Source organism: Chroicocephalus ridibundus, chromosome 13 (assembly GCF_963924245.1).
Source record: "Chroicocephalus ridibundus chromosome 13, bChrRid1.1, whole genome shotgun sequence".
Taxonomy (NCBI): Eukaryota; Metazoa; Chordata; class Aves; order Charadriiformes; family Laridae; genus Chroicocephalus; species Chroicocephalus ridibundus.
Window position 1 is genome coordinate 8,962,968 of NC_086296.1, and position 283,468 is coordinate 9,246,435.

The window sequence follows — 283,468 nt, forward strand, 5'->3', positions numbered from 1 at the left end:
TGGGGCATGAGTCCATGGAAACCTCCCATTAAACCATTAAATATCCTTTAAAAAAATACAAACCAAAATAATTTCATGCATAGCAGCTCCCTCTGCTGAGCAAAGCTGCATCTGGTGCCCTTATTGCATCGGTCTTGCTCTGCCCGAAGCAGCTCCCCATCCCACCTCCGCCTGCCCGGCCGAGCAGGGGCTGCAGGGAAGGGCGCGGGAGGTGGCCATCACGGGAGATGGGATTTTTCCTTCGGTTCACATCACTTTTCTTCCTCTCCCCTCTCGAGTCAAGAAGACATCACTTTCAGTCCTTGCTGGGGTGACACTAAATGAATGTCAGCATGTTATAGATTCTCTTAGAGATGAGGCCGGGTAGGAGCACAGCATCATGGGGAAGACACCCTCCTCTTTTTTTTTTTTCTTCTTTTTTTTTCTTTTTTTTTTTCTTCTTCCTCCACAAAAGAAATATGCAGAAGCTGCAGCTGAAAGACCAGAGGAGGCAGGAGGGATGCAACTAGCACTGCTTCCACGGCTTCTGCAGCCCAACCAAGGAGCCTGTTGTGGTGACAAGGACTGGTGGCCCTGCAGCCATGCTGGTCACAGTGGTGCTGGGACCCACGCTACTGGGATGTCAACATAAATTAAGTTTATTTAACATGGGGGGACTGTGATTTATAAATAAAGCCTGTGGAAAGGCTTTCAATACACCCTTCTCTACTTCAAATTATGAGTTTTGATGATCAGAAATGGAGCAGTAATCAGGGCTCCGGACAACCCTTGGGGAGGATGGAGAAACGCTGCTGTCTCTGGGTGTGTGGCTTGCACAGCCATTCCCCGGCTGCTGGCAAACCTGCCTGCACCAGCTTCGTCTGTGGCCACAGGGGTCTGGAGCTCTCCCAGGATGGGAACGGGAGCCAGAGCATTTTCCTGTCAAGGGGAAGGTCACTGGTTCGGTGTGGGGCTGGCTGGGCTGGGCTGAGGCATCAGGAGCAGGTGTCCACGCCACAAAGACCCCATCATAGCGAGTGCCCTGGTGCTCCAGGTGCTGTACCATTCCCCCATGGGGACACAGCAGTCCCACGCAGACAAAGCAGTGTGGATCCATCCGGGAAAGGGTTTAAAAGCAGACAGAGCCCTGTGCCCAGCAGGGTGGGGGCTCCACGGCACCCGGGGGAGCTGTGAAGGCCCTGAGGTTCCCACATGGTGCCTCTGCAGCTGCCCCTCTGGGCACGGTGTATTCAGAAATCCCCAGCCAGTTCCCACCACATTTGGAGATCGCATTTAGGATAAGGCAATAGGTGCAAATCACAGCACGAAGCCGGTACTTGGAGAATTTATTTTATTTTCTTGGATTTTCCCCTAAAGCCAGGCTCCCCATGTGTTCTTCTGGGTGCGGGGGGGGGTGGGGACTGTCTCTGAGAGGGGGTGAGCAGGTGCAGAGCCAAGGAATGGCAAACCCATGGGTGGGCTGGGGGCAGGACCGCTGCCAGGGCTGCAAACCCCTCTCCCGAGGCCCAGAGGAGGTCAGAGGCTGCCATGGGGTCTGGGAGGACAGCAGAGACAGATGCTGGCACCGCTCCCGGCCCCGAGCTCTGCCTGTAGGGGCACAGTCGGGCTTCCCAGTGGATTAAAAATAGGAATTTAATATTTAAATGCATTCTCTGTACACCAAAACATTGCTGATGCCCTGCTGCCGGGCTCCCTGTCACCATCCCTGTGTCTGGATTCTGCTGGTCCTACCCAGCTTTCCTCCACAACAACATCCTTAGTCTTAGCTGGAAAAGCCACCTCCACCCTCCGAAAAAATAACCTGAGCACCGTATTGTTATTGCGTATTGCCCCGTCTCGATATTTTCTCGGTATTTCTGGATATTTAAACTCTCAGAGGATTTTGTGAGGTCATTTCAGAGTTGAAATACTTCCCCTATGTAACAGGAGGGATGGGAAGTTAAAGGGGGGGGGGGGGGCACAGGCCATCTGAACCCACGAGGATTTAAAGTTGAAAACCTGAGTTTATGGCAGCTGTGCTTGCTGCTCCAGGGCCCCAGTCAAGGTTTTTCCTGGCTCTCACTCCCACCCATCCCCAGGCTCAGCCAGCCCTCAAGGCCTTTTCTGTTTTGCTCTCATAAAGGAAAGCAGAAGGGAAAAAAATAAAAAATAAAAAGAGTACGGTGGGCAGGAGCAGTTTTCAAATGACAAAGCCACGGCAATGCCTGGATTTAAAAAAAATTAATAACGAGTCATCTCAGACAAGACCTGGGATATAACAGCTTGAGAAACACAATAAAGTTATTGAGAAGAGACTCATCTTTACTTGCTGATTCACATCAAGACAGGCGTGTGTGCTGTAAGAGGTTCCTGACTCCCATAGCACCCTTGTACCCGAGGGGGAGACTCTCAGCCCTTACCCCAGAAGGCTTTTCTAAAATGAGAATTTCTGCTTTATTAAGAATGACATTTCTCTCCTCAACCCCCAGTTTAATCAGAAAGTGCCCTTGTGCAGCTGTGGGCCAGGAGAGCAGGTGGTGGGGATCAGCCCCACAGCTCACCCAGCTGGAGCTGCTCTGGATGATGCCCTATATCAGCAGGAGGGTACCTGGTCCTGAAGCCTCCCTGTCTTGCTGCAGCTCCCAGGGGTAGAGCTGTCTTCTGCTTCTCAGATGGTGGTTTGGGAGAGGACAGATACCAGAGCTGCCTCCAGCCCTGCCACCTTGCTTTTTCCATCTCCTCTGTCAGGTGAGTGTGGCGTAGGCGCTGGGGTTGAGCCTGATGCTGCTGTAAGCAGCAGAAGCAAGCCCAAGGGATGTTTTGTCCCGGGGAAGGGGACTTGTCCTGGCTCTCCATGTCCCAGCAGTTCCTGGTAAGCTTGGTGCTGTAGATCACTTACTTGGTTTTCCCCGAAATTTCTAGACAGGGGGAGTTGGCTGGCCTCTTGGGGCTGGGACAGGGGAGGGATCTAGGACAGCCAAAAACAGAGAGTACATAGCTGAGTAACAGTCTATAAGAGCAGCTTGGGCTAAGAATAGGAGAGGGTATTAAAGCTGGATGGTATGTGGAGGGTTTCTGTAGGCATGTGCTAGAGTTGTAAAGGGGGAAGCGGATGGGCTGCCTCCGGATCTTCTGCAGTACAACCGATTACTGACCTCGTGGCGCTAATGGAATTACTACGAGAGCTGCCAGAGCAGCTCCCTGTCCTCCACCTAAGTTTCTGGTCCCTGGTTTAAAAAAACAAATCCTAAACCTCTGGGATTTATGATCTTGTCATCAGTGAAACCCTAGCTCAGCACTAGCTTGCCAGCTCCGGTGGGCTTATTTCTCAATGGTGTGGAAGGATCTGGGTTTCCTTTTTTTTTTTTTTTTTTTTTTAAAGGGCTTTGGGCTTGACTGCACACTCACACCAGTCAGATAAAATGAGACCCAGGCCTGGCTTTTCCTGGGACGGTGATCAGTCTGCTCCAAGCAGCTTTCAGCTTTTCAGCTAGCACAGCTTGGCAGGGGAAGAGCTGCATTGACAACAGGGCCACTTTGTTGCGGTGAGGACAAGATTTCACAAGCTCCCCAAGGAACCGCGTCAAGACTTATGGGTTGTGCTGTTTGGGTTGTGGCAACTTGTCTTTGGGCTTCATGTGGGGAAATGCATGTCCTGGGGAGAGGCCTTCCCAGCCCACATCTGACAAGCTGAACCGAGCCAATGTGTTGTGCAGCTGGAAACCTTGGGAGCAAGAGGGTCTGTTGCTCCAGATCAAACATTTGGTCTGTTCTTCTGCGTCAGAACAAGAGGAGGGTTTTGGAGGGAGCACAGGTGATGGCTGTGGAAGCCTGGTTGTATGCAGGGCACCCCCACTAAACTTAGAAGGGTGGAAATGCCCTATTTTTTTCTTCCCACCCTGTCTGTATTGCAGAAATAGCCAAGCTAGGATGCCCCCTGGCATGCTCTCCCTGTGGAGCAGGGCAGGGAGCTTGGCAGTTACAGGGCAGTTCAGTGACAACGTCTCCTTCCTCTTCCCAGACTGAGAAATTGATGGTTATTCTGGATCTGAAGCTGGGTTTGTCCGGGGAATAGAAAATTATGGTGTTGGGTGGTCTTTGCGTTGCAACTGTCCAACATCAGCTGCCTTCAAGCAACATGGCCACCTTGCTTCCTGCAGCTCCTCTGCTCCTGGGGACTCACCCTGCTACTCCATGTTTACTTGGATGACAGATACACACTGCACACATCAGCTCCTGCCCAGTGAGATGGGCTCGCTTGTTTCCAAAGTTGCTGGGTAATGGCTAACTGTGGCCAATGACAGCTTGTTGTGACGAAGCCATGCTCCTGCCTTGGAGCCCAGCCTCAGAGCAGAGCTCACAGGGAGGGTTTCCACACAAGTGGTGGTGACTCTTTGTCCCGCTTATCTGCATGAACTTATCTGAAATGTTCAATGCTCAACCAATGCTCAACCCAGGCTCTTAACCGCTCTAATTTCCTGAGCATGCAGAAGCAAAGGGCTTGGTGTTTTACAGCAATTATCTGCTTTCACCCTCCCTTTTTCCACTGCTGCGCTCATTCTCCTTTTTCCTTCATCTGCTGCCGTGAAGTTCTCCCTCCCCACTGCAAAAACGCACAGGTCAGGCTGGAGTTGATGGTCGCTTAGGAAAGAAGATCCTGAAGCTCTTCAGGCACCAGTGGTTAGAGAGCTTCTCCTATCTCTGTATAACAGATGACCACCACCCATTAGAGGGTAGCATGACCTTTGCCCAGGGTCATGAGGATCAGAAATATCACATCAAATTTGGTGAATCTCTGGGAATATGAAGTTGGGAGAAAGCAGGACTGGAGAGACCTGGGAACATTTGGGAAGGGAAATGTGCATGATGGGATTTGACAGATGTCAAACATCTGTCCAGATGTGCCTGCTTGGCAGCAGTAGAGTGCCTCGGCTGCCATGAATTTGTGTGTAAGGAAACAACGAAAAAGAGTGGAGCAGCCTGGCTGCAACTCTAGGTGCTCAGCTGTCTTTCTCCTCAGGTATCCCTGCAAGCAAGTGCTTTTCCCAGACCGGGGGGTTGCAGATATTTGACTTCCCAGGGAGGAGACAGCATTCCTAGTACTCAGCAAGAGGTTACACAGTGTTCTCATGCCTGTCTCCCTCATATCCTCCCTCTCCTTCATTTCTCCCTTCTGTTGTGGGGGATGTGAGAGGGGGACTCTGGGGTGCCCTTGTCACATGAGTGCAGCTTGTGGTAGGCCTTGTCCAGAAACAGGACATGGATCCTGTCCTAGTCTCATAAGAAACACAATGCCTTTGTGTAGGCTGCAGAATCTTCCTCTGAAAGGGAGGGGACTGACTCGGGAGGGAGCAGCTCATCAGGAATGCATTTCCTTCATCTCTGTTGGCTCTGGAAGGCTTTCGTGATTGTGTACAACCAGGATAAACAAGTGAGATCAGAAACCCCCTAAGCAAAAGCCATGCTTGGGCGAGTAGAGCTTCGCGGGGCCCATGCTAATCCTGTTCTGTGCAGCACATGCCGAACACTTGGCACCCCTTGCACTTGACGGAACGAAGTCATGTCCCTACTGGCCTCCATCTCCTTCGGGGGTACTGAGGGGCCCTACCTCTCAAAGCTCTGCTCCCTGCGAGCCTGCCAGGGCAGCAAGCTCATGGCTGCCCTAGGAAGTCTGCCTCTAAATAGTTTCATTCTGGCAGCATGAGGCAGTAGATTGTTATTCTTAACCCTTGGGTCAGGCAAGGTAGCAGTGACGTAATGGAAGAACTTCGCTCTGCACGCTCTGTCACGGCAGCTCTGAAGTATGGCTCATCCATCAACTGTCCCGCTGTGATTTGCATCGAAACTGGTGTCGTTCTGTTGGTTGCTGCAAAGGGGGATGGCCCCAGTGCTTCTCTTCCACTGGCATAAGCCGTTTCTCATTAGCAAAGTGAAACGTTCTTCTCTATGCTGCCAAAGGCAATCTGTTTATTTACCATCGGCCACCCCGCTGTCAGCCAGCGCAGGCTTCCTTGCCTCCCACAGTACCGTAGGTGCAGGGCTTTGTGCTTTGCCCTGTTCTGCCGGTCCCTCAGGCGTGGGCAGGGTGAGGTGGCTGTAGCAGCATGAGCTGGTGCCTCTACAGACCCTGGGCAAAGCCATCCGAGGACAACGTCTCTCCCTCCATGAGTATCTGAAGACTGTTACAGGCTGACTCAGCAAGTGATTGCCAGGAGATGTCAATCCCTTAGTAATTCCTGTCTCCTTGGGTCCCAACAGGAGGCTGCCAAGGGAAAAGGGCTTGACAAATATCCAAAGGGGCTGCTTTACCAGCTTTGAAGAAGAATCCCTCTCTGCTGTGCTCCCAAAACACAGGAAACGCTCCAATGCTACCCTAAGCCTTGCAAACACAATTAAGACTCCAAGTTTTAGTTCAGCTCTGCTTCCTATTTGTTTGTCTGTGTCGCCAAGGGCGAGCAAACAAACACTTGCCAACTGGCTCCTCCAAAAGCTGCGTGCCCGCCTGCCTGGCCTTGTAAGGTGTGTGTGTGTTTATGTGCAGGCTATCTCCAGCTCTGTTTGGCTGGGGCAGGTGTGCCCAGCGCAGCTCCTGGGGCTGTAATCCTCCTGCAGATAGCGGAGAGAGAGTGTGGTATTGTTCCCTGCCTAGTGGTAGGGCTTTCACCTCAGTTGAACCCGGCTTCTGAAGCATGTCGGCATGGATGGATGTGAAGAGCTCTGATAAATGTTAGGAAATAATTCAAACACGTATTGGGGAATATCCATCACAGCACCAAGTGTTTGAAGGCTGGTGTTTCGGGTTGCTGTTCCCAGCGCTGCAGCAGCAGCCGAGCTGCAGCAGGAGACTGGTTTGTGCAGCTGCTGTGCTTGGCTGAGCCCGTGTTGCTGTTGGACTTTCTCCCTCACTTCTTTCCTCTTGAAGACATGAATGCAGAGCAGGTTTTTTTTCTTAATATTTTTTTCTAATGCCAGAACAAAAGCCTAAATGCTGTATTTAGCAAACCATGCTGAATTAGGGCAGGGTGAGCACCAGGAGAAACATTAGAAGTTAATTCTACTCTTGCCTTTTCTATTGATTACAAGTTATGTCACTAGAGATTCTAAACTGGAGACTTGTGATTGCTGGTGAAACCAGTGCCAGGAGGGAGAGTGGAGCGGAGGCCAGCTGGGGAGATGGTCCCTTCACTGGTGCTCCTCGGCTCAGTCCTTGTCCCCTGTGCAGGTCACTGGCCACCAACCTCTGTGGTGGGTGTTTGGCTCAAGGGCTGTCCTCTGCTCAGTGCTCTCCGGCTTCCCGCCTTGGGCTGTGAGCCAGGGCATCGGGCCCATCCACCAACGGGCTGTTTGTTTTTCCGCAGGCTGTTTGAATTGCGCCAGCGCTATCAGTGAGACCAAGTCTGCTCGTGGCCTCCTGGTGTGCAGGTGCTGGAGGCCTCTGATCTCCTGCTCCTGTGCTTTTTGAGGATGGGGGGCACATCTTGCGTGAGTTCTCACAGCACCAAACACAAGGTGACCACGCTGTAACTACTTATAAAGACAAACTAGCCCCACAACAGCAGGGCTGTGTATTTGGACTACTAACAGATGTAGAAATGGGGGGGAACAACTGTGTGGTCGTGCAGCTGGGGTCACTGCGCTTTCCAGTGGTCCTGCCCTCGCTCTGAAATAAGGACAAGAAAATGCCATTATTTTGAAGGGTGCTGTTTGTCTGTTGAATGCTTTGCTCTGGTCAAGTGGGATGTGACCAGGCTGGAGAAGTTTTGAGGAGGGCACAAGTTTGAACCACCTGGATTTTTGCTCAGATCTGGGGTCTTTGGGGTGTTGGTTCAGTTCTGCTCATACCCCCAACAGGCAGAGCATTTACCCACTGGAGTTTCTGCCCTGTACTGCTCTTCATGATCAACAACCACCCTTGATCTATACCCTGATAAGCCTCCAGGAACGAACTTGCCCTGCCTTGATAAAACTACATGTGCTGGTGCTCCAGTTCTGCGCACCTAGGAACAGTCCTGGGAACAGCATCTGCCTCTCCTGTGCGCTGGACTCGGCTCATGCCCAGCTCTCTCTCTATTGCTTCTCCCATCTGAGCAAAAACAAATGCAATCTGCTCGCGTGTATGCTGCAAGAGTCCTGCCAGGAACAAAGAGAAGTTCAAATATTTGGGTTGGGTTGTTACTCTTTCCATTCAGGCAATAAATGACGGGCTTCAGCAGAGTCTTTGGTGTGGAGTGCAGGATTTCCACCATACTGGCTCCAGCTTCACAACCTCACCAAGATGAAGCACCTACAATTAACAGCTGGGTGTTAACTTGGGGGGAAAATAAGGGTAGCTGAAATAGGGCCTAAAAAAACCACCAAAAAAAACCCCAAAACAAACTGGAAAAAAATGATCAGACATTGCCTGTGTCTGGTCCTTGTGTGCAGTTTCACACAGAACAGTGTTTTCACCATGAACTTTGGAGCTCTGTTACTGGTTTCTGTCCCAGTGCCTGGGATGCAAGCTGGCAGTCAGCGCACAAATAGTTCAGAGCTGCCTTTCTTTGGAAAGTCCCAAGCTCAAAGCCACGTGAAGGCCTGAGTTTCTCTGGGACTGGAGCTCTTGTTTCCCTTTGGCTGAGCTGATCAAGGAGCCAAAGATGTTTGCTAACAAATTAATTAATGAACTTCTTGGTATCTGGGAAGCCGCTGTGCTTCAGCACTTGGTAAACCTGGGAACAGACTGCTGAAACAGCCCCAGGTATGAGTTAGCTCAGAACATGAGCTGGTTTGGTGTCACCAGGCCTGTTCAAAATGTGGGAGAGAAAGAAAAGAAAGGCATAATCCAGGCTTATGGAATTCCACATGGAGCGCAACCATCCAATGCTCTGGTTACAACAATACAGAAATGTTATGTAGGTTAAATTCTGTCTTAACACAGAAGGACAAGAAAAGTAGGTATCAGGGCAATAACTGAGACTTTAATTTTTTATTTTTTTTTCCCCTGTCATATTAAAATAGATGTTGCACCAGGTACTCATGAGCTGAACATCTGCAGTTCAAAAAAAGTCCCAAGGAAGCCCACACTGCCCTGTCTTGTGGGGTCTGCTTGGCTCTGTGCAGCTCAGGGTGTTGGTTCAAGAGCAGGTCCTCCACCACAGAGGAAGCGACAGCGGATGTTTCTGCCCTGGAGCAGAGTTCATGCTCCACATGGCTCAGTTCAGAGGGACAGGGGTGATGTGCTGATGGCATTTTGGCTGTCAAATGACCTTGGAATGTCTCTTTTTTGTTTGTTTGTTTTTTTGGTAGTATACGCAAGCAGTTTTTGCCAGTTCCTGCAAAAATGATGTCATCCGTGGTAAGGCTTGATCTCTGACCAGATGGCACGTATCAATAGCCCAGGCTGGGAGATGTTCATGTGCTGTTTTTTGTGAATTCTACCTTCCTTTCTTTTCCCCCTCCCCTCTTCAGTCTCTTTCTCTGTATTACTTTGGAACCTCTATCATGCCCAGAACGTCATGGTGCTAGCATCCTAGCATCAGTCTGGACTGGATAACTTCACATGCTTGACAAATTTTGATTGCCTTTTCAAGTTAATTTGGGATTTTCCATTAGTCCCACCATGAGTTTTCTGGCTCAGAAATTTCTTATCAGGAATTCATTAGCCCTGAAACTTAAAGAACTGACTCTTCAGGCTTAAATACCTTCTATAATTACCTTCTCTTTGTGCTGTACTTTAGAAGATATCTCTAGTGTTTCATTTTACATAGCAGGCAGTACTCCCCTAATATTATAACATGAAGTTAAATCATCTCTACTTTAGGTAACAGAAAAACTATCAAAAATCTCAAGAGCTTCAGACAAAAAGCGAGTGTCAGAGATGAACTGGCTTTTTTTCTTTTACTTCCTTTTTTGTCCTATTATTTATACGCAAGAGAGAACAAGAAGCACTGTTTGAGTCTGCTTCAGCTGCTGTCTGTATTTCCAAAAGGGATCCATTTTGTCAGGCTCCTTAAGCTCCCTCCCTCTTACTTAGGTCACTTCTGAGATCATGTAAGAGCTGAGGAATCTCCCAGTAGCCTGCTTCTCTAAGTGCTCTGTCCTGTTTTGCTTCTGGGCTCAGCCTGACACTTGACAGTCACGCCTACCAGGGCTGTAATAAAAGGATGTATTAAAATGTAGATATTCCAGGCAGAAGGTGGGTAGACAGAATATTGTCCACATTAGAAATGTTGAAATTGAATTTAATAGTGTAGCCTGACCCTAACATTCACTGATTGACACCTTTGACGAGTGGGTAGCAAAGGGCTAAATCCTTTAATTGCCCTTGGGTCTTTAGCACTGGCGGTGGGTTGAGGTCAAAGACACGAGGGCACAAGGAGATAACTTTTTGCCAAACATATTTCCTTTTTCAAGATAAATGAAATGCAGATTTAAAACAACCCTTTGCAGAAGCTATGTATGCATCACTGTCTATTTAAAAACAGTTGATTGATAACAGTTCTTGCAATCGGTACAAGGAGTACCGTTGGAAACTTCCTGGAAAACACATGTACACAGCAAACCTGTTACAATGAGCTGTACGATAAGAGATATTATGCTTTAATGAAGTTAGTGGGTAAAGAGCAAAGAGGCCTTGGTTTCTTGGATAACAGGAGAAAGAAAAAAAAAAAACCAAACCAGACGTTATGTAAGTCAGCAATGACTAAGTCAGTCATCTTGTGTAGTTACAGAATAGGTTTAATGCTGGCTTTAATCATTGCACACTGTGAACCTGGAACATCTTCATTACTTATGTTCCCCTGAAATTTTTCGCCTCTTCTCCCCTGCTAGAAGTAATCAGGCAGGCATTCCGTCAGCCCAGTGGTTCTTCAGTCCCACTTGCAACCTCTGGCGCTGAAGTGAGGAGGCATTCGTGTTGAAATAGCCTTGTGTTGGCAACTCTGCTCTTAAAAGCTAAAGAGTTGGCAAGAGCTTTGGTGAGGAAAAGCAATGAATGGCTAGCCTAAATCCCACGTGCTGTTCAGGACCTATCGGCAGGGATGGTAAATAACTGGCTGCTGCTGCAATGCATAGTGATGCCCTGACATGGCTGATGCCGTGCTGGCAGCCAGGGAGAGGCAGGATGTTTCCCATGGGATGCACATGGCGTGTGCCTCCTCTGTATCACGGGGGAACTGGCTAAACCATTACAAGGAGGACACTTGATTCATTGTGTAACAACAGATCCTCTATGATTCAGATAAGAGTATACTTACGTTGTTAAAATGCTATAATTTGCTCCAGGGCCTATTTGTGCATGGTCTTTTTAACTGAATCCTACCACAAAGAATTATTCTGATCAAATTAGGCAGGTTGCTTTGACGTGGGAGGGTCTGTGGGTGGCAACTCTCATCCTCAGTGACAGTGCTGACTTGCAGTAACTGGTTTGTGTTTTGATTGTTTCTGCTATATTTTCTTTTTTTTGATATTTTGTTCAATGCTGTTGGGGATCCTATTTAGATACGAGGGACCCTTCCTCTGAAGTTCACCATAAGAAAAACTACAAAGACCTAATCCTCCCAGCTCTTACTCACATGCGATGATCAGAATGAACATACACACGTGAAAAAATGAGTGTGCCTCTTGCTATGGCCGCTCTTCCTACTCATGTACAATGGCTTATTCTGTGTCAGAGTCACAGGGAGAGCCCTTCTGTGCCTTACCCATACAGGTATCAGGTTATTTTTTTATCATGGCCTTAATTTGGTGTCCTGTGACACATTAAACTGATGCCACAGTGGTTATGCATGTCTTCCAAGTTGATTCTCTGGCATTAGCCAGGGCTTCTACTGGTGCAAGTCAATATAATGACAATTGTTTCGTCTGGCTGTGTCTCTAGGCTCATACAGGAGTGCGAAATTAAATTGAGAATGGTTGAGTATAATCTTAAAAGCATATGACCTGAGGACTACAAAGTGCTTGGAGTTTTTCATGAAAGATACTATATTAGTTAAAGGATTAAGACTGTTGACAGAAAAATCTGATTCTCAATATAAACCCTGAGATCTGAAGGAAGTTCTGCCAAGCAAATCCTAGTCTTATAAACTACAGGATAATGTCATCAAAAAATAAACAAGTTCTCTAAAAACAAAAAATTCCACTGTTTCGCTCTTTCCCCTAGACACCATTTAAACTTTATTCTTCTGCCTATTTTTTCTTTATTCATCACATACAGCTTCTGAAGAAGAAAATATCTTAACTTGTATCTGTATTGTCAGAATGATAAAATACATGTTATTTAAACCAAACTGACTGTGATGTTTTAAATATAAAATGTATTGCATTGCTCCCTAGACTTAGGTCTGTATTGTTATGTCTACCAAGAGAATTCAAAGAAGATGTTAGGATCCCAGATATGCAAAGGCTTGGGCAGAGACTGAATGCCAAATTCAGAAATAATGGGGTAATTTCTATGCCCTGTAAGTCCCACAGTGGACAGGCTTTCCACTGCCAATCCCCTTGTGCCCCTCTGGAATTTATACCTGTTCAACCAGCAGCATCCCAGGCCCTTCTATGGCCTCTGGTACTGCAGTCGACCACTGGCCCCACAATACTTGATATATTTCATCCTCTCTACTTTGCAATTCCCCTCACCCTATTTTACAGCAAAAACAGAGGCACAGAGGGATTAGAGAGGTTTATCTACACTATTTAATTTATCAGCATGATTACCTTGTTGTAGTTGCAAAGGTGCCCAGAGATTCCCAGGAAATTCATTGCAAAGCAGGGAGCATGAATGCACCCAGGACTCTGGAAACTCCCTTTCCATGCCCTGTCCAGGGTCAGACTATTCCTGTCACGGTGTTAAGCAAGTGCATAACATTTTGGCAGAAGGGGAGACAGTTAACCTTGTTTACTGTATTTTATCACATGGTTCATTTAAGGCTACTTTCTGTTTTCTACGTATTTGATAAATTTTGTTTATTTGCAGTAGAATGGAAGGGAACTGCATTCAAATATAAGCTACTATTAATAACTTGTTGCATGTGCTCATGTTTTCTGTAACTGCATTATATTAATGTTGCTATTCAAGCCTCGAAGCTGCAAAAAGTGTCCCATCCCATCCTAATTACTTAACCTCAGCTGAGGTCCCTTGGTAATAAGTGAGTGGATAAAACTCTTCCTTACAAGTTTCTCAAGAGTCAGAAAGAGGATGTTGGTATCCTGCTTATTATGCCGTGTTCATTTTAAAAGGCTCTTGTCAACCAACAACCCAATAGCTTTTCTTCCCTCTGGGTTTTGTTAGGTTAATTAATGAGTCATGGAATATTTGACTACAATTTCATGAGTCATGGGAAAGCTCCATAGCCCTCATAGCTCCGGATGATCTTGCTGTCCAGTACTGCCAGGTCAGGTGTCTTCCCAGTGCCTGGATACGCATCGCGAATGCATCCTGTAACATTTTATAGTGTTGATAAAACCAAAATCCTCTGCTGGGAAACACTAGGGTTAACCTGGCGTAGAACAGCTCTCTCAGCTTGTCCCTAGGCCTGGGGAGAGCATTAGCTATGGGCAGAGAATTCCTAAATCAGGGTTAGCCTTGTCCTCTTGATTTCTGTCCTGGTTTGTTTTTATTAGTGATTGTACCTTGTTGCATTTGACAAAGGCCAAATGCTGAGATGTGTACATTTCTGATCTTTAATTGGACGTAACCATTACCGCATTACAGTCACTACCAAAATCAAAGTAGTACAAAAATAATTATGAGAAATTAGGTCTTCAAAGACCTTGCCACTTACACAGATGAGGGAAAGGAAGCGACAGTAATCTAGGGGAGTTAAATACCTAAATGCCTCTCAGAAATGCATCTCTGATTTGTCAGGCAGGAAGTCAGCAGTTAGATATCTCCAATCCCAGTCACGTTGTTCAGCTAAACTGCATTTCCATACAATTGCTATGTGAATTGATGGAGCAGAGAGGTCAGATGTGCAAAAAAGAGGGTATTAAATAAATAAATAAAGTTAAAAATAACTCTTATTCCATTATCTCCTTGCCCTTGGGTATTCCTCTTTGCTGTGGGGCAATAAGTGCCTGGGATACACATACGGGCAGGTCTGACTTCTTAGCAGATCAGTGGGTTTTGGGTTTGGTTTGGGTTTGGGTTTTTTTGGGTTTGTTTTTTTTTTTTTTAATAAAATGAGTTTGAATGCACTAAAAACCAAAGAATCTTCCCTGATGCTCCACTGGAAACTTTTTTTCCCTGTCACTCACTGCTTCAGGCTTCTGTGCTGGAGAATTATCCCTCTGGATTCCTAGAAACGTGCAAGGATGAGGAGGGATCATTGCTTTGGAGTGTTGCAACGTGGGTAAAGATCCCAGCTGCTGCAAACAGCAGTGCCCAGACTCGCTGCAGGGTGCGTCTCTGATGAATTTTACATTTCTGTGAGGCAGCCTGTCCTTGTCAGTTGAAACAGCTGGCTGATAACAGGATGAGGAAGAGCCTGAGTTGTGGGGTTTTTTTCTCCCAAGTCCTCTCTCTTTGTATCAGTAGGAGTGGGGCTTCCAAGGCCTGAGTTAGGAGTAACTGCTCATCTCAGGCTTTTAGGGAGAGAAACTCTCAGCCTCTGCCCAAAACCAGAATACTGGAGGCAAATCCCAGAAAGGGAGAAAGAGAGCTGGGCATGACATAGCTCATCCAAGGCCAAGGTTTGGCCTTGCCTGTGTTGTTCCTGCCAGATATTTGCCCAACCTGTCCCAGAAAGGCTCCAGCAGTGACAGTGCTCTGCTGCCCACTCCCCTCCTGAAACACCTGGGGGAGGAAGAAAGCTCCTTCATTGCTGCTGAAGCACATTATGTTTTGTCCTATCTCCTCTGGACGTTCCCTGCTGTTACAGCTGTTATTTACACATGCCTGTAAATAAAGGAAACTATAATTTCTGCCCTGGCTTTACATGGGATGAGTAAGGCCTTTGCTGGAGCAATGCCTGCTTGAAATTGTATATGCTACTGGTCTACTTGAAAACATAGACAACCCCAAGCCAATTAGTCATAAAGAGGAAAGTTTCATTAACAGTCCCTTCCCAAGGCGAAGCTGAGAGCTCGCTGGAAGCAGTCAGCCATCCCAAGCGAGCTGGGCCCAGGGGTGCTCCCGGCCATGCCTCCCCTCCCCAGGGGCAGTGGTGCCCATGCACCAAACGCCAGCTGCGAAAAAATGCCTGAGAATCCCATTTTTAAGCCATTGCAGGTCTCAACGCTTCCCAGGTTCACATCAGGGAGGAGGAGGTGGCTGTTTCTATAAGTACACACACTTCTGTGGCTCTTTGCCTTAAGTCAGCAGGGAGCTGGTGTTAAACCTCCGCTCAGGTGGGCAGCTCTTGGAGCAGGAAAAACAAGGAGGCCTCTGATTCATAACATGATAGATACAGGCTGCTCTGGGAAGTCACTGCTGGCTTCTGATATTTTGGCTTTTTTTCTGATATTTTTGTCCTGAGGCTGCTCTTAAGGAGGTCAAAGACAGATGAAGTGATAAATGTGACCTCACTGTCCAGCTGGACTGCTTTGGAAAGACTTTCTTGGGCTGAGAAGTTCTTTCTGACCATGACTTTCAGCTCTTTCCTGGAGAAGGAGGTGGTCCTTAAACCTGGAGGTTTCCCCTATACAAGTCATGCCCCCCCTTCACCCCATGTTGGCCCTGCCCTATCTGGAGAGAAGCCCAGGCTGAATGCTGAGCAACCTTCTTCTGGCCTCCTAAACTTATGACTCTGTAGATGTGCAAGATTAGGGATGTGACACTCCTGCTCCTCCTCCCCTCATGAGGTGAGCGGTTATTTTTAACACAGGTCACTGGAGAAAGGGCTAGTGCTGAAGCCTGTTGGAGCTGCTGCAGAGGATCTTGTTGACTTGAGTGGGATTTGGAGGGGGTCCCAGAGGACCAGGGTGCTGGCTGAAGAGTGGCCTGTGTCTCCTCCCAACAAACCAGGGCTGATAGAGGGGCCCCATGGATGGCATGGACTAAGCTGTGTATGCAGGTGTAAAAAGAATCTGAGGGTGGATCTGTTCTCATCCAGGATAGAGATGATGTCTTACAAGGAACTGTGTGGTGATACCTGCTGATATATGGTCAAGCAGGGTTCTGGCAAGAAATAGCTTCCAATTAGCCTGAAAACAGATTGCTCTGGGTGGAGATTTGCAGACTCTCTCTTATTTATTGGCAAACCTCATTTTAATATAATCGGCTGCTTGACAGGCAGGTTAGGTAATGGTCCTTGATGTAAGCATTAACAGATTTGAACACCGAGTACAGCCTTTAGTGCCCAGAGCCCTCTGCCAGCAGCTGAAATGCATCTGATATTAAAATGCAAGGGGAACCTAGGAAGCCCCTTGCCAGAGCACCTTGCTGAGTACATTAAAACGGCACCTTCAATAATTCATAAAATCTGTTCAGTGAGCTGGTGTGTATGTGTGGGGAGAGGGGTAATAAAACATCTCAGACCTTGCCTGCCAGGATAATTGAGTGGCTAGTTAAATCTCTCAACAGTATTAATCAATAAAGGGGCCCAGAGCGTAAATAAATCCAGGCTGTAATATGATACGGAAGTGCATGGAAAGCGATTCTTCCTCTCCTGTGCACGAGGGTAGGTGCCATACTGCTCTGGCAACTGGGATTTGAATAACCTTAATGCTCTGATGGTTCAAACATTCAGCATTTCCAGCCATGTTATCCCATGTTTAGATGTCACCTAAATGTCTTCGATTCAGCTGTGCGTGCGAGGGAGGGAGCCGTTGACTGTGGAAGGTGGGGAGCAGATTGTAAACTCTGTCACTTCACTGAGTGTCTCCAGTTTCACTGATGAAGAGCCGATGTCATGAGCGGAGGATCACTCCCTTTCTAAGACAAAAGCATTTTATGGAGTTGGAGTGCAGTTTCTGCAGATCCCCAGTGAGGTATGAACAAATACTCTTGGCATAACTTACACCGCTGCTGTAAATTTACAGATGTTTTCAGGGCTCCAAATTAATCCACTCATTCAACCTCCCCCGGAATGCAACACAACAGGGCTGTGTTCAAAACTCACTTATCTTGGTGGGACTTTGGTGCAATTCGACTGTAATCTGTGTCTTACCCTTACTGTAACTGAGCCAGAATCTAACCTACTAACAAACATCTGAAATGGGCACAATTAAAAGATTTAATTTTAATTTTCCATTGAATTCAGCCTGCAGCTTGCCTTCTATTCATTAATGCTAGGCTAATATTTACTTTTACCATTTACAGATATTTGCAGACCTTCCACATATTTCTTCCACCAAACTGATTTTCAGCCAAGCACTGCATATTTAGTTCCTTCGCTCCTTCCTAATGAATCTGGCAAAAATTCCAGCATTCAGGTTAGTGTGGGCTCTGCCCAGATACTGGCGATTACGCTCAGCTATTAGGATGTTTGTGGAAAGCGGATGTGTAACTGTCTTAACACGTCTGAATTTGAATGAGATTTTGAAACCGCACGAATACAATGTCTGCTTTTCATCTAGATGTACTCTGAAACTAAGCCATACTTGATCTTTCCTCTTGTCCTGCTCTGTCCATTTTTTTGGGCTATAAAATACCCAGACTAAATTTTGAACATCCATTTCTGTGAAGAAAATAAATTACCCAGCAGCAGCACTACCTATGACTGTGCTACAGCTCCTCGTCAGGCTTAAGCTTTCATTTCACACAAAGAGGCGATGTGTGGCCAATTAACAGGCTCAGTCCATGTGCAGTAACTTGTTCAATCACATCTTGCTCTTGTGCCCAAGCCTCGTAGCTTGGCATTTCCCTTCCTCCAGAAACACGGATTTGTTTTCCTGGCCCTTAGTGCTTCTGTTTGCGAGCCAACTGCTGCAATAAAACGATTACACAGGAGCACCTTGGAGATTCCCTCTCCATCGAGCAGAACTTTGATTTCAAAATAGAGATATACAGTGAGGGAAAGAACTTGTTCTTTCTGATTGTATCCAGCCAAGGATTCCCAGATACAGTGGTTCAACTCCGTGGGTGGCTGCTGTGAGGCTTCTGGTGTCTCGTGGGACAGTGTGGGGAACACTGGGATGGAGTCGCTGAACCAGAGAAGAAAAAATATTAGGATCTTGGGAAAGACGGCTGTCTGTCCCACAGAGGATTCTTGTGGTAGCCAAAACTGCCTAGAACAGCAACAAGAAACATGTCACACATCTGGCTCAGGTTCTTTGGGATATGTGAACGCAGGTCATTCCTGTATTGGAGCAAATGTAAAACGTCACTTGTCCTAGAAGACATAGTCAAATGGATACGTCTTGCTCTTTGGGTATGTCAGGATGGGACTGAAGCCTCATGTTAAGTGTTTGCGGAATCTCTGGTACCTACAGCAGGGTGCACACAGCAGCCTTCTGTAGCATCCACCCAGCTTCCAAGTTAGGTTTAGCACTCCAAAATAAAGTCTATGTTGATCCTGGTTACTGGTAAAAGAGTTAGCTCACTTAAAACTAGTGTAGTTGTACCTACGCGAGCTTCAGTGACACCTCAAGCTACTGCTTAGGTACGTACATAAGTTATTCCATAGGTTGGACTATGACGAGAACAATTTAGCCCTAGATGGAAATCTTTATTCTGCCTTTATTCTAAATCTTTACTCTGGGTTTGCTTGGTTTTTGCATAATTCTCTTGTACTTCTGCATACAGGTGGTGTCAGAGATTATTATGATGATAACTATATCGTACCTCTGGAGCCCAGAGGCAAGGATGGCATTCTGGGATTCTGGTAGGTAGAAATAGCCATATTTATGACTACTGATTAAAACATGGTATGGGAAAAGGTTATCACATGAGTCATTAGGATATCAGTTGTCTGTTGCTTTCCTTCGCATGTGAATTAGAAAAAAGAAGAAAGTTGCACTAAATTAAAAAAAGAATTTCAAGAAAATGTTCAAAGGTTTCCCACAGTTGGGTGGATGTTTGTATTTTTCTCCACCCATCATAAATCACAGCAGTAGATCCTCCCCCACTCATGTTTTGCATTATTAAGTTGAACTGTCCCCTCAAAGATTAATGCCTCCATCCGAGGAAGCAGTTGAATACGTGCCGGTGGTAGTACTTTCATCATTAGCAAATGGGAGACTGTGGGAGGAGAACAGAATTTGCATGTGTTGGATGTTGGCCTAAACATACTCTCACTGAATTCTGGACATCAGGGAAGAATTGATAGAGCATAAGTACTTAATCAGTAAACCACAGGGAAAAAAAAATTGAGGAATCCTACTTTTAATTAAAAAGCTTTTCAGCCGCCTTTGTTCCAAAGCAAATAAATGTTTTGCTAATACCCTGTGTCTGCAGAGTGCACTCCAAATATCTCCAAACTGTATTTGCTGTCAAATGGCAGTACATTTAGTAGTTGGGTAAGTTTTTAAACCTCTGTAGAAGTTTGAAATCTTTTCACTAGCCTATTTTTGGAAGAGACATTTAACTGCTACAAACATTAAACTGTCAGTTCAAAGAAAGTGTTGTGCCTCATGTCTGCACACGGCATCCAGTGCAACTTGGCCCTGAAGAGACCTCTGAGCACCTTCACAATTCTTACTCTACTTTGAAGTTCCACTTATTCACTGGAAGGCTACCCAGTGAGTCTGCTTAAAAACAAACCCAGTTTGCTTAGAATAAAAATAAAACATCAACGGAGAGGGGGCTGACTTTGCCACCTGGCTCTGCATATAGCTGCACGCAGAAAGCTACCTTAGAACCCACATTTAATCAAAACCGATTTAAGTTAAACGTGTTTTTTTTTCACAACCAACAGCACGTGAAGGAACAAATAAGCACACGCAGTACAGAACAAAGAACATTCATCACTGTGATATTTTGGCCTCTAATTGAACAGCAGTCGTATCAGCTTCCTCCTCCACCCCATGCTAGGACTGCGTGTCTTTGCTGTGCTAGGAAAGTAAAGGCAGAAACACCTGTGGTCACTAGAGATTTTACCGCAGTTCTTGCAAGAGCGCACTTGCTAACCATGGTGCCCTGGCTGTTTTCCAGCGAAGGGGGGATACAAGATTTTGCCTGCCTAGAAATCATCTAAGAAGTTTCAAAACATTTTCTTCACTTCCTGCCTTAAACTTTTGCAACAATTACGCTCTGCATTACAGCCAGTGGCTTTTAACAACTGGTAAAATAAATTCCTGTGTCTGTCATTTGCCAAGTAGCTTGATTTTTTTTGCAAGTTTGATGATGTTTGCCATTTTTACCATTTTCTGTGTGAATTTTTGAATTAACCCCTTGTGATCATTGACAAAAGCCTGAAATTGTAAACCTCGTGGATGGCACAGACCTAGGAGTGAGAACAAAAACAAGTAGTTAAGTAAATTGTATTTTTAAAAAAAGTAAAATTTTAATTCATTTCTGCTGAAATCACAAAGGTTACTCTAGTCTTGTTTTGGTTTAAAGGCTACTTCAACAGATGCTGTTATCAAATTCACATTGAAGAATGCCCTTATCACTTTTACAGTTGCCATCAAGCACTAAATAAGTGCTGGAATTTGAGATGCAAATTACCACCAGTCAGGCACTGCGACTTTCATATAAGCATTTGGTATATGCTGTCATTTCTTCAAGGAAATTTTAAGCGCAGGATGGTACCTGAAAACGAATTATCTAGCAACCAAGGGCAACAGACCACAGGCCAGATGCTGTATCAGTTATCCGCTGCCTTTGTGCAGAAAACAAGGTCTGACGCTGTGAGGTGCTGCTTGTTCCTAATTTTTGCTGAAAACAGCGATAACCGCAGACACTCAGCGTCACGATAGTGAGCACCCTTCACATCGTGTCTCTGTAGGGCCGCCGGCATTGTAAGAACAGCGCGTGTTTGGTATTGTGGTGCCGATACAGGGCGATACCCAGGTTGATACCGTGCAACTGTGTAAAAACCAAACTTGAGTGGTGCGTGTGAGCAGGGGTGCTGCCTGTGGGGAGCGTTATCTTCCCTGCAGCTGGAATATGATGTTCCGCTTCAGACATTTTGATAAGGATGCACGCAAAACGGAGTGAGTGCGCAAGTGGTCTAGATACCACCACGGCTGGCGGGAGCGGGTTTGGGCAGCCTGGAGCGGGTCGGACGTGTGAGAGGTTCCTGTGATGGAGGTAACAACTGACAGGCCCGCACCCCCAGGGCAAAGCTGGTGGGTCACTGCAAATGGCCGAGTACCATGCTCAGGCTGGGCAAGGTTTCGCCTCACAACGACGGCACACTGAGCTCCGCAGCGGGGTGCCAAGAGGTTTCTCAGTGGAGAGCCTCCTCAGGGTGAGCTGGAGGCCTGCTGCGCTCCCCTCAGAGGGGCGGCAGGGCCCTGGACCCCCACCACCGCCGGCTGTGGAGAGGGGCTGGGGCGTGTGGAGGAAGTGGCAGAAGGGGTGCTTCGAACTGTGGGATGGGGCCCACCTCTGCCCTGCAGCCCCTCGGGTCCCGCCTGGGCCCTGTCACCCCTCCTGTGGTGAATTTGTAAAGATTCACCCCAACGGACCCATTTCTTTAGTTGTTGGGGGCATTTAGCAAAGGCGCGGAGCGGGTAGAGGGTGACAGGAGACCTCCCGTCCCCATCCGGAGGGGCACAGGGGACCGTGCCGCGCCGCTGACTCAGGGCTGCCCGCGGGCGGCGCCTTTAAATGCGCGGGGCTCGGCCTCCTCCGCCTCAGGTGCCGCCGCCGCTCCGCGCCCGCCTCCCCCGCTGCCGCGCACCGCGCTTGCGCCGCCGCCGCTCGCCGTCCGCGCCGCGCTCCGCGGAGCTTTGTCTGGGCCCGGGCGGGCGGCGGAACCCCGGGGGTGACCCCGGACCCGCTCTGAACCCACGGTCGGGGGGCGCAGGCGGCCCCTTAAGGTGGACTCGCGCTTAAGGTGGACCCGCTCCCCTTAAGGTGGACCGGGCGTTAAGGTGGACTCGCGCTTAAGGTGGACTCTCCGCCAAGCCGCGCCTGCCGGGCGGGGAGGGCCGGCGCTCGGTATGGGGAGCCCCGCCTGAGGCGGCCGCCGGAGGAGCCGCGTCGGCCCGTCCTGAGGAGGAGATGGGGGAGGCCCGCTGCTGAGGAGCCAACTTCTCCCCGGCCGCTAACAATGACCAGCCCCCGGCCGCTCGGCAGGAAGAGGCAGCCCATGGAGGAGGGCGAGGTGGGGGAGAGGAGCTGACAGGAGGGGAGGCGGGGGGGGGCGGCTCCTCGGGGGGCTGACAGGAGAAGGGGGGGGCGGCGAGCGAGGGGGACGGTTGACCCGTTGCGTTTGGATCGGGAGAGGTTTAATTTTCTTTCAAGGCAGCACCTTCATCACCGCCATCCTCCTCCTCCTCGCCCCTTTGCAGCTCTGAAGCCCTGCCGGCCGCAGCCCCCCCGCCGGCCCCGGGGACCCCCCGGCGCAGCGCCATGGAGACGGTGGGAAAGTTTGAGTTCAGCAGAAAGGACCTCATCGGGCACGGAGCCTTCGCCGTCGTCTTCAAAGGCAGGCACAAAGAGGTGAATAATCTCTTTTTTTCTTTGTTTTTTTTCTCCTCCCCCCCCCCCGCTTTTTATTTATAGATGCATAGGGCCGGGCTGGGCACCATGTCCCGGTCACCCCATCCATCCCCGCTGGGCTGGGGTGGCTATTCTTAGCCTGGGCATCAGCCCCCGGTGCTGGGGCGGCTCTGGTGATTGTAGGCGTATTTATTATTATTTATTATTGTTATTCTGGAGTTTCTTTGGGAGGCAGGCGTGTGTGCCAGCAGGACCCAGGCAGGTGGCTTCACCTTGCGGCTGGCCGGAGCGGGGCCGGAGGCCGGCAACCTGCTGCCGAGGTGTCCCTGGCCCTTACCTTGAAAACAAACGAGAGAAAACATCCCCCCACACTGTCTGTGAAGTGTGTAGAGACCTCTTGTTGTGGGGTGTTTTTGTTGGGTCTGTGAAGTTTTGTCCTTTTCCACTTAATTTTTTCAAGAGGAGGGGAAATCGCTCGCTGGTAAATAAAAGGAAACCAATCCGGCCGTGGATTTTCCATTATTAGGGCTTGGGATAAGCCAAGGCTCCCACAGTGCGTTTATTTCTAGTGATTAAATAAGAGGATAATCATCGTATAAAGGAATAACAAAAAGCCAAACCTTGGGCTGACAAGCATAATTTGGGTAAGGGCAAGTCTGAACAAGTGAGGGATAGGCATTAGGATATAAAGTGAGGGGCCTTTACTGGTGCTGCGAGACACTTCTTTCACTTAAGAGGCTGCTTATCCTAATGTAAATTAATGGTGAAATTTACATTTATTATTGAATTACATATGCACTTTTTCAGAAGCCTGAGCTGGAAGTAGCTGTGAAATGCATTAACAAGAAAAACCTTGCAAAATCTCAAACTCTGCTGGGGAAGGAAATAAAAATACTTAAGGTAAAAGTAGACTGACTTGTTTTCTTCAGGCTTTGTTCTGTATGTCCTTTGTTGTTCCTAGCTTATGGTCTTTGTTTTGCTTTTTCTAGGAATTGAAACATGAAAACATCGTTGCCTTGTATGACTTCCAGGTAAATACATTCAGTTACGGCAAAGCATTCGGGATTTGGGAGAGGCTGAATAGGGTTTGTGGAATTTCAGTTTTTAACAGATGTTTGTAATCAAACACGTGTGTTCTGGGAGGGGGGAAAAAAAAAGTCTTGTGATAAGTTAGGGAAAGATAAACAAACATGCCTGAGCAGATCATGTATTAATTGTTGTCTGGACCACAGAACCCTTGCACAGTTGGGAGTTGAGGTGGGAGCTCCTGCTCCCGGGATGTTATGCAGTGAAATGCAGTGTTTGGTGAATATTATGTGTTGGAAGCGACTAAGTTCCCAAAATGTTAGAAATAAAATTACAGTAGTTATTCTTGGAATGCCTTCCTTTTTATTTTCTTTCCCTGGTCTGGATATACTCCCTAAGAAAATTTCTTTTTCCTAAGCTATGTAAAAATAGTGTGAGCATGACTTTGTAGCATATGATTGTCTTCAGTTCCAGAGGATTTTCATTTGCATTTTTCTGTTGTCCTTGTGGCAGTCACTAAGTGTTAAAAATTGCAGCAGACATTTTTAGATTATTGTGGTTTCCCACAGTTGCTTTTTCCTTCAAAGTCAGCTCTGAAGATCTAATCTGAGGGGCTAAAACTGATCTGCTCTGAAACCCAAGTTATCCAATTACTCGTTTTGTTGTTTTTTTTCTCCCCCCTTGAATTTTGAGTTAAAAACAATGCCGCTGGGTCATGGCGCAAGCTTTCTCTGACATTTGTGATGCTTTTAAAAAAAAAAAAAAAAACAAAACCAAAAAACCCCAAACCCACTGCAGGATCTAAAAGCCTAAAATGGAGCCCTCCTGCTCCTGGATGGAGGGGCTGGCGCGCGGTGCGTTGGTACAGCTTGTGCCGCCCCAAGGTCTGGTGTTTGCCAGCGATGGGTGCGTGATCGCTGGACCCCCCGGCTGGCCCTGGGGTGGCTTATCTGGAGCTGCCTGCCCTGTCCCTGATATCACATGTCCCGCAGGCCGCCGTGTTTGTTGACATTCCTCCTTCTCCCGTGGATTGGCTCCGGTGGCCTCCGCGTCACCCCAACACGAGTCCCAGCCGGTTGGTACAGCCTAATTGCAGTGCCTTCTGGGTGCTGTAGTCTCCCCGTGTCACCCTGGCCCCGGGGCTGTGTCACCCACCCTGTCCCGCTCCGCCGGAGCAGGGGGTCACGGCAGGGTGCTGCAGGGAGGGGACCCAGCTCTTTGGGAAGCATTTTGTGCCTGGCATTGCTTTGTCAAGAGGTGGAGGTGGGGGATTTCAGGCTGCGCTGGGAGGGGAGGCTGTCGGGAATGGGATTGCTTCTTGGAAATGTCCTTTAGTTGCTCCTGAACCAGCCTTTAGAGCTGATCGTGGGAAGCAGTGACCGTGTTTGGCCTGATGCGTGCTCAGAGAGCCGGGGCAGTTTCCTCTGGGCACAGGCCACCTGGGGCATTAGGTCTCATGTTTTTTTCATTCTCCTCTGTACCTTCTAAGTTTACTTAATAACTTTTCAGTTGAGGGAGTGAGTGCCTGCTCCTGTGCTTCCTCTATAGTTTGCATTTGTATGAAGCATTATGCTGCCGGATTTGCTTATTGCAGGTCTTTCAGAACCTTTGTTCATGTTCTACTCCTCGCCCTGCTTCAGATAACTGCCGGGTAGGAAGGAGCTCAAAGATGTTTCCTGCAAGAGGAGTGATTTCATCACTGTTACAACTGCAGCAATGCATTTTTTCTCCTTATGTGATGGCAAGTGAGCTTTAGTTAAATTCTGTGTATAGTGGTGTAGCCTGGTGAGGTATTAGCAAGTAAGATACCACAAAAGAGGAACATGAGAATGGTCCTGGGCTTAAGGCATGCCCAAGTGTGTGTTCAGTTATCAGCTTTGTCAGAGAGTCCTTGTATGACCTGGGTAATTTGATTTCTTGTACGAAATGACGTGACTTGGGTGGCACTGGATGTTATATAGTGCTGCCAGGGTGTGGAGTCCCCTCTGGTGTAAGGTGATGGGTCATCAGACAGTCTGATGCGTTCCACCTGCCTCGGCTGTGTGTGTAATGTGTCTGTGTGACCTTGCTCTGTGTCCGCTTAGGAGTCGTATGGGAGTAAATTACTGCAAAGGTAAAAGCGCAGTTCTGTGGAAGGCTGGCTGCTGCCCACCTTGCCTTACTTTGTGGAAAATACTGATTACTCACCTTCTTCCTCTGATACAAGATTGGTTACTTCATTCATAGCTGCATATATATTTACCCTCGAAAATGTCATAGTTGCAGTTAATTGAGCCCTTACTTTCAGGCTTTCTAAAACTGGAGAGGTTTATTCTTGTATTACAACATCATAGAGCAAAAAGGAAAAAATATTTCCTGTGAATCTTAAGGTTGCTCTGTAGCTTTTTCTGTCATCACATTTTGTGTCGTCCCTGCCTCTGCGCCTCCTGTCAACAGTAACTTTAACTTTTACTCGCATGTTCCTTACACACAAGGAAATGGTTGCCAAAACCACAGTGGCTGTAAGCAAGTGATTACACCCAATGATGCTTTCGTTCGTGTTTTCCTGGTTAAAAGCTAATGCTAAGCAGGCCTTGTACAAATCAAGATTTTTGATGTAATGCCAGATTTGCCCCAGACAGATAGTTGCAGTGCCGATATTTAATAATGACAGCAGCTCTCACCCTGACACACTTGCTTTATCCTTCAAATCCAGGAAAATTGCTGTGTTCCTTCTTGTTTCATAGATCTTTGTGATATTGGTTCATAAATAATGGCAAAATAAGAAGCTTCCTAGGAATAAATGATACTGCTGAATGTTTAATGCATTAAACTGCAGTGTCTGGACTTTTATAGATCCCCTCACTAGAGTCCTAAGAGCAGCATCATTACATGAGACTGGCTCACAAAATGAAATATGCATATTCCCATTATTATGTGCTCATGTATTAATGAGAGGTGCTGTGAATAGTCTAGGAGCCTAATGCGAGAACCCCTGCTCAAAAAGAGGATAAATCGTATTGTATTGTGTTTCTAAAAGTACTGTCTGTTTTAGTGTCTGGGGTTGGTGGTGCAGACCTTTCCTAGGCACAGGAGATGTTTGGCATAAAAAAGAAATCATATTCCACCGTATGTGGAGCGCATTAGTTGCTGCTGAGCAATCCCTGACTCCTTGGCTGGCTTGCGGAGAGGCTGGAGTTGGGGTCTCCAGACTGCAGCAGTTGAGGGGAGTACAGCAGTTTAGAGGGACATCTGGATCCCAGAAGACTTTTTACTCTGTTTGAAGACAGCCAAATGAGGCCTTGTCCCTTAAGGTGGAAATTTGTGACAACGAGGATACAAATGGTGGTTTCTGCTGGGTGAGGACTTGGTCTGGAAATGAGGTTTCTTGGAAAACGGATTTCCAAAACTCTGAGGATCAGCTCAATTCGTTCACACGTGTTGACACTGAAAGCTTAGCATCGTGTGGTGTGTGGGACTTGGTTTGGTTTCTTTTGTGACTCTGGATGTTGAGTCTGTGATCAGAGACCACTTGATAAGCCAAGGGGCTTCAATGGTAGGAAGGTAACTCTTGGACTTGTTGGGTCCTGGGAGCACTGTGTGCTAGACAGCTTCTTCCAGCACTAGTAAGAAGTAAGTTCTTAAATGTAGCTAAGATCTTTGGAGCAATGGGAGGTCCTGGGTACGTTTTCTTCCCTGTTCTGTGCCAGTTGCCTCAGGAAGGTTGGTTGAATATGTGTCAACTGAAGATCTCACATGTAGCTCTGTTGGTGCTAGGGCAGAAAATCTGCTATTCCTGGACATAAATCATGCTTTGGATATTAGAAAGTGTTTTCCTGCATGAAATGGTAAGGGTTATTTTACTGGCACGTTTTCCCTAGTTGTGTGCTGTAATCTCAGCTTGCTTCTTAAAGCAGCCTAGCTATGACTGTGCTTGTGTGGGTATCAGGTGATTTTTGTGGGGTTTTTTTCTCTAATTTTTGCATGGGTAGGATGGACCAGTTGTGGAAACATAGCTGTTAATGTCATGCAGGGCACTGTGCTGCTGAGTTTCTGGTTCAGCCTACGTTACCTGAGGGTTGTCTTCCCATAACTTTCTGTCACGTTGGCTTATCATACTCACCAGCTTGGGATGAGCTGAGAGGAATGCTTAACTCGCTCATGCAGTACAGACTCACCAAAAATACTTTTGCTGGGGTGACTGTATCACCTGGAGCTCCTGGAGACAAAGAACACAGAGTCCTTGCAGTGCAGTTTTTCTTGTGCAGATGGATTAAGGCATGGGTGGCAGAACACATCTCAGCTTAATGATCAGTCACCCTGGGCTGGTCTTGAGAGCCAAGTAATAACAGGCTGGTTCTGTTGTTGCTGTATAGAAAGTCCTTGTGATCAATAGGACCTGGCTTTTGGGCTGTGATCTTCTGTTGTGCTCTCTGCACCATTGCCCTTTTCCAAGACGGAGCCTTTAGCCGCTAGTCCACATCTTGCGTACGTGCCTCCTGCTGTCCCCTGGGATCTCCGGAGCTCCATGTACGGCAGTGTCCTTTGGTTTGCCCTCCAGCTCCGCTCGCTCCTGCTGCAGCGCTTTGCTGATGAGTGTGATGTTGGATGAATCAGTGTTGCTGCAGTGTCACCTCCCTGCCTCGCCACCTCTCGTGCCACCTAAGGCAGGATCTTCTGTTCCTCGGGCACTGCTGTTGGGGTGCCCCATCTTGGGAGGCAGGGCTCCGCTGTGACACTTGGAATGACTAAGGAGGCACTCTGTGCCTGGGAGATCACACTCCTGAGGTCAGGCTGCCTGCCTGGTTAAATCCTGTTTTAATTCCATCCCCAAGCGAAGCTGGCAAGTTGCCTGGTGAGTGGGAGTAAAGTGCAGGCTTCTCTGAACTGCCAAGCAATCCTCTTTCTGTTGGTGCTGCGGACAAGAATGGGGTGTCTGCTGTCCTGCTCCATCAGCATCCTCGCATCTGTTGGAGGGAATCACTCTGTTATTGAAGATTGCATCTGGCTTAATTTAGAGCTAGAAGGTGAAAAGGACAAAAACCCAACCACCCTCTGCCAGTAATTTTGTAGGATGAGGCTTGAGAGTTTAATGGACCAAAATGGCTATGTTTATGGAGAGCAGAGAATTTTACAGTCTTGAACTTGTATCTAATGTTGGCTTCGCTAGCTGAGTACCCCACTGTGCAGGTCACAGAAACATCTAGCAAATGCTGACCACTAAATATAGACCTCAGAGAGTCATGGGCTTTTTTTAGAGGGAGTGGTCTTGTTGCATTTCTGAAGTCATGATCACTGTTTTACTCATCCTGTGTGTAAAGCACATACCTGTGTTCCTCTCACATGATTAGGATGTCATGGAAGAGCCGGCGACGTGGAAGTTAATAGCCTCTAAAGCTCCTGTGGAAGGTGGCATTACTCAGACTATAATGACAGATTAAGGAATGTTTCCCAGGAGTAATCGGAAACTGGTAGGCTGTTTTGTTCACAGTTTGACAGCAAAGCTCTGGTAACGGCTAAGGTGCTATTCGTGCTTCTCTTCTTGAAGCTCTGTCAGTGTTTCAATTATGAAAATTTCCACTGTTTAAAATCCTTGTGATGATTGAATGCACTTGGTTGGAGTGAGGAAAGCAAGGAGGTGGAGATTTGGAAGATGGATGGGAAGAGGTGCCTTCTAATCAGTGGCTGGGTAGGATTGAATTCAAATGGAGACCCACAGTTTGAATTTCTTTCAAATATTTATAGGTCTAAACCAAAGCCCAATTAAAAGATTTAATTTTGTGGTCAGACTGGACTTGACCCTAAACTGTGAAACTGCAATAAAACTGTGTTTCAAAAGCTCATCTTAACGCTCAAGCCTGCGTAGAGAACTGAGGGTACAGTTCACTTTCATGTGTGTTCCTTTTTCCTCTCCCTTGCCTGCGCCCCCTGCCTTCCCACCTCTTGATACCAACTGAAAAGCTTTTGCTCAACAGGCAGACCAGCAAATGCAGGGCTGGCGTTGGTGGTAGGAATCTGAGCTGGATGGCTCTGGTTTGCTTTGGGGAAACTCCTAGAGAAGCTCTGGGCCTCTGAAGAGGACGTGTGTCTTCCACGAGCCAGGCCGAGATACAGTGGGAAATGAGAAGCCAGGCACGGGGGTGGCCAGCAGAGGTGGCGGTCTTTGATCTGCAAAGTCAAGGAGAGAAGGTTTTTGGTTTGACTTTGTTTTCAAAATAAGTATGTACTTTTTTGCTTGTTGCTTTTTTTGGGTTTGTTGTTTTGTTTGGCGTTTTTTTCCTGTTATTCATGTTCATGTAGCAGTAGTAAATGGCGAATTTGATGGAAAGTGAATATGAGTGATGTGGTCTTCCAAGGCAATGTTTCTCAGGTACAGACCTAAATATACTTGGCTTAAGAGAAGCCATCTTAATTGTCTTCAGACGTTATAGTTTCTCTCTGAGAAATTTAATGTTAAATGTCCACAACAGAATCCAGGGAAGAGCCCTGCCAACAGGTAGCTTTAGAACCTCTTTTGTGCCTAGTGTATAGCAAAGAGGTGCTTTAACTGTGTGATGTCTCCTGCTTAATGATGTGCAGGCCTTAAATACCACCATAAACATAAAGAGATGCTCTCAAAATGCAAAGTGAGGATCTCCAAGCTGTGTTTGTTTATTAAGCAAGGTTGTTTCAAGGGGGGGCTGATAGAAATGAATCAAATTCTGCATCGCTGGTTGCTTAGGGCAATGATGTTCTGTCTGGCTGCAGGAGCACCTGGCTTGTCTCCTAGCATCAGAATAACAGGAGGAATTAGGTCAGCTGAGCTGGCATGCTAGAGATCAACCAGACAGTGTGGTTCCGGTGGGGACAGTGAAAGATGCAGAATTTTAAGCGATTAGAGATCCTATTTAGCAAAGCGTCTTACATCTCCAGGAAGGGAAGGCCTCCCAGCTGCTTCGGTGTGTGCTGGTGGCCCAGTGAGAGCTGCTGGTGGGATGGGAACCCCCCGGATGGCAGCGGAGGCTGCAGGGTTCCCGTGCTTAGTGTCCTGGTGCACACCACTGGGCAGCTGGGATACTTTCTTTCTGGAGGCTGCTTCATTTGTGTTTGATATTTTTTTTCATTTAGTTGGCAACAGTAGCCAGTATGTTAAATATGTTCAAACATACTTGGTTCTCCTTGTTTTTTAAATACTGCAGATTCAAGCCCATGTTACTCTATCTTCTAGTAACTGGATTTTTTTTCCCCACTTAAATTAAGATCGTTTTTATTTGAAAGAAAACCCATGCTTTTTTCCTTTAAACTCCTTGTTATAACACCTTTGTGCTGTGTGTTTGTTTTCTTAAATCTGGTAAATGAAGTATGAAATAAATGGATGTAAAAGAGGCAAGTCAGTCATGCAGCTGCCATAGAAAATCCTGTGGAGGCTGGGCCTCTAATTTCCAGAGCTGCTTAAAAAAAAAAAATAAAAAAATTCCAGCAGGGTATCAGATTGTGTTTGGGATATACCTACCATTAAAAAACCAAGCCATTCCCAGCTTTATTAGTAGAACTACATTAGTTGGTTCTAAAATCAAACTTCTGTACTGCGTTGCTTTGCTTGTATTTGCGCCTATCTCGGTAAGTGAATGTGTCTCAGTGAGTGTGTGATTAAAACTGAAACGATCACTCTTGTAGCCTGCCTTATTGTCCGCCTCGACCCACAGCACTCCCCCCACTACTCCTGCTCTTTGGGCAGGCTCATAAAATGCAGCTTTATGGTATGCAAGGATTTCATTCCAGTACATGTGACTGAGCTTAAGGTAATGGGGAATTCAACCTTAAATGTTCATTTTATAATGTGACTGTGATACAGAAAGGAGATGAAGATTAAATGTAGAAAAGAAAATTGGATCTTCAATAATTTTATCATTGTTTTTAGAATTCTGAAGTTTCCTCTCTTGGTAGCATTAACATAGTGCATTTCCATTTGCAAAAAGGAGCTTGCTTTTGTTTACAGAAGCTTCTAGGTCTTATTCTGCCTGTTGGCAAAGGGGCAACTACTTCTTTCCACTCCATGTCAGAAAGTCCAAAGTTTTCAAGATTCTGCTGCTCTTTTTTCCTTTGCAGTCTCTTATCCTTGCTGGGCTGCTGCGTACAGATGTGACCTGCGGTGGGTGCTCTCTGGCAGTAATGCCCCCCGATTGCTGGCCAGCTGGGGGCACAGACTGGTGTGGGTGGTGCAGCGTTACCCCCCGACGCACATGGCTGCTGTAAGAAGTGATTCCTTTTCAGCGTACCAGCAGCGCAAGCCTTCAGTTTGCTCTGATGCGTGTTTTTGGTCTCGCCTTGAAGTTCTGTGACTTGTGGAACCTGCCACTTTGTCTCTACACTCTTATTATGACATTAATCCTATATTTTGGTTTCTGTGGTTAGGCTCAGAGGCAGCTCTCATCTTTGACTTGCTGTAGTGTGTTGCTCTGCAGAGGCCCAGTCTGCCCCTGAAGGAGAGTCGTGTTTTCCTGTTTGAGCTCTCTGCAAGCGCTGTAGACACCCGTCACCCAGCAACTGTGTTGAATCTCAGGGCTTTGATCAAGGCCTGCAGTGAACTTGTGTGGTGCCAAGAGCAGACTGCCCAGTCGGCGGGCTGGGGCAGGCACTGCAGCCTCTGCCGCCGGGAGCTAGAGGTGGAGAAGAGAGCTGGGGCTGGTTTGAAGGAAGCTGCAGAAAGCCTATGTCCAGTGGAGTAGATGGTGAAGTTTCTTTAGGTCACTTGAAGATCGAGCTGTCTTACCAGCTGTCCTACCATTTGTCTGTGGTGGTATTCATTGCCTGGCAAACAGTAGCTCCATGGGCATGACGTTGTCTTGTTTGTTTCTTTAATGTCACACAGTCAGACTTTTAGGACTGTTGCCAGGGGGATGGGAAGGACTTCCCCTCCCTTCCTGAAGCCCGTGTAGAACCAGAGGACAGCTTTCCTGATGTTTTTAATCTGCCCTGAAGTACAACCTGTCCTGAAGCAACTCATCTGTTTTGTAAGCAGAGAGTACCGTAGTACCTGGAATAGGGTAACACTGGCCCTTGGCATCATTGTCCTACTGGTACTACAGAAATTTGCCTGCTGCAAGGCTGGCCATAAACCGCCTCTGTGCTGCAGGGCCTTCTCCTGCTTGCCCTGTGCATCTGCTGGCGCTGCACATCCCGGAGTGAGCTAACAGGTCTGTAGGAAGCAGAAAGCAGCCAAGAGCCAATGCAGAAGTCTGTGGGTGTCTTGCATCTTATGCTTATTCCATGGGATCTACAGGAAGAAATTAGGAGCCCTCATTCTTTTGGGAAGTCAAAGATCTGCTGACCATGCTAATAATGCCTTTCAGTCATTGGCGCTAGGTTTTATTGATGGACCTTGATGTGCCAAAATGGGCAAAGATACTGAGTAGACTGTTGGATGATGGTATTTGTTGCTTTCATATCATCTCCTGGTCCCTGCTTGTCTGTGACTGCTACCATAACCCAAGATTTATCACTTCCAGTGTAGCCTGTACGCAAGAAGAAAGCGTCTGCCTTATTGTTATTTAGCTTCCTTATAATGTGCTAAGTCTCCTGGTGCAGGACCTCACTGGCTACACGACTTGAATCCCAAAAGTCTTCCTAAAATGTGCTTTTCTCTGGCTGTGAAGCTGTGCCTGTGTCTGAGAAACATTTTGTGGTATTGTGTGTCCGTGCAGAGTGGAGATTATACTGCAGTGAATAGGTACTTTCCTCTTCTTTCCTCCTTTTCTTTCTTCATCTCAGTTAATTGTTGTCTCTTGAATTGGAAACCTGCATGAAATGTTCCTGAGTCCTTATTGGTAAGGTTCAGAAGGAGTGAAAAGAGTGAGCAGGGCCAGACAACAGAGAAACACAATTGGCTCTGAGATACGCTTTTCTTTCTGCGTTAGGTCAAAAGCATGTGAATATCTTCTCGCTACTTGCTTTAGATCCGTTTTCTGAAGGGTGAGCATTGGTAGGTGCTCCCACAATTCAGATTGATGTTACTATTGTCTTTTATCTTGCTTCCGTTCAAATAGTTGCGTCAGGAGATAATCCTTTTTGCAGGACGGTTTTCCTTTCCCTCTGTAGAGGTTAGCCTTCTCAAGCCAAGCTGTGAGCCAGAGTGAAATAATACCAGGAGAATTTACTGTTTGGAAAGTTTCTTCCCTCTCTTGAGAACTGTGGGTTCTGTTTCCCAAGCCCAGCCGGCTTGGGAACCCCTGCTGTAGCCAGAGGCTTTACAGGTGCTGCTGGCCTAGGAATTGGTTTCTGTAAAGCAAAACTGTGTTTGCTACAGCCCATGTTTGTGACTCCAGTGCCACTGTCAGAAGAGCGATGACTAGAGGCCACAGGCCAAAAGGGCGCTGGCTCCATGAGATCCTACTGGCAGAGCAGGAGGCTGCAGTGTGCTGTGGTTCTGCAGCGAGCAAGGGAAGTAGCATTAAAAAAAAACCCAAACAACCAACCCAGAGTGGAAAAGCTTAGCTTTCAGTTGGTGTGAAGTTTATCTTCCACTGTCAGACCCTCAGCTTTATTCTATGCTGTTGTTGTGTCGGTACAATGATGAGTCCTAGCCCCATTTACAGAGACCTGCATGTGGAAATTATCTTTGCTTGGCAGCTGCTCTGGGTGCTGTTTGAGGGGCAGTGTTGTGCAGCACATGGTTGATGCCTTCTGAGAGGTACAAACCAGGAACTTTTGCCATTGGAGGGAGGCCAACAGACAGGCAGTGGTACTCTCCTCTTCAGAAGAGTAACAAAACCAGTTTTGAGGACTTGAGTCCATAGGGCTCCTCTCCTGTAGGCAGTAGGAGCCTCGTCAGCCATGTGGTGCTCAGCACATTGGGCTAAGAGAGGAGCTACGTTCGTCTTCCAGGTGTTCCTCCTGCATCCCCCAGTCTTCCTAGAAAAGAGGATTTGTGTGAGGTGGAAGCCATTCTTTGCTGGTTTTACCCCAGTGTCTTTTACAACACTGGTCCCACACAGGTTGGTGAGAACACTGCACTGCTGAGAGAGTTTTGGAGTGTTGTGTAATTAAACTTCAACTTTTTTCCCTTCCTAAATGCCTTTCTAAACTTGGTGTCAGGCAAGGCGCTGGTGTAGAATGCAGAGGAGGACTTCTCTAAGGAAGTTTCCTCTCGCAGGCTTTTTGAGCTGTGGTAGGAGGATGACTAACTGTGGGTACACCCAGACATTTCCCTTTGGACACACCTAAACACACACTTTCCAAGAAGAGGATCATGCCACCTTCCAGTAGGGGTGGAGACAAAATTTAAAGGGAGATGGGACTGCTGGGTCTCGATGTCCATAACGCCATCCCTCCGAGCGTCCCAGTGAGGAATTTTAACACAGCACTGTCCTGGGGTGATTTGTGCTCTACTGCTAAATGAAGCTTCTTCATTTCTTTGTCCTCCATCAGCAGATGTGTGTTATTTGTAGACAGTAGAGGCTGTTGCCTATTTTTACACTCAATTAAGTTGTAACTTCATCGCTGGGGCCTCTGCTGCAAGAACTACGAGTCAGGCAATGATCCAGACTGATTAATTATCAGCTTAATTTCTTTGGCGGAGGCTGTTTGGCGCAGTTGTGGAGCGTGGTCAGGGTACTGCCGCACTTTGTGAAGGGAGGAAAAGTTAGGGGGTTGCCTCTGTGCTGTTCCCTTCGTCAAGCTTGTTTAATGACAGGATTAGCCTTGGCTGCATGGACTGGCACATGTGAGTAAGAGGTTCAGAGTAAATTATCTGTAGCGCTTGTTGGACATCAGCCTCTGCAGAAATACAACAAACTGTGGTATTCTTGTTACTGATGTGGAAATGAGTGGGTTGGGCATTTTGATTCGTTTCAGAGAGACTGGTAGCCTGCAAAATTTGGCTTGCAGTATTTTTTCCTTGTTTTGTTAATGAACAAAACATAAATACTGTGGAAGGGTAAAAATGGAAAAGAAATAGTTTCTGCTCCTGAATCATCTTGAGAGAAGTCCATCAGCACATTTGGGAAACCAGAAGTCTCCTTAGACAGTTGTATCCGTTGTATCCACAGTAAGCTACTTGATGAAAGCTTTTTCCAAACAAGAGCTGGTTTCCAGGGCCCTTCCTAAAATAAATGTTTAGTTTTGTTGGCAAAATTCCTACAAATCTCTTATCTGGTAAGTTGGTCTTAAAATGCTGAAGTTGCAAATGTGGAAGTCGTGTCATCTCTGCTACAGGCATCTGCGACCTGAAAATAGGTGTTTTCGGTGTCCTCTGCAGTGGGTGTGCGCGCAGCAGGCTGGGGAGTGCGTCCCAGTGAGGCTTGGATGGATGTTCAGAGGGCGCTTCCTAGCGAGGCTTGGGTCGATGTTCAGAGGGTGCTGTGGCCAGGGAAGGGTTGTGGCAGTCACCTACTTCTCTTCTAGAAGCCTTTCAGGTATTACCCTCTTATCTCTTCACCCTGTGTTGGTGGGATAAAACCACCAACCACCAAGGTCGCTTTGAGCAGAGCATCTCCCTTGCCTGTGTAGGTCCTTATTTAACCCTCGTCGCTGTACACACTGGCTGCCAAAAATCAATGACTTGCTCGATGATGTTTGTTTGCAGAGTCTTTAAATAACGTACAGTGGAAAAACAACCAAACTGTACAGTGTACATTAGCTATTGGCCAATAACTTACTACAAATATCTCTTGGACTTAGTTTGTGTAGGCCAAGCTTCCTCTTCGTTTTCTATATAGATAGTAATATATTAAGCTTCCCCAAACCCTGCTGGCACTATACATAGTAATACAGAGAGGTACTGAGCTGCAGTGATCGCGACATGTTTAGACAAGAAGTGTCTCTGAAGAATTTGCCGTGGCAGTGATGAGCTCGGTGTGGGCTGCAAAAACCACTTCAGACACTTGCTCGTGCCCAGCAGTTGCCCCACAGTCATTCCCTGAGCACCAGCACCTTGCTTCTGGGGTGGCCTCGTGTCTTCTGCTACGTCCATGGCTGGAGTTCCCAGAGAAGTGAGAGGCCTGGTGTCTTTCATAAGCCTTGTCCTTCTGCTGTTCCTGATGAGGACAGCAGGAGCTGGTGGGCTTTAAACACTTCAGAAAACTTTCCCCTGGTCTTTGTCAGGTGCAAAGCTTGTGACAATGCCTGGGGTTTGCTTCTTGCACTGCTTCCCTGGGCTGGTGCTTCTAACCACAGACTGGTTTCCCACTTCATCTGAAGTGTGTGTGGAAGCGGATGACTTAACATGTGCTGCTTTTAAATGCAGAGATTGGAAAACAGAGCCTGTTTAAAGCAGTACTCATCAGGGAAGGAAATGCAACAAAGGCCTTCTTGAAGTATCACAAAAAATTGCTTTTTGGACAAACCAGTGACCTTCAAAAAGCTCAGCTGGGCTTGGCTTGGCAGTGCAAACAGGTAGAAGAGCTGGGGATGGCCAGCCTCAGTGTCTGGTGAATGCTTGGATGGGAGGACCCACATGAGCCAAGGGTGCCGGGCTGCCCGGTGCCCTGAGCCCCTCGGGGGAAGGTGGATGCGTGCAGCCGTAGCTTCAGTATCTCAAATCACAGGTAGTTCAGCTTCCCCTCCTCTCCCCCTGCTTCCTCTAGCCAGTCTTCCAGCAAGCATCTGGAAACTCAGATTTCATGTTGCGGGGTGAAAAGAGGACTGCAAGAGAAATGACGGGAGGTGCTGAGGACTCAAGGCATTGACAAAAGCAGTCAGTTTGGTACGGGCTTGATGGAAGGTAGAGTCCTGTGGGCAGAAGGAGATGAAAGGGGCTGAGAGCAGACAGTGGAGGCTACTTGGAAGCTAAAAGGCTGGTAGGGTGGATGCTGGGGCTTTTTGAAATTGTAGTCGGGCTCAGAAGAGGAATCAGGTGGGCAGGTGTCTAAACAGCCTGTAAGTAAAGGCAGGGTGCCTTGCAGCTCTGGAAATGGAGTGAAGCCCCTTGCTCTGCTTTGGGAGCTTCTCCACTCACCTGGGGATTGCTGCCTGCACTTGTCCAGGACCGGGCACTGGGTTCAGGAGTGGCTTCTGGCATACAGGCTTTTCTGTAGCAGGCCTGCTTCTGTCTGACTTCTGTTTCAACAAGAGAGTTGAGAGTCATTCACCCTTCTGGGTCTACCCAGGCTTGATACATTTGGCTGTTTTCTCACGCTTGTTCTCTGCCGGTGGCTCTGCCGAACGAGTGCCAGTGTGTGTTGCACAGCCACCAAAGTTCCCAGCGCGGCTCCATGGTGCTGGATGGTGCGCCATGTGGGGCACTTCTCCGCAGTATCTCATGTTGCTGTGGTCTATATACAGCCTTGCACATGCTTCCTAAGGCCACGGAGACGGTGGAGATCAGCAAAGGCTGGAGGTAGACTTTCCAGACTGGAAGAAGCATCACAGTGCCGCACCTGGTAGCAAATTTAGGAAGATGGGCGTTTGGCCTGGAGTTTGCTGGTGTTGACCCCCATGATAATCCAGAAAGCTTTAGCCACCTGGTAATAGCACTCTGTTAACGCATCTGTAGGAATTCATTGGCCGATGATGCATTTTTCACCCAAGATCTTTTCTTTTTGCCCTCAAATCATAGGTGGATCTTGCAGGCACTTTGCACCCATGGGGTTGAATTGCAGGTCCCAAAGTTGTGTGGCTCTTATCTCTCCGTTCAGCCTAGCGCTGTTCATGTGGGCACGGCTGCTATAAAGGGCCAAGTTAAATGTCGAAATAATTAAGGCTCTAAGATAGTAGTGTGCCAGCATCTGCATTGCATGCCGCTGTTAATCCCAAGAGCCCGAAAGAAACATGGAAGACTCAAGTCACAGTACAAGAGATCTGCTTGGTTAAACAGATGCACACTCAGAAAGGAATAACGTGCTTAAATACCTGGCACTTTCAAAGTAAGCAATCTTCCAGGAATTAACCTATAATGAAGTCTTTACCCTCTCTTCAGTCAGAATCATAACAGAGCACGGTTTACCTGTTTAAAAGCAAATGCAGCAGTTGTAAAGTGTGTGAAATATTTCAATGCATAAATGTTTTATTTTTTCCATTTTCTTTTTCCCCAGGAACTGGCAAACTCTGTCTACTTGGTTATGGAGGTGAGTATGTGTCTCTTTTTTTTTTGTTTTTTGTTTTTTAAAAACTTCATTTAAACAGACCGGCTTGTTACACAAGTAGTGTGTTCTGCACGCAGTCTCACCTGTGATGCTTTTGCTAATCTAATCTGCAGCTGTGTGCCTTTGAGGACTGGAGCGGTGTGGGTGAAGATAGCAGCCAGGGGGATTTTTCATATTGCTGCTGTCAGAAGGTCGTGCTGGCACAGGTTTAATCAGTCAGACGTCTTACCTCAAGGGTCAAATGGGTGTTACTGGGTAATATCTGCTTCAAAGATATGTGGAAAGTAAATTTTCTCCACACAGCTTGGCTGCAAAGCTTGTGAAAGGTTTCTTTCCTCTGCAGTCCTTGCTCCGAGGGCTTTCCTTAGTGATATGGAACGTGATGTGGGGAATTTCAGTTTTCATCTGTGGTTGCTCCCAGCCTTTCCTTAGCCAGTTTTCTGGTGGTGTCTCTAGCGGTGACCCTTCTTCTTTGTTCTGGGTTTATCTTTCACTCTGAAGTGCATGTACATGGATGTGCGCACGCACAAGAGATAGTTGATGCTGGTGTATCATAATGCAGCACAATGTGTAGGGGAAATGGGACAGAACAGGGACCTACTGGAATGGGGTTTTCCCTGCTAACTTCTGAATGCGTATTCTGACACATGTGATTGATTATGTTTAAATACTATGATAAACCTGCCGTCCTAGTGAAGCTTACTGTTTTTAATCTTTCATTTGCCTTGCATTTACCGAGCTTTCTGTTCTGTTTGCAGTACTGTAATGGTGGTGACCTGGCAGACTATCTTCACAGTAAGTAGAACAATATGGAGAGTATCCCCTGTATTCAGAAGAAAACACTGACTGTTTTAGCTCATTACATTTGCTGGGGTTTGTGGAAGATCTAAATAAGCAGATGGTGTATCTTTTTTTTTTAATTCCTGCAAAATAAACAGAGTATCACTGCTCCTCTTCTAAGAGGTTCAACCTTGATAATCATTTGAAAACTGAGAATCCATGACAATAAAAGCTAGTCTTGTAGCCTTTCCTATGTAGGTCAGTGGTGACTGTTGTCAGTAATTATGTATTTGAGTTACAGTGGCCTTATAGATTAAACATACTTTAACACTGCTAGGGATGTGGTTTGTCTTTTTCTTGGTCACTGGAAAATAAGCTATTTATACTGAAGTCTTGCAGTTCTGTAGGGTTGGATTAAAATAAGATCCCAGCAGTATATATTGCTTTCTTTAAGTTTTCTTCTAAGGATGTCCCCACATCTAGGACAGAACACATTTCTCACCTCATTGTTTTGAGGGTGGCTGTAGTGTAGCCCGTAGTGTTGCGAGGGCGATGAAAACTACTAACTTCGGGGTCTTCTGGAGAATATAGCACAGGTATCCGTGACTGTGGTGCCTTGAAGGACCTTTTGGTGAGACTGAAGTGTGTCTTTGCCAGGGAACTGAACAAAACATGCTTTGCATGTTATCCAGCGGTGTTGCTGGGACTCAGCCTTCAATCTCCCAAGCTGTTTTTCAGTGCAGCCCACTGCACAGCTACAGGATCCTGGCCTGCGTGAAAACCTCATTGCACCTGAGTGCCGAAGCGATAGGGGAATAACGTGTTTAACAAGTTGCTTAGCTGCAGTCAGACACAGCCCTTGTTTTCTGTTGGCCTGACTGTATTTTTTTTTTTTCTTTAAAGTAGTTTTCTTGTTGTTTTGCATGTTAACTAGAAGATTACTAAATGTGAAGAGACAACTTTAATCTCATTTCTTGTGTGGCTCTGGGTCATGGTTAAACAAAGTTTGTTCACGTTGTTCAAATTAAAAGCTAGTCAGCTGGATAATACTTCAGGCTCCTTATTTGAGGTATGTGATGCCTGGAAATGGCAAAAACTGAAGAATTAAAAGCTAAATTTACATTTGCCCTACAGCTAGTGTTGGTATCCCTAGAATGATTATTTGGGGCTGGATGCTGGTATCTTGCACTCTATTCATACAGAATAGAGTATCTTGCTGGTATCTTGCACTCTATTCACCATAATGAATTACGTTTGTAGACTTAAATTTTCAGAAAGGATTTAGTACTTGAAGGAAAAGGAAGGAATATTCTGCCTTTCATGTGTTTTGTTTGTTTAAAGTGTGACTGAGATAGAAGTGACAGGCATTTGTTTTTTAAAATCCCGGGTTAGTGTGCTTTGTCTCAGATAAGTGATGGTGTTTTGCATCCGTTGGTTATTGCTGTGCTTTGAAAAGAGCATCTTTGGTGGTGGTGAAAGGCTGTTACAAATACCAAGTGGAAATGGTTTTGTATTTAATACCTTCTTTTTCTCCTTGAATACAAGTGGAAATTTTAATAATGAAATGCTTTTTAAAAAAATAGTCAAACTTCAGTTTTACCCGTGCATGGGCTTTGAAAGCTAAAGTTTTTAGCTTTCATGCACATGAAATGAACCTTCATGTTAAAGCACTGGCAATGCACTGCTGGCAAAGCTGCGTAGGGAAACAAGAACACAGCTTCTGGCCGAATGATTTATAGAAACATGGGTTTATAGAAAATCTTCCCATTCATATACTGCTTCTATGTGTATGTTGTCATCTTTTCCCTTCCATCAGGCCACCAAAAAAAGTGAAATATACTGTGCAATTAGCTAGGTTATTAATACAGCTCATTTCCTTGTTTATCAAATGGGACTACCCAGGTAATTGGTGGCTAGTTTGAGAAAAGGACTATGAATTGTATTTTCCAAATAAAATTCAGTTATACCCCAGTTTGGTTTGTTTGAGTGTTACCTGGGGTAAGGTTCTATCCTTTGCCTGAGTTAATTTGAAAATGTTACCTTTTAGCTCTGTTTTTAACAATAAAAACCTTGACAACTGTAAAGAGCAGCTGTTGTGACTGGGAAATTGGTGCTTGCCTTTATTTTAAGTCTTACCATCTGTGTGCTGGTTGCCAGTAAAGAAAACCTGTCAGACAGAGATTTCCAGAGGGAGCAGTCAGTAAGGGACTGCAGCAGGAAAGTTAGTTACTCCCGTCACTGCAGCAGGGATCTGGCTCTTCCAGGTCCCAGAGCCTGGGTACGAGTGTCAGTTTTTGCATCCCATGGCTTTTTCCATTCCACCACGTGCTCCTTTGGGGTGCCTCCTCTCCCAGCTTCTGCAAGTGCTTGGGGTGCTTTTGACGATAACGATGTTTTTCCTGAAACCTCCTTTCAGAAAGTTCAGATTTCTTCCAGGGTATTTTGCTGATACGCTGGAGTCTCATCTCTATTGAGCGGTTATTGTGATGCTTCAGTTACTTCAATAATTGTGTGTTGGTGTTTAATTGCAACATCTACTTTCCCACTGACTCCTCAGACATTTTTGCTGGTAGTTCCTGTAACGCTTATGCAAGCTGCGCATGCAAATCCCCTGTTCCTCATCGAACGAGATGCTTGTAAGCTTCCCAATCCCTTCTGCCCTCTAATTACAAGCATTAGGCAATATGGTAATTCTGTGTTGAATCCAAAGGCACTCTAATTCTCCTTGTCTTCATAACTGGAAAACGTGCGTATGTGCACGTTTCAATGCAATATGGGTTTTGGCTGGGTTACGCTGTTGGTCAGCCCCATCTCTTGGATACAACCCAAGGTTGTGTGTGTTCTGCTGAGCATGACTTCTGTGGTGGTGTTCTTTCATGGTACAACGCCATTTCCCTTCTGCTGGATCTCTGTGGGTGTTGCTTTCATTTAAAGCCCATCAGAGGGTATGTTTTGAGCTGAGAGTGGCAGATTGCTGCTGTGTGTGTGGTAGAGCTCTGGGAAGCGTTACAGAAATGACCTTCCTCAGTACAGGAATAACTGGAATTCTGTGGCCTGGGGTACTCAGGAGGTCAAAGCAGGCTGATCTAGAATTTCTTCTTAAATTCTGTGAATTGTCATCGACGCAGGCTGTTATGGGCAGTTCATAAGTGCATATTCATGACCTTCCTTAAAGCTGCTTCTTGGAGAGCACTTCATGTCAGAGCAGGACGTTTCTTGGTTTGACCGCGACACATTCAAGGAGCTGTGATCTTCTCATTCATCCCAAGTGGTGTGGGGATCCTTTTGCAAACAAGAAGTGTGAGGCACTGCTGTGTAACTTTTCACCCTCTACAGCTAGGTAATTAAGAATATCTATGATAAGACTAGCCCTATCTGGAATAAATCTTCTGACATGTACAGAAGATTTCACAGGAGTCTCACTGGCCACGCGCTGCATGGGTGGAGCTGGGGGAGTTACGAGACGGGCCCCAAATAAATCAGCTTGGATTTGGACTGGGCACATGTTTAAGAGAAACTTGTGGCACCTGTGGGTAAGAGGAGAAGTTATTTTTCCTAAATAACTTTTCCAGAGTGGTGTTGTGTAACATCGGTGGGTGGACTCCAGTGCATCTACCCTTGGATCAGCTGACAAGGGCTGTTTACTGCAGTTTACCTGGCAGGTTGAACATCTTAGCACAGGCTAACCAGGGTGCTTTTTAGGTGGTTTTCATCCTTTTCCTACGCCTCAAGAGCTACAAGGCATGCAGGCCCTGCACTGACCCGCAGTAAATATTTGCTCTGATCTACTGACCTGTGTGGCCGCCGTTCCCAGGGCAGTAGTCTGAGTGCCTCATCACTGAAGTGGAGCCATGAAAATAAACACAGGGATATTATTACTTCTCAGTAATGGCAAAGTAAGGCTTGTGAAACAGCATTCTCTGCAAGAACGTGTTGCTGACCACAGACCTCCATGGGGATGCCCAGGCTTCAGTGCGGATTTAATGTTTTGCCAGCAGTTTTCTGGTGAATGAGAGATGTTCCCTTTCTAAAGGGACTGAATTACAAGTTCCCTATTTGGGATGTAGCAGGCAAAGCAAGTGGTTTCATTCTCCGCACTCTTTTTTTTTTTTTTTTTTTTTTTTTTGGTGGCTCCTAAACTGAATGAATCTTCTGTATCTTCTCCCTCTGCCGATGGTAGCTGGTTTAGATCTTTCGCAGACCAGTATCCTGAAGTCACTGAAAGTGTCAGTTGTATTTATGTCTCTGTCCTTCAGTTGGAGATTGCTGCTGTCACACAGTAGACTGATGGGCTGAGTATGAGAGATAAGGACTTTCATTTTTCTGTGTTACAGCCTGTTTGTTAATGGAGGGAGGTAAAAGGGTATGCCCCTACGCTCCCCAAGCAGCTGACTGTCCCTTCTCTGTTACTGAGGGCAGTGTCTCAATTTCACAGTCCTACTTTGCTACGCTACCTGGGTTAGTGAGATTTAATGCTGCCAGAGCACCCAACAGACCTCCATCTAATTCTGCTGTGCTGCAACCTGGCAGCTCCACTGTGCCACAGCAGTTGCACCGGGGGAATCTGCCTGTGGGCTCAGGACACCAGCTTAGATTCTGTGCGTGTCAGAAAAACAGTACTTTTGCAGGAATGAGAGCTTTCTGCAGACTTCTGTGAAGTAGGAAAGCCTAAACTCTGCAGAAATGAGTAGCTTAGGGACCCAATTTTCTTTGGGTAAGTGGATTTTTCTGATCTTGGTAGCAATGTTGTTGTTTTCAGTATACAGAGCTAGAGCCCGCATGAGGGAGGCTCAGCGGGTTTGCTGAGGGATGGTGGCTGGCGCTGTGTTAGCCTTATGGCCACCCAATTATATAAAGGAGAGAGTAACGCCTTAAAGATGTGGCATGCTCTTGGGACTGCAGGTCAGAACAAGGCTCTCAATAGCACAGTTTCTCTGCTAGAGGCAGAGTGTTTTTAGCCAGGAGTTTGTAATTGTCTGCTAGCTTAATAATCTTAACAACTGCCAAGTTTCAGGTCTTGCTTCGTGTATGGGGGAAGATGAGACAGCCTGTCCCTTCCTGGGCCTGAGCTGAATTGGGCAAAAAAACTTTGGAATTCTTGTTGTTTTATTTAAAGATGGTGTTTTAACCATTCCTGCATAGATTTCCTTGAATAGCAATTGCAGAAATATTGCAGAGGCCTTTTGTTGGAGAGAAGATTGAGTACAGCTAAGATGGTGGGCCTTTAATAGACAGAAAATGATACAGGACTGAGTACACTGATATATTTCAGCAGGAGGTTGGGGAAAGCCTTATTAAAGACGAGGCAGTGCTTTTTTTCAGAAGATGCAAGTGGGTTTGGAAGACTTGTATCTGAGCTGCCTCTTAATAGCCTTAAAATCCCTTCACAGAATCTCCCCTTGCAGAGGAGTCTCTTGAATTCCAGCTGAGTGCCAGTTCATGAGCAAAAAGGCCCAGTGAGGGGAGAGAAACTCTATATACATGTGCACTGGTCTCACGTGTATGGGTCCAGGACCAGCTGATAGCCCTGGTGACATTTTAGCTCTGCTTGTGCAGCCTCGTAGAACAGTGAGGTTTGGGAGCGGTGGGAGTTTATTTTCTATTCTAAGTGCTGTTTAACTTATCTGTGTCCCTTGCTGTTTCCCATGCACGTATTTTAAAAGTTAGATTTTTAATTTCCTGTGTTGTGTTAAAGCTGTATGCAACCTCATCTGTGTTTTCATAAGGATTCCTCCCTTCTAGCTGACTAGGTAGAGTAGCATTTTGAAGCTCCTGCCAGCTTGTTTTAATGTCTTACTAGAGAACAGCTGGAAAAACACTAATGAATTCCCAAGCAATTTACAGGGACCTTTTACAAAAGACATTATTTTATTCAAGTGGAATAGTGCTTGCTTTAAGCCTGACTTGCTCAGGCCAGCCAGCGCTGTTGGTCCTGGGGTTTGTTCAGTAGGCTGCTCTCAGCGTTGGCAAGAGTTTCATACCTGTAGTTCTTAAAATAACGAGAGCTAATGTCGCATCATTCTGATTAGAAGAGCCAGTTGAACATTATTTTAATCCCTTCAATGTTTATTTTCACACCACTGTTCTTGGGAAGCCCGTATCTCGGGAGAGTGCAGTTCAGAGCTTCCATATTTGCAGATTTTGATTACTAATATTTTTTTTTGGGGGGGGGGGGGGGGAATTGCTTATAAAAGTGTTCCGGGATGGTCTTGCTGCTCTTCCCTGACAATGGATGCAAGACAGAGGATGTCAGATGGCAGTTTGCAGGGCCATTTGGTAGGGGTATGTTGTTGGGTATTGGACTGTGGTTCATCCTAACACTGGGTTTGGAATTAGAGTTATGGTTTGGTCTCATGGGTGTCAGTGCACAAGGGTTAGGTCTGGACTTGGACCCGAAGTTACAGATTCCTGCTGGTCATGTACCATAACTGACTCTGAATTTAAACTACCAACCCTTTCCAGGCCCAGCCTTAATGATTCCAGCCTAATTCTAACCGCCTTTCCTCTTAGCTCCAGGTTTACACACGGTCTTTGTGATAAAGCTCTGAATTTATTGACCATAGCTCAAAGGTAGCGACCACAGGCCCTGCCTAGTGCATGCCTACAGCTGGCTGGCAGCTCTTGCTGAGGGAAGCCCTAAACCTCTCCAAATGTCACTTTTTGGACCCAGTTGATAACCCAGATTTAGCTCCTGCCACTGGCCTGAGCTCACCGTGAGAGACTCCGTGATGAAAATGGCCCTGACCACAGAATAAACTGGGAATACAAACGCTCTCCCTTGTTGCCTGTAGGATTCATCCAGAAATACTGTATGGAGAAAAAACGCCCTATGTGGAAGTGAAAATGCCAAATTATGGCTAATTGCTGTGGACAATCTGCCCTCTGGGCTCTTCAGGGAACTGGCATTCTAATTTTTTCATCTGTGGTTTTTTTTTTTTTTTTCTTTCTGCCTAGCTATGCGGACACTCAGCGAAGACACCATCAGGCTCTTTCTCCAGCAGATAGCAGGTGCCATGAAAATGCTGCACAGCAAAGGCATCATCCATCGGGACCTGAAACCACAGAATATCCTCCTTTCCTACGCAGGAGGCAGGAAATCAAATCCCAACAACATTCGCATAAAGATCGGTAAGACCCTGCTACAAGCATCTCCGTAAGCGCTCTCGGGAGAGTTTGGTGACGGATACATGGCAAGCCTCAGTCCCCCTTTGGGGAACTGTCTAGGGCGAGGAAAGAATTGCTGCACTTCTTAAAATGCCCTAATGTTTTTCATCTTAGTTTCTTTACTAGACACAACCATTAATTGGCACCAAGCAGTAGGAGCAAGAGCTTTCTGCTTTGCCAGGACACAGACTAACCCAAAAGAAATTGGGCAGGCCGTGCTCCACTTCCAAGCTGAATGGTGCCTCCCTTGGTAAAAACAAATACCAGCCTGCCCTAATTGGCTTGTAATCTCCAAGTTTACCAAGAAATGTGCAACCATTGTGACTTTTGTCTTCAGCTTTTAGTAGCATTGAGGTAAATGTAGGTGTCTTAAGGTCTGAAACTAGCTGCTCTCCTGGCTGGCCTCAGAGAGCACAGTGGGAGTCAGGCACAGCTGAAAGCAGGCATTTCCACAGTCCCAATTAGAAAAAAATTAACTTTTTGGACATCAGGCAAGTGGCACAGATAGACCAGTAGTTGTGACAGATGCTCCAGTAATCCAGTTACAGAGCACGTGTATTCCCTGTGGTCCCTTAGAAATGAGCACTGGGTGACACCACCCTCCACACTGAGGGTGATATCCACGGCTTTGGATTATGTTACAGTTAGCGAGCTGAAGCTGACGCAAATTAGATAAAACTGTTCCTCACATGGACCCTGTGCTGCGGAGAAAGTGTTAATGCTTTCATTCAGATGAGAAATGGGGTCCAGTGGAAAAGTCTGAAACGTTGCTGCCCGTTTGGCTGAAGTGTTTTTTGTGAAGTGCGGAGTTACCTGAAGGTGGAAGTGACCGGGAGCCACAGATGCAGGAGGGCTGTGGGCATGGCTGCTCTTGTGTGTGTGAGGTACCCTGCAACCCCTCCATCCTGCTTCCCTGAGAAGTACGTGGTCCAGGGAATAGCTAGCTGTACCAGGTCGTTAGTGACACATGACAGTGTAGACAGCTGTGTCAATCTCCTTGCTTGAAATATCTGGTAACCTTGAGAGAACCTCTAAGTATCATATGATCAGATGCTGAGTAACCTGCGAATTCATCTTGGTATTCCTTCTCCCTGGCTTTTCCAGCCATCAGGTGAACTATGGCTCAGCTTTCTGTCTTCCTGCTGGAGTTAGCACTGTTGAAACTCTTCTAAAGGAACAGAGCAAGACTGTTTTCAGTAGGGCTGGTCTAGAAATGTGGGTGGTGGTGAGTAGTGGTTTCTCTTGGATGTCTGTTACACTGCAGCCTTTTCAATGGAGGGGAACTTTCAGTTCCCCAAATTAAAAGTTGAGGTAGCAGCAGATGAACTAACTAGCGTGAACTGGCACGCTCTTACTGAAGTCAAGAGAGCTTTATCAGCTCCCAGCAGCTGACATTTCGGAGTGCAGGAGATGGGTACAGGAATAAGTGACTGTTGATCTCTGAAAAATGGACGGGAGTTTGTTCTTCTGAATACTTCTTGGTTTTGTGGCTTGGTCTATCCTTTTCTAGTGTCTGTAGTGTGCATTAATAGCTAGTACAAGGATGTTACTGCTCGAGAAGAGAGCTACTGAAGTCTTAAGATGGGGTTCTTCACTTGCTGGGAAGATTCATGGAAAGTGGAAGGAAAGTAGGGGGAATCAACTGGGGAGGGTGCAGGGTCTCTAGAACTGGTGTTTGATCCTGACCTACCTCTCTGTTTCTCTTTATAGCTGACTTTGGGTTTGCCCGATACCTGCAGAATAACATGATGGCAGCAACACTGTGTGGTTCACCAATGTACATGGTAAGTGTGTTTTGCCTACAGGTTTTTCTGTATTGTTCTTGCTTTGCCCCCCAGAAGCAAGACTTTGTTTTTCGCTACCCTTTCCCCCAAAGGTGAAATTTTATTTTCTTGTCAGAAACCAGCTATTACACAGGGAGACTTCATAAAGTTCTAGCTGCTGGTAATGTTGGACAACAGGTGCCTGTGTTGTCATGTAACTTTAGGGTGAGCTGTTGATGAACAAAACTGAACAAAACAGAGTATTGATTGCTGTCTCCTCCCAGAAACTGCATTGTCCGGAGGGGACCAGGGCCTCTCCACTGAAGGCATTGGGAAATTAAATCTGTTTCCTCTGCTAACAGCAAGAGAGAGTGAGTGCTGGGATGTTATTTCACACATCTGGCTATATTTGAGGTGTTGCCTCCTTGGAGAGGAGCCTTAGTAAATCACTGCTCCAGCAGGCCCTTTTTGAGACAGTGTGGTTCCACAAGCCTGCGCTCACCTCAGGCTTTGCAGTCATTTTTGCTAAGGCCACAGCATCAGGAACAAGGTCCCTTTTTAACTGCAGTTTTGTAAAATCTCCAACTGTTTTTACCTCTTTGGTCTTGCGCAATCCCTTCAGACCTAGAGACCTATCCAGGCAGGCAGAGATTTTGCTTTTCTGGCTGGCTTGCTCCTAAGTATGCTGTGCTGCACAGCTCAGCAGATGGGTGTAAATGGAGCTCACCTGCTTCTGTTTGCAATTTATGTTTTGTGCATTCCCACTTCCTAACCCTCCTCCCCCACTAATTCTTTCACTAAACAAGCTGCTTCCAGAATGACTTCTTAGCTTGTGAAACAGATGTGTTTACAAAAATAAAAAAAAACAACTCCGAACGGATCTCTTTCACTCCCCTTGTACTTTCCACTCTGGGACCAGGATGTGAGGAGGTGATCTCTTATTTGTAGCAGTCGGGATCTCGGTGTCACATCAAGTCAGTAAAATTAAAAGTGATAAAACCAGGCCAGAAATAAAAATGTCAAAGACGGCATGTAATAGTTCTTGGGGATGTGGGTGTCTGAGCTCAAACTAAAAAAGATGATGTGGATCAATTTAGGTTTAATTTTTTACAAGTGCCCTGGGGGCAGTAGGCACCTGATTTTGAACACAGTCTAATCCACTCTTAAGTTTTTGGTTTTTTTGTCTGTACTCTTTGGGCAGGGTTGGGTTGGACTGTTCTGTGCCGCTCAGGGGTAGCGTGTTTGGTAGTCTGTTCCACGGTACTAACTCAAGCAAAACAGACTTCCTCTTGCTCCCTTTTTTTGAAGCCTGATGTTTATTTGAAATATGCTATATGTGAAGATGATGTCATTTTTTTTCTCCTGTGAGAGTTTCCTGAATTGTCTATTTTTAGTGATACTTTTTCTTTCAAAGTGTCTTGTGAAAGTAAATGAAAACACCCAGCTTATTTTTTTGAAAGGGCTGGAGGAAGCCAGCAATGACCTTTTTCTATTTTATTTTTTTATTTTAAACAACTCTGGACGTTACCAGGAATCTCAGAATGTTTCATGTTGTCCTCTGTTTACTGCTGGATTTGAAGGAAGATGAGGAGGGAGGATTCAGTTGGGGTGGCATTTGAAGTCTGTCCCTACTGCTATTGTGGATCTTCTGCGGTAGCCCCAGGAACATCTGCTGGCCAGGCAGGCCCTTATTCCCTGCTTTAGCTCATAGCCTATCTCTGTTCTTTTCATTTTGCCCTTTTAAAAAAGAAAGGCATTTTACCCACACCAGAATGAGCTTTCTGTCTGAACCCTGATATGATCCATGTCGCATGAGACTTGAAACCTCCTTGTGCAGTTCTTGTCCTGCTTCCTTGGCTGTGTTTGGTGTCATGCCTGCTTCCCTTTGGGACAGACCGAGCTCCTGTCCACAACTTGTTTGCTGCCATATTTTTTTTCTGTTACATGTGGCCTTTACTCCTAACAGAGCTAGAAAATTGATCCTGTTCCATGCTGGCAGCACTGCGATGAAATACGTTGTTATAAACGCGTGGGATTAGCAAACCTGCCCTCCTGTCCCTCTTCTGCTGACGTTTCTAAGGCACGCTGCCTCCTGAGCCACAGGGCTTTGTGGGCTTGCACCGTCTCCAGCTTCTGGAACAAGCCTGTGAGGGAGCAACCAAGGGCATGGCATGACATTAGAAACCAGAGTCTGAGGCACAGCAAGGCTCAAGCTGTTGGACTGAAACACAGATCTGCCTTTGAACCCAAACTGTGACCGTGGCGGCAGGAGCAGGCTCTGGAGCATAATTAATATGCTGCCATCTTAGGCTAAATAAGGAAAGCGCCAAGTGATGCAGGTCAGGATGGAGGCTCAAGCTTACCTGTGCAGTGGGAGCCTTTTCTTGATCACTTACCTCTTACTAGATCTGTCCATGCGACTGCAGTGCGGCTGCTTCTGAGCACAGGTGGATTGAGCAGAAAATGGTACGCTGAAAAGGGAAAGTAATGAGTTTGCCCAAAATAGCGAAACAGCTTCTGGTATTTTTTTCGTCTGACTGAGTGAAAGTCTCTGCTTCCCCTGGTTAGGCAGGGAATTGGCCCTTTCAAGGTAGTTACAGTCCTCTGGGGAGCAAAACTTTCATGGTTATTGGGGAATCTAGCTCAGGGGTTTTTAAAGCCTAATAGTGACTTCTATTTCTTTCCTGCAGCTGCCAAAAAAGCCCCCAAAGCTACATCTTTTTTATAAAAATTACTTCTGTTCTCTCCCCAAAAAGGCACCAGAAGTCATTATGTCTCAACACTACGATGCCAAAGCTGACCTCTGGAGTATAGGAACCATCATTTATCAGTGTTTGACAGGAAAGGCTCCTTTCCAGGTGAGTAGCTTAAATCTAATGTTTCTGACTCTCTCTTGCTTTTTTCTTCTTCCCTTTTAATCCACTTACTGTAAGGCTTCTGTCGTCTATAATACCAACTCCCATAGATTCAGCCTCATAGAGGTCTGGCTGTCCCAACACCTTGTCAATGTGGTGCTTTATATGTTGTAATGCTGGACTTATTACTGAATATGAGTCTCCTTCTCTGGGCTGTATCTCAATGAAATGTATTTCCTGGATATAAATCCTCAGGAAGGGTCATCTCTTCAGAAAATTACCATGAATCAGTTGAAACAGTGTGTTGTTTTTTTTTCCAGGCCTACACTTTAAAAAATCAGTTTCTATTTACAACTGTACTCAGTGTATAATTTATAATTATAATTCTGTTGGGTATGGAAGGACAATAAGGAAGATTGTGATTGCCAGTTAATGTTCAGGATGATTTCGTTGTAACTGGTGTGTTGAAGCTAACTTGATTTTGTTTTTAGAGCAGTTAAGTAGGATCTTATCAAAAAGATCTTATCTGCTGTCTCACAGCAATCCCTTCCAGTCTGAAATGTTTATGTTCATCAAGTCCAAACCCCTCCAAATATAACACAGTCCAGTAAAACTCCACCCTGTAATTTATGCCATAACTTCTGGATGAGCTGGAGCATATCTTTTGTGAAAGGTATTATCTGACTTTAAATGTTCAAATTATGGAGAATTCATCACAGCTTTATGTAAATTGCTTCAGGATTACTTCACATATTTTTAAGCTTATATATAGCTGGAGTTCATTTAGACTCGGTGCATTTTTCTTGTTCCCAATCATCAGTGTGCCACACTGTGTATTACTCTTCATTCGTGCTGAATGAAATCTGCAGGCTCCCCCTTGCAACCACTGTTTTAAAGTACTGTACCTGTCAGGTTTTTTTCCTTTCTGTCTTGCAACATAGCAGAGGCATGCTTGAGCTGCTGACACTTCTTTGCTTCTCTAATGTGTGAGGTCTGTAGAGCTTGTCTCTAACCCATGGGAAAAGACCAAACCTCAAATTTACATACTGATGTGTCAGCTGGTGCCAGCTCTTCAGCTGCTTAGATCAGTTAGGGCACATGTGAACTGTGTCCCTCTTCTCGCATCCTGATAGCTCTTTACCCTGACTCCCTAACAAAAAAAACAAACCCAAAAACAAAAAACCAAAAGCAAACAACGCAAACAAAACAAAAGTCAGCTGGGGGTGGGATGGAATCTATGCTCATGTAACAAGGCAAATTTTATGAACTGCAGGACTTTCTAAGCTTGAGTTCCACAGCTCTTTAGAATTTCACGCAAGACCTTGAATGTTTATGCAGTTACATCATTGGGAAGGAGAAAGTGAATTCTGAATGTGTTGCAGGAAAGAGTGGGCAAATACAGAAGTAAACTAGTGGTATGTTTTGGTTTTGTCTAGTGCCAAGAACACTCTTCTCCTTCAGGGTAATTTTTTCCCTGCTGCTGTAAGAATCTTCCATTCCGGTGCTTCATAGTCTGTCCACCAGCTTGCTCTGTATTTAGAGCAAGACTTCATTTCCTTTGCGTGTTCCTTTTTTTATAAACACCCCTACAAAGTATGCTGAAACTCCTGAATGGCTTCTCTTTACTGGCTGCATCCACTTGTCAGTGTTGGTATCTTTGTTGGAGAGGAGAAAATGACTGTTAGGATTAAAAAAAAATATATTTGTGCATTAAAAAAAAAAGTGGGGGTGGAGAATGCAAGCTTTGACTCTGCGTGCACAGGAGAGCCTTGCACGTGTTCTGTCTTGAAACTTGGTGCCTTTTAGTCTCTAAAGGCACCTTGATACTGTACTCATTCAAATGATTTAGTTATCATTTAACATGGTGACTTTATCATTCTTAGCTTAGTAGCTCACACACAACCTTGGAGGATCTGATTTCTTTGAAAATAATTAGGTGGCTTTTATCATTGGTCATTGAAGTATGTCACAGAAATGTTCCTCTGAAAACATTTGTTCTTGTAGAGAAGACATTTCAGGGAAAATAAAACTGAATAGTAGCCAGCTTCATTCAGCTCTCCAGACACGGTTTTGAAAGGGCAGGTGGTCAGGAAACCATCAGCTCTCTGCCTATACGTGTCCTCAGGCTCACACAGAGGTGACAGCAGTCCCATATGCCCGTGTCCCTCTGCCTGAGGCACGGTGATACCCTGCCTTGTGGTGGGCAAGGAAGGGACGCTTCCATCCCTGCCCAGCGGGTCCTGATCCTTGTCTTGTACTTCCCTGATGGGATGACTTCTCTCTTCCCCAGCATCTGTTGGGTGGGGGACAGGGGTCATTTGTTTCTCTATTTTAATTTTTCCCCACACCCTTTCCTCTTTCAGGGTTTGTATTTTGAAGCAAAATACCAGGCCCCATGTGTTACTGCAGTAGCAGCTGTGGATTTGTTTGATCGGGGAGAGAGGAGAGCTCAGCCCAGATGGTTCTGTATGCACCATCTATTTGTTTTGACCATGTGGTCACAAATTACCTTCTCCTAGCTGTGAGTTTCAGGTGAAAGAAGCCTGTCTCGGGCAGATGTTGGAAAGCTAGTTAAAGGTTAACCAGCTTTATTTCTTTGTCGGCGTGACTGTGTCGTAAGAATTTGCTGATGGTCACTGGGCAGGCAGAAGCTGTTGTTTACGGGGCTTTTAGGAGGAGAGAGGGTGGTAGACAGAGGTGATGGGAAGACTGTGAACAGTGCTTTTGGGAGGGACATCTACAAATGGGTGGGGAGATAACAGGCTGATTCCACATAGTGCCACCAGCAGACCCAGTTGTACAGGGCAGCCAGGAACTGGATTTCTGACGTGAACCTCTTCAGGCTAAATCCTCAGTGTGCCTTCCCTCCCAGCCCCTCACCTCTCTCTAGCTCAGATTCCCATGGGAATCTGGAGCACGGTGGCATGAAACGTGCTGCGTTTGGGCGCTCTGGCTGTTCGCTGCGTGAGCCAATTAGGCACCTTCATGGGGATGCAAACCAGAAGGACTCCAGCGTTATCTGCAGTGAGGAGGAATGAGCTGTCTAAAAATAAAATAGGGCTTTGGGGGGCTGGGTTAGTTGGAGAAAAGATCAAATGCGTGAAAGGGCTGAGGCTGCTGTCAATCCAGAAGGTGCTTGTAAATCAAGGCAGAGATGTGTGTATGTGTGTGAATGTGATTTCTAGCTGTCTCAAGATTAAAATTAACTATAGCTGGGTCACCCAAGGCGACTTCCCAGAGCCATTCCTGTCCCTTCCCTGCTTCACTGCACGCAGACAAGAAGCTGCTGATGCTCAGATGTGGACAGTTGGTAGGATGGCTGGTGAAGCTGTCTTAAGGAGCTTTTTGTATTAAACATGCCCATAAACAAAACAGTGAGACTGTCAGAGGGATGAGATTAATGGGATTCATAATCTCTATAAACAGATTTGCTGAGCACTGTATTAATGTGGAATTGTTAATTTGCCTTGCCTAATAAGTGGTCTGCGCTCGCATCTCTTCATTGCTCTTGCTGAGGACAGGACTTTAACAGAGCGTTTACCGGTCTTGCTCAATGGTGCTCAGAAAAGCCTCAAGAGTGCGATGATTTTCCCTTGTCCTTACCTGAGCTGAAAGGCCGGGGGCCCCGTGCCCACCACAAGGTGATGTGGGCTGTGTAGGCAAGTGACAACCAGAAGCAAAACTGGAGACAGATTTACACAAGGTCTGAAATACCTTCCAAAAACAATCTGGTCCTTGTCAGATGATGTTTTAAATATGATTAATTACCTCGATCTTTTCTTTTTTTTTTTTTTTTTTCCTTGATGTTGGGGGGGATTGGTTTGGTTTGTGACCACTTTAAAAACTGATCAGCTTGTGGCAAGCAGGCGCATGGCCAAGCACATGCTCTTTGTGTCAGAGCTGTCTCTGGCGGTGGCACACGTCCATTTGAACATCAGATCCTGCCAAGGACCACGACACTTGGTTGCTGTCTGAGCCTTCGTGTGAATCTTCTCTGAGCTGCTCTGTGGATGTGATGAGCTGTGTCAGTGGGAGAGCGAGCTGGGGAGCAGGGCAGTGGCAAGAGAAGTAATGCGAGTTTTGCTGCCTGGGCCGGCAGCTCTGAAGGAGTTAACCCGCCTGCCTATGTTCTCATCCCAGCTAGCTGCTAGGTGGAAAAATTAATTTCTAAGCCTGGTGTACCAAGTCCACTGCTTTATTTCTGGGTTAATTCTGCCTGCATAAGCACTAGGATTATGTATCACTTACAACAACTGCTATGCTCTGAAATGGGCCTTGAGGAAGATGAGGAAAGGGAGGATTTTATACCCAGAATTTGAACTCCTGGTTTATTCGTTAGGCAGGCTGCTCTTGCATGCATCTGGAGATGTCCTGTGTCAACGGGGACAGGTATTCCTGGTGGGGGTAGGTTACTCTGCTGAAGTTGGGTGCAGTGATTGACTTGTTGCTGTAGACAGTGAGCTGTTGGCTTTTGGCCCAGTGTTTGTGGGCCTGATTCTGATCTGTTTGGAGTAGAAAAAAAGGTTTGTGGACTGTTTGGGGTTTTTTTGTCGTTGTTTTTGGGGTTTTTTTTATGGTGGTTGTGCTTTCAGGATCCCTTGAATACCAGCCACTTAGTTGTGGGAGTCTTAAAATATCAACTGTAAAAGACTGCATGAGCAGGAGGTATTTGCAGCAGATTTTCGAGCTTTTCCCTAGAACTAACAAGCTAGAAACATCACTACTTATTTCTTTTTTCTTTCTAACATAGCTGAATCCCCTTTCTGCACCTCCAAATCCCCAGGAATCCCAAAGGAAAGGATTCAAAGAAAAGAGCAGATACCGTACACCTGCTGTGAAGTGTTGACTAGACAGTGCTGTTCGCTGAGGGTGTGAGTGTCTCTGGAGCTCTTCTGGCTGAGCACTGGGCTTTTGCATCCAGCCTTTGCCCAAGCACAACAAATCCAGTGCTGAGTGCTGTTGGAAATACCACCCTGCGTGCTTTTCGCGTGCAATTCACTCGCAGGCAGCCAGCTCCGAGTGGGATTTGGCAGGGTTACGCTGGATGCCTTTGTTGGCTCAACATATTTCCACTGCTGCTGGGGACAAAGTTAACAGAGTGGCAGGACTGAATTTGTCCGATTGTCTTTATATATAGAAAGGACAGACAAGAACAGAGCCAGATACACTAATGCAGCTGCTCCATAGTAACATGAGAGGGGGAACAAGGGTGTGAATTGGCCTCCTGGTCTGTCTCCTGTTCTTGGGGAAAACTGAGCTGTCCGTTCTGCATCCCTGTTTGACAGACGGATGCTGCCCTACAGGTATCATCTGGCTCTGCGCTCCTTGAATGGTCTAGTCGTTAGGTGCCTAAAATGTGCTTTCTGGTGTTTTTCTTGGGTAGGGTATATCTACCTGGAAGGTAGATTTCACATTAAATCCTTAGCTTTGTAGAAGAAGGAATTCATATGGCATTTTTAGTGTCTTGCAAACACTTCTGCATTTATTTTTTTCCCATGGTTCTCAGAGAAGCACTATTTGTTGAAAGAAGAGGTGAGCAAAGCGGCCGAAGGTACCGGTGCTTTTCGAAATGGAAGCTAACAGCAGGAGAGCAGTGGGCATGTTACTGCGAGCCTGGGAGCCTGCTACTAGGATCAGAACTGCGTGACCCAGTCGATCAATAATGAAGTTACGTGGAGATGCAGTTGGTTTTACCAAATGAATGGTGATCCACAGTCGTCTGTGCTGGGTGCTCGCTAAAATGGCTCTATTCCCCAGCAGGCAGCTACCTATATCAGAGCCCAGCCTCGAATTGCAGCCTCCTGGGGACAGCCCTAGCGAGGAAGCGTAGTCTGGGGGGACAGGAGCCTGGCACCCTGGATGCTGTCCATGCAGAACAAGTGGGGATTGTACTGGGACAGCAGAATGTGGAGAAACAGCATCCTACAGGCATATCTCTTTAATTTGTACAAGGAGGAGGGGAACTTTATTGAGGATTTTGTTTCTATCAGAGCTAGCGCTTAGAAACCCTCTCTAATGAACTAGGCTTTGCATGTGTGCTGCTTTTAATATGCTCTGTCTTTATTGCCAGGAAAATTTCTGACAAAACAGTGTTTGAAATAGATCAGAGCTTCATTGTGTTTGTGAAACAATTGAGTTGTTGCGACAGGAAATGAACAGAGCAAACAGCCAAGGATTGTATCTCTCTGATGTGAGCAACCGCTGCGCTTCCCTGCCATGGAGTTCTGTTCCCCCGTGTGCGTTAGGTCTGTCAGGCATAGTTCTCATCGCGCGGAGCGTTGGGGCCAAGCCACTTGGTGCAGTGTGTACTCTCGCCTCCTTCAAGTTTGCCAAATATTAAGAATCTAATTGCAGGGCAAAATCTGCACGGAGAAGGGTGTAAAATGGAGTTTTGCTGAAACAAATTGAGTGGCAGCGATTGGAAATTTTGATGCAGTTTGGCATCCACGTAACAAAGTGCTTTGCTGAATAACATTCATTTTAATTGTTTGTGAAGAAAGTGGTTTTGCACCTCCTGTTTGGGTCCCTGCTGTGTCTGTGAACAGCAAAGGATACACTATTGCAGAAAGGAGACCCAGGAAATCTTTCTTCTTTCCTTCTTTTAGGAATGCAGTAGCTCTTATTGGTACAAATTAATAGGAGAGCTGCAAAGTTTGGGTTGCTAAGACTATGCAAGATACTGTCCTGGTCAGTATTATACAAGTCCATTGATATTAGCAGCTTTTGAGACTCTCCCTTTGGTTTCTTTTGAGGTTTTGTACTGAGCTGTCACAGTTATCCTTAATTTTCATCTTCAGCCAGAGGGAGTAGGTGATGTTGAAACAGCATCTTATGTGTCTGCTTTTCCAGCCATGCTGTGTTAGTGGTATTTTGATGGCCATCTGCAGATTGGCTTGTCTGATTTGCCGTTTTAAGCATCTTAATTGACCTTAAATGCTTCTAATTTAGAAATGGAAGTAGGTGGAAGGCTCGAGGGTTTTTTGAGCCTGCCCTGAACATCAGGAGAGCTGCCTGTTGCCTCCTCATTCACACTTTCCTACACACTCTGCTGCACCAATAATTGATTGCAGATGAACCTCTCTCATCTTCCTTCCCTGTTTGTATGTGCCTTCATGTCAGTGTCATGCCAGCCAGCCTTCTCTGCCTTTAATAAAGAGACTTTGCCTGAGCAGAAAAGCTTGAGACACTAGGGTTAATTTACTGGCCTGTATTATTCATTGCATAAAAACAAATTGAGAAATGACGTTAGGAGATTTTTATGTGTCTGCGCTTCTATTAACCTCAGCCGTAAACCTCTTGTTGTGCCTATGTGCCTAGTCCTCTTTTTTTTTTTTTTTTTGTTTTTTAATCTCATCTCTCAGAATTTGGGATCTTGTCATCAACATCCCCAGCAGTTGTGTATATTACTGCACAAATAGGAGCTGTGGCTTGAGCCCTTCTGGCTTCTTGGAATTAAAGTAGCAAATCCTAATTCAGCTGTTGTTTCCCCATGTTCCTGGTCTCCTCACAGATCCCTTGCCCATCAACAGGCTCCCTGCCCCTTTTCTAAATGCCCTGCAGCACTAATCCATGTTCTCAGCGGGAGCTGCCATGCATCATTTGGGACTCCTCATGTCTGCAATTATTTAGCCTCCTGAGTGAGGCTATTAGGCCAGCTCAGACCTGAGCATCAGAGCCCACTGCAATGAAGCCCAGTCCTTGGAAGGAGCAGGACAGAACCAGGTCAGGGACAAAAAGGCAGCGGGCTGAAATACTGTATTTTCACTCTGTCACAGTGCTGGCTTTTCAGTCTCAAGCAAGCTGCAGGTTCTCATTGTCCGTGCTGGTTCAGTAGTTGAAAAGTGCCTCTCTGCTCTTCAGAGTAACTGTGAAATAGAAATGCTAATCCCTTTCCTTCATTGTCCACTGCTTCATGTACTGGTTTTCTTTCTCCTCTACAGGCCAGCAGCCCACAGGATCTTCGTCTCTTCTATGAGAAAAACAAGATGCTGATGCCGAAGTAAGCATTTTTCCAGTGCTGCCATTTGTATGCGCTTGTTTACTCTGTATTTACACCTGTCCTCACATGCTCCTGGCTTGTCACTCAGGGAGGTGACTATAAAATATTTGGCCACCTGCCTTCCCCCATTCCTTAAACCGGCAGCGATGTGGCCAAGAGAAAGTCAGACAGCAGCGGATCGCCGGGGTTGGTCTTCTCTCTTTCCGTAGATACTACTTCTCTCCTACATTGCAAAAATTCAGGATCATTAATGATTCTGAGCCAGCTAGGGGTCCTGTCCCACATACGGCTTCCCTGAGGCTGGGAGCCTTAGGGAGAAGTCATGGCAATTCTGGAATCATGCGAGCAGCCAAACTGCAGTCTCTCCTGTAACCTGCCATACCTGACTGCAGATCACATTCCCATTTCTCACGTGTCAGGACAGCAACTGCTTGTGTCCATCCTGCTAATAGCAGGAAATATTATAACCTCGTTGGAAATGGACACTACTGCAGTTACCAAAGGGAAGATAACTACTTTCGTCCCCCCGGGGGTGTATGTTACCTAGTGAAGCATCTAGCTGCCGCTCAGCACTGTGATTTGTCAGTGTATTTTAGTTTTGTTGCTGTGGTCTTTTCTTTTGATCTCTGAGCTCTTAAAGCAGAACCTCATGCCTGCTCTAAAACCTCAGCCTGGTATAGAGACAGGACTGAAGTTCCAAGTATATACATTAAAAAAATTGGAAGGTATTTTTTAACCAGAAAGTTATTTTCCATTTGGCAGAGCTGCTAATGCAGCCACATACGCAGGAAGTTCATTGAGTTGCTGTGTGTGGATTTTTTTTTTCCCCCCACCCTTAGTGGTTTAGACAGCTCCAAGAGATAGGAGAAGGAACTGTCAAGAAGCTAGAGCTCTTATCAATGACTTACGCTAGGCATTTAATTTCCCTTCAAGTACTTCCTCTTTTGATTTGGGGAGAAGGGGCAAATTTCTGCCAGGATTAAATTTGGGGCATCTGCACGCTCCTTTGGATTGAACCAGAGGGTTCACCCAAACAGAACAATTCAGACCAAAACCACTGCCACATAGTAGGAGCCAAATAGTCTGTGTGAGCAGAACATAGAGCTTCTGTTTCCCCTACACAGCCTAAAACATGGCTGCTCGCCTTTGAGGTAGTCCCTCTTACTGAGAGAGAAATTAATCCCTACAATTAATAAGCTTCCTTGTGTTGATCACGCTGCCCTGCTGCTGCTTTGGCTTGTGGTGTGTGCAGTAGGAGGCAGGCGAGGGGAGAAACGAAACTCGGCTGTAAGAGGAGAGCGTGTCTTTTCTTGTAGGGATTAGCCCTTCTCCTTTGTTGGGAGTCCTTGGTACACACTCTGCATTTACCATTTTCACTCATCTCTGCTTTTAAACTACCAGATTCCTCCAAAATTTAGATCCAAGCCCACTGGGTTTTTTTCACTGTAGAAGTCTGATCCGAAGCAGCCTTTGTGTAAATGCCGGCTCCCTGCTTTCCAAAGTCGGTTTGTCTCTTTAACGTGAGCCGAAATCTGTGCTATTTCCTGAGTAAACATGAATAAACTGCCTCCGCCAGCCCTGCCAACGCAGGATGAAAGACAAAACCGCTCCAGAGACCTCCTCCTCAGACTGCGGCAGTGCCAGGATTTGGTTTCATTCTCCTTGGGGCTCGGCAGGCTGGCACCCACCTCCCGGGCATCGCCACGGAAAGTGCTGTGTTTTGGCTTGGGAATGGGGTGGGGAAGAAAATCTCCTGCAGTGCTCCCCAGCGGTCTCTGCCTGCCGGGCTGCTGCTCTTGCTGGCAGGTGAAATGCCATTCTGAGGTGGGGAGCCCATGTCAGCAGGAGCAAGCCCAAAGGCCTCATGATTTTAATAGCGCTGATCTAAACAACTAACATTTCACTGCGCAGATTTGCATGGCAAAGTATATTCTAGATCACGGGGGGAAGGAGGCAGTTCTGTTGCTTATATTTAAAAAGATGGCCTTGGAAAATAATACTGTAGTGTAGCAAAGCTCGATGTTTTAGACGCGAGAGATAAGAGGAGGCAAACAGGCTGTTAATCTGCACTGTCTTCAGTCTGTGTTGTGACATCTGAAGTCTACTACTTGACCTTCCTGTTTCTTGGCTTTAAAACCGTATGAAAGCTAAAGTCATTGCTGGGAAATGGACTCATTTTGGATGAGAGCTTTACGTGTCATGGATAAATAAATTATGACGATAACACTGGAGGACTGCAGGTCTCCAGCACTAATGTATTTTTCAGGAGACTCTGCTAGCAGTGGTATCTTGGGTTATTCCATTACGCAGTGTACTTTGAAGGCCCACCTTTTTCGAGGAGAGGGTGTTTTTTCTTGGCTCAAACTGAGTCTCGGTTTAACTGCACCCCTTCTGGAGTCCTGGTGGCCTCTTCCTTTGTCAGCCCAGGAAGGCGCACGAAACCGTTCTAGTGTCAGGGATAGAAAAGCAACTCCTCCAGTACAAACAAGGATGAGGGATGCTTGCCATCATTCTCTGTTCTAGGAATTGCTGGGCTCAGATTCCTGCACCAGCAAGGCCTAGGGCTTCACTGGAAAATAACCGGGGTAGTACTGAAACCTATAAATACACACCTTGCCTCACATCTCTAGTTTCACTGAACAAGAGTCTGTTAGTGCTAGCTAGCACCTCTCTCTCTTCCCCCCCCCCCCCCCCCCCCCCCAGTACTTTTGTGTCCCAGCTTTTTTTTTTTTTTTTTTTTTTTTTTTTTTCTTCCCCTGTCTGTGTCAGGGGGGGAGGTGCTGGAAATGGTGCAGGAAGGATTGTTTCTCCCAGCATCAGTGGGGCTTGGCTGCAGGGCGGTGAGTGATGCCAGCCCAGCCAGTGGAGCCCTGCCCGAGCGAGCCACGTGCTGCCGAGCAGGCTCGGGCTCCGTGCAGTTAAATCTCTGTGCTGAGCACACATGCCATTACCTCGGCTGACCTGAGCATGGGGAGAGCCTGGCACAACGTGGGGACCATGCTGGCCACAGCTGTGACAAACTGAGAGTCAAGACTGCAAGGAGCTGGAGCCACCTACACTTAGTTTGGAGAGCTGTGCTCTGGCTGTGGGCAGGGCCCGGTTGCAGTGGCCCCGAACAGGGCTTCTGGGTACAGAGGAAAGTCAGCCGAGCTGAATCCACTTATGCAATAGCTGAACTCTGCTTTCCCTGCCTTAATCCATTCATTTATTCCCTGCCTCTCGCGATCTGCGGGGCTTGTGAGGAGCTGCCCTGGCCTCTCCCCCATCTGCCTGTGGGGTGAGGGAGAGCGCAGTGATTTACTACCTCTTTTGTGCTGCAGTGGCCGTTGAAAAGAGTATGTTCTTCCTAGCTATACTGGAAAAGTGGGGTAACGGCTACACTAATTTTAGCTTGCTTGGGTGGCAGTTGCTCACATCTTAGTTGCCTTCAATTAATAAATGCTGTATATCAAGGAAGCAAACAGACAAAGGTCACTTGCTAGTCTTAAACAAGCTGCATTGAAAAAGAAATGCCTTAATATAATGGTAGTAACTGGTGGTGCACTTCACCACCAATGTCTTAATTGGAAGCTTCCCCTTGGTAACTGCTTCATTTTAATGACCTCCTTATTCCCAGTAGAGCAAGTAGAAGAGATTTTATTTATCATGTGCAAAATATTGCATGTTGAATGGACTTAGCTGGGGACCAGAGGGATGACATTAGGACTACTGTGGAAGGAAAGGATCTGCAGGTTCTCAGGGGAGAGGCCACTAAAGCTAGATTAGCTGTCGCCTTAACAATGACAATGGGGTGCAAAAGCTAAATAGAGATGCAAATAGAGATGCTCCTGTTCAGCCCCTCTCCAGCCTTACGTTCCTAGCCCAGCAGGCACAAAGTGAGTTTGCATTTACAGGTTGCCTTCCTGAATATGTAAAAGCAGTTTAAATAGACTGCAAGTCTCTCTTATTTTGCTTTTGTTTTCAATCCTAGCATCCCCAGGGAGACATCCAGCCACCTGAGACAGCTGCTGCTGGGCCTTTTGCAGCGTAATCATAAGGACCGCATGGACTTTGGTAAGACCTCCTTCCAGTTTTAGTTCTCCTGTCCGTCTGTGTCATCTCTTGTGCCATGGCATTGCACAAACCTCCGTGCTTTTGGCTGGTGCTAGCAGAAGCATCCAAACACCTGGGTTTCACCTGTGCCTGGAGGATTGCATAGTCTTGGGGATTTTAGTATATGTGCTGATTCCCATACAGTTTTGTAAACCCAGAGATTTGGCACACCTTCAGCAAAGGTTTCTTACTTGCATTCGCTCTCCTGGCTTCTGCTTTTATAATCCCTCTGAACTTCTATTGTGTGTTAAGCATGCTACCAGCTGAAACGTGTATCTTGTGCATCCAGGTTCTTTCTCTGTCATAGTTCCTTCCCAAAGCTGTAAGCTGCACCCATTTAATGAACAATTCAGTCAATCCCCTCCTTTTCTCAGGGTCTGCAGTGATCCGAGCCAGGAGACCATTGCTGCTTGCAGACCCTTCACTCCTTCTCCAGGTTTCAGTGGAATTATGCCTTTGTTCTCACCAGGGCTCAAGCTGGCAGTCTCTTGGCTTTCCCTTTAGACCTACATCTCGGTCTCCTGACTTGGCTGGCATGAAGATTTCCTTTATTTTTTATTTTTTTTTTATGTCTTAATTCCTTCTAAATTGAGAACAGTCATTATGTGCCAGGCAGTTCTGGGTTTGGCAGCCTCTTCCAGATGTGTCTAGCTGAGCCAAAAGGTCTGAAGAACCTCTAATGAAGCTATGCCTTAGAGGAAAGCAGGCAGAGATGGAACCTTTCCTAGAGCCCCTGAAAGGACTAGGTCACCTAAAGGCAACTCTGGTGTTTAGTCTACTCCCACCTTTCCCTTCCTCTTGGGCAAAGATAGGCTAGACCTGTCTCAAGTAAAAATCAGGATTCGAATGCTCTCTTTCACCAAGGAAGTTGGTCCTGGTGGTGTGTCTCCTCTGAGCGCAGGAGAGAACAGCAGGGAGCAGCTTTGCTTCCATGGGCCAGTGCTGCTGGTGGAAAGGGTAAGTTTGCCCCTCGGCCTCTGTGTCCGAGTAAAGCTTGGTGCTGGGCAAGCCTGTTCAAGTGGTTTTCCTGAAACAAAGGTCCAGGGCCAAAGCCCATGCATTCGTGTTAATATCATAGCAACTGATAGAGCTTTCTGCGTTTTGCATAGACATTGCCTTTTTGAGCTGAAAACAAAGTGTGCTGCTGTGCGTTTTCAGGATGTCGCTTTTTAGTCAGGCTTGGGGTAAAAGGGTTTAAGATTTGTGTCTTCGGGGGGTTGGTTTTCTGTTGGGTTTTTGTTGCTTATCTGCTTGGCTGGATTGTGTCCTGCTGGGTAGCATGTGCTAGTTGATGAAGAGAAATTGTTTTGCAGCCTCTGTTATTCTTTTGGATTAAAGATACTGGGAAAGCCTTTTGGGGGACAGCGTCACCTGGGTGAAGCAAGCATACGGATCAACTGGGGATGATCATAGTTATCCAGTGCTGAATGTAAAGGACTACTGGTTACTAGAGTGCAAAAGTGAGAAAACAAGCCTTTTGAAAAGGGAGTCGTTGAAGCCACTGACAGACTGGATAGAAACACCTCTCAGTATTCTTCCCTGCAGATCTTCTCTCTGGCCTGTGGATCTCTACCTCTTCTATCGTATTGCTGTGCGTTTCAAAAGAAAAAGTCTTTGAGTTTCCTCTTTCCCTGCTGTCAGAAATTGAGTCTGGTAAACCTTTTTAGCCCCCCGTAAGCTCTTTTTGTGCCTTTTGGGAGTAGACTGCAGGAGTCAGTTTTTAACACTGGGAAATCTGAGATAATATACTTTGATTTCACTCAGGACAATGGTTACAGCACATCTTGCTGCACTGAGATTTTTGCCTGCTCTTAATCACACGTGGGATCCTTTTCTCTACAAATTGGCACATCCTCCTAAGATGTAATTGTTATTCAGGAAGGGTTTGTGAATCTATTCTATACAGAAGCCTGTATTTGAGATGTTCCTTGTGCTTTATAGAAGGCAGATCTCAATGGTTTTCTGACATCCCGTCTTGTATTATAGTATCTCCTGTTGGTTGAGAGGAAAGCAAGCACCAGGGGCATGATTTGTTTAGACCAGTACACTGCTTCAGCATCCAGCTGCATTCTTGGTCTCAGCCACCTCTGCCTCCTCTCCTCTCCTCTGCATCGTTACAAATCTGCTGAAGCACCTGAGCTTCCTCCCTGCTTGTGACACAACAGTTTATCTCTTCCCTGCTGTCTGCTGGTGCAGGTCTTCAGCTCCTCTGTGTTCCTGAGGGCTTGGAAACGCTCTGACCTACACCAGCTGAATGGACCCTTCTTCCTTTCCTTAAGAGTGTCAGCTCAATAGACCTCCAGATGATGCCCCTTGCCAAAATAGTAGCAATACTTAAATGAGAGCACTTCCCTATGCCCAACTATTGTCATCTTTTCAGCAGCTGTCTTCGGCCAGCTGTGCACAAACTGCTAATGTCCCACAGCTCCAGATCCTGTCTGAAGCAGATCTCCCCCTTCTCTTAGACGGCTCCTGGTAGGCAGGTGCTTTGTCTTGCTACTGGCAAACTAACTGTAAGCTGCTCTCTTCACCTACGCTATTTATAAAAGGTCTGCTTTGCCTGATGGTTCCTTCATTCACTGTTCCTTTACCCTCCTGCGCTCTGTAAGGTGAAGATTTGTGCCTGCTGCTGGGTCAGGGATGATTCCTGAGCCACCGGCCCCAGAGGAGCTGGGTGTCCTGCTGCTCCTTGTTCCCTGAGGCCCTCCGGAGTCTACCCAGACATGCGCGCAGTGCCCTCCACGGAGCTCCCCCAGGGTTTAGTCGATTCATGCAACAGCAACACATAAGCTTGAAACCTCCTTTACTTGCTGTGTGTCTCGATTGCTCTTCTACCAGGAACTGATGGTCTTTGCAATCTCAAGATTATCTGAAGGAAAGCCAGGAGGGTTTCAAGTTGCTGGTCTCCTGCTGATGATTACAAGCAGGGTTGTTAAATTTTGCTTTGCAAGCGCAACTAATAATCAGTTTGGAGGGGGGAGGGGGAAAAATGAAAGAAATCATCATTTCCACCCCCTCAGTTGAATCAGCTCAGCTGAGGGATGATAACCTCTAGAGGAGCAGGCTGAAGAAGCAGCAGGAAAACCCAGCAGCTGAGCGGCTCCCGGCAGGATAGAGATGTTCTCCATCCACAGCAGATCTACTCTGTGAGATTCCAGCTTTCCCTGCAAGACATTTACATCACTTCATCAAACTTCTCACTTGTGCTGAGCTCCAGACCAGTGTGCTCTGGCTGCAGGACCCTGGCCTGGCAGTGGCAAGGAGGAGCTGAGGAGAGAGGGGTTGTTTAAGTTTAAAAAACAGACAAATAAAAAACCCGGTTGCTACTTTCTGGAAAGCTCACTGGCCAAAGAGGAGCTGTTTATTGAAAGCAGAAATTTGTAAACCTTGGGTGTTGCAACAGGAAATCCATGCTGGGAAAACAAGTTGAACTGCCTACAGTTAACCAAATAATCAGTGTTGATCCATGACTAATGCTCCTGAAAGGCTGCGTTCCCGATTGTGACAGGAGATGGCTCAGCACAGAGCTGCAGTTGATCAGAAAGGGAGGAGTCAGGAGGGGTGGCTGCTTGTGAGGACAGGAAAACATGCAGAGGGTCTCTGGCAAGCCAGGGCAGAAGCTTTTCTTGGCCTGGATCTGTAGAATATCCTCCTGTAATGAGTGAAGGAAGCAGTTGTGTCTGGTGTGAAAGGGAGGGAGTTCTGGGCTGTTGTTCTGTGGTGGCCTTTTAGAAAATGCATTTCTGCCTTCAGTGCACAATGGGTTTGTGTCCGTGTGTGACAGAGGATCGCCCAGCAGAAGTGGTTTTGTCCGTCATTCCTCTTCTGTAGAATGAGCCTGAATCCCTACAACTAGGGTAACTTGCCATCCTGATCAGCCAGGGACTTTGTCTTTTAGTGCTACTTTACGCCCTAGGATTTCTCTCTTCTTGCTGATAGGAGCTTTTGAAGCGCATGCACGGACATGGCTGTGGCAGGTCTCAACATCGTCACACTATCTGGCCCTCAATAACTGATAGCCATTCCTACGAGTGTAAGAGCGGTTGCAAGACAGAGAAGCATTAACAATTAATTTAGTGTATTCTCCCCAGCAGCCCAGGGTTGTAGCTTGCAGCAAAACCTTTCTAAGTCCTTTAATGCCCTGTGGGGAAGGAAAATCCGTTAGTACTGATGGTGAGTCCCAAGGTACAAACCCTCATGTCCTTTGGCCATGCTTTTCGCAAAGATTCTTTCTTTCTTTTTTTAACCCCTCCCTTTCTTCATTCATGTAACTGCCCCAGCTGATATCCCTTCTCTGCGCCCTGCCCCGTCTCCCCCACAGCGCTGATTTTGCAGAGATGGCTGGTAGCAGAGGAGCCAGGGTTGGTTTTTTTTCCGTATTTACATAGCAATTCCTGGATCCAAATAATTTCCCATCCTTTTTTTTCTGAGTAGGTCCTGCATCCAGTCCCTAGTCTGCATTCTTGACCACTGCTATATGTGACTGCAGTCAGTCAATTTCCATGGCTCACTGGATTGCATGGAAAAATCACTGTAAAATACTGTAACTTGCTGTGCTTTAACTGCTTTGTAAGCTTCTTACAGTCATTTCCTTTCACTGAGTCATTGTTTTTGACATTATTTTTTTTCAGATGAATTTTTCCATCACCCGTTCTTGGATGCAAGTGCCTCTATGAAAAAATGTAAGTGTTGCGTTTTTGATTACAACTCTTTTTGAACCATGACGTGACTTCCTTTGCTGCTAGTTCAAAAGGAAAGAAAAAGTCTGCTTTATGTTTTCTTAGTTATTTAGGCAGGGATTCAGTGTTTGTTCCTGTGTCGTGTCCAGATTTTGCAATCAAAATGTATTTAATTTTGCTGAGCTATCTTCAAAGGGATGACTAGGGGGCTATTTAGAAACCTAAAGTAGAAGTAAAGGTAGCTCTGAAATTTATTCAGCTGCTTTGTATGAAGTGCTTGGCCAGTTGGGATGCTTGTAGCGAAACAGGATTATGCAGCATGATCTTGCTTTTCATCCACATCTGTGGGGCAATTCTGAGCAGCGGAAACTGTCGCACTTGTCCCTGCTTGCCATGTGGTACCTTAGGTTGTCTGTGCCAAATGGCAGGCTCTGGTTACCAAATCTTGTTTCAGTATTTACCTCCAAATTCTTGATAAATCTTGTTTTAGAAGGGTTAAATTGGGGTGCTCTATGAGAACTGGCCAAAACAAAGACAGATTCCCATTGAAAGTTCTTTCTTTCCTCTTTTGATTCAAAACTTCTGAAAATTTCCAGCTACATGCTCTATGGTTCAGAGGTTTGTTTTCAGTGGAAAACAATTCAGAATTGTTTCTAGTGTATGGGATACAATAGTCCTTTAGCCAAGAGACTTGGCTGAGTGGAATTGTGTACGGTTGTCTTCTGGAAGGATCCTCCTGGGCCTTTAATCTCCCGAGGAAATGACAGAGCCAAAAATTTTCATCAGTGACTGATTTGGGGCGCCCAATGCAGCAGCTGGAAGTTTTGGAGGAAGCATGTCGAATGCTTTCTGAACATGGAGAAGTGCCGTGGGTGGACGCCCCTTGTCTGATGTCCATGTCACTCCTGACAGTCTCTTGCTTTCCTGGTTCCAGAGCAGGACTTATCAGTTGTTCCTGATACAGATTTTAACTGTGTACTTAGGTGACCGTCCCGCGGGCAAGAAAAGACGCTTCTGGTTTAGGGGAGCGTGCAAGCCAGCCAGGCCCCTCTCTCCATCTGCGCCAGCAAGATGTGGGGCAAGTCCTGTAGAACAGGACTGCTCTGCAGGCAGGGAAGGACTCTGCCTGCGTAGGACTGCTCCTAAGCCAGCTCAGCTCTCAGCACCTGCTATGCCACTGCCATGTGGGAAAAGCCCTTCAAAGTCTGATCCCCCTGTGGGCAGAGGAGGACTCTCTTGGGATGTTCTTGCATGCCCACCAGCTCATCTCTTACCTCCGGCAGTTCCGTTGCTTTGTTGGCCAGGGGAACAGAAAACCCCCTGCAAACAGGAGAGGGTTCTCCTGGCTTGGCCTCAGTTTCCAAATTCTGCACATCGGCTGCGCAGAAACTGGAGGCACCATTATGAGCAGGGGGCTGTAGCTCAGCCTTTGCCCCCAGCTGCACCAAAGTTAATGGTGTGGGGTCAAGGCTCAGTAAAAAAAGCACCTTTACAGGCAGGTAAAGACTATACAAACTTCAGACCTCTCTGCTGCCCTGCTGGTCCACGCCTCCAGGCACATGTCCTGGAGTCCTCTCCAGGCAGGAGAGACCACTACTGGTTTTGAGAAGATGAGGGGAGAAATATCTCCCCATTGCTGGAGGTCTTCAAGTTGTGCATAGAAATCTGCTAGTGGAGAAGGTCGTTCTTATAGTCTGCTGTGGAGATCTCTGCCACTGCCAGATGGCAATGATAGATGAAGGGATCTGGGAAGCGTGGTGAAGAGCCTGGATGAGGAAGGCTCCATGTGGGAATGGTGGTCCTTTTGATTTCTGAATAGGTGAGAGAAGAGCCAGTGTGTCAGCAAAGGTCTGAGTTACGGTGGTCTCAGTAAGAAGAACTTGCCTGAGATGTGTGGAATGCTGCTTAACATGGTGACATGCTTAATGTTTGCACAGTTTTAGCGGAAATAGATGACTTAACAAGGTTGCAGTTGATCAGGGCTGGCTCCCCTGGTTTCACACGCAGAACTAAGATGAGTCCAAAAGTTTATTATACTACTTCATCTCAACATGGGGTTCAGCATCATGATTGTAGGAAGTATCAAAGAGGAGAAGAGGTACGGCTGCATCTGAATCATAGTGGTCATGCTCAGACTGAATTAGAGTCCTCAGGTCTGCAGTGAAGTGAGGGGAGGAACAGTGTGCCCTCATGTTTTTGTTCTCCTTGGGGGCTGATAATTGGGCTACCACTGATTTTGGTGGAAAGCAGGACTAAGTCACTTACATTTGAGTGTGCGAGTTTCTTTTAGGAGAGTTTGTTGGATGATCTGTACCAGCATCTGTGTTTTGGGGTAGTAGCTCTTGCGTGATGAACACGCTGAGACCTCAGCAAAGCTCAGCGGCCACTGTGCGGCCTTTGCCTAAGGGACCTTCCATTCAGAGGCACCTGCACTGCAGATGCAGGTGACCCTGCATCCATTTAGGTCCCAAACTGATTTTAAGGTGTGATGCTTCCTTTCCATTTGAGAACATTTTGCAGTCTGGGCAGAGCGTGGTGGTCTCTGTACCCCTGCAGGCAGATCTGTCCTCGCGTGGGAAGGGCAGAACGGGAGAGCTGCCGCTAGTGCACGTCGCCCGGGCTCCTCAGCCCTGGCAAGGCTGGGCCGGAGCTGCTCACGCAATGATTACAAATAAAGTGAGAGCTGTCAGCTGTTCGTTCTGTGTGCATATGTGTTAGTACACCATCTCATGGCATTGGAAAGGATTTTTTTAATATGATGTTACTTTGGAATGCCAGGAATTTGGGGAATCCTCAAATGTGGATAATTCCCTAAGTGGATAATTTAGAAGTTGCTGAGGCGGATGGTCCCCCTCGTTTAAATAAATCTGCATGTTTTTTCAAGACACTTCAGCAAAATCAACATTTCTGTCAAAAATGTTTAAATACAACATTTCTGACAAGCTCATCCTCTCCAGTGTGGTTTCGAGGGATGGTTGTTCTCACGTCCCTCCTCCCATCTCCCTTCGGACCGAGCCTGCTGCTATTGGGGGGGTACCGCAGAGGCTGCAGCCTCGAGAGCGGGTTCAGGGCCTTGGGCTTTCTTAACTAAAACATGTACTTTCTTTTTTTGTTTGTTTATTTATGCTTTATTTTATATTGTGGATTTTGTACCTGTGACTAAGCACGTACTTTAGATATGTAAAAAAAGAATATTTATTAATAAAGTCTTTAAAATACTGTGTCTAGTCAGAATGTCGTCTGTCTGTAGCCAGGTCTGATCAGCATATGGTATGGGGCGGTGTGTTACAGTAATAATGCATGAGAAGGCATAATTAGACGCTTGTGCAAGTCTCCTCTCAGTAAACACATTGTAATTGGTACCCGTGCGGAGTGTTTTGGAGGTTTTCTTGCTCCTGCCTTTAATGAACTGTAAGCTGGTACCTCCTTTACTCTTGAGTTCAGAGAGCACGGAACGCGAGTGGTTATGGTTCAGAAGCGTGGAACATCTGTCAGGCTTAACTTGAATTTTACCATCTTTGTAATCTTACTGTACATAAAATACTCTGGTAAAAACTAGCTAAAAATCACTATGACCTCTGCATATAGAAGATCTTAATGGTGCGAATTTTTTAACTCTAAAAAACGACTGATTCTTTAGGCAAGTCCTTTCAGTTTTTGCACTCAAACAATTGCCTTGTCAGACATGGCAATTAAGTAACTTCTTGATGACTGGTTTTAATTGAATCCAGATAATCACAAAAATGCATCTCTCCAGTGTGCGTAGAAGATTCCAAATGAAGCTTTTATATAAAGCTTGAGGCTGGGGTATTTTTAGTACAACCGAGCCCCTGGTAGGATGATTTGTCAGAAGTGATTTTTGCAGGTGTAGGACCCAGTGTCAGGACCACAGCTGGAGCACGGGCTTGCCTTTATGGCTCCCAGCTCTCCCATTTTGAAACCAGTTGGCATTGGTTACACAATGTACAGGATGGCTGTTCTGCTGCTGGAACAAGTTGGAGGGGACAATTATGAAAACAGACTTATTTACATTACAATTACAATCCAGCAATTTCTGGATTTGGGTGGGGGCCTACAATCCATGTTAACATTCCCCGCATTCAGACTTGAGCTGAAAACATGATGAGCCAAGTGTTTGCACCCTTTTTAATTTTAAACTGGGAGTGCCTGGGTGTGGGGAGGAGATGGAAGCGAACGTCTTGCTTTCAAGCTGTCCTACGTGGCTGACGCTAAAAAATGCACCAACAGGGAGGTGGTGGTCAGAGAGGGTTTGTCAGAGCCAAACCTCATGGTTCTACATGCATGAAAGTCTGTTTTTAGTGTCAGGACTCTTTGAGTTGGGCCTCACAGCACTACAGCGTGAATTTCGGGAATCTGCAGGGTTTTAAATTAGAACATGATTAATAGAGGCTGTATCTAACGGTGTGCTTCATGCAGATAGAGTTTTAACATGAGTTTCAGATGATAGTGGCAAAATCTGCTTGCTCATCTTCCTTCCTAGGTTAATAGAAAGCTGTTCAAAGCAAATAGACAAAAATAGAAAAAGTCTCAATTCCAGCCAGGTTTAAATCAATAATAAACACAGAACCAAAATAGAGTGGAGGGGACCTTGAGAAAGAACTGAAATGACTCTAACAAAAATACTAATTCCAGTGAAAATGAACAGTGAGGCAAGTCTTGCAGCAGGCGTGTTCAGAAATCAATTACCTTTTCTTAAAAGCACTTTTCCATAATAGGAAGGTCCATCTGCCCAAGGGTGAATTGTTCTGTAACAGTTGACAGGATAAGAATGGGGAGGTTTTTCCCCCCCTCTCAAATTTCCGGTATGAAATATCCAGGGAAGGTGGTAGGGATGGCTCAGAAGCCGTGTGGTGTAGGTAGGACAGAGCTCTCCGGTTGACAGGCGAGTTCTCCGACCGCTGTCTGTGTTCCAGAGTGCGGGGAGCGGGAACCAGCACTGCTGGAAGAGCTCCCGGGGTGCGGGCGGTTGAGCGCTCTGTGCCCTGACCCACCTCCCAGAACACCCGTCTTCGGGGCACCGCGGTCCGTGTTCCTTTCCCAGAGAGGGGACAGTGCCTTTTAACAGCACCGTCCACCGAGGGCACAAAATCAAGTGTAGAGGCTAGAAAGTAGCCTCTTGCAAAGCTTTGGAAAGATTTATTTCATTTTGGACCTAACCCTGCAAATGTTGGCGGGGTGACTGCTGCCAGCATGGCCCAGCACCGGAGGGGAAGGCACCGGCATGTGCCACCGCGCCGTCCCCACGCAGCCGTCCCCTGTGGCTGCCCATTGCACGAGCCCCGGGACCCTGCTGCACCGATCGGCGTTTGCAGTGTAACTTCACCTCTCCAGAAAAACATGCAGGTTTTGTTAATATTAGCAAAGGGTGGAGGGAGAGCACTGTGACCCTGGTTAAACTGTTACAGTGCTTGATCACTTATGTTGAAATATATATTTTAATGCTACACTTGCTTCGGCTTCATTTTGTTGGATCTTGTTACATCTCTGTCAGACTGAGGAATTCAGCATCTAGGTGATTGTTCGCTGTGCAAGGAGACACTGGTCCAGTCATCCTTTAACCTTCTTTGCTAGGCTGCATGGACAGGCTTCTTAAAGCCTTTTATTAAAGGGCACATTTTCCCATTCTTTTATCATTAGAGCACTGTTTCAACAGTTAATTGCAGAGAGATGTACTTTTATTTTTCTAGGCAGTTGAATAGAGTAAGTGCTTTGTAGTGTCTGATGTGATTAATGACAGAGGTAGTTTTACTTCAAGCATAAGCATTCTTCTTCTAGGTGTTATGAACCTTCCTTGCACCAAGTATGGAGTCAGTAGCACAGATCCTGTAAAGGCAGAAATCTGATACCAAGGTGCTAATTCTCTGCCAGCACAATGGTGGAGAAGCAAAGTGTTCCTCTCCTCACTTTAGTATCATCTCTGTCATAAGTCATTCAAATACCAAAATGGTTGCAGGGTAAAATCTGACTGCAAGCTGCCTTGAAGTGGGGGTGTTGGGACTCCCCTGCAACTTCTGCACTCTTCAGCCTTGTGCGGGTGGGCTGGGGCGTTTGAACCGCTAAATACTTCAAAGTCCTTTGAAGAGCCAGTGTTACCTTTGACTTGTCTCCCTCCTCGGCTGAGCTAAGCTCTCCAAAGTTATTTACTGAACCTCACTTGCATTAAGTTGTTGGAGTTAAATATTCTTTTCTCCTGTGGTGCCTTAATCATCTTTTCTGCCTGAAGGTCAATGCTAACTAGTCCTTTCAGCGTGAGCTTTGTGCCTCTGTGGGAGTTACAAAAGCCAGTTCAACAATGAAATGAATAAAATGGGCAGTTCTGTTATTGAACAATAAAGCATAAAAGGAGGGGATGCGAGAATAGCCTGTGCTGTGGAACAATTTCTGTTCAAAGAGATTAAATAAGCAAAGCCTCTTTAACTTGCAGAAGTGACCGAGGGAGAACATGCTGAGTTATAGGAAGCAATGAACTATTTCCTTGTGGAGTGTTTCACACCGTGGGATTTTATTTTTTTTTTAATAGCATGTGGCCTGGGATGCCCAAGTGAGTGTTTGGGCAGCAAGCGCATAGGGCTTGAGTAGGCATGGGCACAGACCTCCCAGCAGTTGATGTAAGCGTGCTAAACCACAAGGTCTGATGAAGAAGAAACTGATAGGGTATGATCTAGCTTCTCACCTCTGCCTCTGATATGAGTAACTTGGACCACTTCTCTGTTTATCCTTCCCTTCACTTGCAAAGATGCTTTGGAGGCTCTTTAGGGCAGACGCCATCTTGCTACCTGTGTAGGTCAGCTGTCGGGTGGACATCTGGCATCAAGCAGATGTTCTGAGGCCTTCCGCCTCATGAGTTACAACTGTGAAATAGCACGCGGAGGAATGGATGGGTGGATGTGAATCACATAACTGAACAGAATGCTAATTTTTCATTTGTTCTTCTTTAATTGGTCACATCTGATACACGATAGTACATGAGATAAACCTGATGGGAAAAGGTTAGGAAGACTTTTTATTATTGGTTGATCTCAGTTTGACAACTTCTTTTGTTTTTCCCTTTTGCTGTTTTTAGCTGCTTCCGTGCCAATGCCTTCGTATCCCAGTTCAGGCTCTGGTAGTTCCTCCAGCAGCTCTTCTACTTCCCACCTGGCATCACCTCCCGTAAGTACAGCTCAGAGGATGCACTGCTTGTGCCAATGGTCTCCCTGCTTTCTGCTTTGAAACAAGGTCTCTGCTTTTGCTGTCTTCTGGTGCAAGTCACTGAGTGCCTTAGTTCTGTCTGGGTTTGGTTCAGTGTCTTCTGCAGTTCGTTTAGAGTTTGGATCTTGAAGGTCGTCTTTCTCTTCACAAGAAATATTTCAGGTTGCTTATTATACGCAAAGCCTTTGTGAAAGAAGTTGCTATTAATGACATAGCTTGTCTTGACAGAGATGGAAAGCTCCTTGGAATGAAAAAATGGTGGCTAATTCAGGGGACAGCACTGCTTACTTGGCTGTATGTTCTGCTTTCAAGCACAGTCTCTGCAGTTTGACAGCGTATCCGCTCTCCTTTGTGAGGTGACCCCCCCCCCACTTTCTCACCAGCCTTCCCAGGCACTACAGAGGGATGTTCAGCAAAGCTGTCTGCTCAGACCAGACCTGCCACAGTCTGGTGGTCTTGTGAGAGATGATTTGAACTGACGGTTTTTCACTCTGGTTACCTGCAATGATGAAAACTTTTCTGGAGGGCAGCATATTAACTGACCAGTGAAGTGACATTCCTCCAGCTGACTGAACTTGAAGCTTGTTTTCGGAGGCTCTTGGTGTGAAAGCTGCCTTTTGACTTTGAACTCAGGAATGCTGGTGGTGTGATGGGTAGGGGAAGGGAGAAGGATTGAAATTTTTTCCTCCATGGCATTACTGCTTTTTTTGCTTTGTTCTCTGAGCTTGCCTGGGCCGAGGTGTCTCAACCTGGTGTGGGAAAAGCTGAGAGGCACTATCAGAAGTTGATGTAGGTGCTCATGACGTGGGCTGTACAGAGAGGAGAGGTTTGCTCTCCTCTGAATGTCGCATAACTGAATCCCTGAGAGCTTCTTCTCCCCTGCAGCCCCAAGTAGAGGGTTGTTGGCTGAAGCGCTCCTGATCATGGGACTCCAGGAACGGGTAGATGGTGTGCAAAGCAGACTCTGTCCCCTGAAATTTCCTGGTTTGGGAAACCAGGCCTGACTGACTGCCAGACCGGGAGCAGGCCCTGTGTCCCAGTTGTTCTGCACTGGTCCCATTCTGCATTTGTAGTTTTGCTGATGGAGGTGCGCTGGCTCAGCATGTGAAAAATACCACGTCTGCAGGACAGAGCAGGTTGCGTGGAAAAGAGACAACTTTGACAGCTGGAAAATTCCTTCTGCTGTACTGCATGTAGAGGGAGTCCCCACTGGTACAGCAGGAGGGTCTTCGGAGGGTGAGCAAGGTCTTAAGAGGGCCCAAGTGAAAGCTGATTGAAGTCTTTCTCAGCCTAAAAATGCGTTAGGATAAGGATTGTGATCTGCTCTGTGGGCAGTTCAGCTGTCTTAAGGCTTTCTTAAACCAGCCGGCCTCCTCCATCTGTCTGCAAAACATGAGGGTTGTGGGGCTATTCATCATTTGGCTGAAGGAAGCAGAAAAATGGGACTTTTTAGGGTCTGTTGTGCTTCTGATGGCTGTGAGGTGTTCATCTGTTGAATGCTTAGCCTCCTTCAAGCCTTTCTTTAACTCCTTATCAGCACTACAGCAAAACAGGGTTGTCCTGAAAGTGCAGGGACACTTACGTACACGTTTCTGAATGCTGCGTACCGCAAAAGTGCGAGTAGAGACAAGATTGTTAATGTTTAAGAACAAAACAAAAAATCGTAACCCAAAGGAACAACCAAAGCTATCTCTGAGAGTTCCTTTCTGTTTCACAGCCATACTAAATTGAGTTGGTAGAAAATATGTGGTTGATCCAGAAAGCCTTAGCGAGGGATGCAATACCTCGAGTGGATTTTTCTAATCTGGGGAGCATCCGACATGTTGGTAGTATGTTTTGTGTAACAGAAGATGCGCTGTTCTGACATGGACATAAAAGGCTGTTCCTTTTCAGTAAACTAAACAGCTGCTTCCAGCAAACTATCAGCCCTGGTTCATCAGCAAAACGCTGTTTGTAGCCTTGTACAGCTCAGTTTAAAGGACCGAGCAGAATGATGAAGTAGCTGTGCTGAAGCCAGTGTTTGTTTTCTTCCTGAATTAGCAGTCCCTTGGAGAGATGCAGCAGCAGCTGCAGGAGAAGGCACTGGCATCTCCGACCCAGGATTCCCCTGGCTTTCTACATGGATCGAAGGAGTCTGCCGGAAGCAGCAGTAAGAATTCGTCCTGTGACACAGATGACTTCGTTATGGTCCCAGCCCAGTTCTCAAGTAAGCTGGTTTCTGGAAATGCAGATGTTCTAAGCAGAGGGGGATGTGGGTGTTAAGGATAGTTACTAGAAAGCTGAAAGAGCAATTAAACCTGTCTGGTGTGACTGAATAACAGGAATGGTCTTGTTCCCAAGCTGGAAGAGACCTCTATCTCAGTGTCTAGTTTCATAGGATGTTTTGTAATTACCCTCAAAGATAGGATTTGAGAGTAAAGATTATTTTGGGACTTCAATAAGAGATTGAACCTGGAAATCCAACTGGAAAAGAAGATAAGTAGGCTCAGAGGGAAATGCCTTCCTCCCACAGAAGCCATTCCCATGTCATCCTGTCTTCTGCTTCACTCAGCATCACAGTCCAAGAGAGGCCTTCAGCTAGCAAGATGGATTTTATACTTGAAAAACATCTTGAATTTAATTTTAGCACCTCTGTGTGTTTTCACTTTGATAGGAATTGCTTGAAAATATATATGTACATAGAGATTAGGGCCCCAGTTCAGCCACATGCCTAAGAATGTCCATGCACGAGTACTTAATTAACCAGCAGAAGGATATTGTTCGACCTTGACCATGTGTCTGGTGCTTTACTGAGTTGGAACTTGGTAATAAATGCTGTGATTCCTCACAGTTGCACTACTTGTTTTGAAACAGGAATTTGGAGGGGTAGAACTGGAATTTGTGAAAGATCTCTGCTGTGCTACCCTTATGATAAGGAAGAGCTCAGTGTTGCTTGTATTTTTCCTGGGAACAGCGATGGGACCAGTATACACTTGTCTTGTGCTAGTCATGTTTCCAGTGTTCAGATGTTCTGGCAAAGGCACAAACTCCCCTGTGTTGTGTATCCAGCTGCCAGCTCATTTGGCTGCCCTGGATTTTTGCCACTTAGGACACGGATGTTTCGAAGCCCGACGTGCAACATGCACTGCTGTCTTTTTACACAGCAGCTAAGTGCTTGCACCAAGTGTGCATATACCTGTTGCCCCAAATGATTCTGTCAGGTTTTGGCCCCCTTCCAAAAGGGCTCCCGTTCAGCCTGAATTTTCTAGAACTTCAGGGTGTAAGGATTGGCAGCATCCACATCACCCTCAGCCCACGCGTGTTTGGCAAAATGCTGACTTCAGAAGCAACTCAGCAGGTCTTGGAGGAGCAGGAGATTCTACCCAAAAACTCAGTTGCTTGGAATACATACAGATTTTTAAGAAAATTATCTTGAATTAATCTCTTTCTGCACTTCCTTGTTCCTCAGGTGATTTAGCTGCTGAGGCTACAGGAGGGAAACCAATCCAAGACAGCCTGATGTACAGCGGGTAAGACCACCAAGGCAACTGAAAGAGTTTAGTCACTAGAGTGTACTGTGCATTAGGGACTTTGGGGTTCTGGTGGATGGGAGGGAAGATGTTGCTGAGTTACCTTCTGTTCCAGGCTTCTGACCATTTTTAGTTTGATCGTAAACATGTGGTACCTGAACACCAGAGTGCACGGGGGGCAGCACGACAGTCCCCAGGGCTCCTACGACTGGGCTCGGCAGAGGGTGCTGGGCAGACACAGCTCTGTAGGGGGGAGCAGGGGTGATTCCCAGGCTCTAACAGCTGGGTTCTTTCTATCATTCTTTAGGAGTTCTCTGGTGACTTCAGCAGGCTTGGAAAGCCAGGGAAGGACACCATCTCCTTCACCACCGTACAGCAGTTCTCCTAGCCCATCCAGGTAAGGAAGACTGTTCAGTGGTGACTATGAACCATTCTTTAATTGAACACCCATTGGCTTCCAAGAGGGGATTTTACAGATGGTGGTGTGCTGGGCAGATCCACATCGCTCCTTTAATTAAAGGGTAACATGAAACACGCAGGAGAAACTCCCCAGTGTCAGGCACTGATCAGTCCCAACTACAGAGCCTGTCTCCCTCTCTTCTGGCCCTCAGGAGGGGCCAGGAGAGAATGCAGTAGAGCTGGAATTAACTCTGTTCCCTGGGGGCCGAGGATTATTCTCAAGCAGAAAGCAAATGTGCTCCACCGGCATGTAGATGCTACTCGTCCCCTCTGTGCTCAGCCTGCAGAGGCGGTGAATATTTCAGCTTGAGACCCTTGCTTCTAAATTCGTGCAGTGAATTAGAGCACAACACTTCAGCCACGGCTGAAACTACTATGGGCTTGAATTACTGGGCAAGGGATAGGAGGGCAAATGTGGAGGAGTGCTGCTCATGTCTCCTTGCTGTTGAAGGGCAGATCTGGGCAGACATAGTTGTTTGCAGTTTGCTTGAAGCTCCAAACAGCTCGTTGCACTATGTCTGTGTAGAGTAATGCTGCTACATGGGCCCTGTTTAGTAATGGCAGGTGCGGGAGTAGCAGTAACAAGTGCAAACAGGCGTGGTCATAGGTGTAGTTCCAACTAAACCAGTTGCTATAAAGTCAGCTTGGGCGCTCAGAAATGTCACAGGTGACAGCTGCCCACACACAACAGCATTAGCTGCCCAGCACCACCAGTGCCTCCAGACCCATTTATGTTCAGAAGACGTTAATGGTCTGTGGAAGGCAGTCCCATTGACTCTAGATCTTGAAGATTTAGGGTACGTGCTGAGCTTACAGGGAGCTGGCGGTGTTCTTCCCATCTCATTCTTGCCTACCGGGGAAGCCGGACAGCTTTCATCTCCTATTCTGTCAATATGGCACCTGGTGGGGGAGGGCAGTTGAAGGGGATTTCACAGTGGGAGATGGATGACCCTAAAATCTTTCTTAAGAAGAATAGGTAGTCCCAGGCTATGTGCTGAACACACTTGTCACATAAATGGAGCCCAGAAAATGACAAAACATAGCCTCAAAGCATACAAATGTATGTGAAGGAGAAGAATATAGCTCAAAGCCTTGCTGACGTGATCAGATTAATTGGCAAGCACATACCACAGTGTGGAGTTTAGTTGCATGAGGCTTCTTGTGCCATTGCCAGCTGAGCTTCTTAACAGCTTATTCCTTAACTGATTCCTTTGCATTTCAGGGATCAGCCTTTGTTAAAGGATTTGTCCTTGTTTTTGGACAGCAGTGAATGGAAATTCATAGAATCATAGAACCATAGGGTTGGAAGGGACCTCTGGAGATCATCTAGTCCAACCCCCCTGCCAGAGCAGGGTCACCTTAGAGCAGGTCGCACAGGAAGGCGTCTAGGAGGGTTTGGAATGTCTCCAGAGACGGAGACTCCACCACCTCTCTGGGCAGCTTGTTCCAGTGCTCTGCCACCCTCAAAGTAAAGAAGTTTCTCCTACAGAAGTTGACTACAAATGCTGCCTACTTTTCACTGTTCACCACCGTTTTCACCAAACTGGCCTCATCATATTCTATTGGATGGCAAATCAATGTCAGAGGCTATGTTCTAAACGTGTTTCTGCTCTCGCTGTCTTTCCTACACATTCCCAGCAGCTTCTGTGGAGCAGATGCCAAACCCTCTAGTGCTACTTCCTTCCCACTTTTCCATGTGCTTTGAAGAAATGCTGAAAAGTTGCTTCCTACTGTGTCTGGGATGGGGAATAAGACATAAGTAATGAAAGATTGGAGCAGTCACTCCGAATCCAGAGGGTAAAGCATGATCTTTGATCTGTCCCCTGAGAGTGCTTTGAACTGATGCCACCCAGGTGTGCCCTTGCTGTTAACACGGGTTTCGGCGCCCTTCGCTGGAGACATCCTGAGGCCCGTTGGTTCAGTGCCGGCAGAGAGGACTCTTGATTTTTCTCTCCCTCTGTCTTTGCTCACTCCCAAGCAGCAGTTCTCCCTTTCATGTGTGGCTCTAGGCTAGCAAGCAGTGCTGGATGCAGTCCAACTAGGACAGAAAGCAAAGGCTATTTTAGAGTGGCCAGCAGTGGGGTTTCCTCAGGATGTCGTGGTACGCTCTAGAGCAGCTCTCCTTGCTCTTAACTAAGAAGGTAAGGACTAGGCAGAATTAAAATATGCTGACAGATGATATCTTTTTTTTTTTTAATTTTTAAAACACTTCCTTGTTGAAGATGCTTAGTAAGTCTAATGAAAGGTAATTCCTTGGATGTATCCCACAGCAATGGATTTAATACCATTTTCAAAGAGCTGTTAATTACTGCCAAGTAATTGAACTCCCTGTCCCAGCTTTATCTCCAGGTCTTTGCAAATTTACGGTCAATTGCAGTCTTTAAGGCTTGAGGCCAATTAGCAGGTTTAGTATATGTCACCTCATTTGGATGCTTTCTTTTTGCAACTTGTGGTTTGGGGAGAAACCTGGCTTCTGTAAGGGCTTGATATAACTCTTTGGGAGAGGGGGGGATCCTTTCACCTGAGAACTTCTTTTCCTCCAAAGGATTTTGACTAGATGGAAAAGACAGCATTTGAAATGTATGTTGAAAGTCAGGATGTGTACAAAGCTTGATGTGAACTCTCATATTTCTTGGTTAAGGCTCTGTTTGCTTTATGTCTGTCTTGGCACCATGTCTTACACTGATGGAAGGCAGAGACACCAAAGCCTCACCTTTCTGCTGAGCAATCAGAAACCTTGAATACCTTTGTTTTATTGTATGTCAATGAAGAATCAAGGCTTCCATGCTACCTTGTGGAGACAAACATCAGATTAAGAGTCTGTTCTCCCAGTGGAAGAAACAAAAGCACACAAGAAAGAATATATAGAACTTGAAAAATTAGTAAACCTGTTGAGAGAGGAACGAAGAAATAGGAATCACTTTTTGATCTTTCAGCCTTGATGAAAGATCTCTTCCAGTTATTTGTCTATCTTGTGATGGAGGAGCATCTTCATGTGCACAATGTGGAGATCTGCAGACCCGTTTCTGCAGGTCAGCTTTGTTCAACACCATCACCATGAACTACAGGGCACTACTGACTTTCCCCAGAAAAGAAATTCTGGTAATGAACTGCCAGATAAGTCACAAACTCTTCCCTGTGCATGCATGTATGTTCTTGATGAATTAAATATCTCCTTTCATCATATGTAAAGCACTTCCACTCTGAGCATTAGACCCGAAGAAGTGATGCTTCCTGCTTCTCAGGGACAGACACAGGCGTGTGTCCTTGATTGGCAACAAGGAAAAGTGCAGAAGCCTTCATTACCAATAAGATCTTTCTGTAATTGTGCAACATCCCTGCAATTGGCGTTGGCAGTTTTAAATAGCATTGCCATGGCAATTAATCCTAGAATTCTGGAGCCTTTGGGAAAAGACTTTAGGCGGCTACTTAGTTAAATGCGGTGTTTGCATGGTTTGTGTATAGTGTGGTGTACAGGCTAAGAGCAACAGGGGAAACTGTCACCCCGGGGAATAGATGTCAGACATGAGCTGATTAACCTGCTTGGATGGAACTAGAAAGAAGTCTGAAGTGTGCAGAATGGGCCTGTCCCATTTTGTGTGTGTGATGTTCTAGCTGACCTTGATGAGTATAGAGATATCAGCTCCTGTCCCCCAGATTTATTCTCTCCTGAGTTGCCTTCACCCTGCAGTTAATTTGCAAATACTCAGATACACACCACAAGTTTGTATTCTCTTCGTGGCACACTGAGACTCTCATGGCGATGCCATTGCTGCAGCAGTGCCTCCTCGTGAATCGCAGGTAGCTCTTGGCAGCACAATCTTTGCTGGTGTCCTTTGTGAGCCACGAGTGTTTAGCCCCTGTTTGATGATGTGCTCGTTGGCTGTGGATCTGAGCTGCTGGAAATTAGGCCAGTTGTGGCCTGAAATAGCCGGGCTCCAATTTTCCTGGAGGGAGTGGTGTGCTTGGGTGTACGTTTTAACTTCAGTCTGTGGGTGGGGATCGTGCTGGAGGAAAGGTGCCTGTTTTCAGGAGATGTGTGGTGCCGCTTCCCTTTGATAGGACTTTGAACTGCCTCCCGGTGTAAACCCACAACCTGAGAGCAGCCGAGGGGACGCTCCCTGTGTACAGTTGCTTTATGAAGATAAAACCTCCAATTACCTGGCTGAAGGCCCACCCCTTACCAGAGCCTTTCTTTGTGTGTCTCGTTTCAACAGCCGGCCAGGTCAGTTTTCTAGCAGCAAGTACGGACACTCTGTGCCCATTCCGGTCCCAACGCAAATCCATAACTACCGGCGGATCGAGCAGAACCTGCAGTCTCCCAATCAATACGCCTCTCCACGGTAAGTGCTGGGGCTGGGAGGAGGAGGTAACGGCAGTGCAGGGGCTCTTGTGTTACAGCTTGGGGGCTGTAAACCAAACTGCTTTACAGTTTGTCCTCTGTACCTCTAAAAATTTCCCTCTGTGATGGGCTCTCCCCCATGCTGTAGGGAGCCAATGTGGTGCGTGTTATGTGGTAACACAGTTTTGGGTTATTTTTGTAGCAGTTGAGATTTATTTGTTACCATGTACTGTAAATTTTGGCTGCATGTGTGTATGTGAGACAGCTCCCATCAACTTTCAGTGCAGGCTGAGCCCCTTCGAGTCTGACAGCTTTTCCCATGCCAGCTATGGGTTGGGTGTCCAAGCAGAGAGAACCATCCATCTGGCAGATGCCTTTATAAAAGGAAAAAGTTGAGATAAACAACTAAAATAGATGGGGCTACAAAAGTTACCCGACTTTACCTTAATTGGTTCCTGTAGGTAGTCACGCCATAGGTGATGTGTCTGACACGCGTTGCGTATTAATGTAGTTATGCAGCCAGGACTGATTAAATCATGAGCAATTTATGCCTGTGAGGCAGAGCATGTTTTCTGAAAGTCGTCAGGAAGGTCCAGATGCCAGAAGGTCCTTCAGCCATGCAGCTGACCTTCTGAGTTCAGTGGTAGTGCCTTGTACATCCAAGGCACATAGGGCTTCCATCTCTTCTCACATATAATTTCTGGTTCTTACAGGTTTGAAATCTGGGTTGACAGCGGCAGCCCAGGTCACAGACTGGTTGGAAGGAGACTCATACAGGATGTTAAGGAGTCTGTACAGCAGGGGCATTCAAACAGAAGTGTCTGTGAGGTGTCGTGTCTTTTTTTGGATGAGTTGCTTTGGTATCTGGATTAGTTAAAGTTTAGATTTCAGAAGTAAGGTAATACCTATGTCAGCCTAAGTTTGGGCTTCAGCCAACCTAATTCAGCATAAGGCTTATTTGAAGTGGACCCAGAAGTAGAGGCACGATATGTTGATATGAATCAGTGATCAGCAGAGAGGTGGTTTTGTGCCAGTGTTGCTTTAATACTATTTTATGTTAACTTCGTCGAGTGTGTGGCAGGTTTTGTGGTAAGCTCCTTCCTCTTTCCTACATGCTTTGTATATTTTACAGCAAAACTTGTGGACCCTGTTAGTGTTGGAACTCCCAAAAGAGTCCTAGTTATCCAGGTGACGTATAAAGTGAGAGCTCCGGAGAAGGGGCAGAGGAGGATGCACCCGGGCACGCTGTGCCGGCCCCAGCCCTGGTGATGGGCTGCTGCGTTCAGGTCCACAGCCTGCAGCTACCAGTCAGCGATCAGACTGTCAGGTCTTGTTCCTTTTAGTCACCACTGTGTAATGTTGAGATTAGCATCATCCCTGCAGAGGAACTCGAGGAATGGACACAATCAGGATGACTCACGGTCTGCTTTTAGCATCTTCTCAAAATTTCTGGCATCATGGTTTTTTTTGCCCCAGGAAGCCATATTTATCTCTCACCATCACTTCCTCTAATCAGCAAATTCAGTAGACGCCCTTCAGGAATGGAAGGAGAAAACATCAAGCATCTAGTATGTGATTCCACTTCTCCATCAGGTGTATCCAGCAGGCCATTACAGCCAGGTGCCTCATCATGTTTGCCAAGTCATTTAACTACAAACCTTGACGTACACTCTTGTTTCTGAAAAATCGACCGCTGTCATCTGACTGGGTGGTGTATGCCTGTGTAACGCAGCTTGTTTGTGGACAGATATGTTGCTTGCTGAGGTGGTAATTATGTGTGCATACTTTTGGCCACATCACCTGTCCTGCTCGTCTGCTTGCTTGCTTATCCCATGTCTCGTAGGGTGGCATCTGACATTCCACATCTTTCAGCAGCAGCAGTCAGCTGGTGTTTTTTTCTGCAAGTTCCTGATAGATAACATTCAGCCTTCTGGATGGCTTATATTCTGGAGAGTTAAAAACATGGCAGAGCAATACTTTCTGCCACTGAACATCTAGGTATCTTTTCACCTTGCCAGGTGTCCCTTCCCTTGTTGTATATTCATTTTGCCTCAGTGCCAATCACTTGATGAGTGCTAGGTCTCTGAATCTGGAGCAACCTGAAGAGAAGTAATATTTTTTTTTAGGTTAAAATTTTAAAGGATTTCCTCTTTTCCAAGGATGTGAATATAGCATGGATTCACTTGGCTGAGAAATGTAGTAACACAAAGGATCCAATTCTTATATCTCAACTGCTGAAATAATTTGTTTGTTTATTTATTTGTTTTCTGAAATGTGGTGCAAAGTAGTGGTGTTGAGTAGGTGTACTGACACTTCCTCGGAATGACTTTGCCGTTCCTGGGTAATGTAGCTACCCCTGCTTGCACTACTGAGACCCCTATGCCTTTGTTCCTTCTGCTCAGATAACGTATGGACGGCTTAATGCAGTGTCACTGGAGAGGAGGCAGGATACCTTGGTGATGGCGTCTTTCAGTGGCTTGAGCATAGAGGGGGGGGTTTTCAGCATATTAATTGATTCCAGTCCAGAAAAACCACGTGCTGGCTGAGACTAATGTTCTTTTAACAAGGGAAAAAATGTTTCCAAATTGAGAGTAGAACGAAGAATTTGGTGAAAAGGCTGTCTTCTCGTATGGAGGAGTGTAGTGAGAATCTTGGTGAAGAAGCTTGCAGAGGCAGAATGGTGTTTCAGTAAATAGAGTTTAGGTTGTGTGTGCTTAACGAGCGGTGAAAACATTAAAATTTTGAGAAGTAATTAATATACAACAATCTCATCTCTCTCCAGAGTGATGGTGTGGCTGTACTCGCTTTCCCGCTAGTCTAGTTTCCTCTTTTGTTTTGTTTTAGCAGCTGGGTTGTACTTGGGGTTCCTGCACGTTGGGCTGTACAAATGACTGTTAACTCCCGAAGGTGAGCCTTCACAAGGAGGTGAAGGAGTTTGGGGCCCAGGCAATTCTGACTATCCAGCCCAAAGAGAAATTCCTCTGGGCAGTACTGAACTGCTTCAGATCTGACAGCCACACACTGCTCTGGTTTGCTCTGCAGCTTCTGATTTGAGTCAAAGCTGCGTTGCAGAGCAGTGCCTTTGGCACAGCTTACCTCGGCATCGTACGGCCTGCGCTCACGGAGCTTTCGACCTGAACGGCTGCTCTGACAAAATCGCGAGTGGCTCAGCACAGGAGGGACACTAGAATAAAGCCCTCTCAGGGAATTCTGAAGACGCTGCCTAAAATAAACGCCTTGGACGTAGCAAGATATGAAACCCTTGTCTTGTTCAGGATTGGTGTAGCATCTGAAAGCATCTCAAAGTGACTTCTGAAAAATAACAGGCCTTCCTGCTTACAGCTAAGCTAATATCATTCTTTCTTTTCACTTGTTTTGCAAAATTTTGTTTGGATTGAAACTCTCGAGAACAAGGATTATCATCTTAATCTGTATTGGTGTAGTCCTAGAACCGTGGGATTTTGATCCAGGTTAAACAGTCAGTCATTAAAGCTCTGCTTCTGTGGCAGTAGCTGTGTGTGCGTCTGGTGATAGTGTTCTCCTCACTCCTTCTATACGGGTATCTGGAGTAACGTGTGCTGCTGCTGTTTCCTCTCAGGTCTGGTACGGTTCGGAGGTCTAGCAGTACAAGTCCTCTTGGTTTTCCTAAAACTGGTGCTTCCCCTCCTTATCCTGGAGAGCATGGATCTGTGCCCAGCTCTAGAAAGCTCCCCTTTGGCGGTGCCAAGCCATTTATGCCATCACCACAAGGTAAGATGTCGACCGGCATGTCGCTGCCCTAATGAAATCACGTGCCTCTTTCCTGTAGCGAGAGAGGTTATGACCAGCTGTAGCTGCCAGGTAATAGGGGATTCAGATGGTTGTGTTCTCCCGTGGCTCTTCTCAATAGATTATTTGACAAGTGTTTGGCCTTGTCAGATAATACCTATTAGCCCCAGGAGAGGCAAGCTTTGTTTTGATATCTGCATCAAACATCTTGCTGCCCTCTGAAGAGAGCTTCTGTAAGTGCAGAGTGTCTTTTTACTGGCTCGGGCTGGGGTGAGGAAAAACATAAGCTAATTGTCGTCAGAGCAAAACTCTGACCAGCTTTGGAAGGGCTTGAACTTCACCATTCAAACTGAAAAGTAGCTGTCTGAATAACTGCTAGCCTGATTCAGGTGCTAACAAGCAATTTGAGTGGAAAGGCATAAGAAAAACCCTAGCGTGCAACTGATGCAACTTGCTGTTCTCTATAAAGGAACAGACTCTGATATAACTGGCTGTTCTATGTCCCTAGCGTCTCCAATCCTGTATTTATTAGTATCTGCTGGTGGGGAGATGCAGAATATTCATATTCTATTCCTCTGACGTAATACCATTGCAAAGTCAGACTAAAACTGGCTAAACTAATACCAGACAGAATTTTTTCCTCCTTTAACAGGAGTTGTTGATCTTTTCACTACACAGCTAGGGCTCAGGCTGAGAAGACAGAAGAGATAATGAGCATCTTCCTATAAAACAGGTGGTACATAGTGTTGTTATCACCTTAATACTGAATAAACTCTTTCTTTGTTGTGTTCCCTCAAAGTTGGAACAATCCCAGAGCAGCCCAGCCAGACTATTATCCCCTCTTCTCTTGGAGCAGAAATGAGAAGCCGGATTCCTGTCGCCGGTGCGTTGGTCCTTACCTTCCTTTATTATTCCTATGGATAAGGGCAGAGTCAGTCTCAGGGCATTCGAGGTTGGGTATTGTTGCGTCTCTTGATGCTTGGCCAGCCAGGATTATTTTTGTGTGCTGGTAGGAGCTGGGCTTGTTCCATTTGCATCCCATCAGCCAGCCTCTTCCAGTGCTGACAGACCCTATGTCACAGAAACTCAAATTTGGGATTTGAAGTCAATGGCCTGAGTGAAGGAAAAGCATCTCAAAACTCCCAACTCCCCCTCTGCCAAGTGACCTGCTGGATGTGTAGTGTCCTTGCTGCTGAACTCTGACAGCCAAGGTCCCCTTCCCTGTAAGGGCTGCAGTGAAGGAAAGAAGCTACACGTCTGTGTCCCTGTTGTGCATGTCTCTTCCTCCCGTGGAGTCAAAACCAGATCAGGCCTAGCAGATTGTGGCGCTGATCAGAGTGCCTTCCTTAGCCATCCACTGAAGGTTTTGATATGTAGATGTTTTAGTAGTGGATCCTGGGATCAGGCTGGCTTTTTGTGCTAGAATGAAAAAATGATGCGGTTTGTCGCTGTGTTTGGGCCCTCCAGGTTCCTCGGCGCCTGAACACTCTCCTCGAGGGATGGGATCCCGGCTCCACAGTGCTCCCAACCTGTCAGATTTGCATTCCTGCAGGCAGAAGATAACCAAGCAGCACTCTGATCCTCTTGTTGCTCACTTCGGTCATACCCCAGTCAGCCAGCCTCTGCAGATCCATGGCTTGCAGCACTGTCGGCAGCTCAGATCCTCACCAAAGCTCTCCGAGTTCATGCAGAGAAGCCCTTTGCCAACTATAATGGGCTCCCCTACAAAGGTATGTCAAGGAGTCTACTTTTTTTGGTTTTCTCACAGCTCCATGTTTGGGGTTCTTTGTGGGTGAACGGCTGTGTGATCAGATAACCCTGACCTGGATTTATCACCGCTGGTTGGCTTTTCTTCAAGGGCTGTTCAGTGATCCGTGTGAAATGGGGTGGTGTCCTAATTCTTAGTGGACAGATCTCACTTGGCAGCAGTGTTCACCATCTGAGTGGAATCCAGGGTTTTAAACTGTCAATGGAAAGGAGCTGCCCAGATTAGGCAGAAGCGCATTAGCGAGCTGCGGTGCCTGGGCTGGTTTGCACACACAATGATCCGGCTTGCGGCACAAGTGCGTGTCCAGCAGGAATCCCCAGCGGAGACGGCAGGCAGCTGAGCAGGTGACAGCCCTGGTGTCTCATGCAAAGCTGGCATTGTGACAGCATTTTCTCTGCTTATGTTAGGCTGACACAAATTTTCAGCGGAGTTGTTTGTTGTCCTTTCATTTCAGTTTTTCTGGGACTGGGGGCAAGTAACTGGGGGTGGGATTTCTTCCTGTTTTTCAGGCAGGTTGTTAAGCATACAATTTAATTTTGATAAACAAATGGGCGGAGGAGGGGAGTGAGGGGCACCTTCCTCCTTCATTTTAAAGACAGATCTCTGTCTTTTTTCTGTTGTTCTTAGGCTGTGTCCCCGTTTGAGTTTCCCAAAACCCCAAGTTCCCAGAATCTCCTCACCCTCTTGGCCCACCAGGGAGTCATGGTTACTCCAACACGGAACAAGACCTTGCCAGATCTGAAGGAGATGGGTCATTTCCACTGCCAGCAAACTGGCTTGGGATTGAGGCCTGTGGAAGAGATCAAGGGCAGGTGAGCCATAGTCAGCTTTATACAGCGGCGCTTCATTCCCTAATACGGGACGGATGGGGCAAATTTCAAACGCCAGCTAACATCTAAGTTGTAATGTAGCATCTGCAAACATCCTGCAGTTATCTGCTAGCAACCTTGGGTTACAAGAAGATATGAAGCAGGTTTTGAAAGTCTTCCTCTACAGGGGCAGGCCATGGCCTAGATTTTATAAGATGAAAGATTGTCTGCAGCTTCACACTGTGGTTAGTGTCCAGGGTTTCATCAGGTGGGGGTCAAGGATTTTATCATTAGACCAGACGCCCTGCAAATATGCAGGCGCGTGCCTTGCTCTTCGTGCCTGTTGTGGATGAGAGGATGTTGTGGGTCTTCCTTTTCTGTGAAACAGTGGGCACCGGTCTGCAGACCAGAGATCTTCTCGAAAGCCACGTGCTGACTGTCACGACCGTTGCAGGATACAAAATCAGTCAGATGTCAGTGTTAAGTTTTTCTAACGTGCCTCTCTGCAGACTGCAGATTTCTGCAGTGATCTGGAGGAGTCCTCTGTTACTAATTTCCATATCTTCCATCAAAGAAAAATTGTGTTGGAATAGTGCTGTAGTCAGTACTTGCATTACTCAGTTAGTCACGGTAGTCATATGCTTTCTCCAAGTAGTAGGAGGTGCTTCAGATGCTCTGTTGAAAGAAGAGGAGTGGTTATTTTGGCTCCAGACTGTTTGGTGAGTGGTGTTAAGTGGTTGCGGACCAGGAATGGCAGAAACTGGAGTGGAAGTTAGCTGAAACCTTGCACCTGTTGACTTTCTGCATCATGTTGTATGTCCTCTTTTTAGATCTCTGAGCACAGGCAGGCTCACTGACCTGCTTCTGAAGGCAGCCTTTGGGGCACAGATCTCAGAAGCCGGCAGCAACGACAGCCTGAACAATGAGAAGCCAATGGAAATTGCAGGTAGGTGGGGAGGGCAGGCAGATCTGGCAGGATGTCCTGGGCTGGGGCGAACCTTTTTGCCTGTGTGCCCCCTACAAATGGGAGGCTGCTTTTCCGATGGTTTTTGGCAAAGGAAGTGACTGCCGTGTGTGAGGCGTGTAATGATGTTTGCTTTCAGTTGTGGAGCGCTCGAAGGTCTGTGCTACGCGTGCTGTGTAACTGCTGGCTAGCAGTGTGATTTTTGTAGGCAGGGCTTCCTCTTTTGGCCCACTTTTAAGGTGATAACATGCGGAAGCGGGGACTTTCTGCCAGGCGGCTCGAATATGAATGGCTCTGCAAGGGTGGGTCTTCCTGGGCTCGCAGGTGGGGAAGTGCGGAGGGGAGAACAGCCGCAGCAATGCCTAACGCAGCTCGTGTCCTGGAGTCCCTGCCAGCCTGGCCCGGTCGTGTTCTCGGGGGATGCCTCCAAAGGGAGCGCTGGCCTGTGCTGGTGACCACTGTCTCCCAAGAGAGTCTGCAGGAACATAAAACCGCTGGGTGAGGCACACCATGCTCTGAGTAACTTTCCTGTAATGCCAGTCTGCACCTTTCAACTGTCTCCCCAGCTCCCTCAGGTGCTTACGGAGGGACCCTGCACTCTGGTGCCCGGGCTGGGGGCTCTGCCAGCCCATCCCCAGTGATTTTTACTGTCGGATCCCCTCCCAGTGGAACAACCCCCCCACAGACCACGAGGACCAGGATGTTTTCAGGTAAAGGGCTGATACCTACCTGCCTGTTCCAGTGGGAATGCCCGGGGGCAGAGCGATGTGTTGAATTCCTTACTGCTGAACACTGGTGGTGGCAGAGGGCTGCTCAGAGCACAGTCCGTGGAGCTCAGCTGGTCTCAATTCTAAGTGCCTTTGAGGTTCTTGTGCTGGCTCCTTCCAAAGCCAGTTACTGCCGATAACTGTTTGCACTGGCACGAGGGCTAATGCCCTGTAGTGGTTTTCCAGTACTGGAAGAGAGAGGCAAACCATTCTCTTACTTCATTTCTCTCTGCTTCAGGAATAATGCTGCAGCTGTTCGTAGACCCACTGTTGCTGATAGGTCAACAAACGTAAAGATTTGTGTTGTGTTCTGATTGCTTTCCCCATGGGTTTTGGATGAGCTATAAAAGAGGAGCGTGACCATCCGTGCCCAACAATTTCAGTGCAGGAGTACTGTTAGGAAAGGACCAGGATGGCTCTGTATGCAAAATTATTAGTGGTGTTGCTTATGCTCTGAGCTGCTAAAGTAGGAAATGGGGAAATGCACTCCTGCTTGACAGATACTTTGAAGATGCCAGTGCTCTGGCCTCATCAGCCAACAGTTGAGGCTGTGGTAATGGGCCCTTTTGGGATAGTGTGTCTGGGAGCTGGAGTCTGTGTTCAGTTTAAGAAAATATTTGGACACTTTTATTTGCATTTTTGGCTTGTTTGGTTTCTCATCTTGGCTGTTTGTCATCTGAATGTAGTCGACTCTGTTGTTCTTTAATTACTGCAGGAAAGATTTGGATGTAACGATGAATAAACTGCTTGACTGGGATGGGGGGACACATGGGCTCAGTTCCTGGGTATGGCTTGGATTTCTACCGTAACTAAAACCACTCACATCCTTGATTGTCTGGAAAGTTGGGACCATAATCTGTTCTTTGTCTCGTATATTTAGGGGTAAGCTCTGTAGGGCAGAGACTCTTGTAAAGTATGTGACGGGCCTGTAGCACAATGAGGTTACTGTCCTGGCTACAGCCTCCAGCTGCTCCTGAAATGTTACCAGCAGAGAATTCGGACTTCCTGTATTGCTTTTGTGGGGATAATTGCAATTTGGAAGCAGATCCCAGCACCAGTTTTTAGCAGGTTGATATCTGGATGCTCAAGGGTCTGTGGAACAGTCAAGCTCTCGGATGGGATGCCTGGAAGAGGAGGCAGTTGAATAGTGAACCTACAGCACATCCGCAGGATTAGGTCAAGGCGGTCAAAGCAATGCTGCTTGACAAGCTTTGTTAGGTCTGTGCAGTAACTCCATACGTTTTAGTTAAGGCATAAAGTTAATGGCAAAAAGGGGAGCTTTGCAAGCTGAAACTCTGCACCTCGAGTGCTTGGCCAAGCCATGAGTAAGATCACTTGACAGATAGAAAGGCAGAGTCGTCTCATGAGTCGTCATAACAATTTCTGTAAACAGCCTCTTGGAATTACAGGGTATCCAGAATGTGATATAGTTGGTCCCTTCTGAAGGATCTGGAAATACTCTGCCAGTCTTTGATGATCCACTTAGCTTTGAAGCATAGGTGCCAGCAGGGAGAGAGCTTTGGGAGGAGAGGAGACTGTGCCTCTCTGCAGATCAGTTGTGCACCATATTGCTGAACCTTTTGAAGGCAGGGTGGGGCAGCAAACTAAATTCAGGGGTAAAAGAGAAACATCTCCCTCTAAAGGATTAGTGACAGTGGAGAGCATCGCCCTGGTAGAACAACCAGGATGTTGTAGCTGGTTTTGGCATCCCCCTGTCAGACAGAATATATCCCTCTGTGGAGCGTGTCAGGGGATGTGAAGCCCTCTGGAAGTGGTGAATACTCTGAGACAGAAGTTCTATTTGAAGTGTCCAGCTTTTATATGCAATGTGCTCTTAGGGTGGATTCAGGGAGAAAATGATGGTGAGGGAATTGTCTGAGGGACACTGTACCTGGTAGGAAACCATGGTTCAGACCATGCTGATCAATGATGGGGAAGTTGGCTGTGGTCGTGTGTGATAAAAATCAGCCCAAGATATCATGGCAGGATTTAGAACATGTTTGGACAAAAAAGAAAGAGTGCTCCTGAATTGTCTCTGTAAATGACAGACATTCTGGAAGGTGCATTAAACCTGCTGGAGCTTGTAAGCTGGTCTACCCGAGTCGCTAAGGAGCTTGTCGGGGAATGGTTAGTCTGCGCCAAGAGTCCCTGTGTCTTCCTCCAAAGTACCTGTTGCTGGCTCCGATCAGAGCCAGGATCCTGGATCCTACAGGATTGTCCCCTCTGTTGGGCGAGGAATACCTGGCCTACTGTTAACATCTTCAGTAATTCCTTTGCCTATTTTTCTTCTCAGTAGGGTCTTCCAGCTCTCTCAGTTCTGGAGGCTCATTCACCGGCAGGCACTTGGCAGTGGGAACTGGTGGGGATGCTGCGGAAGGCCCCTCAAGTCTCCGGTACGCTTTTGCTGATCCCATCACTGCCAACCTGGAAGGTGCTGTTACGTTTGAGGCACCAGAGCTGCCCGAAGAGACGCTCATGGAGGTGGGTATATCCCAGGGACCTGCTAGGGGAAAGGGATGGGGGAATAAAAGTAAAGCAAATCCAGAGGTGAGGTGACTCCGTGTGTGAGCCAAGGGGGTTGCTTCAAAAGATGGAGCAAACTGGTTTCAAGAGAGCTGGCCAGTGCAGTGCTCAGAAAGCCCAGGGCATATTTAGCACAGTGACTTTTGAGCCTGCTACCAAGGTGTTTAATCGTGAGGCAGCCCATGACCGGGGTTAAAATTCACCATTTCCAAAGGTGAAATTGCAGGTTGGAAGCACCAGTTATCTGATGCATTCTATATCAACAGTTTCTGAAGAAGACCTGGGTACTTTGGGCCTTTTCCCTTTTAAAAGGCTCAACATTAGTCATAGCTGAAGCTTGGTGGATGAAATGACTGCCTGCTGGGGGAGTCGGGCCGGGATACGGCCTCTGCTGAAAGGGTCTGAAAAAAAATAAACCTGACACTGGTGGTGCTGCTGAGGGCGGGGGGGACGCCATGTTCTTCACCAGAACAACTAAACCAGATTGTCGCGGTGAAAGGCTGCCAGGCTCCCCTCCTCCGCGGGCTGGAGACAGGCTGAAGCAGAGCAAATGCTTTTGTAGCTGAGATATATTTGAAATGTAGGTCAGGCTGCCCATTTGCAGGAGAGGTGGGAGGCGGATTCAGTCACGGTTTCAGCTGTGTTCGTGATACCTCCTTGGGCTGTCTGGGACTGGGGAAGGCTCTTTGTATCTGAATTTTGCTGGTGTTGCTAAAAACCCTTAGATACCCGCAGAGATATGCATTCATTGTTTTAAGGATGTGGGTTTGCTCTTCTACTTCAGATTTTATTTAGCTCAATTTTTTTTGTCAATTATGCATTGAATTGCATTTGTTTGCCTAGTTACCTGCAGAGCCACAGGGCTAGAACTTTCAGCATTGATATGATCACAGTAGTAGTGAATTTAACTGAGCATCCTACCTGTATGAGGTCCCAGAAGTATGGGGCCCTGCCAGCTGCCACCACTTCGGACACTGGTCTGAAGAGAAGTGTCCATAGGAAGCATCAGCTTGATCTTGTTAATGGCACTCAGCCCAGCTTCTGTGTCTGTAGTGAGTCATTTGGGCTCGGTCGTCATTTCTGCTGAGCACAGTGATCCATTTGCATGTCACAAAACCTTTACAGCGTATTTTGAGATCCCTTTGTGCTCTGTGGAGTTGGCCAGAATGCAAACCTGGCAGATTTTCTGATTTCTGCTGATACTTTCGGGGCATTGAAATCTGTTTAAGCACCCTTGTTTATCTTGAGCAAAGCTGTTGCATCCAGAGAGGTGGTTCTTCCATCTTTCGGAAAAGTTTCTCTAGGTGCAGACAAGGCAAATTGAAGGCCAGGTTTGGGTTTGTTTTGCATTGCCTTAAAAACACAATGCAGAGATGGCTACGGAAGGAAGGACTCTTGTGATGCCAAATGAGACCGTGAATGCCAGCATAATTAATAGAAGCCGACTGTATAAGCAGAGAGGAAGGACTGTGCATTGGTTAGAGATAACAGGTGGAGACCTGCAAGATCTTAGCAGTTTCCTGCTTTGCCGCAAACTTCTTGTGAGACTCGGCAATTACTTAATCTCCAAGTTCCTCCTCTACTTTTAGAGAAAATAGAGGAAGATGGAGATAACGCTTCCTTCCCCTACTGGACTGTCCAGGTAGCACGGTAGTGGGAGGAGAGATTCGTGTTTCAGATAGTCAAAGCTGCCTTAGCAGCCAAGTGCCCGAGCCACTGAATGAAAAACAAAAGCTTGCAGAACTTGAGCATGGGGTTTTTTTCCAAATTCACATAGGAAACATCCTTACCAGCCCCCTTTGAGAGAACTGAGCCAGTGACTATTTGAAGACCAAGCAGGTTAGCCGCTTCTCTACAGAGAGAGTAGGAACAATGGAGTTGCATCTGATCCTGGCAGCAACTCATTTTTTAGGACCCACACGCATTCAGTTTTTCCACAAATACCAACTTCCCAAAAATGTTTTCAGTGACTTAAGCAATGCAGCTTCCCAGAAATGTAATAGCAGAGGAAAAACTGCTTTGAAATGAACGTAGCACTTAGTGTGTGTGCCAGTGCCGCTCACTAAGTGGCAAGGAGTTGCACATAAAAGGTTGTCCTTGCTGTCTCTTCAGGGGACCTCACCCAGGACTCACTGCTCTGAACCGGGAGGATATAAAGACCAAGGGCTGGGCTGCAGGGTGGGACGCGCTGTGTTTGCTGTTTTCTGTGGCGTAGGAGGTTGTTACTGTCTCGTGAAATCCCAACCCACTTTTAGTTTCGCACCAGCATTGCTGTGGTGGGGACCGGAGCTGGGCCTGTGGTGGTCTCTCCCCCTTCCTGGCTGACTTCTGAAAGAGTCCCGCCGAGCTGGGATGCTCCTTGGGAAGGGGACGTGTAATTTTGGAGCAAGTCTCACCAGCTTCTCCAGAGAGCTGGAAATCACTGTCTGGGGCTGTTGCTCGCTGCTATTACTGTGGAGGAGGAACTGGTGCAATGTGCAGGCTCGAGGCTGAGTTTGGCTGTCCCTGCCCAAAGCAGCACTGTAGAGGGTTTGGGGCCCGGCTGTTGTTTCTGTTAGCTGGGATAAGTCACTGGCGCAGCTGGAGGTGAGCAGCTCTCCCTGGCACGGCAGCTTTCCCTCTGTAACCCCCACCTTGGTGTCCCTTCAACAGCAAGAGCACACTGACATCCTGCGCAGCCTCCGCTTCACGCTGGCCTTTGTCCACTACGTGATGGAAATCGCCGCCCTTAAAGGCAGCTCCAGTGAGATGAGCAGTTCGGTGACATCTGAGTACCAGCTCCAGGAGAGCGTGGTGGCCGACCAGATCAGCCTCCTCAGCCGGGAGTGGAGGTAAGGACCCGGGGAAGAGCCGCCCAGCTCCCAGGTCTTCTGTCGCTCCCTCCCACCCCACATTATCATTTGGTACCAGAAGTCCTTCAGGACACTTACCGCTGTCCCATCCGTTTGCATCGCGATGTGCTTTCTTTGCAGCTATGCAGAGCAGCTCGTGCTGTACCTGAAAGTAGCAGAGCTCCTGTCCTCGGGGCTGCAGATGGCCATAGAGCAGATCAAAGCTGGCAAGCTCTGCCTCTCCTCCACCGTCAAGCAAGGTAAGGGGCCGCTGGGCGCACGGCGCAAAGGGCTGGCCTGGAATGGAAGTATTAAAAATATCGCAAAGGGTATGAAGGGGGTTGGTGAGTGTGAACCCTCACCAATGTGCCCCGGGACTTACTTCTTGCTGTCCCCTTGCACAGACAAGTCCTTTTTTATCCGCATTGAAGGGAATCCTCTCTTCACGTTGACTTTAGGTCTCAAAACTCCTGCTCATGCAGGAGACTCTTCAGTGCTAATTAGTGAGAGGGGAATGTATCTTATCTGATTCCTTGTACATCAATACCTCAGGTGCTTATTTGTACTTGACGTAAGTCCGACTTAATTACACAGTGCATGTCCTCGGAAGTGCTTACTTGGCAAACAGAGACCTGTCTTGGCAGTGATGATTTTTCAAGTGAAACAAAAACACAGGAAGTAAAATACTGGTAATGCCAGAGTCACTTCTTTGCTGGTGTTACGGGCTGGCATTTGCATCTGACTGGCTGGCTTGTGATCTGAGCTGGCTGTGATTCAGTGATTAGAAAAAATGATTTTAAAACTACCATTGTAATATTTCTGCGGGAGCTTTGTGAAGCACTTGAAGTACTCGACCCATCAGCTGCCTTCCCCAAGAGCTTAGTCTTTGAAAGTACTCGTGCTGCTGAGGTGTAAAACAATAGAAGTTAAATACAACTAGCAGACATATGTTGTAGCAGGCAGCATGGGGCAAGATGCACAGGTTTAGCTACACATCTTCCACGTGTTCAGGCTAACAGGAAAGTTGTCGCAACCCAAATAAATAACTCCTTTTCAGGGCAGATTGCAACTTCTAGATTTGTAGTGTAATTTGTCCTTCAGTGTGTGCGAATTGGGCAAGGCTGTCTTTTCTTGTTTCTCTCCCCACAAAATACTGCTCCCTTGAGGTTTTTCAGGGCACAGTGAGGACACAAGGGTTTTAAAGGTACCTGTGTACGGAGAAAGCAGGGAAGCATGAGAAGAGACTGCCCTGGAGTGTCCTTGGGCAGTGAGTGCCAGGCAGGGTCCTTACCCACAGCCGTCCTCTTGCTCCTGATAATCTGGGCACAGCTCAGAGCTCTGATTGAATTCCACGGAGGATGATATTGCTGTGTTTGTGTGTTGTTTTGGTTTTTAAATAGTCTCCCTATGAAAAACGCAGAGTTTTTCATTTCGCCCTCCTGAGCTTTGGGGTTCCCATTCCCTCTCAAATTCCATGTGCCTCGGTTCTCTTCTCTGACGAAGAGTTGCAGCAGCCTGTCTTCCTGCAGGCAGTCTCCTCTCTGGCTCTCCGCTCTCTTACCTCTGCCTGGGAAGGCTGGCCTTAGCGACAAGGCTTGACTGTCATGTGAGGTTGCCCCTCTGTGGCGTAGCTGAGAGAGGCTGGTTCGTGGTGTGGGTTAATTTGCCTCCTGCAGGAGCAACTCGTGCAATGTGGGTACTTTCAAATGAGCACGGAGCAGGTAATACTCATCAGATGTTGGTGGGAGTTGTTTGTGTTCGGTGCTTTGTGGAGACCACACCATGCAGCTAGGGAGGCTCAAGCAGCATCGCTTGCTGTTTGGGATTGCTCTTTAATCCCTCAGAATCATATTTGATTGCCAGTTCTCTGTCCCGTAGCCTTCCTGTCCTAGCTGCCGTGGTTCAGGAAAGGAGGTGGCCTTTCACAGGCATCAGTGTCTTTTCTTTCTGGGACAGCGGAGTCCCAGGAGGGAGATTCCCTTGCTTAGTCAGTGCCACTCATCCGCACTGAGGTCCAGCAGCTACCACATGCAAGTCACGTACTTCTTCACAGCACGTCATCACCCATCAAGCGGCAGAAGCTTTCTATCTGGCACGTCTGTGGCTTCTGGTGGTGCGTGAGACATCTTGCACGGTGCAAACTGCATTCTGCCTTCTGGCAGCTGAAGGAAACAAAAATAGAGCTGGCCTCAGGTGAACTAGGCATATGTGTAGGCGTTGCCACGTGCAGGCTTATACCTGGTGAAGGTGACAGAGGACAGGAGAAAGCCCCTGTTGGTGCAGCAAGTAGTTCTCTGACCATCTTTCTTTTGGCCGTAACATCCGTCTTGAAGTTACTCATTTGGGGTCCTGTGCATGGAGAATGGGAGGCAGAGGGAGAACTGGAAGGTAGTGCCTAAAGCATTTCTTTCCATTTCTCTAGTTGTGAAGAAGCTGAATGAGCTTTATAAATCCAGTGTGTCATCCTGCCACTGCCTCAACATGAGACTCCAGAGGTTCTTCTTGGACAAACAGAAACTCATGGATCGGATCAACAGCATCACCGCAGAGAAGCTCATCTTCAGCTATGCTGTGCAAATGGTAACGACTGCACGGTGCCTGGGAGCAGGGTTAGCACAGAGCCAGTGTTGGGCGGTACCGGTTCCTGTGGGGACCTTAGCAGATGGTTTTACTCATGAGGCTGCGTGCGGGAGCTGTAGGTGCATCTGAGGGGCCATGCTGGGAAAGCCGAGTCTGGTCTGTGAGTAACCTCTTGGCACGGGGTTGTTGCCTGCAGGTGCAGTCTGCAGCCCTGGATGAGATGTTCCACCACAGAGAGGACTGCGCACAGAGGTACCACAAGGCTCTGCTGCTGATGGAGGGGCTCCTGAACATCATCACTGAACAGGGGGACATAGAAAACATCAATAAATGTGAGTGTTTGGTGGCTATTTTTTTCTCATACTAGAACATGTGTTTTTTCTAGCTGCATGGTTCAGAAATTTCAGTACCCAGCATCCGTTTTTCCTTTGGCTACACCTTGGTGGACATAGCAGAGATCTCTTGGCTTGTTCTAGCTCTTCGCAGCCTGGCCTCCTGCTTTCCCAGCGGGAAAACTGTTAGAAATGCAGGTCCCTGTTCTGAGCCATATTTTGAGAGCTTCCCATGCAGAGTGATTGCCAGGGCTTTGTTGGAGCTTTTGATGTGTGAAAGAACGTGCTGAAGGAAGTGGTTTGGCAGCAGCAGGGGCCTGGGTTTGGTTTCCAGCCGGCACCATCCCTCTGGTTGCTCAGAGCACTTGGGAACGTGAAACTGCAGCGGCTGTCAGGCAGAGACGGCGGATCAGCACAGCGAGGTCTCCTTCCAACACGTCTTCTGAAACAGGACTGCTCGCCTGCCTGGTGCCCCAGCCCCAGCCCCGGCTGAGCAGGCAGCAGACAAATACTTTTCACATCAGCAAGTGCTTTCTGTAGCAGTGGAACTGAACTCTTCCTGCGTGCCATCATTTGGCTTCCTCTCCCAGGGACAGATGGACCCCTCTGTCTGCTGCTCCGAGCTGTCACCTCTCTCGCCCTCTCCCTTTGTCGTGGGGGGGGTTATTCTCCGCTGCTGCAGGCTCGGCAGCCAGTGTGTGTGGAGTGGAAAGGGTTGACCTCACTTGCTCTGAGCACACCTTCCCTGCCCTTATGGCTGGGCTTTAATCACCCCTGTCATCTCCCTCTGCTGGAGGCAGGCACAGGGATGGGGACAGCCATCGTCTCTGTTAGAGCAGCTTGACATGGCCTCAGCTCTGCTCAGCCACCGCTAAACCAGCCCATCGGCCGCCATGCCCCACAGCTGGCAAACCCTGCCTCTCCCCTCCGCTGGGTACCAAATGCCTTTCCTGGGCCGGCGGCCGGAGTGCTGCCAGGCTGCTCCAGTCATCCGTGTAGGCAGAGCTCTCGGATTGGTAATGAGAGGAGAGGTTTCTGGCTCACAGGCAATCAGTCAGTTAATTATCACTAACTTTCACAGCTGACATGAAGCTCACTGAAGGAGAGCAAAGGGAGATTGGCAGGTGGTGTGTGGTACTGGAGAGCTAAGTGAACAGGGATTACTAAGTAGTTTCTGTTGTACCCTTTCTTACCAAACCTAAATCGCATCTTTTGTCCAGAGATACAGCTAATGCATCTAATAGATTTCTTTTCCCAGTTGATATCCTGGTATTCCCTGTTTTACCCTGTGTTCCAGCTCCCTGATTGGGCTGTTCTCTGGCAGGCTGTAGTGGGTATGTGTTTCATTTGGCATCTCAGGTATAGGATTACTTATTTATGAAAAATAAAATGGCGAACGTAGAAATACAGCAAGTCTTCCCCTGAGAGGAATGAATTCCACCAAACATTTGGCTTTTGAGAGACTCTTGGGCTCAGACAATGAGAATCGGGCACTGTCCGTGCTGGGCTGGGTGGTCTCTCAGTTGGAAGCCAGGACAAATGGCACTGGAGACCTTGAGTCATCTTGCCTGCTGGCAAATGCCGCTCCAGTAACTAAAAGTGAATAAATTGTCCCAGTGGCCGGTGGTTCTTTATAACATCTTGGTACCTCTGTCAGAAGTGCTGCTGCCACCTGGCTTTTGTTGTTGGATCTCCAGTTATTCAGCCTTCCACCTGTCCCTTCCCAGCATGGTGTTTGTGGGCAGGTCCTCACCTAGGCTACATTGGTACGTGGTAGCGATTCTTGAAGGGCTGCTTAGATTTGCTGAAGTTCCACTTTTTTTTTTTTTTTTTTTCAGTCTCCAGCATGTTTTGGAAGTCTTTATATTTCCAGGAAAATGAGAAGTTGATTTCTTTTGTTGTTTTTTTTTTCTCTCCCAGGTAAACTGTGCATCGAGCGCAGGCTGTCAGCTCTGCTGTCGGGGTTCTGCGCCTGATTTCAGTGTCGTTCCTTCTTCACGCACCTCGCGCCAGCTGATCACTTTCTTTCCGACAGCCTGCTGCTGTGGTGGGAAATTATTCTGGCAGTAGGAGACCTGGAGAATGAACTGCTCCATGTTTTGTGTTTTGACATTTTGGGAAGTTGTTCCACAGAGCCGGATTCCTTCACAGGGATGTGTGACTGCAGCAAGCACAAATACTTCCCTGCCCAAAGGCCTGGGTGAAGATGTAGCCGATGTGGAAAGGTTTCCCTTGTTGGCAGAGGGGATGAAGGACAGAAATCTGCTTCTTCCCAGCACTTTGAAGGATAAGACTGCCGCCTGTCCCTCTTGCTTAAGAACAGGGTATTCCAGTGCTGTGTCCATTGCAGGCAATGGATGTGCTGAAACTGCTGGCTGCAGTTACCGTTGGAAGGTGTCATTCAGAAATCAAGGCCAGTTCATGTACTTTTGCCTGTCCCAGCTGAGAGCCAGGCATCTGCAAGCTTCCTGGAAACCCGAGGCTCCCCGTCCTTCTCTCCTTTGTCCCTCTTCCTACATGTTTATGCCTTGGAGGGCTTGTGGAACAGCGGAGAGGAGGGAGTCTGCTCCCTTTTGCCTGAGCGCTGCTGACGCGGCTCCCACCTCTACAGACTTGCCAGGCAAGGCAGAGGACGTGCTGCTGCTGGGGGAGTTCGCGTCTCCCGTGGCTCTGTTTGGGCTGCCTCTCCGCACGGATGGGCAAACGGCACAGGGAAAGAGACTGCGCAGGGAGCAGGAGGGTGACAGAAAGCGTGACGTGACGCTCCTGTGTTTGTGAGAAGCCAAAATTAATCCGTTCCTCCCTTGGTCCCCGAGCTCAGTGGGATCAAGGTGAAAGTGGGCTGGCCGTGGAGCCCGGCTGCAGTGCATATCTCCCAGGAGAAGCCCCAGCGCTGTCCTGCTTTCAGCTGTGGGCTCGGCACCCCCCTTCCCAGACCCCCCCCGAACTGCAAACACTAGCTTTGTGAATCAAAGGAGCACTTTACACACTATGGGAACTGTGAGAAGTTGACTTTGCATCACACAACAACCCAGGAACATCACGACTGTTAGGAATTCTGTTCTTTTTATTCCTTTCCTTGCTTCCTGGTTGTTTTATTGCACTACGTGTGTGCGTATATTAATATGTATTCCTAAAGGGGAATATATATTGATATATATCTACGGTTTGTGTGTAACTGTACGTATTTAACTGTACTGTATCTTGTGAGTGCGAGGCAAAAAGCACGGCAGAGTCTGTGCTGTTCCTCCTCCACACCAGGCAAAGCTGACTGGCAGTACCAAGATGTGTTTTGTTTTTGTTGGGTTTTTTTTTATTTAAATGTTCTTTTAAGGACAGTCAGTACAAAGCTCCATGCTTTTTAAGAGCTCAAGAACAGGCGTTAAGATCCTACACACTTAACAATTGGAAACGCTTTTTTTAAGAAGTTTTATTTGCTGCTTCATTTTTTTTTTATAAAGAAATCTTGTAGTGTTCAGTTGTATTTTCAGCATTTCTTTTAAGGAGACTCTGTAGCCAAATGAGACTGCGGGTGCGAGTGGCTGGAGATGCGGTTGAGGCTTCGGATGCTGTGAGCGTGAGAGGATAGCTGGCTGCCTTTCCCTCTGTCTGCGTGCGCGCGTGTGTGTCTTAATTTATCAGAGTCGTGGCAGTATTTTGTTAGCGCTGGGCAGAAAAGTATCTTTGAAAGCAACTCGAAACCTCAGGCTTTGTTTTTGGGGATCCAAAAATATTTTGCACGTGGTGGTTAAGTCCTCATTGCTTTTTTTCTCTCGACATTGGCACGTTCAGTGTGATACTTTACAAGGGTTTCAGGAGCAATTTAATTGACTTTGGAGCTGGCATCATTTTTGGCAATGTGGGTGTTTCTGATTGCAGAGCAGAAATGCCGATAGAGAAATTTAAAAATATTTCCAATTCCCCCAACTAGGGAAGTTTTAAGTGTAGCTTTCACAAATGCTTCAGCATTGGGCCGCTGTTACATCGTACGTTGGCAGCCTGCTGCTTCTGTGGCCGTTTGCGCTTGTGCCTGGGAAAAAAAGAAAAGAAAAAAAGATGACAACAAACAAGAAAACATCCAGCCAACCCCCCCAGCCTGTGGCCAGGAATGCCGAGGAGACCCAGACTGCTTGCCCAAGGGTTTTACTGGTTGTGCAAAGGGCTATGCCGCAGGCAGGAGCGGCGCAGTGGGAGAGCACTGAGCCAGGACAGACCCTGCAGCACGGACACTGCTCCACGCCCCGCGCCCTGCCGGCATCCCCCGGGCCACCACCGCCACCGCCCGGCACCCGCCGCCGGTGTCACCCTGCCTCTGTGTGTGGCGAGCTCAGCACTAACCTTCCAGCTGTGCTTAATTACTTGAATGTACCAAAATTGTCCACATTCAATGTACACAAGTATATACTGCTCCAAAAAATTGTGGTTTACAGACCTACAACCAATATATATGTATGTGTTTGTGTATATACATACCGGGATGTGTGTGTGTATGTGTGTGTATGCGTATAGATACACACACAAACACAAACGTGTATATATATGTTTTCTCTCAATACTTGAAACTTAGCCACTGTGCTTGAATGAAAAAAAAAAAAAAAACCACAAAAAACACACAAAAAACCCCAAAACGGGGGGGTGGGGGGGAGGGTGGAGAAAAACAAATCAGACAGGTGATTTATTTTGCCATCACTTTGGTGACTTTCTTTTTTTTTTATCTAACTGCATGTAGCGTGAAACCAACTTTTTTGGTGAAAAATATTTATTGCTTTGTAGACCATAAGGTATGCAAAAAAAAAAAAAAAAAAAAGACAAGACACCCCAAAAACCAACCCCCACCCACTGTTGAAGTTGCTAGTGTAGTCCACCTGCTATTGTCATGGCTTTGTTACTGTTGCAGCGTTTGTGTGTAGCGTCTTTAATAGAGTTCAAGAAACCTCAGTCTAATAAACATGTATCTTCAGGTTTGTGAGAGCGTATGATGATGTTCTTTATAAGGTAATGCTTGATACTTTGTCAACATTTTTTATTTGTGTTTTGTGTGACTTTTTTTTTTTTTTTGGCTTTAAATTGTACAACACCAATTTAAGAAAATAAAATTGATTTGAAATTGTTAGTGGCCTGTGTTCAGTACTTTATCATTCCAGTTAGTGCAGTATCCGAGTAAGGTATTTAATGGGTTTGGTTCTACCAGCCGTGGCTTTCAGGTGAAAAAGTCGCCCCCTTTTCCCAGAGGGTGAAGCCTGGGACAAACCCAGCTGCGTTGCCTAAAGCCACACATGAAGCCTTTGAATTTGGAAAAGTTGAAGCCAGATTCTGGGTGGAGCTGCCGTGGCTGGTGCATCTCTTCTTATTATGGCTGTGGCTCTCCTGCCGTGGCTAGAAACTCCGTGAGGAGCTGACAGCAGACCCCTTCCCCTCCTGTTAGATGCTTAAATCTCGCCCATCTTTCAGCATGTGCAAGACAAGCCTGTCGGAGCCATTTGTTACTGGGGTCCCCAGGGGGCACGTGGGAGCAGGGGTGTCCGGTGGCCACGTGGAGGGGTGAGGACGCGGGGTACGTCTCTGTACTCGCTACAGTTTGGTGTTTGAACACAATGGCACAGGGCTTTGCTTTCTGCCTGCCTAGCTGTGCGAAAAATCACTGAATGTGGCAAAAAGTACAAGGAGGATGCCGTGAGCATGGGTCCTGGCTTTGGGTGCAAGGCGGGTAGTTCGAGTCCCTGCTCTGTCTGATTCAGAATGTTCTGGGATGAAAAGTTAAGCTCCACATCTGGGACACAAGAGAGGTCCTGAATTCATTAGTCCAGCCCTTACAGTTACAGAAACTTCAGCAATAGAAGTGTAAACTTTCAGGAGCCAAATACCATAATTCCACCAAACATTTTCCAAAACTCTGCTTGCTGGGGTGTGCATGTTATTGTTTGCCGTGAGCATCCCTGGGGAAGCTCCTGCCTTCCGGCCCCTCTGTGAGTCAGCATCACCCCATACACTCACTGTGCTGCATTGTGGTTTTGTAAGAAAAGACCCTATTTCAAAATCCTAATTTACCATAAGCTGGAATTGTTTTTTCTTGCTGAGCCCTATTTATAACTTCTGTTTCCTGCCCCTGCCTTTCCCAGCACGGGGAATTGGAGTCCCTGTGTTTGATCTGTGAGAACAGTCCTGCCTGGCGACGCCAGCTCTGCTCACGCACCGCCCATGTCACCTCGGGCACAGGGAGAGCCCATTCCTTTTCCCGGTGGTGGTGGCAGTGGTGGGGACAGCTCTGAGAAGCTGCACTTCGGTGTGGTGGTGGTACAACCTGGGTGAGACCCTACAGCAGCCCTTGGAAACTGGTCGGAGCTAAATAAATATAAACATTGGTGGTGCTTAAAGTCTGGCAGCTCAGCACACTTGGATCTTTGGGGTTTGGGGGTTTGGGGGGGATTTTGTTTGGGATTTTTAACATGTAAAGCCCACCTTACGTGTGTTTGTTCCCTCTGGCATGGGATTGTGGTAAATAACATATATATATACATACACACAAGTTTCTGATGCTGAGTGTAAGGGAGGGGGTTTCTTTTGAAGCTGCCTGTGAAGAATTTTAAAGGTTCAGGTGGAAAACCTGTAGCCAAATGAAAGACGGAGCCCTGTGTGCCACATGCCCATGTGGCTAGAAAACACTCTGCTGAATCCATGGGGCCCTCGCAGGCAGCAGAGCAGAGGGGGAAAGCGCTAGCTGGGAAAACTTAACAGAAATAAACAGTCTCTTCTAAAAGCACTAAACTGTGGGGCCCAAACAGTTTAAAATTGCACAACTTTCTAGATGTTGACTGTGACGTTATGCTGCTGTTGACTCTTGGAGAAAACAAACCCGAGCAATTCTTCCAGGGCATTTGGCTTCATTCCCGCATTTTATATTTAGTTGTTGGTAAGTACGTCAGCAAAAACACGTTCATTCAACTCTGAAAGATCAGAGGTGGCTCAGTGACATCAAGGAAGTAGAAACGGGCGGGTGTGTGTTGAACCAAGGCGATACAAACATCAACTATTCCGCTTCTCGTTACCAGCTGTGTTAAAGCTGTAATTCAGGATGAGTTAACTCCTTCACAGCATATTTTACTCTGTGGTGTTTGACATGCTCTTCTCCTCCTGCGGTGGCACATGGCTGCCCCTCTGCGCTGGCCAATGGTCCTGCTCAGCTGCGCAGGGCGAGGAGTCGGCTGGAGGGTTTTGGTGAAGGAGGAGAAGGGCTGCCTGGCGGGGAGGCAATGCGCTACCCCAGCGCTGCAGGGCAGGAGCTAATGCTCCCCAGACAAATCCTAGCGGTTGAATTTATTTAAATTTATTACCATAAATGTAGCGCTCATGGTGCATGCCATTCCCTGGATGAGGAATGGCACGCAGTGCGGGATACAAACTTCCCTGGGACGCTTCTGTTCTAAAAACAGCGTTTTTAGGGACAATAGAGTTGAAACCACCCCCCCTCCTGGGAGATGAAACCTGGGAGGGGATTTGAATGCTTTCAGAAGACTTGCTAAATAACGTATTTCTAAGAATGAGCTTAAGCAAATAATCTCAAATGCAGGTTTCTTCCTTTACTGTGGACAGAGGGTACCCGAGTTTCCAAATGTCCACAGCCTGCAGTGCACGAGGGAATGTTGGGTTTGTAGCTTTGGCTCCTTCTCCAGCACCTGCTGCACCCAAGTGTCTGCTTACACGGGCACAGGGATCGTTAACAGACTGTGGCAGGGAATTACAAGTCTGCTGGGGTTTCTGCTGCAGGTAATCCTGAAGCACAAGTGAATTGTTGCTAAACTTCTAATTTAGATCTTGTTTTAGGCAGTCGAGTCACTTCCAAGTGAGAACACACTGCCCTGTGTTAAGGCAGGAGCACCTGGTGGAGGAAGAACGTGTGACTTGGTCTCAAACAGGAATATTCTCCACGGCTGAAAGAATTCCCAGTGCTTTTCCCTTGTATCCTTCAGTGTGCTCATCTCCAGCTGGCGCCCTGCCACACAACTGCTGGCCAGACACAGACCGAGGTCTCCCCAAATTTTTGTTTCCCAAAAATTGCTTTGGGTTTGTTTTCCCAGCACTGCAATGAAGATCTGTCCACTGCGGGTCTCGGGGTACACACCAACCCTCATCCCTGGCCTTTTCCCGGGACAGAAGGCTGTGGGGCTTCATCCTCTGTGGCAGTCTGTTGGTTCCCTGCACTCCCCACCCAGCTGCGTGTCCCCTGGCAGGGAGAAGTGGGGGGCTGTGGTTAAGGCTGTGTTCCCTGAGAAAGCGCCGAGAGGAGCAGGGAGCTCTGGGGAGGAGAAGGTGGCCCCAGAGCCCTTCCTGCAGGGCCTGCTATGGCCATGGGCCCTGGGGAGCTGGGTGGCCTTGGGGAGCAGGGTGGCCTTGGGAGGGAGGGAAGGATCCAGCCAGGAATTGCCTCTGAGATGCCTTGAAGGGCCCCCTGTGAGTGCTCTTATAAACCAACATTGAGTGAGGATTGAGACCAATGTCATCGTGAAAATGAAATTAAAATGTCTCAAAACACGGCTATGCTCCAACCACTGTCCTGCAGCTATTTTGCTCCCCGCGCCAGCTAGCTGCTTGACAAAGGTGTATCGTCCCCAAGTCCCCAGCTGTGCCCAGGAAGCTTTTACGAGGCTGATTTCACTGCTGAGTAACCTTGATGGCAGCAGTCTCACTTAAGACCAAGCAGATGTACCATTCAACGTACTTTAATTTTATCAGTCCTATTAAACACATATGACGTGTTCTGCTCCTCACATAAACAGCAGGGAACTTCGCAAATTTTTTGCTCTGGTTCCAATTTAATCCTGGGTATGTGAGTGAGAGGAATGAAACCCTTTGTTAACTTAATTCCTGAAGATGCTGGGTGCTGGCTGTGAATTGCAAATCAACTCCAAGCAAGAGTGCTGGCTTCGCAGGCCCCACATGGTGATATGCAACAGGACCTTCTGCTCCACGCCAAAACTTGCAGCTGTGTCCCTGCTGCCTTGTCACTTGAGTTACACATCCCTGAGGGTCTACCTTCCCAGTGCCAGTCCCCACAGGACTGACCGACAGCAGCAGCTCTGGCAAGTCACTTTAATTTCTCTTTGCCTTTGGTAGCTATCTGCTTAAAGAGAAAATAGATAAAGAGAAAGAGGCATGGCATGGCAGGTTGAGAGCAGAGCTTGTGCCACCTGTTTTGAAGCGTCTTTACTGTTCTTGGAAGGGGTAAGGGACTGGGATACCGAAGCTGTTTCCCTGCTGGGGATATCCACGCAAGTCTTTCTCCTGTCCCACCACTGGTTTTCCCTATGGGCTGGGGCTGTCTTCCCTCAAATTTAGCTAAATGAGCCAAATTCAGAAATCACAGCAGGGCGGGAGGAGGAAGCGATGGTGGTGGACAGACAGGCAGCGCAATTGCATAAGCTTCACTTCCTAAGGAAATGAGGCAAAAAAAGATTCAGACACCCTGGCCGAAGCGATAGAGAAATTTGTATTCCCGTTTCCCCTGGCAGCAGTGCTGCACTGTGACAGGCGATCTTTTATCACTTCTCTAAACAAAGTGCAGCTGGGCCCGTGTGATAAATCTTCCCCTTGCCCCATGCCGCTACTGAAATAACTCTGAAGTGTGGGTTCAAAAAAGGACGTGCTGCATTTCTTCCCCTTATTAGCAGAAATAACAAGCCTGCGTTTGATAATCTGGCCTGCTTGGAAACATCAACCCTTCCATTTTCCATTTGAATGAATAAATGGAGCTCTCTTACGCTAATCTCACAGCGTGCCAGGGAACCCACATGCTCTCTGGTAGCTCTGTCCTACAAAGCACTGAAGCTCGTAGCGTAACACGACAATTCCCAGGCGCATTTGGCTTTTCGGGAGGTACATGCTGTTGCCTGATAAGGGTGCCTATTGTACTCCGCTTCCCCATTAAGTGCATCACTGCAGATAAAACTTGTTGCAGAAGACGTGAGCATGACAATTGCTTGAGAAAGCCGGCTGGAGGAAAACCTGACAGGAAAGTGAGACTGTAGGTGCCTGTGCTCAACACCGGCACAAGCAGAAGCTGCGTGGAAAGGGGGGGAACAGGGGCCAAGCTTACACCCCTTGTGGGACCACAGAACCACGAGCTTTTAACGGCAGCCCTGTGTGCCATATGAAGTAATTCCTCCCACTTGTGTCCTCCTCTCACTGTGACTGCAAGGCTTTTGCTAGTGCCGGTTTCCCCAGGTGGGTTTGTAAGGAAAAAATGGACTGGTTTACTTATGTTTACCACAGGAGTGTATTTGCTAGTTTGCCTTTTCCCCTGCTGTTGCTCGATTTAGTAACTTGACAGGCTTTCTGGATGTGTTGGCTCCCAAGAGCCGGTGTGCTGGGGGGGACAGCAGGGCACGTTACGGGAAGGCAGGAGGCAGGCTGGGCCACAGGCTCCTGGGAGTCCCCGAGCCGGCCTCAGTCACCTCCCCATCGCTTTCTAAATCTCAGAGAAATATTTGTCACCCGGCCAGATGCTCCGGGAAGGCCCAGGCTCGCTGTAAGGAGCCAAGAGGACCGGGCTGTGGTGATGATGGGGACGTGTTTGGTCCTGCCAAATGAAGGCACTCCGTTACACGAAGGCACTGCCCGACCAGTGACCCTTTAGGAGGGACCTTCGTCCCCGCACTGCGAGGCCTGCCGGAGCCGCTGCCCGCGAGGCGCCGCAGGGATCCCCCCGCTCCGGCTCCCGGAGGCCCAGTGCAGCATTCGGGGCTGCGGGCACCGCTGCTACCAATCCAACGCCCGGCCTCGGCCCGGGCCGCGCCGCCGGTCCCCTCAGCGCCGCCGGTCCCCTCAGCCCCGCCCCTCAGCCCCGCCCCGCGCCCCTCACCGCGCCCCGCCCCTCACCCGCCGTGTCCCTGCGCGGCCGCCGTAGGCCGGCACGTGGCTGTCCCGCGCCGCGCGCGCGCGGTGGCGTCGCTCCACAGCGCCGGTGTAAGTGGCGGCGGCGGCGGCGGTGGGAGGCCGGGGTTGAGGGGGTGGCGGTCGCGGCCTCTCTCGCCCGTCGCGGCCTGCGCTCGGCGACGATGTTGCAGCTGCGGTGGGGGCTGAGGTTTGCGAGCCGCGGCCTCTCCGCCGCGGGGAGCGCTGCGTGCGGCGGGCCCCGGCGCCGGCTGCCCAGCGTACGTCCCCGCCGCGGCCTTGGGGAGGTGGGAGAGGCCGGGCGGGCCGCGGGGGGAACCGGCTCCGCTTGCCCCTTTCTTACCCTGCCGGTGTCCCTGCGGGCCGGGCTGCGGTGGTGGCCTCGGGGGCTGTGACACGGGCTCGGGGGTAGGGGGGGTGGGCGCCCTCCCTGCCTGCAGCGCCTTGAGCAGCCTTGGCTGCCGCCGCTGCTGCACCGGGGCGCGGAGCTGACGCTTTTTGCCTCATTTTCTTGCTGAGTCCTGTCTGCTGTTCGTCCCTGACAGGTTCTCGCAATGGCTGAGGATCTGAGAGCAGTGGTTGCCAGCCAGACCAAGAGACTGAACAGCAGCGGAGAGGTGGTTGAAAGGCTGGAAGAGAACGGCCATCAGAATAAAAGGCTGAAGAGCAATGCGGATGAGGAAGATGTGGAGGATCAGAATAAAAGGTTGCCCAAAAGGAAGATTGTGTTGTTGATGGCATATTCAGGGAAAGGCTACCATGGGATGCAAGTATGTGGTTTGGCAAAACAACGTGGCCTGCTTTTTGTTTGAAATCTGTTCAGTTTATAACTGTAGTCATGGTTTCTGAGTAGGGAAGCAGTTTTAGTTTGGAAAGCTGGGGCGGGAACAGTGCACACCTGGGTTCAAATGGCTTGGTGGTAACTTGAATTAAAAAAGCCAGTGGTACATTTCTGATAGTTGGTGATTCTAGGGAGCCTGCTTCAGCAGATCTTTCAAAAACTGCTGCAGACAAGGCTCTTGAGGAGACTGAAAGCACAGGCACTGCAGTTCTGTCAAAACCTGAGGCACTGTCTAGTGATCCCCTTCTGACCACTGCTCCAGCTTCTGGCTGAAGCTCTACATTTCAAAGCAAGTGGGCTAAGTTTCTTTTAGGTTAGACCTCAAGCTGTCTCACTGCATGCAGATTCCAGAGAACTGAGGTGCATATTTGAATGAAACAAATTTGCATCTATGTTGCTGTCTCTTGTACTTCTAAAAAGATTATTCGTACCTGAAGACATTTTAAATTCTTCTTTTTCTGATGCACTCTAACGGGGTGGCTTGTAGCCGTTTAGAAACAGGAAAACTGCTGCATGACTTCTGTGTTTGCGTGTGGAAGAAAAGGGATATTGCTTTGTTACAGCACCAGCACTTGTAGTGCCCCGGCACCACGGTCTTATGGTACACAGTACTGGCAGCAAAAGGATGATGTTGCTCCATCTGCTGCTCCTCTCAGCGTACTGCAAGCTCCATACATGCTCTTTAAAAGCTCTACAGGATAATTGATAAGATTGCACACAGACAGGGAAGGGAATCTCTCATGCTGATGCAACAAAGTAGATTTGTTCAACAGCAGTAAGCCTACTGCTTGTGGGCATATCCGTGTAAGTGCCTGTTGGCTTTACTGCTCTTGTAATTGAACGGTTTATGTTGAGGGTGTGTGCTTTGAAGTCTTACACATGAGTGGAGTTGTGCATTTCCGTTATAGCTCATCTGTGAGTGCAGTGCAGAAGTCACCAGAGAAAACCATAGTCTGCATTATACAACAGCTCAGGTGAACTGAGCCAAAGAACCCAATCTAATTTCTAGAAGCAGAATTTGCAGGGGCTAGGTGTAGAGCGGCAGCTGTTAACTTGCAGGCACTGGAACAGTATTTAATTGGTGCTGTTTTATGCAGTTGAAGGAATCATCAAAAAACTCCATTGCAGAAGTATTGCACAGTGAAATTATTAGAAACGATCTTGCAATAACAGTAAAAGGTAAATCAGAATGTAGATGTTTTATTAACACTGTCTGGTAAAGGATATTTAGTAGTTTTAGAGAATGGCAGGGCTTTAAGGGATGTGAAGGGATTAAAGAATTTCACAACAATGATTAACAAAATTTTTTAGTTATCATCTTCAGTTATCCAATTATTACTATTTGTTCTATTTCTTATTTTTACTGTATGTCCTCTTTCAGAGAAATGTGGGATCTTCACAGTTCAAGACAATTGAAGATGACTTAGTATCTGCCCTTGTTCAGTCAGGCTGCATCCCAGAAAACCATGGGGAGGATATGAAGAAAATGTCATTTCAGCGGTGTGCTCGAACGGATAAGGTACATTGGTTAGGGCCTGTGCTCTCAGAAACTCTGATGTACCCCTGCCAGTGCTACTGGGATTGACTGGTAAAGCATTGTCTCAAGTGAGATCCAGTAGCAAATACCATTCACAGTGACTGTTGTTTGAAACTTCGCTTTTCATCCACTACTAAACTTAAGCACAAGCAAATATTTAGAAAGTGCAGGATGTTGATTAGATGGTGTGTGCAAAGCTGGTGCTTCACACCTAAACTTTGTGTTTGTCACATTCATCTGCTTCAGCCTGTCAGCTCGCTGCTGCTGCTCATTGTTGTTGCTGCCTGGTTGATACAGTGCTTGAGAGTTTAGCTGCATCTCGGTTGTTTTTAAGCCCACCACAGTGGGGTTCTAAGTCTGAACTGGAGTTCATGGCTGATCTTATGTATAAGTCATTTCTTTTCAGTTGGTGCTTTACTTAACAGCAGTCAAATACAGTGAGATGTCATGGAAGGGAGTGCCATGTTCTGCTATCTAAGATTGCTAAGGTGCTGTAAGGCTGTACAGCACCAGCAGGAGTAGTCTGACTTGGATTTCTGCTTGTGGCCTTGCCTTTGCCTCGCTTCAGCCTGAAATGACCAGTGAGAAAAAGGAATAAACTTGTTCTTCAGCTATTTCAGTTCTCCAAGTGCTGTCCCAAAGCTTCCAAGGTACATAATTATGTGTTTGTGTGTTTTATGGTTTTTATAGGGTGTGTCTGCAGCTGGACAGATTGTGTCGCTAAAGGTCAGGCTAATAGATGACATCTTAGAAAAGATCAATAATCATCTGCCTTCTCACATCAGAATTCTGGGTAAGGATACTGGAATGGGCAGAGAAAATGTTTTCTAAGAGGAGCTTTCTCCTGCGGAAGGTCTCTCCCTTACCATTGTAATTTTACTCATAAGCGGTTTAGTTTTAACATAAATCCATATGTTTTTGTTAGTTTGGAATTAGGGTCCTATAAATCTATCTTTTGATTGTATTTTATTTTAAAAATACTCTTGTTGGCAAGAGCGAGATCACAATCAGGTTGTAACCTACTGATTCAAAAACCTAATGTCACTTTTAAAACAAGGTCTGAAGAGAGTCACTGGGGGATTCAACTCCAAGAACAAATGTGATGCCAGAACCTACTCTTACATGCTGCCAACATTTGCCTTTGCCCATAAAGACCATGATGTGCAAGAAGAGGTTTATCGACTGGACAAAGAGACCCTTGAAAAAGTCAATAAACTGCTTGCGTGCTATAAAGGAACACACAACTTCCACAACTTCACATCTCAAAAGGGACCCAGGGACCCCAGTGCCAAGCGGTACATCATGGAGATGTACTGTGGAGAGCCATTTGTGAGGGAAAACATAGAATTTGCGGTGATCAAAGTGAAAGGTCAGAGTTTCATGATGCATCAAATAAGGAAGATGATTGGGCTGGTGATAGCTATTGTGAAGGGCTATGCTGCTGAGTCTATCATAGAGCGCAGCTGGGGAGAGGAGAAAGTAGATGTCCCCAAAGCCCCAGGACTTGGGCTAGTCTTGGAAAGAGTACACTTTGAAAAATACAACAGACGTTTTGGAAATGATGGGCTGCACGAGCCACTGGAGTGGACAGAGGAGGAGGAGAAGATTGCCGTTTTCAAAGAGCAGTATATCTATCCTACCATTATCAACACAGAAAGGGAGGAGAAATCCATGGCAAACTGGCTAAACACCCTCTCCATTCATGACTTCAACTCTTCTGCTGTTGGGATGCAAGCTAACAACAAAAATTCAAAGGTAATCATTGAAGCCATTATTTTTTCAAATGGAAGCTGTCAAGTTGAAGTGGCTCTTCCCTTAGTAACACTTTTGTTTTCCATGAATATGCCATGCAAGATTACAGTCAGCTGGAGTATGAAATGTGTATTTGCTTTTCCATCTTAGTGCACTTGATGATAGTGGAATGAACTATACAACATGCGTTTTTGCAGGGTTTTGCATGGGGCAGTTGAGGGAGGGAGGAAGGAACGCTTTAAAGCACAGGCCAATTTGCAGAATCTTAAACTGACAACAGAAATTGCAGACACATTACCAGGCTTTGTGATTGCGAAACTGTTTGAGACAAGTTTTCAGGTTGACAATTTCCCTTTAAATACCTGCTGGCTTTTTGTATTCTCTGATTTTGGGCTAATTCTTTCTTTGTGTAATGTCCTGTTCACTAGATAAGGTTTGGAATCAGGGGGAAATTTAGGACCAGCTTTTTAAAGTAAATCTGCCACCAGCCCAAAATGGGCCATCAGAACAACTCCTACTGAGTAAAATGGGATATTGTGGAATCTGATTTCTGACAACAGGAACTGCTGTTATCTGTAAGTTGCAATAAAACAAAGGTGTAGAATACACTTTTAACAAAAAGAAAATTTCAAGTTAAAGAAATTTTTTTTCCAGTTGAGATGTAGAATAGCCTCACAAGAAAAGAGTGGAAAGATGTTTGGGGTGTGCTAGAAGTAGGTTGGAAACCACATGAGGAATCTTGAGTCAAACTCCCAATGTATTTCTTTAAATTGACAACCACTGGAGTGATGGAGAATACAAGTCCCTGATCAACCCGGTCTAACTTTGAAACAAGCCCTGCTTGAGTCAGGGCTTGGACTTGATGACCTAAAGATACCTTACAGTTCTGTATGTAATTCAAGATTTTCTTGGTCGGTGGTCTGGCAAATCCTTGAAGGACGAATGATGGGCAGGACTAAAACTTCTGTGTAGTGCAACTCAGAAGAAAATAATAACCTTTTTTTCATATAATGGTGTCGTTAAAATTAGCTTTATTTTGTGTAGGTAATGATCTTGCTCTGAAAAATGTTAGGTTTAATACTGTCGCTGCCATTTTTTTGTTGGAGTCTGCGAAGGAGTTTCAACATATAAAGTAAAATTTACAGCCTTGTTGAACAGTACAGGCAAGATACCAGAAATTTCTCAGGGTTATTTTTGTACTTGTGGTAATTGTTTTTGTGAAGTATTGTGCTGTATGAGGACACTTGTGACAGGAGGTTATGAGAAATGCCACATTAGTGTGGTTAAATGGGACCCAAGGAGACCATGTGGTGCGGAGTCCTCACCTGACTCAGGGGTCTTCATGATAATGTTGACAGGACTTAAGTGCTGACAGGTTCAAAATCACTGATGTATTGCTAGCAGGAGGCAGCTCTGCTTGCTTTAGATAAACTCCACCACATACAGTTTTGGCATCACAGTTAGCACAGGCTGTCTGGAGAAGGATAAATAAGGGATGATATGACAGACTCCTTTGAGATTTTGCAGGCTGTTTGCACTTCAATGAGCTGTGCTTGCTGTTACAAAGGCAACTGTCTAAGTCTCTCAGAATTTGTTTTGTAATAGGATATTAAATTGTCAATGTTAAATTCGTGGGATTTGGAGGCTTGTATGTTTTCAGCAGTGGTGGTGAGGCAAAAAAAAAAGGGAGTAACTACAGGCATATTGTCATGTTAGCCTTTCTTTATAAAATCCTTTGATGCCAATTGTATCAGTCAAAACACTTGCTTCAAAAAGTTACGTAAACCCCCAAATTTATCACACCATATTGACTTACTCCTGAAGGAGTGGCTCCCAGTTAATAACTCAAGACTTCAGTTTCCTTGGAAGTTGCTAACATTTATATTATTTCCCTGGTACTACTTTGTACAACTGACTTCATTTTTAAGCAAGTATTAGTGAGCCCTCGCATATCTCTAACACAGTTTGGATAGAAATTCTCTGCAGCAGAGAAACAAAATTCTCAAATCTGGCTTTAGACAATGTAAGAAACAGCATTTGAGGGACTTGCATGAAAAAAGCATTTGTTAACTTCTCTCACCTGTATTTATTTTAAACATCAGCATTTCATGCTATTATCCCACTTTTAAGTTTCCCACATACTGCAGGTTGTAATCATGCAGTTGTAAAGAAATTTCTTCTGCTGGTGAGTGTACTCCAATGTAACTTTTTTTTTTTGCTACAAGAAGCATCATTTACCATCACAGAAGTTTGTTACAATAGATGGGTCTAAGACATGAAGTTAGGATCTAGCCCCATTTTCTTACACTTTTGGAGAAGTTTAAAGTCAGCGTCTCTAGATGTAGATGAAATACTGACAAACCATTTTCCATTTTGCTTTACAGAACAGCAGTGATCTCGAAGGCAGCGATGGTTGTGATGATGATTCTGACTGAGCCAGTAAGTGGCTGGACGTGGGACCCTTACTGCTTGCAATTCCCTTTGTCTACAAAAAAGTGGCCTTCCTAAATCCAAGAACCCAGTAAAGCACGGGTTTGTGTGCTTGCAGAACAAGAACCGGATGTCCAGGAGAAACTGGGTGGGGAAGACAGTGCAGTAAAAATGTAAAAGAAGCTTTTTATACCACTGACTTATTCACCTGACTGATATACTTGAAAATAGCATAATAAGAAAGAAGCTTTCTAAAAGGATCTTGTAATGCAGGATATCTTAATTGCTATTTGAATCATGTTTTTATTATATGTTTACCTGGAAAATAGTATTTTAAATATGTATAATCTCTACATAAAGATGGGGTGAATCATTTTAATATACTCTTTTTTAATTATTATTATGAAGTTATGACTCCATGAACTTTTGATTACTTTTTAAATTATTATTATTTTCTTCACCTTTACTTAACCTGATCTCTTAAACATCATTAAGCTTTTATTTTCCATGTCATCCATGGCTTTCCTGTGGAATAACAGGCATGGGTTAGGAGCTCATTATCATGCTGACTGCTGTGAATTCTTTTTGGTATCAAAACAAATTTTCAGTGTTTTCTAAAGCTTTGCAAGTCTAAAAGAAATGGTTCCTTACTTAGTGAGAGGTCTTAATTTGGGAACGTGGACCGAATCATTTATTTTGAGTCGAGACCTTTTCTTTGGGAGATGTCATCCTCCCAGCATTGCCCGCATGCTTGGGCAGACTCAAGAGTATAGATCCGCAGCCACGTATGTAATTGGGCCTCTTCTACCTGAGGTGTCATTTCACAGACCTGTAGTTGAGATGTGGGGAGAAAGACGTAAGTTAATTGTTAGGACTGCAATGCAAAGTGTGCAGCCATGAAGGTTCTAGCGTTGCCTGTGGTGGATCACTAAATATGTTGCTGCTAGTTTAGTATATCTTGTTTTAGTAGAAACTTATCTAGCCATCTGCTGGATTTGGGGTTGAATCAATTTAGCACACATGAAAAGAATGGTGCTGACTTCCTCTGGGCTTTAATCAAATCTGCCTTCACTTTGTGCGTGTGAACTCTTAATTCTCATCAAGCTTCTCAGAACAAAGGAATGTGTGCAATGATGCAGGAAGCATATGTCTGAGGGATGTCTTCTCTTGGGAATAGACTTTAATTTTCTGTGGTTTGGGGTTCCGCATGCTCTGGAGTTCTTGCTCTTCATTCCCCAACTGGTTTGACTTCGGTTCTTGTTTCTAACTCTCTGTGGAGGTGGTGGAAGAAAAAACAAGTGAAGGCAGCACCTTTCCTACCCTCCCTGCCTGTGGAACGCTTTTGGAAGGGGTAGAACAAGACTCTGCAAGTGTTCGTGTGTGAGTACAAGTGCTTGATGTGCTTCCCTGGCTGGGTCTGCATGGAGACTTGCTTTGTAATATCGTAGTTACTGAATACAAGGAGTCAATTCTTTGTTCCTTCATTCAGCCGTTTCTGGCCAAAGCCCCGAATTTTATGGCTGCTCCTGGATTTTTTTTTTTTGCCAGAGCACAGCTGTCCCTTAAAAAGGGATTTGTTTGTTTATTTTATCTGGGTTTTAGTTAGTGGTTTTTATTTTATTGTGGAGGCCTTGCTCCATTTTATCAGAGTGAGCGTATAAAAGTGTTCTGGACTCTTACTGGAATTTCGTTTATATCCCTTCCTGGTTCATGCTGTTGACCTAGTCTGCATTAGTCTTCTATCTAAAGCCCCTTCTATGCCTTTCAGTCTGAGAAAAACACCTTTATTGGCCCCAAACCTGACAGAAATTCTCGTTGATTTCAACTGAGATATGTATTTGTAGCCTTTGGAGAAAACATAACAAAAATAATAATAATAAAAAAGGGTATTTCTTACTTCTGGGTATGTCTGCTGTTTTATTTCATGGGGATTATTAACTTGGTATTTCAGCTCTGTTTTCAGTGCAGGAGCTGAGTAAAAAAAATTATTAAAAAAAACCAAACCAAAACAAAACATAGAGGTGGTGTAAATTCTAAAACCGACTCTCTGAAAAGGCCCAACGCTGAGCTGTGTTATGGGGAAGAAAAGACAGGCCCCTGTGGCGGGCAGAGGCCCGCAGGGACGGCCACAGGCTCGGGAAGGCTGAGGCCGGGCGCGTTGGACAGATTCCTGAGGGGAGGAAACACATTTTAAGGGAAATGCAGCTTCTCCGCTGCCGCCCCATTTTCCTCCGACGCCGCCGCGCAGGGGGCAGCCGCGCCCGCCCTTGGCGCATGCGCCGAGTTTGGCTGCTCCCCCCCGCCCGTGGCGGGTGGCACCGTCAGTGCCCGATCTCCCCCCCCCCCCCCCCCCCCCCCCCCCCGTGAGAGGGGAATGGTATCGCTTAGGCGGGGTGGGGCGGAGCGAGGGGCGGCTGCCAGTGCGGCCGCCAGGGGGCGCCGTGGTTGCTGTGCCCCGCGGAGCGCGGCGGGGCCGGGGCGTTTCGCGGGGCAGGGGAACGGGACACCCCGTGGGGCCGGGGGGAGGCCCGGCGAGGCCCGGGTGTGTGCCGGTGCGAGGGACTGGGGCACCGAGCGGTGTGAGAGGCGGGCGAGGGCTGGTCGGGGTGGCACGGGCGCTCTGAGGCAGCTGAGGGAGAGCTCACCCCCGCCTCGGTCTGCGCGCCCCGGCGCCGCGCCAGGTCTGTGGAGTTGGGTGTTAAAGAGCCTGTTTTTCTCGCTCCTGGAAGAGGGAGGGCTTCAAGTAAACTGCCTCCTTCCTCCCTCGGCAGCCGCAGCCCCTCCGCGGCGGGCGGGGTCCGCCTGCAGCCGTGCAGCGGCGGGCGCGGGGCGGCAGCCGCCCGGGGAGCTCCTGACGGGAAAGCGGCGGGTAACGCGGCGCCCCCGGCGCCAGGGGGTGTGCGGGGTGCCCTGCGGCAGGGGAGGGCTGGGAATGCCTTCAGGTAACTTCATCTTTCCACTGAAGCTCCTTCCCAGCCCGGCCAGCAGCGCGGCGGGCGGTACCGCGTTTTGAGGGCAGCATTTAAACCCTGCTGGAGTTTGTGTTAGTGGCGTACGTGGCTGTAATGGACTTGTAGGGTAAATCCATGCGCCCTTCGAAAGGCAGTGCTCTATGAAACGAGAGATCTGGGAGTCGCGTGTGTCGTTGTCCCAGCTTCCGTCATCTCCAGGGCATGACCGTGGGTGTCGGAGAGCACCGGCCTCCCTCCGTCTCCGCGCTGGCTGAGGTGATGGTCGACCTGTGTCCGTGTGCCTAAAGCAGAAGGGAAGCCTAAAGCGCTCGTTGGCTGTCCTGTGGCATCTTCAACACACAAACGTACCCTCTCAGGGCTCGGTACGTGCTGCGGGAATCCTCTGGACTGCCAGAAATAAAGTTGCTGGATAAATCTACTGGAACAATGAAGAATGCAAGTGGTTGAATTGAGTTAAGTGGTCAATGGCCACTGAGATGAACTCTCTTTATCAAAGGAAGCAATTCTGTGACCATAAAACACATTTCATAGCAAAATAAAGAGAATGTAAAAGTGAAATTGAAGGTAAATGTGGATAGAGCTTTGGAAGTGGTAGACCAATGCACTGTTTTATTGATAATGAGATACTTTATTAGGTTAACTTTATTATAGTTCAAAAATAGTACTCCACATAGAGACTCATAATTAGTTTGATAACAGTTTAAAAAAAAGTGTCACGACCTTTAAAATAATGCTGGTACTTCTAGTACATATATTAATGATTTATGATAAAGTATTTACCATCAAATGTAAGTTTTAAGCTTTGTAATTAAAGATAATTGCTTTAATGAGATTTTCTGTAATTGTAACATTATATCTAATACCAATTATTATATGATTTAAAAACTCTCTGGAGAAAATCTTAGCGAACGCTGCACATCTCATTTTCCATGCACTGCACCTAAATTTGTACCCTCTGTGCCTAATTTGTTGTTTTCCTTAATTGATGTTGTTGCATGAATTTTTTCCTTGTTGGTCATTTGATACCCTGGTAGAGGTTGGTTGCCTAGTTATCACCTCTCTGCAGGTTGTTGTTAAAGAAGATATTTGTGGTGTCAAGTTAAAGAGCAGATAAGTACATTCTAGACTAGCAAGCTGCTTGATTTGCATCTTCATAGCTTTTAGGTATGCAATTGTATTGTGGTATGGTGGAAAGTTGGTTTGACCAACATGTTACAGTCTCTATTGCCACTTTCTCTGGTTCTTTTCTATATACCACTATTTTAATTACTGAGATTGCAATTTTTAAACATTTCTCTGCAGGTGGAATGCCTACTGTTCCTCAAGTGGCTCAGCAGATTAGCCAGGAGCAAAACCAAAAGCAAAATGGACCAAACTTCTCAAGTTTGTGTAGTTCTTTACCTGCTCCACACAGCAGGAACCCGGCTTTTCTTCAGCAGCTACAGCCAGCAGGCTGTGTTAAGAAGCGTGTGATTTTGGTCCCAACTCCAGTTCCCATACAACAACAGGTATCAGATTCAAATATTATATTGTATGTGGCTTTGAATGGCTGGTTTTTTGTATTGTAATTGCTGCTGTTGTCTATTCTGCACTATTAAGTAGTCTGTCTGAATACCGGGAAGAGAATATCCTCAGAAACAGAGGTAACGTCTGACCCGTTAAGAAAGTCAAGACAAGATTAATTTTTGGCACTTTCCTGCTACGTTCTCTTGAAATTTTACTTCTTTAATTTATGTCATTTGCGATGTCTACCCAAGTCTCAGTTTCAATATTCCTGTGCTGGATTTTCATTTTCATTGAATCAAATCCATTTCATGCTTCAAAGTAAATTTCAGTTATGTGTGGAAGGTTTCAGGTGTGTAAGTTACAAGGTGCAGCAAGAAGGAACAGTGTGCTAACCTCTTGCTGTGTCCTGGCAGTGTTGTCCTTTGTGTTTTGTATTGAGACTTTGTGGATGACAGAATTTATTACTCTAACCTGGGGAGAAAGGTGCAAATCATTCCAGTAGTTTTTGCAAAAGTCTTTACTGAGCACTAATAATTTCCTTCAGATAGCCATCATATAGCACGGCTGGGTATAAATCTTCCTTTACAATAAAACTTTGCACTCATTTAAATTTAGAATGCTCTGTAGATAATTGTATCTCTCTTTTGGTTTTAATTAATGGCGCAGACATGCCATATGATTTTTCTTGAAGAAAGAGAAGGAACAAGAAGGAATCAGGCAGATCCTCTAGAATTTGTTCTTGTAACGAAATCCTAGAAGGAGATATAATTGAACCAAATCAATTATTTTAACTGTTTATGCAGCATATTTAGAATAAGGGGGGAGGAATCACAATGAAAATTTGTGCTGCTCGTGCTTAGTTGCCAGCAGTTGCAGGTTGCCTACATGTGTTAATAAAAATGCCATAAACCAAATGTATTTTTATATGAACTTTTTAGAGAATTCTGTCCATCTGGCAGAGCATTTCAATTCTGTGAAATTTCTCACTGAATCAGCCCTGATTCAGTGAAATCCCTCTTCTGATGGGATCTAGAGGTACTACAGGAGGAAAAAATAAAGTCCTCAAAACTGAGTACCACTGCATCCCAAACTTCTATACTGATTTTACATAATGCCATTGCATAACAAAGTCCTTCAGAGTCTTTACATAAATCTGTACAAGCTCTGTTATTCATTATCTTTTAAGAAAGTGCAACTTCAAACAGCATAGAATGTTTCCAATGCATAGAATGTAACCAACAATATTGGTTATTCAGGTAACATTTTTCACAGTGTCTCTATCTTGTTTTTGTGTTGTGCAGTAGGAAACATAAGTTTAATTATGTTTATTTGAAGGAAAATGAAATTCTGCAGCGAATGGCAGCACTGAGGAAAGAAGGTTTATGGTCTCTGAAACGTCTGCCCAAACTCCAAGAGGCCCCACGGCACAAATCACACCATGATTATCTTTTGGAAGAAATGCAGTGGATGGCAACTGATTTTGTTCAAGAAAGAAGATGGAAGTTGATAACTGCCAAGAGAGTAATGTGAATTTGATATTTTCAACCAAAAAAGGGGGGAAGAATAGGCAGCGTTTTCATGGTTAGGACGTGATCACTGAGGTTGTGTGAGTTTTGGTTTGCCTCTCCACTGTGTTTGTAAAGTTTGGGCAGTACTCCTAAGGGGATTGTATTTTTTTCTTTCTTTAGAAATACGCATTTTATATAGAACAGAGTGAAAACTTAAAATAATTTTACGGTTTTGTTCAGCTGATTTTAAGTGTGGCACGTCATCATGAGGATATGATACTTCATAAGGAAACATGCAAGAAAAGAGAAGAGGAGCAACTGAGGGCTGTTGCTGCTTTTACTGCTAGAGAAATTGAACATTTCTGGTCCACCATTAAACAGGTAAATGTAAAAAAAAAAATATTAAAAAAATCTAAAGTTGTACTGAATAAAAACCTATTGGATCATAACAGCAATAATCTTACAATTAAGCTTTGCTCACCCCACATGGTGGATATTATCTATTGTTAAAGACAGCTTCGTGTTGCAGCTGCATGAATAATTTCAGGCCTTGCATGTCTCGCAGGAAAGTGCTTCACTAATCCTAGTTGGTGCAGACGGCTTGCTGCGGACATTTAAATTCTGATGTGAGTTATTCTTGGGTAGCTCTTGCTTATTATGCAGCCCACTTCTATTCGTGGTCAGTTTTGTACACACTATTTTTTTCTTTGAATGCTCTGCGTTGTAGCCATATCTGATGCCTGTCTTACTATTGAAGAAACGTTAAGTGATTCATAGCTGTATTTGAAGCTAAGTGCGTGCATGTTTGACACTTCCTTCTGCTCTTTTTCTCCCCATTCTCTCTCCATTTTAGGTGGTAGATGTAAAACTGCAAGTTGAGTTAGAAGAGAGGAGGAACAAAGCATTAAACTCACAGAACATCTCAAAAAAAGGTAATAAGAACATAGGACTGGTGGGGGTTTTTTGCATGTTTTTTTTTTAATTTTGCATTCTGGTAGTAGTACTATAAGCGTACCAAAATAAATGTTTAGGAGCTAGTATTTTGGTCTTAGTTTTGAGTCATAAAGATCTCCTTTCTCTAGCTTGCTAACTTCCTGTAGCTTACTAAAGCTTTGATAAACACACTTTAAAGGCTTTTTGTTGCTGAGCTCTTGTTTGTATCAGGGTTTAGTTTTTTGTCCCTTGGGGGCCGTGCATGAGGCTGAATTCACTAAAACTGTCAATGTGTGCACCTGTTGTCTGTCCCACTGCCCTTGTTTATGTAGTTGTTTGACAAACTTAACAGTATTCTTATAGTGTGGAATACGTGTGTTCTTTAGGCCCTGGATTAGCTGTAAATGGCATCAAATCGGTTAATGAATTATCTCAGGTATGGCAGCACTGTGATTTTTATTGTTTTGTGCAGAAATAAGAGACTCTGAATAAGGTAGAGAGCCTTCAGAAAGAAGTGGTACTTCCAGATCTTCTCACACCTAATGTAAAGAAATCCATGGCAGATTTAGCAGAGGGTGCTGCTGCTGCAGAAGCATCGTTACCCAAAGGCGGTGCTCAAATCACAACAGTAGCAAAAAGTGATACTCCATCGTTATTATGCGGCACTCTTAGAGATTATCAGAAGACTGGACTGGAGTGGTTGGCAAAGTTGTATAAAATGAATCTCAACGGCATTCTGGCTGATGAAGCTGGACTTGGAAAAACAGTGCAAGTTGTTGCTTTTTTTGCACACCTGGCATGTAATGAAGGTATGAAATATTGTAGGTCTTTTATTTTATAAATCTGTATTTTTAACATTGTGTTAGTGAATGTGTCTTCAGTAAGAGAAAAAAAAATAATTGCTTTTAATATGTATAATTTAAAGAAATGTGCCTGGAATATATTTTATAAAAAAGGACACACAATTCCTTTCATTGTTAGTGCATGCGTATGTTCGTATATGCAGTTGCTTTTTCTATTAAGTTGTGGAGTGGTATGCAGTCATTTCCAGTCATGCTGTACCTTTTATCTCTATAGGTAACTGGGGTCCTATTCTTGTTGTTTCACAAAACTTTAATGTGCTGAAGTGGGAGACTGAACTGAAATGCTGGTGTCCTGCTTTGAAAATTCTTCTGTATCTTGGGAACCCAGAAGAACTTTTAAAAAAAAGACAGGTATTATGGAACACTGTTTCATCTACACAGGTACTGGGTGACATAAGCGCTACACAGAAAATATCAGCCCAAGTCACGTTTATACCTTTGTGGTTAAAAATTTCAGTATGCTGATATCCCAGCCTGGTTCTTTTCTCTTTTGTTTTGTTGTTGTTCACTTCTAGTATGAGACATTTCCTCATTTCATGAATGCTGGTTCATAAGCAGAGTTTGATATTTACCAATAAAACCTGCTTTGATGACCAGCAACATCTAGCTCACCTTTTGAAGTTGTTTGCACGTACTTACTAGCATGATGTCCCTTTGCACAGATATTTTTGACTAGTGCCTAATGGCTGTATGGGAAACTTGCATCTTTGCTCCAGTGACTTGTACCCCATCTTAGTATTTGCAGAAGTTTATTAAGAAAATGTGTTGAATTTAGCCGTTTTTTGGATGAGAAATTTATCTGTAATCTAGAAGAAGGAAAGGAAGTTTGGTGTGTATTTCGTAGCTTAGAAGACAGGTATATGTTTTCAGGCTTCAAACCTTCACTAAACTTATTTGCAAAATATGCTTCTTCCCTTCCCCCGCCCAAGGTTTGTATTTTCAACTTCCATAGTTACAAGGAACTTCTTGGGTTCCTCCATTAATGCTTTTACAACATACAACTTTTATGCCTCCTTTTGGGATGATGTGTCCTTTCCAGTTACTTTTCAGTTTCTTTCCTTATTGGAGTCCTTCATATAATCATAGATTTACTAGCAATTTTTCCCTTCTCTCTTAAATTTGTAAAATTGGGCCATGTAAGTCATGTAATAACTTTTTCTTGCCTTGTGACCTGAGCAGAGCAGAAGAAAATTAACGAAACTGACATAGCTTTGAGCATTTTTATTCCTTTAGTTCTGTGACTTTTCCTTTCATTCTTGCAATTTTAACTTTGTCTTGTGTTTCTAATTTTTTATTTGCCTTTGAAAGCAAATATTAGGATGTTAATTCACACATTTGACATCTTCTGTGATCAAGTTCATAATCATTTTGATACTTACAGGTAGACTTTACCTAAACATTGAAACATATGAATCTTAGAGATTAGAATTTATCCATTAAGTATGAATACTACTGATAACCTGAAAAAACAAGTTATAGGTATTCCGAAATACGTCCAAACTCTTCAAAGAACAATTCAAAAACATGTAAGGAAAGATGGCTTTTCATTGCCGATTGTTTTTGGATTGCAAGGAGACTTGATCTGTGTTTTGTAGGGAAAGTTTTTTTTCTTCTTTAAAAAGCCAGTTTCTGTTAAAGATATTTTATGTAACGTTTTGAACATCACAACTGGACAATTAAATTGAGCATTCTCTTCCCTTTTGGGATTTTGAAATCTTTGAAGAACTGTACTCGGATAAAGTGCAAGATAATCTGTTTTAATCCCAGAAGAGGAAACAATAATTCTTGCTCGGTAATCCATTAAAAAAACCTTTAGGATTTTTGTGTTTTTATATTGCAGGAATGGACTGACCCCAATGATTTTAATGTATGTATTGCCTCCTGCAAGCAATTCTTTAAAGACTATGAAGCATTCGTGAAAGTACAATGGAGGTACCTAGTTCTAGATGAGAGGCAGAACGGTAATAATCTGACAGAGAAGCACTGGGATGCAATACTCAATCTCCAGAGGTCTGCAGCATTCATTAACAGTTTTCTTTTTGCTGTTGTCTATCAGTTACTTCCTGAAATAACTGCACTTATAACTGCAGGTTTTTTAAATTTTCTTGCTGTGATGTAATTTAAGTTATGAAATAGCTCTTAATTGTTATCTTCATTGTTCACAGTCGTCATCGTTTACTCTTGATGGATACGCTTCTGCCTACTGCCTTGAAAGGTCTCTGGGCCATTGCCTGTTTCATGATTCCAGGGATTTCCCAATCCTATCTGGATTTTACAAAGGTAGCATCTGGGGAGGGGAATGAAGATCACTAACAGAGAGTGGCGATGAGACTGCAGAGGGTACGTCTCCCTTGGGAATAGTGTCTTAATGCTAGTATCTCTTCTTCTGAGGAAATACAATTAGGAAGTTACTGGTTTTTATTCTTTTAGGTAGTGCAGTCGTTTATTTTGCGGAGGTCCAAAATTCATGTTGAGAAGCAGTTGCCAAGGAAATACGAGCATGTGCTGACATGTACTCTTTCTAATTGGCAGAAGTCAATGTATAAAGACATCTTGTCTCAACCAAGGTACACCTGTTAAGTAGTTCTTCATTGTTCATTCATCATTAAAGTTAGGAACCATTCCAAATACAGTAAGAAAGCTTGTTTGCTAGTATGTTATTTCTAAGTGAGTCATGGGCAAACCTAAAGATTAAAGCACATGGCATAATCATAGTGCTGTACAGGCTAATCATGTTCTACATTAAGTGGTAATTGTATTCAGCATTTTTTTGGTGTGTGTTTTGGTTTTTTATATCTAATTGTTTCATAAGGTGAAAAGAAGCGTAAATAAATAGTACTTGCAGTATTCTATATTTATAACTTAGACAATGGAGCATGTGTCACATTTTTATCTAAATTTAGTTCTTAGGTTATTTAGGAACTGAATATCCTAGGTTATAGTTTCTTTTGCTTTTCTGATATGTCTACTTTGTATTTTCCAATGAATTTGATAATTTAAAGTGGTATTATTCAGTCAATACCACCAATATTCAGTGGCCTTAGTATTGACAATGTGTGTTTCATATATTATTCAATGCCATTTTCATTTGGAATAGAGTGGCTATTTGAGAAATTCAGGTCTATGATAATGTGGGTTTTCAAATGAGAATATATTCTATAAATTATTAAAAGTTTGTGTGAATGTGAGAGAAGCTGGAGGAATGGAAGACTGCATTTTTAAACTCATACTTTGGCCTAAGCTCCTAAAAGCACTGGCTTTTAATGATAATTTAAATTATAATTTCTTTTTAAATAACAGAACTCAAGAATGTCTTAGAAGTGGGCACTTTGTCAGTGTCTTCCATATTCTGATGCAGCTGCTAAGGGTGTGCAACCATCCTGCTCTGCTCAGACCCCGGCTTCCACGTTCTTCCTTTGTATTAGACACGCTGGAGTTTACAACTGCTTCTCTGGTGCTGAGGACATTGGGATGGGATCTTTGGAAGATGAGTAGGGGAGTAATTCTCTTGCACTTGACTTGATTTGACTGGGAGAGCAGGTGGCTTAGGACATAAAATTTCTTACACATAATTCAGGTTCCAATTTAATTTCAAAATCTGAATTGCTAATTCATTTATTTTTAGAAGCAACTGCTAAGACGATAAATAATAACTGTTGACTTTATGGTAGTACTGAATTCAGGAGGTATGCTGGGAATTTGCTGTCTTTGTCAAAGAAGGTCAGACTATTTTGCAACATTTTCTCTTTTTGCTTAAAGATCCCAATTAACCTAAACTGGTAAGTCTTGGAATCAAGGGAAAGGTGCTGTTCTTGTCCTGTTCTGAGTAGTAAGGGCATAGTTAAGCTGTGTACAGCTCTGGAGATGAGAAGCTGTATCAGATTCCACAGTTTAGTTTTAGCTATAGTCTGTTTGTTAAAGTTACATTGCGAGGGATTTAATCTTTTTTTTTTTTTTTTTCCCCTAGTGATTTCAGCAATACTAGAGTGTTAAGAAAGACTGAACAAAGCTAAAACAGTAGCATTATGTGTCCTGGGAAATTCAAGTAGCCACTTCTTTAAGCCTGTTGGAAAAATCATTTTGGGGTGGGGGGACAGGGGCTTGTGGAGGAAATACGGTTAATGTATCAAGGTGGGAATGGATGAGTCTGGACAGTTCTACAAAGGCAAATGTTTTATTTACAAGCATTGAATTAACTGCAGAGCTTGTAATTTGAGGGTGCTGTCCTGTTTTTGACTCTTGGTAACATGAGCATAATGCTCTGTTTTCATGGTGTAGGTTGCTGAAACCTTTTAAAGTAACAGCAGCTGCTCTCTGCACAATCACATGACATGCCTCTTCCACATTTTGGTTTAACCCTGGCATCAGCTGTGAGCTTTTTAATCATTCTCGGATAATGTGGTATTATTACTACTATTTTTATTTTTTTTTACTGCAACTGAATGGTAGTAGAGTCTTTATTTAGGTTCGTTTTGGGTTTTGTTTGTTTGTTTTATAACTTAAGCATGCAGACTGGTCTCTCTTTGATGTGATTGGGATGGAAAACCAAATGACTTGCTACGAAGCACAAATACTGCCAAAACTGAAGGTAACTAGGAAGCTTATTGAAGAGATCTACTGTTCTCCTTTGTCACCCAGACTTGAACCAGTGAAGCTCAAACCAAATCGGTATGCAGTGTTCCAGAGACTGATTGATTGATTTTAAGTAACAGGTGAAAATGAGTAATATTTGTGAGGACCGAGTGGGTTCATTCAGAAGCATTTGTTTTTCTTGCTATCTTTTGTTTCCAAACTGATCACTGCTAAAGACTGTATGCCAGTCTTCTGAGGGAAAGCAGACTGCTTTTTACCACTTAATACTTCTTTTCATTTACGAAGGCTCAGTAGTGATCTTTCCTGCCAAACTCAGTACGAGTTGAAGTCTGTTGTGTTTTTGATCAAGTGGTGGAAGTGACTTCTTGCAGTACAGTTTCCTAAGCAGAATAATTAAATGTTCTCCTAATTAATTTTTAGTCTAAGATGTGCTTGCAAAGCACTTTAAGGAAATCTTGTGGAGAGTTTGGGGGTTGGAGGGGGGAGGAAAAAAAGGTGTTCTGTTAAATTTTGACCTTTTGTTTTTGCTGTTGACTGTTCTCTCCAAAGAGCAGTTGGTAGGGTTCATTTTTGAGTCTTGGAATGAATACAATTCTTCTGTAGAATACATCAGAGCAATGTAGACTTAAACATTTTACAATACATTAATCTGATAAAAGCAGAGTATGGTTACTGAAGCCCAAGACAGCTTGAGTAACAGGTTCCAGAAGGATGTCCTGCACTAGTTTTATTAGGCAGTTCTGCCAGAAAGGAGCTTTGTCAGTTAATGAAATTTAAGAATTGGAAGTGGTAGCTAAAATATTTATGTAAAGCAGAAAAAGAACTCATTCTTTTGCCATTTAGACATCTTTAGTTCTCCTGCAGTAGTATACACGAAACAGTTATTGTGAAGTCAGCTTTTACAATTGCAGTATGTTTTTAAAACCAGACTGTCTGAAGATGCATGGAAGTAGAGATCCCCCGCTTTTTGTACTTACATTGCACCTAGCCATAGTTAAGATTTTGCTCCATTAAGAGGTTTGATCTTTATTAGCATCTTTTGGGAAGTTTTTGTGCTGTCTCCAGACTCCAAAGATGATTAAGGAATATGGGAGACCTGTCATGCTTGTACCCCTCCACATAATCTTTCAGAGAAGACTGGAGCATCGTTTGGTGTACTTTGCATTTTACAGTATATTGTGTTTCTTCTGTGCGTTGAGAGAAGCAGAATCCTTCCTGCCATATGCTCTGAGGCTGGGTACCTCTTCTAGCTCAGATTACTGACTAAAAATAATTATTTGCTTTTTAACTTGATTTTGTATTAGGAAGAAGGGATTAACAGCTTCCTTATGTGTAGAAAGACAATTTGTTAATTTTTAGGTTATTTACACCAGTGCAGTATGGACAGAAACTTGAAGGTAGGACTAGAGACTTCTCCAGGTCTCAATTGCAGCAGACACCGGACACAACAACAGTTGCAGCTGATCATCATGAGAAAATACAAAGACGACAACCCCATGCCATGTTTTTAGAAAATCAGCATAGGAAAGGTATGTTGTGCATGCAATAAACCATTGCTTTCTGGTTTGCTGTCCTTTTTTTTAAATATTGCTTGAATTTGGGAAAGAGATGAGGTTGTACTGAATGCATTTGTGCATTACATATTTGAATATCGAATTTCATCAGCAGTTTTCTAACAGGAATTTGCTCACAAAATCAAAACAAAATTCCTTATTATCTCTCTGTCCGTCTTTTATAAACGGAATGATACTATTGTGCAAACACCGGAAATTTTGCTAGCAGTTGTGTTGGTCTCCAGGTATACCATCTTAATGAAACTTTTCACACATGTCCTTCCTAATGGACTGAGCAGATTTAGGCATCATCATGGTCCCATTCTCTATGTCTCTGCTGAGCCACTAGTAAAGGTGATTATTAACTGGGTCTTTTTTATATGATACAGCCCTTTGAAACAGACTGTTTTCAGATGATTGGAGTAGTGGTGCAGTATTTCAAGCACACTCTTTTTCAGGCCTTTTCTAAATTTGGTACATATTGATTTCAGCTGGGTACAGTATAAGTTTTTGCATGGTTGAATGGGAAGCATTCAGTATGAACACAGACTGAAAATTATATCGGAAAATTATTGTTTTGTGGTGTTAACTGTTCTAAGAAGTTCTTTCATTGCTAAAAAGGAATTGCACAGGAAAAGATCTCTTATTCTGTGGTTGTTTTCCCCCCAAACTTTGCTTAAAATATACCTGTGCAGACTCTCGAAGCCCTTGCAAAGTTTGTACAGTGTCAAATTGAATGAGTACACGTGTGAAATACCAGTCAAACTCTATCATATCTAGGAAATCATCCTTTTTTTTTTTTATGGGTCTACTAGTGGTACTGAGAGAAACAACATTTCATGTGTAGCTTGAGAACACACAGTCTTAGAAGGAGACCTAGTCTGTTTGGAGTTAAGTGCAGTCTAAGAGTTATGTCTGGAGTAATATTTCTCTTTATTGGAAATAGGGCACACTATATGCATGGGATAAACATCCGAATCCTGCAGTGTACAGCAAGGAAATTCTTATTTTTAAACTTTATACATTTTTTCTCTTCGCTTAACAGCCAGCAAGATAGTACTCGGCCCAATGGCTTCCACAGCTGGAGCACAAATGAGAGTTGCTCAGACAGAGAAGTCCGTAATGTTACAGTTTAGAGAGAAAACACTTACTTTGTCTTACAGTCAATTCTGTCGGCTTATTGGTGGACAGTCTCTGAAGTACCAAGGTAAGGTGCTACATGATTCTATTTGCATCTTTCTCTTTCTTTTTTTTTTAACAGAGTGAATCTTTTGCCTGTATTTAAATTTGCTTCTTCCTCGAGGAGCATGGAACTTTAATGAAGCTCATTAATGACCTCTAGCTCGTTTCTTTTTTTTTTTCCATTTCCATTTTTTAACTATTCAGAAATTGAAATACTAGAAGCTACAATATCCTTGTATTGTAATATCATGTGTCTGTGAAATTAAATTGTTTTTCTTCATTAAAATATTTTTCTTGTCTTGCTGCTTTCCTGGAAAATTGAATTTATTAATGTGACAGGGGATGACTTGAGCACTAAATCTAAATCAGTATCCACACTTTCATGTCCAACTCAGGTACTATGCGAACTCTTTATTTGATAGAGTATATACTTGATCATGAACAATGTATGGTTTACAAGATTCGTATTTGTTCACTGAATTGGTAAAGCTTTAATTTTTAAATCATGTAGAATATTGTAATCAGCTAGTCTCATCCATCTGTACTAATGGTCTCTGGTGGTAGTTTGAAAGTTGTATTATATTTTTGGCAATAGGCATAAAGTAAGAAAGCAGATTTATTTTTCACTAAAATACCAAACCTAACATCTGTCCTTGTACCACAAATACTATTCTAATTGTCAGCTTTTCTCTTGCTCACTTCTCCTTTCATAATCAGTCATAGAACTATTGCATTAACTAAATTATCCTTGATTTCAACTTTCTTTTGCATAAATTTCTTTTTTGCATGAGCTTTATCTGGTCAAAATATATTCAGAAAAGAATTTTTAATTTAAAGGGTATCATAGAAGAAAAAAGGCAACTAAAGGAACGCCTGGACAAAATATATTTTGCAAATGAGCGTCGTTGTTCCAAAACCCCCTTGTATGGCAGAGACTTGTTGGAAATTTGCTCTTGGATCAGTGAAAGAAAAATCTCTCAGCATTGTTCTGCCAGGATTAACAAATGGCGCTGGGCTGGCTTTGCAAATTGCCTTCCATATTCAAATACTTCAGAGATTCTAAAGGATCCATTGCAAGAACTCATTCTGACATTGAAGCAGGAACAGATCGCCCTGAAGGATCTTGTTACTAGGTGATTGAGGCAAATCTGTTTGCAGTCTGCACAAAATTGACAGGTGTATACAACCATCCAAAACAGGCTATTTACGTAAAGTACTGTAAAATGGTAAAAGTGATAAATGGATTGCCTTGTTTTATCCTTATTGCAGGCTAAATTCCTTTATGCAGAGTCTATTTGCATCCCTGATGTATAATTCTAGATCATTCTAAGATTTGAAAACTCTTAATAGTTCCATGTCAATTGTTATTACTTATGTAGCAATTCTACTTTATTTTGACATATCTGATATTTTTTGTGTGAATACTTACAAAAAAGTAGGAGCTGTAAGTCAGCTTATCTAAGTAACTTTACGGATAGTTGCAATTTCCTCTTGTCTTATACTGATCTTTAGTGGTTTTGCATTTTCTTTTTGATAAAACTTCATCTACTGATTTACTTTCAATTACCTTTTACCAGGTCCTTGATGTCTGCATGGAAGCATAATCTTTTGTTACTGTTTTTGAATAGTTAATAGCCCAAACTGTTAAAAAATGGTATATTAAAGCTTTGGTTTGTTTTATAGAGATCTGTCCACATTGCCAGCTGTAGCTGTTGCTCCTCCGTATTTGTATGTAGCAAATCCTCCTTATACATATACCCATGAAATGAAAGTCTTGGAGTTTAATCTGAAAGAACAGATACTTCCCTACTTCCATTCAGTGGAGCAGATAGCAAGGCCTCGTTTTCTACAGTTTCCAGATCCCCGACTGGTGCAGAGTGATTCAGGTATCCAGTTATAACTGTGCGAATGTGCTTTCTCTAGTTGTTGAATGCTGCCTGCAGAACCTTCAAGTTCTTATTTCATAAACAGGCAAGATGGAGGCTCTGGCTGTCTTGCTTCGGAAGCTGAAAGCAAGAGGACATCGTGTGTTGATTTTGACGCAGATGATTCCAATGCTTGATATACTGGTGCTTTTCTTGGACTTCCATTTTCTCCGGTACATAAGAGTTAGTGAGAGTGACGCTCACGGTTGGCATTATCTGGTAAGAGAACCTCTTACTCAAGTTAATGGCGAATAGATGCTCATAGTGGGAGGGAGAATGCTAAAGGGAAGTCTAATACATTTGCAAAATTCATTTGCATAATTTCCTTAGTTAAGCAAATTATGTATGTAGCTGTAGCACAAAATATGTAATTATATATGAAATATGTCAGTCATATTGCTATCTGATGAGGCATCCAGGGCGTTTCCAAGAGGTATGCCACTAGTTGTCCTATATTTATGAGTAATTTGTGCTTGAAAGACAGACGTTTCATTTCACAATAGCGTTTTGACTAATTGCTTTTGCTTTCATTATCCGTAGCTATCTACATTGTTAGTACTTCAAGTGTAGTTCCTGTTTGTATGTTGGCACTTCCTCAGCCTTACTCCAGGGGCTTTTGGTTTTTTTTGTAGAGTGCCCTGGCATTGCCTGAGGATAAATTGAAAGTATGCTCAATTCCCTCCCCAGTAAGACTCTCAGTATCCTCTGGGGCCTACAATTTGAGCAAACATTAACGATATAGTTAAGTTATTCTTTTCTTATTTTTTACTTCAAATTGCATTTTTATCCTTTCTGTCAGATGCAGTGTAAAACATAAAGGAATACTTTGCCTTAAAGAACACAAGGCAGCACAATAGAAGGGATTCGATTTAGTCAATAGACAAGAAAAATGATGAAGCACACACAGAATGCAATAACTCAGTCGGGTGTGCTTAGTCATAGGACATAATATGACTACTGTAATAGATGTTTAGATTTTTATCTGGTTGACTGCACCATAAATTAATAGTTTTAATGGTACACAAATTAATTTTGAATTGTGTAGATCTGTAATGTGGGCAGTCAGATAACTTAAAAAGTTTGCACGCTTAATGTAGGTTAGGGAAGTAATAAGAATGCAAATTTTATGATCTCATTCTGTAAAAAAGTTTGTTTAGAGATTTATGCTTTATTAATATGAATTTGTAATTAAGTTGCTTGTCTCCCCATTTTAGGAATCCATAAAAAACTTCAACCGAGACAAGCGATTCTTCTGTGCTATTCTTTTTTCCCACACTCCTTCTACAGGTATCAGCCATGTAGATGTGGATTCTGTTGTCTTCTATGACACTGATTTAGATCCGCTGATGGATACAAAGGCTAAAGAACGGTGTGATAAAATTGCAAGAGGCAGAGATATTCACATATACAGGTGACTTTTACACTAATAATAAATAAAATATCAAAAAGCTGTTTTTAGGTGAAACTAGGGTTTTTGGTTGAGGTCATCCTTTTAGTTTAAGTCATTTGGTCTTTTAAGATCCCTTTAAAGATTGGATAAGTCAGACGTACTTCTTCCCTTCAGACTAAAGGGAAAATGAAAACCCTGTCCTGTCCTTTCCCTTGCTGTATCCTTTATTCCTGTCTTTCCCTCCCACTTTCGTCTTGTAAGCCATCTGGATTTCTGTGTTGGGACAGTCAAAATTAACATTAATATCTGTGGGTGTTTTCTGCTCTTTATAAACAATAAATGTCTTTCTTGATGGTTTATCATCGGATTTTAAATCCACTAGTGATGAGATGCTGATTTTCATGTAGTTCTAAGGTATATTTGAAAGCTTCTGGCACGTGACTGTTTCTTTTCCTGGAAGGACATGCTGAGAGCAGTGGGGAGCTCTTGCTCACCTTACACCGCTGGCCAGGTAAGCATGGGTGTGCAGTGCAGATCCTGTTAGCAAATAACCTGCTACTGTAAGGATTTTTAAAAAATCCAATTGTATAGAAGACAATACTGTTTATTCTTCATTTTGAAAATAAGAACTTAAAAGAAGCTGGTGTTTTGAAAATATGATATCAGATGTAAAAAGGAAGCTTTCCTCTAAGAAACTAAAAAAAAAAATACAAAACTTCCTATGAAAATACCTGATGGACTTTAAACTAGTTTTGGTGCTCACTGCCATAGGCAAGGAACATTTGACATGTAACAGTTGAGTTTCAGGAAGCATCACTGTTTTCTAGGGAACAGTATTTAATGAGTTTCTTTGTTTTACAGGCTTGTAAGTGGTAATTCTGTTGAAGAGAGGCTGTTGAAAAAGGGTATTAAACATTTGATTCAAGAAGTGGCTGCTCAGGGAGATGATTGTTCAACAGACTTTTTAACTCAGGTACTGTAACGTGAAGAATGTGAGCAGTTCTTTAATGGTACATAAAAATGAGTGCTTTACTAGATCAGAGTAAGACTTTTAGATATCATCTGCTTTCATACTTATTTCCAGACTTGTTTGGAGGCCAGTGGTATGTGATCATAGTTAAAATCAGTAAAAGTCATGAACTGTTAGCTCATACAGAAAATCAGAAGATAAAAATATCTAAAAAGAAAACTGTGTTTGTTCCAATTGTAATTTTACACTATTTTTGTCATTGTTTTGATCAAACAAAACCAACATCTCCTCCAGCAAAAGCTGTCAAATATGTCTGTAATCTGACTTTTCTAAACTCAATTTTAGGATGATTAAAAAACTTTTGACATCCTACATTGTCTTATAAGGGTCTTTGCTCTGAATATGGAAAAGAGGATTCCAGAAAGTTTACAGAAGAGACACGATCTGAGATAAGAAATGACATAGATTCAGAGATGCGTGATCTAGGAAATACTACGCTTCCTTCACAGTTGAAACAGCTGGCTAGATTTGTGGATCAGGTATGATGATTTCTCTTGTTTTATGTAAAGCTTTAGAAATATTTGAAGTTTACTTTTCTGTGCAACAATCTGGCTTTCATAAAGTACCTTATTTCCACTCCATTTACATGAAACTGTTCTGTGCAAACTTAAATACTGAAACAATCCTGGGAGGTAATCTGAGCTTGTTGATAGATCTGTTCACATACTGAAACATTTAAGTCATCAAATGTTCTCCTGAGGATTGTGAAGTGCATTGGACTAAACTGTATCTTGTGATATAAAACTGTTTTACAGTCCTGTGCTTTGCCAGATACTTGTGTTTTTTCTTTAAAGGCCTTGGATCTGTTTCTTCTTTACCGTGAAATGGCTATTCTAGCATTCCCTAAATTCTGTCGGATTCTGATTGCCCCCCTTTCCCTTTGCAGAACCCAAGTGGCAGCCTGCCTACTAACAGCCAGGCAAGCGTGTGTGTAATAACTCGGATGGGATTCTCTTTTTTTTTTTTTTTTTTTTTTTTTTAAATTAGGAAAATGGAAGCCAGCAGTTGGAGCTTATTCTCAGTGATACCTGTGGAATGTGAGCAGACTAGCTAGGGACCAGAATGTCAGATTTTTGGTCCTTAGATGTCTTTCGTACCTTAATTATGGTGCCATTATTTGCAATCAAAATAAATACATTTATTGGTTGGGGGGTTTTCCTGCTTGTTTTTAAATTACTGGCTATTTACGTGTTTCTAATTCAAAAGCTAAATAACTAGCAGTGTGTCAAAATGTTTTTCTGAACAGCTTAAGCCCATTGAAAAGTATGCATTGAATTTCTTGGAATTGTTTCATACTTTGAATGATCAAAACAGCCAGAAAGTCAACAAGGTAAGCAAGTAATTGACTATATCTCATTTTCTGAGTAATGAAGAAAAACAAAACAGAAAACCTCAGCTATTGTCAGATTTTCTTTTTTGTTTATTTGGGGTTCTTATTTGGTTTTTTTGTTTATGAGCACTGAAATTTTGATCCAAATGATCGTGGTCTAAAAACACACTGGTTCCTAATTAACAGGTAGGCATATTTCCCTTTCTCTTTACTGGCATGAGGGCCTTATCCAAGAATGAAAACTCAGTTTAGCTAACTTTGCTATGACCGTTAGCCTATGAAAACAACTTATTATGTAGTTACCAGACTCAAATCTGTGGCAATTTACTGCTGTTGGCATATTTATTGTGTGAAAAGTGGTAATATTTTAAAGTGTACAAATTTTCTTCCTAAAAGGAGTTAAAAACTGCAAATACAAAATGGGAATATCAACATGCCAAGGAGCTGAAAAAGGCAGAAGAAAGATTTCAGGAGGAAGTGAAAGAGGAACTCTTAACCTATACCAGAGAAGATGCTTATAACGTGGTAACATCAAGGGATTTCCAAGTCCCTGCTTTTCAAAGACTTTGCGTATTGTGACTATGAACCATGTATTTAAGGATGTCTGTTGGGTTCCTATTGCACTGGTCTTATGCCCTTGCACAAAGGACTGTAACCCTGGACAGTTTTAATTCTGTAGAGTAGCAGGCTGCGGTTTTAGCAGGAGCTAGCTGTTGGTTTGTAGGTTGACTTGTAATTGCACAGCTATGTATCGAGGTAATAATAACTGAAGGAAGAGACTGAAAAAAATATGTTGGCTTTTGAAAATTAAGGTTAATTACTTAAAATATATTTTTTCTAAGTATTTTTTTTATTCTAATTATTGCAAACATACTTATGTTTCTAAATGCTGAGCTCTGGGCTGGATGATGTATTGATATTTCAAAAACTGCTTGTTTCTCACACAGGAATTTGTCTGTGAAGGCCCAGATGGAGAAATAGAAGTAATGCCTGTAAGTCAGTAGACCTTATTTAATCTGAAGGAAACCTTACCTAAAATGCTTTAATTAACGGCAAACTGTGGGTTGTTTGTTGTTGTTAATGTTCTGTGTTGGGTTTTTTTGCTTTTTTTTGTTTGTTTGTTTGTGTTTTTAAGCTTTGGACTCCCCCTGTTGCACCTGAGAATCATGATGATGTCTACACTAATTCTGTTATGTGTCTGATGTACAGTAGTACCCCCATTCCAGAGTCTAAGCTTCCACCTCTCTTTGTCAGGAAGGGGCGTAAGCGGCAGAGAACAGATCTGTTCTGTAAGTTGGATTCAAAATTGTATTGGAAGGTGCAGTAATATTTTTGTATGAAACAATATGAAAACTCTTTTGTGTTTAAGATTTTAGGCATGCATATACCATTATCTCTCTTAAGCTTGAAATCGCTCAGAAAAAATGATTGACTGTAGAGTGAGAGCAGAGGGAGTGCACTGTGAAAACTTGCTGTTGTCCTTACAAATTAGAAATAGAAATAGGGGTGAATTCGATGAGCAGGAGTAAAGCAGTGAGATGCCTGTGTGTCCATTTGATCTGTTTCTAAGCTTATTTTCTTAGTGAAGCGAGAAGCTATTAAAAAATGACTGATCAAGTCAAATACTGTACTAGGGGGCCATAGGTTGAAGGTACCTGTATTCATGAAAATACTGCAAAAGGCTTATCATTAGATGATTTGCAGCAATCAGTTTCCTGTCATGATCTCGTTGCACAAAGTTCCTTTCTCACTGGAGATAGTAACTTTGTCCTGTCAATAAGCTTCAGGTGAGAGAAAGAAGCATTGCCATAGAAAGATGGTTGTTCCTCCACCTTCACTTTTCAAGCAAGTGACTCCAAGAATATTGAAAACACAACAGAAGAGCAAAGCTGAGCAGACCCCGCTCTGGGTGAAACAGAAAATGTCTTTTGCAAGACCTTTGCCAGCTCTTACCAAGTCAGCTGCTGACACTGGACAGGATAGTCCTGCATGGCTAATTGCTGAAGACTTGGCACTGTTAAAAGTAAGTTGGTACTTCATTTTTATTGACTTCAGAAACTTATTACTTGGACGTTTGTTACAGCATCCATAGACCTTGATTAATACAGGGTTATACATGCTTGTGCACAAAAGAACAACATTTAGTTGAAACATTACACTGCTTTGATTTCTCTCTGCCTCCTAGGCAATGAAGCAGTTACAGAGACGTCCTTTAAACTTTGCTATTGTGTCGCCAGCACAGACAGCAAACTGGGACTTTGTCAGCGATGTGGTTAATTCTTGTAACTATGTTTATCGCTCCCCAAAGCAATGCGAAAATCGCTACATAAAAGCATTTGCAGGTCCAGAAGGAGAGGTGAGTTTAAGCTGAAATGGGCATTACATTGTGAGGACTTGGGTTTTTCTTGCTTTGTTTTGTTTTTTAAATTCCTCATTGCTGTTTGTGGACTACACAAATGTTTAGTAAGCAGAATCATAACTATATTTTAGAGTTTTGAATAGCTTCAAAATATACAAGCAAATGCTAGTAAATATCTTCTCCTGTCAGTATGAACTACTATAGGTTATATTTATTGTAGTTTCCATACACTTAAGAATATGAGTTTCCCCATATGACAATGAATAGGACCTTGGATGTATCACTTTGCACTATCAGTATATTTAAAATAACAAAGGGGGGGCTATTTATTTTAACTTTTATTTAAGTGCCAGGATATTAATTGTCTTCAGTCAAGACTATTTGTGAACTATGATTTTTCAGACAGGGGACTTATGACTACTTATTTTTGGTACCTAAGCCTTCAATTTCTATTTATTCCAGAACATAGGTGGTTATCCCCTTCGTGTCAGACAAGCCTATGCTAAAGACCAGAATTCTGAGCATACTCAAATCTTTATGAATCACTTTGAGTTGGTGACTGCTAGAAGAAGTAGTTCCTCAAATACATTTCTGTAAGTTTACTTTTGCTGTCAATGGTCATTTTCCCCAGATTTAACATTCAATCAGTTTGGTGGCCTGATTGGTGAAATTTTTTTCTCTTAAGCACAAACGTATTTCACAGTGGTATTTCTCATCAGGGGTGCTGTGATGACCTTCAGCCTTAAGTTAAAGTAGTGAATGCGCCATCAAGGAATCAAACCTGTGCTTGTGCTGATATAAAGAAAAGCTTGGAGTGCTTCAGAATTGCTCCACGTGATGTACCGGAGGGGTCAGCCCAGGCTTTCCTCAACTCATTTCTCAGGTCTAACAATATAGCTGTCATATTTCTAGGGAAAGAACTGTCTGGAGTTCCCTGCTAATCCCCAGCTTTGTCAAATTTTAATTGCAGAGTCCTCTCACAGAATTTTAAAGTTCTTTGTGTTAAAATGTCATGAATATTAAAGTAGTTGCAAAAAATTAAGTTAGCTTCAACTACTTCATTTACTTCCAGTGCAGACAACTATGACAAGCTCCTGCCTGAGCCCAAAGTTGTTTCCATCTACGCAGAGCCTATGATGATGCAGGAAAAGGTCTGTTCAGTTTTTCCAGGTGAATTCTGTTCTGTGCGTTCTTTTCAATAACTTTTCAGTTCTCTTCAGTTTCAAATACGTTTAAATTACTTTTTTGTGTAAAAGCAATGGGAAAGGCTGGGAGTAAGGAAAAATTATCAGGGTTTTTGGAAGACTGAAAATTGTTCAATACGGGTTTTGACTGCCTGATCCCCTTTATCAGTGCATCAAAGCTATCAGTTGTCCATTCCCGATCTATTCCTTACTGTATTGAAATTGTCTCATTTTTTTGGCATTTTAACCATGTCAGAAGCAGACAAACATGATATATAAAACCTTTTTGTCAGGTTGGAATTTTCTGTTGCAATTTTTGGTACAGAAAATTAGGAATTCATTTCAGGTTAAATCTTTACATGACTTTGTGGCAACAGTCATGCGTTTGTTCTATTCAGAGTAAAAATAATAAAAAAGAAACCTATTGCTGTGATTTCGGGCCCCCCCATCCTTCCTGTATTTCTGTTGTCGTAGGCATTGCCTGAAGAACAAATAGCTCCTCAAATGCAGGAGCAACAGCCCAGACAGGAGCAAGAAGAGGAACAAAGTGTGGGGCAAATCCAAATCCAGTGTCAGCCACAGGGGGAAACACAGGTGAGAAACAAAACTGCGATTGCCACGCGGTGTGTGAATTTGGGTCACTCCTGTAGCTGCCGGCAGGGAAATGTGTTCCTCCCGGCTAAATGAAAGTGTGAGCCCAGATTCACGTGCACTTACGGCATCTGCTGTGACTTCGCTGAGGCTGTGTGTAGGACTCTCAGTAAAGCTGGAGTATTGGGATGTTGAGTAACAGGAGAATTTTGTTTTATCTGAGCTGAGGTGAACGGACTTAAGTGTTAGCAAAAACACAGTCTTGTTCAAGGATATAAGAATAGTATTCAAAGAATAATTATAGACAAGCTCTTTCTTAAACATACAGAATTTTGGGCTTCATCCCAGAGTGGGTTTTATGATGCTGAAAAAGGAATTCCATATATGGAGCAGAACAAATGTCATTTTATGGTACTAATATAACTGAACTTGTTCATTGTATTTATCTCCCTCATTGGGAGAATTTCTTAAAACTTCACACCCTCTTTTGTGGTCACTTTAAAACACTTGTAAATATTAAAAATGCCATATATTCTATGGCACTTTGTGGCTTCAGGAGGTACAGTCCTTCCAGCCATAGCTATGTTGCAGCGGGTGTGGGTGGTACCTGCCGCTCCGGCACTGCTGGAGCCGCCGGCCCCCATCTGCAAACAGAAGCGTTTGACAGCATCAGTTGTCACCATCATTCCGATGACAGCTCTGCAGGTGCTTGTGGTGACTCCGCTGATATCAGGTGACCTTCTACTTTTTATTTTCAGTTCACATTCTGCTTTTGAAAATAAATCCTCAAATCTTTATTAAACAGCATTGTTCTCTTTAAAGTTTATTGACAATGAAGGTGATGGGAAAATAGTCCTTCACTAAGTCCTTTACTCGTTAGAAAACAGTATATCCCTAGATGTTGTACTACATAATTTTAATTACGTAGAATTGTAAACACCATCATCTCTCTATACTGTCACTTGTCTTAATTTTTCTCTTAGACAGTTTTATCTCTGTACTTTTAGCTAGTAATCAATATTTGTCTCAAATTTAATTTTAGATTTAGTTGCTGAGAGTCCCAGGAGCTCAGTCCTGGTGCCCAGACCACACTGACTTCTTTGGCGGTGATGGAATGGCTGCAGATGTGGCCCTGGTACGCAGCATCCTCGGTGCCTGGTATTTAAGCAGCGGAACATCTGCTTTGTAAATGAGAATTGAATGTTGTTACTGAGCAGGTGGAAGCTGTATTTTCCTTATTGCTGAAGCATTCCTAGGTTTTTTTGATGGTATTTTATTGTAATCAAGAATTGCACTAGGTTACGTTTTTTCTCCTTTTGCATTGTATGAGGCTTTTATTGCCCGTGCCCCAGGTGAGCAGTGTACAGTTGTGCTGGAAGTAGGGAAGTGGATTTTTACACTGTATCTTGAAGAAAGTTGTCTCCAGAAATTACTGGAGACAGAGAAGCTGTGGATGTCCCAGCCCTCTGGAGGTGTTCAAGGCCGGGCTCGATGGGGCTCTGGGCAGCCTGGTGGGGCGGGAGGTGTCCCTGCCCAGGGCAGGGGCTGGAACTGGATGGTCTTTAAGGTCCCTGCCCACCCAAACCCTTCTGTGGCACTCTTTGGCCGGCGCACACGCTCCCGGATCCTCGCTACAATAAAAGTGGATATTCTGTCCTGTCCCCGAGCCCGTTTCCTGTCCGTGCAGCGCTCCCGGTCCCGACACACAGCCCCCCGCCTTCCCGCTGCCGGTCGCGACACGGACCCGCGCCGCCAGCGCTCCCTGCCCGGGCCCCGCTCGGCCGCCGCCGCGCATGCGCGGGGTGGAGGCGGCGCAGGCGCAGAGCGCGGCGGGGGCGGCGGCGCGGTTTGTCTCCTGCCGGCGCTGGTAGCGGCTGCCGCCGCGGCCGCCCCCCGCCCCCGCTTCCTGCCGGGAGCGAATGGAAACTCCGGCCCCGCCGCCCGCGGTAAGTGGGGCCCGGCGGGCTCGAGGGGCCGCGGGGGGCGGCCGGGACCCACTCCTCCCCGCCTTACCCCCCTCGCCAGCCCCGCAGGCCTCGGGCCCGAGGCCCCGGCGGCACCGGTGCTGGCGGCGGCCGCGGAGGAGCGGGCCTTCCCCGCGCCGCCGCACGGGGCGGGCAGGGCCGGGCCGGCCGCCGCGGAGAAGGGAGGGGGGGGGAAGCGGCCGCGCTTCCCGGGGCGCTGCCCCCGTGCGCCTCGGCCGGGGAAGCTCCGCGCGAAGTCGGTGCGGCGGGGCCCGGCCGTGCGGGCCGCCGGCGGGGCTCGGTTTGGGCACACAAAAGGCGGTCCCGTCGCCCGGGGCGGGCAGGGGCCGGCGGCGGCCCGCTGGTGACGCTTCCTTATCAGCGCGTAATTAATTAAGTGTTTTCACTTGGGCCGTAAATGTTAGCGAGGTACAGGTAATTAAAATAATAAGACCTTGTTACTGGCGATAGGTGATATCGTTTGGATCTTAATTATTCGGTATCAGCGCTGTGAAAGGGTCGCAATACCGCGAAGTGTTGCAGTATTATTAAATCTTTCGGAAACGTGCCTCTGAGGAGCGGACGGTCCCTGTCCCCTCCTGCCCCGCCGGCCCGAGGGCGGGACGGAGCCCGAGCCCGGAGCCTTGCCCCGGGGCGGGAGGGGAGGTCTCCGTCCCCGGCGCCTCGCGGGCGGCTGCAGGTCGCCCAGGACGGCCGTGTCCCCTTCCCCTGCCCCAGCGGCAGCCGAGGAGCTGCTGCCGGGCGGCAACTTCAGCCAACTTCAGAGCTAGGAGCAGAGACACACGCTTGTGCGTCTGTTCGGCCTGAGATACCAACTGTTGTTTTCAAAATATGAGAGAGATTTTGGGAAAAAAAAAAAAAAATAATCAGGTTTCATTTTTCTTTTGCCGCTATTGCTGTGCAACACCCAGCGCTGCATCTACCTGTCGGTGCACGTCAGGAGAATTTTTTTTTTTTCTCGTTGATTGAAATACAAACCCAGAACATTTTGGGGGTTCTGGATAGCTTGGCTCAATAAACAACACTTTAAATGAAATGCAGATTTGGATTAATTCTCATCTCTTTAAGGGGTTAGTGTTCTGAAGGAAAGAGATGGTAGAGTTAAGTGTCAGGTACAATACTTTTCCAAACATCTAGATGATTTGGTAGGGAGAGTTTTCATGACGCGTTTTTTCTTCAGTAGCTAGAATGATAAAGTTGAATAGCCTGCGTTCGTTTTTATCATAGTTTTAGTTATTGTTGAAGAAACCTACTGTATATTTTAAGCTCCTGTTGTGTTTTCAAGAACGTTGTTTTAAGTTTTAAAAGCACTGAAACACTGTGAGTGTAGGTGATGTAGAAGAGTAGATGCTTTTGCTGTTGACTGTTCATTCTTGGAGTTCCACAGAAAGGGGAAGAGTTTTCCTTTTTAAATAATTTTTAGTCACTTTAACTAGCTAAGAGGATTGTATCATTTCTAAACTATTCAATAGCGTTTTGTTAACTAGAGAAGCATATAAAGGATTTAAGTGAGCTTTTGTGATGATGAGGATTTCGGATAATTTGACTGCTGACATAAAACATTTTAAGTAGCTGCAAAGACAGCATAACCAAGCTCTTACTACAAGGTAGTACTTTTGAATAGTAACTAAACAGTTTCAGTTACAGAAATATTTTTACCTTCCTTAAATTGCTGTTTTTGTGTATTTCTTTAGAGTGTATGGTAAAAAACCTAGAACAGTGAGAATGCACCATGGTAATGGTCCTCAGAATGCCCAGCGCCAGCTCCAGAGGTCCAGGTCCTTCACGGGCAGTGAGGGAGAAGAGCAACAGGCAAATTTACCCCAGTCCCCCGCAGCGTCTTTTGCACCTTCTGCAAGTCCATCTGCACCCCAGTCCCCCAGTTACCAAATACAACAATTTATAATGAGTCGTAGTCCTGTGGCTGGGCAGAATGTGAACATCACGTTGCAGAACGTTGGATCGGTCGCTTCAGGAAACCAGCAGATAACGCTTACTCCACTGCCAATCCCGAACCCAACATCACCGAGTTTTCAGTTCAGTCCCCAGCAGAGGCGCTTTGAGCATGGATCCCCCTCATATATTCAAGTCACGTCGCCGCTGCCTCAGCAGGTTCAGTCTCAAAGCCCTACACAGCCCAACCCGGTGCCAGTGCAAACGTTACCAAGTGTTCGGGCAGGCACTCCAGGCCCCGGCTTGGGTATGTGCAGCCAGAGCCCTACCAGAGGATTTGTAGACGCTAGTGTGCTTGTGAGACAAATCAGCTTGAGTCCTTCAAATGGCGGACACTTTGTGTATCAAGAAGGACCGGGAATTGCACAAATTGCTCAAGGAGCTGCTGCACAAGTACAGCTTCCGTCTTCTGGGACACCCGCTACGGTAAGGGAACGCAGGCTTTCACAGCCTCACTCGCAGTCTGGTGGCACCATTCATCATCTCGGTCCTCAAAGTCCTGTAGCTAGCGGAGCAAATATGCAATCTCTGACTAGCCCGGGCCATATTACGACGACCAGCTTGCCACCCCAAATCAGCAATATCATCCAAGGGCAACTTATGCAACAGCAGCAGCAAGTGCTTCAGGGACAGCAGCTGGGTAGACCCATTGGATATGACAGGACTTCTGGTGGATTGATAGCTGGAGTTGGAGGACCTAGTGCATTTGGAATGACTTCACCACCTCCTCCCACAAGTCCTTCTCGGGCCACTGTACCACAGGCGCTGTCGAGTCTTCCTCTTACTCCTACAGTTAATACGGCAGTGAAAAAACAACCCAAGAAATTGGAGGAGATTCCTCCTGCCAACCAAGAGACTGCTCAAATGAGAAAACAATGTTTGGATCATCACCACAAGCAGATGGAAATTCTTAAGGAAACTTTTAAGGAATGTTTGATCGAACTGTTTTTCCTGCAACATCTTCAAGGGAATATGATGGACTTTTTAGCTTTTAAGAAGAAACATTGTGTTCCGCTGCAAGCATACCTGAGGCAAAATGACTTGGACCTGGAGGAGGAAGAAGAGGAAGAACAATCTGAGGTCATCAATGATGAGGTAAGAAATCCATTGGTTAACGTTTTGGAATAAAATTGTAGATGAAGTTGTGGCACCTGGACTGTGAAGTATTAGAGAAAGTGACAGTACTTGACAAATCATTTTTACTTGATGAGGTACAGCAATTAGTCTTTAAATAATTGGTCTGAGAGAATGCAGTTCTGCTAGGTAGTGTGATGCGACAGCTCGGTTTGAGCATGCCGTTAGATTTATGTATTTAAAAGAAAAGAACAGAGGGGTGAAAAGAGCTTTCACTGTCTTAGTTAGTACATAAGCCAGCACGCAAATAAGGATGGCATTGGTGTGGAAGTTGTTTTAAGCTATCAGAATGAATATGAATAGGAATCGCAGATTAAATTTCTCTTACTAGACTAAAACAAACCAAAAAAGAATGAGCAAGAAGTCTGATAAGAGGTTAACCTCTGTTTGACTCATGTAACTTGTAACCCTAGATGTTATTGAAGTTCAGTGTTGCTGTGGCCAGCAAAACCCCTGAATTAATCTAATTACTCAGAGAAAGCATGTGAATCGTAATGTTTATGGGTCCGTAGTAATGAATCCGGTTACTTAGGCCGTTTTAGAGCTCTGTGGATGTAGTGCTGTCTAAATGATTAAAAAATAGCACTTAGAGACTGGACAGTAACAAGTAAACTTCGTTATTTATGCAAAGCTATAAAAGTACTAACTTGAATTCACCGTTTATTAATGGCAAAGGACTTGAAATAAGCTTGCCACCGCTAGATCCTGAGCAACTTTCCCTGCACGTTTGCACCCACTCGTGTAGCGCTCAACCTGCAGCACCCCTGGGTGCTGGTGCAGCACCTGCCTGCAAACCTGCCTGGCCACTGGTTGCGAGAGGGTGGATATGACCCATGCCCCTGCATCACTTGGCACTCACAAATACCTTTTACAATTTGTAAAAATATGCAAGGGTCTATAGTTGCCAGTTTGTAAAGACCCAAACCTGTTATGCAAAGGAACTCGTACTGCTTTGAAATATCTGTTAGAAATGAGTGTCTTCAGAGAAAATTGATGACTCTGTTAGGTGTGAACCTTTAGTGATCAAATCTTCAGCTGGAATTTGTGGGAAATTTTAACAGTATATCAGCTGAAATTGAATTTTTCATTGTTTTGTAGTCTAAAATTCTTGACTAGGAAAAAGTTATTTCTGCTTGTGATAGTTATTGATAATTTTGAAGGAATCATTTCTTTCTATATGTAGTAACGTAAGAGCCTGTTATTGTAATTTATTGACAATGGATATTCAATGATTTATTTTTTTCACCTGGTTTGTATTTTGTCAAATTGTTTAGGTGTTCTTGTTGGGTTGCGTGTTTGTCAGTTGAAATACCAGGTATTTTTCACTACAGTAAGCACATTTTGGGTGACCTTTAGCGGGTGTAAATCGTATAGGTTCATGGAAGTCAGTCGCGCTACTACAGTTTACATCAGTTGAGGCTCTACCCCTCAGTCTCTCGGGTTTGGAGTTCACTGTACTTCACTGCCTTCTCGTGACGGATCGTCTTTTGTTTGTCAAAGCCGCTTGTCTGTCTAACTGCTGGAGAATTTTACAAAGTGTAACAGCAGAAGTCTTTACGTGTTTTCAAATGATGAATCCTTTTGAAAGATTAAGCATCTTTTGAGTATGTTCTTTCTTTGTATTTTTTTTGTCTTCCTCTCTTTAATTTCCCCCTCCCCCCTCTTTATCACTTTCTGCTAAAGCAACGCACTTCATCCCTTGCCTGGAAAGGTTGATCCCTTTGGGAGTGCAGGGGGAGAGCGAATGGTGGCTGTGCTCATTGCTTAAATAAATGTTGGAGCTTTCTTAAGTTCAAACTGTCTGTCATGCTAATTCGTTGTCCGTTAGGAGCAGCAATCATTAAGTTTAAAACACTTTTATGTTAACTGGATTTAAGAAAAGGTTTCCAGTGACGAGAAGTCACTATAAATAGTCAAGGCCGTTCGCTGTTCTATTAAAAGTGAGACAGAACTCTTCAAAAATGGCCTGTGTTCAAAGCGAGCTGTACTGATGGTGGTTTAGTTATAATCCCCTCTTCAGCGAGGTACCACCAGTACAAAATGAGTGTGTTGAACAGTACAAGCAAACAAAAAAAAAAAAAAGAAGAAAAACTTTTAAAAAGAAAATGATTCTCCCTTCTTTTTTTTTTTCCCAAAATATTTCTCTCAGGTAAAGGTTGTGACAGGAAAGGATGGGCAGACTGGTACTCCTGTCGCTATAGCAACCCAGCTTCCTCCAAATGTTTCTGCTGCTTTTTCATCCCAGCAGCAACCATTTCAGGTACTTTTCAATGGTTCTAAAATGTAGTTTCATCCCAGATTTTTTTTCTTCATTCAGATTTGATATTTCTTAGATGAATTAGAGTTTTCCCAAGAGCCCATCCCTTATCATCTAAACAAAACAGAAAAAGAACCTTTGCAATCTTCAAATGCATCAGTATTAATGAAGCCTGAGGAAGTTAAATCTTTGTCTGCAGGTTGCTGGCTTATTTCATTAACTTTCAGCTTGAATGTTTTCACTTTGGTTTGTTTGTCTTTTGTTTCCCTAATGCATTTGGTTCATTTGTGCATTCCGCATAGTGATAATATGGATTCTTTTGTCTGTGGCATTGTAATTGTGGATTTCTTCTAAATTTCTTTTCTTTTTTCCCTTATCTATTAAAGGTTTTGAGTATGGCTAAAGAAGGTTTTGGATTTGCCTCCCCTGAAATGTTATAAACAGCAATAATAACCCTCTAACACAATTTTTTTTAAATAACTAACTGGTTTCCATTAGCTCTACCATAAACAGTGGGAAGAAGAAACTGAAGTGCTTGTTTTTATTACACAAGTTCTTTTTTTCATTTTTCACTTTTCTTTTTTTTTCTTTTTTTTTTTTTGCGTGAGGGAATATTGAACAAAGAAATAAATGTGATAATCAATTAAAATTTTGGTGAATCGGTGATACTGTAGCTTTTTAATTCAGGCTAGTATGGGTTTATGCAGCTGCCTTCAAATCTGTGCTACCCAGACATCATTGCTTATATACCCTGAGAAGTCATATAACTTAATTCCTCTGCAACGGAAATATTTACTTTTTAGCTCAATCATGTACGTACACTTGAATAGCAGGTGTTACAGGGAGAATTACTCTCCTGTACCCCGGAAGCTGTAGAGTCTGCACTGCTTTCATCTAGGTTTTGGAAAATGGAGAGTTAAATGAAATGTACACCGGGCTGTATTCCTGTGTATAACAAATGAGATGTTCGCTGTCATATTGTACAAACAACTTGCATAGTAAAGGGGCTTGCACGGAGAGCTCTTTGTTATGGCCATTACTGACACGGCTTGCAAGTCTCCCTGGGTAGTCAGGCTTCATCTGTGTTGTCTAAAACATGTAATAGTATATCAGGTTATTTATCGTAGTGATTTGGGTTATCATCAAGCTATAGTACTGAAGTACGTTTGAATTACACCATTTCAGAACTGTTTCAGAGAAACTACCAGGTACAAAACTCTCTGTGTAATTGTGATATTACCTTTTAGCACAGACTGTTAAAGGAAAGTATAATCTCTTTCCATCAGTCTTTCTCTTTGTTTATAGAGAAATAATGTGTCCCGATCAGCATCATCATTCAAATTTGAGTGCGTAAGTGCAGCACACAGAATGATTATTGCGGCTGTGCTGCATAATCGTGACCTCCGGAGAACTACATTATTTTAATTAAAGTTAGGACAGTTTTAGTCTAGTATTAGTGGTGTCTGACTGCAATTTATAAAGACGTAACATCTTTGCTCTTTGAAGCATCTGGCCTAAATTATGTGGTGATAATGCAGACAGCTGGGAGGCATACTCTTAAGAAAATGTCAGTCAAAAATCCTAAAGTAGAGACGCAGCCTGAAACAGTGAGTATGCGATCATCCAGGGTAAGAGCGCTGGTGAAATAAATGGCATTTGAAGCAGAGTTTGGAGAACATACTTTCTTAAACTGATGTCCCAGAAAGCATTTGATGCAAGTGGGACAGAAGCTGAATTTGTTAATTCTGTAGCATTGTACAAAATAAGTTTTTATGACTTACTTTGAAAATTCTATAAATGCCTAAGTGTATGATGCTCTGCCAGGCACTGGCTGTTGGACTTGAAATCTACTGCATGTCTGCCTTGTGTTAAGGCAAACATTTGAAAAATTAATCCATATTGAGTGTGAGATGGCAGTGAACCATGACCATTAGCGATGAATATGAGTCTGAGATTCTTAAACCCAAAATTCACATCTTAATGGCTGTACCTGTATTGCTAGAGTGGCCACAAATGCAGCAAAGAGATTAAATGTTATTAATTCCTAGCTATTGATAGAACTGAGTGGCATGAGATGTATTCAGCTCAAAAAGGAGGGTTTGAACTCGGTCATTTTAGGTGACATTGGCTGTGTTTATTAATACCATTCGATGAAGCATTGAACATGCAGGGTTGTGACTGCTGCAGTTTATTTCCATGCTGACTGGTGTTTTCTTCCTTAGGCTTAATTTACATTGGTAGAATTTCTATTAAAAATCAGAGAAGGAAAGACCTGTGAATAAAGTAGAAGATTCTTTTGCGAAATTGCTGTCTTTGCTATGTTGTCATAATAAATTCCCGCAATGTTTGCAAACACTTACTGTACATCGATACGGCAGAGGGTCTCACCAATAGCAAATGACACTTAGAGAACTTGAATGTTAAATTAGCTCATTTTCCAGGACATACAGGCATACATAAAGTTCATCTTTGTATTTTCTGATAGAACCTTTTAAGCCCTTTCTTTGGACCCTTATTTTCATCATAACAAGTTTCATAGTAGAATATTGGGTATAGCATGGCTAAATACCGCGGAGAACTTAAAAATGCGACTTGGAAACTTGCTGAAAAGAACTGGGCTTGCACAGACACTGGCGGACATTAATAAGTACTCAAGTAGTGATGAGGGCCCAAAGAGCATGGGAATCATCATATACCCAAATTTGTTTGTTTCAATAATCCCATTCGTAAGTCTACCATCTGAGTTTGATACTGAAAGGATTATCTAGGATATGTTGTCTGCCATCATTGCCAATATTAATTGTAGTAATTTTAAAATAAAGTTTTCATGCACTGTTTAATCCTACTGAAGCTAAACGCCCTGTGAAGCTGAATCAACCCCTTGTGATTTCTTTTCCATCTCAATATCAATGGTGCATTTCCAGGTTTGTTAATTCGTAGTTGTGTGATATTTATCCTCAGACAAAGTGTCTAGTAATTTCTGATGAGCTCTGATGTCACATTAGCCTTATGGCAATATTGTGTTTCTCCTCATCGAGTTCCTTCATAGTACTCATTTTGCCAGCTGTGCAGACAAGTACAAGTCTAGCATCTGGAAAACTGGAACTGGAACCTGCGTAATGTGGCTGAGGTGCTTTTATTCCACCTTCTGAGTCTTAGCAGTCTTTCCTGAAATATTTCAAGGCTACCTTCTGGTGCTCTGTCTTGAGAATGACAGTGGTGGAGACTGAAGTAGGCTTAAACTGTTTTCAGGATGAGAGTTAGTTTGTGCGTTACTGGTGTTTCACACAGACTGAAAAGGATGAGCTTCCACAAATGTATTGACTCTCATTCCTTACTTTTGTGTCGTCTTAGTTATGATACAGTTTATGCGTAAATTCTCTTTCCTCATCTAATTTCCCTTCTAATTAATCCTGTAATGAAGTCACAATGGTTTTTTCATGTCAGCTTTTTATTGCAGCTATGTACTGTATGAATACATCACTTTTGCATAATGTTGTAATGAAGTCAATGATGAAGGATAATACATTAATGAAAATTTCCATTTATTAAAAAAAATTGGGCAAGTTTATAACTTTCTAAAAAATGTAGACATGTATTATATATAACCACCTTCATCAGTTTATTTACTCTTTTAAAACTTAAATTCAACAAAGAGTATCTCTGCATCGTGGACGTCTAAAACTTGCAGGCAGATATTGACTGGTTCTTGTTTTCTTCATTGTGCAACTGCGCTGAAGGATTTGTTCTGTGCTAGCCTCTGTAGATGCATTTGTAAATTACATGTTGGTGTTAGACTATCTACAGATTGAACTTTTGTGATTTGTTTTCTTTTCCCGATAGCAAACGCATACAGGGACTCCAGTAACGGGGACTGTGAACACCATAGAAATTGAAGCTTTTAAGAGACAGCAGGCGCTTGCACCAGCAGGTACGTTCCGCAGACAGAATTTCACGTTGGTTCCTTTTTTGTTTTTTCCCGAACAGTTAACGGAGCCCACTGTTCTGTAACTCTGGAAATACGGTTTTGCCTCACCTTGGGAATTGCCAAATCCTTAGGACTATCTATTGTGAATGGTGCTGTGCGAAGAGTGCACTCCACTCACAATATATAGGCCTGGGTTTGGCAGGCATGGACACTGTTAGGTTGATTGTTCTGGCTAAGAAGATTGGAGATGGCCAACTCGAAGTTAGAGGGACTCTGCCCTTGGAGCATGTTCTTCATAAATGCTACACATGTTTAGTAGTCATAGCTTTCTGAGCTGATGTTGGAATCATGTGTAGTAGTTTGCTTTGTAAAATTGAACCCATTCCATTATACCATGCCATAAATGGAATTTGAATATCACAGATTCGTCTAAGAGACCACGAATTGAAGTGGGCCGTCATGGGATGGTTTTTCAGCACCCGGGTGTGGCTTCAGGAGTTCCTCTTCAACAGCTAATGCCAACGGCACAAGGTACTGTGTCACCACATGCCAATTGCACATTAATTTAACAAGGAGATGTTAGTGATGGGACTAGAAACTTGGGCTTCTGGCCTTCCAAGATCCTAGTCTCACCACGCACTTCTCCATGTAAATTAATACTTGGTATGCAATGCCTGGTTTGTTTAAGGAGCTGAGTGACGGGCTCCAAAGGTGCATGTGGGCATGGAAATACGTCACAGGTGCTGATGCAAAATGGATAATCTGAGAATTCTGGAACTGAGCCAATGATTTATGAAAAGGAAGCCTCCTAATTTGCAACACCATGACAAATTTTTATTCATTAGTCATGCTCTAGAATATGTGTTAGAGTGAATGTGTTAAGAACTAAATATTATTTAGACTTTATGCTGTTATTTTAGGTTAAATTCCATTAGCTCACCAGTTTTGTTTTTTTTTTTAAGTGTAAGAAATTCAGAACACATACAATGACACTTTTTTTTATAGTTGCTGTGCTCCAAATTTTAGTTGCAGTCCTGTGCATGAAATACTTTGTTGTTTATTGTAATGGTGATTTATTTTGTGATTGTGATGTGGTATTTTCAAGTGATGGTGTCTTGTGGCAAAGTAAGTAACAAATTAGTCTATTTGCAGTTGATTTCCTCTTTGTATCAGTAAAGAGCATTTGACGTTTTAATTTCATCTGTGCTGTGTTTTCTCTTGCTTTGTAGGCGGAATGCCTCCCACTCCTCAAACCGTACAGCTGACTGGACAGAAACAGACTCAACAACAGTATGACCCCTCTAAAGGCCCTCCTGTGCAGAACGCCGCGAGTCTGCATACACCGCCGCCGCAGCTACCGGGGAGGCTGCAACCCACGAACGTCCCCATGACGTCTCTGCCGGCTGCGCTGCAGCTTTCACAGCAGCAGCCACAGGTAGTGGAATCTCCAGCTCAGCCTCAGATTCAAGTGAAGATCCAGCCTCAAAGCGTGCCCCTGGCTTCCGCCCCGCTTCCAGCGCCGCTGCAACAGCAGGTGCCACCAGCAATCCATGTGCAAGGACAGACACCAAACCAAGTGTCGCAGCCGCAAGCTACAATACAGCAACAGGTATGTGAGCTTTATTGGGGTGAAAATATGTTTGTTTCAACACCCAGTGAAATCTTAGATCGTTATCTTATTGAAAATGCATGAAATATGTTAGTTTTTTAATCCTACTGAACACTTAAGTCCATTCCTTATAAAAATTCAGGTTAAATTAAAGTCCACATTATGTTCTGCCGTAGCGTAGACTAAGACAGTATTGAATCCTAAATTCATCACTAACAAATGTGTTTCTTGGACAGACTGTGACTCTGACACGACCATCTGCAGATCCTGCTCAGACTTCTCAGCGTCTTACGGCAAATACACTACCGCCTACCTCATCTGTTGCGCCAGCGACTATCTCGGGCACAACACCGCCTTCTACATATCCAGTACAAACAAACAGGACCTCTCCAGCAACTAACAAGTCTCTGTCCCCTATTGCATCAAAACCCCCAGGCTTAGCAGTAGCAGCAGCACCTAAAACACAAAGTCCAGCTCAGAATGCAGCAGTATTACCACAGGACAACTCTCAAGACAAGCTTGCTGAGCAAGTAAAGCTGGTAAGATTTTTTTTTTTTTGTCTTTTTCCTGAAACTTAAGAAGAGTTAACACACAAATAACAATTAAAATGAGCTATGTGTTTGAGTTATGAAGATGGGCTATTTTTCAGGGGAGTGGGGTATTTGTTGTTTGGTTTTCTTTTTTAGTCTGCTTTACATACTGAGTTTTGCTTTTATGGGCATTCAAAGAAGTTGAAGATGCACTGGTCTTCATACTGTTGTTGCATTCTTTCTATTATATTGATTCTATTTGCTCACTTAAGGTGACTGCAGCCGTATTTATTTTTATAGCTAACTGCAGATGTTTTGCGTATTTAACAGGAACATCATAGAGACTTGTCTTTTCACAAAACCAAGCAGTATTAATAATGAAGATACATTTATCTTCTGTGGATAAATATACATACGCAATTTCAATTTATAAACAAAACCAGAATTATTTGGTTGCAGTTTGCATATGTCTTGGAACTTGTTTTTTGTGCTACCCAGTGAACCTTTTTTAACCTGTTATTTAGCAAAATACTTCTTGCAATACAGGTTGAAGTACTGTGATTCTCTTTATGCATAGGTTCAATTTAGTCCAGTAATTTTTTTATTGATGCAGTGTTCAGACTTGATTTTTGTAATGCGTGTGTCATGCCGTTACACCTCTTTTTGCTGTCAATTATTTTGATGGAGTGGGAGCAAATATTATTTTTCTATTTGGCTACTGGTTTGGGTACATTCTGCAGCTTCATTGTAACTGTATGTACTTTTTAAGGAAAATCAAATCCATCAGCGAATAGCAGAACTGAGAAAGGAAGGTTTGTGGTCCCTGAGGCGACTGCCTAAACTCCAAGAGGCTCCAAGACCAAAATCGCACTGGGATTATTTGCTGGAAGAAATGCAGTGGATGGCAACTGATTTTGCCCAAGAGAGAAAGTGGAAGATGGCAACTGCTAAGAAGGTACTTGAAAAACATTTTTTGACTCGCAACAATTGATCTTGCTATCACTGAGCTTGGTGGCAAAGCTATTTAAATGTTCTTTTTCTACAGATAGAAGTGATGGGGAATGTAAGGCACCAATTTTTAACTTAGATGAGAAGCCCTGTTGTCAGCTTTGGACATTCTAGCATTTGAAACAGACTAGATAATTGTATTGGATAGATAATTTGTATGGATGCAAATAATAGTTTTGGATTTTGTGTCTTTTATTCCCCTGGAAATCAAATAGCTTGTTTAGGGGACCCAGTCAATGTGTTGACCGTGCCATATTTAAAAAGTATGGCTACTGTGCCTGCCTCGCAAGTCAGTTATTCCCCCTCAGTGAAGAATAAATATAGAATTTTGTAAATAACTTCCATTGGGTGTGGTTGTCTGTTTAATTCTTTTTTCTTAATCTCAGAAAAAGATGAAGGAGAACCCATGGAGTTCTAAGGACAGCAGTGGAAACATGGTAGAGAACTGTTTCCGTAGCAGAAGAGAGCAGCACAGTGGGAATAATTAAGTCAGTGATGGAATGAAAACATGGGGAGGTGTGAGACGAAATATGTAAAATCTGTTTATTTACAATAAGCAAGAGTTTTCTATGGATTCTAGCAATGTAGTACCTTCTTTTGATACATTTATGACCCGTTTGGGGTAATGAAGAGAGCAACTGAAGGTCATCAGTTTAAATTGCCATGTCGTTTTCTATTGTATATTCTGAAATGATGGAAACTCAGAACTCTTCCTTATAGGCAAGGTATTGAAATAGGTGTATCATTTTGTAAAATGAAGATCTGCATTTTGAATATAATTTAAATCTGGATTTGAAGCTTTTATTCTATTTGTGGCCAATGGTAGGTTTTTAAGAATAGGAGAAACAGGAAGGGCAAATATGAAATGATCCTTCCTCTGGCAGTATGCTTCGAACTTCTGGAAGTCAGTGTTTTAGGGACCTCCTGAGCTAAAGGTTGCAATCAAGTCAGTCTTTAACAGCCATTGACTGATCTTCCGCTCGTGTATGTATGCTCTTTTTGAACTCATTTTACCTTTGGTTTCTGACGTTTTGTGGTGTGATCTCTATGACTTCATATGTGCTGTCTGAAAAAAAGTCTTCTTTCATGTGTTTGCTGCTAATTTCAGTAGGTTTTTTTCTATTTTTTTTTTGTGTTGAGAGAGAGTAGTTACCTACTTGATGGCTTAGTTGTAGTTCTTGTATTTTCTTTTTCCTTCGAGTTTCATGTCTGTTGTTTTCCTGGCATGGTAAGACTTAGAAATATTGGAGGTAAGTGCTACGTGTGTAAGGCTATGGTCAACATCTGGCTGCTGATAACCACTATAACCTTAGGAAACTCAATGATGCGTATGTTGGGGTAACCTAATTCAGTATCTCTCATGGTATTTTAGATGGTAAGAACTGTGGCTCGTTATCACGAAGAAAAGAAACTTAATGAAGAGCGAGCTAAAAGAGAAGAACAAAACAAACTACGACGAATTGCTGCATCGATTGCTAGAGAAATAGAATACTTCTGGTCTAACATTGAACAGGTAAAATACTGACATATTAATACTTGTGCAAGTCATACTGTTTTTCCCATCTTCAGTAATTTACTTATAAAATTTAAGTGCTTTATGAGACTCGATTTACATTTCAGGTTGTTGAAATAAAACTGCAAATTGAATTTCAAGAGAAGAGGAGAAAAGCTTTGAATTTAAAGAGAATTTCAAGGAAAGGTAATTGTATTCCATTTTTTAAGAAATCCAGTATAAATTCTGATGCTATTGTTTTATGTAATTTCATTCAGTGGGGTTTAATCTTGTTGGTGATAGAATTGTGAGATGCTAATAATAGGTTGTGAACAGAACTGAACTATGAGTTCGAGGTTTTTTAATGGTTTTGTAATATTTCTTGTGGTTTATGTTGAATGCATTTAAAAGTTCACGTAAGAAACATAAAATTGCTAAGCGACTAATGCATACATCAAGTATGTAATTTTTCAGGTAAGGATACAAAATCTGCAGATGACCTTTTGTTGGAAAAAGAAAGTGAAATGGTAAGTCTTTCTGTTTCTTAAAAAAACCCATCAAATTAGTTTAAATATGACTATCAGTGTGAAAAAGTTTTGATTAAAAGTGAAATGTTTTCCTTAAATACATAGTGATGATAAGCAGATTTCTGGGAAGTTACTGACAATAGAATGTATTGTCATAAGCACAAATACCATTTTTTCTGGTTACAAACCACAACTTTTAACGGGGAAGTGGATTGCTGTTGATATGTGTCTTTTAAAGGAAGAATTCGTAGTCACTCAATGGCTTTGAATCAGGCATTCTAAGATTGCAAGACCAAAAAGAATGTACAAATTAATTACCAGCCTTCATTTTGGACAAGAGTCTCATCTAGTGTAACCAGGGATGAACTTTCTGGGGCATGAAAGCACGTTTTCAACTATTCAGCTGTGATTTATCTGCAGAGAGATGTAGGTATATGTTACAGAATGGATCGAACTGAATGAAACTCAAGTATGTTTTGCCCTAGAGGAAATGTGTGCTAGGATGCCTTGCCTGTATCTGTGCAATTGGAAAAAAATGGGCGAGGGGTTGTTGTTCTGAGGCCCTGAGCCATCTGGCGTAGCACTTGCTGAAATGCTCCCCTTTTACCAAGCAGAATGCCTACATCTGAATTCCCCGCTAGGAACAAGCTTTAGCATGTGCTGTCAGCCAGACTGTGGCCTAGCACTGTCTGCGGGTGTTAATTTGCACAGGCTAAACCATGCTGCAGAGTATGCTGGACAGCTGAAAGGTACGATTGTAGGCCTGTGCCAGGTCTTTTTTTATTGACTAGTGAAAACTTAGTCCTTGATTCCAACCTGGGTAAAAGTTTTGTGCCTCAATAATGTTTTTAAGGGAAAGAGTGTGCTATGGCTCTGTGCCGCAGCTGGACCTGAGCAATTTGAACCACAAACACGTGAAGTGGCTGATTGCATGCTACCTTCAATACAGACGCAGAGTATCTGTTTCTGAGTGACCAGGGAAGTGCTAATAGGTGTTAAGTGTCTATTAGCGAATGCTGCTGTGATTGCAAGGTGCTTGATGATTTCTTTAAAAAACAAACAAAAAAACTCCCTAACTTTGTTTTCTACGATTTTACATATTTTAATTATTTAATGCTAGGGTTCGTTATCTGGAAGGAAAAGAAAGGCAAGCACGTCTTTGACTGATGAGGAAGGTAAGTCACTTTTCAAAATTGTGCGTAGTACATAAGTTGTGTATGAAAACCCTGAAGCCACATGTTTTCAATCTGTTACTGCATGGATGCAGTGCTTTTAGCAAACCACATACCAACCCTCATCCATTTCTTAGAGAGATTAGGTAGTCAATTAGATAGTAAGTTTTCCTTAAAAGAGCTTCCCTGAAGATTTGAAAATAAAATTTTCCCTGAAAACACACTGCCATCATTGTTGATAGATTTTACTTCTTTCTGTCCTCATTCCTTTGGTTTTCAAATCTTGCTAGTGGTCTTAAACTTGTTTTGAGGATTTCAGACTGAATAACCCATATTAGTTCCTTTCTTGTGACGACATCTGTGTCATGTTTCTGATAAAGAAACCCCCCTGTTTAAATCTACAGAATAACCTGTCCCTGGTGACCATTGTCAACCAACACTTAAGAGTTCAAGACTGCCTTTTGTCCTGAGGCAGAAGCGCTCCTTTCCTTTTCACTTATTTTCTATGTATAGTTGCTCTCAGATTTTCTTGTTTTCAATACGTCTCATCCTTTTTTGAATCCTGCTAATTTATAATTTTCTATGCTAGTACATGTCAGAGGCATATTACTACAAACTTCATGAATTATTGTGTAATTTGAATGCTAAGGTTAGCATTTGTTTTTATTTTAGTTGAAGATGAAGAAGAAACAATTGAGGAACAAGAAGCTAAAGAAGGAAACATAAACCATCAAACTGAATTGTCTAATCTAGCCAAAGAAGGTAGGCATGTAGCTTGATTCCTCTGTGGTGGGCTCTGAAACGACAGTCGTTATTGTGTTTGTAAATAGGGTTATAAATGAGAGGTTGAATGCATTCAGATGTTCAGTCATAAGTAATCCATATTTATGTCTTTCTGTTTGGAAAGTTGTAGCAGTTAGTTTATGGGATGATGATGGACATCTGTACTTTATAAAGTGGTCCCTATGCTTAACTAGTTATCACAAAAGATAGCTTAAGCAAAAGTATTTCTCTGCTGAAGCACTGTGTTTCTTTAAAACCTCACACCAAAAGAATCATAGAATGGTTTGGGTTGGAAAGGACCTTAAAGATCATCTAGTTCCAACCCCCTGCCCTGGGCAGGGACACCTCCCACCAGCCCAGGTTGCTCCAAGCCCCGTCCAGCCTGGCCTTGAACCCCTCCAGGGATGGGGCAGCCACAGCTTCTCTGGGCAACCTGGGCCAGGGGCTCACCACCCTCACAGCAAAGAATTTCTTCCTGATATCTAAATCTCCCCTCTTTCAGTTTAAAACCATTCCCCCTCATCCTGTTGCTACACTCCCTGATCCAGAGCCCCTCCCCATCTCTCTTGGAGCCCCTTTAGGGCCTGGAAGGGGCTCTGAGGTCTCCCCAGAGCCTTCTCTTCTCCAAGCTGAACAGCCCCAACTCTCTCAGCCCGTCCTCACGGCAGAGGGGCTCCAGCCCTCGCAGCTTCTTCGTGGCCTCCTCTGGACTCACTCCAACAGGTCCATGTCCCCCTTATGTTGGGGTCTCCAGAGCTGGAGGCAGTACTCCAGATGGGGTCTCAGCAGAGCAGAGGGGCAGAATCCCCTCCCTCGATCTGCTGGCCATGCTGCTGGGGAGGCAGCCCAGGATACTCTCAACCTATGTTCTAGGAGTGCATGATAAATATTTAAAACCAGAAGTGTATCAGATTGAACATTTTATCATCAATAGATAATATAGGCTAGAGTATCTCAGAAGGGTTTTGTGACCCACCTGATAAGTCTGAAAAGGCCCTGAAGTGCTGATCTTGGGGGGTATAAATAATTAAAGATTAAGGGGCTTTTAGGGACAATGCTCCGGCTAGCAGCTCTCTTTCATTAGCAGCATAACAATAACTGCTCTGCTGAGCTTGATGTATGCAAAGTATCCCATAGGGATCACTTCACTTATCATGGTAAAAACCTTGCTGATTTTTAGAGGCAAGCTTCACGTTAAGCTAAGCTTGCCTGGCAATTAATGTGCAGTTTCCAAATCCGTTTGTTTGGTCTGTTTGGCAGCTTAGTGGCTGCAGCCAGCTGGCCAGTTGGAGGGATTATAACTCTTGGCCAGTCAGCCAAGTTCCTAATGAGGATGATTCCTGATTGATTTGCCACCGCCAGCATGCACATTCCCGCTTCAACAGATCAGACCAGGGATCATGGAGATACTGTTTAGTGGGGTTGAGGTACAGGTCAGTTTTGAAACTTGGAAGTCTTGAATTGGTTTTCAGCCACTCAGCTGGATTTGATGCCCCTGCCTCCCCAACCAGTGGTTTACTGTCAGTTTGTCTGGTGGGTTTGTAATATAGTACAAAGCAAGCTGGGTGAGCAAGTGGCTTGGTGTGATGCCAAGTGTTCTCCGTAATCAAGGTCATTAAGTAAATATCGCCATCATCCACCTAATAATTACTTTTTCAATTAACTTCTGATTAGAGGACTGGCTTTATACAACTGTGAAGAATGTAATGAGATTAAAAACAATGGTATTGATTGTTACAAGTTTTGATAGTTTTAAACTTACATCCTTTAATGACCTTCAGCTGAATTGCCTCTGGAGGATTTACTGAAGATGTATGAAGGTGCCTTTGCAGAAAACTTTCACTGGCCCCAGCCGAAGCCTGACAGTGAAGAAGACAGCAGTGAGGAAGGTAAATTACTTCTTATTTAGAAGAACTTGTGCCGACTTACATGGTGAAAGAAGTTGATTGGCTCTTCAGGTCTCTGTTAAATGACATTTTATAATAGGGAAAACAAATACTGAGTGAATTACATTTAAAATGTTTTTAATTTTTTAAGTGAAGAAGAATGTTATATACAAGAATGAATGGAAAGTACAGTGGCTTTCTTGCTAAACGTTTGGACTGATCATTAGAAAAAATAGTTTTATTCCTGATATTACTAAATATTTTTGGATAACGGTCAGTGAAGAATATCTTTTTTTTTTTTTTTTTAATTTCTCACCTTATGACATGAAGGCAGTGCTTGCCTGTGTTAAAGTCAAGATATGTAAGATTCTCAGGAACAATAGTGAGCCACAGAAGAGCCTCTCTACACTGGATTAAACAACACACTTCATAGCTAGCTATTATTATTACCTAGTTGCTATCTGTTCTGTATTGAAGTGATGATAGAATTACATGTTTGAGGGTAGGTTTTAGGTAGTATGAGAGGACCTCCCTAGAAGTTGTGAAAAGCTAATGGTCAAGTTAGCCTAGCTAGTGTGAACATTCAAAACATGTACGGCATCCTGCGCTTAGGCTATTTGCATTTTAGCTTGACTAGTTTGAAAATCATAGAATTGTTTTAAAAAGTTACCTGCCTCCTTTTAGACCCCGTCTGACTTCTAGCCATCTCAATTCCTTTGTGTAACTGATACTTAAGTTTATTTTAAATGCCAATGTTATTTTTCTTTCTCATAGAAATGGAAGACCATACCTCTGATAGGGAGAGTCCTCAGAAAGAAGTTGTCCTCATAGACTCCCTCCTTAGCATTGACCAGTACAAGGGTATAGACAGATCGAGTCCTCCGAAGAAGCATATGCGAGACATATCAGAAGTTGCTGCTGCGGCAGAAATGCTATTACCTAAAGGCAGCTCTAGGATAACAACAGCGGTAAGACTCCCTGTTTTCTCCTGCTGTGTGTGCTTTTACAGAAAGGATTTTATTTTTTTTCATGATTTCACAGATTTTGGCAACAAATGACAATAAATATTTTCTAGTCATTGAACTTTAAAATGGTTATGCTTTATGACATGCTCCCTGAATTTAACTCAGAAAAAAAGTATCAAATCATTCACTTTACAGGTAAAGTACAATACTCCATCGCTACTGTACGGGCCCCTCAGAGAATATCAGAAGATTGGGCTTGACTGGCTAGCAAAGCTCTACAGGAAGAATCTCAACGGCATTCTGGCAGATGAGGCTGGACTTGGAAAAACAGTACAAATTATTGCCTTTTTTGCCCACTTGGCTTGTAATGAAGGTAAGTTCATTTTAGACAAGTACTGGGCCAGCATTATCTTTGTGAATTGTAGCCTCAAATCGCTTTTTTTTTCCTGCTGAACCATATCAGACTTTAGTTAATGCACAGAGTAAGATTGTGTCAGAAAAACTTTCTTAGATTGTGTGACATAGGGGTGCTTTCTTATCAAATACGCTGTTTGCTCAATCTGCTGTTACCTTATAGGTGATAAAATTCTTCTGAAGCCTAGTTTACCAGTAAAAAAGCCTCACAAGTTGTTTAATGGCCAGATGGCCGCAGGTAGTTAAATTCAAGGAGTAAGCATGAACAGTTGGACAGACAAGTCTGTCTTGTGTATCATCTCAGATAGTTCTGACAGTGGTGTTGTACTGAGGGTGGTGTAAGAATGTAAGTTAAGGCAAAGCTTGTCATGGAGGTAGTACCTCAAGCTGTTGATGTAGTTGAGGGAAAAATAGGTGCACAAGTTTACTTGAGGTCTGAAAAATAATAAAGAATAGATTAGTCATTAAAATACCTCTGTTATTGAAACACACTTCTAATGATGAATTCAGTGTGCTGCACTTAAAAAAAACATCAGGGGAGAATATAAGCACATGAATTGTCAGGAGCCTCTTTCTGCTGTTAACGGCTGTATTTCCCTTTCTGTAGGTAATTGGGGCCCTCACCTTGTTGTTGTACGGAGCTGTAACATATTGAAATGGGAGCTGGAATTGAAACGCTGGTGCCCAGGGTTGAAAATACTTCTCTACTTTGGCAGCCAAAGGGAACTTAGGGCAAAAAGACAGGTACTGTATTTTACAACTCTTACACTGTTGTGTTTAGCATTTTAGATGGCAAGACTCTTCCTTTAACCTGCATCTATTTATATGTTCTTTAAATCCTGATGGGATATGAGACGTTTTTAACACTACAAGTTGGTTTACGAAGACATTCACACCTAAGAGTTCTAGATTTTCTAGTTTTTGGAACTCCCTTGGTATTGAGCAAACATGCAAAACTTAACCTGCTTTCTGAACTGACTATAATTCAAAGACCAAGACTGTCTTTTAGGATGCTTTGAGTCGTAGCATCGTTCTCTTCTTAGTGGAGAAATAGCTGCTTGCAAGATACCTGAGAGTTCTGCCTTTACTTTTCTGTCTCATCCTCTCTTTCCTTTTCTGTAGGAATGGACAGAACCCAACAGCTTCAATGTGTGTATCACTTCCTACAAACAGCTGTTCAAAGGCCACACAGCATTTATGAAGATGCGATGGAAATACTTAATAGTAGATGAGATGCAACAAATAAAGAACATGACCGAGAAACACTGGGAGGCGCTTTTCAGTCTCCGCAGGTACGGAGCAGAGAATTGTTTTTCCTGCTGGCAGTGGGCTTTTCTCTCTTCATGTGACACAGTTCTCCTCTTAACAGAAAACTGATGGAAAACCTCTTGACTTGCTCTGTCCAAATTCCTGTGCAACATGCACCTGCAGAGGTGCCTTTAGTTGAAACAATCAGGATTCAGAGACATGCTTGGAATCTTTTTGTTGCCACTATCATAACACTGTAATTCTTCTTCGATGGTACTCCGCTCCCAAACAGATCCCCTTGTGTGTTCACCCCTCTGCCGTGAGGAAGCTAGTTTGGTGGTATCTTCAAGACTAAAAAGATAATTTATCCTAGATTTAATTTTATTAGCACTACTTATGTTTTCTGTGTATCTGACAAACCTAAAGCTACAGTGTTTGAGTATTGGTGTCCTTTTCATAGTGATAGTAGCTAAATGCTGTATTGATAAAAATCTGTTATTATTCGCAGCCAGCATCGTTTGCTTCTGATAGACACTCCTCTGCATAACACATTGATGGAGTTGTGGACCATGGTACATTTTCTGATCCCGGGAATTTCCAGACCTTACCTAGATTTTCCAGTAAAAGCAGCTAATGAGGAGAACCAGGATTATTGCCATAAACTGGTCATCAGGTTACACAGAGTATGTTGTCATTTTTTTCTCATCTGTTTTGCTACAGTAGTTAAGCTGTTGGGGGGGAATAGGAAGAAATGAAAAGATGTGGTTATGGAGATTTCTTTTTAAAAATAAGACAAAGACTCAGATTTTGAAGCATAACATGCGGAAATTAAAGAATAAATTAATGGTTATACAACTGTGTGCACAGCAATATGATTGTATATGGCATATGAGGTTTATCACATCAAATGTCTTAGGTGTGAATTTACCTTCCTGTTGTAAAGCTGCATCTTTGAAGTGAAATTTTTTTTTCCCCTCAATTATGAAATGTTTCAGATGATTCAGCCGTTTATTTTGCGAAGATCAAAGAGAGATGTTGAAAAGCAGCTAACAAAGAAATATGAACATGTGCTAAAGTGTCGTCTTTCTAGTCGACAAAAAGCTATGTATGAAGATGTCATATTACAACCAGGGTAAGGAGTTAAAACAGTAAATAAAAAAGGCTGTCATTTTGGTGCTTAAGCAAGATGATAAATGATTGTCACAGTTGGAAGTGTTTCAGTGTTTTTCTGAAATATTCCATTATGACCAGTGAATAGAATATGATTACATTGTAAACTAAAATTACAGGCAAGTGACAGTATGGGCCCAATGAAAAACGTGCATTTACCTCTGGAACTTAAAAATCAGGTTGTAATGGTTGCTGCTATTTTGTTTTAAGATTTGTCTCTAATGAGTGGTTCTTTATTTCTTAAAGCCCAAAGTGTTTCTTCTCCCACCCAACCACGTACCTGTGCTGTGATATCAAGAGGTTATTGATGGGTGCAGGGATGAAACAGAACCAAAGCAGGTAGAGGACAGGGAGCTGGTTAGGTCATATTTGACTGTAAAGTAGCACTGGTCCTTAACTTTCGTGTTTCGAAATTTACATTTGGTACAGTGCTACTTAAAACATTCTAGAAAGACCCAGGTAAAATCTAAGCTTGTTTTAAGACCTTTGCGTAACATACTGACTGCATGTTCTCACCTTGCTGATTTAGGGACATCTCCATAAAAGCTGTACTTAAATGAATGTATTTCTGTAAATATTATTTGGTAGAACCCAAGAAGCCCTCAAAAGTGGACACTTCATTAGTGTCCTGCATGTCCTGATGCAGCTGCAACGGATTTGTAATCACCCTGATCTGATAAACCCCCGGCTGTCAAGTACCTCTTATGTATCAGAAACACTGGAATACAGAACTGCGTCTCTGGTACTGAGTGCCCTAGAAAGGGATATTTGGAAGGTGAGTAGAAAAGTAAACTGGTTTTTTCCTCTCTTGGCGACCATGTAGAATTTTAGTACTTAATATTGTTCTCTCACACATCGTAAGTCTACTTGAAGTTTATAAATAGAAGGAATTCACTATTCCATAACTGTGCCTACCAAGCGCGTACTTGCTGCATCTGTTTTTTTGTAATGGTAGTTTGAGCTTTTCAAGTGGTTTGTAATCAGTAATTTTTCATGAACTCAAAGAGAAATCGGGTTTGCTTTCATCATACTGGTGTTTGCAGGAATTTCCCGACTCTGAAAACACTCTGGGTGGCACAGTGCTTATGTACGACATTCTGTAATTTTCTTTCTGCTTTCAGTAGCTAAAGAAGAGCAAGACTTACTCTTTTCCATATAAGAGTAAACGCTCTGATTCAGTGACTAAATTAGTATACTTCTGTCAGTCCATTTGAAGGACCACTATTTGTGTTATCATTAAAGACGTGATCCCCCCCTCTTTGAGAGAATCAAAGGAAATAATCGCATTAGAGAGAAGTATGAGTAATGGAGCAGATGAGAGGATCTTTTTGGTTGATCTTATTTCCGTCCTTCATATTTTTCCACTCCGAAATTATACGTGTGACATTATAGTTTGGCATTTGAGCTCAATAGTTAACTAACCTTCTGAGAGTTCTTCTTAATTATTTGGAAATTATGGTATGAATGAATAGGCGGTATATTGTTAAATGTGACTTGCTTTGATTTCCATAACTGGCTAATGATTTCAATTCTTTTTCTACTGATGCTGATGCTTATAATGGGACTATCAGCTTAAGATATATTTGCAAGGTTTCTAGACAGTTTGGGCTAATAATGAATAGTTTACTTTTTAAACTTACAGCATTTATTTCAAGTTAAAAAGTAAAATATAGAAAGCAAATTCAGCATAGAACATAGAGAGGACTTAACTGTTCTGGTCATCACGTAAAATAAACCTTATTTTACATTGTCCCTAGGAATCAGACCTGTCTCTTTTTGATCTCATTGGAATGGAAAACAAAATGACTCATTATGAAGCACAAGTGTTGCCAAAACAAAAAGTTACTAGAAAGCTGATTGAAGAAATCTACAGCTCTCCTCCACCGCCAGCAAGGCCCAACCCAGTGAAGCTCAAACCAAGCAGGTATGTACGGCTGCCCTCCTTTGAAGCTGGAGTCACAGGAGGAAAACGTAGTTGTGTTGCTATATTTGCAGAGTTTCTGGTAATGTCATTCACCCAAAACCTCAGAGCTGACTTTGCGTTTTATTATTCTGTTGCTTTCTTGTTTACCCTTGAAAATAAGGATTCTATTTTAATAGTTTTTTGAGGATTACAGTTCCATTTGAAGTTTGTTTATGGATTTTCCATAGTTTATACTTCGCCGGCAGATGAATTTTATTCTTGGGGTCCTTGTTTATGGCAAGGGAACGTTGTTTTGCAAAATTAACGGGGAAATAATTCTTCAAGCCTAAGCTGGGCCTACAGTGTTAGCTGTGCATGCAGTGTTATGAGAGACATATGAAGTTTTATAGCAGGAAATTTTTAGGAGTATTTCTCCCCTAGTGAATTAGGGATCTCAAACTAATGTGGAACTGGTTTTTTGATGCAAAGGAGCTGCCTGATGACCTGCTGGCATGTTGATGCCTCCCTGGAATGACAGGAGAGCCCCATTCTGTTTCCAGCTGTTGGGCTAGACTGTTTAAGCTGTTTGCTGTAATTCTAGTGCATCCTGCATTAAATTGGATGCCTGCTATGAAAGTTTTCTTCTTTTTCAGCCTTAGCAAAATTACTTTATAGAATGTCCACATTTGAAGTTTGCTGAAGTGATGAGTCTTGTCAGTCTGTGAGAAAGAGATTGGCCTCTGATGTGATCAGTTTATACTTTCCTTGGGTGATGGAGTTTATTTTTAAAGTTCAAACTACGATCTTCCTATAGATTTGTACTTTTCGTATTCTTTTCAGGTTGTTTCAACCTGTTCAGTACGGTCAGAAGCCTGAGGGCAGGACTGTGGTTTTCCCAAGCACTCAAGTTCAACGCACGGTGACCACAGCGACGGTAACGCAGCAGGGACAAGTCCGAGGAAGATCACCCATCGCTACAGTGTCCTCAAATCAAGGTAAGAGGGTTAGCGCTAGGTTAGTCACCTTGAACCTCTGCATTGACGATACAAGTTAGTCTGTTCCTAGAACTCCTGTACCCTCTAGCTTAATGGTCTAGAATACTAATGGCTTAAAAATACCAACAGACTAATTGCCAGTAAATTGCCCCACTAGCTTCTACAGTATGATCTTCCAGTATAATGCAAAACTAAGCTTTGTGTAACCTAACTGTTAGCGTAAATATGGCACAGTTGGTATTTAAATCCTGATCACATGTAATATTCTGTCGAAGATGGGAATTTACACTGCTTTTGTGTATTTGTTTAACCTTTAAACAATGCTTTCCAAATATATAATGTTGTAAAAATAGGATGTAGTAAAAGGTGTGGCTAGAAATCCCAGTCTGTAAGGTCAAGCCATTCCTGTAGCCGTTTTAATATCCTGTTGGAAGGTTTCTTTTTAATGCAGGTTGTTTAAAAGAGCGGAGCTAAAACCTCTAACAGCTTGCACAAACAACCCTTATTGATTGCAGCCGCAGCAGCACAGTTTCAGACAACTCAGGCTTCCACCAGTGCTCCGAGACACCAGCCCGCAGCGACCTTCAGCACAGCGACTAGCGCAGCCCACCCTGCGAAACCGCGGGGCCAGACCTCCGTGCCGGCCACGCAGCTGGGCCAGTCCCAGCCCCAGCCCCCCCCGCACACCGTCCAACAGAGTGTGCTGCCCCAGAGGCTGGTGCTCACCTCCCAGGCCCAGGCACGGTTGCCTAGTAAGTGGCCTCCCCTTTCCAGGTTTCTCCCACCTTTGTACTACAACGAGGTTAAGTTACTAGGCACCCTAAGAGATGTGTACAGAATCGTTGTTTTTTTTTCACTCTTCTGATTAGCCTTGCTCAGGGCATTGCTTATGACCAAGGAAAATCGAAAATTGGATAAGAAACAATAGAATTGCTGTGGACATACATTAGCGGTGTCAACTTAATCTCCTGTTTCTGCATGTTTCTTCTGCTGGCAAGACTTCCTTCAGACCAAATGTTTTAGCTCTATCCTAATTATTCCTTTCATATTAAACACTAATCCATCTGCTAAAGGCCTCTCTCGCAGCGAGAAACGTCGCAACTGTTAGGCAGAGAAAAGCGATGAGGCTTTGCTTTAAGGTTGTATGTGCACTGCCTATTAGCATGTGTAGAGAGTACTGAGCACTGATGTATTAATTTTATCTCTGGGGTAACGCACTGCCTTTACAAAAGCTAAATTTTCACGCCAATGTTTTCTCAAGATCACAAAACTTAATGCTTAAATGCCTCTAACCTTTCTGCATTTAAATCACAAAAAGCTTGGTCCTTGTCACATGAAAGCTTTTTGGTTTGTCTAAGTGCAGATCGCTTAATATAAATCACGTTTCATCAGCAAATTTCAGGCCATTTCAAATGTGTATTTACAGTGCCACATGTGTGAAAATTTTTGTCTCTTCCTTAAACCTTCCTTTGTGCTCTTGAAAAGGCAGTGAAAATCAGTTCAATGTCTTTACTCGTTCTGTTACAAAGTGTCACATGAGTTTTCAGGTAGCTCTTAACTTTTTTGCTAATGAAAGTGATAACTTCTAAAATGTTGATGTCCTTACCCTTTAAACAATCAGCTTTTTTCCAGTTTGTCCAATAAATATAGAAAGCAATACCTGCTTAACTTTTATATGACACTTTTGATGCACTAAGTATAATTATGCATGGAAGGCGCTTCAGCACCAGTTTACTAACCAAAACTTTAGACTTGTGAATATTGAACAACCTGCCTCCCACTTTGGTTTTTTTTTTGGTTTTTTAATGCCTGTTTCCCTCCTTAACAGGTGGTGAGGTAGTAAAAATAGCCCAGCTGGCTTCTATAGCGGGAGCACAAGGCAGAATCGCTCAGCCAGAGACCCCAGTAACACTGCAGTTCCAAGGGAACAAGTTCACTTTATCACATAGTCAACTTCGCCAGCTCACTGCAGGGCAACCCTTGCAGTTACAAGGTACTTATTTCAAAGCAGGGAGTTTTCCGTTCTTTAGAATGCTCCTGTTTTTATATAGGCAACACGTTCCTTGTTGCTGTATGTTGAGATTTTTCCATCCCCTCTGCTTGTACTGTTATGCTCTGCCTGTTTTCTGCGTGAGACAAGGATAACAAGGTAGCTCTGTTTTGAAAAATAAATGCCTATCAAATGAAAGCTGTGATTATTTTCTTTTTTTTTCTTTTTTCTATGTAGTATTTCAAGATTTTATTAATTTGTTTTTACATGTAGGCAATACAGCTGAAGTTAAGGTGAAGCATTATTTCAGATAAACTGCCTGGTGAGCAGAAACAGACAAAACTGAGGACGTTCTTGGTTTGTTCTGAAACGATGTAAATAATACTTCAAGATCGGTGGGCCTCTGAATTTTGAGCCACCTATTAACCTGACCTGAATGCTCTAGCTACGATATATTTTGCCCTCAGATTTCCCTTGCTGGGGAAATAAGTGCTGCCAAATGCAGGAGAACCTGGAAATCTTGATTCTCTGCAGCCAACAAAACAGATAGAGGGAATGCTAAGTCAGGATTTTTTTGTTGATTGGATTTCGTCCAAACTCCTTATGAAATACCTAGATTTAGAATGATATCTCTATATCGTGAGACTCTTCTTTAACTATGAAGCCTTTAAGTGTTTCCCTCCTATCAGGTATTACGGAATATTAAATTGGATGGGTGTAATGAACTTGTCTGGGAAACTTTAACATAGTTTGAAGCAGTAATGATCAGTTTGTAACAGCAGTATCTTTTGCTAGAGAACACTATTTATTATTTTCCATTCTATCCAGCCTAACTTCTTAAAAAATCCTCCATTGCAGGAAGTGTTCTTCAGATCGTTTCGGCACCTGGTCAGCAGTATTTGAGACCTCAGGGTCCCGTTGTCATGCAGACGGTTTCCCAAGCGGGAACTGTTCAGAACGCGCTGAACGCTTTAGGAAACCAGCATCAAGCAGGTGTCCCAACTTCCACAGCGGTGACACAGCAAGGTAGGCTTCCTAGCCTGAAGAAATGTCTCTATCTAAACATTCCGTGACTAAAATCACATTGATGTATGACTCCAAATTGTTATAGATGGTAATTCTGTAAGTTGAGTTCAGAAGCAGGTAAACTATGGAGCAAATCCTTCTGATTTGTGCATGATGTATACTGGAGTTCTAGATAAATTTTTAATACAGAGTTAGAAGAGCTTGAAACTGTTTTAAATACGTAGAATTTTTTTTACTAATTTTGTGTCTTAGGTGAGATTTTTGTGGCTAGAAGTGAGTTTGAAATACTTTGTTACTGTTTTTCAAAGAAAGATCGGGGTGATTATTTTTCTATACTGATAGAGAATGTCCAGCAATTCTCTCCGTTTTTCCGTATTGATTTTGCTTTTATCTAATTTTCCTTGCTTTGCTGTCTAATCAAGCTACTGTTTTCCCATTCCCTCTGCAAATACTGCTTAGGTGTTTGGTGCCTTGCTGCAAATGTGATCTGTTCCTTGCTTAAAAACACAATTGTGATGTTGATCAAAAAACAGCAGAGAAATTGCTGTCTAGTGCATTTACTACAAAACAGCAGATTGGTAAATGATGATAAATGCAATGCTAGGAGTTCGTTCCCTGGAAATGGCCATCTGCTGTAATTTTCTCAGGATATAAGCCGTTACCTCAAAACAGACTGCTTACTGCTCCTTTTTGGGGTATGAATGTGCCCTTGAAGTTCGTATTTTGACTTTCTGAAGAGAAAAACATCCTGTCATAAAATGGGAGAGGAAGTTTCAACAGCCTCCCAGTTGTCGGGAGCTAAAGGATTTCTGTCATAGTTTGGAAGATCTGTGGCTCAAATATTTCACCCTCCAGCTCTGATTGCATTACAGGTACTCTTAGTGTGGCCACAATTCAGAATGAAAATTGCTGTAAAATTTCTACAAAAACTCCCACATCTTACTACTCTCATCATGGTGACAAGAGAACTCCATTAAAAGCAATAATATCTAAAGTACTATTTCCAACTGATAAAAGAAAATGTTACTATTTTTGCTGCTTGTCTTTGGAGGAAGATGTAAAGCATATTGAAAACACTTATTTTGACTTTCTGAATTCTGGATAAAATGCCGAATAAATTTCATTGCATTGGGTGACTGGAAACTATAATGGCTGGGCTCAGGTGTAGCTGTGTAGTAAAATTGGATTTATGCTGGCTATCTGTATTAGCTTGTTTGTAAGGAAAATGCAGAAAGGCAAAGCTTAAACCTCTGCATACTCCTTGGAGTCTGTTATTCTTAATGTAAGGGCTGACACCTGCTTGTTAACTTGAACGCAGTTCTTCGTGGCTGTATTGACTTGCCGCTAAATACAGTTTCACGGTGAGTAGAGGAGGATTGTGTTGCTTTTCTAGGACAAATAATCGGTGCTGATGAGCAATGCATTCTGGCTGAGATAGAAACCTATATATCCTATCAAGAAAAGAACTCCTACGCAGCATGTGTAGCCTGCTAGTACATGAAGGGTATTACTGTAGTTTCGATTAGTTTACTTGTGTGTAATAGTTTAGTTGGCTGTCTGGGAAAACATCTGCGGGCAGGCGAATTCACAAGAATGCTACTGTGAGACTCCATCATATAGTTTCATCAACTTGTAGATATACTGAATTCGTATGTTTTCTGAAAAATCGTGGATGATTTGTTTACGATAAATTAGAGCAATCTTTTCCTGATTTAGAGTATAATGTCTAAATGTTAATACCTGTTGCGCTGTAGATGACATTTTGAATAAACTGTGAATGTAGCAGCTCTTCGTGCAAAGCAAAGTAAAATTCCATTGATCTATCTTGGATTTTTGTGAAACCAGTTAGTGTAAATATCTGTCAGATATCTGATGTGTAACAAACTACAAATTTGCAATACCCAATTGGACATTTAGACTAAAAATATGTCTGCAGTTATGATGCGTTACAGTTATGAAATATCTCCTTACTGAAAAGACTAAATGAAACCGATCTTCAGAAGAATAAATATATAAACACAAGGTTTATCCTCAGTTTGTATTCCAGGTAGAACTGCAGTTACTAATTTGTCGTCTGGTGACATGGGAGCAGTGTTAAAACCAGCACCTACACATGGACAATCACAGGTACTTAATTTTTATTTTCATATGGAAACACAAATTTTCAGCATTGATACTAAATCCGTACAGTAGTTAGAAGCTATAATTTACAGAGCTGGAATTAATTAGGTACTCTGATGATGACAGCGTAGGTAAAAAACCCAACTTTTGTCAGTGTTTCAGGTTGACAGATATGTTGCATTTTCATCTATAATCCATAGTTTAAAATAAATTCTGGTTTATAAAAGCAGCTAAAAGCTTTCTTGTGCTGTGATAGCAGACAGGTTCTTATAACTGTAATAATTATGTGGTAATACATAAATAAAGGAATTGTAAGATTTTCTGTGTGTTTTGAACACAAAGGCAACTGGGAAAATTTTTATAGATTTCTCATCTTAACAAGTTTTTAGAAGAGATACTCAAGCAACCTATAAAGCATAGGGAAATATCAAGTGTGTGTTAAACTGTGCGAGAACCTGCGCCTTACTGAAATGTCCCAAATATAAATGATTAATTTTATTTCCTAAACTATGAAAATGTACCTTAGAAAATGCAAGTAGATACTAAACTAAGATAGAATTGACTCTTTAATATGAATTGAACTTAGTTGTAGTCTTCAAATTTTATCTGGAATTTACACCTTTTGTGATTGGTCTAAGTAGTTGTTATAAACTTGATGCTGGTGGTATAAAGCAGACAGTACTCTGATCCTGATAGCTTCATTCTAAAGAAACTCAAATTCCGAAGCGACTGTGATGAGTGGCAAATGTTTTTTCAACTCTTCTTGGCAAAGGAAACGTATGAAGAAAAGAACCGGCTTTTGAAGGAGCGCCTGGACAGAATATTTTCAGGCAATGAGCGCCGTTGTTCCCGGGCCCCAGTGTATGGCAGAGACTTGCTGAGCGTTTGTTCTCTGACTGGTGAAAGCAAGCCCTCCCAGCCGTCTTCTAGCGAGGACAGCAGCTGGAGGTGGGCTGGCTTTGTCAACTGTTGCCTTTCTTCAAGTGCCTCTGGAGGCCCAAGTAACCCATTGCAAGAAATGATCCTGACTTTGGTTCAGCAACAAGAATCTCTAAAGGATGTTGTTAACAGGTAATGTGTGACTGCCTTGTAAGCCTTTACCACATTTAGTTATTTCTGAAACGTTCCTTTTCAAAAAAGCTTTAAAACCTTGTTTCTGTTCATGAGCTTCTTTGGTTTAGCCTGATTTATTTAGCAGTAAAGGGCATGCAGTATAAACATAAAAATAACAGTCACTTCTGTTTCTTTTAGGATCTTTATAATAAGAGTTTTCAGTGCCTCATTCCTAATTTCAAGCCCAAATTCAGCTGACCATACTTCAGTTTACATTCTTATGCTTTGGATTTACTTCCGAGTAGGTACCTCTTGGAGCCAACCAACAAGAGTTATGACACAGAGACGTAGCTAAAGCTGACATTTAGTGGGTTGTGTGCAGGGCAATAGCTGCAGTTTTCTAGAGACATGAAATGCAATTAGGACTCCTCAAATTGCTTTTAGTAAGTTTGGTGTGATGGGTGTTTCTTGTGTTTGAGCTCCAGTGACCGAATACAGAGGTCACAGTGCAAACACCTTAGCGGAAGCTATCATCAAAGCAGGCAAAACAAAACAAAAAGATAAAGGCAGATAGAGAATGTTAATACTTTGAAGGTATACAGCGCTTACTAAGTCACCTTAACAAAGTGGTTAGATAATAGTGTAAAACTACACGGTTGACAGGCTGAAAATTATAGCTGCAGATGATCGTTTTGTATGGAATTTTTAAACTGGTTATTCCCTTGTTTTCATGCTTTACACAGGGCTCTCTTCGTATTGCCAGCTGCAGTTGCTGCTCCCCCGTGTTTGTATGTAGCGAATCCCCCCCCTTCATACAGTCACAGACTGAAACTCCTGAAGCACAGTCTCAAGCAGACGGCGGCTCCGCACTTGCATCAGTTGCAACAGATTACAACTCCTCACTTGCTGCAGTTCCCTGACCTCCGGCTGGTGCAGTATGACTCAGGTAAAGGAGGACATGTGGTGATAATATTTTGGTAATTTCCTGTTTCACAGGAATGGAATGCCTATATAAAATGATTATTTGTTTTCTTGTTTGCAATATAGGAAAATTAGAAGCTCTTGCTGTCTTGCTTCAAAAGTTGAAATCTGAAGGGCGCCGTGTGCTGATTTTGTCACAGATGATTCTGATGTTGGACATATTGGAATTGTTCCTGAATTTCCATTTCCTCACATTCGTGAGGATTGATGAATACGCCAACCATGAACAACGGCAGGTAAGTTTGCCCTACCGGTTGTCCACTGGCACAGCAACATGTGCTGCTCAAGCTTTTATACACTGCAGCAGGGGAAGGAAATTTGCCTTGTTCCTTACTCGTTTTGAAACACTTGACTTTTTTTGTCTGTTTTTGATTAAGCTATAGTGAATTTGGATTGGTATTTTATTTTGGTGTATCGCTTATTTACTCCTTGCTTTTATGCTGTTTATGTAGGAGCTGATGAAAATTTTCAACAGAGACAAGCGCATTTTCTGTGCCATCCTTTCCTCTCACAGTCGTTCCACTGGAGTCAATCTTGTCGAGGCAGACACCGTTGTGTTCTATGACAATGACCTAAACCCAGTGATGGATGCAAAAGCTCAGGAATGGTGTGACAGAATTGGAAGATGTAAAGATATCCATATATACAGGTGATGGTTACAGATCAGTCACCGCTCTTTAACGTGCTTTCATGTGAGGTTAATTCAGATAGTGCTGCTCTGTATGAGCTGAAATAAAGTGGAAACATTGCTGAAAACTTCATCTCACTTCAATAAAAAAGATGCCAGGTTATTGTAGGAAAATGTGGTATTTTTTAATGCCAAATGTAATTAATGAGTCATACTTGCATGGCTTTTGTCTGTTAGTTTACGTGGAATTTTTTAAACGAGGTGGCTTGATTTTGTCTTTTTTTCATTACACTAATTATTAAAAGAAAACTTCAAAGTAGAGGTATGTGTTTTGTTCTTGGCCTGTACCAGAACTAAAAAAACCAAACCCACAAAACCCCACAAACCACGACATTTTAAAAGTTCAGTGTTATTCTCTGAGGGCAATTTATCTTTTTGTTTCCAAAAGCTGTTTTGGAAATGACTTACCAGATTTCAATTCTTTTCTTTTTCTTCTTTTTTTTTAGGCTTGTCAGTGGTAATTCTGTAGAAGAGAAGCTTTTGAAAAACGGCACAAAGGACTTGATCAGAGAAGTAGCTGCTCAGGGAAATGACTATTCAATGGCCTTTTTAACACAGGTAAGTTAATATCCAAAATGTGTTCAAACACCCGTGTTGCAGTGTTTAATAAATTCAGGCATCAGAATTGGAGTGTTTAATAACAGTTTACTAGAAATCTGTTTGGGCTAGAATTGATAGGTAAGCATAGTAGATCTCAGGATTGCTTGAATTTTGGCGTTAGGGCCGCATTCTATCAAATGCTGTCTCTCTGCTTTCATTCCGTTACTTGCACACTGACGCACAAGCACCACCTGCGTGACTTAATATACTCTGGTTTCTGGCACCATGCTGCAAAATTCTGCAGCGTATGTAAGGATGAAGGTTTCAACAGCTTTAAAAAGGTGAAATATGAAGTTTGGGTATTTAATGAGATAGTCTCTGAAGTGCTGCTGTGAAGATGCAGAAGACAGTGGCTGCCCATCCAGAAGCTGGTCCATCCTCTTTCAGCACTCCCAGTATGGTGGTGCAGGATGAGACAGTGTATATTTCTGACTTTCCTGTTTATGAACTGTTAACACTTTATTCTACTCTGTCCTACAGAACAGAAAATAGACAATTTTTCAGAAATAATGAATAGAGGTTTATTTTTTCGTTACTCAGTCCATAGTTTATAAGGTCACTTGAACCTGAGCTAATTCAAAGTTATATAAAAAATGGAATAGTCCTGAAAGCTGAATGTACTTTTTCTTTTTTCTTCTTTTTTTTTTTTTTGCTTACCAAGCAAACAATTCAGGAATTGTTTGAGGTTCATTCTCCTATGGAGGATTCAGGATTTAGAGTGAAAGCAGAAGAATTTGTAGTACTTTCTCAAGAGCCATCTCCAGCAGAAAATATTTCACCTAAAGTCGCAAGACCATTCATAGAGGTAATTATTAATACATACATTAAAAATACAGCTGTGTGACCTTATTATTAAACAGCTGCCATATTTTTTTTTTATTTGGGTAAATTCTGTCAATTTCTTTTCCCAGTATTTTTATGTTTTGTCACTTTCCTTGTAACAAAACTTCTAAAAGCCCACGGTTGAGCTGTGTACTTTCTGGGAACTGTTTCTCTTGCCTCAGCAGAGACTTATTCCAGAAATTTGTGTTGGATTTCAGTGAAGTTCTTACGGGGTTTCTTTCCATATATTTGAAGTCTTCATTATTTTTAAAATATGTCTTTCTGAAAGGCCCTCAACAGTATTGAACAAGAGGATGAGGAATCAACTGATTGCATACAAGAAATAGGACCCGAGTCAAGCATTGAACCTTTAATCACAGAGCTCTGTGAGACAAAATACAACGACGAGCCCTCACAGCTGCAGGAGTTAGTTGCTGTTGTGGATCAGGTACAATGACTTTACATGAATATTTGGTTAAAAAGTGGTGTTTAGTTCAAATATTTCAATTTGTTTGCAGTCTGGCCTTAAAGCAACTCTGTTGTCTATGGGATTGATACTGCCGTTAAACGGATGGGAAATCTCCTAGTGACTTAAGACGTTAAGCCGTCAGAGAGGGAGATTAGTTTTAAGGGGAGCTTTGATACGCTGTCCTTCAGTTAACGTTTCTTTTACTATCCTCAATACTAACTTTTTTTTTCCTTGATGCATTCTCTCAGCTGACTCCAATTGAGAAGTATGCTTTGAATTATTTAGAGCTCTTCCACGTTTCAGTTGATGAGAATGAGCCACGGTTGAATGAGGTAAAAAACCAAATCTTTCTTTTCCATGTTGTTCTGTCGCACAAGCAGGTTTATATTTTCAGTGTGAAGTGGAAATTTCTCCAATGACGTGGAGTGCTGTGATCATCTCTTGCTATACTTTATGAATACCAGAATGCCTTAGAGAGAGCTTATTATTTGTGGATTTTCTTGGTTTAAGCAGGTGTCAGTTCTTAATTTCTGTTTTATAAAATGGGAATTACTTTCTTCAGCACAGCTCAGCAAATATTTGTTGTACTCCAACGGTAGTGGGGGAAAAAATTTCATTCATTTCAATGAGCCTGTTTATTTGGGTAAAGGAGCTGTGTTCTGGTCGTCTTAGTTGTTTAACTGAAAATCTGAGTTTGCTTTATTTTGAGGGTTTAAAGACCCTCAACAGAGACCAGAAAATCACTTCTAAATGATTGTGAAAGTATCTGTTGAGAAATTGCTATAAGATTTCTGTGCCTAAAAATGTCAAAGTTTAAGGAGTTTGTCCATAAAAATACAAATCCAGTGTCTGTTACTGCATAAAGTTTATAACGAGTCTGACTTTCATCTAGATGGAATTGAAAACTGCAAAGAAAGCGTGGGAAGTCCAGCATATGAAGGAGTTAAAGGAAAAAGAGCAAAAAATGCTTTGGGAGGATGAAGAGGAACTTCTAACATACACACGGGAGGATGCATACAATAAAGTAATTCATGATTAATCTTGGTTTTTTAATGGTGTATTTCTTGGTTATTCTGAGAATACCTTTTCCTTCAGGGTTCAGTTGTATCATTTGAACTGTATTCTCTTTTTGCTTTCTAGGAATACGTCTATGAAGGTCCAGATGGACAAAACGAAATAATGCCAGTAAGTAAAAGCAACACCAGGCAGCCTAAATAGGCTTTTTATTTTTTGAAAAATAAAGATCAGTGGAGTCTTAATATTGCAGTAACTGCAAATTTTGTTCTCTGCAGCTTTGGACTCCTCCCACGCCACCTCAGGATGACAATGATATCTACATTGATTCTGTTATGTGCCTGATGTATGATACCACCCCTATTCCAGAATCAAAGTTGCCTCCAGTGTATGTTAGGAAGGAACGAAAACGACACAAAACAGATCCATCTGGTAAATGTTTCTTCAAAACTCTTCTGAGATTTATTGCTGAAAGTTTAAAAAAAAAAAAAAAAAAAAATCAGGGTTTTTTTCATACCTCTTGCATGTCTGGTCCAGTAAAGATCAAATTTGCAGGTTTGAAGAGATGAAAATTCTTGTCTCACTGTGGTCTCAAAGCAATAGAATCACTGGAAGCCCCAGTTCTTACAGTGTGTCTTTATTTAGACATAGAGGTGTTTTTAAAAGGACACTTCTAGAAAAGAGGCATTCTGCTATGTGAGTTAGGACATGGCTAATTTTACTTTATGCCAGGCTCTTTTTAGTTACTGACAGTACACTTTTAAGAAGCAGTGGGGAATACTCTGGACACATGTAGGAACGTTTTGCGGCTCTAAGTAGCAGAAGAATCAAAGAATGGTAGTAACTATTTACCAAGAATGTTGGTTGTTGGGGTTTTTTTTTGTCTCAGCTGCAGGTAGGAAGAAAAAGCAGCGTCATGGAGAGACAGTTATTCCGCCTCGTTCACTTTTTGATCGAGCAACTCCAGGAATGTTGAAAATGCGCCGAGAGGGCAAAGAGCAAAAGAAAAACATCTTGTTGAAACAACAAACGCAGTTTGCAAAGCCTTTGCCGACTCTTGTCAAACCAGCTGCTGAGGCTGGACAGGATAATCCAGAGTGGTTGATCAGTGAAGACTGGGCACTTCTGCAGGTCAGATGATACCTGCACTTGCTGCTGTTATTTATTGTATTTTTGCTTCTAATTTCAGAAATGGCTCTTTCTGCAGTTTATCTCTTCAAGGTTATTTCTAATTCTTAATGGTTAGTTTGGCATTTTGCTGACGTAGCTCAGAACATATTGCCTATCATTTGTGTTCCTTTAAGGAAAAATTAAAGGTTAAGCTACAGAATGCATGATTAAGTCCTATTTTTGTTGTGGAGACCACTTACTGTTGTTCCAGATCAGTTGTGCTGCCTGAAATAATGCAGCTAAGGTTCTCCCCACCTTTGAGAAGAGATCAGCACTTGAATGGCAGCTCTCTGTTCCCCTTATACTAATCCCCAAGTGTTCTCCTGCACGTTAGCCTGCATAATGGCATTTTATGCTCATTTATTCTCTGAGAACGTAGGTGAACACGTAGCCTGAGCCCTAAGCTATCTGTATCGTTGTAGTAATGGTGTGTGGATCCCTGCAGATAAGGGTAGGTTTGGAACGATTGGAACGATTTGTCGTCTGAAGCTTTTGTACCTTTATCTATTGTAGGCAGTGAAGCAGCTGCTGGAGCTTCCATTAAATCTTGCTGTTGTATCGCCAGCACATACTCCCAATTGGGACCTTGTTAGCGATGTTGTTAACTCCTGCAGCAGAGTCTATCGCTCACCAAAACAATGCCGAAACAGATACGAAAATGTCATTATTCCAAGGGAAGAAGGAAAGGTGAGTTTACATAGAATGATGCGTCTTTTTTTTACCTTAAGTTTGTAGAGTTTTTTTCCTTATCTCCGTAAACACTTGTTTTTTGTTAAATGTTTCAACAGTGTAAATAAATAACTTTTAAAAGATTATAAAATTATCCTCATCAGGATTTCCACTTATTTTATGTGATTTCTTTGAAAAGAAAAAGCAGCTGAACAAAATCTTCCACAAAAGATCATCTAACTTTCCTTCTTATTTTACAGCTAATGTACGAAGCTAATCCTAAAAAGAAGACAAAAAGTATTTATAAGGTGTGCATTGGTATTCTTTCAAAATCAAATCTAGACACTGTGGTATTTAGCAGCAATGGAGGTGGGCAGATAATTCATATGAGATCCATGTTGAGTGTTACTTGAGTTCTGAAACATCAATTAAAATTCCAAATTTATTTTCCTTTCTTAGTTGTTACAGTGGATTGACACCAGACTTCAGCTTTTGGATTTGGTAGATAAATTTTAAGTCATACAAGAAGTTTGTGATTTCACTTAAACTGTAGTGGGTATTTTTCCACCTAACAACCACCATGTAACTCGTCCTGATTATTTTGACGGTACTTAGATCTATAAAGGATGTACTTCATGCTAGGGTCTGAGCGGATTACGAATATATAGTGAATTTAATGCTTGAAACACCTTTTAGTAAATGAGGATGATAGTATGCTACAGAAACAAAAACAAATTCCATGATTATAAGCAACTTCTTCCAAACCATACAGCAATTTAGTGACAGAACTGGGTAGAAAATCTAGAACTTCTTGGCTGTAGTCCCATTCTCTGACTAATAAGCAGGTTTGTCCCTGACTGGCAGTTTCTACTTAGGAGAAGCCAAATGTTAGAGTGGCATGGTGTGCTGGATGTTAACGTAGCTGTGTTGGGAGAGCAGTGCAGTGATGGTTTTATTACATTATGTGTGCGCTATGCATAACTGTAAACTAATGGGCTCTTGGTTTGGGTACTGAATTAAACTTGCAAAATCTAAACTAAAGCAAAGATTCTTTTTCAAATTAGAGTTTGCCATTTCGTATGTCCCCAAGTGCTGATGCCAGTGTGACCGTGAGAACTGCTCCTTATTTTGCTCTTTCTTTATATATTTCCCATAGAGTTTTGTGTAACAGTAAGTTATCAGTGACACGAGGCAGAAACCAGTCTGTGATAGATATGTTGGAGTACGTTTTTAAATAACCTACAAGCGCACCATGTGTTTATACATAGACAAAATGCCACGTGGGTGTGTTCGCAATTGAAAGTTGGTTTGTTTTCTTTTTTTTAGACTAAAAACAGTCGCCCACTTCGTACCAATCAGATCTATGCTCAAGATGAGGGTGCCACCCACACGCAACTTTACACTAATCATTTTGAGATGATGAAAATGATTGCAGGGAAAAGAAGTCCACCTATCAAACCTCTGTAAGTTTAACTGGGATCATTCAATGTCCCTGTCACCACTGATATCCTGGAAACTCTGTTCTGAATTGCGCTCGCGACCGAGAGTTATTTTATGCTCTGTTTCAAATTGCTGTTTTGTTTCTCCGTTCTTGATCTCTTACCTTGCATCCCGGCCTTCAGTTATTGGAACATCTTCATATTTCATGTGTTTGGGTTAGCTTTTACTCGCTGCATGAATTTGTTTTGTGTGATTAAGAGCAGAAGAGCACTCCATTGTTGTGTTTGGGTTTTTTTAAATCTACTTTATAAACTACACTTTCCATTTGCCTGAATTGTAAACATTTTGATGTCTATGCTGTTTAGTAGTACGTTGTTTTCTATGTATATTCCTGCAGTAACTTTTTCGGTATTCATTTAATAATTACCCTGGGTTGGTCTTAAAATGTCTATCTATATGCAGGCTCCAGTACTGGTGGGAATATCATGAAAACTTCGCCAAAACTGCAGTGTCATCCACTAAAACATGTGAAATTAAATATTGGTTTTAAGTTGTTTCTGTCTCCAGTAATACGGTTTTGCTCAATTTCAGACTTGGCATGAATCCTTTCCAGAAGAATCCAAAGCATGCATCAGTGCTTGCAGAAAGGTGGGCACTCTCTGACTTGAAAGAGTTACGAATTGCATAAAAGTGCTTTTTTTTTTCTTCTTTTCTTTTTTAACTTTCAGTTATATATTTTTAACGATCATGTGCTTTGTCTTGTCTTTGTTTATAGTGGAATCAACTATGATAAGCCACTTCCTCCAATTCAAGTTGCATCCCTCCGAGCAGAACGTATTGCAAAAGAGAAAAAGGTACGGTCTCCATCTCAGCCATATACATGACTGCAGTAATTAAAAAAACTAAGCAACAGAGGAAGTACAAGAGAAGATGCCTCCTGGGGGAAGTTTGGCCGCGCAGTAGATGTTATGGGCAGCTGCAGATTGTTCATGTACTAAGGTTTAGATATCCAAGGTCCAAAGTGGGACCTTTCCTTGGGCCTGTATGTCACACTCGTTCTTTAGAAGCATCTTTTTGGAAAAGATACTAAAAGTATGTAAAAATCTTGTTTTATTCTTGACCATTTTGTAGCTCCTTTCTTGTATTATTCAGAAAGAGATGCTTGTCCTTGCTTGTTGATGGCAAATCACTTGTTGTGCTATGTTTTAAGCCATATAGAATCATAGAATTGCCCAGGTTGAAAGGGAGCTTTCAGATCATCTAGTCCAACCATCGATCGAACTCTGACAAAAACCATCACTAAACTATATCGCTAAGCACTATGTCTACCCATCTTTTAAATACCTCCAGGGATGGTGCCTCAACCACTTCCCTGGGCAGCCTGAATAACCATGAATATATATATACCTTTACTTTGAAACTAGTTAGGTCATGTAACTTGCAGCTAGAAAATTACGGTGAAGACAAATTTGTGTGCTGTATCTGCACACGCACGTATATAATACATCCTTGGAATTAAAAGGGTTTTGTTTGTTGTTCTGTTTTTTTAAAAAAAATACATCCTGATTGTTATGTGCGCTATTTTGAAGACTCTGAGGCTCACACCTTGATTTCCTAGGCTCTGGCTGAACAGCAGAGGGCTCAGCAGCAGACAGGCCCGCAGGCGCAGCAGCAGCAAGCCGGCCAGCAGCAAGCTCAGCAGCCAGCCGTACAGCAAGCACAAGCCCAACCACAGCCGCAGGCTCAGGCGCAGGTAGTTCAGCAGCCACAGGCAGTGGTGCAGACTGCAGCAACTACTGTGGCCAACACAGCAGTACTGGTAAGAAAGGGAGAACTTGGTGCCTCTGATGTAGTAACTTCAGTTCTTCTCTGTGTGTACCATATTTACGTGTTTTGTTGTCTCTGGAAAGTGAGAATTTTAGGTCAGTATAGTGAGATAAAGGTTATTTCTTTCTTTCTTTGTTTTTGTTTTGTTTTTTTTTTTTTTCCTGAACATGCTGGATGTCTTTGTTCTTATTTATTAAGACTTTTTTCGTACTATTACAGCAATAGGTCTTGGCATTCTGAGGTGGAAAAACACCACTGGTGGAAAATCTTTGCAAAGATTTTTTGCCTTTTTTCAGTTTAGACTTTAATTTAATTTAATCAAGTCTGAGCAAATACATTTCCACTGTCACTGAACAATGTTTATACAGAGAACTTGGGAGAATAAAGAGAACGTAGCTGAAAGCTACGCTGTTAAAGTAGCTTAAAAACCAAAGCTTTGTTAACCTTTGCAAGGCAAGTGGAATGTTGCATTTTACAGGACCTATCATGGTTGTTTTATTGCAAATCTGTGCAAAATTTTCATGGCTTTGTTAAATCTAGAGTCTGTTTTAATGAATCTGATGGCAGTCCAAGGCGTTTGTTTTTAGAGCCGATCCAGTTTGCACGCTAACGTGTGCAGGCAGTGGTGATTTTGTTTTGCTTGTTGAAAGGCAAGAATACTACAGCTTTTACAGAAAGAGACAGAGGATGGGTTCTGACCCATACGTATTGCTCTGTCTGCTGCTCGGTGATGGTCGTGTGTGAGTGGTTGTCTGTGGTGCACCAGAGAAATATATTGCTCCCTTCTTCTGCTAACAAGTATGTCGTATGACTGCTATTTACCAAACATTTGACTGGTCTCCAATTGCTCGTTAGCATGACAGAATCCTAATATGTCCATCAGTTGCTGTTGATGTGTAGAATGAATGAACAACTGCAGAAGTATCAGTGCATTTTATTGCATTTTTCTTATTTTGTCACTTCTAGAATACAGCATTGTGTTAAACAGCATAGTAGCATAAGAGCTATATTGAGTTTTCTTTTATTGTTTTGCTGAACTGTTACCTCAATTGTCTTCTAAATAGGCGGGCACGATCAAAACAGCAGTTACAGGAACAAGTATACAGACTGGTAAGAAGACTTTATAATTAGGCATTGGAGATGATAGGACATTCGGATTTTCATTTTTAGATTCTCACGTTTAATCTTGGCTTGCTTTCAGCTACAGTGAGTGGAAATGTAATAGTGAATACCGTTGCTGGAGTCCCTGCTGCTACCTTTCAGCCCATCAATAAACGTCTGGCTTCACCTGTTATACCTGGAACGCTGACTGTGAGTAGATCTCATCTCTGGTTGTGTCCCTGGACTGATCTCGGTTGAGCGTTTTATCAGCGTATCTGTTTTGTTCTTTAGCTTTCCGTGTTACCAGAAACTTTGCTTCTTGCAAATTTCACGTGTGTCACTGTGTCACGTGTGTCTAGCAAACCCCTCTTCCTTACCAAAATATCAGAATGCACCGGGACAGTTTATCAGAAAAAAGTGCCTAATAGATACTACTGTTAAAAATAGTTTGTAGACGAGTGCTGTCATAGACAATATATTATGCCATTATCATTCCCAGCCTGTAACTGTTTTGTGCTTTGTTAATTATTATCTTTATTATTATTTTAATGGCTTAAGACTACGGAAGATAAAGCAAAAAATTGAAAGGTAGTGAAATCAAATTTCCATAAAGTAGTTAAGGGTTTGGTGATCAGCCTGTTTGAAAAAGATGTAACCAGGTGCTGATTATTAGACTTACCCAAACAGAGAGATGTGTTAGAAAGTTTTGGACCTTCTTTGCTTTTGCATTTTTTGATCTTTGTTTTTAAAATTGTACAGTCCATTTCCATAAAGTTCTGTAGCTTTATGTGAGGGATGGAAACTGTGAGAAATAATGACTTTGTTCCTTTTCAGACTTCGGGAGGCACTGCAACTGCACAAGTGGTACACACGCAGCAGCGGACGGCGGCAGCGCCTGCTGCTTCCACAGAACTGGTGACCATAGCATCTACCCAGGGAGTTCGTGCGGTAACATCAGTGACAGCGTCAGCAGTAGTAACTACAAACTTAACACCCGTGCAGACCCAGACAAGATCTTTGGTGACTCAAGTTACACCAGGTAATAATTGTGTACTTAGGGATCTTTTTTTTTGAGGGTACGTAAAGGGCCCCCGAATTTCTGCAGGTTACTTGACCACCATAGCCCCGCAGTATTTAAAGTCTGGATTTGTTGGCAGCACTATTAAACAATGCTATGATTTTTCACTTGTTGGTGCTCGGCACTTGTTGGTGCTCAGATTACATTTTTTTCCAGTATTTCTGGATGAAGTGTTGCTATAGAGAGCTGCTTGGCCCCTAGGCATTACAATTAAAAAAGATTATTAATAATCTAGCAGTAAAATATTTGAATTGTCTGTCTTGACTGAAAACCATTGTGAAGAAAGGAACGTATATTTTATTATTTACTCTGCTTTTACATCATGTTTATGCTAACGTGGTGTTATTTGTAGTTAGCCCACAAACTGTGCTGGAGCGGAAAAAGACACATTTAACAGCTTGGCTTTTCAGGTGAAATCAATGAATTAAATTGAATGTTGAAAAGCTTTCTTCGGAGCATTTTGTGTTTTCTTTATTCACAGCTACACCAACGGTCCAGCTGTCTGGCAAAACAATCACCCCTGCTCACTTCCAGCTTCTGAGGCAACAGCAGCAGCAGGCGGCTCAGGTGCAGGTCCCACAGATCCAGGCTCAGGCACAAGCCCAGTCTCCAGCTCAGATAAAAACTGTAGGGAAATTGTCACAGGTGAGGAAATGCTTCTGAAGTAACGTGACATGTTACTCTCGTTGTTACTGTAAGCATCATTAGCAGTGTGTGTTGTATCCTGTTTCCTTGGGGTAGAGTGACATGCAACTCCTTCTTAAAGGACAGCCATTTCAAACAGTACCACTATCGCAGTAGGTCAGGATGTGAAGCACTTACTATTACTTTGTCACCAGTGACCCGTTGTGTAAAGGAGTTGCATTCTTAGCTTTTCCATCTTAACTAAGGTCTGGCATAGAATGTTTCTCCTTAAAAGCTCCAGTTTCACCTCCGTTTTTTTCCTGTAGTAATGTAAAAGATTGGAAATGATGGAAGTGTTTGATTTTTGCAGGAACAGTTGATCAAGTTGCAGAAGCAGAAGCTGCAGCTCCCCCAGCAGCAGGCAGCGCAGCAGACGCAGCAAGGGGCGCAGCAGCAAACGGCACAAGTACAAGTGCAGCAGCAGCAGCAAACTCAACAACTCACTGCTGTCACAGCACCTCGTCCTGGCGCAGTTCTCACAGGCACGACTGTGACAAACCTGCAAGTCGCTCGTCTTGTAAGTTGTCTTTGATTTTGCAAAAACAGTCTTAAACACCTTACGCTCTTTGTAGGTTTAAATGAACTGGATACTGGTCATTCATGCACACGAGTGCCCTTTGCATTACTTAGTACAAAAAATACAGCTGTAGCATAAATAGCTTTAAGTTGCACTTAACCACTGTTACCATCTCTGAAGTGGATTACTGTAAAGGAGCAATTATCTTTAGAAATGTTTACAACTATCACTTTATGATGACCTGTTACATGCAGCAAGTATTTTGTGTGCCAGTACAATAATCTTCATTCCTTACTGCTTAGACTCGTGTTCCTGCTTCCCAGCTTCAAGCACAAGGACAGATCCAGGCCCAAACTCCGCAAGCGGCACAAGTTGCTTTGGCAAAGCCGCCGGTGGTATCTGTTCCAGCTGCTGTCGTGTCGTCTGCAGGAGTCACTACCCTCCCCGTTACTGTTGCAGGCATTAGTGTTGCCATTGGGCAGCCACAGAAAGCAGCAGGTACGTCAACAAACTTGCTGAAACACGATAAAATTTTAAATCCCACTTTTGTAAAGGTAGGATGTTTCAAATAATGTCTTCTGTGGGACACTTGCGCTTTTTAAAAACTGAAGTGATAGAGGTTGCATTCCAGTTTGTTTCTAAAATGAGGTTAAGAGAATCGAGCTTATGCCATTTAATCTAGAGGTTAGCATGATTCTTTAGACAGATGTGGTTGGTTGGCGAGCAGATAGAGTTTTGAAAAGAAAGACATGGTAATTTAATTGTTTTTCTTAAAATGCAAAAGGGAAATAGGAAAACTTGTATTTCGTAACTGTCTCCTATACTGTGACAGAATTCTTCCTGTAGGAAGATCATTGTTAGAACACAAAGTTAGCTTACTTGTGCCCTTGGATAACAGGATGTTTTTTCCTTCGCTGCCAAAATCATATGTCTTATTCCCATTAAAATCAGTGGGGTTATTAGTGCTCAAAGCTATGCAGATGTGTAAGTCTATAAAAAGCACAATCTGTGTTTCCAAGCTGTGATTACTGGGACAAAGCAATAAAATGAAGACTCTTACAGTTCTAATTATTTTTGTCATTTTCAGGAGGCCAGACAGTAGTTGCACAGCCACTGCATGTCCAGCAGCTTCTAAAACTGAAGCATCATCAAGCAGCACAGCAACAGAAAGCTATCCAGCCTCAGGTTGCACAGGGTCAAGCGACTGTGCAGCAAAAGGTACTTGTTTGTCTCTCCCACTGACTTAGGTAACGCTTCTGTGGTTGTAAAGCTTCAGCTCCGAGTTACAAGGACGCTCCTAGAGAGTCCGTCAGTATTTCTAGGGGTGAACCTTAAGTATATGGTTTCTCATGTGCTTTGTCAGGTGCTGATTTCTCATGCCCCAAACGGGATTTTCTTTTCTAAGTAACAAAGATTAAGATTCTCCTTAGTCATTTCTAATATAACCAAATGCGGAACATTTCCAAAGTTTTTCCTGGTTTACAATATAATTTGTGGAAAATATACTTTTTCCTGAAATGTTATGTTCTCATGGACTTTGCTGTCAACCAGCCACCAACGTGGTTTTTTGGAAGTGCGTTATCGTATGAAGTGCGCGTATGTGTGCACTTGTGTAAGAGAGAACCTTTTCAGTAAATACTCAAGTGATTCAGAATATTTGTATAAATGCATGAAAGCTTTTGCCTAGTGCTTATTTTGCTTTTACTAATCCTGGGAGGATTTTATGTCAGTAATTAAGTGTAATTAATCTTGTTAACTACATACCCGTTATTTAAAATACACATATATTTTGTAGTCATTGATGCCTGTTTTTTCTCTTCTGCAGATAAATGCTCAACAGGTTACAGTCCAAACCCAACAACAGACTTCACAGCAACAAAAAGTAACTTACACTACCCAGCCTGCCATTAAAACACAGTTCTTGACAACTCCGATTTCCCAAACCCAGAAACCAGGTGGAACGCAGCAAGTACAGGCCCAGATTCAGGTACAGGTAACACAGATTTACACCTTTAAGCTCGGCTGTGACTGGAGAATTGTAAAGATGACAGGTGATGTAGCATTTTAGCACCCACTCATATTAATTCTAGTCACACATTTGTTTAAATTGACTTTATAATAAAATTCATTGGTGCTGAATATGTGGCCTTGTAGCAGGTCAGAGGAACTATCTGAGCTATAAGTTTGCCTCTCCTCTTTGAAATAAATTGAGTCACTCCTTTTTGTTAAGCAAGGGATTTTATACTGTGTTTACTAAGGAAAACTGAGCCAGAGTTGTTCTTGTTTTCTGGTGCTGCCTCTGAAGACAGTTCAGTTGTCTTCTCTTCTGCATAACTGGGTCAGTCTAAGCAAGGAAAGAGAAGAGGATTAGGAACTGGAAGCCTTACTCTTTTAGAAGTATATCTAAGATAATGTAGCCCGTTAGAACTTCTGTGCTTCCTTCAATTTTATGTATAGTTAGGAGGAGACGAGTATGTTGCAGTTAATATTGCATATACGACTTTTATTCTTCCTCTCCCAGCTAAGTTCTTCAATGTACTGATGTAAAAAGTTTTACAAAAGTACTGAGAATGCCGAGCTGCAACTTACCATGAACAGGACTCTGGAAAGGATTTCACCTGGTAGCAGTTTTGATAGGTGTGGTGTTTTGCTGCTATTAGCAATTTTTTATTTTGACCATATCTTTATTTCATGTCCCTGCAGGTTGCAAAACTTCCACAAGTGGTCCAGCAACAGGCTACTGTTGCCAACATTCAACAGATGGTTTCAGTCTCCCAACAGGTAGGTTTTGTGCTTGTCAAATATAGCGCTAGAAACACGATCTTACTGAAAGCTCGTTTATTTGAAATATGTGTATTTTCCATCTTATGTGTGGCATAGGCAGTATTTTTGAAGGATATAGCAAGTGCCCGACTAGAAAAATGAATCATGTGAATACTGAGTCAGCTGCTGTATATTCTCTAGTCTAAAACTTTGGTAGATGGAGCAATGTTTGCTCACCACTGTAGATAAGCTGAAAAACAGATTTTAAAAAAATATTTTCTACAGATGAAAGAATTTTTTAAAAATTGTTTTCTTGTGATGTATAGTCAAGATAGCAAATAATTGAAGTAATGAGCACCATCTGAGTTTGTTCTATGAAAACTGGGACAAATCAAGGTTACCAGTTGGTTTATTCCAGTTCGTAAAGCTGTGCCAAGTGTGTTGTAAAAGTCAGAATGGTGTGGTATCTGTTCTAAATGTGGTATGATAACAGATGGGACTAGGGCAAGAGAAGGTGAGATGCTTTGGTTTCCCCTCCCCTAACTACCAGGCAATTTGTTTAACGCTGTTCAGAACAATGCCTTTCAGACCATTAGCAACAGGCATAACTTACGCTGTTGATTGGCAGGAATGATTGAACTTTGGATGGTGGATGAAGTTATTGCCTTTGGTGCACAAAAATCTGAACCAATCGGCTCTTAATCTATCACAGGTTATAGTGCAGTGTTTTAGTGCGGAATAAAATCTGTGACTGTTTATCTTAAAACGATGATAAAGCGATATCAGCTGACTCATAACCACCTCAGATGTGAATGCTTCAAGGGCAAGGTAGACAGCAGGGAGTAGAAACCTCATCAGTCAACACAAGCTGAGTTGGCCTCTGTAGTCGCTAAGAGTTCCTAGGTAATTTTTCAAGGGACAAGGTTTTCAAAAGTCATTGACGTTGGCATAACTCTGGGACTGTTGGAGTCGATGGTAAAAAGACAAATAAACAGCTCCCCTCCCGCACACGCCAGTAACATCAGTGGGAGTAGGATTAGGCCATGCTGAGTATTTTTAAAACTGCGGTCTTGATGCGTACGTGGCATTCTTTTTACCTGCATTTTTAGCACTTCCCAGTAGATTCCTCTTGGATCAGTCAAGAGTTAATTTTCCCTGGGAGAAGCCCTTGCAGCTTCATTTGGCTTCTGCATCTGACAAAGGCAGCTGAAGCTGCTCAGTTTTCATTACCTTGTCCTCTGAACAAGAAGTTGAGGTTTTTTCTCCCTTGCTCTGGGTAGAGCTATGAAAATTAGATTTCTGGATGGAGTTCAAACTGTTGTACCCTAAATTGTCAATAGAGACTGGCAGCTGTAGTCTGAAAGAGTAATGTCAGGGACTGGTAGGAAGTCGCAGTGGCTGTATTTATTGTTACAATATGGTTGCAGAGTCGGCCTTTTAACTTGTTAGATCCTCCATTTATCCCTCTGTTCTTCTTACTCTTCCTTCACTTCTGCTTCCGCAGTACAGGAATTTTCCTGTTTATCCAGTGGGTTTTTTTTAAACCTCCCCTTTATCTTCTGTAAAGGATCTGGGCGAATGTCCTTTGATTTGCACTACAGAGATCTCAGTTACAGGCATCTTGGCTCTTAGTTCTGATTTATAAGGCTCTAGAAAATGTGACAGAACGGTGTTTCTCAGTGAAACCACAGAGCCCATGTTCCCAGAATCCCTCCCAGCCTTCCTACTCTGTCCAAGATGCTTATCAGTTAAGAGGGCAAATGCTTACCTAAGTAAGATGTCTTCTGTAGAGCGGCAATGTAATGAATGCTCAGTTTAATGCCAAACTATTCTTTTGTAATCGCCTTGTCATCCTAATGTCTAGGTACAAGCTCAACCCCAAACTGTGACACTTTCTCAGACGACAGCAGGTCAACAGCAGGTTCAGGTGATTCCTGCAACAACTGCTACTGCTCAGGTCGTCCAGCAGAAACTGATACAACAGCAAGTGGTGACAACAGCATCGCCCCAGATTCAGGCTCCAGGTGTACAGAACCCAGCCCAGACACCAGCAACACCTGAAGCCCAGAATCAGCAAGCAAAAGTACAAATGAGGACGCCTACTGTCAGATTAAAGGCACCGACTAAACCAAGTTGAACTAATGATTAAAATGCAATAACGGGGAAACACAGCATTTCTTGTTTGCTAAGCCAAGTGAGAAGCTACTCCAAACATACAAAATGAAGACAAACCACCTCTATTTTTTTTTTTTTAGCAGAAGGTGTTTTGCTGGTGAACATTTAAACATGGAAACTCTCATATAACTTCAGCGTGTTAGCAACTGTTTAGCACTCAAAATATGTACAAGATGCATTTTGCCAGTGTTCTCTGTGCTCATTCAGACCAGATAAAGCAAACATTACTTATGTTTAAATTCTGCCCAGCTTCAGAAAAGTAAAATGGTAGGTAACATGCCATAAATGTCAGTAAAATTCATCTATGTTAGCATACCACAAACTGCCGTGGGAATATGCAGTTCTTTGCTATAGTTTGGATGTGTGCTCAATACCTACGGCGAAGCCATTCAAAGAACCGTGTGGCTAATATAGCAAAGTATTTTCCATCTGTGTAAAAGCTGCGTGTTGTTCTCGCTTGAGGTAAACACCTCTGGAAGATCTAACACATTGGAAGTGCTCCCTGCGAAGTTTAGCCAATAAATGTGAAAACCTGTAAGTATATGTAATTAAAAAGGAAAAAAAGTTTCATTCTCCATTTTTGTAAGTCTTTTAAAATGTTTGTTAGTAGTTTTGTGTACAGTTTACTGAATCACCCAACCTGTGCGCTCATTCTCATACTTCACTTTAAGATAATGGATATTTTAGGCATGAACCGAGTAAATACTGTGTTGATAGTAGATGTGTATTAAAGTGTAGCCCATTTTTCTTTTGTAAAAGAATTGTTCGGTGGATACAGCTAAGCAAAGGATCCACAGCTGTTTCTCATGAGGCTTCTGTCAAGGAAACTCCAACTGATAAAAATTTAATCTCTCCGTTTCATTCTGCTCTTGCAACATGTTTAAATGTTCAGTACTTTCTACTCAGCTTTCAGCTCGGGGGGTGGGGGGCTAGGGGAAGCGGGGAATAGCGAAATTAAATCTAAAACTTAATTCTTCAACTGTGTAAAGAGTAAGATCTAACTTTTGTACTATTCTTTTACTAAAGCTAATGATGAATGTATCTTCAGGTGGGTATTTTGGATGTGAATAGAGCGTGGCCTCTTCCTCCAAATCAGTTTGCCTTATTGTTATGAAAAAAAAACAAAACAAAAACCCAAGCAAAAAGCTGCATAGAACTGCGAGGGTTTTCTTTACTTTTCTTGCATAAAATGAAAAACAGACTCTGTTTGCAAACAGCACTGAGTGAGGAATCAAAAAGCTCTTGGTGGCTTGAATGGATTTATTTTACTTTGGCCATAAAACTGCACGAGGTGTAAATTCAGACAAAAATTATAACATTCCTTTTCTGAGATGGTTTTAAAATTATTTTTCCATTCTGTGACCTTTTTACTCTTAGGAGGGGAGCCTATTTAAAGGCAAGGGAAGCGTATCTTTCTGTTCTTACCTCTGTGTGTACACACCTTTTGGTACCTAGTAATGCAAATGGCTTAAACAAGAAAGAATACCCAGCCAGCTCCTTTGTTTTAAGTAGGATAGGTGCAGCCCATTCTGTTTCAGATCACGAATGTAAACACTGGGTCAGGCAGCGTTCCTGGTTATTTTTTTAAATTAATATTAATTTTATACCGCTTTTCTCCTGTATCCTCTCTTTCTTGGACCCTCAGGTCTGCCAGTATGGGGGCATTGTTGGGATTTTTTTAAGCTGTTTGTGCATGCAGTAGTATTCACCTGACCCGTCTGACCCACTGGTTTGTGCCATTACCTGAACTTCGTTACTAGATGTGAAACTGGTAGTGTTGGCAGCAGGATAGTTTAAAACGCAGAGCAAATGCAGTGGTGACGGGTTAACTGTCACTGTGTACAGTATAGTGTTGCTCATCCAAAAATATTGCTTAGTTAGCCCCAGTTTTACTTTTAAATGTTTAGCTCTTATGTGCATGAACGTTGTGTGTGGGGGAACACTTCCAGCAGCGGGGAGGCTGTTGACTGCATCATTGTGCTGGTCTGATTTGGTGTCTAAAGAGGCAATTGTTTCTTGTTTAGGTCAGTTACTGAAGATAAAAATCACCCTTTTTTTTTTTTTCTTCTTTTTTTCCTTTTGATGTGTCTTTCTCCCAGGAGTGTGTTAGGAAGTCAACCTGTAAATAACTTATGAACATAAGCGTTTGTTACTTGATCCAGTAGGATTGTAAGGAATAGTGATGTATCCTACCTGAAGGTGTAATAAAGTGTACATTTTTATAACACCGCCTCGCCCTGCCTTCTCTACCATGTGGGGGAGGCTGTGCTCGCCACGGCCTGGGGGGATCACTGTCCTGCGGAGGGGGCACCATCATAGAATCACAGAATGGTTAGAGTTGGAAGGGACCTTAAAGATCATCTAATTCCACCCCCCTGCCCTGGGCAGGGACACCTCCCACCAGCCCAGGTTGCTCCAAGCCCCGTCCAGCCTGGCCTTGAACCCCTCCAGGGATGGGGCAGCCACAGCTTCTCTGGGCAACCTGGGCCAGGGGCTCACCGCCCTCACAGCAAAGAATTTCTTCCTCATATCTAGTCTAAATCTCCCCTCTTTCAGTTTAAAACCGTTACACCTCATCCTATCACTACGCTCCCTGATCCAGAGTCCCTCCCCATCTCTCCTGCAGCCCCTTTAGGGCCTGGAAGGGGCTCTAAGGTCTCCCCCGAGCCTTCTCTTCTCCAGGCTGAGCCCCCCCAGCTCTCTCAGCCTGTCCTCACAGCAGAGGGGCTCCAGCCCTCACAGCATCTCCTCGGCCTCCTCTGGCCCCGCTCCAACAGCTCCGTGTCCTTCTGCTGCTGGTGCCCCAGAGCTGCAGGGGGGTCTCCCCAGAGCGGAGCAGAGGGGCAGAATCCCCCCTCGCCCTGCTGGCCATGCTGTGGGGATGCAGCCCAGGATGCCGTTGGCTTTCTGGGCTGTGAGCACACGTTGCCGGCTCACGTTGAGCTTCTCGTCCGCCAACACCCCCAAGTCCTTCTCCTCAGGGCTGCTCTCCATCTATCCTCCGCCCAGCCTGTGTTTTTCCTCAAAAGATGGGGTTTTCGGGTTGTGGGAGGGGGCGGTGGCCTCCCGGCCCCGCCTGTGGGAGGAGCGGCCTCCGCTGCGCCTCCTCCTCCTCCTCTTCCGGCGGCAGCATGGCGCGGGCCGCTGCGCTCGCCTGCTGCCTGGAGGCTGTGCTGGAGAGCCGCGGCAACGCCAACCGCGTCTTCGAGATCCTGGAGCTGCTGGCGGTGCGGGCCGGGCCGGGCCGGGCCGGGCTGGGTCGGGCGGGCGGGCTGTGGTGGGGCGGCGCTGGGGCTGAGGGCCGTGGCTGGCGGCGGGGCCGGCCCGCGCCCTCTCCTCAGAGATTCTCTTCCGCAGGGCCAGGAGGAGGAGGAGGTCCTCTGCGCCGCCAGGACCTGCAGCCGGCTCTTCGGGGCGCTGCTGGAGCGCGGGGAGCTGTTCGTCGGCCCACTGCCCGCCGAGAAGGACTCTCTGGCCGGTGAGGGGGGAGCGGGGGCTTCTGCGGCCGCGTCCGGGGAGAGGCAGGGCCCCGGGCCTGGGTGGCGGCTCCCCGGGGCTCGTCCTAGCCGGTCCGGGCTTTCACTGCTTCTCCGTGTTTCGTCCTTCAGAGAACTACAGCGCTGAGGACAAGTACAAGATATGGATGAGGCACCGCTACAACGAGTGCGTGGATTGCCTGGCGGAGCTGATGGGCCACCATGTGTTCCAGGTGAAGGTAGGTCCTGAGCCTGCTGCTGGGACACGGGTTCCCCTGGGGGTGAATTAGAAGCAATTATCACTCTGATATTTCAGTGTGGGAGGGCAGGTAGGGCTGTAAGACCTTGCTGGTGCCCCCAGCTCTGCTCACCAGCCTGACAGTAAAAGGCACGCAGCTTTCTCCACGAACAACAACTTAGTTCATTGTTCCTCTTTTAGAAGTCACCTCCTTTGGATCTGACCCCTGGTGTACTTGTTGAGGTGGGATTTTTTTCTTTTGTTCTTTTTCCAAAAGGAAGTGTCACTCTGCACCCTCATGAAGTTTGTCGAGTTGGAGGCACGATATCCCTTGATCAAAGTAGAGTGGAAAGGGACTTTAACTTTTCCTCGTGAACTTCTCAAGGTAAGGAGCAGAACTGAAAAGCTCCTCTTGTCGTTACCTAGTGGCACACACGACCTCAATGTGCTCACCTTCTCCAGGACTGAAATGTCAAGCCAGGAGGTTTTCAGTGGGAAGGGAGGGTGTGTCCTAGAGAGTACCGACACCTAGAACTTCTGTCCCTGGTGAGGTGGTACCTGCAGATGTGGGAGCAGCTGCCTTGTACAGGTTCGAGCTGGGCTCATGAGTATTTATGAGGTGCCAGTTATGGGGTGTTTTTTTGTAGTCCCTGGCCTCACTTGCAGGGATTGGGAGGTGACAGGGAAGGTACTGCCCCTGGATCAGCCACCATCTCCTTTCTAAATGATATTATCTTTGATAGAAGGGGCCCATCTTGGAGGCCAGGAGGGCCTGTCAGAATGGCTTGTGAACGTTGCTGTGGGGCAAGCCGCACATGGCTGTGCTAGCTGCCTTTCAGAAAAATGAGGGGTGCCGTCAGCCACCACAGCTCACTGTCTGCTCCAGTACTGTAAGACACTGACTTCCTTTCCTCTACAAACCTTTTGTTAGGTAGTTGTTGATGGCTTACTTCCCTTAAACGAGGATGCTTCGCTCCTGATCTCTCGCTTTCAAGAATATATGGAGTATGATGACATTCGGTACTTTGTCATAAAGGCGGTCACTGAGAGTATTGGACAAGTCATGCAAAAGACAAAAGAGGTAACAAATTTTTGCTGTTGAGTTGGGTCTGGATAAACTGCTCTGAAACGTGTATCTCGTGCATGAGGCGGGGAGGACAGTGGTGTATGGAAAGACTTTGGAAGCAAGAGGAATGAGTGTGCCCACTTGAAGGCATTGATTTTTTTTTTTAAATATTTTTTTTCTTGCTCACAATGCGTGTCAATTATGCTAAGAATGTCTTCAGTCTGAAACTGGAAGTAGTTTAAGACACAAAGTGGTGTTCTTGCAGATCCTTCTCATCTGGGCTCTAGCTTCTGTACTACCCAAATCGCTGCAGGGTGGGTGTCACACACAGAACTCTTAATTCTGTTCTCTCTGTGGTGCAGAGAAGAAGAGTCTGTTTTCCTTAATGTAATCCACCAGTTTTTGTTAAACAGAATTAGTTCAGAGATAAGTTTTGTGTTAGGTGAACAAGTAATACTCCAGGATGAGGCAGCAATAGAGAATACACTAGTATGTAATTTAGCCGTCAGCATTTTTCCTTTCCTTTTTCTTTCCTAAGTATATTCAGTGCTTGGGAAATAGGGCAATATCGAAGTCCAGCATCTTGCTATCTGTTGTGGAACTTGCTTCGTGTTTGATTATATGCTTTTTTCCTCAGAGGCCGCTGCCATTTTACCAGCAGAATGTATTTTCCCTCATTTCGCCCATTAACATGCCAAACAAAGAGTCCGACATGGTCAAATTTATGGTGAAGCAAGGTTAGTAATCTCCACATGATGACCTGTGTATGAAAGGGAAAATCAGGTTTAAGATTTTTGTTGTGTAAAGACTATACTATCATTTGCTAATAAAAAATATCTGCTTCTGTGATCACAGTGATTCTAAACAGTATTACAAAATCCACATTCCTCTGTCTACGGTGGGTTCAGTCATGGCTTTGTATCGAGACAAGGACTTCAGCCCAAATTTTTAGGGTATCAAAGTACTAAGTAAAAAAGGATCATCTTAATTTCTTAAACATCCCATTTCAAGTTCAACATCCATTTTTCCTTTCTTCTTAGATAACTGGGAGGAATTGAAAGTGTCGAAGCTGCAGGTAACTGTTCATTTGCTGCTTTCAACTGCAGAGTTGAAATTTTATTTACTTAAAATAGAACTTTATCTACACCAGTGTGTTTAACTCACTGTTTGCAATTCTCTTTTCAGGCACACAAGCAGGCGTTTGAAAAAATGTGGCTCATTTTTTTGAAGCACAAGGTGAGTGTTGCTGCTGCCACTGATCTGTGTAACTCTTCAATTGCTAATCCTCAGAGGCTGCCCCCGCCCTTGCATGGAGCTCCTGGTAGGACCTCGCTGTGCTTTCAATGTGGGATGAGAGCAGCCCAGTCACCCTTTCTGTTGGATCGTTCTCCTGCCAAGAAACATGACCTTATACGTTCTGGTTGTTCTTACTCTTAGGCGTTTTTTCCCCGCCTCAAACAAATCTGACCATAAGGAGTGGCCTGCAGCATAACGACCTCTGCTCGTGATTTGAGGGTTCCCAAGCCTTTTCGCTGGTGACTTTCCCCTCTGAGCTGTGATGACACTTCTAGTTGTGGGCACCAGCTTCTTTGCATGAACTTGTCACGTGTCACTTGTAAACTCTCCCATTTGGGAACTGCTGCTGTGAGCCGTTCTGTATTGTCCTGGCACATCCCCTTTTGCTTGTGTGTTGCCTTTTTCAGCCATGGGTTGCTGTTGCTCTCTGAGTTCTCCCTGCAATGATTGTTTCACTGTATTGTTTCGTCTTCACAGCTACCCACTGGCCTGTACAAAAAAGTTCTTGTGATTCTGCATGACTCCATCCTGCCTTACATGAATGAACCCACTCTCATGATAGACTTCTTGACGGCAGCCTATGGCATAGGTGAGTGAAAACAGGCTTTAAATCCTTTGTGGTATGTACCTGCAGCATGGTACTTACGGACTTGGAAGGTTGGCTGGATGTAGCGCCATGGCCTGGATGATGGAATAGATGTACTTTTGGCTGGGATGGAGCTAAGGAACTAGGGTGAGCTCTGTTGTCCCTGAAAGTGAGATGTTTTTACCTGTGTCAGTGTTGTTGCCCCTTATATGTAGGGAAAATCATATTTAAGGCTGTGAATAGAGTAGAATACTGGAGTGATTTCTTTTAAATACGGAATTCAGCCAGCACTGCTGATATCTGGGCTGCATCCGGACACCCGATGCACAGATGCCTACAGAAATGTCCTTTCTCATGATACCTTTGCTTCCTCAGTGTGGTTTTCTTGGGGGATTCTGCAGCACGTTTTTGTGTCTCGGTGTTTCAGAGTCTTTTCTTCTAAACTACAGCTTAATCTTTCTGAGAAACTTGTGAACCTCTGGGAGGTTTTAGGTGAAATTGTGTCACTTTACAACTGTCATGCTGGCTTTAATTTCAGGTACTTTTGGTTTTGTGTTCCTTCTAGGAAGGTTTTATAATAGAAACAAGTTGAAGCCGATTCCTTTTTTTTTTTTTTTTCCCCAATTTTTATTGTGTTGCTACCTGCCTGCTTTCTTACAGGTGGAGCAATCAGTCTTCTAGCCTTAAATGGATTATTTATTCTGATTCATCAGCATAATCTGTAAGTAAAAAGAGCATATTGTTGGAAGGGGCATAGGGTTTTGCATTTATATTTTTATGTAAAAGCAACTGAAATGGGTTCTCCATGCCTTCAGGCTTTAAAATTTCCCCATGAGCAACTCCAACTCTGCACAAGAGGCTCAGCTGTTTGGATGCTGAGCTCTTGATAGTCTGACCTTTTTTTTTTCAGCTGAGCCTAAATATCCTCTTCTCCAGCCTGTAGTTGCTCAGCGCTTGAAAATCGATTTCTATTGATCTAGTTACACAGTGAAGCCATAGTTTTTGGTGTGACTTTCACTGGATCCCATACCATTTGCAGTCCATGGATATAGCTTCACATCCCCAAAATGGCTGGGCACTGCAAGAGCCATAAATTCACCTTGTTTTCAAGTGGTGGCTGTGGAGAGAAGCCTAAGAAAGCTAAACAGAGCACAGCAGTGTTCTGGGGTAGGCTGTAATGAAAGCATAGGAACATTTAGACACGGTGTAGTCCCATTGTACATCACAACAGATGTTGTCATTTTCTTTTTTTAACAGGGAGTATCCTGACTTTTACAAAAAACTGTACAGTCTTTTAGACCCTTCTATATACCACGTGAAGTACCGAGCCCGCTTTTTCCATTTGGCTGATCTGTTTTTGTCTTCATCGTAAGTAGCATCTTTATTATGTATGCTCACATATTTTCCTTTTGCTTTTTTGTTGGCCAGAGGCTGTTTTTGAAGTCCCCCACATGTCTGGATGTAATGTATTCAGTGTTCCTACTGGATTAGATTCATTTTTACCAAGAAAACCGAATCCAAGAGTGTCAGTGTAGTGTTGTGTAATTTTTCATGTGCTATTTTTGAAGATTTGCCACACAGCCGTCTAGTTTCAGAAGGCAAAAACGCAGTTAGTTATTGGAGTTTGATCTGCAAATGATTATGGATGTATTTTGATCAGTATTCCACTTTGGCTGAAAGTGATGATTTTTGTGTCTGTCTTTATGAATATGGAAAAGTAACATTTGAAGGCTTTTTATAGATCATAAAGCTGTTGATAAATTGATGACCTTTTGCAGACGTGTAAGATTGAAATATAAAGTGTTTGACAATCTGTCTTGATGATGTCAACTCGTTGTACACAGGGAAGAAACTAGATAAGCAGCTGGTCATATAGTTGCCATCATATGTTATAAAATAAACCAAGAGTAACGCTTTACAGTTCAGCACTAGGCACTTAATATCACCCCCCCTTGTATTCATAGTGTGCTTTGGAGGCAGTAACGAGATCTGACAGACGGTGTCCTGTGGGGTGGCTTTGCTGAGCCTTGCAGGTGTAGCGAGCCCTAGGGCTGAAGGCTGAGTGGCTGCAAATTGTCATCTTTCATCACAGCTCTTCTGACCTGAAGAAAATGCCTAGATGAGCTGATCGCTGTTAGAAATTTGCATTTTTACCATAAAAAAAACTGTCCTGCACGTTTATATTGCAGCAGCTTTATGTTCCCATTAACAGCTGTACTGCTTACTTTAGTCCTGGAAGTATTAGTATAAATTTAACACCATGGCCCGTGTATTAATTAAACCCACAAAACAACATTAGGAGAGTATAATCAAGGTTGCCTGGCCAAGCAGTCTGAAGTTTATAGAAGGACTGAATAAAGACTGACACGTGAATGACCATGTACAAGAGCTGTGCTTGGCTACAGTGAGCGCCTGGAGTGGTGCCATGCATCTGGATTGAATCACAGTGATTTGAGATTATTCATGCACTGAATGGAAATGCCCCCAGATTTGTTCCAGAGAGTGTACAAGACCCTCTGTTACTGCTTGAAACCAAGATTCTTACAGCTTCTCTTTACTCCATAGCCCAAAAAATCTGAAGAGCCCCACTGATCTTTAACGTGACTTGCTCTTTGGGTTGGTGAGGCTGCTGGCTCACTTGCTACGACTTTTACATGCTGGTTTTTTCTGTCCGCTTTCCAACAGTCACTTGCCAGCGTACCTGGTGGCAGCATTTATAAAGCGCCTCTCTCGGCTGGCTCTCACTGCTCCTCCCGAGGCTCTGCTTATGGTCATTCCCTTCATCTGTAATCTCTTTCGGAGGCACCCGGCGTGCAAAGTGCTCGTACACAGACCTAATGGGCCAGAAGGTAAGGGGAGGGTGGGCAGGGGAGTTTTGCATTATGCCTTCAGACAGCATAAAGAGCAGTATTCCTGTGGAGGAGGAGGGGAGATCCCAGCCCCGATTCCGAGTCCTAGAAGGATCCTTCTGTCCCTTGAGTTTGCGGAAAGCCAGCAGACTGCTTCTGCAGGTTCTCTGGCTGTGAAGACCTATCTGCGTTGCTCCTCTCTGACCTTGGGCCTCACGGTTGGCTCCCTGCCTCTGTGGTTCTCTGGTGAGGGTTGCTTTGAGCGTGGCACGCTGCCCCAGGCTACTTCCAAGTGCAAAAGAACTGGGGGGAGCTGTACCAGACACTGAGCTTGTCTTGTTCACCTCAAGACTATAAAGAAAAAAGGGAAAAAAAAAAAAACAAATGCAGAAACCAGAGACCTCCTCAGTTTCTGTCTGTAGTGTTTTTGTGTAGGTGGCCCCACTGGGGCGTTAGCAGTCTCCCGAGTTTTTACTTCATCTCTCTCTGATTTAACTGATCAGTGTTGAACATCAGTAGTGACCGTTCGAAGTTGCCTGAGATGCCCTTTGCCTGAGACTGTTCAAGTTCCTTGTGCCCTGCTCCCTGTGCTCTTATGATTCTGTAGTGTTGCAAACAGTGACTCTTGTGTCATGCTGGAATGTGTCAGCTTGTTCCTGGACCCTAAATGTCTTGGGAAGGAGCAGCTCTGGCTGCAGCATTGCTCTGGGTCTCTGTGATCCCTTTGAGATTATGTATATCATGCAGAAGTTAATTAGCTCTGTATTTCTGTTTCTTTAGATATGTCAGAAGATCCATATATTATGGAGGAAGAGTCGCCATCTGAAAGCAGGGCTTTGGAGAGCTCTCTCTGGGAGATTCGGGTATGTCAGCTAAAAAGGAACATCTGTGTCTGGTATGGGCTTCTTCCACCCTTGCTGCTTCCTTGACACACGTAGTCCCACTTACAGGAACCTGCTGACATACGTCATGCAAATGAGATGAGTTTCTGGCTCATCTGTTATTCTGCATCCTTTTCTATCCTAGCATAAGATGCAAAGGATTCCACACACTGGAGAAATTGTACGTGCTAATTAGTAAGTGACTTGTGAGCACACTTCTGACCATGCAGCTGAAAAGCGTGCAGTTAACAGCAGAAACAGACTAAATAGCTGCAAATGTATGAGGCTTTTTATTTGCTTTGGAGGGGAGAGAGAGGAACTTGCTGAGCACTGATGGAAATTAATTGGGTACAGCTAGGTCATCCTGTAGAAATGGGTTTAAAAATGCTGGAGAAGATGGTAATGTTCACCTTTCGCCTGAATCGTTTGTAGGATGGTATACGAAGGCTGAAATTGGTTAAATTACTCCTGATGCTTCTAAAACCTTAATGGCAGAATTATCACTTTCCATTTAAACACTACAAGGGATTTGTGTAAGGGACTGAAGCAGCAACAAGAATGTTGTGTGACAGCAGGAAGCCCAGAGGGCAGGAGCTCGGATGTGACGTCGGGGCTGTGGGAGGTGGCAGAATTGGGTTGTGTGCTGTAGGCATGGCCTGTGGAGGAGTCTGTCTGGAGCTGGATGCAGACCAGGTGGAGGGGACCTTTGACCATTTGAAAGATGGCTGAAATCAGGATTTCTTGAAGCCCTGTAGTAGCACAGTACAGCAAACTTGCCTCCTCTGCCAGAATCTGATGTTCACTGAAGATCTGACCAACAAAGGGCAGATCCCCGTGTGGGAGGGCAGATAGGTATGTCACCCTGTACTAACCAGGCCATCTCCTGTTTGTCTTGCTCTTGCAGTGTCTACAAAACCATTATCACCCGGATGTGGCCAAGGCGGCTGCTGTCCTGAACCAGTCGCTGTCTGAAATAGAGGATGACATATCGGGGCTCCTGGAGCTCTCAGCTTACGAGGTAGCGTGTCTGTGTCTTTTGGAGTGATTGGAACCAGTGGAGAGGAGATTGGTTTTTGGGCACTGTAGCTGTGTCAGCCTTGCTGCTGGGGAGGGACCTAGGCTAACTTCTGGTTACCCAGAGCCAGGGAAAATGGGAAAATGTTAAATAATGGAGCATGAGGCAGCAGTGGTGACAGGGATGGATTTTTATATAAAAGGCTTATTGCTGGATCTTTTAAGAGGTTAGAGTGAGCAGTGGTATCAGCCAGGGTGAAAAGCTTGTACTGACTTTTGCCAATATCATCTATTTTTTTCTTTGTAGCTTTTTGATAAAGAAGTAAAGAAAAAGGCTGCTGATGTGCCCCTGGAGTTTGAGCAAATACGAGGTTTGTTTGGAAAGAAAAATGATATTTTTGCAGAGCACTTCTCTTTAGATTGATGTGATCTCTCACAAACATCTGCACAACTGGCTGATCTTAGGGATGTGCACAAAGCTCACGCGTTGTGCTGGGCAATTCTGCCTTGGAGGTATCTCCGTGTGATGAGAGCTGGACCGCTTGAGAAAGGTGCAGCCGCCTTCAGTGACCTTTGCCACTACCCGTGGATGGAATTCCCTTTGTTTCTCACACTTGCATTCTGCCGCCTGATACTTGGGAGGGATTTTCCCTCAGAGCAAAGTTTTCTGGACCTGTTCATCGCTGAGATTCCAGCCCTTTTCTCCAAAGCTGCTGGTGCTGGCTGTGATCGGTGACTGCCTAGACAAACCATCTTGCTGCCACTCGATGGGACTGAGGGGAAGTGTGGTCTCTGACTACTGCTCTTGTTTTTCACATGTGTTACTTTTTACAGTGATGACCTGTTTGTAGCAAGTGACTTCAATACATAGCAGTGAACACCTGATGATATTCTAATTGTATTTTTTTATGTACACTTTTAAACTCATGTCTTCAGAGGGATGTTTAGATTCTATGTACTCAACACTCCCACCTTCGAGGTAGTGAAAGCTCAGGTTTGTAGAAAATAACTCATAGATGATGCTCAGTAATTCATCTATGAAGCGTTGCAGATGTTTCTTCATGTACATCTATCTCATGCTGTAAGGTTTTTTAATTCAAAATGCTCATGAGCTTTGGAAATGAGGGTAATCGTGGTGACTGCTGTAGCCAGGGAGGCCAACTGATGTGCAGTGGGAGGTTTGTCTAATCCTTGATTCTTGCTTCAGAATGATAAGCAGCTTAATGTACTTTTGCGTGCCGCCTGCAAATGTTGTAGGGGCTCTGGCCAGTGTGTATCCAGGTGCTAAAGAGTTTTAACCAGTCTGCTGATACTGGGTGGTTTTGTTAATTTAGATTTTTCCGTACAGTTCCAGAAGTCATGCAGAAATTCCTTCTGATAGGGTTTGAGGTTCTCACCCCCTTGCCCCCTGCCCAAGGTTTTCAGTTGGAGATAAACTCCTTATTAAGAACGCAGATAAACTCAGGACTTTTTTTTTTTTAAATAATTTTCAACAACTTAATGTTCGTTAGCCTTTAGCTCTGCTTGCACATTTTGGAATTGTATTTTGTGAAGGAGAACGTGGAGGCCAAGAAATATAATTTCTGGCAGACAGGTCTGTAAGTCAAGGAAAACTGCAGCTGTCTTGAAGACAGCACGTATTATGTTTTCTTCATCCAGTTCTCTTCGTGCTTTCGAAACAATGGATGTGTCCTGGGAATATAGAGCTCTGCCTCTTTTCTCTGATACTTTTTGAATTTAGTTGGAGTGTTTTTCAGCATTTGGGTTTTGTTTTTTAAGAAGTCTTTATCTTTGTTTTTCTCTTGTGAAAAAGCAATCCCATCTTCTCCCTGTCCAGCCTGCTTCTCTTTTTTCTTTGACTTCTGGTATTCATGGTAGGAAGGCAGAGGGGCGGAGATAACTTAAAATTTGAGAGCCCTCAGTTCAAGTTCACCCAAGCCTTGTATTTCAGCTCTAAAACCTATCTCCCTATACCATATGTACGTTGTATGTATGTGTTTATTAAACATTTTGAAGTGCTCTGATGCTAATGAGGACCACATAACCACCTTTGAAAGAAGTGTATAAGTGTAATGTCTTTCAGATTAAATGAATGAATATATTGAATATGGAAACGAAAGAATGAATATATATATTGAATACCTTTGCATCTTCTTGTTTTACTCAGGTTGGTTGGCCCAGTTACATCTATCTGAAATTACTGATGGGTGATGTTATTCCTATCTTTCATAATATTGACACCCAGAGGTGTCAGGATTCTTTTTTTTAATGGACAAATATCAAACCATTTGAGCATGGGGCAAGTCTGGGTCTCATGGTATTGAAAATGGGGGAGTTGGGTTGGGTTCCTGTGTCTGGACGGAGGGTAAACAGAATCTTTCTGTCAAGGTGGCGTCCAAAGGACTGTGTAAGCTGCGTGCCTCCGTCTGCCGTCCCGGGGTCTCCTGTAGGATACCCTGCACGGGGGGCAGAGGGAGTCGCTGGGCAGTAGTGGAAAGTACCTGCTTCTGCCTTGCGATATGGCCTGCTGCTGCCTGGTGGGCAGAGCCTTCTTGCTCTGAGGCCAGATTGCCACCAACGAGAATATTACCAATCCACTTGGAAAAGGGATGCTGCTGGAAATGGGAGGTTTTGCTATTTCCCAGGAGGAAGATTGCGAAGGCACCAGCATCTTCAGTGTTTCACCAGCAATGGGTCCTAAGTACTCTACTGCAATTAACCGTGACTTGATTGGAGCAAAATGCAATTTATTTTTTCAAGTGTGTTCCCGGTCCCCTGTGTGCTGACCTGCGCTGCTCCTGCTGACGTTGAGACGAGGGTTAGGCTGACACAGTCTGGTTTAGGATCTCGGCATATTTCAGTGCTGAGCTGGAATTGCTGTTAGCGCTTTAGTTAAAGTATGTGCCGCTGACCTGGAGTGACTTAATTATTTTGTGGCGATGGCTGGCAGCCCCAGGCGCCGTCTCCCTGTGCTTGGTGCAGACCAGACAGCCCACAGACGGCTCGGAGGAGCTTACAGCTCAGCCTGGGTGCACTTTAGACAAGCCTTGAAGGTCTTCCAGAGGCTTCATCCCCCATCTCTGATGCCACGCTTGCCTAAGCAGCGTTCTTAAACCGCTCTTAGGTGGAGATAGCTTTAAGCCCCTGCCTGTCCTTGGAAAAACATTCCACCTGGTCTTTCATCAAGCTTTTATCTTTAAACTTTCACCCCCCTCCCCTCAATAGGGAGGCATCAGGAAAAAAAATCAGCAGCTATAAATATTAAAAGTTTCATCTGCACTGAGTGAACAACCCTTATCAGGCTGCACAGCCGCCGCCGCTGCTGCTCTACAGGTCTCCACAGACCGCAGATTATAGATGCTTTAATCATAGCGGGTATTAACTGGAAGGCCAGATGGAAGTACCAGGCAGAGAGCGCGTAAGTCACTCCTGTTATTACTTGATTTTTATCGGATGTGGGGAGCGGGGAGGGGGTTGTTCTGGGGTTTGTTGTTGTTGGGTTACCTCAGTTGAGCATAAAAGATAGTTTTATGAAAATGTTGAACCAGTTCCCCGGCCTCCCCACCCGTCACTGCCTCAGTCCCCCACCAGAGGACGCGATAAGGTCTGTGCGTGGCAGTGGGCTGCCCTTGGCTCGTTTTCCTGAGCTCTCGTTTTCCTGAGCTCTCCTTCGTTTGAAGGCCATTCAGAGTCATTCCAGCCTGAAGGTAATAGATAGAGCCCCTCATCAAGGGCACGATGAGGTTTGTCTTGTGAGTCAAAGGCCCAGGTGACCGTGGTGTGTTTGTTCATCAGCTTGGATTCTCACTTTTAAGATATCCATTGGGGGATAGAGGGAAGTGTGCATTTACATGCGGAAACAGATGGAAAAGTGCAAATGCCCGCCGGAGGCCTGGGGCAGGCTTGCCTCAGGTAGAGCCGGTGCCTGTCCTCTTCCAGCACAGTGTAAGTGTGCTTGGTGGCAGGCTGGCAGTAGTCCTCCAAGAAATTAGACTTGCCCATATAAAATAGCTCTCATTTCACACCGTGCGTTCAGCTGGCTCAAGGAGCGTGTTAGGAACTGCCTAACCAGCATCCCCTGCCCCTCGTCTCACCCACCTGGGAGTCCACCTCTGCCCCCTGGATTGCGGGTGAGCCCCTCAGTGTGCAGGAGCTGGACGCTGAGTTGATAAATCCTGTCTTAGTTCCAAAAGGGCCAGATCCACAGGCTCCCAAGTGCTTAAAAAAACCCGGTAAAAAATGCTTAGCCTCACTGACCAGCTGCAATTAGCATTAAGGTACTTGCCCAGCTCTGGGGCAGCAAAAGCTGCAGCACAGCCATAACCACTGTGTTCTCCACTACCTAGTTTTGAAAAACAAACGAGCTCTCAGGTAATTTACAGCCCTGCTCGGGCAAAGAGGGGTACGGCATCGCAGTTCGACCGACACCAGCCTTCTCCAGCACTACCATAATCAATATTCATTAACTGAAGTCTATTGGACTTGGAGATTTACTGCTATTAGAAAGCCAAGAGTCTATCTTAGTGTGGTTTATGAAGGAAATTCTAGGTCTGCTAATAAAAAGATTTGCTTTTCTGCAGATTCTTAGCCCTGTCCCTGGGCCACGCTTTCATCACTAAAAAGTGAGAAATGGTGCATGTGGGTAGAGCCAAAAGAGAGAAAAACAGAGGGAAACTTCTCTTCAGAGCTGGTAGAAGGCACCTGCGGCTGGGTTAGTGTATGGCCAGCTTCAGGGCTAAGCCTTGCTTCTGTGTCATTTTCGAAGCCACCACCCTGCATGCACCCAAGAGGAGCAAAACTCGAGCTGTTTGGGAAGACCACCCTCCCAGCAGCAAGGATGAGCTCTCTGGCCGCTTTGCTTGGGTACCCGGGGCATCATCAGGCATAAGCACCCCGCTGGAACCCAGGAACTGGTGCAGTGGCTTGTAGCTGAGGATACCCGCCAGCGATGGCGGCGAGTTCCTCGTGGGCTGTAGAGCCAACCTGCCTCTTCCTGACAGCTAAACCCCGACAACCAGGACAACCACGATGCTCTGGCTGATGGTGCACGCACAGAGGATGTGAATGTCAACTCCATCCTAACAGAGTTAAAGCCTGCAGCCTCCATGGCCTGCTGGTATCCCCATTTTATTGATAAATGAACAGAGCAAACCTTATCAAAACGAGCAGACTGCAGTCCTGCTAATGCAGCTCCACTTGCGCTAAAGATAATTGATGCTTTAATAATGCTACGCATTATCCAGATTGTGGCTGGAGTGCTTATGTGAGGAGAAGCATCAATCACAGGTGGCTGTATTTAACGTCTATCAAATATCAAGGTGGGTGGCAAGGTGTGTTTTGTGCTGCTCTTGGGGGAAGTGTTGGGCTCTGAGATAGGAAGCGAATGAAGCATCGCATCCCTTTTGCCTACATAAGTTTCCTGCAGATTGGGAGAGTGAGGATGTACATTTTCATTATCTCAGCTGGAGACGGGAGATACCACATGCTGGGGTATTGGAAATGGAGGCTTGATGATGAAGAACTGCAGTTCCCAAGTGGAAGGCCTTCGGTCTCGGCTGCTGGTGAAGGGATGGATGTCTCTGCTGGGTTCTGCTCTGCACAGATAAGGTCCTCCTGCAACCCAGGCAATGGCTCCTGGAGTTGAGTGAGCCTTGAGAGAAACCATAGGTGAAATTTGCTGCTGTGCCACACAGGTAGACTTACAGGGGCCAGCCAGGGCTATACAGGTAGTAAGTAAGTGAAGTCCCATCACTGTGACAGCCTTGTGGGCAGCCAGCAGGGGTGTCTGCAGTGATGGTCGCTGCCACTGGGTACCCAGCATGTGCCACGGGGCTCTGCTGTGGAGCCCGGCAGAGCGGCTCCAATGAGCTGGGTGCTTGGCTGGGTGGGGGGGCCAGCATGCAGTGATCTTGTGTGATACCTGCCTGAAGGGTCCCTGACCACTCACCAGCCTCACGCGCCCTGTGGGATGGCTCCAAGCCTTGGGGAAGCCAGAGGGAGCTGGAACGGATCCACTTCTGCATCCTGCCCCAGGGCTGGGCTTCCTGCGCTCCGTGCGTCATGTCTAAAGCTGCAGTGTGTGGCTTTTTCCAGAGATAAGGTCCTCTCCTCCAAAGTTTTTCCTTGTTAAGATGACTCCTGAAGCATCTTTCCTGGCTTAAATGTTTCCTTTGGACCATGTCTGCCCAAAGGCATAGTTACTCAAAGGTATTTAGTAAATGAACTCCTGTTATCTTTGGGAAGCTGAGTATAAATATTGATGGGAGCTTTTATTCTCTTTCAGATTATCAAGATATTTATGGCCTGATTTACTTCAAACTTTCTCTTTATTTCATACTTGTTCTCCCAGAAAAAATCCTCCCCGTTTTCTGTGCCCGAGAGTTGGAGGCTGGAGCCCCCATCTCCCTCCTGGGGCGTGTTGCTGTCACTGGCAACTTTTGCCTGAGGACTTTGGTGCGTGTGGTCTGAGTTGCTGGCAGGGATGGGAAAGAAAAGTGGAGTCTGTAACGCCAGTTTAGCATCCCACCGTTTCTGTGCAGAGACCCGTGAGGTCATTTGGTCTCAGAGGCTGCCTGTTGCGTGAAGAGGAATGGGGGAACTGGCTATTTGGAAACTTGCTGGCGTAGGACGACCCCGCTGGGTTATTTGTCCTAGAGCCATCCTGGAAAACAGCACAGAGCAAGGAGGGGCGGGAGATCTGTCATGGGAAGTAACTTCAGACGTTGTCAGGTTAGCAGGTCACAAAGACGAGAGCAGCACGCTCAGGACTGGCCCAGGATCCGTGCTGCCATCCTGGTGGCCTTTCCTATCCAGGTCCCCCTGAGATCCGAGCACCCCATTCCCGCTCTGCAGGGCTGGCTGCCTGCCGGGATGGAAGGCCCCCTTGGAAAGGGTGGCAGAAATAGCGGCAACCGCTCTCCTCGTCGCTGCTCTTGGGGCGACGGGTGAAACCGGAGCCTCGCTGACGGTCAGGGTGACGGCTGCAGTAGTTGTTACTGCGACGGTGACAGCCCCAGGCTCAACTGAATGGGGGAAGGCGGAGGAAAAGAGGGGACCCTGGTGGGGACACGGTGCGGTGGACAGGGCTGCCCTGGGGGGCCGGACCGGGCCAGCGAATCGGGGCTGGTGGCCACTAGAGGACGGTGCAGACCGGCCCCGGGGCCCGGCTCGGCGCGCGGCAGAGGCCCGGCTCCCGCCAGGCGCCCCCGTCCCTGCAGGAACGGCAGCTGCGGCCGGAGGAAAGCGGAGCCTCCCGCCCCCGCGGCTCCCCGGGAACCCCTGTGCCCGGCCCCGCGGCACCAGCGCCGGCCCCGGGCCTGTGACCGCGCGGGGGGTGAATCCCCCGCAGACCAGAGAGACGAGGGGGCTGACGGCCCCTGCGGCGGCCTGCCGGGGAAACCGCCGCGCCGTGACCCCCTTGGGCCGTGTCGGGGGGTGGCTTTGCAGGACTGAGGACGCGGAGGAGGAAGAAATAAAAGTCAGCGTGCCAGCCTGCGTTTTGGTGCGAGGTGGCTGCAAGGAGGTGCATCTGGGTGGCCTGGGCCAGTGGCCTCCTGCCCTCTTGCTGGGGGGGTGTCTCGCAGGTGTCTCAGTGGGTGTTGCAAGGTCAGGGATAGAGATGATCGCACCTTGAATGAAAGGTGCCGAGTTTTTCTCCCAGCATTGCGCTAACAGGCTGTCATAAGGTGGACTCCAACCCTCCTTTGGTCCTGGTGACACATGTGTCACTATTCGTGATGACTGAGCCCGCGTCAGTGAACGCTTTGCTTGCTGATGCTGCATCGCTTTGCTGCGTGAGCAGCCTTCTCCTGCTTCTTCCCAAAGTGGAGAATGGGAATGAACAGCCTCTCCACTTCTTCCCACGTGTGGTATTTCATCCTTATGTTTTTAAAGTATGTCCTAAAGATTTTCAGTCCCAATTTAGGAAACTATTTTGATTCAGGTTAGCGTTTAAATATATGCTTTACATGCCTTGGCAGATAAGAATTAAATTCGTGCCTTAGAGCCCCTGACTGTTTTTAATGCTCCCTTGAATTCCTTACCGAGGAAGCGGGGTGGAAAGCACCCACCAGAGGACGTCTGAACAAAATCCCAACCGTGCAAAGACTGCAGCCCCGAGTGCCAGGCTTGCTCTCAGAGGTCCCGTCAGCCTGAGCGGCAATTCCATCTCCAAAAACCTTCTGGCCAGCCCAAGCACTCGGTGCACTCGCGCAGGGAAGGGGCAGGAGAGGCTCTGCTGGCCGGGAGGGTGCATCTGGCCACGTCCCTGTCCCCAGCGCCGCCCCTGGGGACTGGGTTGGCTTTGGCGTGCTGGGACCCTGCCTGTGCGGTCGGCTCTGAGCACGGGGTATGGGCCACCTCCCACCCTGTCTGTCTCCTGTCTTTTGTGAATGTCACCTTCTCGTGAGGATCGTTTGCAGGAGTCGCTGGCTGCAGCTGAAGAGTCCCAGCCTTACTTCAGCATTACGGAGAAAATGAGGGGAGAGGGATCTTCTGGTGCAGGTTTGTCCTTCTGCCTGAGCAAGTACTGTACCTCAGCAAAACGTGCACAAGGATGTGCAAAAAATGAGGCTAGTGCCCGATGTTCAGCCATGGGCTCAGGGAAGATAGTCTCATGGTCTCTTCTGGCTTTCAACCTGATGATGGGTGGGAGAAGCTCATATAGATAAATAATGAGGAGGGAAGCATCTAATTAAATGGTCACCCCAGCCCCCCCAGTAGGAACTACCCCTTTATGTTTCTATAATGCATCATAAAGGCTCTCTTGAGTTTTCTACTCAAATAGCAAAATAGAGCTGGAGTCTGTTTCTGTTTTAGCTGTTTCTAACACTATTCATCACTGCTGTATCTAAACATGATCTTACTTTGATAATAGGACTCCAAGCAGTGATAAAATAAAGTGAGATTAAAATAACTACATAATAAAATTCCAGATTAAGCTGAAACTATGGTAAATCTTTCAGAGCTGTTAGAAAGGTAATAGCTAAGCTTCATGGACTCAGTATTTTCTTGAACGACTGATAAAATGTGTTGATCCACATTATAGTTTTATGTCTGTTTCTGTATAATAACCACAACTACAGTTCTGCTGCAGCTTGGCAGTTAAAAGGATCTCCTTTGAATGTACAACGTGTTGCATGTTCTTTTGTTCGGCTTTTAGAATCTCCAAATATTGAAAAAAAGAAAAGACGACTTTTCTTGTGCAATGACAGGTGATGGGTATTGACTCATCCCTGGGCACAGGGGCTGTGAAGAAAAGGGGAAGGACAGATCCCTTCTGCCCTGCTAGGGGCTCTTTGCTTCTCCCGACCCGGCGTGGTACCCCTGCACATCCTGATTTAAGGTTGTAGCTGTAAAGGAGAGGGACGGGGGGGGCCGCGGGTGCCCCTGCACTTTGTGAGTGGCCGGGACTCCCCTTTGCCTTGTCTCCCACAGATGGAGCTGCGTGTCCCCGGTTTTACAGCCTGGCAGCTGGTCACTCGTCCCTTCATGGCAAGCTGCCTAATGGCCCAATCAGCCTCCTGGCCACCGGTTCCCATCTGCCAGCGGTGGTGGTGTGACCCTTGGCTTTTGGGTGAGGCCTTGTCATGGGTCTGGCAGCACTTGAGAGCTGTGAATCACGTCAGCCCCGTTTGCTAATTGCCAGAGAAGCCTGCCACACGTCTGATGGCCAGTGCCGCTTCCTGAGGGAGGGAGCTTTGGAGCTGCCTTTGAAGTGATGCATCGGCCAGTGGCCGGGACCTTGGGCTGCTGCTTGCATCCAGCACTTCTCACCCAACGTCATGCGTGTTTGGTTCACGAAGAAGAGCAGAGTTGGGCCGGGGAAGGTGGACGCGGCGCTGGGAGCTGGGCTGGGGGCTGAGCTCGGGCTGCCCATATTCGGCCTCGCGCTGCGCAGGAGCTGCGGCCGCGATCCCCCGCAGCAGCGGCCGGGGCTGCGGCTCCTCTGCTGGCTCAGAGCTGCCGCAGGAAGCTCCTTTTATCATGCTGAGCTCACGGTGCGAGCTTGCAAATCTGGGAACTGAACACGTTACAGCTCCTCTTGCTTTACAGAAACGATGGTACTTCTGTATTCTTTTGATTTACTATTTATTCTTTCAGTTCAGATCAGTGATCCGGCACTTGGCTCTGCTTAGTGTATTGATTAGGCCAGAATCCCATCTGCCACTTTGCTGCAAGGTGTTGTAAAACTATTGTGAAGCCCTGAAACATTTCCGAAATAATACCAGAGCCTCGTGCTCTCCTTGCCAATGAGCTTCTCATGGAGCAGCTTTGAAGGTAGGCTGGGGAGGAAGATTGCTGGAGCAGGTTTTTAAAAGGAAAATTAGAAATTATTTAGCAATGTGATCCAGCCAGGGATGCCTCTGAGCCTGCATCCATGGCAGCCCACTTGTTGCTGGAGTTTTGCTCTACCAGATGAAGACCCTGCGGTGGTGGAGTGCCACAGCACTGTGGGGCTCTCCCATCTGGGATCGGGGCTGGCGGCACGTCCCACCCCTTTCCCCTCCCGTGGCCGTGCCGTATAGCAGCTATACAGTGAGGGGACAGCAGGGACCATCCACTGGGTTTTCCTTGACCCCATCAGGGAAACCTGACTGTGGCCAAAAGAGAGAGACATTTGCAGGCTTTGCAGGGCGGGAGGGAGAGAGGATCAGACCGCGGCAAAGGGAGCAGGAGTGGGAGTATGTGCCATGAGAAAGGGCTCTGTGGACACGTCAGATGCAGAGCTTTGAATTCTTTGAGTGACATTAATAGAGCGGCATTTCCCACCGCCCCAGCTCTGCCCCGCTGCAGACTGCTGACCTTGAGCCTCTGGCAGGGACCTGGTGGGCGTTGGGGCTGCTCATAAAAGCCCCTGCATCGGTGAGGGACGGATGGACTGACCGAGCTCTCTGTCCTCCCGTCTCACCCCTCGGCTACGTAGGGGTAAGGGACAGCGGGCAAATGCTGCTCCCCAGCTCCTTCTCCAAGGCCCTCCCTTCACTCCGGCCTCAGGGACAGATTTCAGCCCTTCCAGACCGGCTGATTAGAGAAGGAGACTTTGAATTTTGAACATGCAAGAGATTGCCTCTGTAGGCTTGAATTACTTATAGAGTATAAATGATGCCTGAATGTTAACGTACATTTCAGTACACGCTTTTCGGAGGGGATGATAACTTCACTAAGCGCAGCGACATCGCACTGAAGAGGAATTCAGCCTGGGGTGTTTGCTGGCAAACGCACCACCATCAATCCCTGCTTATTCCCCTGAAATCCTCAAGTTTTTGTTGACTTGTGAGCCAGGAGGAGCCTAAAAGAGAAGCAGGGAGTGGGAAATAACGAAGGTATGTTATTTATATAATTGATCCTGAGGGTTAGCAAGTCACCAGTAAGTACAGCAGCGGGCTAGAGCTGCCGAGAGCCCCTGGGAGATGGGAAGATCAAGGCTGGGAGGCTGCTGTCAGTGAAACCAGCAGGACCGAAATCTCCAGTGGTCCAGGACTAATTCTGACCCTGCCTGTAAGAGGCAAGAGCAGCGGCTGGGAAGGGAAGGTTGATTTGCCTGGCAGAATGTGCATTTTAATTGCTCATTTTCTCTCCTTTTTTTTTATGTGATTTGATTGTGAATTATGTTTTCTGCATTTGTAATTAGAGGGTAGAGCAGATGGTGAGGCTTTGTCTGAAATGATGTAGCCATTGAAATAACTCATGCTGCTGGCTGACAGTTTGCTAGGAAAGGCTGTGTTACACCAGGAAGATACCCTGGGACCGGCTCTAACAGGGACCTGCTTTTTAAATAGTCCAAGACAGAGCTTTAAATAATAGAAATCAGTACCGCCCCACCAAAATACCTGTCCAGGCTTGCTTACACCTATTCTACGGGGAGAAACTGCTTTGTCCTTACACCTAGAAATGCCCGCTGAGTTTGCAATCAGCTGTGCTGTATTTATTTACGTGTGATGTGCCACAGCCAGCACACAACATGCTGTGAGTTTCTTTGCCTGTGGGTTTGAAAGGGGACGGCTTTTCACATCCTCGGGGATGCCCAACTCTGCTTTATCTCTGTGTCCTGCACCGAGAAGTGGGATTTTGTAATTCAAAACTTCCAGCAGAAGTTACAAAGCTGGACTTTGAGAGAGAGAAGCCTTGGGGAGCTGCAAAAGTTTCAATGAAGAGTGAAATCACTTTGCCCCTCTCCGTGTCAAACGGACACTTCCATTCATCAGCTTCCCCCTCGGCTAGTGATTTGCAGTGAAAATGTTGGACTAGAGTCTCAAAACAGTAGTGGATCCTAATTATAGTTTTGAAAAGGAGAGAAAACCCTTCTTAGAAAGTTGCTGAAATATGTTTTAGATTTTCATTCATGTTGTCTCTAACCAGACACGAGCTTTTGGTGATATGCCAGTATCCAGAGCAGGGACCTGAGCTAACAGGTCTTCTTCTTGGACCTGTCACGGAAGGGGCCTTTTCCATTTCTAATTTCTACACCTCTCTGATAGAGCTCGGACAGCTCTGTGATACTTTTGCTATAGTATTTTACTGAAAATAATTGTAGTGAGAGCCTGCATGTTCATGTGCATCATTTTCCATAGTTTAGCTTTACTATTAAGAAAGCAAATATCTGCGGCACGTGCTGGGCAAAGTGCTGTGCGCTGGGTTGAGACCGCTGGGGGAGGAGGAGGAGGAGTGTGGCTGGATCTGTGTCGGCCAAAAGCAGAGGAGCAAGGCTCTGAATCGGGTCTGAGGAAAACGCGATCCTTGACTCTGCTGGGGATTTGGTGCCCTGGGGCCCGTTCCTTGCAGGGTGAGTTTCCCATGCTGAGGGCACATCGCCCAGAGGGCACGTCTGCTGCTGAGGGCAGTCGGTCGCGCGCTGGTGGTTTTGCCCCCGTTGAGAGTCTCCTTCAGCTCATGGCTATGTAGGCACACCTAGAGCAGATCAAGGGGAAAAAGAAACAAGATGTAAGTGTGATGTTACCTTCCCTACATGACTGAACTCTTTCTGAAGTACGTACACTGGGATTTTTTTGGCAAAGTGCAGACTGCGTTGTGTGATGCTGGGGATAAATAGCCGCGTGGGCACCTTCCCACCCTGCTTGCCCAGCCAGAGGGAACTTCTCACTTACAGGTATTTATCTTTTGGCATTTTTAGCTTAAACTGGATCTGGCCTGCAATTTCTTCTAGTCTGCGCCAAGTAAGTAAATCCACAGGAAGAAGTCTTACAGCATCTTGTCCGTCTGTGAGCAGGAGAGCACGTTCTTCCCGTGTTCTTCCCTGTTGGAACCTGAAGAAACTGGCGATCACACGAGCTGGCTGCGGGGGAGGCGGCACAGGGCAGCCTGCGCCCACGCGGTCACGGGGATGTCTGGTCTCACAGCAACGCTACGGCACTGGTAAAAACTGTCCTGCCCTTGGCTGTTTGTTAGGCGTGTTTAGAAAATGAGGGAAAAGCTGGAAAATCCTCAGCTCGATGTTCTGGGTAAAGCTGCCACCAGGCTTTCAGGTCCTTGTTCCCAGTTCTGTGGGAGCTTTTCTGGTAATGGCAAAGGAGCTTTGCCCTGAACCTGGACAGCGGAGCAGAAAATGCTGTCCTGGATGCTCCCTGGCAGGCGCTAATTAATGGCTCCTCAGAAGCGCTAAGATCTGTGAAAAATGCTGCTTTACCATGATGTTACTGGCGCAGAACCGTTTTCTCCCTGTGGGGAGTCGGTGTGTGCAGAGGACCGGCATCCCCCTGCGTGGGTCTTAACATGAACCTTAACAGGAATGATCAGGCCCCTACAAACAAGTAAGAGACAGCTCAAACCAGGCCCATAAACCCACTTACGCCCGTAGGCAGCTCCCAAATAAGCTGTTCCACCACCTTCCAGCCTCCCACCTCAGAAGGAGGAGGAGTTTCCCCTGCCTTTCCCCGTGCAGTTAGACCTTCTGCTTTCCTTCAGCAGGCCCCGACGCAGCGTGAGCGCCCGGTTAACAAGGCTGGGGACACGCTGACCTCTGCCTGCCTTTCCCCTGCTGGCTGGAGGACACTTGTTTGTGGCATTCGGTTGTGATAAATGGAAGACATACGGAGTTTAACCTGCGTCAGCTCTGCGGAGCACGTGCTCGCCTCCGTGCTGAAACGCGTGTGGTTTAACACTTTACAGCCTGGTTATTGCCCTCTGCCTCTTCCCCTGTCCAGGAAAACTGGTAGGGGAAGGAGATATGGGCAGCGCTGTGTGAGAGCAAAGGCTCATCCCTCTGTGGGATGACACCGGGCAGTGCATATTAAGGTGAACTTCAACCTGCTCCCACATCCATCCCCGAGGACTTTGGCTGCTCCACAGGGGCAGCAGAAGGCCACCACACTGGTGCATCCTCCTGAGCTCCCTGCGCGCCCTCAGCCATAACCAGGCACCTGCTCCTCCCTCTTCAGGCGGCACTCACCCAGCTGTGGTATGTTTTGATGCATAAAGGACCACTGAGAGGGTCCCAAAACAAACCAAACCTACTTGGGGCACGCGCCTGCTTTGGCAGGGCTCTGGTGGCTTCTGAAGCACAAGGGAGGAGGGGTGGGAGGTTTCCAAAGGGAATTTTGCTGCAGTCAGACGGATGGGCTGCCAGGTGACAGCATCCTTCATCTTCTGTAGCGATGCGGTTACTTACCTGTGCTCTCCGGCTGGTGCTTGTAAACACTCGCAGATTATTTTTTTTTTTATTGTTTAATACAGAAACACTGTAAGCTCTTCCTTTTGTAAAATCTATCTATCTAAAAAGAATTAAAGAAATATATTTACAAATGCACACACAGGCACCACATATCATTTAAGACAACAAATAACTAGGAAAAGAGAGACAGCAGTAATTCACTCTGGTTTTTCCTCTGATGTTTTTAAATGCCTCAAGTTTTCCTCTTATGGTTTATGATGTTATCATGCTCCTGTCTAAACTACTACCTTAAAATACATTCTACGGGGTTATTTTCTCCATAAAACCCTGACAATAATAATTTCTCCTGTAAAACCTTCAGTTCCTACTTGCACTGTAATTTGGGATCTGCCAAGCCATCCACATCTATTTGATGGCTAGCAAATTGCAGGCTTCACAGGTGCCTGCTATCCCCACCGCCGCCTCGTAGGTCACATTACGCCACTCCAATGACTAATTCCCTGCGCTGGCAGAGGTGGGCTCGGATCACCAGCAAGGATGAGAGGCCATCAAGAGGCACGTTTAATAGATTGTTTCCTTTTAATATGAAGAGTGCTGTCCCAGGCCAGCTCACGCTGAGCCTGAACACGCTGTTGGTGACCTTGAAAATGGACTTGCTAAAGGCGATGTGCTGGTACATGTGCCGGCTGCCCTGTCGGATCCGGTTTGTCCCCGTGTGTGTTTTTTGCAGGTTGTGCCCGGCCAAGCCGCTCCTCGCCCCCCTCCCTCTTTCAGCCGCCGCTGGCGGGGATTTCGGCACCTCTGGGGATTTCGGCTCAGAGCTTCCCAGCCTGCAGCTACGCTGGGGCTGCCTTTCACACTGAAACAGAAACACACCAATTACTGCCACAGTGTTTTTCGGGGAGCCGTTGCCTCCTGCTTGTGCTCCAACAAGTGCCCAGCGGTTGCTGAGCAGCAGCTCCTTCCCGTCCCGGCGGGCGAGAGGGTGGCCTTTGGACCTTGGGGAGGAGGACGGTACCCATGTACCGGTCACAGCCACAGAGACGCTACCTTTATCACCTGCTGTGATTTTGTTGAGCTGACAGTTTAATTTCTGGCTGCAATCCTCCCTCCCTGCTCCAGCATCTCCCCCCACGTCACCTCCCATGTCTTGTAATTTGTGCTTAGCCAAACCAGAGGCTTCTTGGAGAAATATTTATTGTCTGTTGTAACCTGGTAGGTTTTATTTCCCTTGCTGTTGGAAAGCATTCCTGCATGAGCTCTATCCTGGTGAGGGTTGAAGCAAAGGCATGTGCCCTGTTTGGCCTCGTTAGGTGAGGAACTTACTTCAGTAGTAATAATCAAATTTCCATACTATCAAGAGCAATGTCAGAAGGAAGACGTTTTTTTCTTCTAGGTGACTTAACATGGTGAAAAATCAGATGGTAACACTCTCTTCTCCAAGGTGATTCAGCCGTAGCTTTGGAACCAGACGGACAGATGACAGGACCTGGGCTGGGACCTGCGCTGTTGTCTGGCCTTAGGACTTTGCCTGGGCTGAGCGAACGCTTCTGCCTGCCCAGCATCCCTTCTCCATCGCAAGGCTCCCCGTCTCCATGCGTAAGTGCAAAAATCCCTGGGTAAAATGTTTCCAGAGAGCTGCTGCAGAGCTAATGCTGCCTGAACTGAGCCTCTGCGTGGGAAGGGGATGGACATTTCTTCTGGTGCGTGGTCCTTGCCCTTGGCCTCCTGTTATGGGTTGAGCAGCCCCAAAGCCCTGGGGATGGGCACATGGGTTTGTCCAGTGGAGCGATGCCTGGCGATGATGGGGTCATTCAGCTGCTGCCCTCAGGTCAGCCTGAAATTCTCTGGCACCCGCTCAGGGGCGAATAAAATAGCGTTTGCATAGCACACACCCCATCACGCCTATGGAGTGTCCTGCTGTACCACGCAAACAGCCCGGGCTTTATTCTGGCCCCGTTGTACGAGGTCTCCGTCTGGGAGCAGGCAGCACCCAGGTGCTGGGAGGCGGCCGAGGATGGGCCTGTCCTGGGCTGCTCCGGGATCCAACCGGGCACTCGAGCGCCCGGGTCAAGTGGGAATTCAAACAGAACCCCGCTCGTTTCTGAAGGGATGTGTTTGTTTGCTGGATGAGGTTACGCGGGAAAGGTGCCCTGCGGGCTGCGTGGTGGTAAAGCTGCCCAGAATAGCGGGGGAAGGGGTGAGGGCATCTGCCACAAACGGTATTGGACAGCTTTGAGCGTGATTTGGGGATCTTTATGTTAAAGCCGCTGCTTTGCCTCAGAATAACTCGAATTGCACTCACAGAACTGACGTGAGCGAGGTTTTCTGCCTTATTTTGCCCTTGAAACGCAGATTCAAGGAGCTAATGGGCCTGTTACACACTTTGGCAACCGGCACGCTTACTGCTCTCGGCAGCTCCTCGTTCCTCCTCTTATTTCTGGGGCAAACTCCGTCCCTCACTCAGCGCAGCCCGTCCTCGTGTTTCTGCTTTACTTTTTTCCTCTCTTCCCCCCGCTCTGTTTGTTTTCACAAATCAACATACGAGCAACAGCTAAATCACACACCGGTGAAGTTTATCAGTATTTTGGAAGCGATATTAGTAACGTATTTGCTACAAAGTCAATGAGGGGAAGTAAATGAGGAGGACATCTCATGGGTAAAAGCCTGTATTTTTTTTCCTTTGCTGCTCAGTTAGCTCTTAAAGTTCTCTAAAATAAAGCTGACGATGAACAGCAGAGACATCCCGTTTCTTTCTTCTCCCCGCCTTTCCTTTATTTTATAAACATATTTTATACGTATATATTTTACATCTATAATACAAGTTTTAAGAATAAGGCCAAACCTGCTGTCCCACTCTAATCAGAGTTTATATTCCAAGGAATATGTTGCATTTTCATCCTAGACCAGCATTTTCGGCGGTAACTAAAAAAAAAGGTACAGTAGGGTGGGTTTTTGTTGGCTTTTTTTTTTTTTCATGGCAATAGCATTTGCATTTCATTTTTCTGCTATAACCATTTGTCCTTGTCACTGTTTAACAAGCATCTTAGCAGTGAAAAATGTGAGTAAAAAAGAAATACAATGTGACCGTGTTGCAATTAGCCCATTATGTGTATAATGCTATAGCTTGAGGAGTTCCCGATGCAGCGCTAGTTTCAAAACCCAATTATAGCAACTGCATTATAAACTGCACCACTGGCGTCTGCTGCCTTCGCAGCCAGCAGCTGAGTGTAATTGTTCAGTCCTGGAATTGATTTTGAAGAAAAAGGGCTGCATTAATGAGGGGAAAGAGGAGCAGAAGCGTGCGCTCCCTGGTCACACGGAGGCAGTGAGGGCTTATCCTATGGCAGGTAGTTTTCAAGCGTATTGTCATGACAACTGAGTCAAGGAATCCCATTTCCTGCGCTTGTTACAGCCGTTGTTAGGTGAGAATTGAATCACGGCATTCAATTTGCTGTTTAATTTTTGCCTGCGCTACGGATGTGCTCGATTTCATGCTCTACACGTGATACAATAGCTGTAAACATGAATTCTTGGCATCTTAATGTATCTTTTCAGTTTTCTCCAAAAAAACTTGGAGGGAGTCTGTTTCGTTTTGCCTTTTTCTGTTTGTTTGTTTGTTTTCTCCCCTCCCACTGGATTTAGTGGCATTATCCTGACGGCAAAGTGAACAACCGGAGAATTCAGCTACTTTATTTTGAGAACCGTAAATGAGCTTTTAATGCCCTGCTTTACACCACCCGCTGCGAAACAGCAGCACACCTGACTCGCGGGGGGTTTCACACAGCAACCGAGCCGGCTCTGTCCCTCTCTCCCTCTGTCCGTCTGTCCGGCCGGGGCCGCAGGGTGCAGCTGGAGCCTGGGAGCACTGGGACCGGCCAGGCTACTGCATGCCCTGCTTGACTTGCCCCAGAAGCGCGCGTGTGTGTGTTGTACAGCATCCTCATCATGCTGCTGATTGATGGCTCGGCCAGCTTGCAGGCGGAGCAGAAAGCCTGCGAAGGGCTTTTACAAACCGCTCAAGCATTGACTTGTTTATTGGCAGCTTGTATTAATTGGGTTTAAAAACTCCAGCATGGCTTTATTTTATGTTTATTACATGCAAGAGGCAGAGGGAAGGTTTGAAGGGCAAGGCCGTCACTCCCATCGCTGCGGTGTCAGTAGCCCCATGATGTACCCAACTGATGCCCCAGCTCCGCACTGTCCCACCGCACCAGGCCCCCAGAGCTGTGGGAAGGCAAATAACCACACACGGGAGGTCTCACCTCTCGCATTCGCTGAGCCTGGGGGCCTGTCCCGGCCCAGCTCTTGGCCAAAGCGCGGGATGGGGCTGCGATGAAGGTGGGTGCTGCAGGAGCGGGTCACACCGCACAAGGGCGCAGCCCCGGGAAGGATTATTAATTTCAACATCGCTCTGGTCTCAATCAGCTGGCAAAACCAGAGCTGTCTGTCAGTGACTGCCCAGGAGCCAGAAATAAGCACAGACTGTGCCTGCCATTTAAGAGGGGCTAAAGGGGTGCCACGGTGCCGGTAACGTACCCCTGCTCCCCCCAGCACCGTCTCAGCCAGGGTAGATTGTGTGGGCTTGCAGGGGACGGAGCCGTAACCGCGCTGACTAACCCCACAGCTGGAGAGCACGACCTCCGAGCTGACTCGGGGGGTGGGAGGGATCAGGCAAAGACCTTCTATTTGTGCCAACACACCCGTGAGTCAGCACGAACGCGCTGTGCCATCGTCCTTGCCCACAGGCAACCTCTGTACTTGTCTCCTTTTTGAAAGCGCTTGCTTATTTATTTATTTAAATTGTGTCTGAGGCTTCATTCTGAAGAGCTGACAGGGCAGAGGCAGCCTTTGCTTCCCTGCGAGCTCGCTGACGAGTGCTGGGGCTATTCTTGGCTCACCAGCGTCCAAGTGACCATGACAAACACCAGAGCATCTGGAGCCCCGGCTGCGCTGCCAGCCCTGCACCACACCTCGGCTGCTGCCTGGCCAGGCTGGGCTTCGCTACGCGGTAACAAAGGGTCATTTACAGAAATTGTGTTTGTCTCTAAAAACAAATCAGATGGGGACAGTAGTTTGTGTCAATTCTAAACTGGAATTCAGAAACCAGGAGCAGGACATGCATTTGCAGCTCAGGTTGCTTCGTTCATGGAGGAGATGCTTCTCGAGAGCTGTGCTCCGTGCTGCTGCACCCCCGGCTTTGCCATGGGGATGAGGTTTTGCTCATTTCCCTGAGCAGCCCTGCCCAGTGTGGCATGGGCTACAGTCGTGGTTAGAAAGCCAGAAGATGATTGTGAGGTGGCATTTTATCTCTTTGGCTCGAGAAACTTCATTTTGATGCAGTTACCACTTTAATTTGCCTTTTTTTCTTTTTTTTTTTTTATTGCTTGCTACATACAGTGACCCCATCAACTGGCAGAAGCCCAGCTGATGGTTTTTCTTTTTCTCTGTATTAAGTCTGAATGTAGCAGATATAAAGTCCATGGCTGCCGTGTCCCCTCCCCAGGCGAGCGAGCGTGTTGGGGCAGGCAGGGCTGGCGTGAAGCGGCGGGCAGCTGGGTGCTCGGCAGATCACTGGCCGGGGCTGCAACGCCCCATCCGCTTCTCGTTTGTAAATGAGAGTAACACCAGTGGAGACCAACGCGCTACGGCGGTGGGAGCATCAATCCTACCGCACAGTGGACCCCTCGGCAGCTCCAGAACAAAGCCATCAGTCACTGTGAATAAAATCCTACTGAAGGCAAAACAGTAAGGAAATAAGGCAAAAGAGAGTTAATGGCCGGGGAAGTGCTGCCTGTCTTCACTCAGCCCATAGAGCCAGCGCCGAGGCAGCAGCCGGGGAAGCCGACGGCAGCAGGGCTTGGAGCGGGACTAGGCGGTGATGCTGTTTCTTCCCCGGGCTAGCCTGGACTTCTTTGCCATTATCATGGTAGCTACAGCAACCGACTCACATCCTATTATCTTTGGGAGCAGCAGGACCTGCATATTAAAGTGGCATATTTATTTTTATTGGATTTGTACATTTAATTAGCTGCCTTTGTATGGGGGCCACATCCTTGACCTATTTGCGGCACCTCAATAAACAAGCTCTGTGCAGCAGTCCCCTGGGGAACCTGCCTTTCGCAGGCGCGCAGTGTTGGCAGGCTCGCCGTTGCAGGGCTGTTCTGAGCTAAGAAAGATTTCTGGCCAATAATTCGGTCCTTTGCCAGCCGGTGAGAGCACCCAGCTGAACGCAGGCTGTGGAGCAGGCTCGGGCGCTGCACTTGGAGCCCGAGAGGCACCGGCTAATTCCGAAGAGCCGGCACACAAAAATGCACATCTCCTCCATGCTGCTGAAATTTCGGAATTCACAAGGCGCGTGAGGAAAACTGAAGGAAATTCACCATCGCCATGGTCCTGACCCAGGCAGTAGCAGACCCCACGTAGCCCTGGTTGGGACTGGTGGTACTGGTGACAGTGGGGTGGCCACTGAGCACTGCTGGGCAACAACATTTGGGGCCTGCTGGAGAGGGCTGCAGTGTCCAGAAGGGCCTGCAGCTGGTTGCAGACACAGCTGGGATACTCTACACTGTGATTAACTCCCATAGGGCTCATTGGTGCCTTTAGATGTCAAACCTTATGGGCTCTCCTCCTGCTTCGTGCTGTTATGTGTATGAACAACGGGTTAAATTCCAGAGAGAACCATAACCTTGATGTCCTGTACATCAGGAATAATAAGCTTCAGTTCTCATGCCCAGTTTAAATATATTCTTCAACTTAATTAAAATGAATTACTTTTCCTAAAGATGAGCTATCTGCCAGAGGCAGAAGGAGGAAAGAGAGGCTTGTGTGGTACCAGCCTTTGGGTTTCTGATAAAGGCTTTTTCCTGTCGTGTGGCAGCTGAGGCTTATTTATGGAAAACTATAAAGTTTTGAATCAAACTCTTAAATCTTGAAATTGTGAGTAAAATGCCTAATGAAATATCTTTCAGCTCCCTGCGGATAAAGGCAATTCTTGTTCTTGACAAACAGCCTGTTCTGCTCCCCAGAGCTGGGGAAGTTTGAATCTAAAGTTCAATCAGGTGATGGAAGCCACATGGGCTTGTGACAGTGGGTGATGGGTGCTGGGGGACACGCGGCAAAGAAACTGGGCAGCAATTTTACCTTCCTGTTTGGTGGCGGAGGGGTACAGAGGTGACTGGTCAGAAATGAGGTAAGTGGCTGGAAGAGCTTGCGGGGCTGTCAGCATTCAGTCCAACATCCTCAATACCTGCACCCAGCATCCGAGTGCAGAAGGTGACCGAACAGAGGGAGGGGAAAAGTCTGCAAGTTCCTACGGCAAAGCTCCACTGGCATCAAGAGCATTTTTAAAGGTTGAGTGGCTGAGAGAGATTTAAAAAAAACTATTTCCACAGTCATTTGATGATCATTATGTGCCAGCAACGTGGCAGGTCTGGAAATCCTGGCCCAAGTGCAACTCATTTCCAAGCTCCTGATGAACAGATGCCGTGACTTCCCGGCAAAGCGGGGAACTGTCAGTGTCCTGTGGCACCTCGATGGCCAGCGCTCTAATAACCTCCTTAATTGCTGCCTCAGCAGCAGCCAGCACTGACTCGTGTGACGGATGCTTCAGAGCCGATTCGGACTGCTATCACAGCAAGCCTTTTCCAGTGACGCGCACGGGCGCTTTCGAGGGTGAGACCTGCTGGATTTGCTCCTTCCACGCCGGGGGTTTGCTAAAGGGGCACAAGCAAAGTGCCTACAGTCCTGGTGGGACAAATCATGAGGGAAATTGGCTCCAGCATCACATGGAAGATACTGAGCTCTCCCCGCTGCTCCGCGCTCACACCCCAATGCATTAAGGCTTATGCTTTTGGCAGGAGGCAGCGTCCGAGCTGTTCACCAGACGCATTGAAGCTCTCAAGGATTTGTTTGCACTGAGCGCTGTTGCTCCAGCCCACAGAGGGATCAGGAGCTTTGCATGTCTGCAGGTACTGACCGTGCTCAGCACTTTATCACATAAGGCCTTGGAAAGGCAAGGAAAAATGAGGCAGAAAACGGTTTTCATAGCCTGGGAAAAATTACTGGATTACTTAAAGGGTACAGCATAAGCCCTAGATACAAAGCAGAGGTGCGACAGACACAGAAACAGCAGCCTGTGAACGTGGGTTTGTCTGAAGTGACTGAGAGATGCTGCCCCGTGAGCACGTTTGATCCAGCTGCCTTAAGACAAAGAGCCCCATAGTGGGTTTTGGCCGTACGGCATCCTTAGTTTTGGAGAAGCTTTGTTGATACTAATGTATATAGCCAGATTAAGGATAAATCCAAAGGAACAGGTGACAGAAGCACAGTGCATCAGCGCTTGCACTCAAAGCATGTACTTCGAGGTGTGCTTCTTTCCTGCCTCTGTGGCTGGTGTAAATCACCTCGAGCCTCTTTCCAGGCTTGTGGTGGTTTAACCCCAGCCAGCAACCAGGACCCCCACAGAGGGATGGGGAAGAGAATCAGAAAAGTGAGAAAAAAACTCATGGGTTGAGATCAAGATAGGAAGAGCAAAAGCCGTGCGTGCAAGCAAAGCAAAGCAAGGAATTCATTCACCGCTTCCCGCTAGCAACTTGGGAAGACAAACGCCATCACTCCAAATGTCCCTCCCTTCCGCCTTCTTCCCCCAGCTTTATGCACTGAGCATGATGTCACATTGCATGGGATATCCCTCTGGTCAGTTGGGGTCACCTGGCTGTATCCCCTCCCAACTGCTTGTGCACCCCCAGCCCGCTCGCTGGCGGGGTGGTGCGAGGAGCAGAAAAGGCCTTGACTGCTCAGCAGCAACCAAAACCACCAGCGTTTTACGAACACTGTTTTCATCCCCGGTACAAAACATAGCCCCACAACAGCTGCTATCAAGAAAATTCACTCCATCCCAGCTGGAACTGACAAGGCTGTAGCTCATCTTTGGCAACATCCCCCCAGGAACACTGGAATTACCGCAGCTCCTCTCTCCATGAAATGTATCCATGGTCCCAGTCTGATACCATGGTAATTTTTTATTCTTTTAAAACTTATCTTTCTTCATCATTTTTAAAATAAAAATTAACTTGCTGTTCATCTTTTATTTCCTTTTTATGCTCTGAGCAGTGAGTAATTAGAGCTGCATCACACTGGAAAAATTACAACAATATAATATTTCTACAGTTAAATCTGCATAAGTATAATATCTTTGAAAAATAACAAGCTACTCTAAGCAAAATTAATTATCCCATTGGGACAGTCATTATTCTGAAACAAAAGCTCCCCGTTTTCTTTGCCTGCTTTCATTTTGAGCATTTCTTTCATTTTAAGTACTGGCCACATATTCCAGCTCTTTTCTCTGCGGCTGGAACATAAATAATAATATGTTTAAAGCTGTGTAAAGTCTGTCTTGGAACCTTTTACAGATATCATGAGAATATTAAGCAACTTTAAAATTAAGTCAAAGTGCATTTCGCAAATCTGTTTTGGTGGCTATATATCATTACTGTTCATCAAGCCAGTTCAGCCCGTCAAGCCTTATTTTCCTTGGCTATTTTTTTCATGAGTTGCTGCTGCTTCTTCGAGGAACATGACTCCATTCATCATAATAAGCATTTATTATCTGGGCTATCATCATATTCTCTACCCAGGCTCAAGCCACTGTATTTAAGACAAGATTTCCTTTTTCAAAAGGGGATGGCACTGCTGTACACGGCGTAGTCCAGTGTTAAATACTGGTATCTACACACAAGCCTTGGAAGCTGACTCTGGAGTGGACAGCAGGAGGCTGTGAATACAGCAATGCGTAACATCCACGGCTTAAATCACAAGCCGACTTCTACAGTTGTACGAAGCTATGGAGGACCTAGCAGTGACATTGCGGGGCTGGCTTGGCAGAAGGAAAATCAGCGTGTCGTGAGCACCACGTGTTGTGCACGGTGGTCTCCTGCACGGCCGGGCGAGGGCTTCACAGTCCTGAATCCAGCCTGTGCTCCTATAAGCCAGGACTGACTCGCATCAACTGCTTGAGGCTTTTGCCACCTCAGTATCCAGTGGGAAGCCAGCCTCCAGCCAAGCAAACTCTGTGGCAGCTGGCCTAAATAGTCCCAGTTTTTAATGGCGTTGAAAAGCTGCAGTGTCACGTTTGTACTTGGTTGGGGAAGTCAGGAGGCATTTCTGCATCAGCAGCAGCAACTCCTAGACATCAAACTCGGCGCCACCCTGCATCCCTGGGCAGGACCACATCACTGTATTTTAAAGCAGGGCAAGGTCGGCTGTGACATCTGCCGTCTATCAGCCAGCTCTTTTTTTTTTAGTTTTTGGTCATTACTTGACATCAGCATGCGGTGGCCCGCTGGCTTTGTGTCGTGAGAGCAAACACCGAGTCCCTGAGCTCAGCAGCGAGCTGTGCCTCTGCACGGCAGGGAGAGCATCCCAGCCCTCCGACAGCCTTTCCCTGGCGGGTAACAGCTCTGTAGGTGACCCTGTGAATTATGGGCATCGCTTACACTGCTTTTGCTTTAACGCACTGATGTTGGGCTGCCATTATTTTTAGAAAGACACTTTCATTTTACAGGTCACAAACTTTGGGTGGGATATTAATATTTCTGTATTTTTCTACAATGTGCTAGGGAAAATCAAAAAAGGCTTTGTCACTACGCAGGTAAGTTTCCAGCAGTACAAACGCGGAGACTCAGAGAAACCCCCTCTCACCAACACCCAAAACCTATTATCAAGTCTCACGTGCACTTGTGAGAGCTTTTGCAGTCAAGGTGAATTACAAGGATTCTTGCTGAATCCCTGACAGATACAAATACTTAGTTATCCTTGGCTTTTCCGCTGAACCTAATCAAAGATATTGTTTATGAAAATCCTATTGTCTCTGCAGTGAAGAACAAGGACAAGCTTCTCCACAGTGATTTAATACTTCCGACAGTTCTGTGTAAAGATTTATTATGGCCAGCTGAAAGTGCAAACACGCAATGCCCAAGTCATTACTTTTAATTTGCCACTTCTTTAAAAAAAATGTATACACAAGGCTGAAACCTTTTTTACAGTTCAGTGTGATCTCTTCTCAGCCAGGGCAACAAAACAAAGAATCAACCCTCGCCCTTCCCTTCCAACAGACAAAGGACATTAAGATTTAGCCTTGCATTTAAAGGCAGACTGCCACGCTCCTGCAACGCAACCGTTTTTAGATTGGAAACGGGTCTAAAAAAATAAATTAATCAGATTTAATGGTTTAAATTACTGGTTTAAATTACCCAGATATACCTGTGATCCTTTCTGAGAGGACTTGTCAGAGGGGAAAAGACAGGTCTGCTTCATCCAGAGGGGCTCAGCCCCGCAGGCGTGGGTGCAGAGACAGCTCCGAACCTCTGCCCCACGCCTGGGTTACAGCAGGAGCTCTCTGTGCAGGGTCACGTAAACTGATTAAAAGCCTGATGTACCTTTTTTTTCAAGTAACGAGCTTTTCTCTGTGAATCAATCTTATTAAGGTTTCAGGGACTGCATCATAATAAATAAAACACAAAGACAAATGAGTGAGCACAATTAATAAATGCAACGATTCAGCCCTCTGAGCTTTTAATCTGCTTATCTAATCATACGTAATCTTTATTCACAGTGTTAAAACTCTTACCTTACAACAGTTGTAAGTCAATTAGGAAAATGGCTTTAATGGTTCAAGGTAAAGGCAATATGTGCTGTTCCAGGTGAAGAGAGCTGTGTCTTAGCAGATCTGTTGAGCACCGACGTCCAGGTCTCGGAGACGACCCACAAAGGGAAGCTGCTGCCTTCCCGCCCCTGTGACAGCTGATCCCAAATCCGGCAGGATGATGGGAGCTGAGAGCACTGTCACCATCTTCCACGGCTGCTTTTTCTCCATCCTGTTAAATCCCACCAGTCAGACACTTGAACCAAAATCTTCTTATTCTCAATTATCTCGCAAGTCCTAGTTATAACAGCTTCTTATTATGCGAAAGGAGTTTTCTTGCTCTTTGGCATTTTAATATGTCTAAACAGTGTTTCTAGCAACTTTCTTTCTCCCTGCTAAAACCACAAAATTTACAATTTTGAAAAAACCCCAAGTAACCACATAGTCAAAGATGTCTTGGCAGGTTTGGTCAGACGCCCCGCTGAGGTGCAGAGGCAGGACGTGGTTACGTGACCTGAGCTCCCGGCCCCGTTCCTGACCACATCTCTTGACTTTGACTGCAAAGTTCCATCGCTTTATTATCATTTGATTTGCACATAACTCTTATGGTGAGATACATCTAGCTTAGATTTCGTGTATATGCTGATCGGTTTTAACACAATGTCTCCCCAACTAATTTTCACTAGCCACTCTACAGGGCTGCCTTCTGCTTTATTCATTTCCAGCTGCTAACCCCCCACTCCAGGCCTCCTGCAGTAAGTAGTCAAAATGAAAGCAATAACCTCAAAGCCTGCGTTTTCTCTGCCTTCCTGCTGCTTCTTTATTCATTTAACAACTGCCAGGTTTCTCTCAGGACATGTGCATTAATTTGCCCCAGACTTTCCGCTCCCAGAGAGGCCATATCTTGTTGCATATTGTAGCTTAGAAAACCAAAAAGACAGATCTAAACTTTTGCGGTGGCCCCTGACACCTATGCAGGAAGAGCTCCCCGAGGGATTTCATTAGAAAAAAGAAAAAAAAGTCCAGAGGTAGCAAATAACACCCTCACTATCCTGAGATGCATCGCTCCGACCACGTAGGCGAGCAGTCTCGCCGCCACCAGCTGCTGAGCGATGCTCTGCCTGACCTAGGAGGTTGTGTCTCCCTCCATCCTTCTCAAGGCTGAAATTTTACATGAAAAGGTAAAAGGAAAAAAAAAAGTCATTGTCTTTGATTATGTTTTATCTTTTTGTCTGGAAAAGTTGCTTTAAAAGCTGCCTAATCTATGGACACCTTTCTCCTGTAATTCTCCTGTGACCTTTTCACCATCCTTCCAGAAGTAACTCTGAGAAAAAAAAGGAAAAAAAACCCAAAGCCAAATAAAAACCAGGTATTTTCTTTCTTCTACCTTCAGAGAACATTTTTTTTTCCCCTGCAAAAGCACGTGCCTGCTTTACAGGCTTCAAATCCAACTGCAGAATCAGAACAAAATGGTCAAAGCCGTTGGCAGCAGCCAGCTTTGGGCAGAGCATCGGGGAGGTGCAGTCTCAAACCAGTTTGCACCAGCGAGCAATAAGTTCTTTTACCTGTGGAAAAGGTCACACTTGAATTTCTATTCAGAGTTAATACTTCCCCGGAGAAGTGACAGATAGCTGTAGGGACAGGAACTGAAGGCAGAATATGAATATGAAGAGGAAAAATGAAAAAAACCAATCCCCAGCCCTGAAAATGAAGTGGAAGGTTTGGACCAATATGAATGCATTGAAACCTTCAGTACTGATGAAATTTTGAACACAAGCTTACAGGAGATTTAAGGACGCTTTCCAGGTTTTATTGCACTATATACTGTTTTTTTGGCCAGATCTGGAAACTTTGAAATATCTTGGAAAAGGAAAGCTTTTGAATGGTATTTCATTCGCCTGAAAAAATGAAAAAGCTATACAGTGAAAGCTTCATAAGATCACCTGCTTTTATAGCAACACTTTTTTCTCACTGACTGTATTTTCATATGCCACGTAAAAGCGCTCTGAGGTTTCCTCTGAACCCTTGTTTTTTTTCTATCGCTAGCTGAATCTCAGGGCCTGTTTCCATCCAGGTGCAGATGACGGACCTACGTGGCCGCCTTTCAGAGGACCCTGCCATGTTCCAGCAGCTGGGAAGGAGCATCCCACCCAAACCAGCCCATTACACGCGTCCCAGCAGAGGCCACACAAGACAGTTCAGACACCGTCCCCTCCATTAACAAAGACACTGTCACGAAGCCCACTGAGCCATGACATACAGTGAAACCACCACCTCCTTGCAAGAGGCCTTACGCTTGGCATTTATTGTACTTTTGGCCTTTTAACACGCTGTTTCAGCTAAGCTGCAGGCCATCGAATTGAAAATAGCGCCGTGGCTCCAGCTCGGTGGGTGACACTGAAGCGACTGACTGCGCTGCTGCTGCCCAACTACAAATTTCAGTTCGGGGTGGTGGTTTCTTTTTCCCCTTCTCTCTCCAGATTTTGAGCCCGTTCTGGAGGTCATTGCAAAGACGGTTGGCAGAAACACAAACCTGGCCCCAGTTCCACGTTTTCTGAAAGTTCACTGTCCCAAATCTGTAACGTGCCTCTAAGCCAGGCTCCAAGCTCTGGTGATGACACAGTCACTGGTACAGATAATTTGGCTCTTAAATGTTTTCTTTGTGCTTTGAAAAAAACATCTTTGAGCAGTTTCTTAAATGTCATTCCCTGTAGTATACAGAGCAGGCAATAAACAATAAAATTATTCACCTTGAAGAAACCATCTGCCGTCTTTAAGGACATCACCAGGGTTTTTTTAGCTTTGAATGGTCCTCTGGGATGCTGTAAGTGTCATTAAAACACTGTGTTTCCCATCATCTGCGTGCCAGACTCATTTTACTTTAGAAACAAAAATGATGATGGGTAAAATAAGCAGAAATTTCATTCTCTATTAGCTTCTGTATTTCATTTATTTGGTAAATGTCTTCTATAATGCTTGGTATTTGGAATTATTCCGTGAAGGCTGCAGCAGAACGATTTAGCCCTTGGGTGTGCGATGCCCCGGGTGCAGCAGTCTGACCCGCTTGCAGGCTCTGCTGCCCCTCGCCGATCGCTCTCTGCCGTCTCAGCGCCTCGCCCCGCGTGCCACCGCCCCGCGCAGGGCTGACCCGCACCCCGGGCTCCGCGGAGAAGCCTGTGATGCTGAACTCCAGCAGAGCGAGGTTACACTCAACCCAGGGACGTCCGTCTCCATTTTTCTCCTATTTTTCTCAGCTACTCAATCATGGACGGACAGGACGTTGTCATTTTCAATGAAAGTTCAAACTCCTTTCCTCCTCCCCTCCTCCTGTGCCTGCAATATATATATGCTGCCTGCTTTTCTTCGATCTGTGCCTTTATAACGATGATGTGCCTGACAATGGCGGCATGGTCCTGTGCACGGGGAGATCCATTGTGGCCTGAAGAGGACTCCTAGAAAGGAGCAGGACAATGCTGTCGTTTGCTCCCTGGGACAGCATTGCTGCGTTCTTTAGGAAAAGACAAGCAGAGCTGCCCCCACACTCCGCTGCTGCACCCGGGCGGTCCCTGGCCTTGCCCTGCCTGCCCCCGCTCTCCTCACAGCCTTCCTGGGGTCTTTTACTGAGTGTAAAACAAAAAGCCCAGCAACACCCCTAAAACTCCATCCCCACATCAAAGGAAGAGCCTGAGGCATCAGTTCACGGGTGATGAAAGCCATGTGCATCTACCCCAAAATCTCGGCTGCAGCAGAAACCCCTCCCAGCACAGCCCCTGGCGTGGGCAGGCTCCGAACGTGGAGGTACAGCTGGGCCGAGGGATGGTGCCGAACAAAAGGTCAAATAAAAGGCTGTTTTAGTAAAAGAACAAAGGTTGAGAGCTGCGTTCGGAACAGGCTGTGAAAAATAATAGTTTTAAGAATACAGTTCCATTGTTTTAAATGCCATATTGTTTGGGACGTGTTACCTTCCTCCTAATGAAAGCCTGCAAGAGCAGATCATTGATGCAACAGCCTGTGCCTTGCAGGGTTCAACCTTAGTTTCAAGGTTGTGAGGTTTATTTCTCAAGGCTATATTTACTATAAAAAACTTTCCAAAACCTAGCTAATGTAATGAAAAAGCAATCAAACGTTAAGAAAGAGCCATCGCATCAGAGACAACCCACCATTATTAATCTAGCTAAAACTAAAGGCTAAGGTCTGTCAGCCTTAAAAAATAAAATTAATTCTATTTTAGCTCTACAGCCTTTAATTGTTCCTTTCACCAATCAATGAGTTACAGAAATATAAAGTAAAATTTCAAGCTCAACCAAAGCTCCTTTTAAAATGAAATGAAATTAAATAAAAGCACAATAAAAGCAGCTCAAGGTTCTAGTGACATCAGTTTTGCTGTTGTGGTTTCTGATGTCAGAGCAGCCTTTGATGGGATTATTTCTCCATGCCTCACGATCCATTCATTATTGTACACATATTGTAGATTTCATGTTACAGTCGACAATAAAAAATACCCTTGGCAACCTCCATTACATCCTGCAGTTAATTCGCGTTCTTGCAAAGTGCTTATATTTACTATGAGTGATAATCATACATATGCATGAGACCTTAAGTGAGGGAGAATGCGCTTAGGAGCTAATACAGCGGGAGGTTTGCCTAGAAGAGATGTCAAAATCAGTTCACTTTTGTTATATACGAGTAATTTAATTTCCTCTACAGTGTTATTAGGGCAAGAATGAAGTAACATTCTTTGGCATAATTAAAGCAAATCCCAGCAAGACGAGAGGATAACAAAGCCTTCCCATCTTGTCATGTCAAATTCTTACCTACTATTCAGTGCACACAGATGCATTCTTGGTGTTGAATTAAATTATCCAGTTGAGTTTATTAACTTGTTATGTCCCATGACCTTCATCATATTTACTGTTGGATCTTTAAACTTCTTTCTTTCTTTAATTTAGACCAGACATACTGGTGGCATTCAATCCTTTTTAAGTTTTCAATTTCCATCAGCAGCTCCTCTCATTAAATCCTGAAACGTGTTCTCCATTTCCAACCCTCCCTAACAGATTATAAACCAAATGGCCAAGGAGTCCTGGGACTGGGAAGACGTGGGAAGCTGGCTCTTTCCTTTCCCCACGCTCCCTGATGTAATAGAAAACGATGCTCAAAGGCATCACGGGTTGCAGCCCCACGGGGCACAAGCCCAGCAGCCAGGGAGACCAAAGCCATCGAGAGCAGCTCCTGCGCGCTGTGGAACAACCCTACTGCTGGTGCCTCTCAGGGGTAGGATACTTAAGTCAAATTTAATGGATTTAAAGCTGTAATATCCTCCAAAGGAGCAATTGGAGCTTTCTCGACGTAGTATGCGAATCACAGGAAAGTCAGGTATTTGTAGGTTAGCCAGGCCATGAGGGCTAAGCCACTTGATACTTTTTTGTTATTTCCAATCCTGCAGCCTCTGCAATGAAACTCAGAGCAAAACTTTTGTTGACTCAGAAGCTTTGTTTTCTTGTAAAAGAGCCTGAGTCTCCCAGCTCTGTACTTTGGGTCCTGACAGATGGCCACCCAGCAGGCTGACTCAGTGAGCAAGCTCTTGTAAACCTCACAGGTCCGAGTTCACTTGGCTGCGAACTTACCATCATTTGCAGCTCTGAATTTACCATATTTGGGCCAAACGGGAACTGAAGTTGACCAGCGACCAGCTCATAGTTGAATCCAGAAAAGGAAATTTCGTATATGGACAGCGATTCATTCTGGGCACGAGGGACAGACGAGTGCTCGTGCTTAGCGCTCCTGCTTGCTCTCTAAGCAGATCCCTCGGTAGGAGAGGGTGCGAGCTCCCGTGCTGGTGACTGTGTGCTCCCCAGATCCCAAGCCAGGAAGAAACGACGGGAAAAAACAGGAGAACACAGCACTGAGGAAAATGAGAGATTCTTCACCTTCTGATGCCTTTCTGAAAGATACTTTAGCCCTTTTCTAGTGGGAGAGCAGCATAGGTAGGGAATAAATTTTCTCCCTTGCTCTCTTGCTCAAGCAATACAGCTGCTGTCTTCGGGTCAGTCCAAAGGGATGGATGTACATGTCCAGACAGACAATCTGATGCAAGAACTGCTTTTGATATTTATTTGATACTCACCAAACTCCAGGAAAGTACTGCAGGGTATGATCCAGCATGGCAAAGACACATCTAACTCTTGTTACAGCTGCCTGAGACTCAGCTGTGCTCTTCTGTTACTGCCATCCCTCTTACCTCATCTGTAAAATAGGAATAAACACTGTTTATGCACCTGCGTAAAGCATTTGAGAGCATCATAAGGAAGGTACCGTGCACGTGGATATATTATTAGGTCTATTCATACAAACAAAAGTAAAATGACAACACACAAGCAATTTGCAACAACTCATTTTAGCACTGTTCAGCCCGGGAAGGTGTAACGGCACAGTTGCTCCAGAGAGAGAAAGCGTCAATGCTCTGAGCAGAGCATGCCCGAAGGAAGAATACTCCATACACCAGGCTCAGGGAAGCCTCAGCTTATCTTGGCCATACACAAGTTAGCCTTTTTTTCACATTGTATTTAAACACTCTTCGACTTGTGAATTCCTGAATGTGTGAGATAAAAACAAGTCACTGTAGGATGAACCTCAGCTCCCTAAAGCTGCTGAACAGGAGTGGAATGGATAGAAGCAAAAAGGAGGGGATATTTCCCAGGTGTATCAGGTGGAGCCACAGATTTCTTGCAGATGCTGTATGTCTCATTTATCGTAGTCTTCCATTCTTGACTTGTTTTTAATTGTTCTCTTGAAATTTTACTCCTACATATCTGAATTCTGTGGCTGTTTAATTGAGAAAGGTGGTAAATAACAGTAATTTCTAGAAGAAAATAGTAAATAAATAGCAGCAAAAATAAGATAAAATTGAATATCAGTAAGTGAAGTGAGTTTTGTTGAAATTTCTTACAGTGATAAATCAATGACAAAGTCCTGCATATTCAAAGAAGGGTAAGTCATGAAAATTAGTAGTAGCCTGTTACTCTTTCTTGGAGTTAATGGATGCTCTGCCTTCAGGGATTAGACACTATCCAGGTGTTCAGGATCATTCAATCCTTTAGCCTTTCTGCAGAGACAGTCTGCTGGCCCCTCTCTGCCAAGCACAACAAAAGGTACCACTTACCTACGGGACATTGAACTGCGCCAGGGAGCTCATTCCGCATTTACCAAAGGACAGTCATGAGATGCTTGGAGCCACCCGGGTCCATCAATAACATCTCAGTTTGAAACACGCTACTTGGCAAGTTAAAAAAACCAACCAAACAAACAAAAAAAAGAGACAAATTCTACCCACTCTGCTGTGCCCTCCATCAGTGCCAGCACTGCTGTGTCCTTACTGTGCTCCACACATCCAATCTCAAACACAGCTCCATCAAAACCAAGGGCATACGTTTACAGCACAGCCGGATCTTCTTGGTGGACTCAATCATGATGGGAAAAGCACTGTACTGTGCTTTTATTACTTGCATATAAGTTCATGCTGTGATTCTGGGATTTTTAAGGCTAGAAGAAAATATAATCATCTAATCTGACCTCCTGAATCACACGAGATCACCCACGGGTAATGGATGCTGTCTGATGTTGGAGGAATGCAGCAAAGGCATTAATATGTGATTTTACCCTGTTGTAGGCCACTGTTGGTAAAACTGAAACGGGAACTCTTGAACTCTCTCTCTGCCAGATACAGGATAGAAAATTGCTTTCTGGCTCGTCTAGGCAAAGCTGCATTAAGCTAAGCTGTAGATGAAATTATTGTTATATTCATTGCAAAGGCTGCTATGACAACAGATGAATGCTGCAGGTAATTTGATTACATTTCTGTCAGCCCCTGTGCCTTTCAGGAGACAATGCAGAAGCCAACAGCATTTTCCTTTAATCTTGCAGGTGGCACGGAAAATGTCAAATTCTCCTCCAGAGGGCCTAACGAGAGCATTTCACTTGAGTCACGGAACCTTATTTAAGTATCTTGAAGGATCACTCTTTTTTTTTTTTCCCCAGCATCTCCGATTCCGTGCGTGTTCCCTCCATGATTTCAGGAATCGTGCTGCACAGCGGCACTTTCCGCCCCTCTTGGTGCTCGCAGGCTGTACACACTCCTACAGGCTGAATCCCGACCAAAGCTGTCTGCCTCCCCTGCCCGCCGCACTGGGAGAGGAGGAGGTAAGAAACGTGGGAAAGCCGGAGTGGTTCATCCAGCAGGCGAGAAAGCCGCAGTGTCCCCCTCCTGCACTCGTCTGTCTTGGCTCAGGTGTGGTTTGGAAATCAGCGCTCACTTGATCGTAGTAATGGGAAAAAGCGCTGGGGGATGGAGGCGAGAAAAGTTCCTTTTTCCCCACAATCATGAACTGCGCAGCAGGGAGAGGAAAACAACTGCTTTAAGGACAAAGTATTGACTGGTATAACAGAGAGAAGTTAATAGATATTGACTCCCACTTGCTTTAAGTAGGTCACACAGCACAAGAACATGCTGCACACTCTTCTCTGAGGTGTGGGGATAGGCAATTCTTGCCACAATGAGCAAAATTTTAGATGTTATTATACGTCTGTCATGCCCTCATACTGAGGGACAGTATTTTCCTATGCAAAAGTCGTAATTTCTGTGCAGCTGGATGACAGCCTGTACTGACAGACAGCACCGACTTTGGTGGGTGCTGTGAGAGCTCAGCATGACTTGAGAAGTGATCTGCGCCTCACCAAGGCTGGACCCAAGATCATTCAAATAATCTTACGATTTACATTAATTAAAGTGGGAACATGGCAATTATCTATTGTTTATCTGAGGAAACTGTCTGAGGAGCAATCCTTCCATACCAGGGTATAAATTCAGTTGCCATGTAATTAAGTCATAGTTACATAAGCGCCGAACAAATGTGCAACAAGATTCAGATAATGCATTAAGGCGATAAGAAATACCCAGGCATTTAGCTGGCATTGAGGAAATTAGCCACACCAAATTAGATATCAATGAACACATTTACTACCATGTCAGTTATTATTCTAAGCATAAATTGAAACTTAATCAATTATTCCTACAGAGTTCTAACATAAACTCATACTAGGAATTAAAAAAAATAAATGTTATTTTATAATGTTAGGTCTGATGTGTGTTTTATGGCACTGACAAAGAAGATATGATCTCACTGCCCTCTCCCCAGTACCTCCCCAGGCTGGAGACAGAAAGGTGGAATAACAGCAAAGACACAGGTTAAGGTCAGCAGTGAAGACAGTTGACAAAGCACCGAAGGGAAGTCTTGGGAGACCTGGATGCTTTTTCTCATCTCCTGAATAGCTTTGTGCCTGGATTTCTCCTTTGGTATATGGAGGTTATGATAATTCCATTGAGAGAGGCTTTGAAATGTCTCTGATGAAAAGGCTCTACCAAATGACAAGTTATTACTCACGCTCATCCATCAGATTTGGTGGAGCCCTGTGCAGCCAGCAAGGGGGCTCTGTAATACAGATCTCAGACGAGCTGCAAAAGAAACATCTCCAAATATTCTGCCTCCAAAAGAAGCTGGTTGTGATCACCAGATCGAGATCAAACTGCAGAAAAAATTTAAATGCGTGAACACCTAGAGCATCCAGTCAGCGTGGGAGACACTGATTGTTCACAAATTCAGATTCATGCTGGATTCCTCTCAAGGGCGTAACAAAATAGAGGCTGATCTGACAAATAGAAAAATAAAGGTTGAGTGTAATTTATGAACTCATTAAAGGAGACATATCTGAGCTAATATCTGACAAAATTCATAAGATGAGAAGAAAAGCATGAAAAACAAAGAGCTACTGCACCTTTTACATATACCATTCCCAGAGCTCCAAGAGGGAATAAGAACTGGGATGGTGGAGGCCTTGGTTTAGGAGACAAAGGAACTATGCTATTTTCTAAAAAGGCAGCATTAACCAAGGATAAATTACTGTGTATACAAATATATAGACAAAGGTATATATATACCTAGAAGGAGAAAGAGAAGACAGGTATGTGGTAAAGCTGTGAGAACAATACAAGGTTTGGATGGAGGCACTGCAAGTCACACAGGTTGTTCCAAGCGAGTTCGAATAAAAACTTGCATGTCCACATCGTCCCTCTATTCTGGATACTTTAGAAGTAAACTGGGGCTCAATGGCACTATTTTTCACGTCTCTCCACTGATACAGCGAAGTTCTCTTTGCAAGCAAGTAAAAATGCATAGACCTAGCAAAAGAAAAAATATAATTAATGCATTTTAGGAGCCACTAAAACAGACCTAAAATAGCTTTATTTTAGGTTTGCAATTTGAGACTTTAACAACCCTGGACTTTTAGAAGCTGCAGACAGTTCTCTACGTCTCACTGAAAGGCTTGGCTTTGTTCTCAGTGGTATTCAATTCCAGATCCAGTCCTCTGAAGAAATAAAATGGTTTTGCTCTATTGTCAGCAGATCTATGATTGGCATAAGCTCTTCCCATTGTTATAGATAACGAGGTTGATTGTACTTCTGACTCCAACTACGTCTTTAAATCTCCATTTTCCGATAGATACCTTGCCTGCCTGGCTCAGGCCTTGAGCTTTCAGCTCTCTCCATGGGGAACCACAAAATTCTGCCACTTGCAGCCATGCACAGGCTGAAAGTCCTTGTAAATCAGCCATGACCACGTCAAGGTCCGACCAACCTCTTGTGAATCCCCCCCGCCTCCCCTCTCAAGAAACTGCAGCGATGGTTACAAGAAAGCCATTTACCTTCCTCCCAAAATACTTAAGGAAGAATTTTCTGGAAATCCCAGTAGTCACCCTTGTTGTCCAGCATCTCTCTCCCTCCCGAGGCAGTGAGAGGACTCTCCTAAGGGATGTACTTCGGTATCAGTAAATTAGTTTCTGTGAGTGTTGCAGTCCTTTACATTTACAATCCTTTAGATTTTTCCATAGGCGTTTTTCCCCAAACACGTTATGCGCCATTGCCAGATGATGCATCCCTAGCATCCCTACAAGATCAGGACCCTTTTTCAGAAAAGTTTCTAAAAAATGAAAAAATGCAAAAAATGCCTTTTAATGTCCTACCACCACCTGCCTCTCTGAGATCTGTGGAGGAAGGCACAGCCCCTCCCTCTACCATCCCTCCTGACTGTCACTTCTTACATGATTATTCAGAGTGCTTTTGTTCATCCTTCAGAGCTAGTTATCTGGCATCCTCTAACCACCGCTTTCTTTTAGGGCCTGGCTTTTTCTCTGATGAAAAAGAAACATTTTGGTATGTGCATCCAGCCTCGCTGTTTGGACAGTTTAATGAATCAAAAAGGCACAGACCGGAGAAGGAGAGGGAGGTGCACAGTCATTAGGATCTGTTAGTAGCATTTTGCACAACACCACAAGCTTTTGTACATGAGCAATTAATGCAACAATAAATACCACAATGAGCTGGAGAAACCTCATTGAGGCTGGGAAGTGTAAACACTGCCTTCCACTTAAAATAACTGTCAGAAGCATTTAAGCGCCTTCACGGAAATAGCTGAAGCTCCTGCCACAGATATAGAAGTCCATTCCCAGCCATGACAGAGAAACCTTCCACCATCTTAAAAAGAAGTCACCCGATGGAGGCAGAGCAAATGCTAGCCCAGTCGGCCTTCCAGAGCCATGTGCTACCAGCCCACCTAAACGTAAATACTAGGTTTAGAGAAAGGTAAGCACAGAGTTTACTCCTGCTGATTTAGCCAGCACGCATGATATAGAGCATCAATTGGCTTTATTCTGGCTACACAGAGGAGGACAGGCGATAGCTGATCTGTTCGTACACAATTAACTCATCGAGGATTCTTGAACACACTTGAATGATGGGTTGAGTTTACACAAGAAAAATGTTTCTCTTTGTATTTTTGACTTGGCATTACAAACCCTAGTGTGGGATTTAATGTACTGTAAGACCATAGCCCGGAGATAGGTGTTGACAGAAACACAGGAATGTTCCTGTATGGCCAGAGACAGAGCCTGGCTCTGCAGGCTCTATCCGACATGGGGTCGGATTCCTTGCACTCATTTACCACCTTTGCCCTCAGATACAATTCTTCACCCACCCGTTTAAAACATCTCACAAAGTCGAGTTTCCCCACAGACAGCAAGAATCTTCTCCCACAATTTCTTTGTACGTGCTAGTTACCAGCAACTTTGCTAATAACCCATTGCTCATGCAAATTAATTCAGCTTAGAGAAACAAGTCTTGATGATTATAAAATGCTGCAATCACAGTATTGCTTCCGGCCAGCTGAGAGTAAATTCATCAAGCATTTGATATTTAAAGCTGCTGTGGTGATAAATGCTTGCCTTCATTTATGACTGTACACCAAGACAGAGAGAAAATGGAGTGCAGAAAAATGACTGCATGATGGGAATCCCAACAGAAACTATCAGAGACAAAGGCAGAGATGTGAAATCTCTTTCACAATCGGCTGAATGTATCTGATATGCAGCAACTCGTCCTCTCTTACTTAATGAGGAGCTGCTAGAACAAAAGCAACAACAGATACCAGTTTTACTCAGACAGAAGCACTGAGCTGTGTTCTTGTTGACTGTATCTGATAAAAGTCTTATTATGCCAAGGTCAAGGACAGCCGTACAGTAGTAGGTGTCTCTTCTGCCCGGCACTACACACGCAGCCAACTGTTATGATTATGGATGCTCGCTCTATGTGTGCGGAGCATATAAAGGGGAGGATAAACTCCGCCGAGGTTTTGATAACAACCCTGCTGCTGCTGTGTACCTTTTGCTCTGTATATGACATTACAGTAAAAACAAAAGGAAAATGAATTCAATGATAAATACCCACAATTACACTGCACTAATTGTTTTCATGGCTTTATGTGGCGTCAACGTTTCAGGCAATGCTGTCCAATACAGAGGAAATAATTAATTCCACTGGTATTCAGAATAATAATTAAGCACAATGAAGTCTTTTACTAATGAATGTGGCAAGAGTAGTGCACGTCAGGGAGAGTTAGTTGGAACTTTTCATTCAACTGGGGCTCTGCTCAGCCACCCCACGGCAAACAGCCGATGGGTCCTGAGATCATGGCAAGTCCCTGGCTCGCCCCAGGAGTATCTGAGCATCTGATGGTGGGGGGATTACAAATGCACCGAGAGGATGGTCAGAGTAAGGATACTGGGCAGACTGGAGCGATTTTTTTTTGCCCCATTGCTCTCACAACTCACTTTGTCCTCCCGTCAGTCACAGGATATGTTACCGGCACGGCACTGATAGCAGCAGCACTGACCTGTAGCTGATTTGCTCTGCGAGAGCCCTTCGAATGGATGAGGCAGTAAAGGTGTCCTTCTGCAATGTGTGGATGTACAGCACCCCGTAACAGATCCCCCGTGTAATGCTTTATAACTGCCATCTGCACCATCTGTGGGCAGAGAGGAAACGTTAGGCTGGACTTGGCTGGCGTGTCAGAAAGACCTGGTCCCAGATGGAGGAGAAAAGAAGATCCAGGGACAAGAGGAAGCTCAAAATCCTTGGACATAAACCTCCTGGCAACCTGTGTTTGGCAGACCTCTAGTGTCATTTATCCTAGGATAACATCTTAGAAAAAGAAGCTGAATTCCCATCTACTGCTCTATAAGGCAATTATAAAGCAGCTATCTATTTTTTCATTAAAATTAAATAATTGAATCTGTCCGGATTCATGTACTTTTTCCCCATGAGATATCCAGGAGAATTAAGTTTCAATTGACTTTCCAGACCTTGGTTATCATAGGAAGCTTTTCAAAAATTGGGACATTTGGCAATTTGAAATTCAAATAGGTTGCAGTCAATATGTTTACTATTGCCAGACAGGCATCTTTGTCCCCTGGGTGTTTAATGCCTCAATAAGTAATTGGTCCTTTCATCTTTTATATGCACAGAGTGAAGAGTTTATGGCTCATACAGTGAATTGTCAATACAAAGGATCTTTGCACCAGTCTTAAATAACCCAGCTCCCAGCTCCATTAAATCCTGTTAAAAATCCCCCCTCCCTCCACACGCCCACAACTAGCCTCTGAAGGTTTTTTTCCCCTCCCCTGATTTTCAGTGGCATCCTTAAAAGGTAGCTCTGCTTTACTCAGCAAGCCTGGATACAGACAAAGACAGGGAGGTGAACACGAGGAACAAGAATATGTGCCCAACAAACTGAAAACTCCAAGGATTTCCAGGAAAACCCTTATTGTGCATTTATCCATTAGGTCTGAAATTCAAAGTAGTCACCTGTGTCCAGAGATTCAGATCTTCAGAGACAGGAATGCAACAACATCAGTTTTGCGTGAGTATTTTTTCATATAAAGATATCTCCTGAAGCGAACTATTCAGACACGTGGGCAGTGCTGTCCGGCTGTTTGTAAAGCTGAATTGAAATCAGATTTTCTGTTGTACATGAAACTGCCACCGTTTCACCTTCTTCTGCTTTTGGATTTTTAAATATATTTGCCACAAGTTAAAATACTTGAGATTTATTTTCAAACAACTGAAACATTGTTTTTCAATCGAGAAAAAATCCTGTCATTGAAATCGGACGCCTCTTTTGTACATTGTGCACTATACATACACACACATACTGCATAAGAACAAATATTAAAAACAAAGAAAATGGTTTTTTACATAAAAAATTGTAGTGCTACTTGCCAAGAAGCTCAGAATTTGAAGCTATTGCCCTGCTTCTTCAAAACGAAGGCATTTCCATATGCGCTTCGCTTTCAATGAGTCGATTTTACCAGAGGAATGGTTTCTCCCAGCCAGTTTCTGACCAGCTCTAGCAATGCGCTGGAGCAGGCAGGACACCAAAAGAAGCTGGTTTGGTTTATTGAGCTGTGACTCTGTATCATCACGCTGGCGGTACACGCGTGAAGCAGTTGGGGTCTGCACTGGGCTTATGTCGGCCTATGGAAGTTGCAGGACAGATGCTCCCTGCAGTGCTAGCAGAGCTGCGCTCATCCCTCTGCAAGGAAAACTGAGCTCACAAAAAGCTTTGTCCGAGACAAGACTCTAAGAAGCACAGCTAACCTTCTGTATTTTCCTTTTTGAATATGTCACTGCATGCCAGTTTAGGATGTGGAGGAAGCCCAATAATCAAAACTTGCACCTGAGTTTTGAAGAGTTATGGGATGTGCAGAGTTTGATTTAACTTTCTCTAATGATGGGGATAATTTATTTTTTATCTTTTTTTTTTTTTAATTCAACCATCACGAAGCAATTTTTTCATGCTGTTTCTCATTCATTTTGATCTAGAAAGGTTTGAAAAGTCTAATTTCTTGAGGACTCCAACACAAAGGGCTGCAACGTGATTCCGATCAGCCAATGCGGCTTCTGAACCGCAGAGATTTTTCCCGGACTTGGCGCACAAGGAAATATTGAGACTTTTCACAATGAAGCTACACCATTGCTCTCATCCTAGCATCACCAGAGATGATGATACAGCACAGAGAATCTGCCGTATTGAATGCGCAGCGTTTTCCTCAGCTCAGCTCTCCGTACCTCCAGCACTATTCATCACCCACCCCGTGGCCTTCGGGGTGGAGCGCGCTGCAGTACTGGCTAGCCACTAACGACTCTTCGTAAAGATTAGCAAATCTTCTGTAAGTGTTGGTCACACTTGCTTTGCAACCTCTTATATTTAGTAGGTGTGCTCCCCGTGTGACACAAAGCATTTTGTCAGTGACTTGGGAGGCTAGACATTTATGCTGAGGTCTATAGGCAGAGGAGAAAGCAGTGTGTAATCAAGGACAAATGCAGATAAACTGAATTCATCCACTTGTCATATGGGAAACGTAGAGCTTTCTATATATGTTAGAGTTGAGATGACATGCTGTATGTATTTCTCACTATGCTATAGGGATGAAGAAAGTCTTCACAGATTCAGATCAGAATCCTTCACTGCTGCTAATTGTTCATTTTTATTGCGTATGTCTTTATTGAATTTAATTAAACTTGGCTCACAAGCTTTGCATACATAATAATGAATAATAGTTAATAGTCCATTTCTCATTACTTTTCAGTCAAAGGATGCCTTAACGCTCTACAAAACATATTGCATACGTTTAGGATGTTTTACCCAGCAGTGAAACAGCCACCTCTCATGATGCCTCGTTGCAAATCTTCAGCCGTGCAAAGGGACCCCCCGCTCACGTCCGACTAGACTACACAGACAGCGAGTGCGAATAAAATGGCCCTCAACTAGGGATTACTCAAGAGGCTATATTGATTCACATCACAATCTGGCAAACTGCTTGCAAAAACAGATTTGTGTTCTGTGAATGGAGAAATAACTTGGCGTTACTTTTCCTTATCAGAATGGCAGCATGTCCTCTTGGCAATGAGAGATCAGATGTACCTACAAGTAGCAACTATCTTATCCCTTAGTCTGTAAAGTCAGTCAAAATCCCAGCCCAAGCTGATCAGGATGAAAAAGTGCTTTCTCCAGTCAGTCACGTTTTCAGTCCATATTCGCTCAGTGCTGAGGGGAATAACTAGAATGCAAAACAACTTCCATGGAAACAGTCCTTGTATCAGCTAAAGTATTAAGACAAGATGTTTAGAAACTTTGCTAAATATTTTGTTTATCCATGGGAAAATCCATGGCATTTATCTTCCCCTGAGATCTCTCTACCAAGCTTCACGATTCTGGGAGAGGGGGGCTGAGTCCCCAGATACACACTGTTAATTTTTGACTGGGGTGATGACGGGACAGGCACAGTTATCTCCATTCTCTCTGGGCTGCGCAAGCATCCACCACGTTATTTCTTTTTTTCACCACAACCTATACCATAAAAGTTCAGAGGGAAATCGCGCCTCATCTGGAGGCAAAGGAGAACTTGCTGGGGGACAACTGACATCACCTCTTACAACTGTGTTATTCGGCAGGGGAGACACGCTATTAGGAGTCAGTGTCACGTCCTAGTTTGGGAAAGATCTACCACTGGTTGGGAGGGCTGAGCCCCTCACCTTATACTGTGGTGTCTGTGTTAAGTGGTGAGGCTGCTGTGGTGTCCGTCAGCCTCTGCTCTCTGAGAAGCTATACCAGGTCTACCAGCATGGTCTCCAGGTGCTCATGGCCAACAGCTCACAGGAGCAGATGAGTTACAAGAATTTCACACAATAACAATACTAATAGCAAGTTAACACTGACCTGCCCAAAGGGCATTGTGTGCAACTATAAGCTACAAAGGACAGGCAAAGGAAGGCTCTTACACCTCCCTCCTGCAGGAGCCAAGGATGAATCCCATACCTAAAGAAGAAAAGCTAACCAGATATGGCTCTGAGAGCCAGGAACATGTAGCACAGAGTCAGTCCTAGGTTTTGACAGCCTTTGTGGATTCTGGACAATTCACTGCTGTCAGGACTGAACTGGGCAATTCAGACAAAGGGAGGTGGTGAATTCAAGCCCTTGCAGAGCAGACTAGAGGCGTACCTTAAGCATGCGTCGTCTGCTGCGATCTCATGAATTGCAAAGGTCAAACGTTTCTCCTCTGCAAAAGTCTGTTGCAGGGCAGAGATACGGCTACTCCTCCCATAAGGTTAAACAGAGTGAGGAGAAAGGGTAAACTCAGCTAAAGATGAGCTGCATCCTCAAGACGTGCAAAGAAAACCTGTGGAGAAGATGCTGGGGTTCTGGTCACAAAGAGCCCGTTCGCCTCAGACTTTTGATAGCGTCCTAGTAACATCTGCTGCTATTGCAATTCAGCATCAACTGAATGTGGCTCAGCATGAGAAATATCTTCTCCTAGGATAAGAAGAGGAAAAAGTAATTAATAGATAAGGGTCTTCCCAGTGGAGGCTGATTCGCTTTCTGATCCACAAAGCATTGCAGATTAAAAACTGGAACTAAACAATTCATAGAAAACTGAAACTGCTGAAGAAGTGGGTGCTTTTTTCCTTTGCAGATTAGGGAGCCCGTTACCCTCATCTGCAATCAGGACTGCAACACTCCCCAGTCCAGCATGCCTGCTAATCGCCCCCTTTGCTTCATTAAAAGGAGGGCAAAATGAAATTTCCTGCATTGATTAGAAACGTGGAGAAGGCAATCACTGTCATTTGCATTCAATCAGATGTTTGTTCCCCCTGATAGAAGAGCATCAAGATTATTTGAAAAGCGCCAAACAAGTGCTATGCCATTTCACTAATTAAACCCACCCTTCTGCTCTAAAATTGATGAATAACGACTGAACTTGACTCATAATCCCTTTGTCTTCTATTATTTACTCTTTTTTAACAGTGATTTATGACAAGGTAGTACTTTCATTATTCTTGTTAATTACCTCTGTTCTCTCCTTCAGCTTGTAAAATGTAATTGCCTGAAACATAAATCTAGTCTTGCCACCTATGTTCACACATCATTAATATTATTCTGGCCATTCTTATAAAATCTTTATAAAACATAATTATACGCGTGCCATTAAGTACTGTGTTGCGTTGAAGATGCGCTAAGCCTTTTCTGAGGACTAAGATAATCTGTATATTAAACCTTCCTGTTTGTGTTAACATGTTTGTGTTCTCCTAAGGAAAAAAAACACCAACACATTAATTGGTCAGTGAATATTGTAGGTCCGACGAACACACCTCCTCGAGCGTGCGAGCCCTGCTAAGTGGCTGCTAAGGCTTTTGCAGCAGGGGAGCAGAGGCACTTTAATGAACTCTCCTTCACTCCCCACCCCTGGAAACAATAATTTCACTGAACTGAACAATGATCACTAGGCAAGAGGGTAGCAAACAAATGCAGCAGCTACCACTCGAGTGATTATCAAGTTTCTTTCTGCGTGTAGATAATCCCCAAACAAATTATTTTCATCCTCTCTGCCCCTGATACTTCAAATCAAAAGAACTGCATATCACAGAGAACAGACATCTTCTGGTGACCGCTTTTTTCCCATTGTAATTTTTTAGTATTGCTTATGATTATATGTAAGGAAAAATCTATTAGAAGGAGAGGAAATGCATTATCCCCAGCTGATTGTTGACATGATATTAGCTCAGTATTTGTCAGGTTTCTGGTAATGAACAAGTTTATACGCAGCACTTCATCTCTCCAACAAAACACTTGGCTATATGAACAGCAGTAATATCCCAGCTGAGCCTAGTGAGAAACATGTTTATTATTTCTCAAAAAAAAAATAATCTCATTCCTCCCTGATTCATCTACTACATTATTACCTAAGTATGCATTTGGAGGCACTAGATCAGCTAATGCAAGCCCTTCAGCCAACAAGTATTATCAAGTGTATTTCCATTAACTTCCATTCTCCACAATCGTAGGAAGGACAGCCTATAAAATATTGCAATTGCATTTACAATTGTTAATTACTGTAAATTCAGCGTTTGAGATAAGAGCGTTTGCTCTCTCCAGGTCTTCTACCTGATGTATTGTGGCTATTACGGCTTTTAGTTGGATTCACAGTGGCGAGGCCCTGTCTGTGGAGTTTCTCCTGCCTTACACCAGCGTGCAATATCCGACTCATGCCTTCCTGGCACTGCAGCCCCATTTAATGGCTCAAACTGCAGATCTGAGAGGCACGAGCCAGAAGGGGAGCGAGCAGGATGTAGTCTGACAGATGAAATCAAGATTCTTTCCTCATCTTTTCCTATTCTTTAGATGACTGCAAGGAAAAATATTTCCTGCCTGACCCCACCTGTGGTTTATTGAGTAATGGCATTCTCGATAATGCATTTTGCCCAAGGAAAGCATCGTAACTTGGTTACTTTGGGCGAGAGTATGGAAATGGGATGAGAAAGCTGAGTCTTTAAATCAATTTTGTAAATCTATGCCAGATTGGGGTGAGCAGCATGAAAGAGGCGGGTCAGAGGGCAAATCCACCACCAAGTACAGTTCCCAGAATTAGACAGATTCATTCTTTTCTTTTTTTGAAGGAAAGGTTTATTTCTTAAAATCAAATCTATCTGCTATAAGCCATAAAGCTAACCCAAGTTCTGGGACCTAGCTTCCTTTCTTCTGAATGCAGATCTGCTAGAGAAGCGTATATGCCTTCTGGAGATTTATTCCTCAAGGCAGGCAGATAAACCCCACTCCAGTCCTAAGTTAAACTGCTACAAGTGGCTCTGCAGCCTGAACCAGTCATTCGGTAGGGCCAACCATGAAGGTAGGCCCTACCGGTAGGGCCAACCATGAAGGTCCATCCCATTTTCAGCTAGTTGTGTAGGAAAAGTTGACTCATTTGCTTCTCGGCAACCTGGTTTTCTCCATTTAGACTTCTTCTAGAACACCCTCCCTCATGACCAGGGAAGGTGCGACGTGCGTGGCTACCTTACCTCCTGCATGCTGCTGTGGGATGGGCACCAGCAGTACGCGTGAAAATGCTTGCCATGCTCCAGTTCCATTTCTGGATGGGTGTTTACATCTGAGATGTCTGCTGACACGGTTACAGAAAGCTAAAAGATGGCTCGATGGTTGCAGCCCTGCATTTGGGGAATGCTGCTCTGTGCACGCTGTCCTGGTGCCTCCTGCCTCCCGACCTCCACACCAACCCCAGTTTGAAATACAGGTGTCCGACACGGATGGTCAGCAAGGAACGGGGGATCACCAGGGACTCCTTACAGTCAGACACAGAACATATTTTCATGCCAAGCTGATCCCCCTGAAAGTAATTTAATTAAAACTTCTGAATTAATAAGCCTATCCTTAACTAGTAGCCTGAGTAATAAAAGCAGCATGGAACTTCTCTTTAATGAAACAAAGCATACCTAAAAAGCAAAAAGGAATGTGAAAACACAGTTGTACTCTGAGAAGTGCTTTTGCTGTTGTTGGTGCATCATTATAATGACTATCAAGCAACTGCTGCGTGTGTTCTAGGGAAGGAAGAAAGACTGAACAAAGGAGTGCATATTAGAAATAATGGAACCAACTTTAGACGTTGAAAACACAGGCGTAACAGGAGAAACCTGAGATCTGGTATTGCTCAGACCAGATCTTCTAGACCAGAACACCTCATGTATTCAGAGGTGACTACCGTAAGTTGTGTAATCATTTATCAGGAGAGCAGCAGAACAGGTTACCTAAAACCTCTTCTGTGTTTATCTCTGTGACTCTGTGAAGAAAAGTCCTAGAGACGGAGATCCCCGAGATGGCAGATACCGAGACCTGGATCACAAAGTTGTGCATCAGGCTCGTCTTTAATTCCGGATGCATCACACACCACTAAGCACCTTTTTTTTCTTAAAGTTTTTGTTGTTTTGTAGTTTTTCCTAAGTTTTACAATCTACTGTTACAAACCTAACACAATTGTATCTCCTGCACAGCTGGGGGTTCCCAAAGCTAGTTTTCTAAAGAAAACGTATTTTCCATCCACTGCCTCCACGAGCCTCCCTACTGAGAAGAGTTTATGCTTAGCTACACTCAGGACATAATAAATGTGAAAGAAAAGGAGGTAAACTGAGGATTTAAAGAGCTGTATCAAATTTTATCACCGGAAAGCCTGGCGATGAACACCATCCTATTTTCTTCTGTTTAGCACATTTTGGAGTTCGTTTTTTACAGAAACCTCCGCATCCACCTAAGGGATTTTTTTTTTTTTTAAAGTACCTAAATGGGTGAACTGGTCAGACTCTAATTGTGTCTGAAAGGTTACAGTTGACACACACTGGAGACTTAATTACGTAGTGTGCAGCTCCATCTGTCAGCTGCAATATCTTTTGTTACCAAGAATTAGACTTCCATGGAAGATGACGTGACAGATTCAATTTGCTTTCACAAGGATAACTGTTATGTGAGCATTTGAATGATGCTGGAAATTACAGCAACATTTGCATTCCTTGTGTAGACACTGAAGCGCTATTTACAGCAAGGTTTGTCCAAAATATAAAACTAAGACTGAATGGGTGGCAGCCAACACAAGGCTGAAAACCAGGAAACAAATAATTAAAATATCATTAAATGGAGGACAGCCTTACACAACACTCTGAGTAAAGATACACCCATTCACATGTAGAAAAATTCTGAAAAGTTTGGGTTTGTGTGAAGTTAATGGAAACAGCAGCTGCAGTAAAATTTGAGAGCTTTTATGGCAAATCTGATAGCAAAATGTAAAGACAATAAAATCCCAGTTTGGGAGAGAGGATAAAGTTTTCCCTTAAACTAGAGATTTTCAACCTTTTTCAACTTGTTTGCTATAAAGATTTTTCACGGCTGATGCAGATTGCCGTAAAACTATTTAGAAGTGATGACTATAAGCTTACCTTTCCTTTCTGCCTTTCTAGACAGCTCACAGATCACATCTCTAGATTCACTGCGAGGTAAGCAATTATCCCGTGTGGCTGGTAAATCCAGCTCATGATTCCTTTGGCCTTGCTGCTACCCAGCCACTCATTAGCTGAGATAATCTCATCACTTATGAACCTTGGGGGGTCCAGAACCCCCAAGGGCCGCTGGTATCCCTGTATCGCATGTTGGCATGAAAGGAGGAACAAATGTTATTTTCAGAAATTACACGTGAACCATAAGTTTTCCTCCAAGTTTTTCCAATCATGTTTTCTTAATCTTTCTCAATACAGGTCTCTGTCCCGTTTAAGTTTGTGAAGCCCACGCAGACTCCATGGGAAGCAAAGCAATTGATAGCAACATGCTGGCATATTTAGAAAGTGAAAAAACAAAAGAGGGAAAAATATACTAGGAGGGATTTTGCTATTTGCTCTAAAATGAAGAGACTTGTTAATTAGAAAATGCTTTTCACAACTGATTTAATTTGACATAGGGGGAACGACCCCCTTTCATTTGCTTACAGGTTGCAATGTATTTCAACCAATGAACAACAACATTATTTTTAGCAAGCTATACATTCATCATATGCAATGCCTCTGGAAGTCTAATCTGCCATTATGTCAGCATGCAATATACAGTTTTGAAAAACTCCCTATATTTATCAGCTTTTGAATTCAACGGTTGTCCAATTATCGCTAAAATTGTTATAATCTTAGTTTTAGCCGAAAAGCGTTTATTGAAAATCTACTAGTAATCTTCTGTAAATGTTAGTCATAAACAACGCTGCTAAATCATAAAAATATAACTGCTTGTGATTAATCTGGAGAGAGACTTACATTAACATATTCAGTTCTAAATGGTCTAAATCCCAGCATCCACTAAGTACTGATAAATTGAATTAGCTTGCTTAGTGCGAGGTTTGCTGGGAGCTGGCTTCTAAACCTCCCCTGAATTTCTATTTTAGCATCCTGGCAAAAGTGTGAAAAATCCAACCCCGGACCAGATTGTTTGAAAATGGCACCAATCTGTGAGGATCTAGCAAAATGCCGTATCCACGCTCGTCTGAATGCACCTCTAACACTCATTTACATTCAGTGCCTGTGCAGGTTTTACTTCCCAAAATGCGAAGCAACCTGAGGCCGTACAAATCATGATTTCCTTGTAATTGCCCCCCGTTGCAAGCCTACAGGCTTTGCTGAGATTGAACCTCTTCATGCCTGCGTGCTGCATGTACCCGACCCTGCGCACGCTGTCGTGACCTACAGCCACGAAACACACAGGAGTCACAAGCAGGGGACACCGATGTGCCAACGCCACCAAAGCCTACAGAGACCACCAACAGGGGCACGTACAGGAGGAGGAAGACATAGCTATGTGGGGCTGCGTAAGCGCTTATAGCGGCTGTGTTCCCCATCCACGTTTTGGTGGATAAGAGTTACCAGAGAAAACCTACTCGCTCGTCAACGTGACAGGGGCCGCGCAGTGTTTGGCTCCTCTGCAGCAGAAAGGCAGGCGTACGCAAAGGATGGGAACGGTGTCAATGTCACGGGCTGGCAGCCGCTGCAGCTCTGAGCCCAGCCAAGCAAAACCATGACCCTACGGACTCCACCAACCGCATGTGGATGCATTTTCCATACTCATTTGTGTATTTTGCAAACACATAAAATACCTTCCTGCTACAAATTAATTCACACCTACTTCCAGTTTGACACAAACTATAATTGGAGCCGAAGCTGAACAAGAACTAATACTGGTCAATGAGAATTCGCTAAGCGCTGATTTGAATATTGCTCTCACTTGCAGCCTAACTAGAGCTGGTGAGCTGCAGAAGGAATGAAGCAAATCTAATGAACATAAAACCAGGGCAGCAGCGCTGCTCACTCGGAAAGGAACGGCTGGATTATGCTGCTGGAGCAGCTTGAGTGGCTGCAGAGATCTTTTCTCCAGAGGCCCTGCCAGGGAGATGCCCACAGGGCCATGGCTCGGGGGCTGTCCTGGTGCCGGCTGCACCCAGCTCCCTGCCGGCAGCCCTGCCTGAGCCATGCATGAGCGCCGCTCCCTGCGGAGACCCGCCAGCTGACAGAGCTACCCTGCGAAATCCATACCTGCCAACGGACCGCAACGCCAGCATGAAGGTGCATTTATTTTATCCCAATATTTAGCTTCTCGACCGCCTCCCCTTCGCCTTCCTGGCAGAACCACACACGAGAACCTCGGCGTGTTCCTCCCTGCGTGGGGCTGGTAGGGACAGAGAGGTGAGAGACGCCCGGGGATCGCTCTGGGCGCCGAGCGCTGCCAGTGCCGCAGACAGGCCACATGGGCACCTTAATACCTTTCCCATATAGAGAATGTTCCTCGCTTCTCAAATGCACAAATCAAGTGGAAAAAACCCCTCCAAACGGCTCAATTAAAACCCATCTAACTGACACTGTAGGAGGCTTTTGACCAATGCAAAAAGCTGAGATGTTTTACTTCAGTAAAATGAGTAAATGGCTCCTCCAGCACACCAGAAAAATGCAGAAAACATGCAAACTTTAAGCCACCGTTTGGTGTTAAATACTTGTAAAAGCCTTTTTTCCTCAGATTAATATCTCACGTTTATCTGCTCTATACATATTGGAGACATAGTGAAAATTGCTTATTTCTAATAAAATGTAGCAACCGTACCCTGAGGAAAAATTACTGTGTTATGAAATATTTTTCCCCTCTACCACAGCCAATTTAGTTTTCATTTAAAATTCAATAACTGCATCATACTCAGAATCTTCCATGACTGTCATAATGACTTTGAACAAAAAGTGTGCTGTAAACAAGGAAGATTAGAAAGACATTATCAAGGTAATTTCTCCCCAAGTTTCTTTCACACAGAGTTGCAGAAAACGGATGCAACAGTTAGCGTGAATATGATTTAGAAATAAATAGGAAAAAAAGAAGCACTTTGTTCCAGAGATACTTTGGTAATAAAAGCATTACTTCCCCTGTTTTATTTGAGGTATCTTTCATCGCTTGGTGGAAGGAAACACTTTGTTGTTGCCTCACTGAAATATTGATGCAAGTGAAGAAGACAAACAACGTAATATTGCCAGGAAAAGGCTGCCTACTTGCTATAGCATTTTCTTTCCTTGCAGCTCGGGAAGGAGGGAGCTCTGGCGGCGGCGCAGGCAGAGATCTGCTGAGCAGGAGCTGCCGGTCGACACTGCCCCAGCCCTGCACCTTGGTGCTTTGGCAGCAGCAGTCACTTCCGAAGGCAGTGCAGAGAGTCTTTTTTCCCTTTTCGCTTTGCCCGCTCTCCGAAGACAAATGCTGCTCCTAGCATGTAGAAAGGCAAGGAATTTGAAAAAGCGCCTCTCTCACCTGCCCGTGGCTTTGCTCCTCGCTGAGCGCATGGCCGGGCATCTCCCCGAGCAAAGCCCAGAGCCTCCATTTTTTCAGAAAGCGACTGAATTCCTGCAAATGGATTCCATAAGCAAAGCTGTGCACATCCAACTACACCGCTTGCCGTCATTCCCTATGTAAAGCATCTTTACGCTTGCAAGGACCATTCTCATCCTTTTTATTTTAACTCAAAACTATCCCGTGCGCTGGAAGGAAGCCAGAGCTTTGTGGCGCACAGGAGGAGGACGGGTGCTGTGACGCTACCTTGCCTTGCATAGGAGCTGTGATTGATGGAAAGCGGTGAGGAATGAAACAATTTTGAGGCTCTCTCTAGAGAAAACAACAAAACGTGTATGCTTTTCTTCTGAGACCAATTCAAGAATATTCCCTTTACAAAGATTTTTGGTATTTTTTCCATCTGGCCATACTGCAAGGTCAGTCTTTGCCTGGGTATAAATCCCCACCTTCCCTGAGCTCAGGGACTCCACAGCTGCAAGGAAATCCTCTCCTTTTCCATGGAAACCAGACACAAAACCCATTAGAAACTTCTGCAAACCTCAAAAATCCTCTGAAAATCTTTAGCCTGAGTAAAATCCATTAATCGATAATTGAAACAAGGTTGAGGCCCTGACCCTGCAGTTGCTCCAGGTGCTCTGCCTCACGGCTCCCATGTCCCTAGGACCTTGTCATTTCTAGTAGCTAATAGCTGACCTTGTAGAAGTCTTACAACAGTGTTTGAGTTTACCAGAAAGATGACAGCATCTACAACTGCAGAAAAAAAAAAAGGGGGGGGAAACACATTTCCAGTGAAGCTGAAAATTGTATTATCACCATAAACCAGCAAATTTTATTTTATACTTCTCTATTTTTCCCACCCCAACAAATAGGAAAAGCCTAGATGTATTTCCAATGGAAATGCAATGTAATATGGAGAATCTTTACGTGCTATTTCCTGTTTAATCTATAAAGTCGTTCATTACCAGTCTTCTATCAAGTCCCATTCCCCATCTCAGCATTCCTGGTGAGGGATGCAGCCCAGCACGTCCTGATCCAATTATTTCCTCGGGACTTCTCTTAGCACACCTCAGACACCTGCAGCTACTGCCACAGGCGCCCGCCAGGCACGTGCTCTTACACAGCAATGACATTACTGGTGCTTCATACTCTTATATTACAACTTGATGGGAACGATTTCTGGGAAGAAAGTGAAAATTCTTAATGTTGCTATACCTCACTATACCCAGCACTCACAGCGAGTCCCGACCATCACTTCTGTACCTGCTGAAATGGCACCCAGGAAAGCCTGCTCTGCTCCCCCTCTCCCCCTCTGCTCTTCAGCTGCCCTTGAGACCACCTACACCATAACACACCTGCACAACAGAAACACCCGTGGGTGCTGCCGCTTGGCAGGGGCAGAAAGAGAGGTGAGAAGCACCCTGGGCTGTTCTCAGGGTACAGAGCGCTAGTCAGTCAAAAAATCTGTATTTTCACCCACTCATCCTCTCTCTGTGGGATCTGTTCAGAATAAAACGTTAGAGTGACCATTAAAGTCAAGTTAAATTTTAATGACAAAACCTGTTCTTCTCTCCTCTCTCCAGGGCTGCACAACAAAACAGACCCGAGCAGCTGCCTTCTCCCTGAAGGAGGACTGTACGCTCTTATTTAACAGAAGCACGCAAACTCAACTTTAAAAAAAGATCTGGTTTGATTCTTCTCCTCTTGTCTACTCTAATCAGTATACTTTAAAATGTTGATAGTGATTTTCTAGGGTTTTGCCAGGTGGTTAAGCCAGAGGAAATCTCTGTATGCCAAACCCTGATCATATTTATGCCAGACAGTCTTACTAGTGCTCTACAGACACAAGATCATGCTAACACCGTTGACTTTCTGCCCCACTTAATTAATCCGAAATAAACATTTATATCCCAGGAATTGATAGGCAATCTGCAAGCAGAGGTAGCAGGGCATGCCCTTTTTACAAAGCTATGGCATAGGTGTCAGCAAGGAGTACAGGGATCTCTGGAAAAATGGACTATGAATAGCAAACAGAGCTTTTGAGAAATAAATCAAACCTCTGTAAGTGAGGAAGAAAGTACTGCTCTGTTCTCTGACACATGCAGGGTAAGAACCAGTCTCTCCCTACAGAGGACTGTCCTCAAGAAAATAATCTACTACATGGATTTTCCACATCTGTGTGGTGGGATTTCTCCATCATTTACAAAGAATTAGGTGTTCAGGCTCAGTGCTGTGTCTGAATCATTGTTCAATTTGAGTTCCACGAGACTTTTTAATATCTTACCGTAGAAAATCAACAAAAAAAAAAACCCTTGCATCCAGGTACTTTTAGATTTGGTACAACCCATCTGATGGAAGGGTAACTCCTACAGCTTACTCTATTTCTTTTTATTGTAGATCACACAGATGATCTCTTAACTGCAGATTCCAAGAGATACCACACTGGTGGAGTGAACAATTCAGAAGATTTACTAGATTTCCTTCTCACAAAGTACTGGTTCATATGAAAAGAAAGGCTTCTTCAATTTCCTGGTTACCTGAACCCCAATGTGGAACAGGGACACAAAGATTGTGGAAAGTCTTGGTGATTCTATCCCATACGTGCAAAGATTTGGCACGTGCTAGATTCACGCACTTGACTCCACTACTGTTCAGCATTTATCACTAGCCAGCTGCCCATCTCTGAAAAATCTAGAAAAAAACCCTGCTATCTCCTGGAGAACAGCAATGTGTCAACCACCAAGCAGCTTCAAATTCATGACAACCTTTTGCTATTTCCACACGAGATCTGCTATTTGCTATAAACACTTGTTCCTAGTCCTCAGTTATGGGAAAGTTAAGAAACATGGATTCTGCTTGGTCTCGATGCCACGCTTTTGTGCAAGAGAAAAATAACCGTGAAAGTACTTTCTTAAAACCTGGCCACACCACACCGAATCAACAGGCAGTTGGTATTATGAGATAAAAGGATGCTGTTCAGTCTGATTAATCAACCCCCCTTATGCTTGCCAAAGCTTAATTATTCTTTGATCTACATTAATGACTTCAGAAAGCATAGTACACCTGGTGGGAGTTCTCAATGGGGAACATTTTAGACTGAAAGGAAAACTCCTCCCTGTGTCACAAAAAACTAATTTGCTTTTATCAGTAGAATCAATTGTTTTATACAGAACTGTGGTCTCCCACAGGTACTGTTGGTTGTATCGAAAGATAATGTATGCAGTTTTTACCAGTATCAAACAGCTATTGTTTGACAAATAGCAAACTCCATCTCAGGGTGACTTTAAAAACCACATTGCTATTGCATACTATTGCCGTACGTAGCTTTTTATTGAACAGTCTGGCTGTAACTCACGTGAGCACAGAGACATATATCTCATGGTTTTCTGCATTCTCAGTGAGATGAATGAGCTGCTCATATCCCAATTTAAAATTCAGCAAGAGATCAATTTACCATCTAGATCCAGAAACATTCACATGGATAAGGATGACATAGCACCAGAAAAGAAAAAAAAATAAAAATCTATGAATAAAGCAATTCACCTCAGCTTTACTTGATTAAAAAAATCCTATGATTAAAGCAAAGTAAACTGTTGAAACCATGTCTTTGCTTGCAATGGGAACTCACATCAGGAAGTTGCTACATCAAATGGTACTTTACAGTCATCTTATGGTGGAGACATCCAGGGCCAACAGAAACCCAGAGAAATATAATAGAATTATTTCTAGCAAATCTACCTGTAACTGCATCAATTTGTAACAGAAATTTTAAGACTGGCATGAGTAACGTAGAACAGTAGAACAAAGGTTTAAAGAATGGCCTGAATTTGTAACGAGATCAAGCCACGGTAAACTAATAATGTCCACAGGGATCTTTTTTGGTTTCCTCCATGCTGTTGAGGATAATCTTGGGAAGAAGGCATCCTTTCCTTTACATGGAATATTTGCTCAAATCCCAAAGCCAGGGACACAATTCCCTGTGCATTCATGGACAAGACAACATTGACAACCCTCTAAATTTTGAGAAACTGATACTGTTCACTCAAAAATTTAACAACAGAAATGGGGAAAAAAGATTTTATATAAGGAAGAACCGCATCAAAATAGCTGTTGTCTATGGACACCTCAGAAGAAGTCAAGAAACAAACATTCTGGTGTTTCCCTTAAGTACATGAATATTTGAGAGCCCTGTAACAAATTAGTGCTGGAGTTTTGCAACAAAATGACAGACAGGAGTTGAGTTTGCCAGCGAGTCTTGGAATGCATGGGTTTCACAGCCTCAGGTGGAGAAAAGGAGCAAAGCTGTACAGTACCGACTGTCATTCAAACCGGAACATATCCTCCAAGGCTCCTGGCGTCAAGCTTCATACTATCAGCTTCCCTCAGCAGTTATTAAGCTTAATATCTAGATGATCCAGTGAGAGAAGGCCTGACTACTTCGTTTGTTTTTTTTAAAAAAAACAAACTTTTATGATTTAAGAATAACTGAAAACAACTAGTGGTACATATCTAGACAAAATGATCGAAAGACCCCAAAAGAGCTTCTGGGAAATAATTCTCCCTATGGATTCATTGATATTATTACACATTATTACATATAGCTTTTCTTAAACTACAAGTTTAAGCTAGAACTACTGAACAAAGAATGTGTTTACAGCTCAAGTCTCAGAAGCAGTATGGTGGTTGTTTGGGCAACCATATTTCATATACAAGATCAAGTTCTCAGACAGCACTCAAGCCATCACAAGGATTTAGTCAGAGCTGTTTCTACCTACTTTTCATTAGGCCTTTGAATACTTCATACGTGTTGCAGCTTTCAGTCTTTCACAGTCTTTATTGATGGGCTGGATCCTTATACCAGGAACTTCCATGGTGAGGCTGAATAGCAGCACAGAGTCCTTCAGATCAGGATTGAAAAAAGACATATCTATTTACGTGATCTCAGTGCTTTCTTCTGGGCTTTCAGCCCGTTTACCTCTGCATGCAGCACCAAGAAGTGTGCAAGTGCTAAACTGTGGGAGTTTGTAGGTGCCGTCTCAAGAAGAGTAGTAGAAGTCTTGGCAGAATGCAACTGGAGAGTCTCCTGCTATCGACTGCTTCCAGAACTCAGCTCATTGACCAAAGCAGGAGAGGACAAGTCTTAAATCAAGCACAAGACAGAAATGATTAAACAGTTTGACAGAAAGATCAACGATGACACCACTTTGCTTCTTTCTTCAGCATATTATGAGCACATAGTATTTTCTCTTACAGCAAAATTCATTAGTTTAATGTGAAATGCTGTGGGAAGGGACAGCGATCATAAAGTTATAAGAAAGATTACATGTTTGTCTCGGATAATGTTGCCTAGAGCTCTTTTTTGCTTATTATTATCATTATTTCTTTCTCCATTTCAATACAATTCCTGCCTACATTTCATTCTTCTTTTATCTTTATTTTAGGCCCCTTTGAATTTTAATGCCCTGAGCATAACCTGTTCAACATATCTATGGGTCGGGCTCCGTGGCTGTATGGGAGAATGTGGCCATGAGAAAGCACAGCATCTGGAAGAGAGGTACGATCTTACTGGTTATAAACCGACCTTTTCCATTCAGAGCGGCAAGGCATCCAAGCACCTCCATATGCCCATAGTGCATATAACAGCTGCGAATCTTGTCCTGCCAGCCCACTGATAAGCTCGCCCAATTCAAGGGACCAAAGCTTTAGCTGATATCAATCTATCAATGGGACTTCACTTATTTATAACAGCAGACGTTCTTGCCCTGTTACATTTGCTTTGTACTATCATTTCCTTCTCATCAAGAAACAAACTCAAGTACACTTTCCTCTGCTCCAGGCGTAACTAATCAGCAGGCAACTCCCTCAGTGAGCCCAGCCATTTCAACTACCTCCTCTCACAGGCACATATCTCAAAAAAGAAGTGTTACTTCCATACCCCTCAAGGGGTGCATGCACAGTCATTAATCTTTCTTTCGTCGCACAGAATGCTAATAAAACAATCACCTCCCTATCCCCGAATTGGGTAGGTACTAATTAACATGCTAATTGGGCAAATCTTCCCTAATGACTCCCAAACCTCAGCAGTGATATGTTATTTAGATAGAAAAGAGTTATCTAAAAGATAGGTGGAATTAAAAAAATGGCAAGCCAGAGCACAGTTTGGATAGGCAAAATACTGAAACGGACCCTTCTGCCATGAAAATTAAAATTCTCACCTGCCTGTGCTATAGATCATGCATTTACAAATTCCGCACCTTGCAAGGTTCAGAGCAAGAGGCATTTTGAAGGTAATATACAGCTATAATAAAGAGTACCATTCAAGCGGACAGAAACAGCATATGAGTAACAATGAAGTTTTAAAATATATTATTAAACCTGTTTATTTTAACATCTCTCTAAATAAAGCTGGCTTTTATTACCTGACACAACAACGTACGAGTTGTTTTGCAAACCCAGCAATGCCAGAAGCTCTGGCAGTTTGTATTCATGAGCAACTTCAAGATGGATAGTTCAAGTCTTAATGGAATTAGTCCACTGGGGCTAGTATTGTGTTTATGCAGTTAGAGGCTCGATATAATCAAATTTCTGTGCATTTGCTCTCTTTAGAAAATAGGACTCAATAATAATTTAAAACCCCCGTTAAGCTAAAATGAAAATATTGGCAGGTGCCATAAAAGTCATGGTTCTAAAGTTTTCTTTCATGCACACCTCATAGATAAAAGCAGAGTTTTGTTACTAAGAAGTTAGAAGTTTTGAATCTTATACAACAAAACCTTTGATGCATCTCTCATGAAACTCCTACTGCAACCACGGCCTTACCCTAGCACAGCTACAAACATAGATGATGAGCACGAAGCAGCACATTGGCTCTGAAAAGCAGCATTTCTGCAAATACCACACCCAGAGCCAGCCAGTACCACCTCACACCCAAGGCTGTGTTAGGGAGGACAAATTCAGTGTCAGGACTACACAGCAGCAGCTCACCCCAGTCTAGGCAACGGAGACAAATGTAAGCTCGTAGAACCATTTAGGTTGGAAAAGACCTTTAAGATCATCGAGCCCAACCATTAACCTGGCCCTGCCAAAACCACTAAACCACGTCCCTCAGCGCTATATCTACATATCTTTTAAATACCTCCAGGGATGGCGACTCCACCACTTCCCTGGGCAGCCTGTTCCAATGCTTGGCAATCCTTTCTGTGTAAAATTTTTTCCTAATATCCAGTCTAAACCTCCCCTGGCACAACTTGAGACCACATCCTCTTGTCCTATTGCTTGTTACTTGGGAGACCAACCCCCATCTCGTTACCCCCTCCTTTCAGGCAGTTGTAGAGAGCGAGAAGGTCTGCCCTCGGCCTCCTTTTCTCCAGGCTGAACACCCCCAGCTGCCTCAGCCGCTCCTCATCAGACTTGTGCTCCAGACCCCCTCCAGCTTCGTTGCTCTTTGGACGCACTCCAGCACCTCAATGTCTTTATTGTAGTGAGCGGCCCAAAACCGAACACAGTATTTGTGGTGGGGCCACACCAGTGCCGAGTACGGGGGATGATCACTGTCCCAGCCCTGCTGGCCACACTATTCCTGGTACAGGCTTTGGTCCCAAGCCAGAAAACCTCAGAGGAAAGCCAGATGACTACTTCTTTGCTGTGCTTTTGGCGCACGCAGAAGGAGACGCATGGGGACACCATGACATTATTTTGTATAACTTTCTGGACTTTATTTAACTCCATTAAAAAAGCCATGAAAATGAGTAAAAACATTTCACTGTGATATTTTGTTTTCTGATGCAGAACGATTTTTCATTAGAAGTTTTTTTTTCAAGATGCCAAAAGCTAAAATAAAACGGTTTTGTCTTGATTTCTGCTATTCTTTCCAGTATTATTTGTTATGACTCTTGTTCACAAAAGCAACATTCTTTCCTCTCCCTCCCCACCCCTCATTTTGCAATGCCTGCAAATAAAAAAAAAAAAACAACTCCATCTATTTATATGCTTTTCCCTGCATATGAGAGATACAAGCAATGAAATAGTTGTTATTTACAGCTGTAACGGTCCAAGAAAAAATGGACCAAGCTAAGCTTCGGACAGTTTGAACCTTTTCTCTTCATCTTGGTATATCCAGGCAAACCTCCCCTCACTTCTGAAGGCCCATTTGATAAAGAATCTGCTGGTTTCCTGTACTGGCAACTGCAACACAAACACTGGCTTTAGATGTACCATCAAAAGTCCTGTTAAGGGGTCACAACCTACTCCACTAAAGTCAACGAACCATTGATTTAAGCAAAGCCCCTTAGCTCCTTTGGTACCATACTGCTGCTCTTGCCTTCGCATGAGGCAGTTTATAACATACATTTAGATAAAATACAGACCAAGAGGCATCGGTCTGAACAGACAAGACAGAGCCTAATTAATATAAAATATAGTCTAAAAGAAAGCTACCCTTTTTGATGTATGCAATACTGAAGTGCATGGGATCACAAAGACACAACACTTTCCATACACTTTCTTTTGAACAATATCAGTTTTTTCTTAGGAGTTACTGACAAAAAAATAACATTAGAATGAAATTACTGTAGCGTTTATCAGGCTGACCTGTGTTTCTTGTTGCTATTCTGCTACGTAGCACAATGGGGCGAGAAAACCCTTGGGTTGTAACTGCTGCATTACAGACCAGGCTTTTATTTCATAGCAAGTTCTTACGGAGCATCCTCATCCCTACCTGACAAATAGGTAATTATTTTTGAGCACACAGAACCTTTTTATAACACCATTAAAAAGCACCTATTTATGGTACCCTCATTCACCAACAGATAAAGGATCTGTCAGTGATGGGAATCCTGGCTGGCATTTAGAAAAAAAATAGGTTTCCTGCCTGGCTGAATTTCAGCTGGACCTTGTATAGATAACTGATGCTCCACCCAAGCATCAGATATTGGATATTTTGGCATTTGACTGGACAGGAATAAGGGATAGAAAAGCCATCTTTGGCCCCATCTCTAGCGTGGAGCTGAGGAAAGCCCACAAATACTTTCTTCTTCCAAACCTTCCTTGTACAGGGGCTGGGGGGCCAGGAGAAGCAATGATCAAAGATCTGAAGCTGCCAGCTTGCGACAAGGCCCAGATCAATATTTTAGACACGAGTGTGATAAACCATGTTTTGGGGGAGCTGAGACACCACTTTGCATCAGGATATACGTACAAGCATTTTATATTTATTCACAAAGAGCACACAAATTTAATGTGATAAAGCCAACAGTGGGATACCTTCAGCAGGGCAATGGTTACTGGTCGTTAAACTCTGGAGAAAGATGAAGGATGACCTGATTTTAATTATTGTAATTCTAAAGATAAAGAATGAAGAATAATTATAGAAATAAAAGAAAATGCATTTCCAGTTTTCAGCTAGAAAACAAAAAGCCACCCTGCTATCCCATTTAACCTGTTATACCCTAATCCAGAAGAGCCACAGTCCCTTCCAGGGACTTCAAAGGAGGTGGGAAGGAATTTACTGCTTTATTGCTTTAAACTTTATATTATTTTTTTAAAATGTAGTTATAAAAGAGATAAGTTATAAAGGAAACCAAAGGCAAAACCTATAAAAATAAATCCCAAAGCATAAACCCTCCAGAATGTGTGTAACCAACTTCTTTTCAAACCACATAGACAGAAGGAACTCTCAAACGTGTTCAAACGCCTTTCTGTGCTCCAGCCCCTCCAACACCCCTCTGCAAAACAGAGCTCACACAGGCAAATTACTCAGCTTCTTCCCTCCTGGTGGCACCTCTGGGGTGTCACAGTGTGTGCAGGCACAGACAAGGCACTGGGAGGAGCAGAAGGGGTTTTTTGAGCACAGACGGATACCTCAGTCCATTCTTGTACCAGTGAGGGACAGCAGGAAAGAGAATACCCCCTTGGAAGGACAGCCAGGATAACACAACAGCTGGATGTTGCTGGCGCCACGTGAGCTATTGTGAAAGAATCCAGCAGAGCTCTTTTATACAGCTTCATACCTGTATTTATCTACCTATAAATACCTATATCTACATAAATATACTGTTCTTTCTTGCTATATAACCCTCTTTATAAAGAGCGCTAATGTTTCTGTGTAGCACAGCACGGAACTGTGCTGTGGAAGTTGGGCTTGAAGGAAAGGCAATCATGGAAAAAGGCTCTCAGACGTAGGCTTAAAAGCAATGTAGCCAGAGAGAAACAGCTTCAGGGTGAGGTATCTTCAGGGGTGTGTTTCCTTGACAGAAATACAGTTCCCTGAGCTGTATTCACATCTTCTGCACACTTGCACCATGGTTCAATGATATAATAAATCCAACTTAGATCAAAACTACTGCAGCTGTGAGACACAAAGCACTGATCCAGTATAAATTTGCTCTGCTGATTCAGATTTGTTAAAAAAAAAAAAAAAAAAAAAAAAAAAAAAAAAAAAAAAAAAAAAAAAAAAAAAAAAAAGATGTTGACAAGTTAACTTTTCACTGGTAGGCTTTATGCTGGATCATGCACCATCTGCCTGCAGCATTTTAACATTTTCTGAGATCCCATATCATCTTGATCTACCAGAAAATAAACATACGCTCCTCATCTTATATTTTGGCTAATTCACTACAGATGCAATTGTGTGTCCATGCCTGATTTGGTTCAAATCTGTGTTGCTGGACGGTCCTCTAAGTGCACGGATCTGGTATGAAGACCAAAGAAAAGTATCTTCAGCCTTTGCTGGAACCCAGAATGTACCGCCCCAGGGCAAAAAGTCTGGGTTAAGCAGGGGGACAGGTGAGTGCTCAAGGTGGCACGAAAAGTCATTCTCTGTGATCCAGAGCCAAAATCATGGTGCCGCCCTGAAAGAATGGATCTGGCCTGAAACCCAGAGGTGCTGCTGGCTTTGCTGGGGTTGGACCTGTTACATACATATACTTCAGTTAATAGGGACTAAGAAGTATTTAAAAGGCTAAAAAACAATTGTCTTGCTCTTCTCAAAAACATGCCCTTTTGTTCACTGTTTCAGAATTGCTTTTTTCCTTTTTGTCTTTTTTTTTTTTTTGGCATTATTCAGTTTTAACAGAAAGAAATTTTAGCTGCCTGCAAAGAACAAAATAAAGAGAGGAAACTTGTGATTTGTAACCTTTTCTAAACAAGAAAAAAGCATGTAGAACATCCCTTGACAAGACCTGGGGTCATGATCCCCTACAAGCCACCCTTGCTCAACTGAAGGTGAAATGTCTCCAGGTGAGCTCAAAAGAGACCAGATTGTTGTGCCCAGCTGAGGGTCTAACCTTGGTCTTTTTGAGATGACCTGTTTATTGAAGTTGCTATGTGGAGTGCAATAGATCAGTGGGTTTTGAAAAGGCACTGAAGAATGTGTGGGCTGAAAGCACTAAGGCTATGTAAATGGAAATTTTCTTTCTAAGGAGCGAAATATGCAGATTTTGCTCATTGCTTCCACATAAACGAGTGACCAAATGAAGAGAAAAATGATCAAGAAAAATGTATGCATAATAAAAATGTGTACTTGCTTCATCTAAAATTCATTGCCTCCAAAGGTTCATCAAATAATTGCTTAATCTTGAACAGCTGCATGCACAATAAAATTTGCTTGCACTAGGTCTGAATAGAATTAATTTTTCTTGAAAATTGTAACATAACGAATACCCTCCAAATGTTCAGCAAGTGGCAACTCCAACTGAAAATGGCACTAAAGTAACTTGTATTTAAAAGGACCTACGCAAACTAGACTGATTCTGAGCTGACATTTGCTGATTTTAATCATGTACTTCCTTGTGTAGTAGCAAAAGCCTGAAGAAATAACAGAGTTGCAGAAGTTTATTAATGAATCAAATCCAATCCATAACTTGCTCTGCCAATGAGAAGCTTCATTCCCGCTGTGAAGTGACGGGAGGATATTCGGGCCCTGCGCGGGAGATTTTAGGCATCGTGCAGACCGCAGTGTCAGAGTTCCCTTTGCTTCCCAAAACCTCTGCAGGTAGGTCAAAGGGCTGGGGTCTCGGGCAGGGTTTGAGGGTATCGCTCGTCAAGGTGGAAGGAAAAGGAGAGCTTCAGAAACCTTTTGGGAGCAGAACTTTAAAAGAAAGATTTGCTCCACCCTGTTCTTTTGGTAAAGTCACTTCTGTGCTGACAGCAGGATTTGCTCCAACACATTTCATTTTTTAAAATACCTGTTCCCATCAAATTTCCCGGAATGATGTTTACTACTGGGTCACCTACCTTGAAACGGGAGCTGTAGGCAATGTACTGACCCGACTGAATTCCTGTCCTGGGTCGCCAATGTCCTATAACCTCTGTCCTCACAAGCCTTCCCTGCAATGCTGTTCCCTGACCACCAGTAAATTATATTAACGCCCCCCCTCCCGGCCCCCGCTTCCTGCTTGTACAACCCTACAGCAGGAGACTTTCTCTGTTGCACTGAAGTTAGCAGAAAGGCTCCCACTGACTTTGCTTCAGCGGCAATTGGATCAGCTGCTGGGTAGGTGTATTGAAAATTCACAAAGCACCGGTTTGGAAGCACTTAACAAATGTCACCGTTTACTCTAGTAAGAGGAGCTGCTTGCCAAAGATTCAGCTCCCACCGCGAACAAAGGGATGAGGGATGTTCTCGATTTACCATGGATAGCCATCCCTCGCAGCATCAGGCTGCCTCTTTCCACGCTCAGCTATGAAATAAAAGAAGTTTTACAATAATCACAGGACCAAAGACTGCCTTTCCTCTCCCCAAAGTTGAATGAGTTCAAAATGCTTGGGTTGACAGATGACGACATCCATAGTCAGACGACATGGGGAGTGGTCCATGTAGTTTTGTAATTAAGCTAGGTTTGCAAGGTTTTTATTTTGGAGAAAAACCCAACAGGCTCTCTTATAACTGGAAATAAAACTAAACGAATGCCGCTGCCTTTATCCTGGCAGCTGAATTCCAGTAATGGTTAGCAATTGTCGTGTTTGTAATGTAAATATACTACTGTCGCTGCACCAAAATAGATTTCTTCTTTTTCCCTACTCATCAAAGTAAAAAATTTGCTCCAGCTGCTGCTGATCAAGACTTTGGAGAACATTACCCAGACTATTAGTATTCTGCACATACTGCCAGGTGCACGAATAACTCAGTAGCATCTCTCTCTCAATCCAGTTAATTGAATTGTGGCTTGACTGAGTTCAACAGACAATAAAAAAAAATATTTTCCTGGTTTGAAAAGTTTTGACCTACCTCAGTGAGGACAACAGCGATAAGGACCACCTCCCCAAGAAAAATTGGGTTTGCTAGTCTCATCTGAATTGGTGTTCAAGTTTGTAAGCGCTCAGCTTTTCTTTTGCTTCCTTACTCATATTTCTGCTCATGCTGCAAGACAAATGAGCTAGCAGATACCACAAAAGGTCAAAAGACAGATAGCAAGAGAAATTTTAACATAACTAGATTTTCTCATCCCGTGCATGGTCCTGCAGCGTACAGATGGAATTCCTGCTCTGGTTAAATTCTCAAATGGGATGGCTACAGCTGCACTTAACGGGGGAGGCATTGCCAAAGAAGAGGTGACCTGCGCTGCACCATGGGCCCATCCAGCTGGGTGTCCTGCCTCCCCCAGCAGCCACCAGAGAGCACTTCTCTTCTGAAGGCTGCAGGGTTTCAGTCTAAAAATCAGTCTTATGATTTAACATCAGGTGAAGCCCAAGAACCCCCAGAGACAGGGAGAGCGGTTAGTTTGCCCATCGAATTCAGCTGTAAGGGAACTAACTGTACGGGAAGTTAAGGAATTTTATGAAGGAATTGAGAAAACCTTCCCTGATGTGCAGAACTGCCAGACTGTTTTTTATGGAAACCCCTTTTTTTTTATGGAAATGCTGTGACAGAGCCCCCTGTGCTTTCTAATTGTCCAAAGGATTTCTGCATATGCCAGAGGAAGCACAGTAATCAGCTACAATAGTGTCTGTGCCAGAAAAATCCTCTCTCCAGCTGCATCTTCAGCTTATTTCTCCCTTTCCCCAGATGACACTTCCTAAAGTCCCTGCTCGCCACCCTAGGGTGACCGATAGCGTCACTCCCAGTCCAAATCTCGGGATGCAGTCCCATCTCCAGCACAGCTGTACCAACACCGAGCCAGCTAACGGAGAAGTGCAGAACGCTGAGACCCTAAGCCGTGCAACCGTAGCAAAACCAGGGGTGTTCGACGAGCATCGCCTAGAAGAGAGCAGGAGGTACAAGAGGACAGAGCAGAACTGCACTGTCAGCACCCGCAGCACTAACAGCTTTGCAATTTCTGAGTGACCTGGCACGTAACAGTCGGGATGAAGGTACCTGGAGGCCCACAGGGAGGTTGGCTTTGGGCCAACGTGTGCATTTGCTGCCCGGCTTTGTGATCTGCACCACCAGCCCTACCATCATTGCATACTTTCCCACCTACCAGCCCCTCCTTTTCTTGACTGCAAAAGGACTACGTTCACAGCTGATGTAAATCAGCACACCTCTAGTAAAATTAGGAGGTCTGCAGCGCTCTGCACAACTGATCACTCATCTAGAAGGGTCCAGAGACCTTACTATTTTGTAAAATATTAGGCATTACACAGTGGGGATGAATTTGACTAATTTTGACATAGTTGAAGTCCCATTCATAAGCATCTGTATAATGATTTCAATTTTCTTGTTGATTGAAAACTAGTGTTTTCTAAATGCTCAACTGAGGGTACTTTTTTAATAGACAACACACTCAAATAATTGACAAATCCACTCAAATCCTATTTAACAAGCTCTTGAGTAGAGCCTGCTCTTCCAAATTAGTTTTCTGTTTTGAGCAAGCTTCAGTGGAGGACAGGCTGACTCTTAGCATCTAGCTTTGCTGTGTTAACTTCCATGTGTTTTTTAAAAAAAAAAAAAAAAAAAAGCCCAACCCCCCAAAAAACCAAAATACAAATCAAGAATTAAGAGCTTTCAGCTGCATTCAGTTGTCAAACAGCCTCTGGAGTATTAACAGATGCAAACAGTACGTATTTTGGTGCGATTAATATAGAGAAGGAAGATTGATGATGCAGAGTTAAGCATCAGATTCCAAATTAACTCCTGTTTTTACGTGCTTGACTGAGGCGTGCTTTATTATGGTGTGACACCCACCAGCACAGACAAAGTTCAGGGTCCATCAGCATTTTCCAGTCTAAGTCAGGTCTGTTTTCCAGAGCAGGAAGGAGGTCTGGGCTGTAACTCAGTGTAACCATTCTCTTGAGTCAGTAGTCTGGCAGACGAGGTCTCCTCTGAGGATAGTAATGTTTATTCTGCTAATTACTGTTCCAACCAGTTTGACCTTTTTTAAAAGTAAAGGAGAGTTTGAAAGGAAAAGTATATGCAGGTCAAGTTTTCCATGATCTCAGGTAATTACTTATGGCTTGAGATACTGTGTTTTATAACTGTGAGCGCAGAACATGGATGAGATGCTAAGAACGTACTGTAAGAATATGCCCCTTCAGGTATTTGATACTAACCCTATCCAGAAAAGATCTTTAGGTTGCAGGCTACAAAGTAAGAACTAGTTTAGATTCCTGCAAATCATGGCAGTATATAACAATTTGGTTTGGATCACTGTTGACTCAAAGTGATCCATCTTCCTAAATAACACACTTGTTTTCATTGTTTTTTCAGGTAGGCTAGGAGCAATGCAGTAAATATAACGCTTCTATCAGCAACGTTATTTCTGCAAATTTTAGAAATGAATATGGTAATTGGAAATCGTTAAAAATTGATTAACACCTGTGAACAAAAAGGAACGGCTGTGAGGCAATTTAAATGGAGAAACCAAGGAACAAAGAAAAAGTAGCAAAATAATTTGTTGGCACATAACCAATTTTTTCTTTAAAAAGTGTATGCATGTACAAAGAAGAGAAAATATGTAGGAGAAAGAAGCTGGAAAACATTTGCACCTAGGGACATACAAGGCTCATCCAGCCATCTCTTCTAGAGTCAGAAGAGAAGAGATGAGTAGTAATTTAGCACTAGCAGGGAACTGATTTTGACTGGATCAGTTATGCGTATGCTGAACTCAGAAGAAGTTCTGATGGAAGATGTTGGCTGGAATTATTAGCACCCTCAGAACAGGAGGCCTGATCCTCCATGTCTGGGAGTTTGCCCGGGTGAAAGTTGTACAAAACCATCCAGACATCCAGAATAAGGAGCTGCTCAGCAAAGAGTCTTTACACATGACAACTTGTCCTCACAAACAGAAATTACAGCAAAAAGAGCTGGCGTGTCAAAATCTAGAGTAGCTAAAGAGAATAATAAATAATAAAATAATGAATAATTAAGATAATAAAATGTGTTTAACTCATGAGGTTAAATGAGATATAGGTATTTAAAGAAAATTCAGCTGATTACTATGCATGGAAATCATTAAAAAAAAAAAGTAAAGTCTGTCCTAATCGTGGATTCAGAATACTAGTAAGAAGCTGGCATTACGCTTATGTCACAAATATGATATGTACAAACAAAGGTAAGAAACAGAAGACATAACTAAAGGGAAAATTGAACCATCCCTCTCACCTACAGTTATAAAAGTCAGGCCAGAGTCCGATTTTCCCTCGGAAGCAAATACTTATGGCATGGTACCTATGACACCTGGTACCCGGGAAATGGGTTGGATGAGTCTGAACAACCAGCAAATAATGTTGTACATAATGAAACACTGTAGGGTCCTTCTCTTGACTGTGATGCTGGGCAGGTGGATATATTTCACTGTGACTCTCCTCAGAGGACTGTGGTCTAAGGACCCAAAACTGGAAGCAGATAGATATTCGTTCCTTAAAAGCTGGAGGTTTACAAACACTTTGCATCCCTCTTGCGTACACGTCTTTTTTCATCTCCTTTGGCTGTCATGAAGTCCTACAATATTTACAGCAACTATGCAACGTCTCAGTAATTTATCTAAGATTCAGCAAGTTTCTCCATCTGCCACACTTTATGTATCCTTAAGGAGCCTCTTACAGAAAAGGCACTCTGGAATTTCTATGCTCAACACCACAGCGCTAGCCCTGCCTTAAATACCAAGCAGACCCTTCGGAGAAGGCAGCATTTGATGCCATACTTTCACTGATTAAACCGTGTAGCTTAAAAGTGAAATTTTATTTTTCCAATAGGTTTTTTTTTTTGTGTAGTATTTGTAACATTGACTTCAAGCAGGATTCTATTTCAAGTGGCACAACACCTCGGGATTTTGGTATGATTTCTAGCCTCATTCTAGTCTCAAAGGAGACTGAGACTTCATGCTTGTGAAAGGTGTTTCACATGGGGAATCACACAGTGTTTCACGAATAAATATTAATGTGTCATAGTAAGGAAGCTGAGAGGTTCAGACGATCAACTTAAGGCACAGGCACATGCTTAGCAAACCACTGCTTTACGTGCTTCACTTGAGGCATGTGAGTGGACTTATTGGCAACTTTCTGGCTTAATTTTATTTAAAAAAATAACTGTTTAGGGACCAAATTTGTAACAAGGAAGGGCTTTGTATTGCCATTTTACTGGTTCAAAGTTGAGAAAAATCTTCTGGTTTTATATTTGAAAAATAAGTCTAAATTAGACTTTTGTTAATAAGAACTAAATTTATACCAAAAGATAAACTCAGAAGTTTTAGTTAACCCAAACTTCCTCTTACTCTCTTAATTTTGCTTGTTTGAAAAAAATACGAAAACTCAGATTTTTTTTCATGACAATTTTAAGATATGGAAAATTCTCAAGAGAGTGAGAAACACTTCCTACATAAACTCATTTATGAGTAAACAAAATCAAAACAAGGATTTGACTTCTAACATCACAAATGTGTATACTAAATTAGACTACGTGAAACACAAGAGAAACAAAACTGCTTGTTTCCTCTTGTAAGATTGTATTTATGCCAGAAGTTACTTTGGATACTGATTCCATATGTGATTGTGCTCATCCTTTAACAAATATTTTCAATTTTTTAATTGAATTTGCTTAATCCATTTAGAAGAGAGATTTATTCAGAAAAGGCATTTCTCTTCCAAAATGAGAGCAACCACCCACAGAGCCAATTAGGACAAGCTAAATGGCTTGACATTCAAACTTTCCGTCTTATCCTACATTTTCTTGAGTTATAAATGTAAATCTTGGTTCACCTCTTTCTCCTTCCCTTGCTGCTCTCCCTTATCCAAGGCCATTCGAGACAGATAATTCAATGAGTGGGGAGATAACATTTGCCTGAATAAAGACACTGCTGAGCCTGCTGCAGATGCACGCTGAGAGCCTTCATCCCACCCCCTCTCCTACAAGTGTCCTATGCTGTCACAGCTCCTCCCTGAGATGCTGTCACGTTGCTAAGGCACAAGAAGTTGGAGCCATCTGCTTGCTTCAATTAATTACAGCTCGTTCCTGAGATTTCTGCTGGGACTCTCCCTTTTCAGGCACGCTGAAAGGAGACCTGCAAGCACTGGGGGAATTGACCACATCGTCCCGCCTTTTAAACACGAATAAAAAGATATGCCCGTCCTAAATAAGAAAAACGGTATTATTATTTCAGCTCCCTCAGAAGTGACTAGCAATGTCTTTCTCTGCAGATGACTGTTTGCCACAGACACAAATAAGGCTAGGAGAGGTTTAGGTGTCAAGAACAGTTGAATTTTCAGGTACTTGCTCTGTAATAAATAATGACAGGCTGCACTTGGAGTTCAGCAAAGAAACTCTATTGCCTTTCTCCTGCCAGGACATCTTTATGCATTACAGGATTGGACACAAAGCTCCCTGACACAGCAAGGTTAGTGCAGCCATGCACTTGAAAAGACAACCCAGTGATATTCAGGGTCGACAACTGGTAAGTATTACACCTCTTAAAGCTCTTGCTTTGTGAGCTCCTCCATTTGCTTGTTTACTGGAGACACGTCTCATGGGGAAATCAGCAATGAAAACGGCGACTTCTGGGTCTTACTGCAAAAGAGGACTATTCATAACTCTGATAGTGAGATTTTTCTAAGTACCCAAAGTGGACACATAGTAATATAGCTTGCCAACTAAAAACAAAACTGCTGGCTCACAGCCTAAGACGTATCATGTTATACCTGATTTATCATCTCCTCCCAAATATACACGGCTAAGGAAAGTCATGAAGCAAAAAGCCCCCTCGCCTTTATGTGAATGTTCATGTAAGCATATGATGTTACAGTTTCTGCCACAAAAACATCAAGTCATCTGTCTAATTATTTCTAAATAATTGAGGTGAAATTTACATCCCCTTCTAGTTGCTCCACAGGTCATCTGAGCTAGGTCTGTGATTAGATCCTGGAGTATTATTAACTTGCCACCAGCCTTACGACCTACTCCAAGCACAGTCTGACATCACAGCATAAAGAACCAACCTGAACTTTGCTGGATTATTCCCAAATTCACTAAAACCTCCTTCTCATCAGCTGCAGTGTGATGCTAAACAGTAGAGTAAATCTACTTGTCTCAGCATTGCTTAGAGTCAGCCAGCCAACTGCTCAGGGTTCCCGACAAATAGATACACCCTTCCCTCCCAGGAGAATTCAACGTGCTTGCTTATCTTAAGCTAGCATCTGCTAGCTTGTCCCAGCTATAAAGAGAAATATAAAAGGAGGGTTAAGTCGGTAAAGTGTATCAGATTTGTGTCTCACTCTGGTTTCTAGTCCTGACACAGATGCAAGGAATTACTATGCCCCGTGCTCACAGTAGGCACTAGGGTTGCAAGGTGAAATGAGAGCAAACCTCATTAGTAAGGAGCTCTACTGCCGGCAGGAAAAGCACCGTGTATCTCTCGGTTTAGCCTGCACGGGATAAGAGACCAGGCAGCATCCTCCACCAACAAAACCTTGGAGCTATTGCTTGGAAATGCAAACAGAGTTAGGAAGCTCAGAAACTTCCAAGGAGGATTGATGTAGCTTATTAATTTCCACATTTTGCTCAAAATATGCATAGACATCTAAAGTCTGAGGATCATAAAAGTCACTGAACAAGTGCCACTTTAAGAGATCAACTGCAAATAAAGGAACATATATCCAGCTGTTAAAATGACGCAGCCCATAAATGCCAAGAAACGGTGACTGTTTATAAGAGCTGTACATCTGCTACTTCTCTCTTTCCTTCCTACCCTTTCTGGGTAAGGATGGCCTTCTGATGGTTCCTTCTTGTAAAAAAAACCAAAAACAAACAAAAACAACAAAGGAGGGGGGTAAGAAGTGAATGAAGAGTTTTAAATGGAGTGTGACGGTTCACAAGCTTGAAACCTGACTTCTCTCTCCTACTCCCAGCAGACAATGAAGGAGATCGTAGGTTGCAGCGTTGGCACTTTAAAGTCTCTTCTTAAGGCATTCCTGTGAAGAAGCTGATTTTGGGTGAACGAGCTGACAGCTCTGTAAACCTTTCTAGAGTAATCTCAGCTAGCGAAGGACATTTGCAAGGGCTAGATGGCTCAGATTACAACCTTGGGCTCTAACTCCTTTAAAGATTCTCAAATTCAATAACCTAGTACGAACAATTCAATTAGAGAGTTATCACCAGTCAGTTTAACTAGAAACTTCTTCATACCAAGTTCTTAAATTCTCTTTTCTTCAATAAATCAAGGCATTTATTCTCCCTGTCATCCATCCCCTACTTGTTATTTGCCTGGCTTAAATATTTTAGCAAGTGCTTTAAAAATGTTTGCTGTTTAAAAATTTAGGTGGTGAATAAATGTGCCAGTTTTCTATGTCTTAAGCCCCACTGACGCCAGGGACCAGATATTAACGGGAACAATTTTCTGCTGAGCTTTCACCACAAGAATCGTACATTCACACTGTTGTCAGAGGGCTTAGCACTGGATTGAGTCAGTTCAGTGCTCTCAGCAAATCATTCCTTTAAACATCTGTAAATGAATAAAGCGTATTTGATGAAAATCTGTCATGCACTAGTCATCTGCATATTTTTACATTTTCATGAGAATTATGTTAGACTTTAATAATAATAAAAAACCCAACCTTGCTTGCATGGAACATATGCAGGAAGTAAGGGGACATTTCTTGCACGCAAATTAAGGACTTTTAAACGTATGCACTATACAGCAGAGCCTACATCAGGGATGGCAAAGAAAAGTACACGTGGTCTACAAACTATTCACAGGTTAAGAAGAACATAAGGATCAAGAAAGGAGAATTAATAAAAAGTATGTACAGGGAAATACATTGGATTTATTCAGAGTCGGAAGAGGGAAAAAAAAATTTTTCTTCAGGGAGACCAGCCCACACCTCATTTAAAGTCCCGTGAAGATCCTGTATGCCTAAGGCTGGGTACACCGGGACATTTGGTTAGTGCTGGGTTCAGCTGAAATAGAAATTTAAGAATTACTTTTCAGGAAAAAGCAACTCCATTGTGGCCAAGGGATTATCCTGGCTTTAGAAGTGGGCCTGTTGTATTCTTTCCCCAATCTCTCCGGATTTGTTTCCTGATAATTGTGGGTCCCTGAAAAATAGACGTTTATCTGTCATTAGTCAGTAACAGCTGAATGATCCTGGTTCTGGAATAAAAATGAACTCAAAACCCCTAGAGACTTAATCAAGAGCATAAGGTGAATATTCGTGACTTCTCCCCTCTTTACCCAATCACAAAATTATCCATGGACCCAAGCAATGGGTCAAACCAAAGCCTCAAACATCTTTGAAGCCTGTTAAGCAGTGGGATGGTTTTCATGTCCTCCTTTTTGCTGAGATCAGTCAGAAAGACAGACAGCAGCCCACCAGTACTAGATAACAATCCTTTGATGGAGCTACACAGCCTGCCAGAGCTTTGCACAGCACGTGCCTTTGCAAAGTACGTGTTTGCCACCTTCTGAATTCATGCTTCCATGTATGAAGAACCATACTGAAGGGTTTGCTTCACTACACAGCAGACAATGAACAGTAATTTAAGAACCTGTCTGGTCAAACAAGACCTGCTAGAAATGAAAAATGACATTCCCGGTACAAGGCAATTACTGTAGTTTCAGCCATCCAGTCAGGAGCAAGGTATAAGGGAATGCTTCCTCCATTTAATTTCCTACAAAATCACAGGTATTAATTAACTTGACTCTTCAAAAAGGTACTGCCTTTGACATTTGAACACATGCAGATTTTACAGAGGTTTGTAACCATCTGGTTTTTGAAAACTTATTCTGGTCTCTGTGACCTGAAAGCAAGCCATGCAGTGCAGCACTTAACTGCTGAGAGATAGAATCATTTTTTTCTTCCTTCATCCAAGATATTTAACAGCTGTAGTAAGGGAACAAACCCTGGTTCAGATAAGTCTGCTGACTTTTCAACAGCAGTAACAATTTCTGTGGACATTAGCCAGGGGAAGTAAATAAGCAGCACATTAAGAGCTTGCGACCATGCTGATTTTCTGATTAGAAAGTAGAGGAGGTGGGTTAGATGATTAGATTCAGGTGGGTCTTTGTTTCAATAATTAAGCTCCAGGAAAATTGTGATGCACTGCAAGATTGGGAAGCACGATGGAGATTTCCCCCCCCCTCCCCCTCAAAACTTAACACTTTTTCCAAAAGGAAAGCCTTTCCTAAAAGGACAGTGAGGCTAGTAGGCCTGGCTAAGGGTTCTGCTCTTCGAAGCACTAGCCTAAAGTTTCTTCTGGTGAAAAATAAAGTCTCCAATTTCTGTTCATGTTACATCTCAAGCCAAATTTTCATCTAGTTATTGTTACATAAAAGCAGCTTGATCATTCTCCTAAGGTCAAAGCAATAAATCTACTGCATCTCTGTAGGCAACACATTCTCCCCTGCATCCCGTCTCTGAACGCAAGCACAACTCTACACACATACTGGCACATACAACCCTCACCAGCTGCTCCACGTCTGCTTAAATCTTCTTCTTTTCTGGAAGTCAGAAAGTGTTTTCATCAGTCCTGCCCTGAGCATCCTTGGATGAGAAGGCAAATTTAAAGTCTGTGCTGTGGTAGCCTCCTTGATATATCCCTGGCACGAGTCCTCCACAGATGCACTATGAGCTGTTACAGTGCTCCAGCTGCTGCCAGACGTTAGTATCGGCAGCCAGGTATCCGGACACCAAAAGTCCTTGCTGCACATAACTGAATATCCCCCGTCTCTCATTAGTGTTCCTCACAATTGTCATTTATGATCTTTCCACCATACTTACAAAGTGCCCAGCTGCTAATAAGCACTGTCACTCCAGTTATTATGTTTCAGATAAATACGCTGCAGTAATTAATAGAGAGTAACAATTTGATTTAAAAGATAGTGGCTTGCCCCAGCATGAAAAATGACTTGACTGTCACTGCAAGCTCAGCTAGTCCTCCATTAGATTATACGTGCTGTTCACATGGGGAATCATACAGAAATCCCTCATCAGTAAAATTATATTCATTAGCCTTCAGTTTAGAAATGAAACTGGTAAACCAACTTTATCTGCTGTCTGTGGGGTGAAGAGACGTTTGATAACAGCTTTTTAATTAGATGAGACTCCTTAGCATCAGCAGGCAGATAAGTGAAACTGCACGAATTACCCATACTTTGCAGAAATAGATCCTTTGATTTGCAATACAACAACAACAAAAAGATTTCAACATCAAAAGTACTGGGGACAGGACTGCTTATGAATAATAGCATCTGTATAAATTATAGCAGATACAGCTGCAGCAGAGATGAACGCCTGTAAAAATGAGCCTGCTAGAAGAAGTCTGTTCACATCAAAACCCAGAGAAATCCAGTGCCAATTGACTATTAAAACTTCCATCCAGTTCCTACTCAGATGGATAAGAGCTGCCTCACACTCACTTTTGCTTATGGGACCTTGATTATAAAACATTTATCACATTTTCCTCCCCTGTTAAATGATTTCTTCCAGGGGATATCTTTATTGGCAAGCATATCTAGTGCTTCCATATGCCAAGCAAGCAGGAAAACCGGCAGGAGAATGGAAAGACTGAATATTTCATACAGTCCCTGCTTGCACGATTGTATGCTTCTGGGGCACTCTGCAAAAGATACAAGGTTTAAATAAAGCTATTTCCAAGAAAATGGCTGCCGAGTTTCCCCTTTTGAACCTGCTAGTTGCATAACTCCTCAGGTGGGAAGTAACCAAGGACCTGAACTCAGCTCTTCCCATAGGAGCCGTGAAACTGGACTCCTGAGAAAACCCAGCTTCCTCACACCAAGTCTTATTCACGCGCTAGACTCGAGGCTTCCACAGGCTCCACAGATGCAACACATTCTTTCTTTGCTGCTCTTTCTGTAGAGAGAGAAAAAGCAAGCTACGGGCCAACAAAATGACTGCAACCACACCTATGGGAATAGGACAGGATCTTACTCTGAGTTTTGACAGAAGACTGCTTTGAATGCTGGCTTTGAACCTCCTCTTTGCTAACATGTGGAGCACAGCAGAGTCTGTGCAGCCACTAAGAGAACCAGAAAATTGCTGCGTTTGTGTGTGTACCCTTTGAAAATTCTGCTAGGCACCCATCTTTACCAACAAAGTATACTTACGCTGAACCGTGAATCTGTTGTGTATTTTCCTTCAGCAGTTACTGTGTGCACCCCAAGCTTCCCTCTAAACCTTATCATCTCAACGCTCTATGTGCGGAGATAATGAGTTTCTGGTACTCAAGATCAGAGCTCTCATTTCCACATTGAATGATCAAGGGCAGCGTTTCCAAGTCATTCATTTGTCACTACCGTTGCTTCTGTCAGACTCTCCTAGGTGGAGGTAACCTTAACTACGTATAACCTACCAGCACTGGTGTTCTGACAACAAAATATAATGCTTTCACTGCAAAACTCGTAAGCTGTAACCTGGGACAAACCCTCTGCCAACGGAGGTTGACATTTTCCTGGGTAAAGACTTGACCACAAGGTCCCAAGGCCCAACTCTGAGGTCTTTTAGTGGGACAAGGCTTGCGCAGCGGAAACATAACACCAAAAGCTAAGCCATAAGCCCTAGTCTCTTCCTATCCACATACCAAATGGCTTGCACCATCTACCCTAGACTGGAAAGGCATCCCCAGGGTCCTAGACCCAACAACTGCACCGATTTCTCATCAGTTCTGTGTAAGGGGAAGATTAATGTGGTCTGAGGAAAATGCACAGCCAGGAGGTTTCTAGAGGCTCCAGGAACTGTAAGGTTTCTAAGGTCCAGGTGAGGACGTGACTGGTTCTCAACCCTAAACATCCTTAACATGAGTTAGGAAGAGAAAGCATCCTCCTGAGCTAGTATGAGCCTGCCCTTGTGGGGGCTGTACTGTTCTGTGATCAAGTGACTCATTTTTAATGCTAGGATGCTGGATAGGAAAATACCAGAGCTGTCTGCAAGATGTCTCCACTCCCATGAAGGGAGCTGATAAGTGGGATACCTCGGTCTGATCCTCCACTTGCTGTTCCAGAGTTATACCATGGAGACCTGCTGCAGGAAAAATCAAGTGTGCCCAATTCCCAGAAGCTCTTCTCTCAGCAGGCACAGGGGGGCCAGGACCCAGTGCCTGCCTGCACCGCGGTACAATACTGCCTGGCTTTGGCAGAGCTCTCCTCCTGCTGAGGTCAATATACTTCATTAACATGCTTCTTCCATACAACACCTCTCACAGAACACAGCTTTAAGTTTCCTCTTGAGGCAGGTAAAGCTGGCTGCCACGTAGCTCTTCATGGAGGCTGTTTGTATTGTTACCAAGTTCCTTTGAAAATTCTCTAATACTCCCCTGTCTGCTCAACATTGAATTTTATGGGAAAAAATCTTGCCTGGGTTTGAAATAATTGCAGGGAGAAAGGAGGTAACCAGAGGTGCACACACCTTTCTGAACAAAGACAGTTATTTTACATACCACACAGCATCATTGTAATTTAAATGATGTCAAGTGTAGCTCTTAGGATCTCTCTGCTCCAAGCAATAAACTTCCAGACAGTTTTAATACCATTCAGTTGTCAAACAAAGTAGTAATTTACATAATAGTCTACTACTATGTCTGTGAAAGTCCCAACTCTTTCATAAGTCTCCTTGGCGTAACACTTCTGCCTCCAGGAATATTTACATTATTTTATTCAGCACAATGCAACTCTGTGGGTCCCAGCGGATTGAGCTGTCCCAAATGCATTATCCTTGAAACTATGGAAGTCTTTTGTGCTTCTTCGACAGAAAAAATTCCAGCACCTGGTCTCAAAAGACTTGCAGAAGCAGCTCTCTACCTAGCTCTTGCCCACCAGCTTAGTCCTGGAAACAGTTTGTATGTATTCTTCTGCTTTTCAGCAAGCAAGAGGCAACGAGCAGAAAAGGGAATAATTCAATCCCGAATTTGATTCCTATTCTGCAACGCTAATGCTACTTTGTAATCCACGACCCCTTGTGCCCCCAAAACGCACTGGGGTATTTTCTTCAAGCCGTCAATAGGGAGGTTTGACAGCACTGACCACATCCGATCCCAGCTGGCAGAGGGCAACCACACCCCAGGCAGCTGGTGTTTATTACAATATCAAGTAATCTGACTGACATCTGCATTCCAAACATCCATAAACTCCGCTCAGGCTTTTTTTCTCCCTCAGCACAATCTGAAGAAAAATTTAGAAAAAAAATAAAAAAAGAGAGAGCGCGCCAAGGAAAGAGTTGAATTCTCTCTGGTGTCAGGAAGCCGGGTTTGCCCTCACTCTGTTATTGCTATTCCAAGGTTCGAGGGTGGCGTGAGGCCAGGTGCCCCGTACAGTCGCTGCGCGAGCACCACTGAACAAGTATGACTGGGAAAGGTTAGTAACTCAGGGACAAGAGGAGACTATACGACCTGTTGTGACTTTCTGAAGGTCACACATGGTGTTTGCACGAGTGTCAAGACCCTTGGCACCCCCAGCCCATTTTAAAACCCCAAAGAATCCAGTTCTTTACTGAAAACAGTAGTATTTCGCTTTGAGTGAAACTGTGCACTGTGATATTGTGCGTCAGAACTTGCCTATCCCAC

General features: G+C 44.4%; 7 protein-coding genes, 1 long non-coding RNA gene and 1 other non-coding gene across 29 annotated transcripts; all 9 read left to right on the forward strand.

The window, feature by feature from the left end:
* Positions 1-20,960: 20,960 nt before the first annotated feature.
* Positions 20,961-104,817, forward strand: ULK1 (unc-51 like autophagy activating kinase 1). Of its 8 annotated transcripts, none has more exons than XM_063350705.1 (29): positions 20,961-21,085; positions 22,294-22,444; positions 23,252-23,344; positions 23,434-23,475; positions 38,458-38,490; positions 39,267-39,303; positions 46,243-46,416; positions 48,163-48,236; positions 50,972-51,073; positions 59,011-59,069; positions 63,040-63,122; positions 67,793-67,843; positions 74,925-75,013; positions 77,093-77,258; positions 78,501-78,561; positions 78,869-78,958; positions 83,238-83,363; positions 86,961-87,112; positions 87,930-88,013; positions 88,598-88,860; positions 89,526-89,710; positions 90,538-90,653; positions 91,238-91,381; positions 93,732-93,919; positions 96,614-96,792; positions 96,934-97,052; positions 99,215-99,372; positions 99,569-99,704; positions 101,625-104,817. In XM_063350705.1, exons 2-29 carry the CDS (start codon positions 22,355-22,357, stop codon positions 101,678-101,680), a joined length of 3,150 nt encoding a protein of 1,049 aa, XP_063206775.1. In that variant the 5' UTR covers positions 20,961-21,085; positions 22,294-22,354; the 3' UTR covers positions 101,681-104,817. The 8 variants fall into 8 exon arrangements, with proteins under 8 accessions (XP_063206775.1, XP_063206768.1, XP_063206770.1 ...); XM_063350698.1 differs by lacking the exon at positions 20,961-21,085 and adding an exon at positions 21,688-22,106 and having other exon boundaries at positions 22,247-22,444; XM_063350700.1 differs by lacking the exon at positions 20,961-21,085 and adding an exon at positions 21,688-22,106 and having other exon boundaries at positions 22,247-22,444; positions 93,735-93,919.
* Positions 104,818-110,584: 5,767 nt separating this feature from the next.
* On the forward strand, positions 110,585-119,047 carry PUS1 (pseudouridine synthase 1). 3 transcript variants are annotated; one of them, XM_063351260.1, is made up of 6 exons: positions 110,585-110,663; positions 111,137-111,361; positions 112,814-112,951; positions 113,660-113,762; positions 114,027-114,724; positions 117,106-119,047. In XM_063351260.1, the coding sequence occupies exons 2-6, from the start codon at positions 111,146-111,148 to the stop codon at positions 117,154-117,156; spliced, it is 1,206 nt and encodes a 401-aa protein (XP_063207330.1). In that variant the 5' UTR covers positions 110,585-110,663; positions 111,137-111,145; the 3' UTR covers positions 117,157-119,047. The 3 variants fall into 3 exon arrangements, with proteins under 3 accessions (XP_063207330.1, XP_063207329.1, XP_063207331.1); XM_063351259.1 differs by having other exon boundaries at positions 110,646-110,851; XM_063351261.1 differs by lacking the exon at positions 110,585-110,663 and adding an exon at positions 110,668-110,781.
* Positions 119,048-121,468: 2,421 nt separating this feature from the next.
* LOC134522995 (E1A-binding protein p400-like) lies at positions 121,469-127,118 on the forward strand. Its single transcript, XM_063351339.1, has 8 exons — positions 121,469-121,631; positions 122,965-123,150; positions 123,378-123,518; positions 123,991-124,069; positions 124,598-124,879; positions 125,148-125,284; positions 126,774-126,894; positions 127,099-127,118. Exons 2-8 carry the CDS (start codon positions 122,986-122,988, stop codon positions 127,116-127,118), a joined length of 945 nt encoding a protein of 314 aa, XP_063207409.1. The 5' UTR covers positions 121,469-121,631; positions 122,965-122,985.
* Positions 127,119-129,394: 2,276 nt separating this feature from the next.
* LOC134522996 (E1A-binding protein p400-like) lies at positions 129,395-132,345 on the forward strand. Its single transcript, XM_063351340.1, has 4 exons — positions 129,395-129,601; positions 130,886-131,055; positions 132,125-132,286; positions 132,341-132,345. Exons 1-4 carry the CDS (start codon positions 129,471-129,473, stop codon positions 132,343-132,345), a joined length of 468 nt encoding a protein of 155 aa, XP_063207410.1. The 5' UTR covers positions 129,395-129,470.
* A 941-nt stretch (positions 132,346-133,286) lies between these two features.
* Positions 133,287-143,724, forward strand: LOC134523071 (E1A-binding protein p400-like). The gene is made up of 16 exons (XM_063351500.1): positions 133,287-133,394; positions 133,945-134,147; positions 134,233-134,405; positions 135,401-135,597; positions 136,438-136,549; positions 136,933-137,085; positions 137,853-137,936; positions 138,333-138,461; positions 138,884-138,928; positions 139,072-139,225; positions 139,718-139,959; positions 140,122-140,292; positions 140,758-140,888; positions 141,368-141,446; positions 141,954-142,073; positions 143,113-143,724. The coding sequence occupies exons 2-16, from the start codon at positions 134,027-134,029 to the stop codon at positions 143,116-143,118; spliced, it is 1,917 nt and encodes a 638-aa protein (XP_063207570.1). The 5' UTR covers positions 133,287-133,394; positions 133,945-134,026; the 3' UTR covers positions 143,119-143,724.
* On the forward strand, positions 134,777-134,918 carry LOC134523123 (small nucleolar RNA SNORA49). Its single transcript, XR_010073225.1, has one exon. It is a non-coding gene; the product is annotated as a small nucleolar RNA SNORA49 (small nucleolar RNA).
* Positions 143,725-143,883: 159 nt separating the features above from the next.
* On the forward strand, positions 143,884-195,444 carry LOC134522731 (E1A-binding protein p400-like). Of its 11 annotated transcripts, none has more exons than XM_063350711.1 (54): positions 143,884-144,016; positions 145,750-147,103; positions 153,243-153,330; positions 153,751-153,858; positions 154,557-154,936; positions 155,173-155,475; positions 156,236-156,421; positions 157,847-157,987; positions 158,095-158,173; positions 158,441-158,493; positions 159,614-159,668; positions 160,338-160,427; positions 162,230-162,337; positions 163,109-163,302; positions 163,495-163,672; positions 164,321-164,457; positions 164,836-165,005; positions 165,470-165,644; positions 165,957-166,093; positions 166,720-166,906; positions 167,889-168,055; positions 168,875-169,029; positions 169,545-169,781; positions 170,858-171,022; positions 171,878-172,045; positions 174,081-174,172; positions 174,939-175,237; positions 175,963-176,165; positions 176,267-176,436; positions 176,653-176,849; positions 177,335-177,446; positions 178,150-178,293; positions 178,600-178,758; positions 179,028-179,111; positions 179,672-179,803; positions 179,920-179,964; positions 180,072-180,225; positions 180,683-180,924; positions 181,477-181,650; positions 181,893-181,940; positions 182,959-183,095; positions 183,664-183,720; positions 183,848-183,926; positions 184,691-184,891; positions 185,964-186,009; positions 186,101-186,210; positions 186,835-187,039; positions 187,560-187,723; positions 188,073-188,279; positions 188,582-188,777; positions 189,367-189,497; positions 190,105-190,266; positions 190,983-191,060; positions 192,907-195,444. In XM_063350711.1, the coding sequence occupies exons 2-54, from the start codon at positions 145,781-145,783 to the stop codon at positions 193,177-193,179; spliced, it is 9,285 nt and encodes a 3,094-aa protein (XP_063206781.1). In that variant the 5' UTR covers positions 143,884-144,016; positions 145,750-145,780; the 3' UTR covers positions 193,180-195,444. The 11 variants fall into 11 exon arrangements, 10 of the variants coding, with proteins under 10 accessions (XP_063206781.1, XP_063206779.1, XP_063206777.1 ...); XM_063350709.1 differs by lacking the exon at positions 143,884-144,016 and adding an exon at positions 144,417-144,469 and having other exon boundaries at positions 188,603-188,777; XM_063350707.1 differs by lacking the exon at positions 143,884-144,016 and adding an exon at positions 144,418-144,469.
* An 860-nt stretch (positions 195,445-196,304) lies between these two features.
* NOC4L (nucleolar complex associated 4 homolog) lies at positions 196,305-206,762 on the forward strand. 2 transcript variants are annotated; one of them, XM_063351232.1, is made up of 16 exons: positions 196,305-196,444; positions 196,575-196,695; positions 196,826-196,932; positions 197,209-197,316; positions 197,863-198,012; positions 198,635-198,734; positions 199,038-199,072; positions 199,183-199,233; positions 199,771-199,882; positions 200,540-200,600; positions 201,137-201,247; positions 202,565-202,728; positions 203,509-203,591; positions 204,514-204,627; positions 204,931-204,994; positions 205,089-206,762. In XM_063351232.1, exons 1-16 carry the CDS (start codon positions 196,349-196,351, stop codon positions 205,148-205,150), a joined length of 1,539 nt encoding a protein of 512 aa, XP_063207302.1. In that variant the 5' UTR covers positions 196,305-196,348; the 3' UTR covers positions 205,151-206,762. The 2 variants fall into 2 exon arrangements, with proteins under 2 accessions (XP_063207302.1, XP_063207303.1); XM_063351233.1 differs by having other exon boundaries at positions 204,931-206,762.
* A 10,505-nt stretch (positions 206,763-217,267) lies between these two features.
* On the forward strand, positions 217,268-221,935 carry LOC134522898 (uncharacterized). Its single transcript, XR_010073167.1, has 3 exons — positions 217,268-217,407; positions 217,756-219,039; positions 220,649-221,935. It is a non-coding gene; the product is annotated as an uncharacterized LOC134522898 (long non-coding RNA).
* The last annotated feature ends 61,533 nt before the right edge of the window (positions 221,936-283,468 follow it).

Excerpts from the sequence above, each read along its gene's own strand:
- ULK1 (XM_063350698.1), top strand. The coding sequence starts at position 22,053 with ATGACCAGCCCCCGGCCGCTCGGCAGGAAGAGGCAGCCCATGGAGGAG. Across the intron at positions 59,070-63,039 it reads AACAAGATGCTGATGCCGAA|CATCCCCAGGGAGACATCCA; the intron begins GTAAGCATTTTT and ends TTTCAATCCTAG. Across the intron at positions 90,654-91,237 it reads GAAGCCAATGGAAATTGCAG|CTCCCTCAGGTGCTTACGGA; the intron begins GTAGGTGGGGAG and ends CTGTCTCCCCAG.
- PUS1 (XM_063351259.1), top strand. The coding sequence starts at position 110,756 with ATGTTGCAGCTGCGGTGGGGGCTGAGGTTTGCGAGCCGCGGCCTCTCC. Across the intron at positions 111,362-112,813 it reads AAGGCTACCATGGGATGCAA|AGAAATGTGGGATCTTCACA; the intron begins GTATGTGGTTTG and ends GTCCTCTTTCAG. Across the intron at positions 113,763-114,026 it reads TTCTCACATCAGAATTCTGG|GTCTGAAGAGAGTCACTGGG; the intron begins GTAAGGATACTG and ends TTTTAAAACAAG.
- LOC134522995 (XM_063351339.1), top strand. The coding sequence starts at position 122,986 with ATGGCAGCACTGAGGAAAGAAGGTTTATGGTCTCTGAAACGTCTGCCC. Across the intron at positions 124,070-124,597 it reads ACAGAACATCTCAAAAAAAG|ATCTTCTCACACCTAATGTA; the intron begins GTAATAAGAACA and ends TGGTACTTCCAG. Across the intron at positions 125,285-126,773 it reads AACTTTTAAAAAAAAGACAG|GAATGGACTGACCCCAATGA; the intron begins GTATTATGGAAC and ends TTTATATTGCAG.
- LOC134522996 (XM_063351340.1), top strand. The coding sequence starts at position 129,471 with ATGGAAAACCAAATGACTTGCTACGAAGCACAAATACTGCCAAAACTG. Across the intron at positions 129,602-130,885 it reads GTGAAGCTCAAACCAAATCG|GTTATTTACACCAGTGCAGT; the intron begins GTATGCAGTGTT and ends GTTAATTTTTAG. Across the intron at positions 131,056-132,124 it reads AGAAAATCAGCATAGGAAAG|CCAGCAAGATAGTACTCGGC; the intron begins GTATGTTGTGCA and ends TTCGCTTAACAG.
- LOC134523071 (XM_063351500.1), top strand. The coding sequence starts at position 134,027 with ATGAAAGTCTTGGAGTTTAATCTGAAAGAACAGATACTTCCCTACTTC. Across the intron at positions 136,550-136,932 it reads CAACAGACTTTTTAACTCAG|GGTCTTTGCTCTGAATATGG; the intron begins GTACTGTAACGT and ends TTGTCTTATAAG. Across the intron at positions 138,929-139,071 it reads GAGAAATAGAAGTAATGCCT|CTTTGGACTCCCCCTGTTGC; the intron begins GTAAGTCAGTAG and ends TGTGTTTTTAAG.
- LOC134522731 (XM_063350707.1), top strand. Across the intron at positions 158,174-158,440 it reads AAAGAGAATTTCAAGGAAAG|GTAAGGATACAAAATCTGCA; the intron begins GTAATTGTATTC and ends GTAATTTTTCAG. Across the intron at positions 189,498-190,104 it reads AAGCGACTGTGCAGCAAAAG|ATAAATGCTCAACAGGTTAC; the intron begins GTACTTGTTTGT and ends TCTCTTCTGCAG.
- NOC4L (XM_063351232.1), top strand. The coding sequence starts at position 196,349 with ATGGCGCGGGCCGCTGCGCTCGCCTGCTGCCTGGAGGCTGTGCTGGAG. Across the intron at positions 196,445-196,574 it reads AGATCCTGGAGCTGCTGGCG|GGCCAGGAGGAGGAGGAGGT; the intron begins GTGCGGGCCGGG and ends TCTCTTCCGCAG. Across the intron at positions 200,601-201,136 it reads CTGATTCATCAGCATAATCT|GGAGTATCCTGACTTTTACA; the intron begins GTAAGTAAAAAG and ends TTTTTTTAACAG.